The sequence below is a fragment of the Aythya fuligula genome, chromosome 15 (genome assembly GCF_009819795.1).
Source record: "Aythya fuligula isolate bAytFul2 chromosome 15, bAytFul2.pri, whole genome shotgun sequence".
Classification (NCBI taxonomy): domain Eukaryota; kingdom Metazoa; phylum Chordata; class Aves; order Anseriformes; family Anatidae; genus Aythya; species Aythya fuligula.
This window is the reverse complement of record NC_045573.1, coordinates 1,104,269-1,379,563: the sequence shown is the minus strand read 5'-3', so window position 1 is coordinate 1,379,563 and position 275,295 is coordinate 1,104,269. Positions and strand designations below refer to the sequence as shown.

At 54.1% G+C, this 275,295-nt stretch overlaps 13 protein-coding genes and 1 non-coding gene across 20 annotated transcripts; 7 read left to right on the top strand and 7 right to left on the bottom strand.

Moving 5' to 3' along the window:
- Positions 1-32,013: 32,013 nt before the first annotated feature.
- Positions 32,014-59,754, top strand: RAB26 (RAB26, member RAS oncogene family). Its single transcript, XM_032198025.1, has 9 exons — positions 32,014-32,220; positions 34,631-34,741; positions 55,722-55,763; positions 56,443-56,509; positions 56,584-56,636; positions 57,900-57,965; positions 58,735-58,791; positions 59,151-59,227; positions 59,403-59,754. Exons 1-9 carry the CDS (start codon positions 32,014-32,016, stop codon positions 59,503-59,505), a joined length of 783 nt encoding a protein of 260 aa, XP_032053916.1. The 3' UTR covers positions 59,506-59,754.
- A 3,117-nt stretch (positions 59,755-62,871) lies between these two features.
- LOC116495524 lies at positions 62,872-62,958 on the bottom strand. Its single transcript, XR_004253950.1, has one exon. It is a non-coding gene; the product is annotated as a small nucleolar RNA SNORD60 (small nucleolar RNA).
- A 483-nt stretch (positions 62,959-63,441) lies between these two features.
- TRAF7 (TNF receptor associated factor 7) lies at positions 63,442-87,856 on the top strand. Of its 3 annotated transcripts, none has more exons than XM_032197909.1 (21): positions 63,442-63,527; positions 69,059-69,176; positions 69,417-69,474; positions 70,569-70,660; positions 74,192-74,308; positions 75,292-75,384; positions 77,106-77,139; positions 78,365-78,548; positions 79,268-79,402; positions 79,755-79,972; positions 80,232-80,305; positions 81,350-81,398; positions 81,890-82,017; positions 83,107-83,189; positions 83,690-83,729; positions 84,123-84,239; positions 85,305-85,427; positions 86,066-86,185; positions 86,374-86,505; positions 86,756-86,875; positions 87,111-87,856. In XM_032197909.1, the coding sequence occupies exons 2-21, from the start codon at positions 69,096-69,098 to the stop codon at positions 87,123-87,125; spliced, it is 2,013 nt and encodes a 670-aa protein (XP_032053800.1). In that variant the 5' UTR covers positions 63,442-63,527; positions 69,059-69,095; the 3' UTR covers positions 87,126-87,856. The 3 variants fall into 3 exon arrangements, with proteins under 3 accessions (XP_032053800.1, XP_032053801.1, XP_032053802.1); XM_032197910.1 differs by lacking the exon at positions 63,442-63,527 and adding an exon at positions 66,184-66,280; XM_032197911.1 differs by lacking the exons at positions 63,442-63,527; positions 69,059-69,176; positions 69,417-69,474; positions 70,569-70,660 and adding an exon at positions 73,683-73,875.
- Positions 87,857-89,705: 1,849 nt separating this feature from the next.
- CASKIN1 (CASK interacting protein 1) lies at positions 89,706-120,275 on the bottom strand. 2 transcript variants are annotated; one of them, XM_032197807.1, is made up of 21 exons: positions 120,104-120,275; positions 105,477-105,528; positions 103,421-103,518; positions 103,044-103,189; positions 102,825-102,920; positions 102,439-102,569; positions 102,248-102,356; positions 101,912-102,020; positions 101,667-101,761; positions 101,467-101,584; positions 99,857-100,072; positions 97,713-97,820; positions 97,464-97,582; positions 96,267-96,354; positions 94,475-94,572; positions 94,096-94,206; positions 93,905-94,006; positions 93,516-93,654; positions 91,335-93,440; positions 90,813-91,206; positions 89,706-90,387 (listed from the first exon to the last, which is right to left on the bottom strand). In XM_032197807.1, the coding sequence occupies exons 1-21, from the start codon at positions 120,195-120,197 to the stop codon at positions 90,291-90,293; spliced, it is 4,626 nt and encodes a 1,541-aa protein (XP_032053698.1). In that variant the 5' UTR covers positions 120,198-120,275; the 3' UTR covers positions 89,706-90,290. The 2 variants fall into 2 exon arrangements, with proteins under 2 accessions (XP_032053698.1, XP_032053700.1); XM_032197809.1 differs by lacking the exon at positions 99,857-100,072.
- Positions 120,276-122,383: 2,108 nt separating this feature from the next.
- Positions 122,384-126,129, bottom strand: LOC116495286 (hexosaminidase D-like). The gene is made up of 13 exons (XM_032197684.1): positions 126,035-126,129; positions 125,636-125,873; positions 125,417-125,526; positions 125,040-125,127; positions 124,675-124,839; positions 124,407-124,590; positions 124,225-124,296; positions 123,669-123,873; positions 123,504-123,586; positions 123,292-123,370; positions 123,034-123,135; positions 122,838-122,927; positions 122,384-122,717 (listed from the first exon to the last, which is right to left on the bottom strand). The coding sequence occupies exons 1-13, from the start codon at positions 126,127-126,129 to the stop codon at positions 122,534-122,536; spliced, it is 1,695 nt and encodes a 564-aa protein (XP_032053575.1). The 3' UTR covers positions 122,384-122,533.
- Positions 126,130-127,227: 1,098 nt separating this feature from the next.
- On the top strand, positions 127,228-132,612 carry MLST8 (MTOR associated protein, LST8 homolog). Its single transcript, XM_032197959.1, has 8 exons — positions 127,228-127,372; positions 127,797-127,848; positions 127,936-128,098; positions 128,192-128,267; positions 130,407-130,559; positions 130,754-130,878; positions 131,237-131,400; positions 131,915-132,612. The coding sequence occupies exons 1-8, from the start codon at positions 127,244-127,246 to the stop codon at positions 132,031-132,033; spliced, it is 981 nt and encodes a 326-aa protein (XP_032053850.1). The 5' UTR covers positions 127,228-127,243; the 3' UTR covers positions 132,034-132,612.
- A 166-nt stretch (positions 132,613-132,778) lies between these two features.
- BRICD5 (BRICHOS domain containing 5) lies at positions 132,779-135,658 on the bottom strand. Its single transcript, XM_032197736.1, has 6 exons — positions 135,620-135,658; positions 134,929-135,060; positions 134,344-134,496; positions 133,975-134,082; positions 133,106-133,259; positions 132,779-132,873 (listed from the first exon to the last, which is right to left on the bottom strand). The coding sequence occupies exons 1-6, from the start codon at positions 135,656-135,658 to the stop codon at positions 132,779-132,781; spliced, it is 681 nt and encodes a 226-aa protein (XP_032053627.1).
- A 972-nt stretch (positions 135,659-136,630) lies between these two features.
- On the bottom strand, positions 136,631-139,915 carry PGP (phosphoglycolate phosphatase). Its single transcript, XM_032197735.1, has 2 exons — positions 139,276-139,915; positions 136,631-138,928 (listed from the first exon to the last, which is right to left on the bottom strand). Exons 1-2 carry the CDS (start codon positions 139,913-139,915, stop codon positions 138,603-138,605), a joined length of 966 nt encoding a protein of 321 aa, XP_032053626.1. The 3' UTR covers positions 136,631-138,602.
- Positions 139,916-140,377: 462 nt separating this feature from the next.
- On the top strand, positions 140,378-148,595 carry E4F1 (E4F transcription factor 1). The gene is made up of 14 exons (XM_032198016.1): positions 140,378-140,534; positions 140,769-140,911; positions 141,032-141,128; positions 141,533-141,738; positions 141,960-142,080; positions 142,353-142,505; positions 142,820-142,986; positions 143,194-143,421; positions 143,726-143,831; positions 144,685-144,902; positions 145,259-145,457; positions 146,219-146,379; positions 147,000-147,062; positions 147,724-148,595. The coding sequence occupies exons 1-14, from the start codon at positions 140,378-140,380 to the stop codon at positions 148,069-148,071; spliced, it is 2,367 nt and encodes a 788-aa protein (XP_032053907.1). The 3' UTR covers positions 148,072-148,595.
- A 262-nt stretch (positions 148,596-148,857) lies between these two features.
- Positions 148,858-156,622, bottom strand: ZDHHC4 (zinc finger DHHC-type palmitoyltransferase 4). Its single transcript, XM_032197733.1, has 6 exons — positions 156,509-156,622; positions 153,854-153,927; positions 152,048-152,226; positions 151,818-151,943; positions 150,806-151,050; positions 148,858-150,325 (listed from the first exon to the last, which is right to left on the bottom strand). Exons 1-6 carry the CDS (start codon positions 156,620-156,622, stop codon positions 150,041-150,043), a joined length of 1,023 nt encoding a protein of 340 aa, XP_032053624.1. The 3' UTR covers positions 148,858-150,040.
- Positions 156,623-160,826: 4,204 nt separating this feature from the next.
- Positions 160,827-189,638, top strand: LOC116495500 (delphilin-like). The gene is given in 22 exon segments (XM_032198010.1): positions 160,827-161,375; positions 163,596-163,750; positions 172,981-173,235; positions 173,695-173,780; positions 174,101-174,170; positions 175,065-175,159; positions 176,744-176,927; positions 179,196-179,350; positions 180,831-180,932; positions 181,608-181,705; positions 182,038-182,220; positions 182,222-182,578; positions 182,779-183,192; positions 184,050-184,137; positions 185,089-185,178; positions 185,879-186,075; positions 186,503-186,658; positions 187,391-187,477; positions 187,873-188,002; positions 188,897-189,015; positions 189,104-189,268; positions 189,567-189,638. Coding segments are annotated over 22 exon segments (3,807 nt in total).
- A 7,020-nt stretch (positions 189,639-196,658) lies between these two features.
- On the top strand, positions 196,659-207,193 carry SLC5A11 (solute carrier family 5 member 11). Its single transcript, XM_032198017.1, has 14 exons — positions 196,659-196,730; positions 197,426-197,530; positions 197,848-197,907; positions 198,192-198,296; positions 199,621-199,726; positions 200,574-200,654; positions 201,064-201,269; positions 201,732-201,867; positions 201,962-202,069; positions 202,458-202,608; positions 203,087-203,255; positions 203,973-204,188; positions 205,407-205,569; positions 206,675-207,193. Exons 1-14 carry the CDS (start codon positions 196,662-196,664, stop codon positions 206,890-206,892), a joined length of 1,893 nt encoding a protein of 630 aa, XP_032053908.1. The 5' UTR covers positions 196,659-196,661; the 3' UTR covers positions 206,893-207,193.
- Positions 207,194-211,031: 3,838 nt separating this feature from the next.
- Positions 211,032-252,663, bottom strand: ARHGAP17 (Rho GTPase activating protein 17). Of its 4 annotated transcripts, none has more exons than XM_032198012.1 (21): positions 252,562-252,663; positions 235,122-235,161; positions 230,985-231,089; positions 230,098-230,174; positions 228,903-229,014; positions 228,643-228,719; positions 228,376-228,487; positions 227,339-227,407; positions 227,093-227,174; positions 224,902-225,029; positions 224,413-224,524; positions 223,785-223,866; positions 223,237-223,317; positions 222,319-222,432; positions 221,862-221,953; positions 221,559-221,715; positions 220,057-220,299; positions 217,871-218,034; positions 216,921-217,532; positions 215,929-215,952; positions 211,896-211,956 (listed from the first exon to the last, which is right to left on the bottom strand). In XM_032198012.1, the coding sequence occupies exons 1-20, from the start codon at positions 252,612-252,614 to the stop codon at positions 215,930-215,932; spliced, it is 2,535 nt and encodes an 844-aa protein (XP_032053903.1). In that variant the 5' UTR covers positions 252,615-252,663; the 3' UTR covers positions 211,896-211,956; position 215,929. The 4 variants fall into 4 exon arrangements, with proteins under 4 accessions (XP_032053902.1, XP_032053905.1, XP_032053903.1 ...); XM_032198013.1 differs by lacking the exon at positions 215,929-215,952 and adding an exon at positions 213,976-214,020 and having other exon boundaries at positions 211,904-211,956; XM_032198011.1 differs by lacking the exon at positions 215,929-215,952 and having other exon boundaries at positions 211,032-211,956.
- A 365-nt stretch (positions 252,664-253,028) lies between these two features.
- On the top strand, positions 253,029-268,245 carry LCMT1 (leucine carboxyl methyltransferase 1). The gene is made up of 11 exons (XM_032197861.1): positions 253,029-253,176; positions 253,662-253,753; positions 254,380-254,501; positions 254,895-254,971; positions 255,628-255,689; positions 261,318-261,420; positions 262,893-263,013; positions 263,793-263,894; positions 264,305-264,396; positions 265,954-266,051; positions 267,314-268,245. Exons 1-11 carry the CDS (start codon positions 253,079-253,081, stop codon positions 267,334-267,336), a joined length of 990 nt encoding a protein of 329 aa, XP_032053752.1. The 5' UTR covers positions 253,029-253,078; the 3' UTR covers positions 267,337-268,245.
- The last annotated feature ends 7,050 nt before the right edge of the window (positions 268,246-275,295 follow it).

Genomic DNA, 275,295 nt, shown 5'->3' with positions numbered 1-275,295 from the left:
TCCTCTGACAATTCACCTCGACTACAGGCTTTTGCTGCTAACACCCACCGCCAGTGCACATCACACGCTGGTGGCTATGAGAGAGCCAGCAGGTGTTGGGCAGATGTCACTGGAGCAGAGACAGGCAACGAAAAAAAAAGGCACATCCCTTCCCCCCCCCCCCTTTTTTTTTTTATTTTATTTTTTTCTTACTGTAAACAAACTGATTTTGCTGTTGCTGTTTCATTTTTTCTTGAGTCCAACGAAACCAAAGCGACTCCCCTCTCTGGCATAGCGCTGCCCGAGGAGCCTCTGGGGAGCCTGGTGCTTCGCTTCAGGTTCAGACAACTGCCTTGGACTACATCTCAACTTACTGATTACATTAAAAATGACTCTACCCTGCTCTTATAAGCTGAGGATTAAAAAAAATAAATAAATTAAAAAAACATGAGGGTGATTGTGTAAGAGAGTGTTAGTGGTAAATACAAACTGCCAGTAAATGTGCTTTGTTTAAAATGGAGAGAAGAGCACGAATCCAAGCAATGCCAAGCCCCCGAAGTGCTAAGGACAGGGGCCCTGCACAACGGAGGTGTGAGCCCACGTTCCTGAGCTGCGTGCTGGGCAAAGAGGGTGGCAGCACGTCCTGCTAGCACCAGCGGCTGCCCCTGCCCTACGCGCTGCGGAGACTGGACGGTTACCAAGAGCAGGCTTGGCACAGCAGGACATGTAAATTCAGTCTGATCCCTTCTTAGGCTCCATACGGAGACTCCAGAGGGTTTCGGTAAACATCCTTGGTAATCTTTGGACACCGCAGCAATGTCAAGAAGTATTACATTCATAAATCAGACCTTACATCAGCCCTGCTGGCAGAAAGAACATTCGCCCAGTTCTCAAGGCGCACGGAGCCTCAGACGGCATCATCATTTCTCAGGATTTATGGTAGACACTGAGTTAAGCTGCATCTTTGGTCTTATGCTAAATCACCTCCTTGCCAAGGCTAAAAATTGCTCCATGGTGTAATCACAAACCGAGGCAGAAGAGTGAAATAACAAATTTCATTCCCATATAATAATAACAAGTTACGTTTCCATAGCACCTCTCTGCCTCTCAGATCCAAAAGGACATTACCAACTTAACTCCCTGAAACCCACTGTGTGCACAGGGATTATGTCATGCACCGCTGAAACACGGCCGCTGCTATTTCTTGCTGCACTCCAGCACCGAAGCAGAGCCTCAGACGGAAAGAAGAACCACCAGTGCCTTGGGAAAGGGATGCCACAGAGCAAGCCCTGAAACCTCTGTCGTCCTGCTGACATGCCCCTGATCCATCGCCTGCTGCCTGCACACCTGCTGGGGAGTGCTGCTTTCTGCTCCCAGGACCAAGCACAGCTCTCTGGGACCATGACAAATACCAGAGCCCCCCCTGCAGCAGCAGCCAGCATGGCAGCACCTCTGTGCCGCCCCCCGTCCAGGTTGCGTGCCCCGATGGATAGATGGACAGACAGACAGACTGCCAGGTGCCTTGTGTCTGCCCGGAGAGCAGAGCAGCTCCAGCAGAATGGGAAACCACAGCCCAGGCACCTGCAGGCAGTAAAGGTCCTGGGTCACGTACTGAAAGACAAGAACAGCCCCTTACGTGTCCAAGCCACGCTGGGATCGCTGCCCAGCCATGCCTCCTCACCGAGTGCACCCCTCTTCCCCTGCAAACAGCAGCTGAGACTTGCTGGAAGCTGCGCTTTAATCTGTGGTGGGCTCAGGAAGACAAAGACCCCGAGGGTTTTCCAGATAAATAGCCTTTCTTATCCTTTGGAAGCCTGTCAAAGAGCTACTGTTTCCCTCAAAATAAAACACAATTAGAAGCACGTAGGGACCGTGAGCATCGCAGCGGCTGAAGGGGGGGGGGTTCATGCAGGCAGAAGGACCGAGGAGCGTGTGAGGCAGCGCCTCGCAGCCCCGCACACGTCTGATCTGGAGGCAGACCGAGCTGCAGACTGCTTCGCTCCGTTTTTCCTTTCCAACATTTTCCACACCCTCCTGCCAAGAAACCTCAGCGAGCTGCCTGCCATGTCTGGCAAACGCTTCCTCCCGCACAGCCCTCCCCGTCCGCGCACACACGCACACCGCGCCGGGGGGCCGCAGGGTGCTCGCCCAGCTCCATCCTCACCCCGCACCAGGGCTGGGGCTCCTCTCACATCCCCAGTAAGGAGAGACTTGGGGAGAGCCAGAGTGACCCCGAAGCATTTTGGGTTCTCCACAGGCCGGCTCCCCAGCTCCCATGGGGTTTGGAAGCTGTGTAAGCCAGAGGGCTCGTGCCAAGGTTTACAGCAGATGAAGAGGAAGGCAGCGCGCTGGAAACGAGATAAGCGTTACTTGCACGTGCTTAGGGCTTTGTTTAAGTGCAAAAAGGGGGTTGTGTCTGTGACACTGTTCCCATGTATCACAGAGACAGAGCTCCTGGTCTCAGATGCCTGAACTCTTCCCGAGGAAAAGGGATGGGGGAACACGATTTGCTGACCTTTACTAGCGTGACCCAAACCATTCCTTATGATTAAGCCAATACACTGCTCAGCCTGACGACCAGCAGAGTGGCACGGCCATCCCTCTCCATCCCAGCCATCCTCCTGCAGTATTTTAAACTCGTTCCATTCCAGCTGACCTCAAGGGGTTCTCCAATGAACCCTCTATCAAGGGCAGGGCCAAAAACGAACAACCTTAAAATTAAAACAGGGCCAATGAAGGCACCCAAAGATGACAAATCCCACAGCAGGCAGGCTCCAGGTTTATGGGTGTTCTTCTGCCCAGCATTTAGCATTGATTTCATATATTATTATTACATTCAGAATTGTCAAATATTGTGACATTTTTGTGAAGTTACGAATTTGTATCTGAGGTGCCTTGTTTTTTTTTTTTTTTCTTTTATTTCCTGCTGTGTGAAATAGGAGGAGCAATAAAATCAAATCCTTGGAAACAAATGACAATTGTTTAACAGAGTCAAAAAAAATCCCAGCACCTCCCTAGCCTGCTTGTGCCACAGCTACTGCAGCACGGCTGCTCACACAGGTAGAACAGGCTCCAAGTCCGGACTTCCTCACTTTTATGGGTTTAAATTGGATCCCACTAGGTGTTTAAGGCCATTGTTGAACTGCTAACACATTCTGCAGCATGACTAACACCAACCGGGTTATTTTTTGTTCTTATTTGGCTTATTTTGGCTCCATCTGCCTGTCACAGCAGACAGGAGACGAGAACAGAGCAGCACAGTGCCAGGTGAGTGACAAACACTGCTCTGGATGCGGGCAGAGCACAATGAGAGTTCACCAGCTACTATTACTGAAAAGGTGTAGGGACATGTGGCTACATTCCCTGATCCGGTGAGCAAAGGGGATGAAAAGAAAAAAGAAAAAAAAGAAGAACCACAGGGCACTGCCACAGAAGTTAAAGGAGCAAGGTGGCTACCCAGAAGGCTGGCTCCATCCCTCAGCAAGCAACTGCAGTGCCTCTGCTGACTTAACTGGGCTCTTCTGCGTTTGCACCAATGGTCCTGAAAGCGATGCTTTGCTCCATGCTTCCAGGAGGTTGAGAAACCTCTTTTTTTTTTTTTTTTTTTTCCTCAGAAAAGCTACTGTCAGACTCTGGTCAATGGCACCCACTTAGCTAGCCAGAGTCTGGCAGCAGGACAGGCAAGCCCCGAAAGCAGGAGGCAGGCTGTGTATTATCAAGAACCCTGTGGAACCAATGCTTCCCCTTACCAGGAAGGATCTTTCGCAACTGGATGTCTCTGAATTATGGATTTGGGTGATTTCAGAACTCTCCCTCCGCGACCTCTTCCCTTCCTTGCCAGACTGTGTCTTCATCATAGAGGAGGCAAAGCGGGTCGGGAACATCACTAATGGCATGGAAAGAAGTGGGAGAGACTTCCCAAGAAATTCAACCACACAGCTGGTTCCAGGAGCCCCTCCCTGCACAACTGCAGCTCCCAAAGGACCCTGGAAGCAGCTGGCACGCTCATCCTACCTGGAATCTGAGCAGGACGCTCAAGCACTCCAACCTCCACGGCCAGAGAGCTGTCACCCCAGCAGCCATGGGCAAGCTTTTGGACAAACATACATCTTAGACAAATCTTCCTTAGTTCAATGTATCACCAAGCGTGCTTCAAAATGCTCCTTCTGCTCTCCCATTAACTGTCTAACAAGATTCCACATGGGGAGTCCTGGTAACTTACAGTGAGCAATTACTGCTTGCAGTTTCAAATTGGAAGCAATCAGCTACACAAGCCATCAGTCCACGTCTATTATGTGCACACACCCCAGGGGCTGGCACAAGCCACTGGACTTGGCATCCAAGGTCTCACAAGCTCTACTGGCACAGGAGAAGTCCGAATCTGTTCTCCTACCTATGTACTTGTTGGTGTGAGTTTACAGTATTCAGCTCAGCAACACCATGATTTTCTTGCTAGGAGCCAGGTCAGAATCAAGCTTGAAATATTTTTTCACAGGAGTCCTGAGAAGGCATGAAAAACTATTGATAAGATATCTCTATTTCACATGTGGACATGGTGAAGCTGGCAGAATAGGAAGAACAGCAGAGACCTCTGAAATCAGTGAGTTGGAGCAGCCTGCCCTTCCATTTAACACTTCACAGTATTTGAATTTGGTATTACAGACAAAACACAGCCTGAATCATCAGGTCCCCTGATTACAGTCACACACTGTGGGTCCACTCAGCATTCCTGAAGAAGGCAAGGGGAGGTGAATCAGGGCTGGGAAGAAGGAAGACAGACCCAGATTCCTGGATCAAAGGCTAGCTCTGTCTGGCACAGTAATCAGTTCAGCCTTGGGTTACCTACAGATTAAATATTTACTGCTAAACAGCAGAAATATCGTATAATCCGTCCGATCACAGGACTAATCCTCTAAAACTGACCCTCAAGATTTTGGCTGCCTCTTTAGCAACCTCAAAGACTGTATCAGCCTTACTTGATATCTTAACCAACTCTCATATAGGGTCCCATGATACATGGCTCTAAATGATCCTTTCCCAACCCACTTCAACACAAAAAGGGGACTTGGAAGATGCACTGAGCTTTGCCATTAGAGAAGGGATGGTTTCCTTAAACCTGCCTCCTGAAATCGTGGCATTAAATGATAATCTCTACTTTTTTTCCTTGCCTTTTATTTTGCTGATTTTTTAAATACATTTCCTTTCTAAGAGATACAGATGTCTCCGATACAGGACTTGAGGCTCAAGGCAACATTTGGCCTTTTTTGGTTTATTTTTAATCTCGAGATTTATGAGAGGTGGCTGACTCATGTTTTGGCTGGCAAAGCCAGACTCTTCTGAATAACTGCATCCTAGCTAGTTTATTAAGATCAGTTTTCCCACTTCTGTTTGAGGTGTTGGTGATGCCATTGACTGCTGCAAGAAAAATGCAGATCTTTGCCTTGGATCTCAGGTAGGTGAAAGGCCAGACGTTTCCTTCTTCAATCCCAATTTCTGGCACGTGCATCCAAAGAGAAAGGTGCAGATATATCAAGTTTCCCAGCACCGCTCAGCTCTATCAGCTCATTCAAGCATCTCCTCCCACAGGACAGCTCCACCCTCAGCAAAAAGCAAGAAACCCTACACACACCAGGGCTACTGTGACTTGTTAAGTATGGTTTTGCTTCGCATACCCCAATTTCCTTTCCAGCAACGCACCAAAAAATTACTGAGGAAAGGGTTTGTAGCTGAGGAATTCAGTGAATGATTAACTCCATCCTGCCGATTAACCATTGCTCTCCATTCCCTCATGCCTTGCAGAAACCCCGCTTCCGGGTAGCGAGGCCATGCCAAAATCTGATATCCCGTTGGTTTTGCCTGTAGAGCGGTCAGGTGATACAGATGGTGCTGGCTTTGAGCTAAAAGACATTAAGGGCAGTAATGATTAATCCAGAGCCCCGGCACAAACTCATGGTGAAATGTTGTTCCTCCCGTCTGTCACTCCAAACTTCTCCGAACGAATCCTGCTTCCTGGAGGGCAGCACAGAGGAGCAGTCCCCACACAGGCCTGGAGAGGCAGGGCCTCCATGCACACCAGGAACAGGGTCTGGAGCAAGGACAGCTCTTTGCAAGGCACCAAAAGAACACGGTAACTAGGTGTTGCCCTCCTCACTCCAAACTGAACCACATCTAAGCCATGCTGTGCTGCATTTGGGGCTAGGACAAGACTGATTACAGCTCTCCCAGTCTGAAGATGCTCCAGAGCAGCGGCACCTAGATGTAATCCTGCACTCCCACTGTGACATCTTCGTGTCAGATCGGCCCCATGTGCACTTGCAAGCCCACGTTTATTGCACTCAGCTGCACCTCAGAAGCTCAGGAAGGCTCAGGGCCTGGCTCTGACACACACTGCCAGTAGGACCGCAAGCAAGTCCCTCACTCCCTGTGTGCACGAAGCTTTTACATCCTTAACCAGCTGTAAAACAGGAAGATTTCCTTTTTATTTTGCCTCGTCTATTTCTATCACAAGATCCTGAGGATGAAGTCTGTTATTCTGCATGTCTGTGTATGGTACCCAGGACTATGAGGTCCCAGTCCTGACCAGGGCTCACAGCAGTACACACACAAATAACAATTTCCAGAGCTTTGGGTCTTTTCTGCAAGCCCACACATACCATGCAAGGTACCATGCCACGGAGATACAACTGAGTCTCTGCACTTTAAACTGAGCTTTACATACAAATAGATGCCAGCACTGTTGATATGTCAGGAACTTACTCCACCAGCTTCTTCCTCATCATCCAAAGACTGGCAGTAGGTCAGAGTCCTGAAGGCCCTGTTCTGCTGTCAGGACAGAAAGTCTTTGGGCCCAACACAAAACATCCTGAAGTTCCCACTATAAGACGGGCTGTAAAATTTTACAGGCATCTGCTGAAAGCCACTTACTTCCACAGTCTGTCATCAAAGTCCCTGGCATAAAGCGCGACATGCGAGTAAATGGCTATTGTACACCCATTGCTAGGGCTGGGTTTCATCAATTAGTGGTGCTGAGTCCCTGTGCAGCCTCAGCCCGTGCACCAGAATAGATGTCTGCTGAGGCTGCTCAACACCAGGACCTCCACGGCGCGCTCAGGTCATAGCTAAAGCTGTATATTGAGAGCTGAAATATGTGGACTCCCAGTGTCCCAAGACCCAAAAACCTGTCCTCGCGGTATGAGAGTTGGAATATTTATTTCATGGGCTGCACACACTGGCAGCCAAGCAGGGTTCAAGAGCAGCCATTGCTCAGCACAGCATGGTGCCCCTGGAAGGATGGGCAGGACTGACACATTGCTCGGCAGAAGCCAGGACCCGATGCTGCCAAGGCCAAGGCTCTCACCCATCTGTGGCCTGTGCAGAAACAGACTCACAAAGCACAAGTCACCCACGCTCTTCAGTTCTGTAGATTAATTCAGTGACATCAATCTGACGGGACTGTTCTCACAGCCACACCACACACACGGCTCTGTGCTGATGCTCTGCCACTCACGGCAAGCTCGCGTGCTCCTCAACGGGCTGTCAGCACCGCCTGCGCTGCCACCAGACTGCCCGTGAGACAGGAAGAATTAGGACCCCGAGAACTTAAAAGAAACAAGTGTAGTAGTTGAGCTGCTGCCAGAAGGAGATCTGGGACCTATCCCTGCCACAGGCCTGTGTCTCATCTGAACAGTAAGCTCAAGGCTCCTGCTGGGGGCTTTTATTCCTCTAGATTCAATGAAAAAAAAAAATGCTGCTGCTGAAATGTGTTTCACATTGTAAAAGACAACCCCCCTCCCTCTGGACGGCCACACTCCAGGCTGCAGTGGCAGCAGCGCGGCTGAAACACGGCTGTTAGTGCCCTGCAGTCAGTTTGATTAGGCAGAGGATCAAGGCGTCCTCGCACTCCCAGTAGGAATACCGAAGCGCACCCCTAAGGAGGTGGGAAGGGGCAGTCTCCTCTCCCTGTAATCAGCCATCATTAAACAAACAACCAACAGCAGGGATCCCACAGTACGCGCCACAGCCAAGAGCTACTGACTGCCGCATCCCGGACCCGCACGGTGGCGGCAGGCCCAGCTCCGCAGTCCGAGGCTGGCAGCCGACTCGGCCCCGTGAGACGCCCAGCCCCAAACACAGGGCTCACAGCACCCCTACCCTGCAGCCGAGCCTGGCCTCACGGCGAGGTGTGCACAGTCTGGGGTCCTGCGTGCCCAGCAGGTGCCAACTGCTCATGGAACAGAGACCACGGTGGTGCAAGGCAGGAAAGGAGGTGGACACCCCGCAGTGGCTGAGAGAGGCTGCTTGCCCCAGACCTGCTGCATGAAGGCACCCAGGACAGCTGTCCAGGGCCAAGGAACAGGGCTGGGCCATTAACACCAAAGAAACCTCCTCGCCACGTCCCCCAAGGGGCATGGGGGGATAGCACGACAGAGCCGGAGCTGCCTCACGGCTGCGTAAGATGGCTGCTGGCACGACAAAATGGCGCCCGGCCGACGTAAATGGTGCCCCGCTGAGGTGGGGTGCTTGGGAGCAGCACCACAGAACGCAGTGAGGATCACAAACGTGGCCAAAAGCCTGATATGTGGGCACAGATCGTCCTGTCCCAGCAGCACGGCTCTGGCCTTGTACAGCCACCTCTGCAACTTCAGCCTGGGGCTGCACTGCTCCTCTCCTCGGGCTGCTCCTGATGAGGAAATCATCCCCATCCCCACGTCCTTCCCACGAGGAGCCCACAGCCATGATCTTCTCGGGAGCTGGCACCCTAGAGCCAGCACAGACTTCGTATTTGGGGCTGGGATGTCTGTTTGGGAAACCGATGGCACTGCCTTGAAGCTAAAATAAAACTGGACGGCAAACCAGACTCTTCTCTTTGCAGATGTGTTCAAAAGGAAAATGATGGCTACAGCAGCACAGCGTGATCCAGCTGGCTCCAACACCTGCTGCACCGTACGCACCAGCGGAGCGCAGGGCTGTGTGCTTCGTTTGGGAGATGACAACAGGGTGGCACTGAGGCACGAGGGCAGGAGCAAGGTCACAAATAAACCACCAAAATGAGCAAAAGCCTGTGTTTTGCTGTTCTGCCCTGTACCTTGTTTGCATTGCAGAATCAGCATCCCGAGAGTTGGTACAGGACATTGTTTCACTGCCTTCTCACAAGGATGGCAGAGCACCAAGCAGTAGGAATTCGAAATCCAGGGCATCTATCCAGCAGCCACACATTTAAGCCTTCCACAAGCACTTAATTCCCATAAATAACCACTACAATACTCCCATGAGGCAAGGACGCATCAGCCCCATTGCTCAGACAGGGGAGACTGAGTGCAGCCGAGTCAATGACAGCCCAGCCCACGCAAGCAGGGTCAGAACTGAAAACAAAAGCAAGAAGTCCTGCTTTCCCCTGTGTTCCAGCTGTTAGACAACACTGCCCCCAGTAGCTCGGCTCTCTTCCCAAACTAAGGTATGCACTTCGATTCCCTGATTGTGGAGGGAAGAAGGACAGAAGGAGAAACAAAGCCTTAAGCGTGCTGTACACAGCCTCCAGGGCTACTGCAGAACTTTGCAATTTCAGGAATTGCCTGGCAAGCCAATGCACAAAACACTGACTCCACTTTCATTTCCCCTCTCCTTAGGAGAGGACAGGAGTCGTCAGTGGGCACAGGGACAAAAAGGCCTCCATGTTTTTGATCACACCAACCACCGGCAAGAGGGGAGGATTTGGGGTAGGGCTGCAGGCCCTCAAAAGGTCCAGTGCACTCCAATGACTTGTGAAGTGTCTTTCCTAAATAGCTAGAGAGTTTTGTGTCCTGCGGGGGTGTTGGAGATTATTTTTCAAATGTAGTTTCCTCTCCGATTCTCTCCAAAGTTATGGGATCATGCTACAGACTTGGAGTTGTCAAAGTTAATCCAAAGGAAGCCAGAATGTAGCAGCAGGCCTTGCTGGCTTGTTTTACAGATCTGATGACTAGCTGTAATTAACCTTTTAAATGCTGCAAATTCTAAATCATGCTGGAGGGCAATCCTCCAACCTGGCTGGCTGCATAATATGGGTCACAGCACTCAGCACAAAAAAAAAACAACGCAACTTAAATGGTTGGTTGTATCAGATGCAATCTGCGAGTGTGATCAGAAACTAAACTGTCCAAGGACAGTGACATTACCACCCTTACCATTTACCCTCTTGCAAGCACTGGAGAGGCAGAAAGCTTTTCAAGAAATTACTTACTGCTGGATGCAATGACTGAAAGCAGGGGCAGCTGCGAGGGCCAAGGGCCTCAGAGTTCAGGCTCTGACTGTCATGCTACTGGAGTTGTTTTGTCTTGTATGAAGTAAAAAATCAAGAACTAATGATGCTGTTGGCATTCCCTGTAAAAAATGGGGTGTGTCTTCTTTCTAAATTAAAACTTGGGAATTGTATTCTGTCGGTCTAGCAGAGCCTCAAGTACCACCCAAGCTTTGTTTCCATGGTCCTGTCCTAGTATGTTCTGTGCCCTACAACAGCTTTATTGCACAAAGTGGCAGCATTTTTTTTCTCCTTTTTCTTAAGGAAAGCCTTTTCTTATTGCTGGTGTGAACCCAATCCACCACTTATATTAGCTACCACAAGTTTTCTTAATGCAACTGAAAGACTAACAAAGTCTGTCAGCCCCTTCTAGCTTTTGTCTTACTACCTTTGTTTTGTCTTCACTCGCTTTTCTTAAAGACTTCTGATACAAATTTTGTACTGATCTATGCAATCAAGGGTTGCAAATCTAGACAAAGTTCAGGATATGAAGCCAATGACTTCATGTTTTCCCTCTGTTGGAGTAAAATAACGTTCCCACACTCTGATAGAAACCTTTGATCTGCACAGATTTAATTCATTACTTATGAATTTCTGGCCAATGTCACTGCTCATTTCAGTGGCTCTCTACTTGCAGTCACCTCCTGTGTCTAGAAGGACACAGGAACCTCCCCCTACTCCCCCATTTTTTTTATTTTTTTTTTTAATACTGTGGTGAAACAGCTGAGACGGGATCCCGACTAATGGATTCACAAACTTGTTGCTTATGTAACAGTTCTCTTCTAGAAAATCACCAAGGTAGCAATAATGAGCTGTCCTCTAAAACTGCTTCGCAGAGGGCTGGTCAGGAGCCAAGATATTTTTCCAGTGGAAGCTCTACTCCCGGGGAATCACCCTGCCTGCACAATCCACAGCCCTTGGTCAAGACCCGTCCCTTCACTCTGTCTGCACGGTGCCTGTCCTATGAGATCCCAGAAGTGGTCCAGCAATACAAAATAATAAAGGTGCCAGTTGATTGCTCTTTCCATATCCCCGTCTGAAACTCACTCTTTCCAGAAGACTTTCCAACTCTTTTCATCTGGGGTGAAATACAGCTCTGCCGAGGGCCAGCTCCATGCCGTGGGCTGCACACTACGCTCACTGCGCTGCCGCAGGCAGAGTGAGGAGCCTTTCACGATGCCTTCCCAATGCTCCTGTGCAAGGAACTGTCTGTGGATGTCAAAACATTGTCCCCAAATCCCTGTCCTTCTCTTTCCGATGAAGAAAGCCAGCTTACACAGAGGTGTCTGAGGGAGCAAAGAGCACAGCTATGTGCAGCGGATGTGGCTGCAACACTTGTCTTGGAGACTCTCTACTCTGCATCTCGTTGCGGTTTCTGACTGTTCCCATAGCTCTAAGCCCTGGGAGAGGAAATGCGGCACATATGCTCTGTGCTGGGAGCACGCATCACAGGATGGGGCCCACAATTATCTTTTTATCACCCCATGAACAACCTGGCACTGGCTAAAGAGCCCGGCTCAGATGGTTCTCCCTGCTCTCAAACAGCTCCACAGCCTCTGCACGTGAAAGCCGTGAAGCAACAGCACAGAAGCCACCCATGAGGCAAAACCCACCAACATTCATTCCCTTTCTGACAGTGCTCCAGTCCCTGCTACCAGCAGGACAGGGGGTGCTGGCACTGGGCCCCATGCACGGCACGGGGTGCTGGGCCCCCACCACACACGGTGCTGGGCCCGTGTGCCAGCACGGGGGTCCTCCCGTCGGAAACGTGGCACATGGGAGCGTCAGCAGTGGAGACGGGAATCGAAACATCTGTTTTATCCAGGCCACGCTTGGAAAGGCTAAACTGTATTCAGCCCTTAAAACGTAACCAGCCCAGCTGTGAGGCAAGCCGATGAACACATGTAGAAAAATAGCCACTTCTGGAGTACTCTTTCAAACAACGTGAGTTTGCCCTACAAAAATAAATACATTAAAAAGAACAATGTTTTTTTCGGCTCTTAGAGGGACCCGTGTGCTCACATGGCTGCGGCACGACACCGGGATCCCTCTGGCTTAGCCCTGCATTCCTCGCACGCCCCTGCTGCCTGACAGCTCCCAGCCCCAGACCTGCCTGCGGCGCAGCACGAGCACAAGGTCCTGGTGGGACCAGGCACAGAGGCTCCTACCAACCTGACCTAAACCAAAATCCGCACGCTTTGGGCCGGACTCACTCCACCCCCTTCCCGAGGCGTGGCTTTGAGAGAGAAACTAACAGCTTTGGCCAACGCAACAGCTCGGCCGGGCTCTCGGCTCTGCTTTCCCAGGCTTAGCTGTTCCCCGGGTCCCTCCCTCAGGAGGACTCAACCCACACCCTAGATCCTCTTTTTAGAGAGCCACTCCCACCTCTCCGACATGGAGCATTTGCTGCTGCAGAACCTATTTAACCCGTTCCCAGCACAACCAGTGCCCCTTGACCAGGCAGGGAAAGATGTTTACGGAATCCCATCCAAGTCCCCACACAAGGGAAAGGAAGCAGAGGCTCCACCGCCCGTCTCAAAGCTGCAGAGAAAAAATGCTCTTTTGCTTCTGGACTCTGCAGAAATCTTTCTCCCTGCTGGAGGAGCCCAGAGCAGCGTGGATGCTGCGGGAGCCAGGGCCGAGGTACTGCCAGCAGATGTTGCAATGAGCAGTGAGGAGGCGACCGCGGGGATCTGCGAGCACCATCAGCGGCTCTGCTTGGGAAGCGGGCACACGTTCCACCCGAGGCTACAAACTCCACCCTGGAAATCAGTTTCAAACCAGCGATTAGATCTCACAACTTCATCACAGGCATGCAAAGTAGTATTACACCGAGGCAAATGTGGTTTTGATACAAGTAGTTGTCTGCATAGGAGGGCAGAATGCAGGTTACCCGGCTAGCTAGAAGAAGTAAGGGCATGGGATGCTGCCCAGGCGCACTTCCAAATGAATAGGAAAGGACTGGCTGAATCCTGGCTTGAAGCCACAATTCGTGTCACTACAGATTGCCCCGTAGGCATATCAACAACCAGAGCTGCTGCGGGCCATCTGCTGTCGGTCGGGTCGGCACAACCTCCTGATCGTGCTGCAGCAAAGAGCAGAGCCAGCACCTCCAGCACCACGGCTCCAGGGCTGGAGGCAGAGCAGGACCCAGTGTTAACACTCGTGCACCCCGACTGAAAAATGCCCTGGGTGGGAGATGCCCTGCTACGAACTGAACACTGTTTCTCCTCCATCGAGCACTGCTAGCAAACCAGTCTGTCACACTATCTCACCGCAGGTTTCCAATTAAATTAAAAATGACACTGCATCAAGGACAACAACTTATACCACATCTGAAGCTTCCTCTCTGATCTCAGTTTATTAAAGTTTTTACTAGGCTTGATGCCGGGAAGCCAAAGAGATGTGCTTGTTCCTAACCTGAGCGGAACTATTTTTACTGTCAGACAGGCAGGGAACAGCTGACTCCAGAACACTGTGCTTAGCTTGTTCTGATTATATCTGTTTAAATTCAGTGGTAGCACATCATTAAATTGATGCAATCTTTTGGGAGAAGAGGAGCAGTTGGAAAAGTGAGGACAAAATCTGTTTACTGGTCACAGTTCCTATAATTTACCACAAATGCTATGGATGGTCAACTTGGATGTTGCTGAACCTCTTCCTGACCATAGTTATCCTTTAATGGGAATGGTGGCAATCGTATATTTTTACTCGCTGTGCTCTTTGCAAAGCAAAAACCCATGTTATGTTTCAATTTGACGTTTTTAGTTTTGGCAAACAGAGACGCCGACACAGATTCAACGTCTAAGCAAACAACAGCCCTTTGATGTGTGTGCGATAAGAAAAACAAGCTAATTGTTCAGTGCAAACGTGGGTTAAGGACTAAGGACCGGGGAGGTCTGATGTCTCCTGTTGGCCAGGCAGCGACACGCGGCAGGGCGTGTAGGTGGCAGAAGCTGCGAGGGGAGCGCGGCCGGCAGCTCTGCAGCTCAGATGTCGCTCGCCAGGCCTTCAGCTTGATCTCAGCAAGACCCCTGTGAGAAGGGTGGGCAAAAAAAATTTTAAAAAAACTTTTCTGAACAGCAACAGTGCCTCAGGTGCTGCCCACCAGCAGAGCTGCCAACTTCACACCGTGGAAGGGACAGGAATGTTCTTTTTGAGCCCGGCAGCGACTGCCCAAACCCTGCTGTTGGCTATAGGGGGACTATTTCACAAGTGCCGTGTCCCCCACATAAGAGTAAGAACCTCTGTACAGCTCCCAGCTGGGAGAAACATCTGGGGACATGTGGGGTGAATACATGCAAGACACGAAATCAAGCTGAACTGCAATGATCAATCAAAAGACAACAAAGCTCGAAGAAATGAGAAAAGGATGACGCAGAGACCTAGCACGGAAACCACAGCGTGGAAACTGCGGCATGACGAGAGAAAACAAGGGATTCCATTAAATGGCAAGCAGGGAGCGAAGCATCAACAAACCAGATGAGTCTGTTCCAGCCCACCTTCCGATCAAGGGATTTTCTGCTTAACCCCCCCGTACAGGACAGTGTAACGAAGCAGCTGGGTGAAACCTGAGAGAGACCTGGAGGGGACTTGCCAGCAGGAGGAGAAAGGCAGGACTGGGCCTGCACTTCCACTCCAATGGGGAAAAAGACACAGATAGATTGAGACACCACCAGTAAACTTTAATATCGCAGGAATTAGGAGAAAAATCAATGTAAAAACAGTATCAGGAAAAAAAAAATAAAATAAACCAGATGTCAAAGAAACCACGAAACACAAGGCGAGCACTGCCATGATCCTTTCTACTAATACCAGAAGTTATCACACCCCTGTAATGTCTCCGTGGTGTACAGGGGAAGGAATTACTGCTCCAAAAGCTCCCCTGCATTCTCCAGGGTAGGGCCCTCCAGCTACTGAGATCCCAGGGCAAAGAATTGAGCCACGAGCAGCATTGAGGTGTCTATTTTATTGCATTTACCAAGGAGCAGGAACACCTGCAACCACCACCCCTCCGGTGGATGCCTTTTCTTCTACTCCATTTTTAACCACCAGCAAAAAACGGCCAAGGTTTCCAGGTAAACTTCTCAGTCATGGGATCAGCACTCAAACTTCCCTGAAACTGAAAGAAGCAGCATAATAAATAACCCGAACCTCATGCTCATGCCATTGCTGTGATGGCATCACGGTGACACTTCACTAACACCAGAAACCATTAGGCTCTGATGGAATAATACAGAATTGCCTCCTTGTTTGGTGCTTTAATTGCATTTACAACTTGCTTACGTGATTGGTTCCTTCCACGGGCTGAATGAATCTTGTTTGCAAAATATTTATCTAGCACCTCATTTGGGCCTTTTTCCCCTCCAAAATTCCTTACAGAAGAGAAACACAGCCTTCTTTTCACTAGGGATACGGCTTCTTATGAGAATGACATTCCAAGTTATTTACGTTTTTTCTAGAAACAGAAGTTAATCTATTTTGCCTTTGTAGACTGGACGGCATTGTACAGACACTCTGCAGCTTGTGGTTTTACTTGAACTGGATTTTAGTTTTAATTGGATTTTTTTTTCCAATAGCTTTTGAAGACACCTTGAGCTTTGAAAAAGCTTTTACCGAGTCATATAACAATACCAGAATCTACTGACCATTGCCAACTCTTGCAATTTAAAGACTTATTACAGACTGTAGGTTCTTGAATCACAAAATCTGTTTATTTTTAGAAGGTTTGCTTAGGTGAAGTCACCAGCTGGGCAGCCTAACCCCAGGACTCCTTGCCAAATCTACAAAAACAAATAAACAAACAAAAAACCCCCCACATTGGGTTTTGGATGAAAGTTACAAGCCCCCAGCCTGCAAACCTTATGCAGGCGTGTGGCGATAGCAGAGCTGCTCTGATATTTTCACCTTCTCTTTCTTACCCATCCACAAATAGTGCTCCACAGTAATGAGGGAGGAAAAATAAGGGACTTTCAGTCTTACAAATTGAGACTCTAATCTCCACTTCAAAACTACCGTGATATTAAAGAGATGCCAGAAACAGTCAATATTTGCAGGGGAAAGTCAGAAAATCTTTGTGAGGTTTATTTCCAGCTGAGGAACGAAAGAGGCGACACCGTCTCATGAAACAGCCAGGTCTGAAAGTGAACGTGAGCAAAACCCGGTAGCCCTGAAAGCAACGCATCTCAAAAGAGATCAGAGCAGAACATTTCTCAGATGAGGAATCTCAGAAGTGCAAATGCTGCCACTTGAAGCTCAGTTGAAACTGTGCTCTTGGAGCACAGTTTTTACATTGCACACTGCAGACACTTTGGAAAAAAACAGGCTCAGCTCCTGCCTCCAGCTTGCACTTGGAAAGCCCGGCTGCAGCAGCGGGCTGGGGCCGACATCGCCGCTCGGTCTGCCTGGACACTGCTCCCATTACGGCTGCGAGCAGCAGGGCTTATTTCCCTAGTGATTCCTCCACGGGGCATTTCTTCTGTACTCATAGTAACAGCGCTGCCGAAGTTGGCATTTTGTTTTTCAGAGTTGCTAGGTCTGCGATGCCGGATACAAGAGGAATTCATTTCCTAGGCCTTACTTGCACAGTGTGGCACGCTGTCACGTTTGCTTAGTGCAACCGCTGGCACACGCCTGCTGCAGAATTAGGGAGCTTCAGTGATGGTAATTTTCTGAACTCTGCCTTCTTAAAGGCTCTTTTCATTTCAGGGTAATAAAGCAGCAATATTTTGTTGAGATATAACTTTTTTCCTCTAATGAGAGGACAGGCAGCAAATTATTAAAAGCATTATTTACCTAATTTAATGGTGTTCAATAAAAGAAATATGAAATACGTAGATAAAAGCGGTTGCATAACCTCACTCTGTCATGAGCCAGCGTCCCTCTCACCCCAACCAAAATTCATCTGCAAATCTTTCATGGCTATAACAGCACCCCAAAGGCACCTGCCTTCTTTCTCATTGCCAGGAGATCAACCAGGGAAGTAAACTGCTCCCCAGAGGACACCGGCATGCCACTGCAGACCACTTCAGCACATCTTCACCAGTCACTAGAAGATTAGCAGCACGTTTTTTCAGCTGAGCTGTGACTACACGCACCAGACGATCAGCTGGCTGACGAGGGACTTCACCGTCCGTCCACTACACTCTGATGGCCCTTCCTCAGCGGAGCAAAGCTCTTCCCGTAACCTTAACACACTGTTCTCAACAGCACTGTAAACAGTTATCTCCCCATCAAAAATGGAAGAAAACATCTGTAATGCCACCCTGCAGTTTCAGTCGATTTGCTTTAGCAGCTTCCCGCTTCCCACACTCTGGACACTTTTTGTTGACCTGCCCAAGCTTTATGTCTACCTTCAATTTGTCACTGCATGACAGGATCCAATCCTAAATGGTCTGGGAGCTTTTATAACTCAATACCTTTGAAAGACAGTAACATAAGCAGTCTCAAACACTTACTACCAAAATTAATAAGCCTAGAAACACACTGTAATAACCCCAAATCCTTAAGCAGCCAAAGGAGCGAGCTATCACAGGCAGTCTTCAGAAGGCTCCTCGACAAGTGACCAGCAAAGCCCTGGCACGTTCCACCTCTGCTGCGACGGCACGTTCACCCTCTGGAGCAGCAGATCCAGAAGTCTAACTGACAACAGATAACGCAACCTCAGAAAGCCCTAGATAAAAGTCAGCCTCTCCCAGTTAGGGACTTTCTGCACGGAACAATGGTTTTCTTTGGAAAAGTCCAAATACATCATGTAAGTAAACATTTGGAAAACACCTCATCTGCTGGACATGCAGGTTGTGTGTTTTCCTGAAGTTACTCAAGATGCATCTTGCCGATTTAATGTCTCCTGTGGTATTTATGACTTCTGCAACATTTGTCAATCTATATTGACACTACAAAGTGGAAACTTAGAAGAGAAAAGCAGACCTTAAACTTATTGAAATACCAGCAGAAATTAGTTCAAGGGAGATTCTTCTATCATGCCGGACCCTACGTCATCTTTCCTACATGAATCACTCAAAGCTTTTGCGTCCTCAAGAAGAGGAAAGTTACTCCATATATAGAGCAAATTTAGATTGAAAAAAAAAAAATAAGAAAAAGAAAAAAAGAAAAGAAACAAACCCCACAACTTTTCCCCTTGCTGTTTTTCACATCACACAGTGACTTGAAGGGACTGCGCATACGGAGTGCTCCAACACCCCTCCAAGACACACACCTTTGGGGTAGATGTTCCCAAAACTACAGTCAGTACCAGGACACAAGCACAGCGGTCACCCCATTCTCGCACTTTTATCACAGGATTTTGATTTGAACTTCTGAACCGAGTCCTTTTAACTTGCTGCGAGCAGAACAGCCTTTAAGCCACATCCAGCTGCTCATTTCATGCCACAGCTCCCCCCTTACCATTCCCTTTCACCTCGCAGCCCCCAGCACCACAAACACCCCCGGCTCCCCTGGATATCCCCACGGGCAGCTCTTGTCCCCACCACCCGGGGGGGGGTCTCCAGGAGGGTCTCACTCCCCCCAAAAGGCCACCAGCACTCGGGGGGCGGCCACATTAGGTGGGAGCAGCCCCTGCCCGCACACCCCCAGTGCGTGCGGGGGCTCCCAGCACCCGTCCCCCCCCCCGTCCCCCAGCACCGTGCCGGCCACCAAGCTCCGTCTCCCGGAGCCCAGCAGCACCGCAGCCGGGCCCAAGCTCCCCGGGTGTCCCGGTGCCGTCCCCCCGCGGTACTCACAGGGCCGTGGCGGCCGGGGGGGCTCCGGGGGGGCGCTGCAGCCCCCGTGCCGAGCAGTTGGCGATGCAGGCGGCGCCGGGCCGGCCGTCGGTGCAGGTACAGTCGGCGGCGCAGGGCTGGCAGGAGGGGGCCGGGGATGGTGGTGGTGGTGGTGGGGGGGGAGTGGGGGGGGTCCTGCCGGCCGCCAGCCCCCCGCACAGCAGGGAGCAGAGCAGGCACCAGCCCGAGAGGGGCAGCAGCGCCGCGGGGACGCCATGTTTGCGCTGTGATCCAGTGTCTCCATTTCCAAAAGGCATCTCTCCCTACGGGCATGGCATGGCCCCGCACCGCCGCTCCCCCGGCCCGGCCCGGCCCGGCCCAGCCCGGGCCCGGCCGAGCTTTTTGCTTTGCTTTGCTTTGCTTTTTTTGCTCCGCTTCTCTCCTCGCTGTCCCGCTTCGTCCCGGTCCCGGTCCCGCTCCGCCCGGCTCAGCACCCCCCGGGCATAGCGGCCTCCCCACGGGGCTGCGCTGAGCTCCCACCGCGGTGCCCGGCCCGGCCCGGCCCCGCTGGGTTCCCCTTGCTGCTGACAGCCCCGGCTCGGCTCGGCTCGGCTCGGCTCGGTTGGGCTCGGCTGTGCCGTGCGCTCCGCCCGGGCCGCGGCCCCGCCGCCTCCCGCTCCGCCTCCCGCCCGGCGGAAACCCGGCGCCGCTCCAGCCCCGGCCGCCCCCGCCCCGCCCGGCCCCGGCGCCGCCGGGAGCTCTGGGGGGGGGGGGGGGGAGCTGCGGGGTACGGGGGTGCTGCAGCCGCTGCCCCGGGGCACGGAGCCCCCGTTCCCTGCTGGGGCAGCCGGGGGTGTGCTGCTGGACGGGCCCTCCGGCACCCCTGGGTGCCCCCCCCCGGCAGCTCTGCCTCCCCCCGAGGGCAGCACGGGGGTCGCCTGCCCCCGGCTGTGCGCGGTGCTGAGGGGTCACAGCTTGGTGGGTTTGCATCCTGGCCGGGCTGCAGGGTGCGTGTTACACAGCTAGGGCACGGTGGTAAAATTGGGGGGTGGGGGGGGATTGGGGGCAGGCGCTGCTCGGTGCTGTAATGGGGACATCGGGCTTCCAGTGCTGCTTGTGTGTGTGTGTGTGTGTGTGCAAAGCGTGGCCCCAGCCATCAGCCGAGGAGGACGGACAGATGCTCGGATAATGCATGGAATGGAAGAAATGATTGCTTTTGAACTGCTCGCCGTCTTCAGTGCCGCATCGCTTTGGAAAGCAGAGCCATCAGCTCCTGCCCAGCAGGGATTGCTCGGAGCGGGGCACCAGGCTGCTGAGAAAGGCAGAGGAGCCTGGGGGGAAGCAGCGGGCAGGGGCCTGCCCCCACAGGCCAAGAGGCTGGGGAAGGGAAATTGGAGGGGCTTGGACCCAAAGGTGGTGCAAAAAGTCCTGCACATCCCCCAGAGCCAGGTGTTACTGAGCTCATGGATGAAGTGCCAGCCAAAGACACTTTCTCCTTGGAAGACTTGCAGATCTGGACAAGGCTTTCAGCAGGGGTTTTGCTAAATAAGAACAAGAGCATTTTGCCTATAAACTTTTTTTTATTTTTATTTTTTTTAATGCAACTACATTACTTCTTGCAGCCCTTTGTACCTTTTAAAATATTTATACGTAACATTTAAGTTCAGCACAGGAAATCGCAGCTCAGCCCTGCTGTCAAGCATGCGAGTGTGCCCACAGGAGCCCCTGGGACCGCCCGCGTGCACAGCTGAAGCCGCAGCTGAAGCCAAGTCTGTGCAATCACAGCTGCGGCAGCAATTGCCATCTAAGAAATCCTGCTCTCAGGGAGAGGGGCTGGCTGGATGACAGGCAGTCACTCACCTGGAGAGGTGTCGCACCCCTTCACCAGCCAGCTGCCCAGGCAAAAGGCCCTTTGTTCTTGTCCATAAGCTGCCTGCAAAGCGCAGCGAGGCTGGCCTCCTGCCCTGTGGGGGCTGCCCGCTTGCTGGGGGGCTCTGTCACCACCCTGTGCTCTCCAGCAGCCGGGCAGTGAGCGTGCTGAGGGGCTGCCATCCTGACACTACAGCAGGCGTTGTGTCGGTGGGGCTCTGAGGCTCAGGAAATCTGCCTGGCAGCTTTCTGAGGAGCAACCACAATGGAAGGGGTGGGATAAGAGGTGCTGGCTGTCCGAGCATCTGAACGGTGTGAGCAACAGGGAGCCAGGACAATTGTTCGGGGTGGTACCAGGCAGATGATGTGAGCCTGAGCCTGCTACCACTGCTGTCCTTCTCTAGGGACTGACCTGTATTAGCTGGGGTTCTGCATTTCCTCGTCCAAATGCTGTACGAGCCTTAAATAAGAAGCCTGACAGTGTCTGATTTCACTCCTTGGCATGGTGCTTAATGTATGTGAGAATTTACTTTCTGAAAACATTTTGTGCCTTTTGGACTTGAAATCTACTGTAAAGACACATCGTCTTCTGCGTGATGTATTGTGCCCAAAATAGCTCAGCGGTTACTACTTCCTCATGTGACTACCATGTATTTATTTCCGCTCCCTCAATTGTAAATTGCTTTCTGTTTTTCTTCCCTAATCTTCTGCACTGATGTCCATATTTCTTAAGATAACAGCGAGGAGAAAATGTCAGCAGATTAGATCACTAATGTAATCCAGCGGATGTAATGAGGTTAAGGGCTCTCCCCCAAACGCTGGGGCTGCCAAGCTGTAATGAGGGCAGCAAACAAGGAAATAATTGAGTGAGTGGGAAAAGAGACAGCAAATCCTGATCAAGTTGCAAGACAACAATTTGTTCACATTGAACCATAATTTTTGATCTTGGAGGAAGGTCTCGTTGCTGAGCTGGGATGGATTTTAAAACGCAGACTGCGGAAAATGATGGAAGTGGAAAATGTACTCGGGGGCCGGGAGGCTGTTGCTCACTGCGAGGCGGGGAAGGGCTTCTTGTGGGGACGGGATTCTTCTGGTCCCTCCTCCTGGCAGGAGGATGGTGAGTTTCTCAATACTGTTTACTCGAAGTAGAATTAAAACCCAACTCAGAGGGTGTTAATTCTCCCTGTCCCAGCAGCAATGCAGGCTGAACGCACCCAGCACAGCAGCAGACACGCTGTGGTCAGCAGAACGTGACAGGGCTGCGGCCAGCTGGGATTGTCCCCGCTGCCTCCAGCCAGAGCCCAAAGCTCCCCAGATGTCTGCGGTGGCACCGACGGCCCCGAGACCCCACCAGCAGCACACAAACTCAGTACCTTGGCTGTGGTTCAAAGAAAGCAGGAAAATAGCCTCCTCCTAAACTTCTGCCCCCCTTGTCACAGCCTTCGGGCCCTTTGGAGGGCAGCTGTGCTAACGTATGGCCACGTTGCTCATTTTGCCATTATTTCCCTGCTTGCCCTCAGTAGATGTCCAGGGGGTAAGAGCTTCCCACTTGCCGTTACCTGGGACACGAGTACCTCCGAGGAGATGAAGATTTCCATTTCTCCAGGTGGAGGGAGCTGCTTCCATCCCCGCAGGTTGTTGCTTTGGGGCTGTGTTCCACACACGTTTGCACAAGCGTTACAGCCAGTCCTGCGAGGGACAACCTGCAGCAACCCCCAAAAAAGTCATCTCCTGCCCCCCAGGCCTGGCTCCTGCTTTGCCTGCCAGCACAAGCTCCCCAGCTGCTATCCACAACCAGATGACTGCAGCCAACCTCCTCATGCTCCACTGCCTTTCATCCAGACACAATACTTCTGCTTGCCTAGAAGGCCCGGGGGAGAGGACAGCTGAGCTGTTATCCTCTGTTATATCACACTTGCCGCCACTGATCTACATTTGTTCTCCTTTTGCAGGGCTCTTTAGCTGACTTCATATCACGAGGCATAGCTGCTGGTCCAGTGCCTTGGTGCGGTGATGCTGAGACCTGTGACAGACATTCCCTGGCACCAGCTGCTCCTCTTGGCACCTTTCGGATAGGGCTGAAAATTAAAAGCAAGGAACTCACCACCTCCATGGTGTTGATGCAATAAATCTCAGCCTGGGTGCCTCCTGCGTGGCTCAGCCCTGCTGAGAGCTATGGGGGGCGCGAAACACCCCCTGGGCGAGCCGAGAGTGGGCGCACCCCCAAAAAAAAGAGCATCCTCCGGGCTGGAGCTCTGCGCTGCAGTTACTCCTCGGCTGGGTTTGGTTTGTGAACGCGTGGCGCCCTCTAGTACCGCCGGGCTGCCCTCCTCGCAGCCTTCATCCTCGTCTTTTTTTTTTTTTAAAAAAAAAAAAAAAGTGAAAAAAGCCTGCAAGGCCCCACGAACAGATGCGCACTACAGCCAGATGCAAAGGGAGCTCAGACAGACAGGCACCCTGTCTGTCCCTGTCCGTGACACCGCACCGCTGAAGGTCCCAGCTTCTGCCCTCAGCCTCCCCCTGCACGGCTGTGCACCCCAGGACAGCACCAGTCCCTGCTGCCTGCACCTCGCAGCCCGGGACCATGTGGGGTGGTTAGTCCTGGCTCAGCCACGGGGAGAAAGGGCATCTTAACCCCTATCCCAAACATATTTAATCCACGAGGGATGAATTCAGCCGTGATCTCCCTGTCTGAGGGCTCCCAGCTGCCAACCTGCACTTGCTGGGTATGGGATGCAGCAGATGAAGTCAGGATGTGTTGGCCTGGCCCTGCTGTACTGACAGCACGGTGCCCACAGCCGGGTGGGATCCATGGTGTCCCTCAGCTTCTCCTCGGGTGCCTGGAAAAGGGACCCCCTGTCCCGGCTGTCCTCAGGGTGATGCTCTCCAGCGAGGCACGGGGCTGTCATTTTGTGCGGGGTTTTCAGCTGCACGAGGCTGAGCTGAGTCAGCAGTGCCAGCACATGCCCCCGTTGGGCTTATTCCGGATGAGTTTTGTGGGCAGTTTCAGCTCAGGAAGTGAATTTATTCACGCTGATCATTTTCATCCATTTGACATAGCGTGAATGCAAACCAGAGCCGAGCGGTTTCAGTGACAACGCTTTCTGCTCAGTAACTTAATTGGTGGCGATTCTGGTTTTATTTACCAAACGCTCTTTCAAAGCAAACAAAATGTCATGATTCCTCTCTCAGTAGGTTTTGAAGCTCCAGGCTTTTGCAGTTCAGGGGATGCTGCTGCTGAGCACAGGCTAGCCACGGGCGCAGGGTGCAGGTGCCCTGGGCAGTGCCACCGGAGCTGACCATGGGACGTGACCTGCACCCATCCAACCTCAGCACAGCTCCCCCAAACCACTGCTGTTCCCGCTCATTGTTAGAGCAATGCTGGTGTCCACACACCATTAGGAGGCATCTCAGTGCTGGGGCTGGCGTTTGTAATTGGGGCAAATTCAGCTGGGTAAAAAGCCAGGTAGGGGCTGGAGCTGCTCGCTCCCTGCTGCAGGGGCCTTAGGAAGCAGTGTCCCCTCTTGTTCCCCACTCACACCCACTGGTCCTGGCATCGCCCTCTCTCCCTTCATGGAGTAGTTTACACACAAGGACAGAACTGAATCGGGAGGTCAGCAGTGCAGGGCACATCCCCGTGCACAGGCATCCCCCAGGACCACCTCTGCAGGTGCTCCCGCAGGCCCTCTGCCTCAGCCTCCCTTGGCAGCAGGCTTCCAGTTACACTTGTGCATTTGAAAACTTGGGAAAATGTGATTTTTTTTTAATTTTATTTTTTTTTACTTGGATGTTCCTCAAAAGCTATTGCCTTTTAATGCGATGATGCGAATAAAACGACTCTGTGCTAATTAGTGCTGATGAAGCTGAAGCCAGAGGGCAGCCAGCGGAGGCAGAAATGTGCATTCAGAGCCTTTGGACTTGCTGGATTCTGGTGAAGGCCGGGAACTGGCAGCCCGGAGGCTGTTCTCAGAAGGGCTGGCAGGGAAGGACCCGCTGCACCACGATGGGATTGCTTTTGAGAAGCCAGCTTGGAGAATTCACTTGCCAGCAGCTTTTTTTTTTGCTGTGAATTGGCTGTAGCTGGTTGCATTTGGCTGTGCCTCGCTCCATGCCTTCCCCAGGCAGGCCTGATCACTTACACATGTGCGCAGCTTTTCAGATGTGATTAGTCCCTCTGATTGCAGAAGGACAGCTAATGCAAATCAAATTGCTTGCAGACAAAATGTTTGCAGGACCAGGACAACCCTTAGCTTTGTTGGGGAAGAAGATGTTTCCAGCAATAAAGAAGAAACGCTTTTAAACAAAACAGGAAATTGTAAAATCACAGAAAATGGTAGGCAAGAAGATGCCGGCTGAGTGGCTCTATCGAAGCTGATTACATTGCAGAGCTGAGGGTGCCTTGAAACGCCTGGCTCTGGGCTGCTCATGCTGCTCGCTCATTGTCATCTTCAAGATAAAACTAATTGCCCAAACTTACTGGAGTTTTGCTGGGTGGAAGTGCTAAGCCTTCCTCAGAAAGCATTAACAAACATTATTAAAGCTCCGAGATGCATCTTCATAGCCCAGATTATTAATTAGTTGGAGCAATGCCACCTGCTGACAGCTCAGACCATGAGGACTCATTGCAGGTGCGTTGCTCCTGGGCTGATAGCTACAGCCTGGTGCTGCCTGCCTCTGGTGGGTGACCTGCCACCCCTTAGTCCTGACGGGTGGCTGAACGAGCCTCAGCACAGCCCTGCACCTCCCTGGTGCTCAGCTCTGCCCCTGCCAGCTCGCACAAAGCTCTCACAACAGCCAGGAGCAGGAGGTGAAGCTGCTTTTCCCCTGCTGGTGAGGGGACAGCGCGGACAAACCCACAGCAAGCAGCGATGCGATGGCTTGCTCCAGCAGGAGCTGCTTCCCGGGCCTGGCACTGAGCGGCCGACTTGTCCTCTGGAGCAGCAGCTTTATGAGCCTCTGCATGCTGCCGTGCTAGCTCATTAGGGCTGCTCGTTATTTTACAGGGCCCCAAAGAGCGCTGCACACATGGCTGAGCTGTGGCTGGCCCGGGGTATCTCTGGGTCTGTAACGCCTGAGCTGCAGATGGCAAAGATGAGCTTTTGGGGGTAAAATGCTCAAGCTCTGGGGGCTCTGCCTCTGAGGAAGAGAGGCTGGGTCCTGCCGGTGGAGCAGCAGAAAGCACCCCTCGGTCCCTCCTCTCCCTGACCTGCATGTAGGAGGACAAGCAGCCCCTCAGTGCTCACGGTGCTGCCTGCACCCAGAGGTGCCGAGCCTTGGCCATCCCCGCACCCTGCAGTCCTGCTGCTCCTGCACGCAGCGTGCACCCGAGCGTGCCCTGCAGCACCCCGGGGCCCTGGGAACACAGCCCCAGCTGAGACAGCTACGGGACGTGATCCAAGTGCAGGTGCCAGCCCTGTGAGGAAGGCGAGAGGCCGGGCTGCTGCTGCTGGCCCTGGCCCGACCGGCACAACCCCATCCCTGCTGGGAACGGCTGAGTGCGTGCAGATAAAGGTCACGCCGTGTGGTGTTTACACACTGGCTTTTGAAACTATAACCACATTCCAACCCTTCCCCGTTGCAGGATGTCTCTGTACAAAATATCTTGGATGGTTTTAAGATGAGATATTATAAGATATTTCTGAAATATTTGATGTCACTGAGGCATGTCAGAAAAGCATTTAAAAGATACCAAATAGCTTGAAAGTGTCTTTTATTTTGGAGGCTGAGCATTTGTTACTCAGCCCTCTCTCTCTCCGTAGGACACATTTCAAAGGCCTTTTGAATATCCGACTTCATCATATTTGAAAGCTCTCGTGGGTGACTGCTGGAGCAGAGCCGGGCCGAGGGCTCTCATGCGCTCAGTCCTCCACCGGCTGAAATCTTGGCTCATTTCTGTCTTGGCACAAGTAAAATTAATTTCCTGGCCTCGGCCCAGTCCAGGCTCATTAGGATCTGGCACGATCACCCTGTTGTGCGCAGAAGGGGCGGGTGGGGGCGCAGGGCAGCAGCGCCGTTCCCTGGGGATGCCCATGGGGAATTGCTGAGGCAGTCCCTGCACCCCGGCACCCTGCTGGCAGCGGGATGGGAGGCTCTGTGTGTCTGCTGTGGTTTGTTTTGCAGTTCATTGCAGCAGCCAGGCTGTGCCGTGCTTGCCCCAGGTACAGCTCCTGCCTTGGGTGCTGTGTATGGGTAACCCCAGGCTGCCAGTGCCCTGTCCCTAGGGGCAGTGGGGAAGCTGTGCCCCATGTGCAGGCACCAGGGCAGGCAGCTGGGAGCACTGAGGGCTTCTTGCCCTGTTGGGGAGGAGGGGAATGAGCCCCCCTTGGTGCTGCCACGGGCAGGGGCTTGCAGCTGAACGTGGAGTGCCAGGAAAGATGTTTTCTTCTCTTGCTTTGGCCTTCTGGAGAGGGAACAGGGGCTAATGGGGCATTTCTGTGGGTGAAGGAGCACCCAGGCTTTGCCTCTGGGCTGCACGTGCTGGGATAACGGCGTCTAACCAGCTCCATCATCCACTGAGCCCCTTGGGGGCTGCTGCCACTTCCACCACTTGCTCCAAAAGCAGCAATGTGTGCGTGGCATTAACTTGGCAGCCTGCAGGGGCTGCTTGCAGGGTTGGGGGGGCAGGTGGCAGCTCCAGCCCCGGCCCTTTTGGGGTCCCACCAGTGGCGGAGGCATTGAGGAGCCCTCAGGCAGTGCCAGGCAGGGGAGGCCAACGCAGTGCTGCTCGTTAAACAGGACCTGCCCCGTGAATAAATTATGGGTTTGAATGCCAGGAAACAAAGACTGGGCAACAGGCTGAGCTCCCAGGCTCCTGGTGCCCAGGGTTTGGTGTGTGTGCTCTGCGGGGAAACAGCGGTGATGAAGGGTGGGCAAAGAGCAGGTGGAAGCTGCCCTTCGGGACAGATCACAGGGAGAAGCTAAGGAGCCAAGGATGGAAACAGAGGGACTGCGCACAGAAGAGATGGAAAATGAAATAACCAGACAAAGGAAGGAGGTTTGCAATATAAGACTTGACTTGGCAATATAAGAAAGGGAAGAGACAAAAACAGTCTCCCAGCAAAACACTGGAATTTAACTTTCACAGCTGCAAAAGGAAAACAATTGCTTCCCACACAAAAATAACTGATGGGCTGCATTGATGAGAAGATGTCTGAGGAATTTCAATTAAAAGCCAGCAACACTGACAAAAGCAACAAGATTGAAGTGTTCAGAGGTAAGTGAGCAATGGGGAGGGAAGAACAATAAGTGGCGAGGAAGGGAACAATGACTGCTCAGCTCTGTGTGGGCTGGGACCCTTCCATGCAGGCAGAGGGAAAGCGCTCGACTCACCGAGCGTGGCAGGAGCCGTGGTCCCCAGCACCACGCGTGTCCTGTGCTCACTCCCAGGTCATCTCCGTGCCTCTTCTGCTCGGGCACTGCTCTGGAGGCAGAGGTGCTCCTGAAGGAGGGTGTCCCATCTGTCTGACAGCTGCTGGAGGTCTGTCTGCTCGTGCACAACATGAGGCTGAGCTCCTGGTATATTGCCCAGGCTCTGTCACGCCTGCATGGACAGCACCGTGCCTGATGTGTTGGCCCTGGCACTGCGGTGTCACCTCTGTCTGCCTGCATCTCCCGTCCAGGTGCTGTCCATGCCTTCAGGTCCTTTCTGAACAACACCTCTAAGACTTTGGAGTCAGAGCTGTTAGCCCTTGGCAAATGATCTGTAGCAGTAGAGAAAGCGAGAAGGGACACCGGGTTTACAAGGGACTGGGGGAGCAGTCCCCGTAACCTTGGCTGGAGGCACTGCAATAGGTGACAGCAGAGCAGGCTGAGCTGTGCTACGAGCAGAGCATGGAAAGAGCCTGCACCGGCTCTCCTGCAGCTGCCAGGGCACCAGGCAAAGAAGATGAATATCTTCCAAGACAGTGCAGCTGACATCGTCTCCGATGGGAATAGCTCGTCCTTGCAGCCTTCCTGCTGCAGACACAACTCCGCTCAGCCTGAGCCGGCAACAAAGTAAGAGAGAGAGAAGCAGGCTCGGGCTGTTGGGAAAGGCATTGGCAGATGCTGGTGAGGACAAGGCGGGTGTCCCTGCCTGGGGGGCAGTGCCTGGGGACGTGGGGATCCGTGCCTGGGGGCTGCTGCTGTGGCGAGGAGCAGTCGAGGCCAGGAGAGCACAGGAGCTGCTGCAGCACGAGCCAGGGATGGAGCAGCTTGGGCCGGCGGGAGGAAGGAGGGCTGGCCTCGTGCTGAAATCTCTCACTTGGCTACGAGCTTGGTGTGCAGCTTCTGGCACACAGAGAACCCTGCAAATTTCCATGTCGGAGAAAACAGCTAGATTTAAACCCCCAAAGTGCAGTGTTTGTGCAGAACAGCTGGTCAGAGCCAGTGCCCAGCCCCAGCCCCAATCTTCACGTCTCCAGCTCTGCGCAGAGCTCTGTCCCCAGGTGGGGGAGGCTGAGCAGAAAGCAGGTGCCATCCTTAATGAGCTTGTTCATAACTCCTTGTACAGGCAGGCCCTGCCATAGGGATGTGTGTGTGCATTGCCCAAGGCAGACAGAAACACCCAAAACGCAGTCCAGTCCCTAAAGCAAAAGGGAAACATTCAAGGGACCTGGCAGCTGCGGGCAGGGGGAGATGGGAGCAGCGTGACCACAGATGCTTCCTCTCATCCCACCCCCAATTTCAGAACAGCCAGGAAAGGCTTCATCCTGCACCAAGCACAGGGCCTGGGGCTGCCCCTTGGTGCTGCGTGGCTGCTGGCACAGCAGGAGGAGCAGGAGGAGCAGGAGGAGAGCTGCCTCAAAGCACTGGCATCCCTGTCCTCCATGTGTGCCACAAACAGCCTCCTCGGCTAACAGCCCTGGTGGGGATGAGCTGATTTTCTGCCTTTAAAAACAAATCTACTCAGGCATAGGTATACCAGAGTAGCAAATAGCCACCATCGCTGCTGGCCCTGTTCAGAGCCCTGCCAGATCCCGCAGTCCTGCTTCCCCAAGGCACGCCGTATCTTCAGGCGTGTGTTGTTCCATTAATCTATTTTTAGCAAATACATTCCCCTTATTTCAGCTGCAGTTATCTGATTAGTTCCTGTAACTATATGGGGAACAACATTTCCAGGCATGACTGAGATCTGTGAGCAGGCTGTGCCTCTTCACACACATTTTCTGAACTTGCTGGAGGTGCTCCTCCCGTGGCCGCGCTGCTCTGAGCTCTGGCACTGCACGAGGCTGAGCCCCGGGGCTGGGGGCAGTGGGATCAGCCCTGCTGGCAGCTCTGCAGCACGCGACCTTTGATAAGGGCAGCAGCAAGCAGCACGCTTCCCTGCTGCCGCCCTCGATAAGAGGCCATCCTCGTACAGTGTTGCTCTGATGCGGCGGTGATAAGCAGCTGGCTTTGTTTGCTCGTGAGCACGAGGCTCTTCAAGATTTCCATCACCATCAGCTGTGGCTGAGAGCGGGGGAAAAGCAAAGTCCTCGTGCGTCAGCAGCGCTGGTCTCCCGGGAGGCTGCCCCGAGGGTGCTGGGGGCTGCACGCCCCCTTTCCCAGGCAGGGAAGTGCTCCGTGCCAGCTTTGTCACTGCACAGGGACACGCTAAAAATCCGACAGACCCATAGATGGCTCCAGCATTGCACTTTGCTCCAAGGCCTCGGCCTCTATTGACTGCAGCTGTCCTGGAAAATCAGATTATAGAGCAAAACCTTGGCATCAAGTCTGCTCTGACAAGTCAGGTCTTCCATCTCCCAGATGGATCATCAGGAGGAAGAAAGCGAGATGAGGTGGATAAGCCTCTGCTGTGAAAGCTTTTTCTCTGGTCCTGTGTGTGGGAGCCCAGAGCTCCTCCAGCCGTGCAGGAGGCTCGGGGGGGAGAAGTGGGATCTTGCCCAGAACCCAGGCACAAGAGCTCCTGACCCCAGCTTGTCTCCCTCGTCCATGGGGGAAGCAGCCAGAGCTCTGCTCTCTGCTTCTCCCCCACTGGGAGATGGATTAACATCAGGTTCACATGCCCCTGACAGAGCTATTCCGGCACAGACATGGAAACGTCATCAGGGGCAGGTGTTGTGTGCCCAGGAGGGGAGGAGAGGAGCCTTGGGGGATGGGGGTACCCTCATCCATCTGTGCAGCTCTGCTCCTGTGCCCACGCCTGTGGAAGCAAAGGGAAAAGCTCATCCTGGCCACAGCACGAGCAACATCTTGGCATCACCGTGGTGGGCATCTGGACTCTGGCTTTGGTTCCAGCTTTCCCAGCCTGCCTGAGCCCCTTTGTTTTGGCCATCAGCTCCTCCTGGTCTTGTGCAAGCGCTGTTACTTATTTACATCTTCATTGTGTGCCTGCCTGGCTTCTCACCAGAGAGATTTATTTTCCACTCTTGCTTCGATATGACTGCTCAAGCCTCCTTTTCCAGGAAGGATAAGACCGCGCCACTGGAAATATGTCACATAGCTAAAGACATTTATTTCAGTTGAGAGCGTTGCAATTGCCTCAGGTGACACTTCATTTGCAGTCAGAAAGAAAGATGCAAAGTGTTGCTCGCTGAAACCAGTTGCTGAGACAGACTGGGGACAGTGCAAGTTCCCCCCCAGTAGCAGCAGCTCCCACCAGCCCGTGCCTCAGCCCCCTGCGTCCCGTGCGCCCCCCGGGCCGTGCTGTGCCAGCCCCTGCGGCCGGCTCTGCGCCTGCTGAGGGACGGGGGGGGGATGCTGGGGAGCTGCCCCCAGCCCTGCCCTGCCGGGGGGCCGCCCTCAGCCCCCGCTGTGCATCGCGGGGGGCACCGGGCACGGCTCGGGGCTCGCTGCGCTGCCCCGGCGCCGGTCCCCACGGGGGGCTGCTGCCGCCGCTCCCCGGCCCGGCACGGCTCGGCACGGCTTGGCTCGGCACAGCAGGGCTCGGCACGGCTTTGCACGGCTTTACACGGCTCTGCACAGCTTGGCACGGCTCGGCTCAGCACAGCAGGGCTCGGCACGGCTCGGCTCGGCTCTGCGCGCACCGGAGCGCGGCCGCGGGCGCCCCGCGGAGCGCGGCCGGGGCGGAGCGAGCGGGTGCGGAGCGAAGCGGGCCCGGCCCCCGCCGCCGCCCCCGCGGCGCTGCCATTGGCAGCGGGGCCGTGCCGTGCCGGGCCGTGCCGGGCCGGGGAGGCGGCTGAGCGGCGGCGGTGGCACAGCCCCGCGCCCTCAGCGCCCGGCCGCGGCATGTCGCGGAAGAAAGCGGCTCGGAGCAAGGGCGGCGGCGCCGCGCCCTCGGCCGCGCTGCCCCCCGCCGCCCAGGGGCCCGGCCGCGCCGCCGCCGCCCCCCCCCGGAGCCCCGCGCCCGCCCCCGAGCTGCCCCGCAACGGCGGCGCTGCGCCCGGGCGGCCCTCGCTGAGCAGCAGCGGGGAGTTCTACGACCTCGCCTTCAAGGTGCGGGGGAGGTCGGGGGGGGCGCAGCCGGGCGGGGACAGCCTTGGGGGGGCTCGGGGAGAGAGCGGGGGGCGCGGAGCGGAGCGGCCGGGGCAGCGCCGTGCGTGCCCGAGAAGTTCCCCGGGGATGGAGAGGGTGGGGGGCGCCCCCTCCGAGCCCCTCTCCGAGCCTCCGCTCCTCCGGGGCCGCCGTTTTCCCCTTCTCGTCCTTTTTCTCGGCCCCGCAGGGTGCCTCGGAGGCGCTCCCCCCCCCAGCCCCGGGGCGCCCGGGATTCGGCACGACGAGCTGCGAGCGCATCCCTCCGCACCGCGGCTGCTGCTGAACTTTTGCAAGTGGTGCTAAAAGGCTTTTGGCTCGGCTTAGCGACTGTACCCTTCTGCTTCCTCTCTAACAACGTTAAAAAAAAAGCAGGTTATGAGCCGGGCTGACGGTATTCCTTGAATCGCATCGAATCTGCGCTGGCTGCCGTTGAAATGTCTCCAGCTTATGCTTTCTTTTAAGGGCTCAGATGGCTTCTTCTTGCTGCTTGAGATTCTGGCAACTCGCAGATCAAATGTATCTGCACCCCCCCTCCATCACACGACCTGATGCAAGCCCATCTTGGAGCTCTCTTACCAATTTTGGCTGAGGCTGTAATTCAGTGCAACCCATCTGACTGCATTTCTAGCACAGATCTTCATAACCGAGCGTGGGGGATTAAGCTGCGAGGAAGACAGTGTTTGCTATGGCACGGTCCAAGCCTTGGCACGCTGTGCCAGAGAGCTCACTGCCTGGGGCCATCCGCATGGCCACGGCGTGTTAAGATTTGGGATGTGGAGTAGGCGGTGATGGGTGTTTGAGAAGTGGATTTGGCTGGTTTGGTAGGCAGGTGGTCTCTGGTACAGCTGCAGTAACAGTTCAACAGCGTCTCTGAAATGGAGCCCTTCTGCATCCATGCTGGCCCTGAGCTCGCCTCTCACCAGCCCTGGCTGGGGTCTCAAAGGAACCCAAAGGCACCAGTAGCAAATCCCTCTGGTATTGGTCTGGGTGCTTCTCAAACACTTGACAGACCACGTTGTGTTTGGTGAAAGCCCAATCCAATAAACTTTCCTTATCCCTCTCCTGAGCTCTGCCACAAACAACAGCCCACAGCACGGCACGGGGCCGGATCCTGATGGCCAAGCCCTTGGCAGGAGCCTGGCTGCAGGTCCCTGTGTGAGGCTCAAACGGTGCTGAGCAGGGAGCAGTGTGCTTTAGGGGTGCCTCTGCTCCAAGGCAGGTATCTGGAATGTTTAACTAAATATCAGCACCGCTATTTTGGACTAAAAAAACGACTTTTTCCCCACCATTGTTTGGACTCACGTACATACGTGTCTTGGTTTCCCTGACCTTGCACCAGGGCTCAGAGTGGGGCTGTGTGTGGGGATCCCACAGGACACCTGCTGCACTGTCCCTGCCCTTGGGGCCGTGCACTGCGGGGAGGGAGCCAAAACCGAGCCCCCAAACTGGCTACACCTGCGGAGTCCATGGCAGAGGCTGCTGCTGCTGCTGGCTGCTGCGTGGGCTTGGTTTGACCCAGGGCAGCGCCTGAGTTAAAACCATTTAAATTCATTCATGGGCTAACGACTTCTGAAAGGATAATGGCAGTCGGGCTCGGGGAGATGGAACCGTGCCACGGGCGCGCGAAGCCGTGCCGAAGGGAGCAGGTGCAGAAGCTGCGAATGCAGCTTGGTTTGTGCAGCCCCCGGGGTTTCTCTGCGGTGAGAAGCTGTCAGCCTGCCCCAAGGGATGGGGTCGGCACCCACGGGGGGCAGAGGGCTCGGGATTGGGGCTGTGTTAGGGAGCATTTTCTGTCTTGCCTTGGTTTCCCGTGGCAGGGCAGGCACTGGGGGGACAGGCGGCACCGGGAGCTGCTCCCTCGGTGTTGCTGAGGATCGGGGGTGGCCTTGGGGCTGTGCTGGTCCTGGACAAGGAGCTCACAGTGAGACACAGGTGCTCTGGGCCCCCCCACAGCCCCGTGTGGGGGAGTTCTGCAGGGCTATGGGGCAGAATGGGGCCCTGCAGCTGTGGGGCACAGCCTGGCTTTCCCACACACAGCCCCTTTGGGTTTTACAGGGTGATTCCCCGTGGGAAGTCTGCTCAATACTGGTTGGGGGAAGGTGTCCTGAGTTGTGCCAGTGCTCAGGGATGTGCACAGCGCAGGGAACACAAGTGATGCCGCTGTGCAGGGGCTTGCTGCTGGTGCACTGCACTGGCTGCAGCTCCCTGCCCTCCCCCTGGGTTCTGGGCTGTGACTTTTGGCTGGGGCTCCCCATCAGGAATGAGGATCTGCTGCTTGCCCCCGGGATGTGGCTTTTGGGATGGAGCTGGGAAATGGCTGTGGAGGGGCTGGAAATGGTGCCTAACCCGCTCCTCCCTTCCTCCCTCGCAGGTTATGCTGGTGGGCGACTCGGGGGTCGGCAAAACCTGCCTGCTGGTGCGCTTCAAAGACGGCGCCTTCCTGGCGGGCAGCTTCATTTCCACCGTTGGGATCGACTTCAGGGTAAGTCAGCAGCAGCTGGGATCTGCCAGGTTAGCGACCGTCCTTGCAGAGGGACACCGAAACCTTGCTCCAGCTGCTTAAAACTCCTGGTGCCGAGGCCCGTGTCAGCGGCAGGCAGGGCACCTCGGGCTGCATCGGGCTTGGGAGTCATCTGATGACTGCAGCAGCTCAGCGGCGTTTTAATTACGGCTCTGCACAAGGACGGGGAGCGCGTCCTCTGCTCGGCGCTGCCGTGCCCTGGGGACAATTTGTGTGAGAATAACTGTTTGGGCCTGAACATCTGCCCAGCTAAAATATTTCCCCAAATCAGTTTGATTGTTTTAAAAGCAATTATAAGCCAAAACCAAGCTGACAGAAAACGATGTCCCCAGAGCAAACCTTTGGGGTGCTGACATGGGGCGCAGTGCAGGATCTTGGTGCTCTGTGAGGGTTTTGGTGGTGGTGATGGGGGCACCTCGCTGCTGGTGCCAGGTGGCCATCAGGAGCACCGAGGGTGACACACCAGAGCCGTGTGGCACTGGCAAGACCAGCGGGAAGCTGCTGGGTGGGCAGGGAGGCAGAAGGGGAGGCAGCTCATCTCCTCTTTTCTGGTTGTATAAAAGGGGGAGTTAGGGCTCAGACCATGAAGGCAGTGCCCTTGTCTGCACAGAGCATCCTTTGCCACGTGGGAACATCCCAGAGCTGGCTGGGCTGGGGAAGATGTGCGCAGTGAGAGGGAGGGGAGATGGCTCAGAGGGAGATCTGTGCAAGGGAAAGTTTTGGAGCAGGTGTGCTGCTGGGCTGTTCCATAACAGAGGCAGTTTTTCCTAGTGCCTCCTTTGGGTGCCCTGGTTGATGCCTGGTGCCTGAAACTCCCTGTGCCTTGCTGCCGTTTCCCCAACCATTTGCTTCCCCCGAAAGCATGAGCTTGCAGCCCCCAGGCACCCAGCTGGAGCTGAAGCCTCCTCTGAGGAGGAAGCTGTGCTGAGAGTCTCTGCCGTGCCGGGACAGGCTGCGCTCTCTGCTGGGGGAGTTCTGTGTGACGAGGGACCTGGGAACAGGCACGTAAACCTGGCCAGCCCGAAGGGAGATTAATGGGCTGCGGCCACACGGAGTGGCCGGGGGCTGGGGCTGTGCCATGGCCCCGTGGGATGCTTCATGCTGCTTCCCAGCCCCTGCCCGCTCCTCTGCGGCAGTGTGGGATGGGTGGTGTTGTGTGGGAGCAGCCACGCCTGAGGACTTCTTGGTCAGTGCCACAAACGTCCCCAGGCTGCTCGCTCCTGTGGCAGCAGGGGCTGCCCGTGCCACTGTGCCGTGGCTTTGGCTCTGTTTCCACACCGTGGTGGTGCTGGGAGGTGCGGTGGGGTGCTGGTGGCGATGCTGCGTGCCGGGGTTGTGCCACGTCCTCCCGACTGCCTTTCCTCAGCAGGCAGCATTTCAGGACTTGCACAGATCTTATCCCGAGTGCAGAGCAAAGTGTGGGGCACTGCCGTGCCTGTGACCCCAGGCAGAGGTGTACCCCTGTCTGCATGGCCTCTGCACCCCGGTGTGAGTGGGGGCTTTCCAGCTCATCCCACAGGCAGTGCCCGCTGTCCTCCTCATGCCTCCAGATCTTTCCCTCCGGACTCTGCTCAGCACTGTCTCAGAGCTCCCTTCCTTGGAGGATTTCTGTGAGATTGGTGCCTCTTGTCACTCGCTATTTTGCCGGTGCGAACAATAACTTGGGAGCACGGTGACAAGGTAAAGTGATGAGGCGATGCTCGGAAAGCCTTTCAGAAATAAAATGATGCTTTCCCTGCAAACCAGTGCTGGGTGCAGGGCAGCGCTGCGGGTTACGGCTGGCTGAGCCGCGGTGGCTCAGTAGAGTTGGTGAATTGGAGTCCATAATTTTATCCAGAGGTAATTACACCGTATTTCAGGTGTTCTTAAAAGGAAAAGCATTTTATTACTGATCGCAGTGATTGATACCAAGGGCAGTCTTAAAATCTTGTGACTTATTGATTAGAGTGCTGAAATGACTGCTACTGAGAAGCAATCAAATTAGGGTTAATTTACTTCTGTAATAGAGCTGCTAGACGTACATGGGTTTGAAACGGGCAGATTATACAGCGAGGAAGATCGTGCTTATGGCCTAAAATTCATTATTACCATCTTTGTGAGATACTCACTTTTTTGGAGACATGGAAATAGTTTTTTGATTACATATCTCCGTTCCTATCAAGATAATCCTGTTTGCAAGCACTGCGTAATTGTGCCCCCCTCGCGGTTTGCATTACAATGCAGATGAAGCTCTGGGGTGATAACACCGGAGGCTTCTGCTGCAAGAGCACATTTTGTTTTTAATTTTTGTCTTTCTAATCACAAAGCTGTCACATCGCATCTCCTTTTCTCTCAAATCCTAGCATTAGGAGCTGGGTTTTCTGGTTGGAGCAATGGAGCCCACTTGTGCCAACAAGCAGTGGGGTGGTGGCTGCTGGTCCCAGCCCGTGTCGGGAGGTGCTGAGCTCCCCTGAGGGCACAGCCACGGTTCCTCAGGGCTCGTGGCAGTCACGGAGCCGTGCTGGAGGCAGTGAGAGCTCCCCAAGGCCGCAGCAGGCAGCAGCTGGGCTCCTGCTCACGTACGACCTTGCTCGGCTGGGGCAGGCAGCTCGGGGGAGCTGCCCGGGGATGTCGTGGGGATGCAGCTGCCCCGCTCCTGCCGTCGGTTCTGGGACAGTCCCTGCTCCTCTCCGAGGCTGGCTGGTCCCTGTGGGGTGCCCGGTGCCTGCTTGGTCACACCCCAATCTCCTGGGCACCCGAAGGGCTCGAGGACAGCTGCTGGCAGCCGAGGGTGTCCGGGCGTTAGGTGCGCACCGAGCTCTGGCTGATGGATGGTGTCAGCCCGAGCAAATGTGAGTGAGGAGAAATCCATTTAAAATTAATCGGGCTTTACAATTCCTAATGGCCCCCTAGGTTTTTTCCCTCCTACTGTTTTATGTTACAGAGAACCTCTCACATTTTGTGGTTTGTTTATAATTGTCTCTTAAACAAAAAAAGGATGTTGATCTAAACATTAGTGTTTCATTTTCCAAATATGCTAGGGAAACAGAGATGTTGGTATTAGGGAAAAAATGCATCAAAATGGTACCTATTAGCTTCTAGTTTTGGAGATTCCCAGTCCTCTGGCTTCCCATCCTGTTCAAATCAGTTTTATTCTGGGAGTATTTTCAGCCCGTCGGGAGCCAGCCAGCCCTCTCCTTTGGCCAGGCAGTGCCGGGTGCTGTGTGGTGCCAGGATGTGGCACAGGGTTTGGGCAGCAGTGGGAGCTGCTGGGGTCAGAGCCAGGCTGCGACCACTGCCATACGTGGTGGAGCTGGGGCAGAGCCAAGATCTCTGCCTTTTGTTGTCATTTCTTCCATCCCAGCTTCTCTGCCCCCTTCCCACCCCAAATGGAGCTTGGGGCTCCCCGGCCTCTTTGCCCTGCAGAAGGAACCCCTGCACAAGCTGGTGTTTCCTCCATGGGGTTTTGGTGTGTCTGCAGGTCCGTGCAGGGGCTCTGGCTCCCCAGGGCAGCTGTGACCCCCCCGGTGTTCCCGTCCCACCACCGCCTGCTTGCAGCTCCTCCCTTCAGCATGTGGGCTGGGAAATGCACCCGGGGTAAACAAACACCTCTGCCTCCAACAGCTTCAGCTTTGGGGTTTCCAGCCCTTGCTAGACAATGGGATGCTCAATTATTCCCTCCCGTGAGCCATGGCTGTGCTGCCAGGGCTGTGCCAAGCACTGGTCTCCCTCCTCATCCTCCTCAGGTGCCGTGGCAGCTCCCCAGGGAACCCCCCACAGCTGTCCCCAGCTGAAACCATCCAGGACTTTGCTGCACCCTGAAAACCCCCATGGGCCCCAAAGCCCCCAGGTGCCAGCTCTGTGGCTCCTCTCGCCCAGAGCCTGCCCTTTTCTCACTTTGTGTTTTAGGAATTTCAGGGAGAAAAAGGGCTCCTGGAAGTGAGCCGCTGTGTAAGTCAGAGGTGTGAATCCCAATTTTCCTGGTAGTGCTGGAAGAGCTACGTTTTGCTGTAATTTTGGGAATGCGGCAGAAACCTTGGCAGAAATTGAAGCTGCACAACAAATACTTGTGTCTGGTAGCAGCTCGCTTGGAGGGTTTTGCCAGAGAAAGCAGTGTGGGGGCAGCGCACCCTGCCCCATGCCCCCGTGCTGCGCTCTGCCCCGGCACTCACTGCCCCTGCTTGGTCCCAAGCTGTGCTGAGCCAGGTGAGTGAAGGGTTTTGCACTAATTGGGCCTGAAGGGAGAAGAATACGAAGGGAAAAATTAAAGTTGAGCCTTTTCTGTGGAAAGAGGTGCTAATGAGTTTCTCTGCGTTAGCTGGGGAGACGGTTTCTGTGCCCATCAGCCAGGCGAGGCTGTAAGGGAGAGCTTTGCTGTTCTTCCTTTCCCTGAGGTGTGTGGTGGTGTCACCCCTCCTGCTGCCCCAAGCAGAGGAGCAAACAAGCATCCTGCGGGCACACAGCACCTTTTGCTTCTGCAGGAGGAGCAGGGAGCTGACCTGGTGCCACGGCCTCGTGCTTCAGCACAACCTGGGGCTTTCCTGAGCAGGCAGCAGTGCACAGAGAGTATTCCTCTGAAGACTGGGCTCTGGCTTTCAGCAGCGGGCACCCGCTGGCACAGGAGATATTTCTGCATGTTGCTGCCCTGTGGGAGACCCACGGCATCCCCCGTACACGGGTGCACCCGCGCAGGGAGCGCTCTTTGCTCCAGCCTTGGCCGTGCCGCCGTTAATCTGCCCGCTGGAACAGTTGCTGGGCACGGTAAATAACACAAGCTGTCACCGGTGACCCTGAGCTGTAAGGACTCTTGATTATATCCAGCCCTGCGCCGCTCTGGAGGCGGAACCAGCGGTGCACAATTTGGGTTTTTGCAGAAGAGCTTCGTTGCATCTCTGGTTGTTTCTCGCGGCGTGTGTGTGCACCTGCCATCGGCAAACAGCAGACGCCAGCTGCCTGGCTGGTGGCAGGGAGCTCGGCGTGGCAGGAGAGGCAGGGAGCCTTGTTCTGGGGAGGCTGGGTGTGCAAAACAAAGCTGGCCCCAGTCTCGGAGTGGCCAGCCCGGCCCTCGGTCTCTGTGTGAATGCGGAGGGAGGGAGCAGGCAGCCAGTGAGCAGCCCGAGCTGGTCGGGACCCTGCAGAGGGGAAGGTGCCCAGGTCCTGGGGATGATGCTTGGTGGTGCTGGGAGTGGTGCTTGTCCTCGTGCCTCCTGGTGAGGGGCTGGTGTGACCCACAGATGCTTGTGAGCCGAGGGCTGGCTTCTATCTCTGTGGTTGGCACTGAGCGTAGCAGGGCTAATTTCCAGATGGATCAGTCTGGAAAAGGTGGGAGGGGATCCGCTCAGGCCAGAAGAAGGGAATGGAAATAAATTAATTCCTGCATGTCTTTCAATGCAAAACCAGTCCTGAATGTCAGAGGAGCAGGGTGCTGGGCATTTGGTCTCTTCCACATGTAAGCTTTGCCACGCGGGGTGGCCCTGTGTGGGGGATGAGGGGTGGGCTCTGTTGGTCCAAGGGGGCCATGGGCAGGAGTGCAAGGGCAGAGGGGACATCCTCAGCCCCTGGGTGTCCCTGCAGGGTGGCCTTGCCCTGGGAAGGGCACCTCGGTGTCACCCGGGCCGGACGCTTGGTGCCCTCCTGGTGGTGGTGCCGTGCTGGGGAGGGACCCCACGTCTGTGCTGGGCGCGCTTCTCCTGCAGCTCTTCATCTGAAATTGGCTGGTTCCGCATTTCTTATCACTGCATGAATTTTAATAGGAGCCAGTAGCTGATTTTCTACTTTTACATTTGTTGCTGTAAGGAAAGCCGAGCTGTGTTTGCCCAGAGCAGCTCTCCTGTGGTGCTTCCCACCCCGTCTGCTGGGTTTCGGGGGGCAGATGTGATGCTGGGGCCGTAGGGACCGGGTGCTGCCCAAATCCAGGTGAGCTGGGGCCTGCAGGGCTTGTGCCTGCAGGGCTTGGTCTGTTCATGGGAGCCCACCTTTATTTTATTGATTTACTTAGTGTCTGGTTCCTAGGACGACAGCTGCTGCTGGCTCCTGCTCCCCGCTCCCTGGACAGGCTCTCTGGGGAGCAAAAAGCCTTTTTTCCGTGCAGCCGAGCCCTGCTTTGCTTTCAGCTGCTGCTCCCTTCCCTTGCAGAGGGACACAGCCGTGCAGTCTGCTCCTGATCACATGAAGCCTGTCATTTGCATGCAGGGGCTCAGTTGCCAAGAGATGCTGAGAGCAGAGCCCGTGGCGGGCTGCACCCTCTTCTCACATCTGCTAGTATTTTATTCATGTTTCTTTGGCTCTTGCATTTGAAAAATAATAAACCTCCTCAGCGTGCTCTGATCCTGCAGCACACTGGTGAAGCGCAGATACCCGCGTGCTGTCAGTAATCCCAGTGGACACTAGACTCAATTCCTGCCTTGGGGAAGGCAAAAAAAGAAGTAAGATTAATGTCTTCAAAGCAGAAAAGTGCTCGAGTCGCTCTTTAAATGAGCATCTGGAGTGGCCTGGAGACCCAGAGCCTGTTTAAGATGACTCTGAAAGAGTTTGTGCGGTGCTGTGAGGGTGCCTGCCCCGGTCTCAGCACACGAGGGGCTCTCCTGCAGCCCAGAACAGACTGGGTGCCCGATCCAGCTGTGAAATCTTGCACCCATCTCAGCCGACAGCAGTGCTGCGGGTTTGCTTTGGAGGGGAGGGGGAATGCAGAGCAGTGCCCTGCCAGCCCGCTGCGGGGTCTGCGGCCCTCTGGGGGGCACAGTGTGAAATTGGCCCCCGTTTTTGGGGGGTGAGGGGCTCTGAGCCGGGCTGGAGCATCGATGGTGCTGGGCACGGAGCCGGGCTCTGTGCTAGGTCTGCTCGCGGGGCTGGGGCCTGTGATGGAGCGCGGCACGGCCACTAACGCGTGTCAGTGGGGCCAGAGCGAGTCTAAACGGTTTGAATATTTAATGGAATAATTTTGGCTTAAGTTCGCTTTCATCTTTCATTGGTGATAAAATATTGAGCTCAGCTGTGCAGAACTGGGTTTTTCTTTGAAAGCAGCAGGAGGGCAGCCAGGCCTGTGGGAGGCAGGGCTCGGGGTGTCCGTCCCGCAGCGCTGGTCCCATTACAGGGGCTTGGGGACATCCCTGCCCCACAGTGCTCACCTCACTCAGCCCTGCAGGTCCCCACTCAGGGCACGGTGTCCAGGCCGTGGGCACAGTGCTGAGCTGCTGGGAGCAGAAACCTGGGTGCTGGTGCTGCCCCAGGCAGTGGGGTCTGTGCTCAGCCCCTGCCCTGCACCGAGCACTGCAAGGATAACGTGGGCTGCAGCCCTGAAACCTGCACGTGTGAGCCCCCGCTGCCTCTCCCCTGAGCTGCTGACTCACTCGGTACCGCTGATTAATTATTTGCCCCCAGGAGGCTTCAGCACGTTTCTAAATAAATATGCCTCGGGGAGAGCAGGGCGCAGCGGAGCTCGCCTGGGTCCTGCCTCTCCCCTCGGGGTTGCAGCTGCCGGTGCTGGGTCTGTGCTCGGGGGGGGCAGGGGCTTTGTTTCGGCTGCAGTGGGCACCAGACAGGGTGCTGGGGCATTGCTGCCACCCCCGGGGGGCTGTGGTGGGTGCTGAGGCTGTGCCCAGAGCAGCTTGACTCCAGAACTCAGCCCCTGCCCCAAGAAGGACTGGGTTTGGAAAATGTACGTGGGTGGTCGAGCGTTGGGTCCTGCCCAGCACCAAGGCAAGGGTTCCTGATGTCCTCTCACCTGGGAGTCGGGTACGAGCCGTGAAGTTAGACATGGCCCTGCCACAGTCGGAAAGGCTCTGCTCAGCCCGTGCCTGGTGTTTGTTATCCTTTGCAGCTCGGAACAGGCTGTGCCTGCAAGCGATCGTCTCCCTTTGGCTCAAAATAAAATAAATAATAAAAATCCAAGAGCGTCGGAGCCATGTTAGTGGAGGGAAGGAGCTGGCAGCGCGTTGCGTGGCTGAGCAATTGTCCACTCGTCCTTGGCTGGCGGTGGGGGGGCCACTGGTTTCTATGGTAATGGGGAATTTAAAGATCAAGCGCTTGTTTACCTGCAGCGCCTTCGCCACGAGGAAGCTAAATATTGTGTTGGCGTCGTCCTGGGGGAGCAAGGGACGCAGGGGGCTCGGGGCGGTCGTTGGCGGAGAGCCCTGAGGAGGAAGATGGGGATGGGGACGGTGGGGTTTGCTGCCCGGGACAGCTCTGGTGACACCATGGGGATGTCCCTGCCTGCCCTGGGAGCACAGGTTTGGCACAGGGTGGGTGTTGCGGAGCCGTGGTGCTGCCCCGTGCGCTGCCGTCGGCCCCATCCAAGAGAGATGGAGCTCTGGTGCTTGCCCTGTAAGTGATCTCCAGAGCAGCAGTGTAATTCATGTGGCTTTGTTTGTCTAACAGGGGCATAAAGTATTTTTAATCCTGGCTAAGCACCAAATCATTACCTTGAAGGATTGCAGAGCCTCTCAGAAGCAACAGCAAATATTTCATATTTATGCCTGCATAGGAAAAAATGTTTTTCCCCAGTCGTAACTAATACGTGTCAGGAGCTCCTGCTCCTTCAGCTTTAGGGGGTGGTGCACATCGCCCTGGTCCTTGGTGGTCCAAAGACAAGGAGAAACACAATGGGGAGCCCCGGGGGCTTCCCCCTGGTGGGATGTCAGTGTTGGAGAGGTGGTGGGTCCGGGCAAGGGCAGAGGGAAACACTGCCCACACACGGCTCAGCAGCAGCAAAGCCCTTTTTCCCTTTTTCCAGTGGTCACAAGGCTGGCAGCGTCTGTTAGGATGCAACTGGTCCTGATGTGAACATCTGGCAGGGTTGTGTTTCATTTTGCCTTTTTTTTTTTTAATTTTTAATTTAGTCAAAGCTGTTAAATGAAAAGCTGTGAAATGGGCGGAATCCAAGCCCAGCTGCGTTTCTGCACCCGGTCCTGCACGGGTTGGATGCCGAGAAGCCGTTCACTCGCAGCGAGCCTGACCCTCGCAAGCCCCGGTTTAAGCCGGGTGCCTGAGCGCCTCTCAGGATGTTTTCCTCCTTCCTGTCAAGCCACGATGTTCCTATGCCCAAGTGACACATTTGGGAAATGGAGGCTTTTGCTTTTCCAGCTTTGCTTACGCGGGTGTCTCTATGGAAACCGCTCCGCCGCCCTCCCCTCTCGCCAGCGGGCTCTCTGATGGCTGCTCCAAGCGAGGAGCTTGTGTAACGCGCACCATTTTGTGGCACGAGCCTTGTTATTAGCGATTGCTGCTTACTTTTCAGTCCATACCTGCTGGGTGATTCTCCTCCCAGGGAACTCTGCCTGTGCTGCACCCAGTGCCACCCATCCTGCTGCTGCTCACCCCAATACTGACAGGCCATTGGGATCAGCCGAGCTTGGCTCCTGGTTCCCCTCCTGCCACGGAGAGCTGTTGGTATCCGCTGTGCTCTGAACCTTAAATCAACACCTAGTCATGCTTCTTTTACCCCTCAAACCCAGGCAGGGCAGGCTGCGAGGGGTACCCAGGCCCACGTTGGGGCATGCAGACCCTGCTGGCAAAGACCTTGCTCAGCCACGTAGATGGCAACGCTGAGCGTTGGGTCTGAGCTGCCAGGGCTTGCTTCCTTGCCATTGTGCCAGGGGCTGAGAACTGTGGCTGTGTGGTGGGAACGAGCTGCTGCTGGTACGTCAGCAGTGCTGGGGTGCTCTCCGACAGGGCACCTATCCGTCCATCCATCTGCCTGGTGCTCCTGGGTCATGGCTGTGGGAGCCCAGCATTATCCTGCCCTGCCCCGGAGTGCCAGGCGCTCACCTCCTGCCCCGAAGTTGGAGAAGCTCACACAGGCTCCCCGGTGCGCACGCAGCCCCGCTCGCTCTGCGCCACGGCGGAAGTGCTGAGGGATTGCTGCTACTCACAGCATCTCTTTTTAGAGCAGAGCGCGGGTTTTGGCAGTGGTGCTGCCCAGCCCACGCAGCCCCGAGCGGTGCCAGCCTCAGGGGAAGGCTGGCAGCTCTGCTGAGCTGGCGGGGACGCGGGTGAGTCTGCCATGCCATGCCGTGCCATGCCGTGCTGTGCTGTGCCGTGTGCCCGCGGCTGAGCCAGGCACTCACTGAAGGTCTGCAGGTGGAGAGGTGCCGGGGGAGCAGCTTTGCAGTTTTGAAGGCATCTCAAGCCTCTGGCTCTGGTGTGGGTTTGTTCGGGCTCGTGTGAGTCAATGGCTTCTGAAAGCCGATTGAAGAGAAGCGTTCCCGGGAGATCACGCATCACAAGTTCCAGATGAGTGGGCTCCTCTTTCTCCTCCAAGTGCCAAGGCACACGTGGCCTGAAGCCAACCCGGAGCAGCTCGGGTGGCTGCTCTGCTCCTGCACAGAGCTGGGACGTGGTGGGGGGCTGCTCCTTGCCCCCTGCTAACCCAGATGTGCCGGGTGCCCCAGCACTCAGCACCCAGTGCCAGGCACAATTTGCTGTGAAATGTGGCCGTGTTGTGCTGGGACCCGAGTGGGACTGGGCATTGCTGCCCTACTGCAGTGCTTGGGAGCAGGGCGGGCAGTGGCGTGTCCCCACAGGACATTTCCATGGCACATCCCCATGGGCACCCCTTGGCGTCAGGGTAGGGCCCGGGCTTCACGAGGTCTGGTCACGGCAGCAGACCTCGACTCGTTTTCTGCAGGGTGTCAGTTCAGGCAGGTCTTTCTTAAATGCATTAACTTGCTGCACGTATTAATGTGCGTGAATTAATGTGAGAAGTGCTTGACAATGCTTAAAATAACTTTGTTCCCGAGCAGGCGTCAATGCACAGCATATGTGTTTTTCCCTCCTGAATAATTACGCACGTGAGGTCAAATTGCTGCTAACAGCTCAGCTCACCCGCGGGACCTGCTGTGCTGGGAGGGCAGCGGGTGCAGGACCCCCCCCAGAGACCCCAGCTGCAGCCTGAGCCATCGGCTGTGCTCAGGCTTCCCAGGGGCTGTTCCTGGGAGGGCAAAAAAGCCACGGTGCCAACGTGTGGGTTTTGGTTCACTTCTGTGAAGGGTTTGCAGGTGCCTGTTCCCCGGAGCACAGCCCGGCTGGCTGGGTGTCCCCAGGCACTACCCTGGTGCTGGGGATGGCAGTGCAGGATTTGGGCTGTTTCAGCACCTGCTGCTTTTGAGGAAAACTGGTTCACTGACAGGGCACTGTTCTGGCAGAGCAAAAAAGGTAAATCCAGCAAAGGGGGAGCAGGAACCGAGGGAAGGATGGGACCAAACCCCGGGAGCTGCTGGCTGTGGATGTTGTGCCCGCTCCTCTCCCTGTGCAGATGCAGCAGCTCAGCTCAGCATAGCCAGGGCGGCTCCGCGTGCCCGTGCCTGGCAGACGGCATTATCGCTATTAATTGCTGCCGAGGTGTTCTGAGACGCCAAAGATAGGTCTGAGGAAGAGGCTGCGGAGAGCCTGCTGGCTCTGCACCTCGTGCCCAGGCAGGGGAAGGAGCCTGGTTTTGATCACATCGCTGTTCGGCATCGCACGGTTGTGTTTTCTGTTTCCTTCTGGCCAGAGGCTGCAGCTTGTGCTCGTTTCCCAGCCCGTGCTTGGGCAGCCGCAGTTCTGTGTCTGAAGCACGCCCGGGGTGCTCGGGGGCTGTGGCTGCACTCGCAGGGTGTGCGAGGGGCCTCGGGCTGCAGAGCTGTGAAGCGGGGGCGATGGGACAGCCGGGCAGGGACACAGCCCAGCGCCTTGGTGTGTGCTGCACCAACACCTCTGTTGGGCTGTGGTTTCTGCATGGCTGTGGGTGTGGGGCTGGGCTGTGCAGCGAGGCTCTGGCCTCCTGGAGCCTCCTGGCCCCCCTCTGTGGGATGCTCCAGGGCTCTGCTGGTCCCAGTTGGGAGCAGGTGGGAGCGAGCTGGGCAGGCACTGCTGCTCCACGGGGCTTTCTGCGATGTTGAATCCTTGCGAATTGTGGGCTCTGACAGCAAGACAAACACAAGAGCTGGAGCTATTGCTGGAGAGCAGAAACTCTTCTCAAAGATCAAAGCCAGAGCTGCCATCAGCAGTGCCTTGGCTGCGTGCTGTGCTCCGCGTTAGTGCTCACAGGGATGCATCTTTGTGACTTCTTCCCTGTGCCATCAGCGAGCAGCTTGGAGCTGCAGCCCCGGTGGTGGTGGAGGCATGCCCAGGGCAGAGGCAGCATTTATCTCGGTGTCAGTTTATCTCCCAGTCTGTGCCGGGTTGTTTTGGGCTGGTTCTGCTGGCTCTGCGGGCGGACAGCCCAGGAGCACAGCAGTGGTGCTGGTGCCCGTGGTGCAGCCAGCTGCTGAGGAGGGGTTTGCCCTGCGGGGAGGGGGCTGGTGCTCGCTGTGCTTCAGCCCCCACTGCTCCGTGCGCCCAGCTGCGGGACGCAGCAAGTGGGCTGGGGCTTTAATGAAGCACTGAGAGCTGGTACGGGCCGTTCCCAGTGTCTCAGTGGACTTGTATGAACTTCAGAGACATGGATTATATTACATTAGTTGCTTTTTTTTCCTCACTAAATCCTTCCTTCGAAGGGTTCCTGCTTAGGACAAGCTTTTGAGAGCTGCCTGGTGTTGCAGGTGCAGGATGTGTGCATTTGTGCGTGGATGCGATCAAGAGCTACAGATTGGTTTGTCAGGTCTGTTTTTTTAGGGATGAGAAGTGCTATTTAATAATGCTGTTTGCAGTGCTGTCTGCAGAAGATCTTCTGTTACTGCCAGATGCTGCTGGGATGTTTGCTGCTGGATATTCAGACCTGATTTTTTTTTTTTTTTTTTAAATTGGATTGCAAAGCGATTTCTGAAACTTCAGGCAAGTTTCCATCCATTTAGGTGCCAGCCCACCGATAGGAAGAAGCCTGGCTGCCGCCTGGCCGTGCCTCTGGCTGTAATTACAGCTACAGCTAATTGCACGCCGGGCCGCACAGGTGAGTCGTGGCGGCCACAGCCTGGGAGCCTTTCTCAGGGGCATCTTCGTTCAGCCCAAGCCAGTTCCCTGCACTGGGAAAAATCATGTCCCTGGAGCTGAGATTGCACTGGGGGCAGAGCAGGCTGGGCAAAAGGCTGGGTGTGAGATGGGTGCTGCCGTGCTGGGACTGGGATCCCAGCTGGGGCAGGATCAGGGGACGGAGATGTGCCCGTGGGAGCTGTGTGTGCTGGGGGCTCCGCCTGGGACGGCACTGGGGGGAGCAGGGAGGATGCTCTGCAGCTGCAGGTGCACGCAGGGCCTTGGCCAGCTCCCTGCTTCCCAGTTATGGTTGGAATTGGTGATGAAAGCTTCAGAGAGCCGGACACAGAGGAGCTGTGCCTTGGGGGAACGGCTCATCTGCTGCACCCGAGGCTGTCCGGGTGGCCCAGCCCCAAGGACAGGCCATGGGGGGCTCCCAGGAGGGAGCAGTGGGAGCGATGGGGCCACAGGCGGTCACAAGGCTCATCCCGGGGCTCTTGCTGCCTCCTGCTCCCCCCAGCTGGTGTAACAGAAACCCTAACGAAGCAGACTGTTTCTGACAGGGACTGGCTTCTCTGGCATAAAAACCGATGCAAGGTTTTGTTTTCCCCCAGGAGCGGAGTAAACAATTCCCTGTACAGCACTAATTGATGACCCATTTTTCATTCTTGTAGCATTGACAGGCGCTGCGTACGCTGCATGGGGGAACTGATACCACAATAAATGTGCTGTAAAGATTCCTGTTCTGCTTTGCCGCATGGTATGGCCTCGGTGGAGAAAATGAAGATAAATCTGTTTGTTGAGCACCACGTTTCTTATTCCCAGTATTGGCACGGATCTGTGTGAGCCATCTCTGCCCCCTTTGTTTCCAAGACTGCCTCGTTTAGAAGTAAGCATGGATATTTTTAAAAATCTCTCCCCTTTTATAAAGTGGAGGAGACGGAAGGGCTGAGTAATGCAGCTGGGACGGGGGAGCTGCCACGCAGTGTGCCCATGGTGGGAGGAGGATGTGCCCATGGGTTCTGCGGGCTCCCAGGACCCATCCTGCACCTTGGCACCAGCGCCGGGAGGCACTGCAGCATTCTGCAGGCTTCTGCTTCTCGGTGGTCTCTGCAGGGCTGGGCAGGGTCTGAGCAGTTCTGGGCTCTGGGACCTCTGCAGCAGATGCTCTCCTGCACATTTTTAGGGCAATAAGCGAGTCTCTTCTTTCCGTTTCTCTTTTGGCGAGCCATTCTCTCCACCATCCTATGCAACCCAGAGGCACAGAGTTTCCTGTTCAGTGGAGCAGCCCAGGCTGAGGAGGGAGAGCTTTGGGAACACGGGCACCAAACTGGGGCTGCTCCTTCCCTGGGGCCACCTCTGCCAGGCACGGCTCCCGAGGGAGATGCTGAGGAGCAGAGCAGGGCTTGCTTTTACAATACATGATCCTAAACAGATCCTCTTACCCCTAATCTGTCCCTAAGACACGGCTCTCTCCTTCTTGCCAGAAAAACCTTTTATGTGCAGACTGATGTGAATAGAAGATGATAACTCACTAATTCTTCAGTGTGTCTGCTTTAAAAAGAGGATTGACTCTTATCTCCTGCAGGGCCGGCAGCCAGGCAGATGTTAATTGGGCTTTAATGTAGCGAACGTGGCTCTCGGGAAGACGGGCAGTCGGGCTCCTGCGCCTTGGGCTGCAAACGGCACCTGGGGCAGCTTGTGGGGTGGTGCTGAGCCCTGCCCGTGGTGCGGGGCCTGGTGTGCAGAGGGGACACGGCGGGGTGACCCTCGGGGGTGGCAGGCAGCGAGGGATGGCCCCAGCAGTGTCCGTGGCGAGGTGCCGTGTTCGTGTGCTGATGGTGGGGTCTGGCCTGGTCCCATTTTGGAAAGGACCTCGGCAGCGGGGCTGGGCAGGCTGGCTCTGCTGCACACAGGGTGTGCGAGTTCTGGGGGGAAAAAAAAGGCAAAAGTTTCCAAGTTTAGCAGCAGAACGGAAGCGCACGGTGCTGCCGAGGAGACTAACGGCCTGTCCTGGCAGACAAATGGCCGGGCTTGCTCTCTGAGCAGAAGATTTATGGGACGATGCGGAGGGCACCGCTGCGGGGCCTGGTGGCTGCCCCGGTGTCCCGGCCTCCCCGGGGGACCTGCCAGGGCTGCCTGCATCCTGCCGTGCTCCCCTGCTTCCCAGCAGGTTTGTGCAGGCTCAGGTGCAGCGTGGGGCTGCTTTGCCTCCTCTGCTGCATGGCACAGGCTCCTCAAATGCTCATCCCTAAGCTGCGGGCTGCTGGGCTTGCTGTTTGCTCTCCCCATCCAGACAAAGCGTGCTGGAAGCGTTGGCTGCACGCACAGGACGAGCTCCTGCGCTCCTCTGTGACACTGGGACAGGGACAGCAGCCTGGCACCGCGTGCTCTGGAGAGCTTGTGCGAGGGGAGATAAGAGCTCAGCAGTGCTCGTGCTGCTCTGGTGTCTGTTTGCGGTTGCTGAAACTTAAATATTTGTTCCTGGTTCCAATTTATCTCTCTTAATGGATCTTGATTTCAGAAGTGCAGCTCCTTGTGCAGTATGGGCCTCGTGCTCTCTTCTTGTTTGTTACCCCATCGGACACAACAGAAGGTGTTATTTTTTTTTTTTTTAAAATCAGCTCTGTCAGAGCAGTTTCCCAAACAAGATGCCTGGGCAGCTTTTCCTGGAGGCCTGGCATGATACAGCAGCCTCGGGCATGGCCATGCTCAGGGACAGAGCCCCCATCCTGCCCACTGACACCTCCTGTTCCCGGTGCCTTCGGGAGCCCTGTGCCACGCTCCCATCTCCGTGGAGTCTCGCCGTGGCTGGAGGAGGCGCTGAGCACCCAGCACCAGCTCGCTGGCAGCGGCACGTGCGTGTTGGGGGGAAAACTCCAGGGTTTTAATGAGCAAATTGAATGCCGTGTCCTGCTGCTCTGGGCAGATTTCCACATCGATCCTTAATCCGTTTTCATAGCCGCTCTCAGGGGCGGTGTGTGTTTGTCTGTCTGCTACGGCCCCATCACAGCAGTGTCCCTGCCACACTGTGGGGTGCTTGTGCTCGCCGTGCTGTGGGGGGAGCAGCCGGGGCAGGGGCTCCTTGGGGCTCTGCAGAGCGGATTTGGGGTCTCTCCTCGGCACAAACCCGGCAGGACCCCGCACGCAGCCACGGCTGGCACACCAAAGCCCTGGCAGCGCACCCAGCCCTGGCCGTGTGGCGGCCCTGGCAGCCCTGCAGCCCGCAGCTCAGCCATTACTGCCGCTAATTAACTCGGTGAGCGCCCCGGCCGTCGCTGGTCAGGTTTGATGTATGCTCTCTAATGCAATTGTTCCCCCTTCCGCAGGAACTCGCCCTCCCGCTTATTAGTGCGGGCGCAGGCGGGTGGGATGCTGCTGCCTTCAGAGCGCACTAATGACATTCGGTGGTGGTTTTTTTTGTTTTTTTTTTCCCCTATTCTAGACGTGGAGATGGCGGTGTGGTGGGGACCTGCCCCCGTGGATGACCCCCCAGCAGCAGGGTGGGCACAGCCGCAGCCCCTGGCACTGGGAGGGGGTGTGGGGCTCCTTGGGGAGCTGCCGGGTCCCCATGCCCCGGGGTTTTCTCTTCCCAGCCCTCCACAGGTGGCCGTGCCCAGGCTGTGCCGTGCCACCCGGGTGTGCGCAGAGGGGGATGCTGTGGCGGGGCTGTCGTTCAAGGCAGCCCTCGGGGTGCCGGGGAGCCAGGGCTGGTTTCTATTCCCTGGTGTCGGAGGGTTTCAGCAAGCAGCTTGTGATTTGTCGGTTTAATTGCGAAGCGAGTTAATCCATGTATCCAATTTAATCTTTAAGGCTTTAATTAATGAGCTAATGTGTGGAAAAGCTGCAGAGGCCGAGAGCAGGACAAGCCAGGACAGGGCTGTGTGTGCGACTGCTCACCACGGGTTTGTTTCCCTGCCCCGCTGCCCTCCCATGCCGGGGATGTCCCCAAAGAGCAGCCACAAACGAAGCATCCCGAGAGCAGCAGGGCTTGGGGGAGCAGCAGGGTTTTGTTCTGCCAGTGGGCGCCTTCCTCCCCTCCTCTCTGCTTCCAAAAGGCAGAGCTTGTGCTGCGGTCACCGGGGTGGGACCGTGCTGCGGGGCTGCTGGCGCGTGGCTAACGCGGCCCCTAACTGCAGTAACCTGCGCTTGGAAATTCAATTTCCCCTGCGTCTGCAAGGTTCCAGCTTTATTTATCTGTCATCCCGAGGAGTATTTAAGCTTACAAGCAGCTTGTTTCCTCCAACAAAGGCGCTCCACGCGTTCCACCGCTACTCCCACCAGAAAACATTTCCTAACTCCGCCCAAGCCCTGTGGAAGGGACGGGTAAGCACGGCTGTCCTGAAAGCAGGGAGCGACAGCACAGCTGAGCTGCGTGGACGGCTTCCCTGCCTGCTTCTGCGTAGCGGGGGGGCCTGCTGTGAGTATTACCTCCTTTATGTTAAACTGTGCAAGATGAGGAACAAACCCGCAGCAATCCAACACGGCTCCTCCTTGCATTCAGGGCCGGCAGCGCGGTTTGTGTTTCGGTACATTGGAGCATGTTGGCTTTTGTCTTTGGCTGCTTATTGTTCGCTAAAACACCCAGCTGTGCCTTTTAAGGGCTGTGAGTATGGCACTGAAGTGTAGCTCCCTGAGCTGGGAGCTGGCAGCCCTGCTGCTGGGGTGGGCTCAGGCAGCCCCTCTGCTGGGTACCTGCTGGAGCCACCCTGCGGTGCTGGCTGCAGCCCTGCCCTGTGGTGCCGTTGCCTTTTTTCACCCAGCCTGACCTGCTTCTGCTCGGCTTTTTTTATCTTCTTTTACCTGAGTTTTGCTTCCAGCACATGCTCACTTACAGTGCTCCTTTGCTCACATCGACCCGATGGTCCTGCAGCAGATGAGCAGGAGCATCCCGAGCCACCTTTCTGCTCCAAATTCAGCTGCCCAAACTTTGCTGGTAGATAAACGCTCTACAAGTTGGAGGGGCTGAAAACAGGCACTTGGGAAAGCTTGCAAATGCACAGGAATTTGTGTCCCCTTGTTGGCACATCCCATGATCTCCAGGACCCTTCAGGCCACCTGCCTGAGCACACTGTGTAGTCCGTGCCATGGCTCCGAGCCCCCCATTGCTCCTTGCAGAGGGAGCCGGGGGGGCTGCAGCACGGTCACACTGTGCCAGCACCAGCCCCAGACCCCACTGAAACCCTGGGGACTCAAGGTTTTTCCCCAGCCTGGCCCAGCAGCACTTGGGTGCACACGCTCCTCAATGCTCTTCTAGATTGCAATTAATTTTAAGAATCCCCCCCAGCACAAAATGTAGGTCAGTCCTAATTAGTTTGAATCCTGCTGCTGCCAGCTTTGCTTTTAATTAAGCTCCTCCAGAGGGGAGGCAGCGCACGAGGTGCGGTGCTGGAGCTGCAGCCCTCGTGGCACTCGTCACACGCCTCGTGGTGCCCGCTGGCAGTGCCCGGTCACCCGGCTGCCACCGCTGCTGGCACTGCGCTCACGGCATCGCTCACCACCAGGACAGGGGCACAGAGCCCCCCTTCCCACCCGGGGGCTGCTGTGCCCTGCTTGCTCTGTGTTTGGGGTGAGCTGAGCCCTGGGCACGGCTGTCAGCTGCAAACTGGCCCCGGTTTGTGCATCAGCTTGGGGCAGGGAGCTGGCCACGAGCTCCTGTTCCCCAAGATCCTCCTGCTGCAGGCAGCTGCAAGCTGTCGCCCGCAGGAAACCAGCTCCGGCTGCCAGTAGAGGTTTGCCTTTCATCCAGCACCGAGGTTTGTGCTATGAAATATTTAGTGAGGACTGGCTGTCCCTCGCCGTTCGCTCGCGGCTGTGGCTGTTGCGGGGTGATGCCTTCCTCCCAGTCCCATCCCCTCTGCGCTGGGCAGGTGGTGGGCCAGGGGTGGGCTGGGGGCCAGACCCCGCGCCCTGAGTGCAGGGGGGCAGCTCTGGCTCAGCTATACCAGCCTGTGTGGGGACATCGGGGCTCACCAGGGATTTCTGAGGGCAAATTGGGCATGGAAATGAGATCTCTTGCAGAACAGGAAGGCTGCACCTGCAGAACATGCATGGATTGGACTGGCATGAGGCAGCAGCATGGGACCAGCGCCGTGTGCTTCACAAGGGGTCTGTCACTGCAGGGGGGGCACTGGCAGTGGTGGACTTTAGGGTCCGCACTGGGACTTCTCCCCTCTGCTCACTGTGCTCTTTTTTCCAGCAGAGGGGTCCTGTTCCCCCCGGGGTGCCGTTACACCGCGGTCTCTTGCGCTTTGTGCGTTCCCCCGAGCTGCCGTGGCTTTGCAGCTGATGGTGCTGTATTTCAGCACCAAAACGTTTTGCAAATCCCTGACACGGTGTGAGCGGTGTCTGTGGAGTGTGGCTGCTCCAGCCCCTTTACATTCACCCTCGGCTCTGCAGACAGCGCGTGGTGCTGGCACCCTCAATGGACCCACTCCGTTCCCCTGCCACAAACCATGCACCCGCAGCCCCCTGCCAAGGAGTTTTCTCAGCGCCCTGTGCAAGAGTGTTCGCCACCCACACCCCTTCCCCTCCCAGCCGTGGGCTGGCTGCCCGTTTTTACCCCTTCCAGGGCCGTGAATCACTCCGCTCCCTCATCTCGATCACTGCCTTTGAAGGTATTTATAAACTGCGACCGTCTCCCCTGCGCCTGCTTTAGCAGACGGTGTAAATTTAGCGCGCTTGTTGACTCCGCTCCTCTCTTCCTCGCCCGCATCCTCGCTGCTGGAGGAGCGTGGCTGTGCAGGAGCTGAGATCTTACCTCTGGCCTGATTAAAAACATCAAAACGCAGAGGCAGAGCCCTGCCAGCGCTGTCCTGGTGGGTGATGCCGAGCGCCAGCATCCCACAGTGTTGGGTAATTGCGGCAGGTCAGCGCGCGAGGCGCTGGGATGGCCTCTCCGTGGGGCAGAGGCACTTTGCCGAGCTCTGCCTGGTGCTTGGTGGCCATGCCTGCTGCTGAGGTCACCTCACAGGACTGCCAGAGGGGATGCATGTGGCACTGTGCACCCCGGGGAGCTCCACACGCTGGCTGCAGGCTCTGGCTCAGTCGTAAATGCAGCAGGTGCCGGTCCCCAGCACACCCAGCCCCGTCATGCACCACTGCTTGGGATTGTTTTAATCACACCCTGGTGATTACTGTGCTAATTTCTGTCGATCTAGCAAGCAAATTAATCTCCTCTCTGCTCCGTCCTCTGGGGCTGTTTGATCTTTAGGGTTGGGTTTGATGAACGTTTAGAGCTGCCTGCAGCTTGCAGGGCTGCAGTCGCTCGGTGTGCGGTCAGAGTGCGGCCCTGGCCAGGCTCTCCCCACTCACCTCATGATGCCTCCGTCCCACACCACTGCCAGCTCCGTCCCAGTGGTCGTAAAATGTTTCCTGTTGGCTCTGAAAAACAGGATCTGAGGAGCTGGCACTGCTTTGCTGGTGCCCGTGGTGCCCAGCCCCTGCCCTCGGGAACACGCAGGTCTTGCAGTGCTGTGGGATGGGTGATGTCTTCCCAACCTGGCTTTGCTCCCTCCCTGCTGCTGGATCTCGCAGGAACCTGCACCTCAGCCCCAGGCAAGCACCGGGGGGATGGCACAGAGGGGCACGGCCCCTCCTGCTCCTCCCTGCCAGCCCTGCTGCCAAACACGAGCAAAATGGGGAAAAACAAACCAAGAGGGAAAGCGGTGCTTGCTGGGAGAAAAATCAGCAAAAGTGGCAGGCAGAGGAGTTATTTTTACGTTGCTAACTGAATATGGAGTAGTTAGCTGCGCCTTTTGAAGGCCATTAGGATGGGATGCTGGCACTCATTAATTTATTGCCAGAGGTGGTCTAGCCTGAGCCGCGCAGCACACTAAATCAGCGGTGCAGACACAAAGATTTAAGTATCCAAATATATGTAACTTGCAGCAGACGCAGGAAATGATCTTCTCACTGTGCCACCAAGCAAATGACTCCAACAGGCGCTGTGACCAATTTATGCAAGTTTAAGAAAAGGGGAGAGAAAATCAGCATAAACACAGCGGTGGAGCCGGTGCAGGCGCGGGGCAGCAGCTGCCAGGCAGGCGGCCTCACCGCTGCTTCTCTTCTCTTTCAGAATAAGGTGCTGACGGTGGATGGGGTGAAGGTGAAGCTGCAGGTGCGTCCCCGTGGTCCTGGAGCAGCTCCTGCGGTGTTCGGGGCTCGGTAAAACCCTTGGGAGCCAATGGGCCAGGAGCAGCCCCAAAAGCTGGTCCCCATCTCCATCCCGTGCTTGGAAGCTGTCGTTGCGTGCATGTACACGTGTGTGCAGTGCACCCCCTCCTCTGTCCCTCCCTGCCAGCCCCTCCAAAAAGCCCCGGCAGCAGGCAGAGCCCCAGCAGCTCGCCCCGAGCCCCAGCTGCTTCCTGACCCCTGTGCCAGAAGCCGAATAACGCCATTAGCACCGATCTTCCCCCGACAGCAGCGTGGCACTCTGGAAACATATCGCGGCATTAAGAGCTGATAAATTAAAGTAACGAGTCCCCACACATCCATCTGCTGGATGGATTTTCCGATTATTAAGGACGCGTCGCGAGCCCTTTGCCGCACGCCGCCGTCCCCGCGGCCAGACGTGCTGAGGGGCAGGGAGGTGCTGCTTAAACATTCACTGCGCTTGGCACCGCTCCTCTTACCGGCCTCAGAACCCCCCTGCAGCCGCGAGGCACTCACGGTGCAGACAGAGCAGCCCCTGGGCTGCTGCTAGAAGCGAAACGCTGAGGGAACGTTGTGGGGTTGTGCTGTGTGCTCGTTCTGCCCCTCAGGATGCAGCTGACCCCTGTCTGTCCTCTGCCCTCCAGATCTGGGACACGGCGGGGCAGGAGCGATTCCGCAGCGTCACGCACGCCTACTACCGGGATGCCCACGGTGAGCACTGCGGGGGCTGGGGGCTCGGGGGGGGGCACGGTGCCAGCACTAACGAGCCCCTGCTCTCTCCGCAGCCCTGCTCCTGCTCTACGATGTCACCAACAAAGCGTCCTTCGACAACATCCAGGTACGTGCAGTGCCTCCCGGTCCTCTCCTGGCGGTTTCGGGCAGCTCCGTGGGTTTCCTGCACTGCCGGGGCACCGCAGAGGCTCTGCAGCTTCTGAAGCTCTGAAAGCACTCAGAGCAAACCCTCGGCGCGCTGGCACTGGGCACTGGGATTTACTGGTGGTGGTGGTGGTGCTCTGTGCCAGCCCTGGAGATGAGCAGGGCCTGGGGACTGGGGAAAAGCTGGGTCCCAACCGGAGGGAGCCCGGAGCAGAGCTGTGTGCCGGGGGCGCAAAGCGCGGCCGCTTCCGAGGGGCTGCGAGCTGTGCCACGCAGCCGGCTGGCAGCGAGGACGGTGCTGGGGCGTCGGAGGACGCGCGGAGAACATTTCCCTTTCCTGGCACGTGGAAGGGGCGACAGACTCACCGCACCGGCAGATTTGTGCCGCGTTAATTACAGCACCAGCTGGGGAGCTCGCTCCTGCTAAGCGAGCGCAGCCAGCCGCTAGGAACGAGGCGCTCCCTTGTTCCACAGCAGAGCGTGCTGTGTCCCTGCCCTGCAGCATCGTGCTGTGTCCCTGCCCCAGGAACATCGTGCTGTGACCCTGCCCCGCAGCATCCTCCTGCCCCCCTGCCCCAGGGCACCGGGGGTGCTCCCTGCCGGTGTGGGGAGCGGGGCACGGCCAGCGGTGGTGTTTCGTGCTGAACTTGTGACTCCTCCACGAAAATTACTCGAAGATTTTCCCCCCACGTCGTGGGGTGAGGGATTACGGGGAGTTAGGGTGGGTTTGATTCAATTAGGCTGGATTAGAGGAAGGCAGGCTCGCCACGTGCTGCCTGATCATGAAGTGAAGCAGGCAGGGGGCACGGCCCAGAGCAAACCCTTGGCTTTGTGCTTTACAAACACAAAGGGATTTTTATTTTTTTTTTCTGCTACAAGGATGGTGAATTTCCCCAATAGCAGCCTTCCAGCCAAGGAGGAAATCTGGGTCCTGTAAGTGCCTGTGGGCAGACCCCAGGGTGTGCAGGGGGTCTGTGGGACCCGGCTGCTCCCTGCCTGCGGTTCCTGCTGTGCCCAGCTGAGTTTCTGAGCTGGGCTTTTCATTTTACATCTCACCCCCAGCCATCTCCTCCCTGTGCCTGTGTAAAGCCCCCGGTGTGACGTGGTTGTGGCAGGGTCCCCACGGAGGGGCCCCAGTGCCCAGGCCCTGGGCAGCCTCCGTCCTCCTCCTCCTCCTCCTGGAGCTGTTACTCCCGGCAGCCTCTTTCTGCTTGTCTCCCCCCAGGCCTGGCTGACAGAGATTCATGAATACGCGCAGCAGGACGTGGTCCTCATGCTACTGGGAAACAAGGTGAGCCTGGCAGAGCTGGAGCTGCCTCTGCTGATGGTCCTGTGCGGGTGCTGCAGGTGCCATCAGGGCATAACACACGGGTGGTGATTCCTGGTTAGCTGCAAATCTTGGGCCAGCAGAGCCACCAAAAGTGTCTGTTTGGCCTGGGGCAGCTGCTTGCTCTCCAGTTTGGGAGCCCTGCTGCTTGCTGGAACCCAGTCTCCCTCCTGGTGCATGGGAGCTGGCTCCAGCCCCGCGTGCTGCTGTGCTGCAGAGCCCCTCCTGGGAATACGGGGTTGAGTCAAGGTGCTGGAGACAAAAGGAGCCTCTTGTGCCCATCCTGCAAATCCCTGCTGAGCCCCGGCTTCCCCTTGCTGCAGGAGCAGTGCGGCACTGCTGCTTCCCCCTGCTGCTGTGAGCAAACTGCTTTTCCTTCTGCTTCACCCGGTCTGTGTGGATGTGTGGCACAGAGCCACAAATCACCTCGGACATGCCTGGAGCGGGGATCTCCAGCATCCCTGTGAGGGGTGAGCCTGCCCGTGGGACGTGGTGCCCAAAAAAAACACGCGGGCTGTGGCAGAAAGGCAGGAACGGGGAGTCAGGGCCCTTAAAAGCGTTCAGCAGAGCCCAAAACCCTGAGCAGAGGGGAGCCAGAGGGGCTTTGCCCTGTGCCCCGGCAGCCCCGGGCTGGCCGTGTTTGGGAGCGTGGGGGCAGGAGGGTGCAGGGGGTGTGGGGGCTGCCCGATGCTGACCTCCCAAATCATCCCAGCTTACTCTTTGCTGTTGCCAGGTGGATTCAGCCCAGGACAGAGTGGTGAAAAGGGAAGATGGAGAAAAATTAGCCAAGGTAGGGGAGCTGGCTTTTTGCTGCAGCAGAGCCACTTGTTGGGTGACGGGGGGCAGCACACAGCCAGGCGGCTGCCTGGGAGCTGCCTTCAGCCCTCGTCTCTCTCCTGTCTCCTTCCACCTCTGCTCTTTCTTTAAGCTTCCACTGCCATTTCTTGCCTCTCAGTCCTATCCTGAAGCTCTGAAGAATGAGCACTCCTTTACCTGTCACCCCTTGTGCAGCTTTCCCCCCCCTGCAGTGCCGGACCCCTCTCCCCCTGAGCTGAGCCCCGCGGCAGGCGCCGTGCCCGCCGTGCCCACCGGGAGCTAACTCGTGTCCCCCGTGGGCCTCCCTCACCTCCTCCTCGTCTCGTCCTGCAGGAGTACGGCGTGCCCTTCATGGAGACCAGCGCCAAAAGCGGCCTAAACGTTGACTTGGCGTTCACAGCCATCGCCAAGTAAGTGAGCGGTCCCGGCTGTGCCACGGATGTGGCCCATCCCAAAGAGCTGCGGGATGCTTCCCCGGGGGTCTAACAAAGCTCTTAGACCAGGTTTTAGCTCAGCAGAGCTGCTCCGGGCGGCTTAGAAGTAGGTGGTGTGGGCAGAAAGGTAACGCTTGTCCCCTTCCTGCAGGGAACTGAAGCACAGGTCCATGAAGCTCCCCAACGAGCCCAAATTCAAGCTCCACGACTACGTGAAGAAGGAAGTGCGGGGCTCGGGCTGCTGCCGGTCCTAATGCGCTCGGCGCGTTTGTACAGAGACTCATGCCACGTGTTTGTGCGCCGCGCTCTCTCCTCGTGGACGGTGTGTGTGCATGTCTGTCTTGTGTCTGTGTCTGCGTAAAAGGTGAGCTGAGACGTGCGGGGCGAAGGCAGCAGCGGGAGAAGCTCTTTGGGCCGGCGCCGAGGCCGGCCGTGCTGCACCGCACACCAGGCACGCTCCCCAAACCCCACAGCACCCACCCGCACCTCGTCGCTCGGGTCCCCACAGGGAAATGCATTTTTCTGGCCAGGCTGCTCTGCTCCCACCCGGCTCGGAGCCGCTCTGCCCGCTGCAGGCAGGAGGGGACACAGGGAAGGGGCTCGGTCGGCACGGCCACGGCTCCCTCCAGGTTTCTCCACCAGCTCAGCAGCGACGGCGCTCAGCCAGGAGCACCCTGGGGTTGCTTTAATGCGAGGAGGAACGATGGGGGAAGGGGAGTGAGTGCCTGCTCCCCGCCAAAATTTGGGTAGGAAAAAATCCGGAATTCACTTTTCCCACGTACCCGGAATTCAGCTGATCCGATCCTTGGCCTGGGGCACACAGGAAAGCTTTGTTTTCAAGGCAACCGTTTTTTAGCTGCTTATTTCCGTCTGTCCGTCCTTCCCGTGTTGTAACATAGCTCCTCGATGAAGGTTTCTCCTCTTCCCCGCAGAAGACAAGAGCTTAGGTGTCCGTTTGAGTAAGCTCCCGCAAACATCTGTTGTACAGAGGTTTCCTGACTGTTTACCTGTTCGGCGAAGGCTTTGGTTCTCTCACTGCAGCCATTCCTTGTACTTTAACGAGAAGAAAGCTAACGTACTGCAGCTTATTCCTAGTCCCTTCGTGTAAGCGCGATAGCTTTTTTAGACTGCAGCAGTGCTTTGCTCCGCAGTTCTCTCGGGACAGCTCTTTCTTCTGCAGGAAGAAGGGCAAGGAGGGTGCAGGGTACAGGTCTGAGACTCCGCTGCCAGCTCTCTTCAAGGGACCCCTCAGCCCTTTTGTCTGTGCCAGGCACATGGCTTTTGCTTTTTTTTTTTTTTTTAAAGTTGCACTTCTAAGTACCAATCACAACTTTGGAGGAAGTGTTTGGCCTCTGGCAATTTTCGTATTAAAAAATTCCACCTGCACGACACCGGGTGCCCTGCTGCCCTGACCCTCCGTGCACTGCCCTGAACAGAGCACTTAAATCCACCCGTCCCTCGCTCCCAGCTGGCAGAACACCAGCTCCCAGACGTTATTTAGCTGTAGCTGCCCCTTGTCGCAGCCTGAGCTGCAGCACAGCGCTCCCCAAGGACACAAATCCCTCGGGGCAGGATTCAGGCAGGCAGTGACAGAGCAGAGCCCTCAGAGCTGCACTTGGTGAGCCACAATAAAATGCACAGCACTCAGAGCTACTGCTAGAGCAGCTCCAGCACAACGATGGCATGGAGCTGAAAATAACCTGCTGAGAACAGAGCATTTTTCCTTGCATAGCTTTTAGGGAGAGCTGTCTCAGTTACCTGACTTAAATTTTGTTAAAAAAAACTGTTCCTGGGGGAATGTTTGCAGCAACCAGCCTGGAGCAGCCCCTGCTGCTGTGCATCACCGGGCAGTGCCTGCTCCCTGCTGGCAGCAGGAGGCAGGGGCTGGGGGGAGGCAGCCAGGGCAGCCCCCGTTCCTTATCAACCCTTCCCAGCACCAGGGGCTCAGAAGAGCAGCAGGCAGCTCAGACCCAAGGCAGTCCCAAACCTGCCTCTGGTGTTTCTTCAGAATAACTCGGTGTAAGAGCAGCCCCTGCCCCAAGGCGCCAGTCACTGCACAGACACTGCCTCCTTCCCCCTCCTCACAGGCAGGACACCCCACATCTGGCCAGCCTGAAAAAGCTCACAGCTCTCTCGGTACTTTGGGGTGGGACCAAAACAATCTAAAAATAATTTAAATAGAGCAGCTGCGAATGCTACTCTTTGGGAATGTCTGTCAGAACCTAACCGGTACAGCAGAAACAAGAGCCACATTTGTGGTACCCCTTAACCCACCCAAACTTAAGGGACGCCCAACCCCTGCCTGCCCCCTCACAAGCTCCCTGCGCACCCCTCACCCCCCGCACACGACCCCCGCATCTGCAGCACCCCCTGCTCCTTTGGCATCTTTTTACACGGGCCTCTACTGCCACCACGCGCCGCAGGATGGGTCAGTGCATTCCAGCAGGCCGAGGACTTGGCATGACACGCACTGCTCATTTTCGCTGCCTCTTGTTTACAGCTTTTGTTTCATTCCTGTTAATAAATTTTTTTAATAATCCTTGTGGCTGCAGCGGTACTTTGGTTACTGTCTCTATGCCCAAACTGTTTGATCATCCCAATAGTTCAGCTCATTCTTGAACCTACTGGATCGCTGCGTTACCAGCAGGGGCTCAGGTACCCCAATGCACTCATCAGGAACTCAAGGGACCCCGACTACAGCTGAACTGCAGCACACGTTGTACAACAGCTCCTCCAAATAATAGCAGTGATTTGCAGTGTGCCCAGATGCAAAATTTACCATTAGTCTGTGGTTTTGTGTTATGCACAGGATTTGTAAAGAACAGAAACAAAAGCATAAGTCTTTTGAACGCTTTATTAAATAATCCATAAGCTGTAGAACCAGCCCAACAGAGAGACAAAGCAGAGATATAGCAGCAAGCAGTTTAAAATTTACAACATTGATTTTTATTTGAGAACAAGGGAAGAACAAAGACCTGAACAACTTGTTAAATTAAAAAAAAAAAAAAGTTAATTTTAAGATTTAAATCAGTCTCCTACACAATCACTGTGAGGACTGCTGGCTGTGAATCGTTTTGTTTACCTGTACTACTGCATCCACTGCCTGCCATTACCTTTGCTGTAGGCTACCACGTGGTAGAGGAAAAAACAATTTTGATTTTATTTCACAGAATCCTGCAGCTGATGCTGCGTTCTTTAAAAACTGCACTGACTCTTTAATTGTACAGCATGAAAAGCATCAGTTTCACTGTTTGATACAGCAACCCCAGACGAGTTTTTTAGCCGTACTCGGGTGCATCCCTTGCTGTACTCACAGCCTGATGCCTACGTTACGCCTGGGGTCACGGCTACACGCAGCCCACCAGGCCATTACCCCAGCCCCTGTTCCACTTGCCCCAAGCACCTCGTGGTCCCGCACAGCTTCCCGAGTCGTCTCAGGAGCAGCAGGCCATCACACACGTGTGCACCTCACCGCCCGGAGCTCCACGGCGCCCACCAGGCCCTCGTGCCTCCCTTCTCGGTCCGCCGTTGCGATGCGGGTCCCGCCGGCCCTGCGGAGAGAAGGCAGCGCGGTGAGAGCAGCCCGCCGCGCCCCGCATAGCCCGGCCCGCCGCTCCCTCGAGCCTCAGCCGCGATGCATCAGCAGGGGCCGCGGCCACCCGCCGCCCTCAGACGAGGTGTCAGAAAAGGTCGGATCATCCCCGGCTCGCCAGGGCCCAGCCCCAACCCCAGCCCCGTGTGGCGCTCCCGGCCCCGCCGCTCCCCTCCCCGCCCCGCCCGCCGCTCACCTACCTGCCCGCCGGAAAGGCCCAACTCCGCCCCCGCCGAGCCTTTTATAACCACCTCCCTGCCGCTATTGGCCAGGCTGCCCGTGGGTTCAGCCAATCGGCACCAGTTGGGGTGATCGCCCTCACCCATCTACCAGCGCTGATTGGCTGCCGCTCCTCCTCTCCTCAGTGGCGCGGTGCGAGCCGAGGCGCGGTTCGGCGCCGCGCGATTGGCTCCCGGCGGAGCCCGAGCGAAGCCAGTAGCAACAGCGCTTGTAACACCTCCTGAGCGCGGAAGCGCCAATCCGCTCTATGCCGCGCGGGCCGCTGGGATTTGTAGTCCGGGCGTTTGGGAGGCGCGGCGAGGAAGCGGGGCGAAGCTGGGAGCGCGGGACTACAAACCCCGAAGTGCACCGGGGGGAGCGGCGCTTCCGGCCCGGGCGGCAGCGGGGCCAGGCCCGGGGCCGCGATGTGCCGGGGCCCGGCGGGGCAGCTCCGGCCGCTGCCAGGTACGGACCGGGAGGGGGCGGGGAGGGGAGGGGGGGCAGGGCCGGGCCTGGGGGGGCAGCAGCGGGCGGTGGGGGGGCCGGGGGGGGCTCCAGGATCGGGGTCTGGGGGTTCCCGGGGGTCGCACGGGGGCTGTAGGGGCCGGGCCCTGCGCTGCTGCCCCCACGGGTGCGGGGTGGGGAGGCCCGGGGTGAGGCCAGGCACAGCACGAACCCCTCAGCTCCCGTTGTGGCTTCACGGGGCCCTTAGGGCTGGGGAGGGCCCGCGAGGTTACCCCGTGCTGCCACCCCCCCCTCCCCGCTGGGCTCTGTCCCCGGGCACCGCGTCCAAGCTGCCCCTCGGCACCCCCAGGGCCTGTGGCAGCGCCCCCCGGGCTGTGCGAGCCCCCCCGGTGCCTGGCTCAGCGCATCGGGATCGCTCCCAGCTGAAGAGGTGAAGCTGCCATCAGGAGGGGCAGCTCTGTGGGGAGTGAGGTTCGGTGTCGCCAAGCAGTGGTAAAATTTCACCAAGCCCAAGCCAAACCCGAGGCAGCAGGGTGTTCGGTCAGGGAGTGAACCTGAGCTGCGGGGAGGGGGGGCTGCGTGCCCCGGGGCGGCGCTCACGCAGTGTGACCGTGTGTGTGCCTGCTCTGCCCCACGGGGAGCTGCTGTGGGCGCTTTCCGTGGCAGCTCCGTGCTAATGGTTTTTCCCCGGGGCGCCTCCGGTGCTGCTTTGCGGGCTGCTGGATGTGCAGCATTATGAACAGCTCGGGAACTGGCTAAGGAAGGTGAGAAACTCCGATTCCCTGAGAAGTGGGAGGTGGCTGAGCCGTCCCTGCGGATTCCTCGGGTCCCGGGCACAGAGCTGTGTGCAGCAGGAGGTGCTTTGCTCCTAACGCGGCAGGGATTGGCCGTGCGGGGCTTTTCCAGCTGGCTGGCCAAGTCCCCCCTGCTCTGCGTGCCTTTCTGCTTACCTCACTGCGAGCCGCAGGCACACAGCCGAAGGGACGATTTGGCCGGGGGAAGCTGCCCGAAGCTGCGGGGCTCGCGGCCCTGCCGCCCCCTGCCCCTGCGGGCAGCCTGCGGTGAGTGCTGCGGGAGGGCAGGGCCCTGCTGGTGAGCCCGGGCTGCTTCCCTCGGGGCAGCAGTGGGGGAACCGAGCTGTTCTCACAGCCCTGCTTAGATCAGAGTGGGGGCAGCAGGTACCTGAGGTCCAGCGCGGGGTTAGAAGCGGTGCCTGCAGCTGGCTGGGGCTGCCCCGTGCTCCTGTTGTGGTCCTGAGTGTCCCGAGGCTGTGTGACAGGGACCCCAGCAAGTGCTCCCTGAGGTTGTCCCCGGTGGTGTCAGACAGGTGAAACCCTCAGGATTCACGGAGGGAGAGCTCCTGGTGTGATGGTGGGGAGCTGCGGGGCGCTGGAGGGTGCTTCTGGCTGAAACTGGGCGGTGGCTGTGCTGTGGTGGAAGGGGCAACATCCGCTGATTTCGTCAGCAATCAAGAATTCGGTGCTTATCTGTCTGGGATCTGACATCGCTAATTTAATGATACTTTGCCCGGCTCACCTGGTAGCTGTGAGGCACTGCAGTTTCTGTCCCTTACAGCAGGTGCCAGCTCTTTGGGTTGGGCTCTTCTGCTTGTTCTCAGTCAGAAACTGTACAAAAAAAAAAAAAAAAAGGCCCATGAGACTGAGATTGGATGGAATCTTTTATTTGTAAAGAAGCTGGTGAGTTTCAGATGGATCCCCGAAGTGGTCTGGTTGCACCCAGAGGGCAAACGAGAGCACGGCGTGAAGTGTCAAAGCCCTGGAAGGTGTCTGGGGAGAGCAGGGGAAGGAAATGATGCGTGTTCTTCTGCCCCGTGTCCTACCAGTCTGACTGGGTGCTCGTGTCATCGTCACGATGCTCTGTAACTGCCGGTGCTGAGCTGCACAAGCACTTGGGAAATGGATGCGATTTCCTCCAGAGGCACTGAGCAGGAGGCTGCAGGGCCTGTCCTGTAGCAGAGCTGGTGTTTGAGCTCGGGAACCCTGCCTCCTTTGTGCCTCCTGGTGCTGAACAAGGCGGAAGGAGCCTGCCCAAAGTGACCTGATGTCCCCTGCCACCTGCCCTGAGGAGCCCTGCACCTGCAGGAGCTGCTGAGGTGCCCGAGGAAGCGGGTGTAATCCCTGAGCGGGGCTGTCGGGGCAGCTCAGCTCATCTGGGGTAGGAATATTCCCCCGGTGATGTGGCAGCACTGTAGGGGACGTGTAACCCTCGTGGCTCTGCCTGCGGCGTGGTAAGAGGAACAGAAACTTGTCAGTGTCCGTCCCGTGGAGCCGGGGAGCTCAGCGCAGAGCGGGATGGCTCCGGGCCTGCCCTTACACCCAGCCAGCCCAGCGGCCCCAGAGAGCCTCGGTGACCCCAGGGAGGGAAAAAGGAGAAGGAAGGAAGCAGACGCAGGGCACGGAGCTGAGCAATGTTGCGTAAGGCCGGGCTGTTTGCAGGTTTCTCAGCAGTCGCCTTGCAGCGGGGCGTTGCGCCCGGCAGCCACTCCCCGGGGTGCTGTGTTTTCCCTGAGAGCACCCAGCGCCCTGCCACCACCTCCCCAGGGGCACGGAGCCCAGCGCTGCCGCTGTGCCCGCGACAACAAGGTTCCCCCGTCAGGAGCTGGCTCCAGAACCGGGACGAGGCAGCCGACGTGGCGTTTATGGAGGACACGAGCTCTGCCAGCCCTACGTCTCCCCGCGAAGCCGTGGCCGTGTCCCTGAGGTTGGCTGTGAGGAGCTGCTGGGAGCAGCCAGGTGAGCGGGTGCTCGGGGCGATGCCCTGCAGCCGGGGGTGCCAGCAGCAGCCCCACAGGCACCTTCCTTTATCAGGGCCCCGGGATCAGCACTGCTGCCCCCACCGTTCCCCTCCCTGCTCCGAGGGGTGCTGCTGGGCTTGGAGGCAGCCAGCAGGGAGCTGCCTCGTGCTGCCTCTCCTGGCTTCTGCAGTGGGGGAAAAAAAAAAAAGAGTGCTGCTTTCCCCAGCTGTCTGCAACCAGCGGTGGTTGGGTTTTTCCTTCCCTGCCCTAAACGAGGAGTTTCGAGGCTTTTCTCCTCGCTGAGCCTCCGAAGCCCGAGCTGGTTGCTGTGTGTGGAAACGCTGAAAGCCGGCCCGGCCCTGCCTTGCATCTGGTTACCATCAGCCGCGTGGTTGGGTGAGCAGTGGGTTCCCACAGCTTCCTTTTTCCAGGGGAGATTTTTTTTCCCCTCGCTTTTTATGGTCAAAAGCGGCGCGGTTGCGCTAAAAAAAAACAAACAAACAAGCAAACTCCAGGCGAGGAGAGCCCGGACCACAGCCTCTGCAGCCCGGATCAGTGTAAATCCAAGGGTCACCCTGTGGAGTCCCGGGCTGGAAGGTGGGAGCGCTCCCGGCACCCCTGACCTGCTGCCACCGGCTGCTCAGGGGATTCCCGGAGCCCGCTGGTGTTCGGTCATCGAGGAAAGGCTTTGCAGACCGGAGGATCCCGTGGCTTCCAGGAACTCGGTTATTCCTTCTAGGTCACAGAGCACACCCCTTCCGTAAGGAGGCAGCTGGGAACTCGCCGTGTGGTTGTTGGCATCGCCTCTGCTCCGGTCCCAGAGGGCCGGGGTGCAGGGACGCAGCAGGGATTTTTGCTAATGCTGTAGGAAGCTGGTGTTAACTGCACGACCATCTCTGCTGCCTCCTTTTAGCTTTGCTGCCAGTTGGTAAAAGCCTTTCTCAGCCCCTCGAGGTGTGAAGGCATCCTCAGGGAGGTGCCTGCTCTGCTGCGGTGGTTCCTGCCGAGATTTGGGCTGAAATCAGATATTCCTGTGGTGGCTGGGGTTCTGCAGACCGGCTGCTGTCCCGCTGGAGATTTTTCCCATTGCTCGCATTCCTCTGGTTTCTGCTCAGAGCAGACACGAGCAGCTCCCCGCTGCTGGCAGGTAGGTTGCTCTGCCACGCTGCAGGGCTCGGGACGTGATTACGAGCAAGGAGGGGGAAGTCCCCATGCCCCCTGCCTTGCTTTGGGTTTATCCAAGCTCTGTTGAGGTCGGCTCCTGCAGCCATTCCCTGGGCTTTGGGGCAGGGTGCGTGTGCAGCTACTGGGGAGGCAACTCGGGGGTAACTCTTGGGACCCCTGGGACAGCAGGGGGCTGCTGGCAAGTCCTAACCCCTGGGGATTTCGGGCTCCTCGCCCTCGGGTAGGAGAAGGCCGACAGCCCCCACAGCTTCCCGGTTGTTCTCCCACCAACTTCCCAGGCCCTTTGCTGGCAGCGGCTCCTGTCCCGCGGGGAGGGATTTGGGTTGTTTTAGTCAGCTGGTTTTGGCCAGCCTGCTCTCGCTGCAGATGTCTGTTCAGCCCTTGGACTCTGCTGCTGGCAGGAGAGCAAGGAGATTTAACCGTACCTTGGGCAGAAGGGAGCTTGTGGTCGGGATTTCTCCCTGAGCAGCTTACTCCTGGAGCGCCTGCGCAGGCTGGGACGGGCTGCAAGTGCCAGCAGTCCCTTCCTGCTGCCAGGGCGCCCGGGAGGAGAGCTCTGTGCCATGCCCAGCCTCTCTGCTGTGATGGAAACTTCTGTCCAGGCCAGAGGCATCTCCATACGACGGCAGAGAGGCTCAGCTCCTTCCTGGGGGAGCAGCCTTGGTACCCGGCTCCCGAGGAGGCTGTTTGGGAGCATCCTGTGGGACCCAGCCAGCAGCGGGGCTCTGTGCCCTCAGCCAGCAGCAGGTTCCAGCAGAGGTTAAAGAAAGCCAGTCGCAGTGTTTCCGCAGGGTATTGTGCAATACTTTGCAAATTTGAGCCCATCTGAAGCCCTGTGTAAACAACCGAGGAAGAGAAGTGAGGAGCGAGCCCCTCGGCTGGCTTCTGAGGGGAGGTTCCTGGGCTTGGCCGATGACCCAGACCTTGCTGGCTGCTTCTGGGCACAGACTGTGAGTGGGATCTGAGAACAGAAATGTGCTAATTTAGTGAGTTTTCTTCCTGAGGCAGCGGGATAAAGGTTTCACCGGGACAGCCTCGCATCCTTTCTGCCTTCCACGCGTGCACAGCTCCCTCGGCGCGCTGTGGGGTCAGGTTTGTGTCTGTGGCTTTAGCCCAAATCTGCCCGTCGTGGTGTGCTCTGCTCTGGGCCTGCTGTGTCTGGCAGAGGCAGCTCCCTGTCGGGATCCTGCTGCTGATCCCAGTGGGGTGTGGGGCAGCAGCAGAGGAGGTGCTCAGACCTACACTCAAACCAAGAGGGAGAGAGGACCAGGTATGGAGACCGTGTAGGGCTGCTCTCTGCTGGGGCTGGGATTGTGTCTGCAGTTGGAGCAGTTGTGCACTTCTAGATTACGGGTATTCCAGTGTTCAGGTGACTAAGAAATCATTTTAAAAGACACTGATTCTTTGAAAATTCCTCACAGTGCTCAGGAGTGATTTGAAAGGGGCTGACTTTGACCTTGCTGCTTGCTTCTGAAAATCCAGGGTTATGTGAATTTAGGTACATGCTTCGACTTAATGCTACCAAAGAGCGTTCTCTGAGCCCAGAGATACATGCAGGGATCCTAACTCTCCTTCTGTCTGTCTTCCACAGAGCAAACTTCCCATGACTAACACGTGCTGGTTGGATTATGAGCTCAAACAAGAACGCTCGCTACAATCGTTTCTCCAGTGGCACAACAAACATCACTACTTCTGAAAACACTAACGGGGTAAGCCTCGCTCTTAGCAGGGGCCGGGCTAGGGGCACTTCTCGTGTTTTCCTCCCTCCTTTTGAGGAAAGGAAGATGGCTGTTGAGGATTTGGTACTTTCTCCCCTTTAAAGGTATCCACAGATAAAACTTGGGAATATTTACGCTATATTTGTGTATATCCACAACTCAGGAGAGGTAGCAGGTCTTCAGGCTGTGCTGCACTGACACACACTGACCTTCCTTCTGTCCATATTTCAGACAAGAATGGAAACAACTTTTGGGCCGGCCTACTCTGCTGTGACAACCATCACAAAGGGTGAGCACGTTTCATGTGTGGAGCTTCTCCCCGGGGCAGTGCGTGTGAATCCTAGCAGACTTTTCCTGGTTGTTTCACAGATCATGAAGCTGTTGGGAGAGTCACAAAGTGTTCCTTACAGACAGGTGCCGAGGTGCTGCTTTTAGTAGTCTGCAGCCCCAGTGTTATTTAATCACGGCATCAGATCCCCAGACACGATGGAACAAGCATCCACGGGAATTTTCTCCTGTTACACAGGCTTTACAGTACCACTGGGAAGCCCTTGATGAAGTTAGGGTGGTACAACAGGGTCTGATACAGAGTTTAGTCCCAAATGTTCGCTCTCAGCCTGCCCGTGAGTCACTCTGGACACTTTGGTAAAACCCCCATGGCCGTTTTTAGCTCAGACAGGAGGGGGTGCGAGTGTACCTGCTCAATCAAATCCTTGTGCTTTGTTCTTCAAAGCCCAGCAGCTGAGGAGTCTGAGCTCTGACACATGGCGTGAATGCAGGAAGAGATCTGGTTTCACTTGGGAATAAAAATATCCGTACTTTAGTAAAGATAAGAAACTGTGGCACTTGACACTGATTCAGATAAGGAAATGAGCTATTTGCTGGGGGGAGGTGATTGGATTATGTTTGTACAGGGCTCTGGGATCTGGATGGTTTTGGACTCCTAAATATATACATTTAAAACTTGATGAACTTCCGTAATACTACCTTTCTCCAACCATCCCCAGTTTAATATAGCACGTGTCCTTTGTGCTCCGAGAAATAGCCAGAGCTCCCTTAATCTAAGCAGTTTCTGATGGGTGACTGAGATACGTGTGAGTGTAAGGTTTCCTTTTAATAGTGTTCTTAACCTCTGGACCTGGACCTGGCAGAATGTTATCTGTGCTCTTTGCTGGGCAAGCTACCTTTGAAAGATTGCATGCTTTTCAGCAAGCTATCGGAGATCAGGATTATCCTGGCTGCACTGAGGTGTCCAGGTCAGGAACTGGAGTAGGGGAATCCCTTCTCTGTGCCTTTTCCAAGGAACGCTTAGAGTTACAGATACCTGTAGCTTGGGAATGTCACCATGGAGCCTAATTGATTTTTTTTTAATTTGCATTAAAGCTGACGGGACCAATACTTTCAAGCAGCATCGTCGGACCCCATCCTCCTCCAGCACGCTCACCTACTCCCCGCGAGATGAGGACGATGGCATGGTAGGTGTTGCCAGGCCCCCCCTGGTGAATGGCTTAGCTGCTTGTATCTCACATGAGAGACATCTGGTGCTCCTCTGGGCATCTCCACCTCCCTCCTCGCTCCCATGAGCTGTGTAGTATCAGCTGCAGGTGCCTGCACTGGAGGCAGGAGCAGCCTCTGCGTTTCCTGGCTGCTCCCATGGCTGGAGCAGCGGGGATCAGAGGCTGCTTCTGGCCTGGGGCATTAGGCTGGCACTGCTTGGAAATGGTGCGTGGTTACCAGGAGCTACACAACCCCCAGACCTACCTGTGGGGATGCACCCACCTCCTGGTGTGAGCGGGGTGCTCTGACTCCCCTGGATGCAGGAGAACACAGAGCTGTTGGCAGCGAGGGCTGGGGCTGGGGCTGCTCAGCCTCCGTCAGAGCGTGCTGGACCTGCAGTTAGGACCAGAAAATATATTCCTCCTTCCACCTCCAGATGGGGCTTCTGACCAGAGGAGCAGGTTTGAAACCTGCAGAGTGGGATGCCCGGCCCTGGGGGCTGTGCCCAGCTCCTGCATTACATCAGCGGGGGCTGCTGCCACACAGCGTGCCCGTGGCTCGCAGACCCTCTGCAGAAAGGCACTGCCCAGTTTGGCCTCCAGTTTCCTCATTCACCTCACACAGTTCTCAGTAACTTCTTTTGGGGGGAATTTACTGATCCAACAGGCCTCGGGGTTAGCTGCTTAAAGAGAAATTAGATTGACAAAATCAATTAAATCAAGATCAGCAACAGCAAAGCAAACCTCAGTGGGCAGACAAATAGCACTGAGACCTGCATCTTCCCGTGCCCGCAGTGCTCCAGCCGTATCTCGTAGCCTCACGCTCCTGCTTGTGAGTTAAGCATGTGAGTAACAGACCCCTCGTGCTAGGGACTTGTAAACTTTGTCAGGTTAGGGGACCCAGCTTCAGAGCCAGGGAAAATGGATCACTGCTGCTGAATAAGTGAGGTGCTGGCAGGGACTGGGGTCGCAGCACCAGTGTGAAGCTGCAACGCTTCTCAAAATACACTGACACCAGATTGCAAAAAGGCTTCATTGTCAGCATCCTATAAAGTTCCTTCTGTTGCTCAGAGATCTTGCTGTGTTTTATGTGAGCATGTGTTTGTTTTTCAAAAAGTCCTTTGAACATTTGGCTCGTGTCCTTGGCGCACGCAGCTCTCCCTCGCATCGCTGACCCCGGGGTGCTGGACCGTGGTTCCAAGGAGCCCGTGGCTGTCAGCAGTGATCAGTGGGCTGCGTGCTGTGCTCCCTTCACCCTCTTCATGAGTTGTGCAGTTCTTAGAGTACAGATGAGGACTTGTCTGAAGGTGCAGGGGACATTAAACTCATCCATGTCTGATGGAGAAGCCCCCTGGCTCCTTTGGAAACCTGTGTTACAAACTGGGGTGCACGAAGATGAGGAGAAATTTCTCCTAGCACCTAGCCTCAGTCCTCTTGGACAGCATCAGCCCCTCTGCCCTGGAGTGCTAAAGATTGTTAGGCAAAAACAGCAAAAGGACTGACAAGAGGGTCAGGAAGCAACCTGCAGCTTGTGTTGCTAGCTGGCGATGAGCACCACAGCCCTGCTCTGCTCCAGACAAACTTTTGCTAACCCCTTCGTGAAGCTTTCTTTGCTTCATCAAGAATTAATCTGGGATTTCCCTTTCTGATCACCCAGTTTTCCCTCCTCCAGAAGCTGCCAAGGGTTTGTCAGCCATCACGGGGACAGCTGGAGAAGAGTCAGAGCCCTCCTGTGACCCCTCTCCCCACTTCTTTCTTTTTAAAGCTTCTGTTAATGAAACCAAGAGCCGAGCAGTGTTCTGCGTGCAAGGCGGAGATTATTGAGCATCTGCTGCCCCCCCTGCAAGCAGTGCCACGTGCTCCCAGCCCTGCTATGCCTGTGGGGAACAGGAACGAGGATTGTGCTACAGCCTTCACCCAGGGGCTGCTTTTGTAGCTGGTGTGATGGGAGGGGACTCGTTCAGGACTGAGTTAGCCCAGCTACAAGCCAGTCGCCTTCCATCAGATGATGTTTGAGCTCTGCGTGCCCTGTGCTGGCCTGGGGACCCCAGGGGCTGCTGCTGCCTGCAGAGCCCTCCTGTGCTGCCCTGCTCCCTGCCTCACCTCCGCACCGGGAGCTGTGCACAGTCACTCTCCTTATTTTAATAACTTCTGTTACTAGTGGAGGGAAATAATAAAATTAATGGATGCCCATAAAATTGATTTACCTCATAACTGTTCCTCCTCAAGGTTTACATATTTGACCAATAAACATGCCTTCTTTAAGAAAAAGAGCTTTATGCTTTGGCTGCTAAGCAGATGCAGCCTTTCTGAGCTCCTAGGGTCCCAGGATCATAGAAATTATGAAGCTTGGCAGTGTGGAGAGCCAGCAGGATCCTGCTCTGCTCCTCTCCTGCAGCCCAACGGGGGCTGTTCCCACCCTGCAGCATGGTCTGGCTCTGGGGAGGTGGTCTCTGAAGCTCACATCTTGTATTGCTGAGTTTCCTGCCTGCTCCGCTGGCCTCCTTCATTGTGTTTGCCTGCCCCTGGGTCTGCTGTTGCACGCTTTCTCCCCGGGTGAGCACGCAGAATGCAGCTCGGGAGGTTCAGACTGAGCAGGAGGAAATGGCTTTGTGCTCACACGGCAGCGCAGGGCAGCAGCCCGGGGTGCTGGCATCTCCTGCACGGAGCTCTCCCGGTCCCAGGTAGGCAGCGCCAGGGCTGAGGGACCCCAGGGGCAGGGAGAGCCCCTCTTGGAGCAGCAGCAGGGCCGCTGGAAGGAGCTCGGGAGGCGGCAGTGGAGTCGGAGCCACTGGGTCTCCAGTTAAGCTTTGGTGCTGGGTTGCGTCCTGGCTGGTTGATGCCGCGCCGTTTGGGGTGCGCTACCGGCCGCTATTCCACGGCAGCCTTCCCTCAAAGCCCACCCCAAGGCTGCCGTAGCTGTGGGATTTTGCTTGATTGGTGCAGGCAGCGTCCACTTAGCTCTCCCCTCCCGAGCAGGAAGCGGCGAAGCCAGCCTGTTGCTGAATTGAATAGAAGGAAGTCTCCGCACTTACGCAAAGAAATTTGGCAGAAGCTAGATAGCGAGCGAAACAACAAGTGCTGCTGCAGAGATTAGAGAAACTGCAGAAGATGGGAGCTGTCTCGGGGGGAGGTTTGCAGAGCTTTCGGTGAAGGATTAATCCTGCCAAGCCTCTGCTTCGCGGGTGGGCGCAGTAAGTAGCAAACCAATGCACCTTTGAGAAAATTCTGTGCCTGGGATGCAGATGTCGGCTCGTGTTGGCCAGTTGGAGCTGGCTGGTGCCCGTCCTGTCCCTGGGGGTGCTGTGGCATCCCCAGGGGTGGCAGGCAGCAGCCAGGCACCAGGCACGCTGCTCCCCGGGGCCCTTCCTGCAGCTCGGCAGAGGGGCTGAACAAATGGAGCAGTCGAGTGTCGTGGAGGGGGGGCTGGACCCGAAGTCTCCGTGCATGGGGTTCTGGAGCTGGGGGGGATTATCTGCAGTAACGAGGTTTGGGTTTTGTCTTTTGAAGCCTCCGATCAGCACCCCGCGGCGCTCTGACTCCGCTATCTCCGTCCGCTCGCTGCACTCCGAGTCCAACATGTCCTTGCGCTCGACGTTCTCACTCCATGAGGAAGAGGAGGAGCCAGTAGGTATTGGGGATTGTCTGGAGGAGCAGCGTGAGGAAGTTCACTGTCAAAAGAGTAGCTCAGCAGACCTGTGAGTGCATGGAGCTAGAGCAGACAGGTTTTCATGTGGACTGGGAACTAAGTCTGGCAGTCAGGACCGTTGGTTATAATTGTGCTCTCACCACTGACTTCTGCAAGTTACTTTGCTTCCTTGTGTGCCATTTCCCCATACGTAAAGAGGGGACACTGGTGGCCTCACTCTGCTTCTCAGAAAAAACTCTAAGGCTTTGCAAAGTCGTGTGTGATTCCCCAGCTCTGCTACAGAGCAGCAGGGGGCTGTAAATCTCCAGGCTGGTGGTCTGGCCCTGGGCAGCGAGGCTAACACATTCCCCACTGATTCACAGCCCCCATCCTGCATTTAGGGCAGTGTGGCACCCCACTGATTTGATTGTAAGCCCCCAGGAGGGTGCAAGGAATCATCCACAAGTGACCCTTGCAGGGGGAGGCTACCTTTAAGCCACGCTCAGCTTGTGGATGCATAAAAGGTCAGGAGGCGTTTTGCCACAGATCTAGGGTAAAAATGTGTGATTTGTGTTTGGGAAGCCAGGGGGTCGTGTTTGCAGCTCTGAGAGCAGCGCAGGCTGAAGAGGCAGACGGGACTGCAGTGGCTGGCCTGAAATGCTCTGAAACGTGAGGCTCTGCCCTGCTGTGGGGTGAGGAGCTGTGCCTCTCGGAGCTGTGCCTCTCGGAGGTGCCATGCCCAGAGCCCGCACACCAGCAGGCTTAGGGGGTAAACAAAACAAAATGAGCCCATTTTGGTACATGCAATGTTATTTCTGTATCATAAGGGAATGAAAGAGCCCTTCCGTCAGGACGTTTCAAAAATACAAAAGGACAAGATGTTTTAAAATGGATACTGAACTCCAGGCTTACTACCAGGGACACTTACACTTGCCTTTGTATTAACTCTTGTGCTCTCTGCCCCGCTCCCTCTTCTCTCCAGGAGCCACTGGTGTTTGCTGAACAGCCGTCCGTGAAGCTGTGCTGCCAGCTGTGCTGTAGTGTGTTTAAGGATCCAGTCATCACAACCTGTGGGGTAAGGCGGCTCTCCTCCAAATCACGAGCTTGGGTCCCACGGATGCCCTGTGTGACCTCCAGCCGAGCCCTGCCTGATGGTCCCCAGAGGCTGCCAGCTTGAAACAAAGAAGAGGCAGTGCCTGGCTGGGGGAAATAGTCCACGGTGGGAGCAAAGATGCTGATGGACGTGTGGCAGGCAGGTTTCCCCACAGGGTGGCTCTGAACCAGTCTGCAGCAGGGTGTGAGGGCACCACAGTTAGCCAGAGAAGCCTGAGGCTTGCTCACAACTCTGCTGCTTTTCCCAGTAGAGGAGGGCCGTTCGCCTCCCAGTCCTGGCCAAACTCAGGGTCCCTGGTGGGCTTGAGTGAGGTCAAAACTCCTTGTTCCCTGTCCCGCAGGGCTCTGCAGAGTGCTGCTGCCTTTTGGCACCCCAGAAGCTGCTGCTTTTCAGTTGTTCATATATAAGACAATGGCTTGCAGCTTCATTTAGTTAATGCTTGCAAAGGGATTTGACATCCGCTAATGAAAGGCACAGAGTATTATGAATATTCTTCTATATTCCATTTTATTGGGAATTTAATAGAAACCGTATATTATTCCTGCTTCTGTGCTACATGTGAAGAGAGATGGCTTTGTGACGAGATCACTAATGCTCCTGACATGCTTCAGAGTGCTCGGATGGAGCTCTAACAACAAGAGCAGAGGGCGGGATTGTTTATTGCAGGGGGGGTGCTATCCCCAAAGGTGCTGGAGGCTGGTGCAGTTCCCCTGCATCATTCCAGCGAGCAGCTCTTCATGGAGACACTGAGATTTACTGGTTAATATGGAAAAAAAAAAAGAGTCTCCTGCAGGAAGCAGGCTGGCTTCATTTGCAGCCCTGGTTTGGCAGCTCTGGAGAGAGCACCCTGCAGCTGTGCAGGGCAGGAAAAGGCCGCGTGAGCAGGGCTGCAGATAACAGCTCTGAAGGGCGACTTGCAGTGCTGCTGCCAGGGGAATGTGGCTGAGGAGGGCCCAGGGGACCCAAGGGTGAGCTCGGGACCAGTGAGATGCTGCAGCCTTTGTGCCTTGCTTTATATTCGTTAGCATGTCAGATTGAATTTGCCACTTTATCAGGTTAAACTGTTGCTGTACATTTCTGCTGGAAGCGCAGAGAGCTACTTCAAGTGGCAATATTTACAGTGTGTTTAATGGGTTTACAAACCAGCTGTCCCATGCACCTGGCAGCAGGACAGCTTCACCAACAGAGCTACAGAAGAGTGCATGCAGTGAACCGACTGGCCAGAACAGGGAGAGGCTGGTGTTCTTCTCCTTGGAGGCTTCTCAGGAAAATGAGAGGAGTAACACGGGCTAAAGTGGAGGGTGAAGTAGAGAAACTGTGTGTGGACTTGAAGGGTAGGAGTTGCAGCATGGCAGAACATCTCCCTGGCTTTAGCTTGCACCATGATTGTGGCCTGATCCTGAACAGGGCAGGGTCCTCAAAGCACCAAACCACGTGCTTGGTACCTCTCAGGCACAGGACCTGTGTTGGAGTCTCAGCTGCCTGCAAGCTGCCCCCTCTAGGCTGGTTTTTGCCCTCCGCTGCAGACCCAAGAGTGCCCCGAGCTATAAACCAGGCAGAACAGCTGCTGAGGCCCTTGTGCCACAGGCTGTGGTATCTCCATCCTTCCCCATCGTTAGCCACAGGGGGTAATTTATCTTCCATTGTTTACGCTGACACTGCTGTTCCCTTTGTCTCCACAGCACACGTTTTGTAGAAGATGTGCCTTAACATCTGGTGAGTACACAACTGTTCTCCTGTGATGCAGCCAAAATGCTGCCATTTTCTGGTTTGTTTGCTCTCACTTAAAAAGAAACCTGCAGAAAGAAGGGCTTAAAGCAAGCTGTCAGTCTCAGGCTACCACTGCAGCAGCGAGGCACTGGGCTGGGGGCTGTGCAGCCCTGAGCTCCCATGGTATGCGCTGCAGGATGGGCACCAGGGGGCTGGGCTGGCCCTTGGGCACAGGATGTTCTCAAATCCAGGAACAGGCCATGGATAATCCCAGGATAATGTGCATCTCGCCCAGCCTTGACCCATTGATTTCAGAGTGAAAGCTTTCTGTGGCTGCCTGTCCAGGGAACAAGGGGCTGTGTTTGGCCGAGGCCCAGCAGAGCCCTCCTCCCCCAGCCCATTAGTGGCAGCTCCCCGTCCCCACAAGCAGCGGCTCACGGGGCTTTTTGGGCTCCCCCAGCTCTTCCAGGAGCCTGGTGGAGCCCAAGTGCCTGGCTGCCAGCCTGCCCCAAGCAGCTCCCGCTTGGTTTGGGCTCTGTGCTGCGAGTACAGCGCTTGGCACAAGCCCCTGCCCCTCTTGGAAAGCCGCTCAGCACAAAGCCGGGCCGTTCACGTTGCCAGAACAACAAGCCCTGAGGAAGCTCCCCGAGGAGCCCAGCAAAACAGTAGCTCTTTCTGCCTTGAGATGTTCATCTTCCACCTGTCAGGGGTCCCTCTGCCTTGCATGCCAACTTCTCTGTCGCTGCGCTGTCCTACATCTATCCCAACCAACAGATTTGTAGCAAAAGGCTCTGCAATTGCAGTCCTGCGTTGCTCCTGCCCTCAGAGCTTGTTTTCACTGCTAGCAGTGGTGCTGAGCCCCGGGTTTGGGTGGGAGACTGGGTTATGTGTGGGCACCAGCAGCTCTGGGGACACTGTCTGTGAATAATCTCGCACTTCAGCAAGCACGAGGCAGTCTGACTCAGCATGGTGCTCCTGCACTGGCAGCTAGCTCAAGTTATCAGGGATGGACATCAACTGTAAGTGCTCACCGAGCTCCAAGGCAAAGCAGAGCCAATGGTTTGCAGATGTTCTGTGAATATTATGGCTCCATGGCTGCTGTCACCAACCTGGGAGTTGGCTGGCTTGGCCAGAGAAGGCAAAAGAATAAAATCTCCACACGGAGACTCTTCGAAACGCTCCCGCTGTGTCCCAGCCCTTGCTGACTCTCTTTTTCTTCCCCACCTTTTAGAGAAGTGCCCCGTGGACAACGCCAAACTGACTGTGGTGGTCAACAACATCGCCGTGGCTGAGCAGATCGGGGAGCTCTTCATTCACTGCAAGTATGGCTGCCGGCCCGCAGCCAGCAGCAAGCCCGCTGCCTTCGAGGTGGATCCCCGTGGGTGTCCGTTTACAATTAAGCTGAGTGCCAGGAAGTAAGTGGCTTGTCACCAGCACGCAGCCTCCCCGCGGGGAACGGGCTCTGCCCCCAGCACTTGTTGTATCCGAGCTGCCCGGCAGCTCCTAGGGACAGGGCAGCTCCCATCCCAGACCTGCTGGGGTGTGTGTGGTGTGGGACTGGGCAGGGTGACTCGAGGGGACAATTTTTTCCACTGCATCTCAGTCTTAGCGTGGGGGCAGATGGGCTGGTCTCAGGGAAAGTGACTGTTCTCTGCTCACGGCTTGCCTGATGGTCTCAGCATCAGGGCAGGGGGCACAGCGTGAAAGCAGCCACCTCACACCCTGGGGGAAACACTGGGACTGTGCTCAAGCAAGGACTTTGGGATTCGTTTTGTAAAAGGAGCTAGCATGGTTGTATCCTTGGAACGAGCCTTCTGAAATGCACTTCCCTTCCCATCCTCAGTGTATTGACTCTCTTCCCTATCACCTGGCCATTATCTGCTGCTGCTAGCTGTCGGGAGCCTCAGCCCATCGGCTGCAAGAGCAGCTGCTCCCTGCATAAAGGCGGCCTATTGCTCTCAACTTGCTAGCCAGATGAGAATTTAAGGCTGGCATCACAGCGTTAGGCCAGGAGGCTTTGATCACCTGACAGTGTCACAGGCCTGGTTAGCTCCTTTCCTGATGATCTGCGGGGTTTCCGTTCATTTTTCGCTTGTTGCTGATTTTCCTTCCTTTTGCTTTTCTCCGTGGGCAGAGACCATGAAAGCAGCTGTGATTACAGGCCCGTTCGCTGCCCCAACAACCCCAGCTGCCCGCCTCTCCTGAAAATGAACCTGGAGGCACATCTGAAAGAGTGCGAGCACATAAAGTGTCCCCACTCCAAGTACGGGTAAGGAGCTGGTGCTTTCAGTGGGAAGCAGCTGCAGTTTTTTCCACTGGTTTTGATGGCTCTAAGATGGGGCTCATGGTGACACCATCTTCTGTCTCTTGCCCAAAATCTGCTGCTCCTTGCAGCTGCCTAGACAGATAGTTTGGGGACAGAGCCCTGGCCAGAAGAATTGGAACCTCCTGGCCTCTCTGTCACCCTGCAGTCACCTGCACCCAGCAGGGTGGTGAGCCACAGTGCCACTGCTCCTGGAAGGAGGAGCAGAGCAGCTGGGGACCCACGGAGCTGGGGCCAGCTGAGCAGCTCTCTCCCACTGGGAGCACTGCTGCAGCCAGTGCCTGCCTTCCCCCTGTAGGTGCACATTCATAGGAAACCAAGACACTTACGAGACCCACTTGGAGACGTGCAAGTTTGAGGGTCTGAAGGAGTTCCTGCAGCAGACGGACGATCGCTTCCATGAGATGCAGGTGGCAATGGCCCAGAAGGACCAGGAGATTGCCTTCCTGCGCTCCATGCTGGGGAAGCTCTCGGAGAAGATTGACCAGCTGGAGAAGAACCTGGAGCTCAAGTTCGGTGAGTCTGCGAGTAGAACAGCCAGCAGTGCTGCTACGTTATACACGTTTCCTGCACGTCTTTGCCATGCCCAGCCCTGACTTGCTTCTAAAATCTGCCGGGTCTTCAGCATCTAAGCACAATTTGCATTAGAGCAGCAGACACCTGCCTGCTTTTCCCTCCTCGTTTGGAGGTTAGGCAGCCAGGGGTGTTCTCTGCCTGCTCCCCTGGATGCTGTAAGGGCCTCTGCAGTGACCGTGGGCCTCTCCATCTCTCGTAGATGTGCTGGACGAGAACCAGAGCAAGCTGAGCGAGGACCTGATGGAGTTCCGCAGGGATGCCTCCATGCTGAACGTGAGGATGGGGCTGGGCCCGGGGGTTGGCAGGGCTTGTGCTTAGTTAGCTGTGGGTTTGCTACTCGTTAAGCTTCTCCTGCAGTGGGGGAGGCTTTGGGGTTCCCTCCAGCTTGCTGGCTCTGCTCCCCCCAGGTTTGGTTTGTTTTTACTGGGGCTGGGGGTGGGTGAAGGTTTCCTCTAGGCTGAGTTAAAGGCGGCTCAGGGGGTGTGTTCTGGGTGCTGCATCGAGGCTGTTGTTTTAATTGGTTCTGCTGCCTTTTCTCAGCCTCTTGCTGCTCTTGAAATGTTTTAACAGAGGAAAGTACCCCTGCTGCAGAGAGAGCCCTCTGCTCCAAAGCCTGGGCACTCCTCTGCCTTTTACAGTAGCCAGGGACAGTACGTCCTCCTTGCCTGCAGAGAAAGCAGGCAGACAAGCAGATCCCTGCTAGCAAGCTGGGAGTGAGAGGTGTCTCATGATTTTGGACCTCATTCAAGCACTGATGTTGGTTAGACATTCTTCCCTAGCTCCAGCAGGCTGCATCCCACTGGTTGCACTGACTGGGAGGAGCTTGCCCTGGCTTACCTAAGCACACTGATGAAGTGGGTCCTCGTGGATGCAGCAGGGACTGGGCTATGAAGGAGGCTACAAAGAGACTTTGCAATTCTTCAGCAAAGTGGGCTTCAAAAGCCCAGCTGAACAAGCAGCCCTTGTAACCGATTTGATTATTTTTAGCAGTTTGGTGAATGGCAGGGGACGGACAGTATGCTCTGAGAGGTGTTTCTCTGCCCGCCTGAATACTGAAGAGTTGAGTGCAGGTCCGAGATGCTGACAGAACCCCGTGGTCTCTGGAGAGAGGTGACAGGGAGGGAGGCAGCCCTAGAGCAGGAGACCTCCACTCGGAGAATGAGTCAGCTGCTAAGGGAGGGCATGCACGGGAAGGCAAGATCTGTCCAAGGGCAGGAACAGTTTTAGCAGTGGCTGGGGACAATCTGAAAGCCATGCTCAGAGGGGCAAGCTGCTGGTGATAGCTCTGCAGCTCATGCAGCTGCTTCTGTTTTTCAGGATGAGCTCTCCCACATTAATGCTCGACTCAACATGGGCATCCTTGGATGTGAGTATGCACAGTTCTCATCCGCTCGGGCTGGTTTTGGGGTGATGGCAGCGAGCCTTTTTAGGCTAGGTCTCAGATACGAAAAGTACCATTTTATAAAAAGTACCAGATATAAAAAGTACCAGTTTTCTGCGGTGGAAGCAGTGAGTTGTTTGCAGGATCAACACCGCTGCAGGAGACTGGTGGGAGATTGTTTGCCAGAAGCACTGGCCAAGTGGGCACTAACTCAGTGCTGCGGGGTTCCTAGCTGCTGGAGATGTCCCTAGATCCAGCCTGGCAGTTACATGAGGGAGATGAGTCCTGGGGCTCAAAGCAAAGATAAATCAACGTGCTGGAAGGGTGGGACACGAGACTCTCTGGCCAGACTGCTGCAACAGCACGGGGTGCAAGGAGAGTGCCGGGCTGGTGCAGGGAGCCCTGTCCCCTCCAAACTGACCCCGACGTGGTGCAGCACCCTTCTCCCCCTCTAACCTGCCCTCTTCTTTCCCTAGCCTATGACCCTCAGCAGATCTTCAAGTGCAAGGGGACCTTCGTGGGACACCAGGGCCCTGTCTGGTGTTTGTGTGTTTACTCCATAGGAGATTTGCTCTTCAGTGGCTCTTCAGACAAAACCATTAAGGTAAGGGCCCTGCCTCCTGTTTTGTGTTCCAGGTGGGACAGAAGCTGAGTTCCAGTTCAGCCGGGAGGCTGAGAGGGGTGTTACTTCCCAAGGTTTCTCCTGAAACCTTAAATTAATCTTTGCAATTATAATTGGGCAAAATCTACTTTGGCTTTGCTGTGAGGAAATGTTACATGATAGGGAAATCGAGAGACAAATAGTGCTTTTTGTGAAACCCTGATGAGAATCTCGTTCTTGCTGCTTGTCTTTTTGCTTTATGTGGTGTCTAGTGCATCTGCACCTATTTCAGCTTCTGCTTTTATTTTCCATTGTTACAAAAAGTCATCTTAGAAAAAACGTTTTTCCCTGATAAAATGTGTCCTTTTTCCATTTTATGGCATGTTTGTTTTTCTTTGCCCTGTTTTCAGTAACTCAAACTGACAGCACTGCTCCAGTGCCACCTAAACAACAGTTCCCAGTGTCACCGCGTTGGCTGCTGGCTGAGCTGGGGAGCTGTGTCATGAGCCCTGCCAGCAGCAGGGCTGTGGTTCAGTTTTATTTTGAGGGAGAGCAAAGCCACATGGAAGAAAATGGACATTGCTGCATTTTAGTGAAAGAGAACAGCTTTCTGCCCTGTCCTGGCTGCTCTGGGCACCGCCCAGCCAAGTGAGCACCACGTTCCTGCCTTCACTCTGGAGAGGAAGCTGAACTCTGCCACCACAGGGTAGAATTACTCTGTGGTGGCAGAGCAGGCCGTGCTGTGCTGCTTGAGCCCCAGGGACAGGGTGTGAAATGCTAAAACAGGAGGCTGGGAGCTGCTGCTGTGGTTCAGTGTGGTGTTTTGGCCTGGGGCTCTGAAAGGCGGTGCTGGCGAGGGCTGGTGCGTGCTCCTCTTCAGTGCCTCTTGTTAACTTCAGCCTGACCCTTTGCAGTAAATTTCCTTTCCTAGACATGCTTATCTGTGCCTGGGAGCCAGGAACACAGGTGCCCAGATGACACCGTCTGTTTCCTCCTTTCCATGCTTTTGTGGCTTTGCTGACATCCTGCCCGGCTCCCCAGCTGCCGTGTGTGCAGGCGTGTGACCCGCTGCTGCCTTGTGTTTCCTGTTAGGTCTGGGATACCTGTACCACATACAAGTGCCAAAAGACCCTGGAGGGTCACGATGGAATTGTACTGGCTCTCTGCATCCAGGGGTGAGTGGAGAGGGACACGTGCCCTGCAGGAGAGGGTTGCGAGCACTGGGGGCTCCCGAGCATGTCCTTGCGGTTCCCACCCTAAGTCCTGCACGTGCCAGGGTTGTGCACGTGTTTCAGGGCGTGGGTGGTGGGGCGAGGAGGCCTGCAGGTTCACAAGGTCCCAGATCTCACCTTTAGGTGAACCTCTTCATAAATCTCGCATCTTGCCTCTTTGCTCTTTAAAAATTGACAAAGTGCCTATCTCCATGGCTTCCCCTGCTGTCCCGGCTTCCTTCCCTGCTCGCCCATGGGGTGCTGGGTTGCTGCTGGAAGAGAAAAACCAGCCTGGCCCCCCCACAAGCCCAGGCTCTGCTCCTGGGGCTGCTGCCTTGGGTCTTGGCCCAGTGAGGCTGTTGGACTGCAGCTCCTCGCCCAGCACGGTGCCTGGGAGCGAGCTGGGGCCCTGCACTGGCTCCTCTCCGTCACTGACCTCCTTTTGTTTTGTGGTGACATTTCAGGAACAAGCTGTACAGCGGCTCTGCTGACTGCACCATTATCGTGAGTATACCCAGGACCCCTGCCCTGCTGGGGGGTGGAGATGTGAGATTTACAGGCAGCCCCGGGCTCTTGTACAGCAGGAGCTTGCAGCCTTTTTCCTACGGAGCTCTTCGGCTGCCAGTGGTGTAGGATTGATGTCCCGTGTGTGCTTTATCTAGGGCCTTTAGCCAAGTTCCTTGTGGGTTGGGTTTAGGTGTTCCTGCTGCCTGGATGTCCTGCTCCCCTCCTGCCTGGGGAGCTCGGGGGGCTCTGGGCTGGGGCAGGGTGAGGCCAGTGGCTCCCCCAGGTGCCCTCTCCTGCCTGTTTTTTCCCAGCTCTGGAGGCAAAGAGGAAGGGCTGCAGCACAAGGGGCCTGCCCCTGCCCCTCACGGGCACTCTTCTTCTCCTTTGCAGGTCTGGGATATTCAGAACCTGCAGAAAGTGAACACGATCCGAGCACACGACAATCCTGTTTGCACTTTGGTCTCCTCGCACAACATGCTGTTCAGCGGCTCCCTCAAAGCCATCAAGGTAGAGCTCGGGGGTGGCTCCTCTTGATCCAGTTGGGGGCTGATGCTCCAAGCTGTCAGGTAGCAGTTTCCAAGCAGGAATAAGGTGGCATTTTGGTCTTTAAGCTGGTTGCTCCATTCTCCAGAGCAGCACAGGAAAGCCCAGCTACACGGAGCAGCCAGCACTGCAGAGGTTTAGCCTGTGCTTGGTGCTGGCCAGAGATGCTGGCTGAGAAAATGTTTGTTTTTTCCAACCCTGTCAACCTGAGGCTGCAGGTGGAGTTCCTTGGCAGTTCCTGAGTGTGTGCATCCTCGGGCCCCCAACAAACCAGCTCAGAGCATTGCAAATCGTGAGCTGGCTGCTGCTTCAGGCTGCCTGTTTTGAACCCCCCCCCCCTCCGAAGGATCTTGAATCTGCATTCTTTTCCTAAAACATGCAGAAATAAGGGAACAGCTTTGCAAGCTGCCCTTTAAAGCCTTGGCTAGATTCCCGTGGTTCTGCTTCCAGCTCCTGGTGAGACAGCTTCTGGGAGCGTCCATCTGTAGGAGAGCGCATGCTCTTTTCTTCAGCTGGGGCCCGGGGTGCTTCAGCTGTCTGCAGAGTGCGTGGGGCTGCGGTGACAGCACCGAGCAGCAGGAGAACGTGGGGCCTTTCCTTGTGGTCATCCTCAGCCACTTGCTGCCCGGTGAGCCGAGAGGTCAGCAGCACTGCTGGGAGCAGCAGCGTGAGCTCCGTCAGCCTCTGCGTGCTGAGGGCTTCAGCAGGAGCTGTGGGAATGGAGCCCTGCGTCCTGGGGACAGGCTGCGAGGGGAAGTCCAGAGCAGGTTTTTACTCTGGTTTTGGTTTAGGTTTTCCAAGCCCAAGGCTCTGTTAAGGAAAGGTCTCTGCCTGTGGTAACACAGGCTCCAAGCTAGTTCTCCCAGACCCTCGGGGAAGAGGCTTATTCTGCCTCATTACTGTGGGTTTTATCTGCCAGGCTGCGGGCGCAACTGATTCCCACGAGGCAGGAGAATCAGCACAGGGCTCCACTTGGTGAGCTCTCAGGGCCCTGTGCTGACTGACTGAGTGTGTTTGTGCTCTCCACAGGTCTGGGATATTGTGGGAACCGAGCTCAAGCTGAAGAAGGAACTGACAGGTCTCAATCACTGGGTGCGCGCGCTGGTGGCTTCTCAAAACTATCTCTACAGTGGATCGTACCAAACAATCAAGGTGAGCCTGGTGGCAGTCCTGAGCCGTCGGCTGTCCCTGATACACATCTGTGCTCTGCAGCCTGGGCTGCTTGGGCAGGACAACAGGCTCAGATGAGAGGGCACTGCTGCGGCATTGCTGGCACGTGGGGTTTTACTGTGCTGATCCCATCAGTGCAGGCACAAACGCGGGGCTCTGGCTGGTCCCCGTGTGTGCAGCTGCTCGGGGATGCTCGCGGAGATGAAACACGGCCTCGCAGCCACGGCGCCTCACGCTGCCCCTGCAGCTCCTGCAGTGCTATCTGTGCTGCCAGTCCTGCTGATAAGAGAAGGTCATTGCCTGGGTGCAGAGTTACCATCAATCTGCGTGTGGTTTCCGAAATGCTCTCGTCTGTCTTGGCTCAGGCTTTGATGAGTAGCTCACCTCTCAGCATCTGGGTGACACGAGAGAATCTGAAGGTTCCCTCCTCAGTTAATAAATCCCTATTAATTTGCCTGCATCAGTTTCTAGTGCTATCAGGGACTGGGTTGCGTGTGCACGTGTGTGCATAGTCACACACACAAGGCATGCGATCTCTGCAAGTTTTTCAGTCTTGATGTCCAAAGTTGGGCAGCTAAATAAGGCAGCAGGACTTTGCTCATCAGTGCTGGCTCTTTCAGATCTGGGACATCCGGAACTTGGAGTGCGTGCACGTGCTGCAGACGTCAGGAGGCAGCGTGTACTCCATCGCTGTGACAAACCACCACATTGTGTGTGGCACCTACGAGAACCTCATCCACGTAAGGGCTGCGGGGGTTTGATGCCTGTGGTGGCCTGGGGCTGGGGGAGATGGGCGAGGAGATGGGAGGCTGGTCAGACACAGCACATCCAGAGCATGGGTGCGCAGTACCTGTCCTGGAGGTGAGCACCACCAGAAGGTGGTGGCTGCAGCCCAGTGTGATCTGTGAGCCCTGCTCCCCTCCTGCAGGTCTGGGACATAGAGACAAAGGAACAAGTCCGCACGCTGACCGGCCACGTGGGCACGGTTTACGCCCTCGCTGTCATCTCTACGCCGGATCAAACCAAAGTCTTCAGTGCGTCGTATGACCGGTCCCTCAGGGTACGTGTCCGGGGCCGTGCAGCTGGGGCCGTGTGCTTGGCACTGCTGTTGGAGCACGGGCAGCACTGTGGGCGTGAGGGAGGGAGAGGGAGGACGGGGAATCCTCTTCCCTTCCCACCACATGGCCCCGCTTTTAATTTGCCATCTGGCCCAAACCCTGCGGCACTCGGCGTGCTCTTCCCTCCCGCTGCGAGGGTTGGGCCAGAGCCCTGTGCCCCGCGCTCGGCTCACGCCTCCTGTGTGCCCACAGGTGTGGAGCATGGACAACATGATCTGCACTCAGACACTGCTGCGGCACCAGGGCAGTGTCACTGCCCTCGCCGTCTCCAGGGGCCGCCTGTTCTCCGGCGCTGTGGACAGCACTGTAAAGGTTGGTTTCCTCCGGCTTCTGGGCTCTGCCAGTGCTAGAAGTAGGGTGTAAATTGAGGTAGGAGCTGGCTTCAGACAAACAAGGGGATGGTTCTCAGAGGGTGGGAGGTTTAACTCCTAGCAGAGGGTGTTACCGAGTCTCTCTTTGGGCTTTCAGCATCCACAAGATGATGAAGAGCAGCCCACAGAGCTGCTCAGAACGGTCACTGCCATGGGTTCCTCTTGTCTCTCCGCAGGTCTGGACGTGCTAGGAGAGCGCCGCACTAGTCCTGCACACTGAAAGACCAAAAACTCCCCTCCGTCGGCCTGCTGGGTGACTAACACCACTACGAACGACTGCTGCAGCTCCTCCCCGCACCGACCACTGCCTGCCGCTGCCCAGCAGCGCTCAGGACCTGCCCGTGGATGCTCCAGGTGTTCCCTCAGGTCTGCCGGGCACAGCTGGAAACGCCGAGGAACCCACTGGGGTGCTGGGGCCTCCCTCAGGGCAGCGTGCTCTCCTCCACCTGCCTCCCAGAGCTGGGGGGCAGCCTCTGGAGTGTGGGGCTGGCTGCTGGACCTCCCCAGCCTGCACCCCCCCAGGGGACGCAGCAGGGCCCTGGGCAGCGATGGCACCGAGCGGTGCGGGTGGTCACCGGCGGGGGCCACCGGTCCCTTTGTAAATGTAGGACTGAGCGTTAGGCCTCGCCCTGGGGTGGGTCCCCGACCCTTTTCTGTTTCTAGTATTTAATTTTACTGCCAAGATGTCAGGCTGATCCATCTGGAAAGAGGTGTTTCCTTGAGTAGCCAGGTACGATTTTTACGCCACAGCTAGTTCTCAAATCAAGTAACACAAGCCCATGGTTTCACCACCCTGTAATAATGGTCTCCACATTAAAGAGAAAAAAGCCTCCGTTGCATTTTTACTCACATTTTCTACTGTTTTTAAGATTGTAATATAGATTTGATTATTTCTTCATTGACAATAAAAGTGGAAAGAGTTCTTCCTGGCCAGCGTGAGTTATTGCAGGCGGGAGCACCCGTCCTGTCGCCACCCACCCCCATCCACCCAGGACCTGGCCCCCCACGGGTGGGCACCAAGGCTGGGAGACTTCCAGCCACAGCACACCCAGCTCCCCTCCCAGGCTGGCACCCAGCCCTGCCAGGGCAGGGGCACCCCAGGGTGGCCCAGGACCATGCAGCACACGCACCCAGCACACCAAGACCGTGCCATGAGGACCTGCGAGCTCCCAGCCCCCCCGGGTGTTCATCAGGAGCCCTTACACCCCGTGCCTGGAGGGGCACCTTTTGGTCACAAACTGGTGGCAGCCCGGCAGGGTTTTATCTTTTTTATTATTTTTCTTTAAATATTTGTTGCCAGACTTCGTATAGGAGCAAACTTCTTCACAGCACCACGAGCCATCTACTATTCAGAATAGGAAGAATAAGACGAGTAGAGGTGAAATCTAAGCACAGAAGAGCAGGGAAAGCACCAAGATGCATAGCTTGACAGATGGGATACGATACAGTCCATAACTTAATCATAAAAAATATATATATGTATATATCCATCATGTAGAACTTTATGGATTTTTTTTTTTTTAGATACATATTTTTTTTTCTTTTCAACAGATATTTTCAGGCGGGTGATTTTTTTTTGTTATTTTTAAAGTCTTTTTTTGTGTTTTTTTAAAAGAAATTTCAAAGTTGTGCCAAACACATCTGGATCAGCGAACACAACAGGAGAGAGGGGAGACAGAGAGGGGGGAGAGGGAAGAGAAGAGGGGAGAGGGCGAGACCAGTCTGTAGGTCTCAGGAAAAGAAAGGTACATCAACACTTTTTGAAACCACGAGCAAAAAATGCATTCATCAGAACTCAAGCGACTGAACCAGACTCCAGCTCCTGTTTGTACACGGATATACAGCCGTGCGGCCCGCAACGCACACGAGCACACGCACACACCCGCGAACGCACGCACACGCACACGCGCACAGGAAACGAATGCCGAAAAAAAAAAGAAAATCAAAACCTGAAGACACCCCAAAATAAATGAAACACCTTCAGTATAAGAATTAACAAAAACCTCCATAAAACAAGGCACATCCTTTGAGTTCTTAACTGTGTAAAAATAAAGACGTTACACCGACTTCGAACAGAAAAACCCGAACAGAACTGCTTGCACGTACCTTCCACCCAGATAAAAGGTAAATATTGTGCTACTCGTAGAATGAGTTTGCCACAAGACACACAGCTTAGTATAATCTAATAGTTTTTCTCAAGCTAAAATCCAGTTTTCTCTTGATTTTTTTTTTAAACTGCTTTATATATAATTGCTAATATTTTTAAATCTTTTAAATATATATTTGTTAAAGTTTATTCTTTTTTATTATTTTGGGGGCGGGGGAAATCCATTTTATACCTCTCGTTTGTTTTCCCCTCCAATAAATTAATACTTCTGTATAGCTTATTACGTCCTCTCCCCTGGCGGCGAGGGGGCCGGGCAGGGGCACGGCCCGCTGCCCCCCGCCCGCCCCGACGCAGGGTGCTCGCTCACCAGTTTGCAACTGGTGCCAACAGAAATCCCCTCCCCACGCCCGAAAGGGAAGACCCCAGGCGAGGAAGCACGGCAGCGCCTGCAGCACCCCTCTGCGGAGCTCGGGGCCCTGGCGCGGGGGTCCCGGTGCTGCGGGGGGCACGGGGAGCGGGGCAGCCCCGCAGCCTGGTCCGGCACCATGGCCCCACGCCCTGCCCGCCCCGCCACTCGCAAACGACGACGGAAAAACAGGAAATTAAAAAAGAAAAGTTAAAAAAAAAGAGAGAGAAAGAGGAAAAAAAAAAAAAAGAGAGAGAGAGAAAAGAAACCCAAGTTGCCCATCCGGACTCCCCACCAGAACAAATCGGCACGGCCACCGCGCCAGCCCCCCGGCACGGACGGACAGACGGACGGACGGACAAAGGCCGTCTGCTGAAGGGAGCGGAGGAAGCAGCGTGGCCAACGCGTCGGGGTTGTGCTACATTCGGGGCCGGGGCCGGCAGGGCACGGGCACAAAGGCAGCGGCCGCGGGGCCGGGGGGCTGTGGCCACCGGACAGGTAGGTAGAGGAGAACCCCCGGTGCCCCCACAGCCGGCGAGAAGGGGGCGTTTGGGGCTGGGTCGTGTTGCTTTGTTTCTTCTGTTGTGGTTTGTTGGTTGTTTTTTTTTTTGCTTCTGCAAAAGGGAGTCCTGCCAGAGCCGTCGCGGGGCGGCGAGCGGGCGCCGAGTCCGTGAGCACAATCCTGAGGTATCTTCTTCTTTGTGCAAACCCCGAGGGATGGGATGTCCGGGAGGGGACGGCTGTACAAAGGGGACGGGGAGGGGGCGGCGGGGCCGGGAGGTCGTGGATCGTTGTGCCCTTGTGCCCACGTAAGCCCTGAGGTTCGCGGGGCCGTCGCGCCCCTCACTCCAGCATGGCATCCAGCTGGTCCGCCAGGTCGTCGAACATGCTGCCGATGTCGTCCAGGATGCTCCCGGTGCTCTTCGACTCCACAGCAGAGCTGAAGACGGGTGGAGATGGGTCAGCGCCATGCACAGGGACAGCAGCACTCACCCTGCCCCGTGCCATGGCCCTGCTGTCCCTGGAACACCCCCACACGCTGCCTCTGCCCCACGGTGCTCAGCAGTGTCCCCAGTGCCACCTCTCCAACACAGACCCAGCTGTCACCGCATGCTGGGGCCCCCCCAGCCCATGGTGCTCCCCTCCAGGAGCACGGTGGCACCTCTCCGGTGCCATGCCCACATCCCCTGCCCATGCCACACCAGCATGCTGTCCCCAGTGTCACCTCTCCAGCACCCCGTGCTCCTGCACAGCCAGTGCCCCGAGGTGCTCTGGCACGGTGTCTCCCTCGCTTTGCGCTCTGGCACAGCCCTGCTCCTGCCGTGCTTGCTCAGAACACTCCCCGTCCCCATGCAGCCCCCTTACTCTGCCGCCTGGCTGTCCTCCTGCTTGATCTTCTCCTCCACGGCCTGCAGCGCGGCAGCCAGGGACGCGCTGGTCTCCTCCAGCTTCTGCTGCACCAGCTCGGGGCTGGCGCTGTCGACGGAGGGGCCGGCGATGGCAGAGCGCGGCGGCTTCACCGGCACCTGCTGGGGCTGCGCGCCGGGCGAGAGGGGCTTGGCGGGGCTGGAGCAGAGTGAGGGCGGCGTGCTCGAGGGCTTGGCGGTGGCGCCCAGCTGCCTGGCGGGGGACGGCGCCGGCGTGGAGCCCGCGCTCACCGACTGGATGGTGGCGTGGGGCTTGGGGGGCTTGGGTGCCGTGGGGGGCGGCGTGGGCTTGGGGGACACCAGGGGCGGCGTGCCGTGGACGCGCTTCACCTCTGCGGAGAGAAGGGAGAGGGAGTGGGCAGGATGGTTGTGGTGCTGGCACAGCACCCTGCAGGGCACCAAGGTGCTGCACCCAGGGGCACCCTGCACCCTCCCTTGCCGCGGATCTGCGGGCACCTACCTGGGCTGCCGGGGCTCGGGATGGGCACCTTTTTGGGGATGGGCACCGGTGGCCCGGGGACCTTCTGCGCTGGCTGCGTTAGCACGGGTTTGGGGGACACCGGCGGCTTGAAGGGCTTCTTGGGCTCAGCAGGCGGCGGGGGGTAGTCGGGGCCGTCGGGGCGGGCGGCGGGCGGCGGGGTTGGGGGCGGCTCGGCCCCGCTCAGCTCGGAGGCTGGGCGCCGCTTGACGGTGCCGGTGCCGTTCTGGTAGACGGCGAGCGGGGCCGGCTCCAGCGCCGGCTCCTTGTCCTTGGCCTTGGGCCGGCGCTTGACGGTGTCGGACTCGGTGAGGATGAAGCGGACGCTGTCCTGCTGGCTCTGCCGGGCCCGGATCCGCCGCTTCAGCGTGGCGCTGGCCTCCACCTTGGCCAGGTCCCCATGGCGGTGGGCCGGGGACAGCCCCTCACCCGCCTCCACGCGGGCCGGCCCCAGGGGTCGCGGCCGCTGCTTGATGGTGAGGTTGCCGTCCTCGGCGAAGGGGATGGTGTCCGGGGAGCCGCCGCGCTCGGCCCGCAGCCGCTCGCCGGGGCTCTCAGCGCCCGTCTCTGACCGCACGCTGTCGGCACGCTCACGCCGGGCGGCTGCCACCAGCCCGGTGACGGGGCCGCTGATGGTCCGGCGCCGGTTCACCACCTCCCCGTCCAGCCCGATGGCCTCCTTGTGCTTGACAGTGGCCAGGACAGTGGCCACGCGGGCGCGCTCGGGGCTGCCCGGGGGGGCTCCCGGCTGCAGGTAGTAGCCCTCGGGTGCCTTGGCCGGCCCTGGCACGCCGGCTCCAGGCGGCTTCTGCAGGGCCAGCGCCCGGGCCCCGCCGCCGATGGAGGACATCTCCAGCATGGCCGCGATGCTCCGCACGCTGCCGGCGCTGCCCGTGTCCACGCTGCCGCCCAGGTCACTGGCTCGCCGCTGCTCCCGGTGGCTCTCCCCCTCGGCAGCAGGGGGGCCAGCGGCCGCCTCACCCTCACCCTCCTTGGGGAAGTCCTCGGCCATGCCGGCGCTGGAGATGGCGGAGCTGGAGCGCTTGGGCGGGGGCGGCGGGGGCCCCTTCTTCTTGGGGCGGACGGCGAAGGACTGGCTGCGGTTGACGTTCTTGTCGCCGCCGGCGGGGGCCCGCACCGAGTGGCTGCGCCCCACGCGCCGCTGGACGGTGGCGTAGGGCCCCGCGTCGGGCACCAGCAGCTCGTCCCGCTCCTGCTCGCTGTCGGAGGCGGCGTAGCGGTTCAGGCTGTGCGCTCGCTTTTTCGGCCGCCCCGGCTCCTCCTCGCCCTCGCCCGCCGGCGGCAGGCACAGCACCGGCACCGAGACGGGCAGGACGGGCACCCCCGGGGGGGCCCCCTCGCCCTCGGCGGGCTGCGGCAGGACGTAGGCGAAACCGCGGTGCGTGGGCGACTGGGGCAGGGAGCGGGGCGACGCGGGGCGCTCGCCCGGCGGCAGCAGCTGTGGGGTGGGCTTCACCTTGGCGGTGGCATGGGGCACCGCTGGGCCCTGCGGGGAGGGGGGCCGTGGCTTGCCGGGGGTCTGCGGTGGCGTCAGGTGCCCAGCAGCGGGTGGGAAGGGCTGCCGGGGCTTGCCGGGCACTGGTGGCACGCTGGCACGCTTGACGGAGTGGCCGTGCCGTTGCGGTCGTGCCTCTTTGGGCGGCGCAGGGGGGCCCTCGGCAGCCCCCTCTGCCAGGTACTCCTGGCTCTTGGAGATGGCGGCAGCAGCGGGGGCCCGGGGGCCGTCCCCCAGCAGCTCCTGCGAGCTGCTCATCACCCTGGTGCGGCCGCCCAGCGCCGGGGGCGAGCGGTAGCCGGGGGCCGAGGGGTTCGCGGGCTTCTCGGGGGGTTCCTCGGGGCCCTCGCCCGTTATGGCCACCTGCAACTCGCTGCTGAGCTCGCTGTCCTGGAAGGTGGTCATCTTGGGCGACTGGCACTCGGGCGGCTCAGGTGGGGGGGACTCGATGGCCAGCACCTCCGGGCACGCTGCTGCCTTCCTCTTCAGCGTGCCTGGCTCGTACTTGCCCAGCTCGGCCCGCTGCAGCTCCGCCAGCTTCTTTACCGCCAGCATCAGCTTCTTCTGGTGGCCTGGGGGCGGCACACGGCGTCAGTGCCGCGGCGAGGGGGCCGGGGCTGCCGCGGTGCCGTGGCACAGGACCTTACCCAGCTTGGTGATGCCGATCTCCTGCAGGTCCTCCCAGGTGATGTCGGTGATGAAGTCGATGTTCTCATAGCCGTTCTCCACCAGCAGCTTGTAGTACTGGGACAGGCCGATCATGGAGAGCCACAGGGCCAGGTTGGCCTAGGGGGTGCGGGACACGGCTCAGCGCCAGCTTGCACCGAGGTCCGGCCCCCGGCACGCACGGTGCCCCTGCCACATGAGTGTCCCCAAGCCTTTGGGGGACATCTCTGTGCTCTGCAAGCCCCCCAGCTGGTGGGGCAGTGTCAGGGCACGTGTGGTGTCACACCCAGCGGGACGGGGCAGAGGGGCCGTGCCGCAGGGGTCCCAGCACCGCTCTGGATCAGCGCGCCCGGCCCCGCGCCGCCCTTACCGGCTTGTACTCCGGCAGCCACTCGGGGATGTTGAGGTTGTTGATCTCGGAGGCGATTTTCTTCCTGTGTCCCGGCTTGGTGACACCGATGGCCGTGAGGTCCTGAGGTAGAAAGGGGTCAGCATCGCCCCGCATTGGCCACGTCCCCCTCCCAGTGCCGGTGGCCAGTCCCGGTGCCCCCACGGCCTCACCTCCGGTGTCATCCGGCTGATGGTGGTGATGTCGTAGCCGGCGTTGATGAAGTTGGGTGCGTAGAGCTGCAGCTGGAACTTGCACAACCACTGGTACACGGCCTCTGAGCTCTGGAGCGAGAGGGGCAGCACGGCTCGGGGCTGCCCTAGGGACACGGACCCACCGCCCCTGTCCTTGGCACGGCCCCTGTGCGCCCCGTGAGCTGTGCCCACATCCAGCTGCGGGCTGGTGGAGGCTCAGATCTGGCACTGCAGAGGGGCCCCAGGCTGTGCCAGCCTCAGTGGCTGTGGCACGGCTCTGCCAAGGTGCCCACAGCCGCGGGTGCAGGGGTGGCCCTGCTGGTGTCCCTTGTCACCACCCCCAGCGCTCCCTGCTCACCTTCCCCTCCGAAGGTGGCTCCATCTTCTTCAGCTGCTGCTCGGCGGCTGGCTGGGGGGCATAGGGGGAGCTGGCCACGCTCTGCGACCGTGAGGAGCCTGCCGGGGAGGCGGCGGTCAGAGGGGACCAGGGCCTTGCAGCCTCGTGGGGCTGGGGTCCCGGCCAGGCCCTCCCCACCACTGCCCTGCGCTGCAGCCCCCGGGTGCTGGCTGGGCAGGATGGGGAGCAAAGCCCCTGCCAGGAGCAGGGTGGCACAGCCACGTCCCTGGGGCAATGGGGCCGGGGCAGAGGAGAGCCATTTCCGAGCCCACAGAGCCCTGAGCCTGGCAGCACACCCCGGGGTGCCCTTACCCAGGCTCCGCTCCCCAGGATGGTCACAACCCCGCAGTGCTGATGCCCAGCAGGGCTGGCAGCCGGGCTGTCCCCAGCCTTACAGCTGTGGCTGCATTGGCATGGGGTCCTCCTGGACCCTCCCTGGCCCCGTGCAGCTCCTGGTGCCAGGGCAAAGCTGGGGCATCGAGGGGATGGTGCTCACCTGCGTGGCCCAGAGCCAGAAGAGCCCCTGCCCAGCCCGGACTGGGGAGCTGCAATGCCCTCTGAGCACAGCCAGGAGCGGAGGGACCCAGCAGGGGCTGGATCCCCCTCTAGAGCTGGTCTTGGCTGCCCACATCCCCCAGGGGCAGCCTGAGGGGTCCTGCTGCCCAAAGCCATCCGTGCCTGCTCCTCTGGCCCTGCCACCAGCCCAGGACTGGGCTCAGCCTCACTGCAGCGAGGAGCCCCCGCCGGGGACAGCAGGCTGCCACGGGCTGCCTTGCCCCCAGCGCCCCAGCAGAGACCCCCAGGCATCCCCACTGCTCCCATCCCATGGACGGCGGCCGTCACCAGCCCTGCGGGTGGCAAGGGCTGCCCAGAAATCTCCGCCTCATCTCTCGAATCTGGATCAACAACAGCCTCCCCTTCCCCCTGCTGGCAAGCGCGTCCTCCTCGCCTGCGTCCCCGCACTGTGTGTGAGCAGCCTCCTTGCTTGTGGCTCTGTGTGTGTGTGTGTGTGCGTGCGCAGCCCTCTGGCACCTGCATCCCAGCTGCGTGTGCATCCTCCTTGCGTGTTCCTGTGTGTGTGTGTGTGTGTGTGTGTGTGTGTCTGTGCCCCCCCCCAATGTGTGCGCATCCCCCTTGTGCGCGCATCCCCTGGTGGCGCCCGCACCTCCCGTGCGTGGGCAGCCGCCTCCCACGTGCCTCCCCCTGCCATGTGCCTCCCCCTCGCGTCTGCGCCCCCCTTGCGTGGGCACCTTCCCCATGTGCGCATCCCCTTGGCATCTGCACCCCCCCTGCTGCGCGCAGCCCCCCGCGATGCCGGCACCCCCTCCCCGGCGATGCGCGTCCCACCTGCGCGCATCTCCGCAGCCCGGGCACCCCCTGCCCGTCGGCCCCCGCCTGCACGGCTCCCACCTTTGCCCCCCACGTGCCTCCCCCGCGGCGTGGGCAGCCCCCGGCCGAGCCCCCCGGGTGGCGAGGAGGCGGCGGGGGGGCCCGGTGTTGGAAGGGGCCGGGGAGCTCTCTCGCCCCCGCTGCCCGCCCGCGCCGCCCCCCCCCCGGTGCCCCCACTAACCGAGGCAGGAGAAGGCCTGGCAGCAGCCGAAAGGCGAGAGAGTCATTTTTTACCCACACGTTTTCTTCTTGCGCCGGGCGCCGTGGCAATAAAAAAAAAGACAAATCACTCAATCCACGGCAAGCCCGCGGTGGGGCCAGGGCTCCTCCTGCTCCCAGCAGCCGGGCGGCCGGCGGCACGCACCTGCAGGGATGTCCTGCGCCTTGGCCGGCCCATCGCCCACGGCAGCATCTTGCGCAGAAGCCTTCTGGGAAAGGACCGTTGCCAGCAGCTGAAAAACACCCCGGGAAGGGGGGGAGAGCAGGCAGGAGTGAGGCGAGCGGGTGCCCGGGGTGGGGAGGGGGGGGCGGCGGGCTCGGGGGGTGCGCGCGGCGGGCGCTGCGGGTGCTGCAGGGAGGGGCGCAGCGGGTTTGGGCTGCGGCGGGGAGAGCGGGAGCAGCGCTCGCAGCACAGATGGTACCTCGCGGGCGGCGGGAGCCTGCAGCACCGCGGCACCCCGAATCCAGCCTGACGCACGCCCGGAGCAGGCTGCCAGCGTGGCCCCCCCCCCCCATCTGCACGGCGGTGCCGCGGTGGCCGTCGGCACAGGGCCTGGCGTGGGGGCATGGGGACACGCAGAGCTCAACGCACGGCTGGGTCTGGCATCATGCGGGCAGTGCTGTGGGGAGGTGGGCTTGTGGGGCTCCTCGGGATGGGACATCGTGGGCAGGGGCTGCGGTGGGCAGTGCACAGGGGGCAGGGAGCTATGGCACAGCATGCAGTGCGTAGTGAGCAGGGTGTGATGTGCAGTGTGTAACGCAGTGTGCAGTGTGTAATATGCACTGTGCAGTGTGCACTGTGCAGTGTGCAATGTGCAATGTGCACTGTGCAGTGTGCAATGTGCAATGTGCAGTGTGCAATGTGCAGTGTGCAATGTGCAGCGTGTGCCATGCAAAGTGCAGTGTGTGCCGTGCAGTGGGCAGCAGTGCCCGGCGCAGGAGTGTGCAGCAGGCAGATGGCAGCGCGCAGCGCGTGGCTGCAGCGGGCGGGCGGCAGTGCGCAGCGAGCAGTGCAGTGCGCAGCGCAGACGCAGCCTCGGAGAGGCAGCAGAGACGCACGCCTCCAGCCTGGGCCACACGCTGCTCAGGTGCCGGGGGCTGAGCTCAGCCAGCAGCCGGGGCCGGCAGGGAGGGGACACGCCGCTGACCGCCGGCAGTGGCAGCCACGCTGGGTGCCAGCAGCACCTTGCAGCACCGGGCTGAGCATTGATCTGAGCAGGGACCCGGGGGCACTGCTCAGGATGGGGTCACGGCTGCCCAAGGAGCCAAGTCCTGCCCCCGAGCAGGTGCCGATGCCGGAGCCGGGTGCCACCTGGAGCCCCCACCCCGCGCCCAGCCTTACCTTGACGCCCTCGGAGCCAGCGTGCAGGGCGTGCGCCCCGCTGCCCGCGCTCTGCCCGCTCCCCGAGCTGCGAGCCGAGGCCACACTGCCCGTGCTGCCCAGGCTGCTGCGGTCGCCACCTGCACACGGAGAGGAGAAAGCATCAGGGCCCCGAGCCCACAGCCGGGCAGGGGGACACCGCGGTGTCACGCTGCGTCCTGGCGCGGGCTGCCCTGGGGACAGGGAGCTGGCAGCACGTGCCCACCGTACCTGCGAAGGGTTTCCGCAGCACCCAGATCTCCTCGGTGGGAGCCGGCGCGGCCGATCCGCCCTGCGACGGGGAGAGGTGGGACGGGCTCATGTCGGCCCCCCGGGACCCTTGGTGGCAGAGCAGAGAGAGCGGCCGTCAGGCGTGCGTGGCCCCGGCGCGCTGGGGCTCGCATCAGGGTGGCATGGGGAGAGGCGAGCCCCGGCCCCAGGTCCGTCAGCACCAAATGCAGGGAAAAAAAGAACAGTCAAAGGTTTCCAGGAGATGCCTGGGGGGGAGGGACAGCGCTGTCCTTGGTTCCCAACCTCCCCGAGCAGCCAGCACAGGGTGACAGGGAGGACAAGTGGCTGTCTCCAGGACCCTGTCCTGCAGGGCACCCCATCCCTGCCACCAAGCAGGGACAGAGCCCTGCAGGGTGTCCCAGTGGTCCAGCTCAGCCTGGGCAGGGGACAGAGCCGTGCTGTCCCCATGCAGAGCAAGATGGGGACATGAACCATTGAGGGGGACAGGACTGGGCACCCCGCTGTCCCCCGCCGAGGTGGCTCTGTTGCTATCCTAGTGTGGCCACCTGCACCCATCGGGTGGAGGACGCTGCGTGGAGCCAGGCACCAGGGTGCTGTGCACCCCAAGCTCCCCAGGGTGCCCCAGGGCAGCCAGTGACAAAGGTGACACAGCTGTGGGCGAGGGGACCCGGCCCCCACGCAGGTGCAGCTTCAGGACCACCCCAGAAGTGCCCCTCCACCAGCACTGCGCTCCTCCATGCTGCCCCAGCCCCGCCAGGCCCCGCTCACACCGGGGACAGCCGGGGGGTCCCAGTGCTGGATGGGCCCCGGGTTGACCCCCCTGGGGTGACACCGGGGTGCAGAACAGCATCAGATGGTGGTGGAGAACGGCCCCACGCTGCCCGAGGGCCCTGCCAAAGCCCCCGGTGCCGGGCGCTGCGCCACGCTCAGCCATTAAACCTCTGGCCCAGCGCACGGCCGGGCTGGAGCGCAGGGCAGATGGTGCAAGGTGATAAATTCCCTGCAGGAGCGTGAGCAGGAAGCCAACAGGCACGCTGCTGTCAGGCTGGGATGTGCCCACGCTGCGTGCTGCAGCCAGCGAGGAGCCCGCTGTGCCGGGGGGCGCGGGGCTCAGCACCACCCGACCCAGAGAGAAAACCTCGGGAGGGAGCAGCGCTGCGCCCTTGTCCCCATCTCTCCGGGAAGCCACGAGCGTGGCCAGCCCAGTGTTCCCCCAACACAACGCGCGCTGCCACGGCTCGTGTGAGCACCCCAACCCCAAAGAGCCAACCCCAAACTGCCGAGGCAGCACACCCAGGCTGCACCCACCCCAGGGAGCCCTGGGCACGTATCCGCCCTCCTGGCTGTCCCAGCGTGGGCACCTCCAGTGCCATCACCCGACCAACAGCGCCTGTCACCTGCCTGTGCCACGGGGACAGCGCCCAGGCTGCAGCCGGGCACTGCCTGCACGGAGCCCGTCCCGAGAGCATCCCCTGGGAAATGCTCCTGCTGCTGAGCCCTTCCCCGCTCCGAGCGCACAGCCCCGGCCCCGTGAGCTCAGACACCCGCCAGGAGCTGGGCTGCCCAGGGCAGGGGTTCACCTCCCAGCCAGCCCCATGAGCACGGCCCCGCACCCCCGGCACCCCCTGGCAGGACGTTTTGGGGCTCCCTACGGATGCTGCAGGCTGTGGGCACAGCGCACGCGGCCGGGGGGCTCAGCACTGCCCCCAGAGCTGCCTGTGCAGCCAGGGGATGCCCGGGGGGAGCAGGATGTGCCCGCGGAGGGGCTTGGGCACAGCGGGGGCCACGGCTGCACCAAGAGGGGAGGGCGGCGGAGGGGCTGGGTCTGCATGCACGCGGGCACACACCCGCACACACCCGCACACACACGTCCGCCCGCATGCACACGCACACACGCATGCACACGCCTGCATGCACACGCACGTGCACACGCACTGGCACACGGGCTGCATGCACGCGCACGCACGTGCACGCGCCCGCAGACACGCCCGCAGCCGCGCGCAAGCACACGGCAGGCAGCGAGGCACGGGGGGAGAGGAGCCGAGCGGAGAGAAAAGAACAGAAAACACACTTCAAAAGGAAAAGAACGAAATCCATCGAGAATGAAGCGAGCGGTGAACTACCTGGTCCGTAACGCGGCTCGTCGGCACTGCTAGGGGAGAGCCTGTGATAGCCAAAGGAACTGAAAAGAGTCTGATGGGAATGTGGTGGTGGAGGTGGAGGTGGAGGCAGGGAATGGAACGGATGGGACGAGGCGTCACCGTTTAGCACAGCAGCCCCGTAAGCCGGGAGCGGGATCTTTTGGTACTGTTGGGGGATTGTTACAGTCTCCCATGAACCTGATAATAAAACATAACAAGAGACAAAATGAAAAGAATAAAAATAACAGAGACACGTTCGGCGCCACCAAAAAAAAAAAAAAGGAAAAGAAAAAAAAATAAAAATAAAGAAAAAAAATAAAGAAAATGAAAACAAAAAAGCAGCAAACCAAAGAAGCAACCAAAGAGACGTGGAGAAGCCAGAACCGAGACCCAACCAAGGAGGAGCTGAGCCAAGGAGCAGCAGCGGGAGCTCAGTGCGTGGCACAGCGCAGCGGCAGGTACGGCCTGGGGGCACATCCCACGGACCCACTGCTGTCCCGTGGCCGGGGACAGGCACGGGGCAGCCCTGCGCTCGAGGCAGCGGCATCACCGGGTGCTCCTGGAGCCGGGGGGCTCCGGGTCCCGCTGCCTGCGGGGCCATCTCGGGAGGAGCAGGGCTGTGGGCACAGCTGGGCCTGGCTGGCCGAGCCCTGGAGCAGCCCGTGCCCGAGCCCCTGAGCTGCGTGGGGCTGCGCTCGGCTGCTGGGATTGCTACAAGATCCAGGACCCTGGAAACACCACCGCGACAGAGCTGGCACAGGAGACACGGACCTCAGCCCCGCAGCACCGGCACGCAACCTGCTCCTGGGCAGGGGGCAGCTCTGCAGCCCCACAGCCCCACAGCCCCACAGCCCCTGCAGGTTCTCACGGCTCCACTCCCCACAGACCCCACCGAAATGCCGCCGCCTCCTGCCTGCGCCCCACGGCACACCGGGGGCACACAGGGCTGGGAGCCACTCGATGTGGTGCCTTTGAACACATCAGGGCTGTGCCAGCCCCGCTGCAGTGCTCCCAGCAGCAGGCACCACCATGGGTCAGCCCGGGGAACACGCGTCCTGCGGGAATGGGGACAGGGACAGGGATGGGGACAGGGCAGGGGAGCAGGGTCCTCTCCCTGGGATGGTCCCTGGCTACGGAGAGGTCCCCACGGGGCAGCACCAGGTCCCTGGCACTGGTGCCCAGCCCCACGTGAGGCTGCTGGCACTGTCCCTGCTTGGACACCGAGCACCAGCTCCTCCCAACAGCCGTGACCCCCCGGCGATCCGCATGCACCAACGCTGCCCACCTGGCACCGACCCCCAGGCACTGACCCCACACACGACAGGGGCACCGAACCCACACGGCACCATCCCCGCTCGATGGGGATGCACAAGAGGGGCACCGACCCGGCGCTCAACGTCCCTGCACGACGGGGACACCGACCTCACATGCACCACGGGGGCATCGCCCCAAACGGGCCACACCGGCTGCACCTCGCCCCCCTGAGACCCCAGGCAATGCCAGACCGAAAGGGGGGTCCCCAGGGCTGGGCTGCGCCTGGGGACACGAGTTTGGGAGCAGCCCGGGGAAGGCAGAGGTGGGGGGATATTTGCCTGTTCGCTTGCTTATGGCCTCGACGAGGCTGGAGGGGAAGTAGCCCACGCGGTCGTTGCCGGTCCGGTTGTCGTGGATGCAGCCCTTCCAGCGCCCGTCCGCGTGCTGCTCCAGCACCTGCGGGTAGCTCAGGGTCAGGGCAGGGGCTGGGGACCCCCGGGTACAGCCCCCCCCCCCCGGGTCCCACAGCCGCACTCACGGTGATGACGTCTCCGGCTTTCACGTTGAGGCTGGTCAGGTCGTAGTTGTTGCAGTAGTCCTTGACGGCGCGCACCTGCAGAGCGGCCGAGGCGTCTGCGGGGACAGAGGGCGGCGTCACCGGGTGCCCAGCCCCAGGGTGGGGGTCACACAGTGCCCGCCCGAGGTCCCAGCCCCAGCGGCTGGGGGCTCTCTGCTGGGTGACGTCCCGAGCCCAGGTGCCTGCCCGGCAGCCCCTGCCCCTACCCCGCAGCATCTGCTTGATCTCCTTGCTGGCCTGGCTGGTGGTGAACTGGTTGACGATGTCCAGAGCCGTCTGGTTGTACGTGTTCCTGACGTGGGCGTTGATCCCGCTCTGCAACGGCACCGAGAGGGCTCGGGATGAGGCTGCGCCCCCGGCTCTGTGCCATCAGACGGGGGGGGCCGTGCCGCCCAGCCCCACGGGCACAGCTCGCTGCCTGCCCCCCAGGACCCTTTCCCCGCTCCCCAGGAGGTGCACACGCTGCTCGGCACCCCCCATCTGCAGGGCTGCTCCCCCCCTGTGTCCCCTCCCTGTGCTGGGGGTGCCGGGGGGGCCCTTACATCCAGCAGGAGCCGCACCACATCGGTCTTGCCGCACAGCGCCGCCTCGTGCAGGGCCGTGCCCGCCTTGGTTTGCCGGTTGATGTCGATGCCAGCTTGCAGCAGGAGCCTGCGGGCGCACGGAGGGGTCAGCGGGGTGGGGGGGCACGGGGCCGGCACTGTCCCCCCTCCCCATGTACCCAGGCACCCACCGGATGATGTCAATGTGGCCGTTCTTGGCCGCGAGGTGCAAGGGGCTGGTGCCGTTGGGGTCGGTGGTGTCCCCCGGCTTGGGCTCCAGCAGCGCCGCGCACATGTTGCTGTTCAGGAGCAGTTGGACCACCTGGATCAGCAAACACAGACGGAGCAGGGCTGCAAAGACGGCTCAGCCGCCTGCCGGGGCTGCAGGGCCCCACGCACAGACGCCCTCCCTGTGCCCGGCCACCCCATGGCACGTGGGAGCAGGAGGTGTCCCCCTGCTGTCCCCCCTGCGGCCGCCCTGCGCCCACCCCTGGGTGCCCCCTTACCCCAAGGGCCTCGCCGAGGCCCCCCCCACTCCCCGAGCTGCCTTTAGGGGACCAGCACTGCGGGGACTTACCCCGACCCGGCCAAACTCGCACGCCAAGTCCAGCGGCGTCTTCCCCGAGTTGTCCATGATGCAGGGGTTGGACTGGTGCTGCAGCAGCATCTCGGACTGCAGGGGAGGGACCCGAGCACGGTGAGGGGCACGAGCAGGGGCAGGGGGGGGGCGGCACGGCCCCACCGCCCCCCCCCTGCGCCCCAGTGCCACCCCTGCCCCACCGCGGCCCCGCTGTACCACGTCGTAGTGCCCGTGCTGTGCCGCCAGGTGCAGGGGGATCTGTCCCTCGTCTGACGGGATGTTCACGGAGGACCCTGCCTTCAGCACCATCTTCATGGGCTCCTTCTTGCCTTGCCAAGCCGCGTAGTGCAGGGGCCGCATGCCTGCGGGCGGGACATAACCCACTTGAGCACATAACCCACCTGGACACGGCCTGCCAAGGGGCGCAGGGCCGGGGGCACCGGGCAGGACCCCGCAAGGGGATGCAGCCCCCACGTCCCAAAAGGGGCCCCCCTCACCTCCCACCCCGGTGTGCCGGCAGCCAGGCACAGGGCACCCGGCGCTGGCTCTGCCCTGCGCACCAGCCTGGGGGTGACGTGGCCCCGGGCACTCGCCTTTGTTGTCCTTGATGTCCACCGCAGCCTGCGCCTCCAGCAGCAGCGAGATGAGCTCGGTGTTCCCGTTGAGCGCCGCATGGTGCAGGGCAGAGAATCTGGGGGCAGATTCTGGCATCAGGGGGCTGCGGCCACTGCTCCAGCAGGGCTGCCCCCTCCAGCCTGCACCCCCTGCGGCACCCCAGGGTGCCCACGCTGTCCCCAGCCATGCATGCATGACATGGTGCTGTGCTGTCTGCGCTCAAAGAGCCTCAGCTGAGCCACTTCATTTAGCTTTGTTCAGCATTATTTAGCTTTATTTAGCTTCTCCTGGGGTGCTGCAGCCCCAGGACAGCCTCGTGGCCTGGTGTGGTGGGACACGGCTGTGGATGTTGGGTGAAAACACGGAAATCTGCACCGCAGGAGCAGGGGCTGGTGGGGCTGGTTTGCAGGGTGCTGGAGCGAGACCCAAGCACCCGAGGCACTTCCCTGCAGCTACTGCAAGCCCAAGGGGCTGCAGGCAAAGGGCCAGGCACCGGGGGGGCTGGCGCCAGGGAGGTGCCCCCCCGCTGACCCACTTCCCCCAGCCTGGCCCAGGCGATGCGGCTGTGGGCACCGGTGCAGGGGGGGGCAGGCTGCCAGATGGCCGCGGTGCCCCTACCCCATACCAACCCCCCCGGGGGGCTGGGAAAGCCCCTCGCCCTGCTGCGCTGCACCCTGCTCTGCTTCCACATGGCACCGCCGAGCCGGGAGGCTCCCGGCAGGAGCTGACCTACTTGCTTCTCGCGGCAGCGGCATCCTCCGCACGGCTGCGCTCGCGCCCACCGCCCTGCTGCTCCGGGCCCTGGTTGTGCACGGCACCCCCGGACCCTCCCCGGGGCTCCCCGGTGCCACCAGAGCACGGGAAGGGGCTGCGGGCCCCAGCAGGACCTCCTGGCCCCCAGGGAGCCCATACCCAAAGGTGGGCGGTGGGACTGGGATCCCGTCACACCCCCATCACCGGGACCCCATTGGAATGGGGACATGTCCCCACCCCGCAGCGTGCTCTGGGCACCGTGGCCCCGCTGCCCGCGGTTCCCCACTCGCTCCCGCACCGGAGTGGCGATGAGAGCAGACAGCTCGCTCAGGAGGCCGATCCCCAGCGTCTGCCTGGAAATGTCAGCATTTTCCGCTCCAGCGCCCCGTTCAAATCGGCTCAAGATGGTGCAAATCACAGCACACACCCCCCCCTCCGCCCCCGGGCTGCCTCGGGGGCTTCTCCCGTGCATGGCCCCGCGCTGTGCAGGGCACCGCGTCCCCTGCAAGCGTGGGACACCCGCACACCGCTCACCACTGTGGAGCAGCAAATGAAGGAGAGATGGGGAAACTGAGACAGCACCAGGGAGGAGGACACTGCCCACTGCAAGGCTGCTCCTGACCCCCCGAGCCGGCTGGGAGCTGCAGGCAGGGTGCAGGCAGGGTGCAGGCAGCTCCCCGCCGCTGCCCCAGCCCTGCCGTGATGCTCAGCCCCTGTGCAAGCGTGCGAGGGGGGACACCAGGGGACAGCCCCTGTGCTGCCCACACAGCCAGCACCATGCACCCTCCCCGGTGCTGGCCGGAGTGCCCCCGCGCTGCCACGGCCCCGCACGCACGCTCGCCCACGCCGGCACGCCTGCATGCACACGCACGCTCAGCTGCGCATCCGCACGCTTGCCTGCACCCACCCGTGCACGCACACACGCACACGTGCGGGCTGGGGGGTGCAGGGTGGGCAGCAGGGGATGGCTGCTCCCACGTGCACCGCCTGGGGCGAGGGGCAGGAGCACCGGCTGCCCATCAGCCCTCGCCTCCCCCGGTGCCCACGGTGGCTCCGTGCAAGCACACGTGGAGGGCACAGGCAGCGGCACCTCCACTGCATCGCACCGGGGAGCCCGGCACACCCCTGGGGATGCTCCCTGCAGCTGCGCCCTGCAGTGCACGGCCCTGGGGCACCCACACCCTGCTCGCTGCACCCCAGGGTGCGCACACCCCGTGGCACGCACACCCCAGGGCGCACACACCTCATTGCACGCTCCCCAGGAGCAGGGCTCCCACTCACCCGTCAGTGTCCTGGAAGTTGACGTTGACTCTCTTCGCCGATCCGAGGAGCTCTGGGAGAGGGAGAGGGGAAAAGCTGTTAGAGAGGGGGCGGAGGGGCATGGGCTGGGCGCTGGGGAGCTGGCACAGCCGCAGGAGGGCTTTACCCCCTGCCCCATGGGTTGGATGCCCATAGCCCCAGGCTTAGGGGTGAAGGGGACTGATGCTGGCAGCCCTCGGGCTGGTGTGGGGTTCTCCTGGGTGTCCTTTCCCTGCTCCTTCACCCTGCAGGACCCCTGTGATGCCCCCAGCCCCACACTGCCTGCGTCCCTGCTGCCCTGCCCCGTGCGGCCCCACTGCCCCAAGTCTGACTCCTGGTGAAGGCGTGAGGAAATTAAGCCCCTCGGAGCAATCCAATTAGCACAGCGAAGATGGATGGAGCCAGATTTACATAAGATTTACCCACAAACGCCACTCAGGCTTTTCAGTGAAAGTGCTTTTCCTTGCATCCCCGGTGCAGAGTCACGGGCTGGGGACCCACGCAGTGCCTGGGAGCAGGGGATGTGGGCACTGTCCGTGGGACATCCTGCACCCTCAGCAGGCAGCCTGGCAGGAAGAGGAGCGAGGCCGAAGGCCAGGCAGAGCCGCAGCCCTTGCAACACCCCCGGGGGGACGTGCAGCCCTGGGAGGAGCGGGGACCCCAGGCCCTGTGGTGTCCCCACGTCACCTGGCTGCATCCTGCCTCGGAGACCATCCCCAGCCTGGCTACAGGCAGCAGGCAGCAGCAGCACGTCCCTGTCCCCATCCCCGTCCCCCTGCCCACGGGATGTGGCTGCTGAAGGGCTGGCAGAGAGGAGGGGCAGGCCTGGAGGCATGCAGGGGGACAGGCACTCGATGGCAGGCAGGGCCCTGGAAGGGGCCGTTTCAGCTGGGGAAGGGGAGAGCAGAGCAGAGGAGCCGCTCCTTGCGCCCTGGGGCTGCCAGGACCTCGCTCCTGCTGCGAGCTCCACTTCTCCTTATCAGCATCTGAGCGCGATATTCAATTACACGGCACAAAATGCTGCGTCAGCAAACCGGGGCGCAGCGGGACGCCCGCCAGGTGCAGGCAGCGAGCAGCTCCTGCTGTCCCACCGCGGGCATCTGCACGTGCCAGCGGCCTGGAGTGGGGTCCCCAGCCATGCCAGGGCTCCCTGCTCCAAGCACCAGGGGCTCTCGGCACCCCCCTGCCTGCTTCCAGGGCTGGGGAGCAGGAGCAGGGCTGGGGGTGGCTGCACCCGGGGCAGCGCGGTGCCCCCAGACCCTGCCCTGTGCCCTCACTGCAGCACAGGGCAGGTCTCACTGCAGCAGCAGGGACCGTGAGCGAGTAAAGTCGGTGCCTGAGCAGTCACAGCTCCTCCGAGCACGTAAAGCCCTGATTGAATTTTAAATCCCCGTCCATGCGGCACAGACGGGGCCAGGTGCATGCAGATGAGGTGCCTGGAGCTGGGGACCAGGCTCTGCAACCCCTGCTGACGTCCAGCGCTGTGCCTGGTGCTGACCCGTGAGGGCTCCAGGGCTCCATCCCAGCCTCCTGCCCCTCTGGGCTCCCCGGGGCAGGCAGGAGCCGGCCCTGCAAAGAGACACGTGCTGCGGGTGGTGCTGGGCTGTGGCAGAAGTTTCTCCCAGCCCACGCGGAGGCAGCGGGCTCGGCGTGCCCCGGAGGCAGCTCCCTGGTGCGCTCCATCAGCGGGCAGACAGCCCGACCAGCGGGACACGTGTTAGCGGCGCAGCCCGGCGCCGATGGGTGACAGATAAGGAGGACGGCTTTGGAATAGCAACAGATATCAGCGCCCATCCGTCAGGTTCCCAGCCTCTCCTCCCGGCACGCAGGGAAATGGGGCGGCTGTGGGATGGGCAGGGGCACCGCGGGGTCCCCATGGCGTGGGGAGGGATGGGACAGCACTGAGTGAACCCCACACAGCCCCCGTGACAGGGAGACCCCTCGCCCTGGCAGCACACACCAGTTTAACACATTAATGAAGGCTTCCAGCAAAACCCCCACGTCAGTGCAGCCGGACCCCGGGGTGTTACAGCCCCCGTGCCCCATCCCCGCTGCAGCACCCCGGGAAGGGCCGGGCGCTGCTGGCACCACAGCCCCGGCACCGGGGCCGAGCGGGTGCCCGGCAGCCCAGGGCTGCCGCCAGGCTCCCCAACAAAGGTGCCATTCAGGGCCGGTGGAGAGGTGCCCAGGGCCGCTTCCGCTGCCCGCTGCCGCCCCAATGAGCTGCTCCTGGGAGAGGGGCCGAGCCGCCCTCCGCCATGCAAATCGCCGGCGGACAAAGGCAGCGCGCTGGCGCGGGTGCAGGAGCGGCCCCGCGCCCAACACTGGCTCCAGTCTTCAGCCCTGGCCCTGAGACGGGCCCCACTCGCTGCCCCTGCAGGACGGACGGACGGACGGACGGACAGGCGGCAGCAGGGCCGCGGTGCCTGCCCTCTCCCACGGGCTGCTCCCGGCGAGGGGCTTCCCCTGGGGATCGGCAGCACGGGCTGCTGCGCCCTGCTACGCTGATCCCCGCGCGCCCACCCTGCGATCCCAGCTGGGCTAATTTCCCAGGCAGCAGTTCCTAATTATCTGCTATTAAGGCCCAAAGTGCCTTCTTTAAACCCAAATCAGGGACACAGCTCCCCGAGGATGCAGCAGCTCATTCCTCCAGCAGCAGGCAGGGAGCAGCAGCGCGGGGGGGCCAGCTGCCGTGTCACCTCTGTCCCCACCTCGCCGGGGGCTGCTGGGCAGTGTGGGGGGACACTCGGAGCAGCAGCCCTGTCCCCAGGCTGGGTGGTGTCACGCAGAGCCCGGGCTGCACCCACGGCAGCCCCCAGCTCCGGCCAAAAAGGCATCGGCCGAGCGAGCTGAATAAACCATAGCGGAGGAACTCTTCTCCCTGCACCTGCAGAAGAGGCTGCCGCTGCCAAAATCTGTTTAGCACTTCAATAAATGCTCGTGCCAAGTGCTTAGTCAGTGACTTCCAGCCGCGCAGCGGTTTGACTTTCCTTAAAACCCTGGCAGCGGCCGTGCGCACCGCGAGCCCCGCTGCACCCCCCTCGCCTCGGCAACGCTGCGGAGAGCTCGGGGCCCAGCGCGGCTTCTCGGCTTCACACACGGCCGAGGTGCGGCTCACGCTGATGGGGAGAGGTCCTTAGGTGGGTGCCAGTTGTTTGGGTGGCCGCCAGTGTCCCCGGAGGGAGCAGCCCGTGGTCCCGTGCCTCCAGGGTGCAGCACCCCGGGGTGCGCCCCGTGGCACGGTGAGGTGCAGATGACAGCACGGAGAGCTCACACGGACGGCTCACACGGATGGATCACACACGGACAGCTCACACGGACAGCTCACACCAACATCTCACATGGACGTCTCGCACGGACAGCTCACACGGACAGTGGCTGGCACCCCCACCGCCCCCGCCACGGCCCCAGATGGCAAGAGCCGGCGCGGCTCCATCTCCTGCGGAGCACCAGCCCCGTGTCTGTGCCAGCACCAGGGCCCCTGATGGATGAGGGCTTTGCACCGGCAGCTCCCCGGGCAGGGCAGGACAGGACAGGCAGCAGCAATGTGCAGGCCACACCACCAAGGCTCCCCAGGGGCCTCAAGCAAAGCCCTCGTGGCCATGTGGCCCCGCAGACCTGCAGTTAACCCCTCCTGTAACAAAGCAGCATGCCTGCCTGGTGCCGAGGCTGCCCCGCTCCTGGTCAGGGGTCCAGCTGATGGCACACCTTGGCACAGGGCATGGCACAGCACAACCAGGTGCTCACAGCTCCCAGGAGCCCAGGGAGCAGGATGGGTGCCCTGGGGAGCAGGGTGGGCATCCTGGGGAGCGCCCCAAGCACACTCCTGGGTTTGCAGCCCGGGGCAGTCTCAGGCACGGCGCGGGATGCGCGGCCTGCTTGGAGGGGGCGAGGCACGAGAGAGCTCGTTAACGGCATGGAAGAACCAGGAAAATTCCATCTAACGAGGGAGAGGAGAGGAAGCTGAGAACACTGCCAATTAAAAATACTGGACACAAAAGGCGATGGGCAGACGGGGAGGAGAGCACAGCTCCTGCACGGCCGCTGAGCCTGCTGCTGCATCTCACCCGCACGGCACAGCCCCGGCTCTCCTCCCTGCCAGGGCCACCAGAGCAGTGACAGAGAGCACCGGGCACCCGTGGGCACCAAGCACTGTCCTGTCCTGCTCGCATGGTGCAGAAGCCAGGGCCATGGGCACATGTTGCAGCACAGAGGGACGGTGGCACCCCCAAAGCTGGGGCCTTGCTCGGAACAAGTGAGCCCAGCCCTGTCCTTGGGGCACCCCAACGTCCCCTCTTTGCTCCTGGGGGCTGCTCGGGTGGTGGTTGTGCCATCACGAGCAGTGTGCACCCCACAGCATCCCGAGGGGCCTGGCAGTGCCCAGCAGGATGGGATCAGCTGCTCCAGGGGAGGGAACTGAGCTGCTCCGGGATCCGAGCCCCAGCACTGCCGGTCCATCCTCAGCCAGAGATTGCTGTGCACACAGAGAGACGCAGACATCTGCCATAGACACCGACTATAAACAGAGTCTGCTGCGTGTAAACACCGCCTCGGGGAGCTAATCCCAGCTACTACTCCCATAAATGCCTTTACTTAAGCGACGGGATCGCAGCAGCTCAGTGCACGCCTGAATTCAGAGCCCGGCGTGTGGCGGCGGAGGCGCGCTGCCCTCCCCGGCCCCGTTCTCGCAGCCCCGCACGCTCCCACAGGGCAGGATGCCCGTGATGGGGACGATGCACGGGCCGAGCTGGATGTGCTGGGGGGAGCCACGCTGCTGGGCCCCAGCACCCAGCCACGCATCGCCTGGACCCCCCCAGTGCTGTGCCTGGCTGCTGGCACCCCGGTGCGTGCCACGGGGAGCTCCCTGCCTGCCTGTTCCAGCCCTGCTGCGCACAGGACCAGGCACCACAGGGCCTCAGCGCACAGCCCTACCCGGGGGCTCCTCTCCCTTCCCGTCAGCGTGCCATCCTGCCAACCCCCTGCGCTCACAGCCAGCACAGCGCCAGCAGCGATCGATCCCAGCCGGGGTCCCGGGGGGCTCCCGGCCATGCCCCCGTTGCCGAAGCGCAGGGAGCAGAGCGGCCCCGCGGCACGCAGGCGTCCCGGCCCGCTCCCCCCGGCAGGGCTGGGTGGCCGCGGCGTGCCAGGAGCAGGGAGAGGGAGGCTGCACCGAGCAGATGGCTCCAACCTCCGCGAAATCAACAGCCGCTTAATGAGGGGAAAGCTGCGGCTGCCCACCCCCTGCCTCCCCGGCTCGGCGGCCGCTAATGAGCCAGGGGGGCGACGGGGTGACCCCGCAGGGTGCCCACAGCTCCGTGTGCCCGAGCCCAGCCTGGCCACGGCCCCCAGGCACCGAAGATCGCGGCACCAACTTCAGAGGGTGCGGGGGGGGATCCTGCAGTGACATCGCTGTGAGCTGCCAGATAAAGGAAGCATCCAAAATAGCTGCTCTTAATTATATCCCTGCTGACGAGTGCCACGCCAACAACGGGCGCTGGAAGCTCGCGTTGCATGAGGAGCCCTGGCAAGAGCAGTCTGACTTGCTCTGTGTCACCGGGTCCCCACGGGCACGCGCATGGGCAGAACGTGTGGCCACGTGCTCTGCTCACGCGTGTGCCCCCGGGGAACGTGTGGAGGTGATGGGGGGGACGTGCCCGGCGAGGACCGGGACACCGCAGGCTGTGCCGGGGGGGGGCTGCTCCTCGCTGCTGTCCGACAGCAACGTGCCTGTGCTCCTGCAGCCAAGGTCGTGCCAAGCACCGAGCCCCGCGCTATGCTGAGATGCTAATGAAGCCATTATCATCTTCTGATCAATGTTGACTGTATAAATAATGCACCGGGAAGCTCGCGGGCTGCTGGCGAGATGCGATTGAAGCAGGGCTGTGTGCTGCCTGCACTGGAAGGGGTTGGCTGGGGCAAAGAGGAGCAGGGCTGGGACGGACACACTGCAGCTGGATGCTCGGAGCCCACCTCAGCTGGGTGGCAGCCGCCCGGCACAGCGGCACAGCCTCTGCTCACCACAGCTGGACAACAACTGCCCGGCACAGCTGGACAGTGCTCAGCACAGCTGGATCCCACTGCCCGTCACAAGCTGTTCTCCAAATCCCCGCGTGCTTTGGGGGCTGCTGGCCCCGTGCTCAGCATGTGAGGGACCCACAGCTCTCACGGGGAGTCCCTCCGTCCCTCCTTCCCCTTACCAGGGTGCTGCGGGTCCCAGCCTCAACCCGCTGCCGTGGCAGGGCAGGGACACCGGGTGCAGGAGGGCTGCGGAGGCTGCCGAGCGGCTGGGTGCAGCAGGGCTGTCCCCAGGGAAAAACAGCTCCGGGGGGAGGCCGAGGGGCAGCGTGGGGCCGCCCTGGCCATGGGCACGGATTGCTCCGGATGCCCCGGCCGTCGCGCGGAGCCTTCCCTGGGGAGCTGAGAAATCTGCACTTCAAAATCAATAGGCCGTGGCAGCCTGAGTCACGGTGCTGCAGCAGCGCAGGGCTGTCCCCTGGGGCCAGAATGAAGCAACTTAAATGCAGCTTTCAAGAGGCAGCGGGGACTCCTTTGTATTTTTTATAAAAAGGAAACTTTCAGAACCAAAGGGAGGAAGGACGGGCTGTCCCTCCAGGCCGCCAGGGCAGGCAGGGATGGCACGGATGGGGGAGGACGGAGCGCAGAGAGACAGGCGGAGGGGACCGGGGGACACCCAGAGCAGAGCCAAGCTGCTGAGCAGCTGGGGCCAGACCCAGCCACCTTGACCGTGGCCGTGCCAAACCTCAGATCCTCCCGTCAGGAGACCCTGTGGTGCCCACCAGAGCCGTGCCGGGGCAGCGGCGCTCAGCAGCAGCTCCGTGAGCATCCCCGCTCCCTCGCGCCACCAGGACGTATCCTCACCTGACCCCTGCCGCGTGGTGCCGTGTGTCACCGGCACTGCAGCCACCCTGCTGTCACCCTGCTGTCACCCTGCTGTCCCCCCTGTGTGGCTGGGGCCATGGGGAGGGCAGCAGCAGCACGGGCAGGGTGGCGAGGTGGCGGTCCCGGCACCGCGTGCCGCAGGGGGGCACGAGGCTCCGCAGCGCCCCGCCGGCCCCACGCCAGCCGCACGCCCACCCCCGGCTCCGCTGAAATCCGTGCTGGTGCTGTTTTCACGGAGCCTTAATTGAAAGTCTATTCTCCCAGCTCCAGGGCGATGTTAAACAGGTAATTTTCAGTAATCGCACCGGCTGCAAGGAGGCACCGCCAACACGGCGAGGCTGCCGTGCGCTGGGGGTGGGGGGCAGACGAACACGCCTGGGTCGGGGCTGGGGGAGCGGAGAAGGGAAGGTGCTGGCACTGCCTGCCTGCACCCCGGGGCAGACACAGCCCTGCCTGTCCCTGTGCCTGTCCCCCTCACCTTGTCCCTGTCCCTCGCCTCCTGCCCAGGGCCAGGGAGGGTCAGGAGGTCCAGCCCCAGCCCCGCTGGGCAGCAGAGAGGGACCGGGATCCTTGAGTATCTTGGAGCATCATTAACTAATGACCCTTGCTGTCATCTGGCCTCCCACGAATCCAGCTGCAGCCCAGGCATTGCTGGAAAGCGCTGGGGAGCTCCCTGGCAGACACAGAGCCTGTGCCTCTGGGTGCGTGCAGAGAGCCCAGACAAGCACCAGGGAACTCCGCACCGCTGCGGGGCTGGGACCTGGGCTCCCAGACCTTGCCCTGCCAAAGGAGGCCCTGGGGGCTGCTTTAAACACAGCGCCTGGAGTGCAGTCATCTGTCCTCAACCATGTGGAAACCTGCTCCACCTCCCCCAGCACTGCCAAGCTCTCCATGCCCACCACGCGCCCTCAGCACCGTGGCCAGGCGGGCGCAGCGTGGGGACGTGCAGCAGGGTGGTGCTGTGCAGCCAGGGGATGCTGTGTGGCCAGGGGATGCTGTGCGGCCACCCAGAGCAGCCAGCTGCAGGGGCACGCTGCTCCTCATGGCCTCACAGCGCTGCGGGGCAAGGACAGGGCTCGCGGGTCTGCTCCCAGTGTGCCCAGTGTCCCCAGCACCGCACACGCTGGGAGGGAGCTGGCTGGGGAGCCAGGTGGGGAGGGCTCACTGAGAGAAAACCTCAGGGTCTGCGAACGCCGGAGCAGAGACAGCCGGAAGAAGAGATGCTGACGAGCAGCACAGAGCCGCGAGGAGCACGCCGTAAACAGCCCAGCTGCAATGCAGGAGCCGGGCAGGCGCTGCTTTGTGCGCTCCAGCTGCTCCGCCAGGAACGGGCCCAAACCTACGTGGGCCTCGGTGAGGAGGCGGCGCGGAGCCGGGCTCCCGACAGCCACATCTGGAAGGGATCAGCCGGCGGCTGCCGCCGAGAGCCGTCCCCAGCGCCGAGCCCCACGCCAGGCCAAGGAGGAGGCGCTGCCGATGCGGCCGGCGGAGACGGCCACAGGCATGTGGTGCACATGGATGCACGGGGGCAGAGCACGCACACAGGGCACAGGGATGCACATGGATGCACAGGGATGCACAGGGGCAGAGCATGCACACAATGCACACAATGCACACGGTGCACAGGGATGCGCAGGGGTGCATGATGCACGTGGGAGCTGATGGACACGCATGCACTCAGGGCACACGTGCACATGGCTGCACACCGGCACATACATGCACACGCTTGCACAGGGGCACACAGGCAGGCTGGCAGAGCAAAACCAGAGCAGAGCAGCCAGCTGGGGGCACAGGAGGCAGCAGAGAGAGGGGCAGCACCCACAGTGGCTGCACGCTGACCCCAACCTGCTCTGTCTCGGGCTGATTCGGGCCAACGCAGGGCACAGAGCCGGGGTCCCGGCAGCACCCAGGGTCCCAGCAGCACACAGGGCGCAGCAGCCCCCCCACCACCTCCATCCCCACTGCGAGGGCCCTGCTCTCACCCTGCAGCCACAGCGACCTTGCTGGCAGGGCCCAAGGAGACGTGGGCAGAGGGGGCACCCCCCCGCCAGCCGCTCACCCCCAGCGTGCCGGCACCGTGCTCCCCCGGCCGTGCGGCTCGCCCCGGGCCCGGCATCCATCCGTCATGGTGCTGGAGCAGCAGGCCGTGCCGAGGCCGGCACTGCGTCCCTGACTTCCCATTTTTCAGGCTGATTGCTCCTGTCGCTGCAGAGCCTGGTGTTAAACACCTCATTTTCTACTCCCGTATTGAGTTGGAAAATACTATTAACATTTCATTACAGCTTAAAGATCCCTCTCAGCCTGGCACGAGGAGCTGACCTGCCGGTGGCACCGGCCCCTTGCCGGGCAGGCTGTGCCGCCTGCAGCCCTCAGGGCGAGGAGGGCCGGGAAAGCAAGTCCTGCTCCTGTCCCCACTGTGTGCAGGACGGTGACCGGGGCAGAGCTGGGTGCTGGTGCTGCTCACCAGCTCGGTGACCGGCCTGGCACAGCACAGCCTCCTGGCACACTCGTCTGGAGCAGCGGAACAAAGCAGGGATGGAGGCACGGGGCAGCAGTGTCCGAGCAGAGCACAAGCGGTTTTTGAGTCCCAGCCCCTTTTCCTCACCTGCAGGAGCCTGGCCCAGCAGTAGCACAGACCAGCCATTAAATATCTGCAAATTCACTCTTTAGTGCTCTCCCGATGGTGCTTTGAACACTTGTGAAAGGCACCTTTAGCTGCCCAGCGTGGCAAAGCCAGTGCGGAGTGGGTTTGTGGTGAGCGCGCAGCAAGAGGGGCAGCAGCCCCAGACCTCGGGCACACCCCACTCCCAAAACCCACACCAGCAGGAAGAGCACAGCAGCAAACTGTGGGCACGGCCCTACAGCCACGCTGCCCCCAGCCCCACGCTGCCCCCAGCCCCACACCACCAGTGGGACCGCAGCCCCTGCCTGCCGTGTGTCCGACACCGAGGACCCCACAGACACGGCTCTGGGGTGGGCTCCCGCTGCACCCACTGCCCCACGGGCACCCACGGGGCCCTGGCACGGCCACGCAGCCACATCCACGGGCATCACCACCGGGGCTGCCTCGCGGCCTCATCACGCACATGCAGCCACCCGCAGGGCCCCGTGGGCACAGGGGAGCGCAGAGGGCTGGGGGCACCCGGGGGCACCGAGCCACAGAGGTGCTTGCAGCCCTTCCTGGAGGCTGGGGAGGGAAGGGAAGGGTTAAAGGGAGTGCAGCCCGAGCAGCAGAAAGCCAGACGCCAGGCTGGCTACGGGAAACCGCAGGGCGGCTGTGGAGGGGGAGCTGGGGCCGCAGCACCCGGCCCTGCGGCACCGCCGGACCCCGAGCCCCCCACGGCACCACAGCCCCCTCCCGAGCAGCCCGGTCCTGGCCGTGCCCTGCGGCATCGCCCCGCCACCGAGTGCTGGCTGCTCGGGGAGCGCGGTGGCACCGGCAGCACCGGGAGCACAGCGCGGCCGCCAGCAAGGTCCCCGGGCGGGAAGCACTGCGAGAGCCCCAGCACAAGGGGCCACGGCGCAGACACAGGGCTAATTGGTGTCAAACCAGGTGAATTCGGGACTGCCGTGAGGAAATCCAGGCCAGTGAGGGAGCCTGGGGCTGGGCGCCGAGCCGCTGGCCCACATTCCCTGCTGCCCAGGCCCCGCAGCCGGCCCCAAAACGGGAGCAGGAGGGAAGGGGAGGGCTCGTGCCGGCAGCCTCAGCCCAGCCAGAGAGATGCAAGAAAATGTAAAATAAATACATGTCACCCCGGGCTGAGTAATAATCCCCCTCTGGAAGGAAACTTGGCGCATGTCGGCGTGCTCCCAGCTGCCAAGTCCCTGCTCGGTGCGAGGTTTCACACGCAGGTTATAAACCCTGAAGAGAAGTTTATTGGGGAAGCACTGACACGTCGTTACGCACGGCAGCCACCCAGCCCCTCGGGCCCCACGCTGGGGATGCGCTGCCCTCTCCCCGCAGTGCTTCACTCCTCAATCTGTGCTGAGGGGGCCGGGGGGGCTGGGAGAGCAGTGTCCAGCCGAGCGATGGAGGCTCCCAGCACCATCACCAGGGGCACTTGGCCGAGCTGCCGCAGGATCTGGCCCCACAGCCCTTTCCAGCCTGGCCCTGCTGGAGGCTGGTGGCACTTGTAGGGTCCCTCCCGCTGCCCAGGGCGGCTGGATGGTGCCCGGGCTCTCCCTGCAGCACGCAGGGGCTGCCTCGTGCAGCATTGGGAGCCATTAGCAGCGGCTGCCGGCCAGGGAAGTTTCCTGTGTTGCTGGAGGGCTGAGGGGAATCGGGCAGCTCCGGCGGCTGCCGGCCACACGCGCCCTGTGCACTGCACCACAATTGGATTTGCAGCTGCCCTGCCTTTTACTGCATGGAAATTGAATTGTAAAATGTCAAAGACATTTCCTAACTGCGCCATATTAGCCCGGTTTTATTAAATACTGTTATCAGAGGAGATTATTAATGCAATCAAATGCAGGCAAAAAAAAAACTGGAATTAACTGGCCGCCGCGCAGGAGGACACGCCGGAGGGCAGGAGGCCTCCCCCGAGGGCTGCATCCCGGGGTCCCGCTCACACCCAGCCCCTCGGCACGGCAGGGCCCTGCCCGGAACCCCAGAGGGGTCTGGCTCCTGGCTTCTGCCTCCTGGCCCCGGGTTGCCTCTGCTGGCCCCCTTTGTGCTGGGACGGCGGCTGGAGCAGTGTTCCTGCCTGGAGCTGTGCCCCAGCTCGTGGCCCAGGAGCAGTCCCCATGGGATGGCAGCGTCCCGAAGGGTGGTGAGCCCCGTGCCCAGCTGTGAGCCCGGCCAGGCAGTGCAGCTCACCCGGCCCCGGGAGCCCCACAGAGGGACCCAGAGCTCCTGCAGCACACGAGGACACGGGACGGGATGTCTGTGCTGCACAAACCTGCCACACGTGGAAGTGATTTGCAAAGTGCCCAGCACGGTGGGTGGGCGAAACTCAGCAGCGGGACCCGTCCCTCAGCTCCAGGTCCCTCCCGCAGCACAGGGGGGCCATGCAGAAGCGATTTCCAAGTGGATAAGATGAGCGCAGCGGCAAGCTCGCAGAGAAGGAGCCTGCCTGCTCCAAAATGCCACCACCGAGGGACCTCCCTGCCAGCACAGCGCAGCCCCATCTGCTGCTGCCCAAAGGCCTGGGACGGGGACGCAGCAGCACAGCCCCTGCTGGGGACGCCCCAGGTCCCCGTCCTGCCCCGCAGCGCCCAGGCTGGGGAGGCGAGGTGAAAACGCCAAGTCACTACAATTCTTCGAGGTAGCACCAGGGAGGAGGGGACAGGGAGGGAAACAGTTTGCTGCCAAATCCCTGCATCTGATTTGCGTAACTTTCAGACAACCTCATCAATTATGGATGCCCGGGAAGCGAACGCGGTGCGCGCTGCGGCCGGCCCGGGCCCCACAAACTCTTACTCCACTCTGCTAAATCGGGCCCCACGTCGCCATAGCAACCCGTGTTAATTCACGCAGGGATTTTTAAAATCTCATTTATTAAACCCCACATGAATAGGATATTATCCAGATAACAGAGCTAGAGTTACAAATCTTCCCGGTGCCGAAGAGCGCGGGGAGCACCGGAGGCACGCGTGGGAACGGCACATGGAGAGGGGGCACGGGGACACCCGGCATCGGGACAGCCACTGCTCAGCGCTCCCCCAGCCCCGCTGCTGCTGCCAGGAGCATGGCACCCGCTGCCACACACACAGCCCTGGGTCAGGTCCCCGGGGAGCAGGAGCAGCCCAGTCTCAGCACAGCCCCGGGGGCTCCAGCAGAGCTGGAGAGGTGCAGCCCGGCCAGGGCATGGGGCAAGCAGCCGGGCCTGCAGCGGGCATCCCCCCGGTGCCAGGCTCAGTATCACGGGGGTCCCTTGTCCCTTTTCCAGGAGCCCGGCACTGGGAGCACTGCTGGGTCCCACGGGCATCCTGCTGCACAGCACCCGGGGGGGCTCCGCAGTGGGACATGGGATGGAGCGGGGCTGGGAAGAGATGGGTGCAGGAGGAGGTGGTGGCACTCGGCACGGCACCGCTGGCTCTTGTCACAGCCATGCCAGCTGTGTGCCCAGGCCAGTGGGGGCTTGGGAGGGGTGCGTGGGGACAGTGTGTGGGCCACACATGGTTCCTGTCCCCGTGTGCTGCTCTGGGAGGCTGTGAAGTGGCAGCACCTGAAATGGGTTGGGAAGAAGGAGGTTTGGTGCTGGAGCCTGTTCCCTCCCTGCACAGACCCTCAGCAGGGACACTGGAGGCACAGGGGACACCGTGCTGGTCCTACATGGCAGCTAGACACAGGGACACCGTGCTGGCCCTGCACAGCTGTGGGCACAGGGGATGCAACAACGGCCCTGCATGGCACCAGGACATGGGGGATGCCACGCTGGCCCTGCACAGGAGTGGGGACATGGGGGAGGCTGTGCCAGCCCTGCTCAGCACCAGGACACAGGGGACACCCACACTAGGCCAGCTCAGAAAGAAGCCAGGCAGAAACACCCCTGTGCGGCCAGGATCAGGGGACACTGTGCCAGTCCCGCACAGCTCCGGGGCCACGGGGGTGCCCACATTTGGGGGGCACCGAGGGAAGGACTGTGGGCACGGTGGTGGCGGGGCTGTGCGCAGCGTTCCTGCGACTCGGTGCCGCGCGGGTGCTCCCTGGGGGCCGCGCCTGAGCCCAGGGACAGCCCCCGGCCCCGCCAGCCCTGCACGCCAAGGCCTGAAACCTGCGGCTGCATCAGCACCATGAATAATTCAGTCCCGGGTAAAACGCCTCAGCAGAGCAGTTGGAACGCACGGAGAGCAGACACTCCCGGAGCCACACACATGTACACACACGGAGACGCACAGCTACACCCCCGCAGCCTCGCGCACGGCCGTCCACGGCGGTGTGCACGCCTGGAGAGGGCTGTGCACAGCCCGGCGCAGAGATGCTCGCGGGGAGACACCCGTGGAGATGCATCCAAACACCCCCACACGGAGAAACACCAACACAGACACATCCAAACACACATATGCCAGGGTACACACCGGCACACAAACACAGTCCCGCACCCAAACACAGGCACACACGCACACCCGGGCACGCACGCAGACGAGCACGGGCACAGCTGCACCCAGGCACACGCACATATGTGTGCAGGCGGCGGCAGCCCTGGTGCACGCACACACACACACACACACACACACACGGGCCGTGCACACAGACGCGCACGGATGCCCCCCCCCCTGCCCTTCCCGACCCCCCCCCAGTGCTGCAGCGGCCCGGCCCGGCTCCCCGGGGGGCTCGGAGCCTCTCCGGGGCGCGGGCAGTGCGGGAGGCGCTGCGGGGCTGCACCGGGACCGCCGAGCCCCTGCAGCTCCGAGCACCCGCGCGGCTCCCGGGGTCGCTCCGCCGTCGCCTCCCGCCCCCCCCCCCCCCGCGGCCCCGCCGGACCCCCCCCGCCCCCAGCCGGGCCGAGCCCCGGGGCGCCGCCGGGGATGCCCGGGGGCCCCCGCCCGCCCCGCATCGCACCGCACCGCGCCGCACCGGGGATGCTCGGAGCCGGGGAGGGGCAGGGCGGCCGGGCTGCGGGTACCGGCGCCCCCCCCCCGCCGCCCTGCCCGGGGCCGCTGCCGGTCGCTGCCCGCTGCTCCGCCGCCCCCCCGCCCGGCCCGGCCCGGCCCGGCCCGGCTCGGCTCGGCTCGGCCCGGTCCCCGCGGCGCGGCGCGGCACTCACTGGCTTTGCCGGGTTTGGGCCTCTGCAGCAGCTTCTGCACGGCCGCGATGTCCTCCGCCTTCACCGCCTGCACCAGCTCCTGGTCCTTGCCCATGGCTCCGCGGCGCCGGGGCTGCCGGCTGCGGGCTCACGGCCCGAGCATCCTCCGCGGCGAGGGGCGGGCGGGCGGCTGGCGCGGCTCGGCTCGGCTCGGCTCGGCTCGGGGCCCCCCCCCCCCCAGTCCCCAGCCCGCTCCGGAGGCGGGGGCGGCGGCGGCGGCGGGCGCCCGGGGCGGGGCGGGGCGCGGCGGGGCGGGGGGGGCCCCACCGGGAACGTGGGGGGGGCACCGCGGCCGCTCGGGAGCCGCACCGGGGCGCACGGCAGGAGCGGAGAGGGGGAGGAAATACGGGGGAGAGGGGGGGGGCACGGAGGGGCGGGAGCCCCGGCGGGAGAGGGGGGGGGGGCGCCGGGAGCGCGGGGAGGGGGCTGGGGGGGTCCGGGGGGAGGAAGAGGAGGGGGCGCGGGGGGGTGCCCGGGGCTGGGGGCTCCCGGAGAGGGGCTCCCGGGGGGGGGCGCGGTGCGGCCGGAGCGGGGTAAGGATGGCGGGGGGGGGGGCTCGGTGCGGCTGCGGCACCCGGGGGAGGGCCGGGGGGGCCGTGCCCGCCGGGAGGCCCCGTCCCAGGGCCCCGTCCCGCGGCTCTGCCCGGCCCCTGCAGTCCCCCCCTCGGCGGCTGGTGGAGGGAAGCGGGCCGGGGGAGCTGCTGGGTTCCCGCAAATAAAGCCCTGATTGCTGCCTAATTTTCCGCCTGTGCAGACACAATGGCCGGTGACATTTCGTCCCCGGGCGTTTTTTTTGCGGCTTGAAGGACCCGAAGGCACTGAAGGTGCTGGGGGCTGCCCGGCTGGGCCGGGGCCGGGAGGGTGCTGGGGAGCCCCTGGGCAATGGGGCAGCGATGGACAAGGCTCTGCCAGCACCTGCACAAAGTCGGGGACAAATTTCTGCTCTGCCAGGCGAATTAAAGCCTAAAAGGCTTGCTGAGGTCCCAGCTCTGGAGAATCAACCTTGGGGTGTGCGTGCCCAGAAGCTGGCACCCAGCTGGGGCGCAGCGGGGCAGCGAGCAGGCGGCTGCATAGGGCAGGCAGCTGCAGAGCCCCACGGGGTGCAGGGCACGGGGACAGGCAGCCACAGACCCATGTGGCAGGGGGAAGGATGGGGGGCACAAGGCAACACCCAGACCAACAGCCAACTGCCCCGCAGTGCCCCTGGCCCACCCCAGTGGCCAGTGGGCCAGTGCCCAGCTGGAGCCACAGGCACCTTCCTCAGCCCCCACCTCTCCCTGCAGCCCCCGGCTCTGGCTGACTCGGGGGCAGCGGGGTCCTTCTCCTCTCCCTGCCCCCATTTTCCAATCCAGGACATTTGGGTTTCCAGCACGAGACGCCGCCTAATCTGCCCTCTAATCCCGCAGGCTGGTGGTGCGCGGCCGCACGGGGACCTGAGCTGCTGCGGGGGTCCACGGGGCTGGGGGCTGGGGCTCTGCACGTGCCCGGGCTGCCCCGGCAGGTCAGGGCTTCCCTGGGGTCTGCCACCCCTCGAGGACATCAACACAGCTCCTCAGCAAAGGGCCCTTTGTACCCCCAGCCCTCTGCCTCAAGGCTTTCCCACCCAGCACCCGGGGATGGGGCAGCCCCCAGGACACCAGACCGCACTGGGACACGGGTGGCAGAGCTGTGTGCCCCCCCCCCCCCGTGAGCCACGCTGTGGCAGCAGGAGCCCCAGAGTGCCCCGTGCTTCTGCAGCTCCCTCCAGGCTCTTGCCAAGCCTCGTTGGTCCTCACGGAGCAGCACAATGTGCAGTGAAGCATCCACATCACCGCCCTGTGCACGCGGAGCCCAAACCGGCGTTAGGACAGGGAGAGCTGTGGGCACGGGGGGGGCTTCCCTTCGCCTCCCCCTGCAGCAGGGCCGGGCACGTGGGGGCACCGCCGCACGGGACCCCTCGCTGGGACCCCTGCTGCAGGACGCCCACCCCGTGCAGACTCCCCCCGTGCAGGATCGAGGGCTGCCCCCACAAGAGGCACGGCCACCTTGGCTGGGGCAGGACCTGCGGTGCCTGAAAATGAAAAAGGGGCCCCAGCCCCGAGCAGCTGAAGCCCCCCCCCGGACAGAGAAGCAGGGTCCCCCCCCCACCCAGCCGGGCTGATCCCTGCCCCTGCTTCCCCTCCCTCTCCCCCGGGGAGGGGGCAGAGCCGTGCCCCCCTCCATCACCCAGCAGCATCTACAAAAATACTTTATTGTGGGAGGGGGGCGCGCAGGAGCTCTCTGTGCAGTAGGAAACAACCAGCAGCCATGCCTCGAGCAGGAGGGGGGTGCAGCCAGCAAACCAAACCCTGACCGGGGCTCCTGCAGCCCAGTCCCGGGGGGCAGCTGGAGCCAGGGGGGGGGGCACAGCCCCTAGGACGCCTTGGGGCGGGCGTTGAGGCGGATGATGGCCCGGTAATCCCGGACCAGGTCCCGCAGCTGGTCCAGGTAGGGGTTGACGTTCTCCTCCATCCACTCCTCCACCGTGTCGGGGAAGTAGATGCTCTCCAGCTGGGCACGCAGCTCACGGACCAGGCTCTCCCAGTCCTCGTGGAGCCTGGGGTAGGGAGAAGGGAGTGAGAGCTGGCTCCGGCTTCCCCAGGGCGAGACTGGGACCTCCTCAAAGTGGGGGGGGGGGGGACCCGGGGCTGCTCCTGCCCCCCGGCACCCCACGTACTTGAGCAGCTTGCTGCCGAAGCTCTCCATGTTGCGGGGGTTCCCAAACTGGTGCTTCCGATGGTAGGGGCTGAACCAGCCCTTGATGCCGCTGGGGAGGCACAAGGGAAGGGGGGGTGCAGGGGGCAGGGGGCCACCCAGACCCTGCAGGGCCCCGCCGCTCCGGCCCCACGGCCAGACCCTCCCACCGCCCTTACCTCTCTTCCTCCAGGGCTTTCTGGACGCTCTCCTTCAGGTGGCCGTTTACCTGCTCCACCATGTGATAGATTTCCACGCCGGGGAAAGCTCCCCTTCCCTCACTGCGGGGAAAGCGTGGAGGAGAGGTGAGAGCCCAGCACGTGGCACGGCACCAGCCACGGCTCCAGGCTGGGTGGTGAGCCCCCAAACCCTGCAGGGCTGGGGGCAGCACTCCCTGCTCCCCCCAGGGCACCCCACTCCGTGCCGCAGCCACACACCACGTGCCCTGCTCCAGCTGCAGGCTCTGGAAGCCCAGCACATCCAGGACCTTCCTCCGCGTCTCTTCCATGAAGCCCCCTGGGGAGGACGAGGAGAGGGGACCCAGGTGACCCCACACCACACCAGGGGAGCCCTGCTGCCCCCTCCCCGGCAGCCAAAGGGGCTCCAACGATGCTGGAAGGGTGTGGACGAGGGGCACGGCCCCGCTCACCGTGCACCAGGGTCTGCAGGCACGCAGCCAGGGAGGGGATGCCGACGGGCAGCAGCTCGCAGAGCACCGAGTAGTGGTCGTACCTGCGGGGCAGGGACAGCCGTGTTGTCACCTCGTGCGTGGCTCCCTGGGCGGTGGGGCTGGGACGCGTGGCACGGCGCCCACCTCTGCCAGCCGGTGAGGACGATGCCCTGGAAGCGCAGCGGGGCGAAGCGCGGCACGGCCTGCATCACCCGCAGCCAGCTGAGCTGGTTCCTCACGTGGTGGTTCAGCGGGGGCCAGGCTTGCGCCGGGCCCGTGGTGCCCTTGAAGGCGCTGGCGAACCACACGGCCTCGAAGCCGCTCTCCGCGTATTTGGCCAGGAACTGCCCTGCGGCACCGGGGAGCGGGGTCACGCTCGCGGCTCAGCGGTGTGGGGTTGGCACGGGGTGGGCAGGGACCCCCAGCTGCCAGGGGCTGCGCTGCCCAAAGCAGGAGCCTGTGCACAGGGGGGCTTCTCGGGGCTGGAAGGAAAGCGGGAGCCAGCGTGGCCGAGGTGAGCAGGAAGCATCACCCCTGAGACAGCGGGATGGCAGGGACAGGCACCAGACCCTGTGCCACCCCATGCCACCATCCTGGGGGCCAGCTGGGCTCAGTGTGGTGGCTACAGCAGCAGTGCCACCAGCCACGGGGTCGTGTCCCCCCCCTCTCCCCACCCCAGGGTCCTGGCACGGCACCTTACCAATCTGCTCGACCTCGAAGTCGGGCGCGTAGAACCACACCACAGGCGAGACCTGCTTTGCTATCCCAGACTCTGCAAGGCAGGGACAGGGCCATCAGCATCAGGACCAGCAGCAGGAGGGTGCCTGGGGGTCCTCACACCCCCACCAAGATGCCCAAGTGCTGCTGTCCCCATCCTCTCACCCCGCAGGGCTCCCGTGCTGATCTTCCTCAGCATGTCGTCCCACATGAGCGCCCGCAGCCCCCGGTACCGCGCGGCGAGGAAGCCCAGCACCTGCTTGATGTGCTTCAGGTACATGGTGCCCACGTCCCCCCTGTTGTGGCTCATCCAGCTCTTGGAGTCCATCCCCTCCCCGAGGTGGAAGACCTGGATTTGGGGTTTCAGGGGGTGCTCAGCACGCCTCGGGGCAGGCCTGGCAGCCGGCGGTGCCCGGGGTCCCGCAGAGCCCACCTCGTCCGCCCCGATGTGGATCCAGGAGGAGCGCCTGTGCTTCTCCATCACCTGCGACAGGAGGCTCTTGAGCAGCGCCAGCGTGTCCGGGACGTGGGGGTTGAAGCTGTTGGGGAAGCGCTCGACCTCCCGCAGGTGCTGGTACTTCTCGTGCTTGAGGATGAACTGCGCGGGGAGGAAACCCCCCGTGGGGGCCAGACGTGGGCCAAAAAGGAGGGATAAAGGAACAGGGCTGGGGACACGGACCCAGTGACGCGGACCCAGTGACGCATCCATCTCCAAGCCAGGTGCTGGGGACACAGCCCCCCTCCACCTCTCGGTGTCCCCGTCCTGTCCCCCCCCCAGTAAATGCTCCCGGCCCCTACCTCCACGTGCCCAAAGGTCTGCACCAGGGGCACCACCTCCAGCTTGTGGAGCTCCGCCAGCTGCTGGATCCAGTCGATGTCCTCCTCGCTGGGGAGGGCAGGGACAGCCTCAGTGCGGGCCACATGGGCACAAGGACATTCCCTCCTCCTCCTCCTCCTCCTCCTCCTCCAGCATCCTGCCCTGCCCCAGGTCTCCCTGCTGCCCCATACCTATGAGGACTTGGCTTTGGGGCCACAAATATTGACCCAGCAGAGCAGGGAGCAGGTCTGCCTGCAGCACCGTGCACAGCTCGGGCACAGCCCAGGCAGGGCACATCCAGACTGGTGCTGGTGGTGCCAGCATCCCCTCGGCCAGCTCAGCACCATCCCCAGCTCACCTGTAAGCATACGGAGACCTGAGGACTTCTAGCTCGCCCTTGAAGGGGAACATGTCCTCGTACTCGATCAGGACCCCGTTGGCACCCAGCCGGGACAGGAGTGGGAAGAGCTGCGGGACAGCAGGGCGGGCTCAGCCTGCTGGCACCCCTGGGTGCGGGTGTCAGCGGGGACAGCCAGGCCCAGCCTTGCCCCACTTGGCTGGTCCCCAGCGCCTTCACCTGCTCCAGGTAGGAGACCTTGGGCGCAGCTCCCTTGAGGTCGAGGTGCACGAGCCTCATCTCGGTGGCACTGCTGTCCTTGGGGCCCTGCTGCCCGGGGCCCTGCCTCGGGGCCGTTATCTTTGCCACGGGGAGCTCCAGAGCCTGGCTCCGGGGGCCGGCGCCCTGGCCGGTGTCACCCGTGTCCCCCCAGAAGCCGCTGTCCTTGGGGATGTGCCTGTGCAGCTCCAGGGTCAAGCTGCAGGGAGCAGAGCAGGGCTGATGGGCACGGATGCACCACCTGCCCCTGGCACCCAGCCCCTGCGTGGGCACGGCCCAGGAGCTCCCCGCAGACCCCCGCCGGTTCCCTGACCCCACAGGGCTCCCCCAGCTTGTGTCCCGGTCCCGCTCCCACCTCACCTGTCGCGGAGGAGGAACTTGATGCCGGCCAAGGCCACGACGAGCAGCACGGCGAGGCGCAGCAGGTTCAGCTTGGTGCTCCGCTGGCAGGCCATGGCCGCAGGGCAGCGAGCGAGACCCCGAGAGGCAGGGCACCCCACAGACCCGCGTGAGGCCCAGAGGAAGGGGACACGGCGAGACCCCTCCTGCCACCCTGCTCCCCCGCAGGGACGGGCACTGAGACCTCCGGTGCCCCCCCTACCTCACGTGCCCCGGGGGCTGGTGCTGGGACCTGCCTCTGCCCCCACGTGCACCCTCCTCGGGTGCTCCGGTGTCACCTCCGAGGGCGGCGGGATGGGGGCTGCTCACGGGACAGCCCTGCCAGGTGGCATCACGGGGTGGCCATGGCACCTGCGGGGGGAGAAGCGATGGGCAGCGGGTGGTGGGCACCGGGCACGGCCACGGGGGCCCCCCCCCAGCACCAGGTGCCCCCGGGGAGCGGGCAGTGGCGCTCACCGCACGTTATTCCAGCTCCCGGGGGTGCTGCGGTGCCATCCCCGGCACCGTCACCTCCCCTTGGGCTGGGGGGCAGCCCGGAGACCCTCGCCCTGCCCCGCTGCCGGCTCCTCCCGTTATTTAACGGGGAGGCGGCGTCCCGGGGCTCACCCCCCCCCCCGCGCCCAGGCCCGGTGCCGGTCGCTCCCCGGTGGCGGTGGCAGCCGCAGCGCCGTGCCCGCAGCCCCCCGGGAGCGCGCCCCGCTCACCTGACACAGCCGGGACCCGCGGGCACGGCGCGGCGGGGGCGGCCCGGTCCCGGTGCCGGTGCCGGTGCCGCTCCGCTGAAGCCCCCGTTCCCTCCGCCCACCCTCACCGGCACCGGGCGCGGGCACGAGCCCGCCCCAACGCCGCTCTTAAAGGGCCCGCCCGCACCGAGCGCTGTCGCCCACCGGGAGCTGCCCGGTGCCCGCTGCCCCCCGCCCGGCCCCCCCCCGGTGCCCCCCCGGTGCCCCCCCGGTGCCACCGCCTCCCCAGCCCCGCCCCCTCCGCGCAGACCACGCCCCTCCCATTCTAGCCACGCCCCTCCATGCGCACGGCCACGCCCCTCGCGTGACGACAGCGGGGCGGGAGAGGCGCGGGGTGCGTGCGCGGGGGGCGCGCGGCGCATGCGCAGAGCGGGGCGCGGCGGGGCGGGCAGCGTGCCGGTGACCGGGGGGAGGCGGCGGCGGGGCCATGAACGCGGCGCAGGGCACGGTGGGCAGCGACCCGGTCATCCTGGCCACCGCCGGGTACGACCACACCGTGCGCTTCTGGCAGGCGCACAGCGGCATCTGCACGCGCACCGTGCAGCACCAGGACTCCGTATCCTGCACCGGGAGGGGGGGGGGGACCGGGGGTGGCACCGGGGGGAGCCGGTGGGTGGGTGGGTGGGGGGGGTGAGGGGGGTCCCGGTGCTGGGAACGGGGCAGAGATGGGGTGTGTGGGGGGGTCCTGGTGCCGTTAATCGGGGGTCGTGGTGTGTGGGGGGGTCTCGGTGTTGTTACCGGGGGGTCCCGGTGCATGGGGGGGGTCCCGGTGGCGTTACCGGGTGGGCCGGTATGGGGGGGGCTCGGTGCTGTTACCGGGGGGAGCCGGTGGGTCTGGGGGAAAGCTCGGTGCTGGTAACGGAGGGGGTACGTGGTGGGGGTCCCGGTGCCGTTACCGGAGGGTCCCAGTGCATGGGGGGGGGTCCCGGTGCCGTTACCGGGGTGTCCCGGTGCCGTTCCCGTCCTTACCGGCACCGCAGCAGGTGAACGCGCTGGAGATCACTCCTGACCGCAGCATGATCGCGGCCGCAGGTGAGCCCAGGGGTTTGGGTGGCGGTGGCGGGGCCCCGTCCCTGTCCCCCCCCCTCCAGCCCCGCTGAGCGCCGCCCGGTGCCGCAGGCTACCAGCACATCCGCATGTACGACCTCAACTCCAACAACCCCAACCCCGTCATCAACTACGACGGCGTGAGCAAGAACATCACCTCGGTGGGCTTCCACGAGGACGGCCGCTGGATGTACACGGGCGGGGAGGACTGCATGGCGCGCATCTGGGACCTCAGGTGGGGCTGGGGAGGCCGCGCTCCCCCCCCCCCGGTATGGGGCCACGCGGGTGCCCCGGGGAGCTCCGGCACATCCAGGTCGTTCCCTTGCAGGTCCCGCAACCTCCAGTGCCAGCGGATCTTCCAGGTGAACGCCCCCATTAACTGTGTCTGCCTGCACCCCAACCAGGTGAGTGTCATCTCCTCTGCGATTTCCCAGCTCGTGCTGCCAGCATCACTCCTGGGGAAGCCGGGGGGCTGCAGTTTTGTGCTGGCAGCTGCAGCAAGGCGTGTTCTCGGGGTGAAAACACGCGTGACACTGGCTGCGTGGGGCAGGTCGGTGGGAGCAGGCTCTCAGCAAGGTGATGCAGAGATGGTCGCTAGCTCACAGCCACACGCAGACAGGTTTGGAGCCGTACAGCTCTGTCCCTGCTAGCCCCTCACCGCCGTTGTGCCTGGAGGAGGTGGTGGGCACCCCAATGCTCGGCCCCCGGGGGCTGGGGGGTGCTGGTGGCACTGCGGGACCAGCAGTGACAGCTTCGTGCCCCAAGGGCTGGGGTTGGTGTGGGGACAGCCTCGTGGTGCAGGCAGAGCACATCCCTGCTGCTGCCTTGCGCAGGGAAGCAAACGCCCCCCAAGAGGGGCTGTGGGTGAGTGGACATCCTGGGCTCGCACCCCTTTTGTTTGGCACCTGCTGCAGGCTGAGTGGTGTGTGGGTGCCTCTGCTGAGCTCTTTGTGCTAATTGCTGGCTGTTGAGGCAGCGCAGTGGCTGTCAGCCTCTCGTCCCACCCCTTGGGGACCACCCCATGAGTCAAACCAAGGGTGTTAGCACTGCCAGCAAGAAAAAGCAGAGAGGCTCACAGCCCCAGTTCCCTGTGTGACTCCTGTTGGATTTGCTGGGGAGCCACCGGTTGGTTCAAAAGCTGCCACGGGGATTGCTTGGGCTGAGGAAACACAGCTAACAAGGAGTGTGATGTGTTAGAGGAGATGGCAGTGAGAATTGGTGCCTCTCAGTGCAGTGTTAGCAGCACATCCAGTCCGTTCTGCATGCACAGGGCTGCAGGGTTGGAGTTGCAGACGTGGCAGTGCAAGGTTTATGTGTCTTGAGAGCAGATCTTTTTAAAAAGACCAGTAACAGAAATGTTTCTTTGCTTTTGATTTTGCAAGGGTTCAGTTTTGCAAATCCTGAGTTTGATGCTGGTTATTTGGACCAGACTTCACCCAAATGCTGCAGATGCTCCCATAGTGCTGTGAGAACATATTGCAGCGAAACAAATGCTGTACGGAGATGATAAACGTGAACTAATCCCTGACCATGATGCTGCTGAGTTGCAGGAGAAGCGTTGGTTTGCGAGCAGGCCAGAGTTAATTAGCCCAGAGGTGGCGGTGTTTATTCAGGCAGCTTCACCACTCTGTGCCATTCCTCGCTGCAGCGCTGCTGGCTCAGTTCTCAGAGGGATTTCTCGCAGCCTGGGTAAAGCCGTGATGGCTTCAGCATAGCAGTTGTACTCGCACCTGCTAAGGGTGGGCTGAGGACTGCGGCGTCCAGAAGACGCCTCTGCACTGCACAGTCAGCTAAATATATCGAGGGAGGATTGTCTTCACCAGAAACAGGCCGTTGCTCATGGGTACAGGATCATCTGTGCCTGATGACCCGATCTCCTCTAGGGATTCTGCTAAAATCATGGGCAGTGCGAGTCTGTCGATAAAAGCCCCGGTTTGAATGGAGAGCTGCCAGCATTGTCTGCTGGGCTGAGCGGGGATCGGAGCCAGAACTCCTGCCCTTCGGCTGGCTCCTGTCCTTACCCTCTCGGAGAAGGGGAGAGAGAGAAAAACCTATTTAGGCTCATGTTTTTCAGGTGTCTGCACGCTCTTGAGCGCTCCAGTTGTTCTCTGGCCAACCTGCATCCTCATGCCTGCTTCTCAGACGTGCTGAAAGTCATTTGGCCTCTGTGGATGTTGTTTGGAGCAGCGGCTGAACAACAGCGCTGCAAATTAGGCACCTGCTGCCTGTTCTGGGGTTTATAAGATTAGCAAACACTTCTGCAAAGGTAAACAGCCTTTTTGCAGAGCGTGACGCGAGATTGATGCCTGGCCTGTTCTCGGTGCTCAGGGCGATCAGCAGGCTGCTGGCTGCCTGGGAGCTGGGGCTCCGAAACCATTCCCAGTGGTGAGCAGAGGCCCAGCTCTGTGCTGGGAATGGTCAGGCAGAGGAGGACCCTGGTGCTTAAAACCAGAGCAAGGCTCCAGCTGGTGCTGCAGGGACATGCTCTGGGGCTGCTCTTTTGGGGGGATTTCCCAGAAGTTGCTGGGTTTTTTTTTTTGCAGGCTGAGCTGATTGTGGGCGATCAGAGCGGTGCCATTCACATCTGGGACCTGAAAACCGACCACAACGAGCAGCTGATTCCAGAGCCCGAAGTTTCGGTGAACTCGGTGCACATCGACCCCGACGCCAGCTACATGGCAGCCGTCAACAGCTCGGTGAGCTCCGACAGCCTCGGCCGTGGGGTGCGATGTACGGGTGGGCTGCTCCGCCTGGGACATCCTCACGTGGGCAGAGCTCCCCGTTCCCACATCCCGTGGAGTTTTCCTGCGCTGTGGTGGGGCGCAGGGAGCCCAGGATGCTTTCGGGTGGGGGCCACCAGCCCGGCCACAGACCCCCCCTCTCCCCGCAGGGAAACTGCTACGTGTGGAACCTGACAGGTGGCATCGGGGAGGAGGTGACCCAGCTGATCCCCAAGACCAAGATCCCGGCGCACAACCGCTACGCCCTGCAGTGCAAGTTCAGCCCCGACTCCACGTGAGTGGCTGCTGGCCCCGACGGGAGCAGCCGTGCCCCTGGCTCTGGGCTCCGTGCTGCAGGGCCCCGGGAGGAATGGGGTGGTGGTCCGGGTGTCCCAGGGGTGTCCCTGTGGTCCCACAGTGTTCTGTGGGTTCCCAGCCAGGCGCTGGGCTCCACTTGCTGATCTCCAGGAGCAAGCGGGGAACTTGGTGTGCTCCTTCACCAGTTTGAACTCATAAGGCAGAAAATACAAGGCCAAAAAAATCTGATTACAAAGAGCACGGCTCTCTGCTTTATTACTGTTCCAGACCCGTACTAATGAGAGGCTTTAGGCACACGGTGACTAACTGGGTTACCCGTGCGTGTCTCGTTGCAGGCTCTTGGCTACGTGTTCTGCAGACCAGACGTGTAAGATCTGGAGGACTTCAAACTTCTCTCTGATGACAGAGCTGAGCATTAAGAGCAATAACCCAGGGGAAACCTCTCGTGGCTGGATGTGGGACTGTGCCTTCTCCGGGGACTCCCAGTACATTGTCACAGGTGGGACACCGACAGCTCGCTGCCCATGGGGCCAGGCACTGACACAGGACTGAGGTTCTCTAGGGGAGACACTGCCAAACCCCGATGTGTGTGTGAGGACAGAAAACTGTTCTGCTAGAGTCCTCAGCCTCCTGCCCACCGCACAGTGCACAAAATCCCTCCAGCTTTCAGCCTGTGCTGTACTAGGGCAGCTGTTGCCTCCTGTTTAAAATGGACAGGTGATCCTCACGCGTGCAGTTTATTTTGCCTGCTAGCAATGCTGCCTGCAGTACTTGCAGCATGATAGCCCATTCAAAACCTGTGTAATTTGCACAGTAACTTCTCTGTGATGAGCTGAATATCCCAACTAATACCAAAATGCCCTGAGTGTCTTGTTCTGCACAGCTCCCTTGCCTATCATCAACAGCACTCAGAACTGTTGAATGAAGCAAGAGGACAACCTTTCTTCTAATTAAAAAAAAAGTTTGAAGGGCAACACCATATCTCCTCCTTCTCTTTTTCCCTTCTGTTGCAGCCTCCTCTGATAACTTGGCCAGACTGTGGTGCGTGGAGACAGGAGAGATCAAGAGGGAATACAGCGGCCACCAGAAAGCAGTCGTCTGCCTCGCCTTCAACGACAGCGTGTTGGGATAACGGTGACGTGGGGGAAAGGAAGGACCTCTGCTTGTTTTCCCTTGTCTAAAAACAGCCAGCACCCTCCCTGGAGCATGAGACAGGCACTCAGTGCTGTCCCCTTGGAGGGAGAGGGCTTGCTGCAGGGGCAGCATCTGCCTGGAGCGAGACCAGGCTTCAGCTTCGGCCTCGCAGAGAGGCCACTTGGACAAAAGGGAAGGGGAGGCACGGGGCCACAGAGGGCAGCTGGGCGCAGAGCAGCTGGAGGCATCCCTGCGGAGGCTGCTGCCAACAGCCCCGTGATGGTTTTGTACCCCAAAGTGGAAAAAAAATCAGCCTAACGGGAGTCGGCTGCACAGAGGAAAAGTCGCCGTTTTCTTGTTTTGCAACCCCTTTATTCCAAGTGTATTTCACAGCCTGACTTGGAGCGCTGTGCTGTTATGAAACCAGCCACCCCTGACAAGTTTAATAACCTCGTGTCGAGCAGGGTGCGTGGCCAGCAAACACGAGCTACTCCCCGCGGTTCCTGTCTAGGTCTCCTAGTAGCTACGTACTCGATGCAGCCCTGAAGCAGAGCTGCAATAAAGCGTCTGTACCGCCGGTGCTGAGCAGAGTCCTGTTATTTTCCTAAACTCTCCTGAACTGCAGCGTGAGAGCAGCAGGCAGCCCTCGGGCGATGTGGATGTTACCTTGTTGAAAGCAGAGGCTTTTCAGGAATCCAGTTCAAGTATGTAGAGCAGCGAGAGGGCAGCTGCGGCTGCGGGACTTACTCGGGGAGGTAATAGAAGCAGATAGACACGCAGATGTTGCTCGGGAAACAGATGTCAATGCACAGGTAGATCAGCCGCTGCTTCCCCGGACCTGCCAAATGAGCGAGGGCAGAAAGGAGGTGAGGGATGCCTGCAGACCTGCAGCTAAGTCCCCAGGGAGCCGGAGAAAGAGAACGCCTGAGGGAATGACCACTCATTAAAGCTGGGGTATGACCAGAAGGAGAGCTCCGCAGGTGCCAGCAGCACGGCTCGCTGCAGGCTGTGGGTGAGAGCCGGCAGGGCAGCGATCCCTGAACAAGGGCCTGATTCTGAATGCAACTTACCCCCTGCTCTCCTCACCCAGAAGATGGGTGTCTGCTCGCACAGGGCTTGGACGGCCTCCCCCAGGCCGCTGGGGTCCACTTGTTGCCCCGCCAGGATGCCCAGGAACTCGCGGTAGTACTTGGTCTGGTTATTCTGCTGCAGCAGCAGCTCGTCCTGGAGGAAAGAGTCCCGTTAATTCCCCTGGGGCACCTTGTGCCTCCCTCCCTGCCTTCAGCTCCAGCCCTGCTCGCACATCCAAGACACCCAGAAGAGCCCCCCTGGAGATGCTTTTGTTCAGTGGAAGCTGGGGAGCTTTCTTGAAGGAGCCCCAGAACCTGGCAGGAGCTTGCATCTCCTGGGGAGCCAGGGCTCCTCGCACCCCTGCTGGGTGGCATCCAGCAGGGACCAGGGGGACCCCGGCAGCCCCTAGGAAGGGGGGAGCAGCCGGCAGGGCACAACCAAAGCAGGCAGCTGGCTGCTGAAACAGAGCACCCCCTGTGCATCCGTTACTATTTTGTTCAGAGGGGCTGGGTACGTGACTCACCTCCTGTGAGCTGCTCACAGACCCCTCTTTGTTCTCTGTTCCCCAGAATTTTGAGCAGGTAACAGAATACAGCGGGACTGGGCTCTCTGAAAGCCCTGCTGTTCACCTCTGTGGGACGGAGCCCCTTCCCGACCTGCAGCTCTGCTCTTTCTCACAGCAGGCAGGCTCTCAACAAAACCAGGAGCTGTCTGCGTGCTCCCAGAGTCGCTCAGAGCCCGGCACCGAGCAGGAACCGAAGCAGCACTGCCTGGAGCAGCATTGCCCAGAAGGCAGCCCCTCTGCAGAGGGCGGTCAGCGCAGCCCCCCCTTCCCTCCAGGCACCCCCCGGCCGTGCCCATCGCTCACTCTCAGCTCAGCCGTGCTCAGAGTCCCCCTCGTGCTCTCACGGTCCCCGGGCTCCATCCTGCGCAGGTAGCAGGCGTGCTGCTCCGCGGGCCGGTAGCAGACGTAGCCCTGGGAGATAAAACGTGCCCTGTTAGAGCAGGCAGCACGCTCCCTCGAGAGCCCAGCCGTGGGCATCCCTCCCTGGCCCTGCCTCGTGCCTCCTCTGTGCAGCAACCACCGCGGCTGCGCCTCGCTTAGCACGGGGAGCATCCCGGGCAGGCTGTGGCTGCTGGTCCCCAGGGTGCCCCCCGGGGCTGTGTGGTACTGGGGGCACAGGGGGACGGGGAGCAGGGGCAGGTTGCTTTTTTTTCCCTGCTCAGGCACACTCACGTTCTGGCTGTCGTACAGCACGACGGCGCTGCGGTTGCTGCGCGAGGTGATGTAGTAAGTCACGGTGCTCCTGGACGCGTCCACCAGGGCCGTCTGGTTCCTCGGCGGGTCCTGCTCCCCCTGCAGCATCACCCGCACCGCCTGCGAGCCGGCCTGGGCACACAGCGAGGGCAGCCCCGGCCAGCAACCACCCACAGCACCTCCGTGTCCCCACCCGGACCCTGCTGACCCCGGGGGGGGGACAGGACGTCCTGCACCGTGGTGTCCCCGAGCCCCCCTGCCCGGTGCCGCACCAGGGAAGCTCTGCTGGGTCCCCCCGGCCACCACGGCCTCGCAGCCCGGGCTCGATGCCTGCCCAGCTGGCGCAGCGTGCTGTGAGAGCGTGGGGGCTCGCAGGGACGTGCCCGCGCAGCAAAATGCCAGCCTGGGTCTATATTTACAAACGATGCTCTCCAGCTCCTCTAATTTCAGGCAGGGCTGAGCGAGGCAGCAGCTGCTCAGCTCGGTGCCTGCAGCACAGCCTGGGCTGAACCCAGCCCCGCGCCCCAAGGCAGGACCCCTCCTGCACCAACCTGCACCCCTCACCTGGGCAGAGCTGGGGCCGAAGCCGAGGATCCCCCCAGTGCTGATGCCAACGACTGCAAGGAGCAAGGCAACGGCCAGGATGATCCAGAACGTCCTGGATGGACCCGGGAATGGTGCTGCCAGCCTCCTGTCCTGGGGGCCAAGGCAAAACGAGGGAAGAACGGGAGTTAAAATGAACACTTCTCTGCCATAAAAAAATAATGTTTCAGTTCTCCGAGGCACGAAGAAACTCAATAAATTCCTGCGGTTCGGCTCGCTGCAGGCAGACAGCGAGCAGGCTCCTCGAGCCCCCATCAGCCATCGACCTCAGTGCTCTGCAGCCTCCCCCTGATGCTGCGGGAATGATTCCATCAGTCCCGGTCAGATGTGACAGCCCCGACTGTGCTGGGAAGATCCCCAATAGCAAACAAAATCCCCCCCAGTGGGAAAGGAGCGCACAGACACAGAAACACCGACTCGTGGGGCAGCTCTGCTCCCCCGTTACCCCAGCATCCGACACCGTGTGAGCACAGCACCTGCAGGGAAACCCTGCTGGCAGACCCAGCTGCCTCACAGGGGGCTGAAGTCGGTGTTAGGCCCCAGAGAGGTGAGGAACCAACCTCACCCGCACCACGGGAGCTGCAGGAGCTCAGCCCCAGGCAGGCACCGCGGGAGGGCTCTGCTGTGATCCCTGGGGCGCAGGGGAACTCACCGCAGGGCCCGCGCTGCTGGTGCTGCTCTCGCCCTCCATCCTCGCTTCAGATGAGGCCCTCGCTCCTGCAACTCTGCCTCCGGAGCACACGCAGGCTGTGCATGGTCCTGGGCTCTGAACGTGCCCGAGAAGTTTGGGCACGCAGCTGCAAAACGTGAACGTGGTCCCTGCGGCCAAAGCAGCGCCCAGCCAGGTGCTCCTGCCTCAGACCCGCGAGGAGGGCGAAACCTGAGAGCTGCAGGGGCAGGGGGAAGGAGGGGGGGACCCGAGGCTGCAGAGGGATCCTGTCAGTGGTACAAAAAACGCTCTTCCTGCTTACCTGGCAAGCCACACGGAGGCATGCAGGTGGAGCATAATTGAGGGCTTTGTGCGGGGCCTCCCTGCTGGCAGTCCCCAGTAGCAGGACCGAGTAAGTCTCATTACGAGACGAAATGAATAGGGAACAGTGGCAGGCTGCCCTTGTCATCGGTTATTTCTACGTTTCAGCACGAACTTTGTGCTGCCCGAGCTCCGTGGGCCGAAGCCAGCTGTTTATCCTGCGGGCTGGCGCACCGCAAGCCTTGGCTGCGGAGGTGCCCGTGTCCCACCTCCAGACCCTGCCTCATCCAGACCCAGGGGAAAGATCTGAGCTGCAAAGTCCCATCCCAGCACCAGCTGCCCTCATGCTAACACCCATTTCCTGCAAGGAGAAATACCCCACGGGGAACAGAGCTGGCCAGACTTACTTCTCCTGCCAGCCCAGGAGCCCCTGACACAACTTTTTATTTTTGAGACCTGCCAGCCAAACATAACCAACCCCACGGAGGCAAGGAAAACCCCAACAGAGTGCCTCCACGTGGCATCTATTAAGGGAAGATCTGACAAACGTAGCCCAGGGTTGGCTTTGTTTCTTTTGCTAATACTCTACAGAAGGAGTACAGATGGCACGCACAAATGTGTCCTTAGCTCCCGGAATTTCCACAAAGCACAGCAGCACCAAAGCACGCACAGAGACCACAAAATGAGACAATGCAAGGGAAAAGCAGGTTTGCAAGTTTAATGTGAATTCAAGTAGTGGGTTCAGAACCGTTGGGAAGTTGACACGGTTGTGCAGCACGAGTGACACTCTCACCAACACATTTCAGCACACGGGAATCGAGGTAACGGTTGCCTTGAACAGTGCACAGTCCTCAGCAGGGACAGCGTGCTGCTGCAGGAGGCTGAACGCCCCACCTGGCATGGACTGGTGTACCTGACAAATTGTGAAATCAAAAGCACCAGAGGCAGGAAGTGGATTAAAGAACACACCGTTGAGTCAGACCCTACCTGCAGTAAACCCTTAACGTCCATTTCCGTGTTACCCAGCTAAAGGGAGAGGTCTTTTGTGACTTCTGTAAGCCTTCTAGCTGGAGACAAGAACAGGGAAGAGATTATTCTTGCTTCCTTACACAACCCCGAGTTACGAAAGATCCAGCTAACACTGTGGTAACAGAGACAACGAGCTGTGGCTATCGCTCTACAAACACAGTGCTAAGTCCACGCGTCTCTGGTGTCCGAGGGGAAGGAAACGGCATCGCTAGGGCTAGAGCTACTCAACTGAACTTTGGCAGATGAGGGAAGGGCAGCACTTAAATGTAACTACCAATAGTTGAATCTATAGAAAAAAAGTGTTATTTGCATATATAATTTTCTTAATTCTGTAATACAAAAGCTTTGAGCTGTGGCCTTTGATTCAGCCCGCATAAAAATCTATCCCATAGCCTGAGCTGCGCATCACCTAAAACGTACCTAGAGATCTAGCTAAAATCATCACCTGAGCAAGCAAGCACTCTTCTTCAGGCAAGCAACTGGTGCCCGGCCAGACACACAAGGAAGATCTTGAGATGAGATGTTTAAAGGAAGCCCGTGCTATTGTTGCACACAGCCAGCACTCCTTCAGGTTTATTTTGGTAGAGAGTTGTAACGCGGGTACCACATCCATCCTCTACAGACTGAGTCTGGACTCACACCCGACAGCTAAAGCCAAGGCAGGTGCTATTTTGATGCTGAGGCAGCAGGGAAATACAGGAACCAAGGTGGTGTCTAACCCATCCGGATACTTCTGGGGAGCAGCAGTAGTGAGGGACAGTCCTATGTGGTAAAAGCTTTCTGCGTCACCGCACGCAAAAGCTCATGAGAATTCAAACTACCGGGATCGGTGACGTACATTCCTCTTACCTTCCCCTTCTGGGGAAGGAGATATATTACCATATACTATACTTAGATTTATACCTTAAATATATTCTGATCTATAGTTAGGATCGGGGGAGCTCTTGTACGTACACGTACCTTACACACACACCCAACACTGGGACGAACACAGGATACAGAAGACATTTTTGTGTTTTGTGAGCCAATCGCCCCAACCTGCATCACAAGTGCAATTCGTAGCGGTCACACGAGGAGACTGCTTACAGCTCCTCCGACCCGGCGTCACGCTTACAGTGGGCTGTGCTGCTGAACATGACCCCATCCCAAAAAGTCAATCAAAGGCCAAAGACTAATTCCGTCAGCCCCTGCAATCGCTTCCAAACACAGCTGCTAAGTTACTACACACTCCAAAAGTCATTTCCCTGAATAAACCAGACTGAGCCGCAGCCTGCCCAGGAGAGGACACACTGCAAATTGCCGGGTTCTCTTCCTCACATCAGTTGGCTCTACTTCCCTCAACTCAGCCTAGAGGACAACACGACATGGAGCATCACTAACGTCTGGATGCACGTGATACTTATCATTAAAAAAGCCCCAAACCCGCAAGACTCGTGTGACGCCATAATGCCCTCCTTGTTTCAAAGTGCATTTTAAAAGACCGAGATGTAAACAAAATCATATCGAGAGGACAGAAAGGTTAAAAGGCTAAGGATCGCTAGCTTCAGGTGGTATCAGAGTGAGTACATTACTGCCACAAGGTGACTGACTGGGGCCCCCCTCGGGGAGCCCGCTGCCAAAGCGGCGTTCTGCTCTATTAATCCTCCAGAGCGGGGAGAAGGTCGGCTATGCTATCGACATAGTAATCGGGGACCAGGCTCTGCCTGGCGGGGCAGTCGCTCTCCTCGTGGCCCTTCACCTCCTCCAGCGTGGTGACCCCGGTGAGGGTGAGCAGGGTGGTGAGGCCGCAGGTGTTGCCCATCAGGATGTCCGTGTCCAGCCGGTCTCCCACCATGATGGTGCGCGCGGGGTCGATGTCGAACTCGCTGGCCACGCAGTCGAACATGTAGCGGTTGGGCTTCCCCACGATGAACGCCTCGCGCTCCGCCGCCGTCTCCACCGCCTTCACCAGGCAGCCGGTCCCTGCGGGGAGAAGCCACAGCGCCCGTTAGAAGCTGCAGGGGAGCGGCGGCACCCAGACAAAACCCCGCAGTGCTTTGGGGACGGGACACCCCGAATAACCCGAGAGCCTCCTGCAGGAATGCAGTTTGACGTGAGATTAGAGGGGAGCAAAGTACAGCAAAGGGCGGTGAGGCAGGGGACAAGGGGCGGCTCTGCTGCCCCAGGGAGGGCTGCGGGGGGGGGTCGGGAAACCAGAAACGGGACCACCGGGTGCTGGAGGGGCTGGGGCCACCCTAAACACCCCTCCCCCGGCCCGGACACCCCCCGTACACCCGGTTACCCCCCACCCCCTGGCACCCATCTCGCACCGGGGATGGCGGCGCCGCCCTCGAGCGGCAGGCGGTGGTCGCGGTTGGTGGCGACGAGCAGGCAGTCGGGGCCGCGCAGCAGGTAGCGCAGCGCCTGGCACAGCTTGGCGTAGCTGAAGTGCTCGTCGAAGCCCACCAGCACGGCGCCCACCGCCGGCTCCAGCGGCGCCCGGGCCCAGTCGGCGGGCGCGGGGCCGGGCAGGGCGGCGGGGCCGGGCGGCAGGTGGGGCACCCCGGCCTCCCGCAGCTCGGCGGCCAGCGCGGGGCCCCCCAGCACGTAGGCGGCGGCGCCGGGCGGCAGCGCCTGGCGGAGGAAGCGGGCGGCGCAGTGGGCCGAGCCGAAGACGTGCCGGGGCTCGGCGGGGGGGAAGCCGAGGCGCCGCAGCTTGTCGCAGTAGGCCTGCCGCGTGCGGCTGCTGTTGTTGGTCACGTAGCACAGCCGCTTGCCCGCCGCCGACAGCCGGCACAGCGCCGCCGCCGCGCCGCCCAGCGCCGCCTCGCCCCGCCACAGCACGCCGTCGCAGTCGAACAGCAGCGTGTCCGCCGCCCCCAGCACGGAGCGCGCCGCCTCGCCCTCCAGCCGCCGGCACCGCCGCCGCCGCCCGCCCGGCTCCTGCCCTTGCTCCCGGTGCTCCGCCATGGCTTCACGGCTCGCAGCCGCCCGCCCCCATTGGGCCACGCCGCCGCCCCCGCGCGCTCATTGGCCCGCGCCGCCCCGCGCTCGGCTCCCCGTTGGGCGCCGCGCGATCCGCCGACGGATGGCGCTCGTGGGGGTCGCGCTGCTATTGGTCGCTCAGCCGAGCAGGGCGCGCTGCTATTGGCTGGGAGGCAGAGGGCTCCGCCGGCCATTGGGCGGCTCGCGCGCCGCATCCGGAGCCCGCTCGGGAGGGGGGAGCGGCGCTGAAACACGGGGGGGGGGGCGCGCAGCCCTCAGCCGCCAGCACCCCCCTGCCCCCCCCCTCCCCACCGGAACCTCCTCAGCGCGGAACCCCCGCGCCGGGCGCCGTTCCCCGCCGAGCCCCTGCGGGCGGCCGGCCCGCGGCCCGTTGTTATGACGACACGGCCGTAAAGCCGCCATCTTGGCCGTGCGGCGCGTTGCGACATGGAGGCCGCGACGGCGGCGGGCGCGGGGCCGGCGGCGCTTACGGCAGCCGCGGGCGGGGAGCGGCGGGGGGCGGCGGCGGCGGCACCGGCACCGGGCTCCTGCCCCGCCGGGCCCGCCGCCTTCCTCGGCCTCCCCGCGCCCTTCGCCGAGGAAGGTACCGGAGCCGCGCCGGGGCCGGGGGGCGCCGGGAGGGCCCGGGGGGGGGGCGGAGGGGGGCGGCGGTGGGGCCGGTAGCGGGCAGCGGGAGGGGGCTGAGGGCTGGAGGCTTGGGGTGCTGGGGTCCCCTGGGCTTGTGCCAGCGCCCCGGTGCCGTGCTGGGTACCGGCCGTGCCCCCCGGGCAGCCCCCGGAACCCCCCCGCCCGGTGCCGGGCCCGTTTCCCCTTGCAGATGAGGCCGACGTGCACCGTTGCGGCCGCTGCCAGGCGGAGTTCACGTCCCTGGAGGAGTTCGTCCAGCACAAGCTGCAGAAGGGCTGCCAGAGAGCCCCCGAGCCCCCCGCGCCGCCGCTCCTCCCGCAGGAGGCACAGAAGGTGATGGGGGGGGGGGGTGAAGGGTCTGAGGGGCTGGGGGGGGGTAGAACGCAGTGCTACGTCTTCAAAAGCAATAAAACTAATAAAAGTTTCCTGCTACAATGTTTTCTGTCACGGCAGGTTGTGCCCTCGGTCGAGGAGTCCATAACGGTTGCCCACATTGTTGTTGAGGCATCTTCTATAGCAGATGAGATCGGGAATGCGTCAGCGATAGTAGGTGAGCTCCAGATAGGAGGTGAGCTTCACGGAGTGCTTGCCTTTGCATCCCTGCTGTCAGGAACCTGGTCACTTGTCCTGCATCCTCTGCTGTCTGATCTGTGTTGTGGCTGGGTGAATGATGTTTCTGTGCTGCATGCTTGGGACTGAGCATTATCGTAACGAGGCAAGAGGCATCCCTAGGCCAGCTTTGTGGGGATACAAACTAGATTTAAACCTTCATTGCAGAAATACCCATTGTATCATTAATGCTATAACAACAAGAGCTTTATAAGGATCAGCATTCCAGGGTTTCTCCTTCCATTTCTCCTTCCTACCACTTGAAATGCTGAAGGAGTAAGTTGATCTAGTCACATAAAGCCGTCTTTTGTAAAGAGCATAGCTGTCTTTGTGTCCTTTTCCCAGGTAGTGGGCACATAAAAGAAGTCATCGTTGCAGGAGACCACGTTTTTGAAAACCCAAATGGTGATGTTGATGGGGAAGTCGCTGAAGAGCAAAGCAACCCTGATGATCAGGAGCAGGATATTTCCACAGAACTGATAAAGGTTAAGCTTCTGGTTAACAAGGAAGGGCGATATGTGTGTGAAATGTGCCAGAAGACGTTTAAAACAGTAAGTATGACTTCCACTCTGTTAGATTAGAGCGATATTTAGGCTGGCTGTTGCACTAAGATGTCTCAAGATAACAATGCGCTTTTCTCCTGCACGCTATACTTTAAAATTAGAACTTTACTTTTGTAAAGGAACTTTTTTTCCTTGATAAAAAGCGCATAGTTGAAATGTAACGTCCTTTATCATTTGAAACGTCTTTTAAAACACATTTCTTACCCTAGGCAAGCATCCTCAAAGCTCACATGATCACTCACAGCAGCAGGAAGGACTATGAATGTAAACTCTGTGGAACTTCCTTTAGGACAAAGGGGTCTCTGATTCGACACCATCGGCGCCACACTGGTAAGAGTATCCAAATTGTTCCTTACTGCTCCAGCTCGCTGTGTGTCATTATCCAGCATACTTTAGAGCAGAATTTTTTGCTGCTTTCCATCATCTGCTGAGCTCTTGAGCTCCCTGATGTCTGTGGTGCTGCAAGGTGGTGCGGGGTTGTGGGATAAGCATAATTTCCCTGCTGTAAGGAGCTGAACGCATTCTTCTCTAAGGCTATTGCACAGAACTTTAATAACAGGCAGTGGATAGTTTAACACAGGTATTTTGATTCTTATTCCCAGATGAAAGACCTTACAAATGCAAGAAATGTGGAAAAAGCTTCCGGGAATCGGGAGCTTTGACTCGGCACCTGAAATCTCTGACGCCTTGCACGGAAAAAATTCGCTTCAACATGAACAAAGAAATAGTCGTCAATAAAGATGACTTGCCCGCAGGTCAGTGATGCTGTAAATGCCTGCCTTGTGTCTGATCAAACCGAGCATGTTCTTGGTACTCAAACTATAAATTCTTTTTCATTTGAGGAAAAACATACTGCTGTGGCATTCAATTCATACATTTTGCATGGGGAAAAAGAAATTTTATATCGATCTAAACAATTAACCCAAAGTGCACATAGTCAGGCACCAACTGTAAGAACGCTTCAGGATCTGGTACAAAGGTGGTTTTAACAGGCACCTCGTGTTCTAAGACACGTGTTTAGAGGGATTGGCAGTGTACCAGGTGATTAATTCTGCTGCTGTTCTTGAAGGTTCCTGCAGTTCAAACGCAGACACCGTTTCATCAATGGCGAGTGAATCCATTGAGACCTCGCCTGTGATTCATCTAGTGACAGATGCAAAAGGCAACGTGCTTCATGAAGTCCACGTCCAAATGCAGGAGCTTCCTGTCGTAGATGAAAAATCTCTGGACCAAGATGTGAGTGTTGCTTCTCTTGAAAACCCACCATGTATTTTATGCAAAGAAGTATTTTGGAGTATTTTACTTTGTGAAAATTTCTTAGGTGCCTGATACCATGGCATTAGTCACCTTGGTAATAGTTACTGTTCTACCAATATTGCTGTGGAAAAAAAAAAAAAGCCTGTGTATTTGCTGTAGCAATTGTTGGGCTCTTTATTCCTTCAGCAGCCACATCCCGAGGAGCTGCCGTGTGAGGGGGAACCAAACAGCGAGAATCTGCTGAGGCAGGCCATGAGGAATTCTGGCATTGTGATAGAGAGAGTTGCTGTGGAAGAAGTGCAGAAGCCAGATGAGCCTGCTGTACCGGCTGCAGAAGAACTAGAAAACGAAGTGGTGGAAGCAGAAGAGGAGCCCTGTGCGGAACAGTGTGTTGAAATAGAACAAGCAGAGTCTGTACGTTTGTACTTCCGAAATAGATTCTTAATCTGTGCCTACGCTTGGTTGTTTACGGTGGTGTTAGCCTGATCACCCTGCACATTGTGCTCCGTGCAGGTCTCCCTGTCCCTGTGTCTTTGTGCCAATTTTTATAGCGTGTCTTTGTGCTCGTTGCGAGGGTGTATGTTAGCGCACGCTCTTCTGTTAACATGTAAATCTTCCTTGTCAAAGCTGGGGTATTTAATTGGGAATGTAGGTAGTAATACTTACTGTGTGTACCAGTACAAAAACCACATATGCTGTACTCTTTTCTTTTCAATAGACAGATGCAGAAAGAACAAATGGGTACAAGAATTACGTTTGCCCTCACTGTAATGAAGCCTTCAGTGAAGCTACTTCCCTCGAAACACACATCAAAGGCCATTTAGGTAAGGCTCTGCTGCATATGCCGTTGTCTAAATGCACCGTGTCTTACCATGATCTTGAACGTGGTGTACTTTTTGTTGTCTCACGTTCCTTGTCTTTATGTGGCCTTCAGCCATGCAAATCCAGTCGATGCTTTTCACATTTGCATGCTAAGGTTGGAGCAGTTGAAGTTCCAGAATAGAGCGTAAAAGAAGTGCAAAACAGGTTCCATGTTTCAGGACCTGCATTGCATCCTCAGAAGTAGAGTTTTGTGCAGGGGCCGATTTAAAAGAGCAGTGAGGTGATATGTGTTGAAAGGCTTCCTTGAAAGACACCAAAGGCCCCAGGATCAACATCTGGGTGGAATTCACTTATGAATGAGACAAAGCCCATGCTCTGCGTTGAAAATATCACTTTTGCTTCTTTTCTGGACTAAAATTTCTGAAAGAATTTTGTTATGGCAGTACTAGATACTTTTCTGGAAAGGGCTGAAGTGCAGAAGAGGGCAGTGCAGTCAGCAGCATGTTGTCTTTTTTTTCCTGCCTTTGGCTTGTGTTCAGAGAAGGGCCTCTGATCTGTTTTAGCCATCAGTTAGCCATGATCTGTACGCTACAAACTGTCCCAAGACAAGCCTTGCTTCCTGTAAGACACAAGCGAGTAACTGCACCATTTTCATTAGCCAGATAAGGATAACCTGAGCTACTGCTGGTGGGTAAAATTGCCAGGTTTTCTTACTGTGCGGTGGCAGGGAATGCCAGTTCACAGCAATACATAATACATAATGCAGTAATACCCTTTGGGTTCGGTAATGACTGCAGGATTTTCCTGCTTTGCTGCTCCTGGTTGTCCTGTATCCACCATGTGTTCTCTCTCTAGATTACAAGCCTTTTAAGTGTGAGGAGTGTGGCAAAGAGTTCACAAAGGGTTATCTGCTAAAAAAGCACCAAGAAGTGCACGTGAACGAACGGCGGTTCCGCTGTGGCGAGTGTGGCAAGCTCTACAAGACCATCGCACATGTGAAGGGGCATCGCAGGGTGCACTCTGACGAGAGGCCGTATTCCTGTCCAAAGTGTGGCAAGCGGTACAAGACAAAGGTGTGTCTCCCTTGCACAACAGGGTTGCCTTCAAAGTTCCCCTTCCAGAGCTAGGGTTTGGGAGAAGCTAGGAGGCTTCACTACTAAATGAACAAATGCCTGCTCACCTGCCTTTTATGAGAGCAGAAAATGCTTTTTTTATTAATGGGGAAAGGCGGACAGTCTTAATAAAACCCTCACGTTTATGAGGAAACTGTTCCTTTGTGTATGGAAACTTTATGTAATAGGAATGCAAACGTCTTTGACGCATCTTTGATAAGAACAAGTCCTCAAAGATGCTGACTCTTACATTGGAAGCTAATGTACTGCTTGCTTGAGTTTGTCACTGAGCTTCTGTTACTTCTCTCTCTGCACAGAACGCCCAGCAAGTCCACTTCCGTACGCATTTGGAGGATAAGCCTTACGTGTGTCAGTACTGCAGTCGGGGTTTTCGGGAAAAGGGCTCGCTGGTCCGCCACATCCGCCACCACACAGGGGAGAAGCCTTTCAAGTGCTACAAGTGCGGGCGAGGGTTTGCAGAGCACGGTACTCTCAACAGGCACTTAAAGACCAAAGGTGAGATGGCAAAGCTGCTCTGTGCTGCGGTGGGGGTGGATGTCTGTGTTCTGGGATCTGTTTTGGACAGGCTGCATTTTGGCTGAATGATGGTGAGTTTTCAGGGCGGCGTGAAACGTTTAGGATGGTTCTGATGACCTTCATCCAAGGCCATTTGTTTATCTGCATCTCTGTCGCATCAAAAGAGGGGATGCGGGGATTTATTTATTTATATATTTCAATCTGTGTTGATCAGTACTTTGTTTAGGCCAAAAAATGACCACTGTTGCTCCTTTGCTTCTTAAATGTGGATTCTCAAACTTCTGTGGGTAGTGATGATGATACATTGAGATTGTCCCGTGAACCTGTGTTATCCTTACAATAAAGCTTCCCGGATAGATCCTGAAAGGCAGTGCACCAGCAGAAAAGATACACGGCTTAAACCATGCCAAAAGTTTTACATCTGTTGTATATTCTTCACATATGGCTTTTGAAATCCTGTATGATTTTACACATCTGAATTTAGTTGTGTATTTCTTCAGATTGCACTGGGCAGCTGCTCTGCTGAAGGCTCAGGTCTGTCTGATGTAGCAGAGGCCTCTTCTAGGTCCGTATCTGGCTTGGTAGGATTAGAGCATGCTGACTGCTGGCTGTTTGTCAGCCGTATCCTGTTAAAGGGGTCTCATTAGCGCTGCAGAGTACTTGTCAGGTACTCCAATATTTGAGTTGGTTCTGGAAAATAATGTGTGTTTTTTTTCCTTCACTTTTGGAATACCAATCAGGTGGCTGCCTCCTGGCTTTGAAAGAGGTGGAGGAAGTGATGGTGTCTGAGGAAAGTCAGTCGGCTGATAATTTAGCTGCAACAGTCATCTCTGAAGATCCTCATACTGTTTTGGTAGAGTTTTCTTCAGTGGTGGCAGACACTCAGGAATACATTATTGAGGTAAGAAATGGGGCAAAAACCTTGTTGTCCTGCATGTAACAAAGGCACAAAAGTGAGCACGTGGGTAAGACTGTCCATAGTTAATCAGACGGCTGAGACAGAGAACTTCTGACTGTTCAGGATTGTCCTTGCTTCAGCTTACTTTCAACATTTAATTATTCTTTTCTCCCATTTTTAGATTTTTTTTTTTTTCTTGTCTGAAATAAACATTTTTTAACCGTCTCTGGCTGCCAAAAGCAATGAATGATGCATTTCATTTTCTTCCTCTTTGTGACAAGGAGCTAGCCCTCATCTGTGCTGAATAACAGCCCATTATTGAGTGCCTGTAGTGCTGCCATAGTAAACATTGCGGCTGCTACTAACAGGAGAAAAAATCTGCCCGTTGGCAGAGTCCTGCTGAGAGAGGATGTTCTCTTTTGGTTGTTTGTGAGCACTTTGCATTACTCTGAAGTAGCTCTTCATAGTGGGGTTTAGAGGAAACTTTAAGTTTTTGTCTTTAGAGTAGTTACTGCATCATGGAGGAGAAACAGGAAGACTTCTATAAAAGATCTTAGTGTCTCGGAAATAAAAGATTTTTCATAATAATCTAAAAAGGGAATCATTGTATTTTGTCTTTCAAGACTGCTACTGAAGACATGGAGACCAGTGAAGCTACTGAAATAATAGAGGGAACAAGACATGAGGTAAAGCAGCCATTGAAACTGTTCTTTCTGGGTCCTTTCTGTAGGTGAAATGAATTACTTTTAGAGTCTGAAAGCCATGCTAAATAAACCCAACTTCAAGTAATTTATTTACCGGCCGGTGCAGTTTTGCAGAGCTGTCTGTATAAAACGCAACAGTGGTCGTACTGGGTTTGACCAAAGCTCTGTCTAACTCTATGTCCTGTGAGTGATGGTGGCTAGGAACTTGGAGGGCTTAATACGTGAGAATGGAGCTGCTGGCTACATAGAATTGTACAACGCTTTGGCTTTTGGAAAGTCATCCTCCTAAGGAATTTGTGAATGCTGGAAACAACGGTGGTTGCAGTCAGAGGCTCTTAGGTTGTAGTCAGCCAGTCTGAAAGACCGGGCATGCGTTGTTATGGTTTTGCTGTGATCTGACTTGCTGTAGAAAGTACCCTGCTGGAGAAATGTCTTCAGTGACATGAGATGCAACTTGTTCTAAGAGTCTGCTCTTCTTGGGTTGATAAGAACTTCAGTGAACAGCTGGAGGAAACTGGAATTAAATGCTGCTTGTAGTACTGCGCTGCTAGTCATCACGCAGTGATTAGGGTTATAATTTTATGTACTTCTAACAGAGTGCAACACATCGAGAAATAACTTGGCCTCTTTTCTCATCATGTAGGTCGACAGCCACATTATGAAAGTTGTACAACAAATAGTAAACCAAGCAAACTCTGGTCACCAGATCATTGTGCAGAACGTCACCGTGGCAGAGAACTCCGAAGTAACCACGGATGCTGCAGACACCATCACCATTGCGACCCCTGAAAGCCTGACGGAGCAGGTGGCCATGACGCTGGCTTCTGCCATCGGAGAAGGAGCAGTGCTGACTACAGAGGGTAGCATCGAGACAGAAGAAGCGACAGTGACCATGGTGGCATCAGAGGACATTGAAATAATGGAACACGCGGGAGAGTTTGTGATTGCCTCCCAGGAGGGGGAGGTGGAAGTCCAGACTGTGATTGTGTAACCATCAACATGCAGCTACTGACAGATGTTAATGTAAAACTAATTATTTTTCTCCAGGTTGGGGAATTTGATCAATTCTAAGTTTGCCATTACAGTTGTTCAGAGAGCAAGGGAGGGAAGGCCTCTATAGGTAAGTGTCTTAACAGGATGATACAGGCCTGAGCTATTTTCTGTTTAAAACGGCAATTAGTAGTTAAAAACCTCTGCGTGGGTATACTGTGGAGGCGACCAATATGCCACGTTTGACGGTCTCAGTGTTTTGTACAGCTGCCTCAAATAAAGGAAGAGCCTTTGCGAAGCATTTACCTCTGACCACAGGACAGTAGCGTTCTGGTGTTTAAATTTAAAAAGATTCAGAAAGTGAAACAAGTAAATAGGGTCTCGTAAGAGACTACTTAAATTAATCATATGCATTTAAAACAAAATAAGAATACCAAACCTAAGGCATTCTGGCGTGCATTTACTACCAGTCAAACACTTTCATGCCTTTAACCTCACTACTTTACTTCTCCTAAGGCATGGTACTGCAGTATTTTCTTTTTTTTTTTTTTTTATATTATTATTTTGTATTCTGGACGAGTAGCCTTATGTACTGGTCTATGAAAGAATGCATCATTGTACCCTTGCAAAGCCAGACAGGCTACTCTGAGAGCTAGTCTGTTGGTGTGTAAAGCCATAGTGTACATGATTTTTTTAAAATCGTATATGGATTTTTAATTGCATATTGTACAGATTTGGCATGTAAATACATTTTTAAAAATAAAATTATTTAAAGTTCTTACTCTATTTTTCCAATTTCTGCTATATTGTCACTCAAACAGAAGAATTTCTGGAAGGAGAAAAGAAGGGGCTACTTACTATTGCGAGTAAGAAACCCTCATCATTGGGGGAGTCAAAAACGGTCTTCCCCTGAGAGAAACGCAGATCTCTTAAAGCAGCCAGTACATCCCTGCTGGTGGAGGTCTTTCAAGTGATCTATAGTTAACCTTCCAGTTAGAGGGACTTCAGAAGGTCACTCGCATAGCCATAAATATACTTCTCTCTGGAAGGACACTGCCCAAGTGCCTTTAAGAGCTCACCTAAAACATCCCTGTGCGGAAGTGGAAGGCCATGTTACCACTCTGCTTTTAGAGGTGCCTGTTCTGTGAATGCAGGTGAGCAGCCTTAGAAACAGCTTTGACAGCTTTTTACTTTCCCTGCAGCAAAATGCCTAAACCACAAAGAAATACCGATGGCAGGGTCAGGTCTCTCCCTCATCCTACATGTTGTTAATAGTAACGGGTTAAACATAAGCCAAGTAAAGGCATTCACTGCAGTCTGTTGGACTGAGCTTGCTTCATGCCAGCAAGTTCATTACTGGTCCCTCTAATAACATCGCACTAAGTCAAGTATCTTAAGTAGTGCTCTGCAGAGGCACTGTTAAGCAGCATCTCACAGCCGACTGCACCATTCTGCCTTCCTACAGGAATAATCAACAACTGATGTGTCTTTATGAGATGTTCCGCATGTACGTCCTCACTCCATTGCTGTAAAGTCTCCTGCAGGAAGACATAATTGAGATGTACCAAAGTAATTTAGGAACTCAGTTTGCCTGTTGTGCAGTGGCATATGTTATGCAGCACACAACCAGTAACTAACTTTTTTTTTTAAGACCCTTGCATGTGTGTGTGCACAACCCAGCTGAACCTACCTCTAGTACAGCTGCTTCTGGGCTGTGCTTTTGTCTGAAAAGACTTAACACGTCGCTTTAACAGCTGGTATGAGCAGTGTTACAGACAAACTTGCAAACACTATTTTCTGAAGATTCATCACCTTTATGAAAATAAAGTTTCTAATTAACTGAAATACAGTAACCTTTTTTTTTTTTTTTTAACAGAAGTTGCTCGTGGTATCAAAACACGCTGCTGAATCAACGTCTTAGAAAAAGTAAAAAAATAAAAAAGAAAATCCTAATCAAAGGGGTAGTAGTTTCATGTTTTCTTCTCCTTTTCCAGCACTGTGGGAGGCTTAAAGATTTCCTTTAAATTCATCCAGACTCCTTTAGAATAAATATTTTTGTAAACAACTTGTCTGTCACAAGGTTGCAGTGTTGGATGGCGGGAACACCCAGATCTTCTGGATTTATGCCACTCATTGGAAGTTTGGTTGGTTAAGGCCAAATAGAGATTGAAACAGCAGTACGCACCCAGCAGAAGCGTGAGAAGAATAACAAACCCAAGCATGAGGACAATCCTAGGAAAAGTCAGGAAAAGGTGCTGCAAGGAAATAAAATAATAACTTGGTTACAAAGTTGGAGTCACGGCATTAGGGACAGTGCAACATCCCACCTGAAATGCTTGTCTATACACGTAACCTCAGCCCCAGAAACAAGGTCATAGCCCCATCCTCCCTCCAGCTCAGCAATGCTCCATTCCAAATTGAATCTTTGAGTAAAAGCATGCGGATTTCCAGAAATTTATTTCCTTTCAAAGCTTGCTAATAAGCGGGGGTATTTTCTAAATCCATTTATTTCTGAATGTTTATATTTTTGTACTAGAGAGTTTTTTTTATTATTTTATTAAAAAAATCATCAACGCAGAAGCACTGCAAAACTGCCAGACACAGAGGTCACAATCTGGTACAACTTCAGGTTTTGGTGACACAATACAGTTTAAGCAGCTCTTTGGTGAGTTAAATTCCAGCACTGGGGAATCTAAACTCCAGGTAGGTTAACGGCCCAGTGAGCATAAGCTTACCTGAATGAGAAAGCGAATCTCAACAGCCTGCTCTTGGCCTTGGTCATCAATGTAACTCCCGTGCATCATATTTGTCAGCAGCACCACTTGGATGAGAAACGCCGCTGTGATGATCGCAATGGTTGCGGCCGTAACTGTCAGCGTGAAGAGGTAGAGGAAGAAATACCTTGCGTTGAAGGCACCAATGCAGTTGTTGACCCACACACAGTGGTGATCGAAACGGTGTACACAGACATTGCAAAAACCTGATCAAAAGTGAGTGACAACACAGCTTGGTTAGTTGGCTTTTAAGTAATCAATTTGATTTTTACACAGTTTCAAATAGCTATTCATCAAGAAAAAACAATGGCCGTGATTTAGGTGATAATATTTTAAACAAATCAATGAATTTCAACCACTTACCCCGAAATAAACATTAAAAACTAACACGTGTACCTCATTTCTTCTTTTGTTCACCAACCAAGACTAGATCCAGGTTGGATGGGGCTTTGAGCAACCTGCTCTAGTGGAAGGTATCCCTGGCCACGGCAGGGGGTTGGAATTAGATGATCTTTAGGGTCCCTTCCAACCCAAACCATTCTGTGATTCTGTGACTTTGGCTTCTCTGACAATACTGCCTATTGTGGCATGTGAAAGTTAGAGATTGTATCTCCCTGCTTTATTTTAAGTGATGATGGTAACAGCAAATTCTGCAAGAGAAACACAAAATCCTGAGCTCAGCTCTTGGCAGGCAATGACTTTTATTTCACCTCTAAATACTCAAATGCTTGCCTATCCCTGACCCAAAAGCATACCCTCAGAACTGGTCATTTCTGTGAGAATAATGAACTGCAAAATAGTTCAGTGAATGGGCAAAGGGCAGCTGTGATCTGGGACCCTGCTAAAAATGAACAAAATCCTATGTGTACTGAGTGGGGTAACAAAACAAAAATAGTGTGAACTGCAGTTACTGATAACGAACTAATCTGGGAGTATATTACTGTTGTGCTTGCCAAGCAAGTTAAATTCTTACGGCAGTGTTTGGATCTGGCTGGCTTCTCCACGTTGCACGTAGGGCACCGGATGCCTTTCTGAAATAACGCACCATCATACGCATAAATCTTCATCAGTGATGCATGATTTGATTTTGTTATTGTACCTGTGAAAAACAAAAACAAGAGTAAATAGTAAAAGCATTGGTGCTGGCAACATTTTTTGGTTCCATTTTCCAACAGCCGCAGCCCGCAATTGGCATGAGCTTACCGGGATCGGCACGGGAGCAGAGAACGAAGCAGCCGATGTTCCCAGCCAGCAGCAGGTAGGGCAGGAGCAGGAGGAGGAGGTGGAACTCCAGCTCCCAGCAGTAAGGAAACACTTCCCACGTGTATTCAGCATAGACTGCCACCTCCAAGGCTACGTGCAGGACAGTGAACAAATGGCTTCTGCAACAGAAAGGGGACCGTCTGTTTATGCTCAGCATCCCAATTAATGGATCAAGTACGCTCAGGTGATCAGCACAGGCTTTCCAAATGCAATGGGACATCTCTTCTAGGTTTTTAGGCCAACATGGACTGCACATTGAGAGTGTTCTCTCATCCAATGACTCCTCTTCTTTGCACATGAACTCCTTAAAAAACGCCAGCTAAATTTACTTCCATTATTAGCATGTCCTCTGGATTTTTTTCTCTCAGTCAAGTACAGTCTCATAGTCCTCGTGTGCTGCCAAAATACGTCACAGCAATAAGCTACAAAATATTCTGCCAAAAGACATTTGCTACACGCTGCTCTGAAAGCAAAGAAAACCCCCCAATAAAAGGTAAATTTAAAAACCTGTAATATAGAGGAGCTGCAAGCAGCTGTTCTAAAAGAAAGCGTGGCAGGAGGTTACCAATGGCGAGCGCTGGTTCCAGCCTGCCAGCAGGCTACAGCTTCTGCAAGGCAAGCTGCACAGTGCCTGGCATGCAGGCTGCTTTGGGGTGCATCAGCTGCGCCGCAGCTTCCAGCAGCCTGGCAAACCAACACCAGATAAGCCGTGTGTTAGGAGAGTGACTTCCATTACAGCTCCTTGCATGGTACACCAGCTGGCTGGACTTTCACCACCAGTTTGAAATAACTCATAAGAGGTATGTTCCTACAGCGTGTCAAGATCTCCTCTCCTGCTCTCTCCTACACCATTTCTGTGTGCAATCCAGTGAGATCCTGGTGATCTCTCAGCTGCAGGGCTGCAAGAAGGCTCCCTCAAGTGCTGCACCTCTGCGTGAGATGAAAAGTCTCTTGGTGAATGAGGTGACACAGCAGGAGGGTGTGCCTGAAGGATCCAAGTGCCTCCAGCACCCCGCGTAAACTAGCGGTGACAACTACACCAGGCTCATCAGATAATTGCTCTGTTGCTGACTGCACATTTGACAGTGAAACCACTCTCCTGGGCTGTGTTAACTAACACCAGAAAATCTGCACAGCAGGCGTCGGAACAGCAGCAGTGTGCAATCGACAGCTGTAGACACCCCTCGAGTGCCTGGCAAACTGGAGCTGCCACCCCCAGGGGAAGGGCATTTAAGTAGTTCCCGAAGCAGATCTTAAAGCACCCGATTTTACAGGACACTACAAAATTCACCTTCATACAGCAGGTTGAATGCTGGCAGCTGTGCAGCTTCCCCTTGAGCCACCTGCATGTCCAGGCTGCTGGACTAAGACTAATGGGATCTGAGGGGGAGCAGGGATCACTGGCTCTGTCTACGCTCATTCCACAGCTGCCAGGGTGTTTGTTTTGTAATTCTGTGGATGCAGCTTCCCACCAGTGTGACCAGCATCTGTTGTAGTGGGAACTCCTGAGCCACATTTTTTGTCAAATATGTTCACATATTTCAGAGTCCCATCTTCTCAACAGAAGGAACAGAAAGACAACAGTATGGCAAACCTTAAGGGAAATCTGTAATCCTCACCAAACATCCCTAATGAAGATGGAATATCTGAGGGTAACACCGAAAGCTCCGGTGGCAGCAGATCATCAATAATAATCAGAAACATTAGCAAAAATAATGTCAAAAGCATATAATAAACGTGCATTACCGTGTGTGGAAGAGCCTGTGAAGCACCTTCTGTGTCGCTCTCTGGAGCCGTGTGGGGATTACCAATGACAATACCTGAGGCAAATGAAAACACTGTTACTGGTACTGCACATCACTTCTGCCACAGGCACAGTTCAAACAAAAATGTAAGTCACCTCACCCCCCACTTATATATCCCTGTACCCGTATCACCAGGGAGGAAGCCCGTCATTAGGGGATTTTGAGCTCCTAGGCAAGCAGTTGTTGGGGTTTCCAAAAGGGGAGCAAGGTTCTCTATTCCTGAAGCCCAGCAGGCACAAACAAATTTATCTGGGTTAATGTGTGAAAGTTATAAGGAGCTTTTAGCAGGTTAGAGACTGGGTCAGTGGCTGAGCAGGGGATAGAACTGAGCCATTTCTCAACTACAATATGCTCCATCAGGCCATCGGACAGATGTAAGCAGAGATCAGCAAAGAGATAAAGCCTGCTATCCTCCAGAAAAACAAACAAACAAACAAATACACAAAACCACAAAGCAAAACCCCAGCTTCTTCAGCTACAGCCACGATTCAGCCTGATAGCTCCACGTCTGTCTGAGTGCCGTTTCAAAACCAGGCAGACACAATGCAGAATAAAGCTGCCTGTCTTCATTCAGGGACATCCTCCGCAATAGGCTGTGACTCTGGGGTTGTTTGGCTCTGCTGTTCAGAAGATGACAGATCTCTATAGCAACACGCTGCTCCATCAGCGGTGGAAGAAATAGAGCAGCTGAGCCTATTTCTAGCAGACATGAAGAGAAAATATGCAGCCAGAGCTTTTTATCTTAGATGTGAAAGACCAGAAGGCAAAAAACATATGTAGGGTTGAGAAGATGTCAAATATTTCTCTTTTAACTGGTATGCCTCTTATCAGCAGCTCAAGTTACAAGCCTTTTTAAAAAGAGATTGAATAGTGCAACAGGAGACGCATTAGGCAACTAGACAGAAAAGCAACCTATCACACAATTGCGAAATCCAAATTTAAATGAACTGTGTGTTAATTACAGCCCTACATTGCACTGATAGCCTGAAACACCCATCATTCGCCCACTTACAGAACACCCATCCCTTGTGCTTCAGCCAGTTCTTACATCAAAGAAAAAGCTCCTAGAATACGATTTGTGCTTGCGGTGATAACAGAGGTGCGAGGGAACGAGACCTGTGTCATGAATAAAAGCAGCCTGCGCAGCTGAGCCGCTGGTGGGTTGGAAAAGACTCAGGGGTGGAAGATGACTTGCTACAGAGCTAAAAACAGCTGTGCTGTGTGCAAGGGGTTATTTCTATTGCTCACAATGAATACTTTAAAGGGTGTTCAAGGAGTGCAGTCAAACAATTTCAATCCACTCCCAGGTTTATACACTTTAATTAATTACAGTCAGAAATTAATTTAAAATACAGTGTCTACAGAAACAAATTAGGACTACCTATGTTTATTTCATGCCTACAAGTATCAGTTTCATTTCTCCAAAAAGGGATGTTATAACACAGCAGCATTTTAGTTGCTGATTGCTACATGTTTCTTAAAAGTACCTATTAAGGAATGTGGCAAAATAATAAATTTCTCTGCACGGTGATCTGAGTGTCTATGAAACAAAATGGTAACACTAGGAACAAAAATCAATGTCTGTTTAGACTCTCATAAGCAGCACTAAATATTATTTACAACTTACGTAATTGCCTTATCCTTTCCCTAGCAAGATTGCTATGCCTTTTTTCCCCATTCAGACACAGCCCAATAGGCAGAGAAATAAGCTAATGCCTTGTCAGTTCATTCCCTGCTTTTACAACAAAGCACCAACTCTTAATCCTCTCCTAAAGCTCCTAATTCCTTCACTTTCCTAGGAAACAACAGCCTGCAACATTATCACAGACTCACCTTAAAAGCCTCCCCTAAACCATTTATTACCAACTATAACTCTCTCTCTATTTTCATTCTCAGCACCTCCCCAGAACTTGCTCCCCTTAAGGGGAGCAGCGAGCACCACCAGCTGCACATCCTTGGGGCTCGTTACTGAGGAGCATCTCCCAGGTGAGGTGCGAGGCTGTCACTGAACAAGGGGATTTCAGCAGGGCAGGAAAATGTGATTTTGGCACGGCGAGATGTGCCACCCTGCCACCACCCCGGTGACCTAGGGCAGCCAGCCTGGCGCAGCAGCAGCAGCAGAGGCCACCCCTGGGTGCAGGCAGGCCGTGAGCAGGCACCTGGGCAGGGTTTTAGCAGCCTGAAGGACGCGGGGTGCTGCTGGCAGTGCCGGTGGGCATCCCCCTGGGAGCTGGGCACCCACCTGAGAGCTGCCAGCACAGGCCGGCCTGCACATGGCCACCAAACCCACATTTTTATGGAGTAGACACATACCCTCGGACATACACTACTGATGGAGGAGGCCGAGAATCCAGGGAGGGACCAGGGAACGAGAACCAGCCCCAGGGGCACGACCCAGCCCCATCCCCAGCCCCATCCCACCGGGCCCGGGGCAGCCCTACCAGGGCCCCACCGCCCTCGGAGGCCCTTGTATCCTGCTCACACCTGCCCCAAACCCTCCCTCTTCGTTCAAAGCCGCCCCCTCTGTCCCCTCAGAGTCCCCCCTGTCCTCTCAGAGCCCCCCCCCCAAGCCCCGTGGCCGCCCCCCGGGCCCTACCCGCGCCGCGCCGCCCAAGGCCCCGGCCGCGCTCCGCGGGCAGCCGCCGAGCAGGGCCGCGGCTGCCAGCAGCAGCAGGCCCAGGTACAGCGCCAGCAGCGCCGCCAGCTCCATCTCGGCCCCGGCCGGCCTCGGGGCGGCTCCCCCGGCACCGGGAGGCGGCCCCCGGACGGGACTCGGCCGGGCCCCGGAGGGCGCTGCGGGGCCGGGGCCGCCGCTCGGAGCGCCCCCTCCCGGGCCCGTGCTGCGGAGGGGCCGGGGGCGGCCTGCAGGGGGTGCGGGGAGGCCCCGGGGCTGCTCGCTAAGGGGGGGAGGATTTGAAGCGATGCCCGCCCGGAGCCTGAGGGAGCCCCGAGTGCTGCGGCCCGAGGGGCACCGCCTGGAAGCGGGGTGCTGAAAGGGAAAGGAGGGGGGGTTGGGGTAGTATGTGGGGACATGGGGTGACACGGTGACATGGGGTGACACTGAGTAACATGGGGTGACACAGAGCAGCACGGAGTGACACAGAGCAGCACAGGGTGACATGGGGTGACACCCAGTGACATGGGGTGACATAGAACAACACAGAGTGACACAGAGTGACACAGAGTGACATGGGGTGACACCGAGCAGCACAGAGTGACACGGAGCAACATGGGGTGACACAGAGCAACACAGAGTGTCGCAGAGTCACAGGCCCTTAGGGGCTGGAAGGCACCTTGGAAGATCCCCCCCGTCCAACCCCCAGCACCCAGAGCTGTGCCCGCTGTGCCCCGGGGTCGGGAGGTGCCAGCAGTCCCCGGCCGGTCCCTGCCCGCTGCCCGTGAGCTGGCTCCGTCCCCTGGCCCCGCTCGGGCTGCGTGGTGATGCTCACGAGTGGCCTATTGGGTTACTGTGCCGGGGCAGTTTGCCATAGAAACTCGGGCGGCTGCTGCCGTAGGTAACTGATCCAGAAGCTGCCTTGTGGCTGGGATGACTCTGGCAGCCCGTCCTCTGCGTCCCGGGCAGCCGCACCACGGGCACCACAGGTAAGCCCTGCAGGGCGCTGGGGATGTGAAAATAACTCGCTGGGGCAGGAGAGGCTGCAGATGAGGTGGCGTTTCAGGAGGGGATCTTATTTTCCCTGCTAAGTTCTCAGCCAACAACACATCAAGCTTGAGACTGAGAGGACATTCAGCCTCCATTTGCACAGGGGCACAGCTGCCCCAGAGCACAGCGCAAGGATCACCAGTGCTGGTGTGCAGCCTGGGGCACTGTGCTCCTACAGGAGGGCACAGTGGAAAACCTTTTTTTTTTTTTTCCTTCTACTGTTTACAGCAAAATTTCTGCTCTGGGCACAGCCACAGACTGGGGACATTCGCTGCAACACTGCAAGTTTTGGTGTGAGGCTGTGTTTGTGTGGGCAACACACGGGGTCTGTGCCACGTCTGTGCACAGCCGGGGCTGGCCGTGCTCGGGGCTGGTGCTGTGTGTGGCTCCGTGGCCACCCGAGCTGTGCCCCAGGACAAAACAGCAGCAAAGGCTCTAGCTGCAGGCTGAGTCTGAAAGAGGTGAGGGTCATTCAGTCAAAGCGCTGTGAAAATCAGCCAAAAGCCTCATATGATCAAAGTCTGGTCTTCAAGAAAACCATCTTCTTGTTACCCACAGATTTAGCTTGGAGTCCCAGAACTAATTTCTTGCAAGGAGCAACACTTAGTCATTGTTTAAAGAACTCAAGTCACTTAGAAGTGGTGGGAAAGGAAGCAATGACTTCACTTGCTGAAAAAAAAAAAAAATCTTTGATCATAGCTGTGTCTGCAGTTTTGTCTGTTGGGGCAGTTAGCAGCAAAGATCCCTGGTGTTTTGTAGCACCCACTGGGGCAGGCAGCACCCCCCAGCACCCGCACAGCTCCATGGCCGGGGGCAGTGCAGAGCACAGCATGCTGGCGAGGCTGAGATCCTCCACCACAGAGAACGTCCTTGCAGCTCCCTTTGTTAAGGTTTTGCCCATCCTGTGCCCTACAGCCCAGGTTTCTGGGAGGCTGCTCCCCTTGGCCCGGTGCCACTCACCGAGGGGAAGGCAGGGTTGTTGTGTGGTCAGTAATGGGATGTGCCGTCCCTCTGCAGATCCCCAGCCCTGCTGGTGCCACAGCAGGACGTGTAATACCCTAAAACCTCTTAGTGTGCTAAGCCCCGGGATCCCTAAGTGCTGAGGAAGCAAAAGAGAAAATCAGAAATAGCAGCTTAATGGGGGAGCTGGTGGGAGCGTGGGGCTGGGCTGCAAAATGCTCCCTGCTGCGAGGAGCTGGTGGCCCTGCTGCAGAGGGAACTGTCCCGAGCAGTCACCCTGACATTAGCCTAGACCCCAAATCCTTGCAGCATGTTGTGTACTGCTGGGCAGACGTGCACCACCAAAGGTTCTGGTTTTCCACCCAAATCTGTGGTGGTGGGGTCTGCCGGGTCTCAGGGCGCTGCGTCCCTGCTGCTTTGCAGAGCCCGTCTTGGGATTTGCCCCTGTGGGTAATGGATTTCCCTCCGTGTAATCTGTTTTACCTCCCTTCAGGCCCTAATCCCCCCTCAATCTGCAGGCTCAGGTCAGCACTGGGCACACCCAGGGCCAGCACGGCAAGAAGTCTGTCCGCGGGTCTGCAATGGGAATAAAGTCAGCAAGGACCGGGGGAACCAGAGGCAAGGCAGCCCTCTCTGCGTGCCTGGCCTCAACCCTGAGCACCTGGCAGGGCTCAGGGCTGGAGTGAGCAGCTGGGGATGTGGCTTTGGCCGCCTGGTGCAGCAGCCCTGCCTGGGGGCTCCCCGGCCGTCCCCCCCGTGCTGGCAGCCCGCGGGCTGTCCCCTGGGGTGGCAGCGAGGAGGCAGGAGCTGCGGGAAGGCAGGACGCGCTGCTGCGGGCCATGGAGGAGACCCCAGAACGCCCAGACCCCTTAGTGGGACAGAGCTGCACCCCACAAGCACCCACCGGGCTCGCTGCTGTGGATTTCTGTGAGTGCCGTGGCAGTGGGACGCCGAGGTGGGAGGGTGGTGATGGTTGTTGGCTGGAACCTGGTGTTGCTGTCAGCATCCTGACAGGGCAGGGACAGCGGTAGCTGCAGCATAGTGCTCGGTCCTTTTCCATACTCCCTGGTGAGGTCAGTACTTCTACTGCCCTTCGTAACGCAGTCTCGAGCAGCTGGTGGTGACCACGGGGCAGGCTGGGGTTGTTGACACAGATTTCCGAGGTCGTGCCGTGTTCCCAGCCCATCCCCATCCTGCTCTCCAGCTGTCCCTGTGGCCTCTGCTGAAACAGGACACGAGAAGCATTTCATTCATCTCTCTGGCCTCCAGTAGGGTATAGGGCCGCATTTTCAGCACCACTGAATTTTGGTCAGTGGGGAGGAGATTTCCCAGGTCTCAGAGGAGTGGATCAATGGCTTTCGGTCACTCCAAACGGAGCCCTGCAGTGACACGGCAGCGGAGATGCCTTCGCTGTGCTGGCCTGAGCAGGGACCCTGGGCTGGGTGGGCAGGGAGCAGCAGCACTGGGTGAGGACTGGGACTGGCACTGGGGGCTGGCACCGGGGGCTGGCTTCGTGCCGTGCCATGGGGCTGGTCTGTGGCAGGGGCTGCTGCCTGTCGGGAGCAGCTGGGCTGCGTTGCTTTGAATCCTGATCTGAAGAGTGCGAAACTAAGGATGCATTGCTGAGGAATGTTTCTGAGTGATTATGAGCCTTCATAGTCCCCCTAAGATAACTTGCCCCGATAAAACAGTCTGGGTTTCATTTCTGTAAATGCTTAATGCGTGCTAAGTAACACAGGTGGAATAAAGGTGGGAATATAAAGCATCTTCAGGCAGCTAAGATGAAATGAAGTGAAACTCTGCATGCAAATTAATTTAGCAACTGTCAGCAGACAACGAATGCCCTCACACTCCAGCAGCATCAAAGGGCACCCAGGAGCGCTGCTTTCCTCTGCTGCAAGTGCTCCACGGCCATCAGCTGGGCTGGTCCTGCCCTGGCAGAGACTGCAGGAGTTTGGGACATTTAGCTGTGCCACTGTCCCTTTGAGCACGCTTCTCCCACTGCACCCAGAGCAGGTCCTAACCCACGAATTAACAACAAAGTGCTTTTGAAAATCCTCATCTTTGTATTTCAGGGTGCTGTTGTCAGGTTAATGCTATACATGGGATGTTTTGGCCTTGGAAGGATGAAAGCTGTTTTGGGGGAAATATAATGAGAAGCATCCCTCTGGGGGCATTTCCTCCCCCGAGGAGGCATGGAGGAACAGCCCAATACAGCATCTACAGGAGCAGGCACTGGGAGCAGAGACTCCCCACAGCCCCATCTCCCCTTTCTCTTACAGTTGCAGCCATGCCGGCGACCAACGAGGGCTGGCCGGAGGCGTTCGGGTTCTCCATCGGCGGCCGTGGGCCCTGCTACGTCCTTTGGGTGGAGGAAGGCAGCAGCGCGGCGGCGGCGGGCCTGCGACCAGGGGACGAGGTGCTGGAGCTGGAGGGGCAGCCCGTCGCCTCGCTGGGCCGCCCGGCGCTGCTGGCACTGGCCCGGCGCTGCACGGCCGTGCCCCCCAGCATCGGGGTGCTGTCCCGGCTGCAGCGCGCCGACCTCCCCCCGGGACCCCGTGGCCGCTTCGGCTTCCAGCTGGCGGGCGGCAGCCCCCCGCGGGTGGCCAGCGTGGCCCCCGGCTCGCCCGCTGCCTCCTGTGGCATCGCGCCCGGGGACGTGGTGCTGGAGGTGGACGGCGTGCCCGTGAGGTGCCCCGCGGCCGCCGCTGCTTTGGTGGCCTCCTGCGGTGGGCGCGCGCTGCGCCTGGGGCTGCTGCGGCCCCAGCGGGACCTAGGGCACAGCGCCGATGCCGTGCGCCAGGAGAGGAAGCAGAAAGCACGGGAGTTCAGCAAAAAGGTAAGGCTGGGGATGTGGGGGCACCGGGCACCCCGCCGTGCCGTGGCCATGGGGGCTTGGGGCTGGATGAGTCTGGGCGCTGGGGGGTTGTGCTCTGGGGTTTGTGTTGCCGCTGTGCCGTTGAAGCTCTTGGGGCTTCGGTGCGAAGAGAAGGGGCCAAATTCCCCGTGTGGCAGTGATTGCTGGGAGGATAAAGGGTGCTGCACAGAGCTTTGAGATCTTCCACGTGCTCACTCCCTGGGCGCTGTGGGAGTCGAGTGGGAACCCAGAGGCAGGGCCCTTCCTGCTGCCCGCCTGTCCTGCAGCTCTCCAGCTGTCCTGCAGACTCGCTAGTTCTCATTTCCTTGCAAAGGGAAAACTGTCATCAGGATTACATCCTCATCGTGCTCCTGAAGGCTGCCTGGAGGGCAGTTTACCAAACATATCGCCTCTTGCTAATTATTAATTTGATCGTGGTTGTCTTTTAGTCTTTCTAATTTCCATTTCAAAGTAGCCTTTTAAAATACTGTTATGAAAATAACCAAGCTTGTATTTTTTGATCCCGAGCTAATAGAGGAACAAGGCATTCATAAAGAGATTCGTGGGGATCAGCCGAATCCCCTCTGCCAGCTTTTAAATTAAAGATTCACAAACAGGCGTTGAGGTTTGGATCCTAAGGTAGAGCACCGCGTGTGAAACAGATACCCGCTGATTACAGGAGATTAATGAGTGGGGGAGAGGCTGTTCCACGCTGCCTCCCTCTAGCGAGGCCACATTAATCCACGTAAACGTTTCTTGGCTGATCACAGGGGAGCACTTTTGAAGCCAGCGAACCGGTGGTGCTGCAGGCACCTTTTCCCTGCCAGCTGCAGCAGCCCCCAGTGGCGTGGTGGGGACCAGGCCGGCCGTGCTGCGCACACCCCTCAGCAGTGCCCTGCCGCCCAGTCCTGCCGGGCACGGCCACCGCAGGGCCACGGTGTCCCCACAGGCAGGGCAGAAGCAGGCGCGGAGCCACGCGTGCTGCTGGAGCACAGCAGGGATGGCAGGCAGCGTTCCGGAGGGACTCGGTGGCTCAGATGTTTCAAGCAGCTTCATTTTTATGTGCTGCAGAAAATAATAGAATTTGGGGGGGGGGGCCTCCCCCTCATTGCCCTGCAGGCTCTGCTCTGGTAGGTGCCTCTGGTGCTGGCACTGGAGGCAGCACAGGGCAGTACCCAAGTGACACCATCCTCCTGGCATGGACGGGGGTCAGAGGGTGCCAGGGCTCACATTTCATGCATGCACTGCTTGCAGGTCGCTCACAAGCCTGGGGAATGGAGGTTTTCATCACCCTCCTACATCCAGCAGGGCTCCTGTTCTGTTAGTGCCCGGGGCAGGACGGGTGGTGCTCATAAAAGGGCCGGAGTTGGGCTGCCCACGCCAAGCATTGCTTGGGGCCATCACCAGAGGTGATAAAGGTGCTCGTGGTCTCGGTTTGGGTCGTTTCCCTTTGTTTCCTGCACGCTCAGGGACCAGCTGAGTGTGGTGCTGACACGAGCTGGGGCAGCGCTGCCCCGGTTCCTGCCGCAGCGAGCCCCTCAGCCCCAGCCCAGGGGGAGCTCAGTGGAGGTGGCCTGGGACCGAGCTCTCCAAAACACCACGTTCTTTGTCATCTCTGTGCTGGATCCAAAGAGAAAAGCGTGCAAAGCCATCCGTGGGGAGGCAGCTGCCGCTACCGCCCCAGATTCGGTAACCTTGAAATGCTGGCTGCTCCGCGGCGGCTGTCACACAGCCAGCGGCACCCGGTGCCTGGGGGGGTGTCAGGGCCCCCGGGGAGCTCCCAAATGGAGTAAGTGTCTGGAATAAGTGACCCTTCCCACGGGAGTGCTGGGCTCACAAGGCATCACCCCTTGGCTCGCTCTGCAGCGGGACACAACCAGCGGGGGGGACTGCAATGAGCTCCTCTCCTCCCGCTGCTCCTCCCCACCTGGGAGCTGCCGAGGCCCTTTCCATGGCCGATGCTCACACCTGAGTCCTCTCTGCCCACATCCCCACAGCCTCCAAGAGTTATGGGCAACACCACGGTGGGACCAGAGGCATGGGCACCTCTCCAGGCACACTGTGGGTGCCCCAGGCTGATCCACCTGGCCAGCAGGGTGCTGCCCCTAGACAGACCCATTTCTGTGCTGTGTGTGCCTCTGTACCACACTTAACGTTGCTGCTCAGTGCCCCTTCCCCTTTGCTCCTGCTCCTGTGCTGCAGGTGGACGACATCCTGGGCGACCAGCCGGAGCTCAAGGAGAAGGTGTTCACCGTGCTGAAGCAGTACGCAGCAGAGCGCAAGGTGGAGTGCCTGGCCTCTGCCCTCTGCATGGTCCTCACGCAGGAGTCCCACCAGCAGCTCATCGACAGCATCAGGTACAGGCTGCCCAGAGCCCCCGTCCTGCTACACTGGTGGTTAACCCCTGGGGTCTGCCTGTTGGTGACAAGCAGCACGGCGCAGCAGCACTCACTGCCCGCGGGATGGGGGCACCCCCGGCTGCCCGGCCATCCCCATCCCTGCAGGGAGCAGTGCCCACCGAGTCACCAGCTGCCCCCACCACGCGGGACGTGGCTCATTTTTCTCGATGTCATTTCAAATTAGGTGCAGAATGGCTGGTGATTATCCAGGAGCCGGGCCAGAAAATAAACCAGGCTCTGCAATTAGAGAGCTGCCGGTGGCTGAGGCTCCGCGTGGGGCCGGGGCTGCCTCGGGGCGAGCGTTGCCTGCAGGGTCTCAGGCTGTGCGTGCTGGCAGAGCTCAGCTCGGGGTCCCCAGCACCCTTTTTTTCCCTGCAGAACAGCCGTGGGTGGGTGTGCAGCCACTGCAGCTGTTGTGCTGCTCTTGTTGTGGCCAAGTGGCGCGGGATGGGGACAGGGCTGGTGCCGGTGCGCGGGCACGTGGTGGGGATTACGGCCAGGCTGAGACGATGGCCATTAGGGAATCAGGTCTCCATCTGGCCCCGCTCCGGGTCTGGCTTTCCAATTCCTGCTTTAATCAGTGGAATTGCAAGATATTACAGTTACCATAACAACGGCCCCGTGCTGGGGTCTCACTGCGCTTGCCGAGGTCCCGTGGAGGGGAGGGTGGGGGGAGCAGGCGGGTGCCATGGCCCACAGTGCTCCCAGCTCCCCAGGGCTCTGCCATGGGCTCCCCCCAGCCCCCAGCACCAGGAGCCCCTCGGCACCCCCTGGTCAGACCCCAGCCAAGGTAGCCTGGCTGTGGAGAGCCCGGCAGAGCTGGAGGCGCTGGGCACTGTCAGCTGGGCGGTTATATGGCTTATTTGTTCCCCACAGAAGGTGTTTGAATAAGTGTCTAAATTTCCCTGCAGACCCGAGCCCCTCTGCGGGGGGCACAGCCGGTTTCCTCCTGGGGTGTCCCTGACCCAGTGCTCCCAGATGAGAGGCTGAGGGCACGGCCAGACCCGGTGCTGCCGTCCCTGTCCCTGCCATGCACAGCCTGCCCTGCACCCTCTGCAAGAGGTTAGCGCCAGGGCTGGGGCAGCGCGCTCAGGAAATCAGGCAGCTAATCTCAGTTTAATGGAAATGAAATACTTAGCTTACGGAAAAGATTTACCCTCTAATCTTAATGAAATGAATTCAAGGGAAAAAATAATAATAAAAAAAAAAAGTTGCTTTGGAAACCAGGTTTCCCAGCTGAGGATGTGCTGGTGGGAGGCACACACAGCTGTGTGTTTGCTGCTTGGGCATAACATGAGCTGCTTAACCCGCAGTCTGTCACCGAACAGGTTTGCTGCTGAGCAAGAGCTTTTAATGCTTTTAATAACTCACCAAAAGGTGGTGAGAGACTCCCACAGGCGCCGGGTGTGTAGGGCTGTGATTTCATTTGGGTTATTTCCCAACTGGGAAAGGGGCTGGGTTGTGGGGCTCAGGCTCAGCCCCCCCGGCAGAGCAGCCCCAGGCCCCTGTGGCTGTGCAAAGCCCAATCCTGCCCACGGCTACACCCACCAGCAGGGCAGGCAGCGCTGTGCACCCATGCACCAGGACGAGCCCTTCTCACGAGTGTGGGGCAGGCGAGGGCAGTGCCAGTGGCAGGGGCTGGGGAGGGTGCTGGGGGAGATGCCGGGGTCCCCAGCGCTCTGTGCTGGCAGCCCCGGGCTCTGGTGTGTGGTGGTGGCAGTGGCAGTGTCCGTGTCCCACTGTGGGTGACTGTGTGGCATGCAGAGCCAGGCAGATGGCACATCCCCATCCACCGCTGTCCTGGTGCTGGCCTGGCTGGATCTTCCCCCTGCACCAGCTGTGTTTAGTTCTGGGCTGCTGCCACTCTCCTCCTTCTCGTGCCCCTGCCCAGGCTCCCCCAGTGCTCCCCGCGCGGTGCTGCTGTGCAGCGTAACCCAAGACCCCAGGACTCAGCACAAAGCTCAGAGCTCGCCCTCGCAGGGACCGGGGCTGCAGACAGCGCTCCTCCTCCGGCTGTCCTCAGGCTGGGCTTTTTCGAGTTTTTTTTTTTTTATTTTTATTTTTTTTTCTTTCCGTTTAGCTCAAATGGATTCCATCCTATTTGCCCAGAATTAAGCTCCTGCAGATTTTAATTTGCTGACATTTTCTTCATCCGTTGGGTTGTGGATAGCAGGGATAATGCACGTGCTGCGCCAGTTCCTCCCTGCGCTCAGATCCCCTGCCCATATGGTTGGTCCGTGTAGTAAAAGTGCACAGTTGTAGTTCTGCTCAGGAATGATGAAAAGCAGCAGCGAGGGGGAAAGATGAGCTGTCTCGGGTAAGTAACCAACAGACCTTCCCCGGGACCCGAGGGGGCTGGGAGGGGAATGCTTTTAAAGCAGCTTAATTCTCAGACCTAGCAACCCCTGGCTCCGCAAAAATGAGATGTGTGAAAAGTTAATTAACTCTTTGCGTCCAGATTGCATCCGAGCTGCTGCCGCCAGAGGCTCTGTGGGCATCACAACTCTGCTGGCTGGGGGAGAGGGAAATCTCTTGTTCTGTGTGCCTCCATCACCTGCGAGCGCCAGAACCGGGGTTGTGTCCCGTGTCCTGGTTTGGTGGCTCCGCTCCCCGCGTGTGCAGGGCTGCAGCGTGCCGGGAGGGGAAGGGGCCGGTGGGTGGCGTGGGGCAGGGGGATCCCGGGGGTGTGCGCCTCGCGGCACTGCTCACCTTTGGAGATGTCTCAGCCAGGGCAGAGCTGTGGCTCCGGCAGAGGGATCGCATCAGCTCTGCACTGAGCAGTGCCCAGGGCTTGTCCCGGGGCTCGGGGGACAAAGTGGCCCGGGGCCACTTGGAGGCAAGTGGTGCAGACAGAGCCTTGCCTGCATTTCAGTGAGGCTTAAAGCTCGTGACACACCGCATACCAGTCGCTGTCTCCCTTTGTGCTGCCCCCCAGCAGCATCCGTCCCCATGCCGGTGTTGTTTCGGTTCCTGGCAGCGATGTCTGAAACATCAGATCTGTGGGGTGATGGAAATCACACAGATCTCCTCTCTCCCCGTTGACCTTTACTGTTACAAAAGCTTGTGCACTGACCACCAGCGCAGATGCCCCGTGTGCAGGCACCATCCCGTTAACCTGGATGTGATCAGTGGGGTGCGTTAAGGTCCAGGGTGTGTTAACTCGTCGGGAGGCAGCTCTGTTTGTTTGGGCTGTTAGGGGTTGTCGTGGGTCTCCTTTGGGTCATTTGTTGTGCTTCACTCTGCTGCAAGGAGAACACGGTCAGCTGTAGTTTGTCCCTTCACTTCTTCGGCTGCAGCATGCTGCCTTTGCAACTGCCCCTGCTCGATTTGGGAGCCAAGGCAGGGACCAGAGGTGGCCCCGCTGCTGCAGGGGCCGCACGGGGGCTGAGCTGCAGCGAGCTCACTTGTGATTGCAGCCGCTTCTGATCCCTGACAAAGATAAAATCGCTGCCCAACGGGGGTTCCCTTATCACGGGAGAAATCCCACCGCCTTCATTTTAATAATGCTCCAAACAATCTATTTGTCTCGGCTTGTTTTTCACGGCAATAAAATCACTTGGCATGTCCCCGCATTAAAATGCACCAGCCATCTGTGACTTTCTCTGGATAAGAAATTTCATTTCATCAGGATTTATATAGGATAGATCGCGCTGCTCCCCTGCCTGCCCCCCTCCCCACGTCTCCCTGCCTGCAGGCTTTGGGGAAAGCTTTCCTCCTCGCTGGGGCTGGAAGTGCAGCTCGGGTGAGGCACGGGTGATGCCGAGCCCGCTGCGTCGAGCTGCTGCCCCGGGCTCTGGGCAGGGCCACTGCATGGCTGTGTGGGCAGCAGGATGATAACGGAGGAAAAGCAGCTCTGGTTTGCTTCCGTTATAAAAAATCACTAATCTTACAGCCAGACGTATGTTAAATGGCCCAAAAAAGGAATTAGGGCAGCAGGAAAAAAAAAAAAAACGTGCCAGCAGTGAAAGCAGTTGGGAGCGAAGTCCCTTTTATTGCAGCTGAGTTCAAATAGGTCATGACCAAAATGCCTCGGTGCAAAATCTGTTATGGGATTAATTTGGTTTGACAAATCAAGCCACTGCTGTAATGCAGATTTTATCAGCGGAGCCCGCTTTCACACCAACACTGATTTCCAACTTTGATTTTGGAACGCAGTTGCCTGGGCTGAGGGGTTTCTCGTGTCTTAAACATGAGAAACTGCATTTGTCCTGGTGTCCCCACGCTGAACAGCTTACAAAAACAAACAAACAAAAAAAAAACCTGCATGGTGCAGGCACGAGGCTGACATGGGAAGGTGACCGGGGGGTTCTCAGCAGCATTTTGCTCAGGGCATGTAGGGGGGTCCCCGGCCAGGGGCTGGGAAGGGCCGCGGTGGGCTCTGCGTCTGCGCTGCCGGGTGGAGGAGCGCCGTCAGTCCTGTTCCGTGAGAGCAGCAGCGGGCACCTCTGCAAAACAGCTGCGGCCAGATGAAGGATTACTGAGCCTTCCGTTCCGGGGGGTGGGATGGGAGCCCTGCCTGCATGGAGAACCTGCTGTGAAAACCAGAGGTCTGCGCCCTCCACCTGTGAGTGCTGCTGGTGCTGTGGCTGCGTCCCCACGGGGCTGGAGGGCAGCACGGCCCTGCCCGTCCCCACTGTCACACCATGGGACGAGTGCCCAGAGCCCGGCTACACTCCGCAGAGGTGTCAGTAGGGGAATCCAGGCAGGGAAAAGCAGATCAGATTTGAGATCTGTGCAGTTCCTTACTGTATGGGTGAAGAATTTTCTATCACAGAAGCATGTGAAATTTAGCATTGCAGCTTATTATCGGGGCAGAAGTGTTTTTCCAACTTGGCAGCTGTTTATACGGCATAATTTAGACATAATCCAAATGTAGCTCAGTGTTTTAATCCACCCTGGGATGTGTTTTCTGCACAAGCGACAGACTCAAGGTCAGGCCTTTGATGGCTGTTTTGGGGCTAAACCATACATTTTTCATTTTTCTTTGCTTTGCTGCCTGGAGATCGTGTCTTATTTCTGCAGCTCTGGGAAGCTTCACATCCTCGTTATCAAAGGGCAGTGCTGTGTTTAAAGACGGCATTATATATAAAAAAAAAAGTTGTTTTTTTTTATCTTCTATCCCTAATGCAATGCGCGGCTGCGTCACCCTGGGGGTGAATGATGGGGGTGAATGATGCCCCGCAGCACAGCTTTGGGCCCATGAAGGCAGAAAGCTGAGGTCGGGTCCTGGCCCTGCTGTCGGTGACCCCACGAGCCAGGGCTGGAGCCGGTGGCCGTGGTGGCCGCGGTGGCTCCGCCGTGCGCGAGCAGTGCCGCACCCGTGCCGTTGCTGTTTTCCTTTAAGGTTTCTCACCCATTACAGCGGCATGTAATTTAAACAGAAGCACTTTAGAAGTCAACTAATTAGCACCAGCGAGGCATCCCCCTGGAGTTCGGCGTGGAGCCGTGCCCTCCTTTCTGTGCAGCATCCTTCCCAGAGAGTTCCAGCTGGAAATTACAGAGGCTGCAGTTTTAGGGAAAGCAAAAGGCTTCGCAGCCGAATTTCGGGGCAGAGCTGGTGCTGGGGAGAAGGGAAGGCAAAACAGACGCTAAAGCAGAACTGATAAAACAGGAGGAGGACGCAGCGCGTGGCAACCCCGGCGCTGGGAGGCGAGGTGAGGGCAGGCAGCCCAGGCGCTGCTGGCCGCCCATCTGGCCGCGCTCCCCGCACCGCGGGGTGCCAGGGCAGGGCCCCGCTGGCACCGCTCGGCTGCTGGATCCGCGTCGTGGGCGTGAGCGGAGGCTGAATCTCAGCTGCATGAGGAGCTGAAGCGTCTCCCTTTTGTTCCCGCCGCACCTGGACAAATGGGAAAGGACCGGAGTTTCTCTCGGCATTTTCGGTAGGTCTCTGCTCTGCCGCTCCGCGTGCGGTGCCCGGGGTTAGATTTACCGGGCAGGGCTGGTGCTCCCGTGGGCATCCCCGCGATGTCTCTGCTGCCGTTCCCTCACGCGTGGCGGGGCACGGCCAGCGAGGGGACCACGGCTGCCAGCATTGCCTTGGCCTGGCCAGATCCTGCGCCCCCACAGCTGTGGTGCGGGGAGCTGGGGGAGTCGGGCAATGCTCAAGCGAAAATTGGGGCTGGGGGCTGGGGAGGTGGGAAGAGCTCTTCTGGGTCTGCTGTGGCTCCGTGCCCGTAGCCCACCAGCAGGCTGGTTTGGGGTGCTGCCTGGTGCCGGGGTGGGAAGGGGCACGGAGCGGGAAGACCTCGTGGCTGGGCACCACGGCCAGTCCCCGGGGAGGTGGTGGAAGCTGTGGGTGCTGCAGAGTGTGGCACAGCACCAGCACTGGGCAGGGGGAGGCCCCTGGGCTGGCGGGGGCAAGAGAAAACCTTTAGCAAGTGCCAGCTGAGGAAAGAGGAATATCCGCGAGGAGATGAGCTGCAAATGACCTGTCTGTGAGTTTTAAAGGGAGTGGACAAAGACTGAGACGTGCTGACCACCCTCTGCTGAAGTGAGCCTCAGGGCGGAGAGCTGTGACGGGGCAGGGCAGGCGGGCTTCTGCCGGCCGCATTTCCCAGCCCCGTGGGAGCATGCAGCAACTCGCAGCGCTCGGGGACCTCTCCTGGCCTGGAAAATGCCCTGGATTCATATTGGTGCTGGTGCAGACTGAGTGCTGTTGAAGAACGTGTCCTGGTACTCCACAGAGGAGGGTTGTCAGTGCGCTGGGGCTCTGCAGGGCCGGGCAGTGGGTGCAGGGCCACTGAGGCCAGGGCTGGGAACACCTTTCCCATTCCCAATCTGACAGGGAATGCAGCCGACATGGAGCACACGAGGAAGAGGAGAGGGAGGAAGATGAAGGTGTGAGGCCAGCGTTGCCTGGCTCCCCAGCACTGTGGGGCTGCTGGGCTGCCAAGTCCCCAGCTGCTTGCAGGGAGAGCCCTGCCACAGCATCCCTTCTGGAGAGAGGGAACCCAGCCGGGTGCTGGGCAGGGCTGATCCCAGGAATGGCCGGGCATCACGGGGCAGCTGTGGTTTCCCATGAAGTGCTGGGAACCATCCGCCCTGGTGCTGGTGTCGGTGCTGGTTTTGGTGCTGGTTTTGGTGCTGGTGCTGGTGTTGGTGTGTGCTGCGTGGATGCATTGCGCTGGAGCTGCAGCATCAGGCCAGCGCCATGCCCTGCGCTGCCTTGTTGGTGTGCTGCTCGTTAAGGAGCAGATCTGAGCACACGCAATTTCTCAGGCCAGCCAAAACACGAAAGCACTGCCCTGCAGGTCCCCCAGCAGTGCCGTGGCTGTTCTGCACTCCCTGAAGCCGCTCTGGAAATTCTCTGCAAAAGGTTTCGCAGGAGGAAAATCATTTGCGTGCTCTAATAGGATTATTTTTACCAGTCATTTTGCTCCTCTCCATTCTAACACGCAGTTTTACTTTGAACACTGAGCCAATCCATAGAGAAATGTCTTTGTGCCTGCGACGAGCCAGCTGTACCTTGCTCCTCAGCTCCTTTTGTGAGGTAGCCGTCAGCGCAAAGTGGGACGGTCCTGCTGACAGCAGTGGGACCGAGCTAATTTGGCCAGCTGAAACGAGACCGTGCTCGTTTTGCCTGCGAGGGGCTCAAAACCTTTCCCCACGGGAGGGGAGCGCAGCCCGGCCCCGCTGCTGCCCGGTGCTCGCCTCCTCCCTGCCACGGGGCCGCAGACGCCTGCGTGCAGCTGGGGGAACGGTTCATTAGCACGGCTTCGCTCTTTTCTAGTTGCTGCTTCATCACAAATTGACTGTGAGTTGTACCAACGTGTTACTTATTTTAAATTATCACCAAATGCTTCGTGCGAGCATGTGTCAGCATCGGGCCCAGCTGCAATCTGCCTGCTCTGGCTCAGCGGGAGGGCACGAGCTGCTCTGAGCTCTGCCTGTCCTCAGGAGGCAAATGGAGACATCCTGGTCCGAAGGTTGGGCTCGGAGGTCTCCTCTCCTCCAGCTTCATCCAGGCTTTCAGGTTCCTTTGGAGGCGGTGCCCAGGAGCCCCTCTGGAGCCCCCCAGTACCACTCAGCCGGCCGTGGTGCTCAGCAGCATCCTGCCCCGCGTCCTGCTGTGATCCTGCCTGCACCCCTGCCACCCCGTGTGAAATGTGCCCCCGGCGCCTGGCAGCAACACCCACCACGGGTGCCAGGACTGCTGCTAGCGCAGGGAGCGTGGCTGTGTGTGGAGGTGAGGAGCAGTAACGAGGGGCACGAGGCGGCGTCTGGCAAGTGAGTGCAGCTGCAGCAGCCAGCCACAGCCTGGGCACAGCGCACGGAGTTGCTATAGAAACACCAGGAGATAACGATAACACCTCCTCAAGGAGCCCCCAAATGTGCAAACGGAAAGGGTGGGAGGAGGTGAACGAGGTGTTGGTGTTTGGCGGCTGTGATGGCAAGAGGGAAAAAAAGAGAAAGGAAAAGGAAAGCGTCTCCCCCGTTGCAACAAGCATGGGAGGAGTGCCACAGCTTGGAGCAAAAGCTGCAGGGCTCCCAGCAGAGGGCCTGGGCAGGAGATGGGCAGCGGCACCGTGTGGGTCCTGGCGAAGAGGCTGGGTCTGGAGGTGTTCTGGGGGCTCTTGTGCAGGGCTTGTCCGCCTGGACAGCAGGGACAGGAAAAGGACCCAGAGGAGGGCAGAGAGTCTTGTCCTGCTTTTGCTAACACCACCCATCCCATCCCCTCCAAACACTGCTCTGAGCCACCTTGGGAGCCACAGCCCTCAGCAGCAGTGAGGTTTGCTGCAGGACACGCTCCACAGAGCGAGATTTTCCCCCATAGGGCTGGCTCCTGAGCTGCTGTTGGGGGAAAAAGAGTTCATTTAAGTCTTGAGCTGAACCCTGTCATTGGCATGCCAGGGCCAGTGGCTGAAGAGGTCTGGGATGGGACACAAGGAGGAAAGGAGCTGTTTGAGGTGGTCTCTGCAAGCAGAGGGCTCTGACTTCCTCACCTTGATGGAGCTGTGCATGGGACAGAGCAGGAGATGGTGTCCCCAGGGTTCCCTCTGTTCCTGACATCCCTGGTGTCCCCAGCCCTGCGCCCTGGTGCTCACAGCTCTGGGGAGGGCTGAGGCTGACAGCACACAGGGGCTGGTGCTGCTCTGGCCTCTCCTTTCCCTGATACAGCAGGATCCGGAGCTCTGTGCCACGGCCACCTCGACCCCAATCCTCACCCCCTCCCTTGTCCTGTCTGCCAGGATTTTCATCCCCAAGAAGCACCGGCAGCGCTTCGACGAGGTGGTGTCGCAGAGCCTGATCAGCAAGCTGTGCCGCTCCAAGAGCCAGCAGCACAGCAACCGGCTGCGGCGCAGCCGGAGCGAGGACCACCAGGAGCGGCTCCTCGTGTCCACCCGCGCCAGCTCCGTGCCCCGCAGCCACGAGGAAGCCAGCAGGAGCCTGCGGAAAAGCACCTCGCTCATCACCAGCAACGTGCCCTCGGGGGCTGCCCGCAGGTAATGCCTCCCCCGGGTGCCCTCGAGCTCACGGCGCTCGGGAGGGGATGGTGGTGTGCTGGGTGGGTGCTGGGAGGGATGCAGGATGCTCAGCCCTGCTGATGGGCCACGATGCCCAGGCACACAGCAGGCTGCATCACCCTGCCCTGCCCCGGCGGTGTCTGGGTGCCATAGCAGCAGGAGGAGAGGAGGACAGTGGTGCACAAGGGATTAACCCACTTCCCGCTGCCCATATGGCCAGAGCTCGGCAGCCCTGGAGCACCGAGCTGCCCTGGTGCTGCCCTGCTCTGCTCCCAGCCCCAGCTCCCAGGCAGACAGAGCGGGACTGGGTCTGCCAGCAGAGCTGGGGAATCCTCCCAGGGAGGATCCAGGAAAAGGGGGCTCTGGTAGGGCTGGGGAAGGAAACAAGAACCAAACACTTGTCAGGCTCTGATGTCTCATTTGCTTTTTCACCCGCAGAACCGTGCGGGTTTATAAAGGCAACAAAAGCTTTGGCTTCACGTTACGTGGACATGCACCAGTGTGGATCGAGTCTGTCCTGCCAGGTAAGAAAAGCTGCCGGCCTCAGGAGTCAGAGACCTAGCCCTGGGCTGAGCATGAAATTTTAAGTGTTTGTTGTTTGCTAGAAAATAGCAGAAGGGACTTTGTCAAGGCTTAGTGGTGGAGCCTCCCAAGTTGAATAATTAATAACTTTGGTAGGATTTATCTTGGTTTTACGCACTCCCTGTTTTGAGAAGTAGAAGGCGTATTTAGTGAGTAGTCTGAAACCACACCTGCTTTTGAGTGCAAGCTGGGTGCTGGCATCAGTGAGCCCAGTGGGCAGGGGCCCATCAGCTGAAGCCCCTCTCCTTCCCTTGACATGCAGGGAGCCCGGCTGAGAAGGCTGCGCTCAAAGCTGGAGACCGAATCCTATTTCTCAACGGCCTGGACATGAGGTAAGAGGCTCCTTAAAGCCCCTGGGATCGGGGGGACTCTGGGCAGTGACAGAGGGGCAGCACGGTTGTGTTCCTTGTTCACCTTTGTGTGACAAAGACCAGATTTGGGTGTCTGTGAGAGTTGGCTGCTGGGGTATGAGGGTTTTTGTCCCGTAAGGACATCTCCTGTAATATTCATTTATACAACTGGCTCTAGGAGGAGCATTTCAGCTCCAGCCCTGCTCTTCCTTTTACCTCACCAGTGCAGTGGCAGCAGCCCGTATTTCACCAGCTTGGACTTTCTGCACAAAAAAGCAAGAGCAAAGGGTTAGAGCAGGCTACGTGATAAGAGAGAGCGATGAATATTTAAAGGTTAAACATCTGATGCTTCTGTCAGTGCTTCAGTTCTCACATTTCGGCTGATCCAGCAAACTGCTGGCTGATGCAGCACTGCCAGAACACAGAGGAGACCCAGCTGAAGATTGTCCTCTGAGCCCACATTTCGGCAGGCACCATCCTGGGTACCATCCTTCCCACGCAGACCGGCCTGCCTACAGATGTGCCCTTCACACCCAGCTCGCATTTTCTTTCCATGCAGAACAGGGACAAGCAGAGACCACAGCAGTACCATTTAAATGAAGAGTTATCTGCTGGGTCTGAGCGTAGCTTGAAGTCACACTGGCTTCATGTAGCACAACAGCTCTCGGAGGTGCTCGCACGCGCTGACTCCTTGCTGCGGGTACACCCGGAGCATCACAGCGTGATTCATGCTGCCGGTCTGATCAGCACAGCTGGACCCAGACAAGGATGGAGAGCCCAGGGAGACTGCAGCCAGGGCAGCAGGGGCTGCCAGCAGCCAGCCGGGGCTGTTTGGCAGAGGAGGGCAGCTCTGACCGGCTCTCCTGTGCCCCGCAGGAACTGCTCCCACGACAAGGTGGTGTCGATGCTGCAGGGCAGCGGGGCGATGCCCACCTTGGTGGTGGAGGAGGGGATCGTCAACTTCTCCAACGGTAAGCGTGCCGGCCAGGAGGGGCCCAGAGCTAACAGGAATCCCAAATCTGAGGGCTCCCAAACTTGCCATGTCAGCAGGGAAGCACCACACACCCTCATGGGCTCAGCACGCTGCAGGCACTGCCTCCAGCTGGGGCAGGCGGCTGCTGGCTTTCTGGGGTCAGGCTTAATCCCCAGCCTGGCTGCTGTCCAGAAGGCTCAGTGTACTGTGTGATTGTCCTTGACAGCCCTGTCCAGCGTCCTCCACATGCAGTCTGTGCCGTGTACTTGGCTGAAGTAACCCAACCCCGTGCATCCATGGTCGCTGTGCAAATACCGCGGTTGTGCACGGACTGTGCTGTTCAGAAGAACTGCTGCTGCTATGAATAATTTAGCTCACTGCTGGCGAGCGTGTCAGCAGGAGGAGGGTGTCTGGGGGTGATGCGGGTATTTGTCAGTGATTTCAGCACCACAGCTCAGCGCGGGGCTTGCTGTGGTGTTCCCAAAGCAGGGTGAAGGCAGCAGGGTCAGTGCGTTATTGGGGTGCTGCTCTGCAGTGCAGGAGTTAGCGAGTGGCTTGTCCAGCCAGAGCAGTGTCAGACTCCCCCGAGCTCCACATTGGCAGCCCGGTGCTACCAACCTGATTGCACGTGCCCTAGAAACAAAAGCAAGACCTTCACTGCTCATCAGTAGGGTCAGTGGCACTCAAAGCCCCTTGAAAGAAGCTGAGACAGGATGGGATTTCTGCCCCCAGAGCCCTGGCCACATTCCCACATTCAAGCACACCCCAGAGCTTGGCCAGGTCCCTCTCCCAGCTGGGGACATCACCCCACACTGCTCCAGGCTCCGCATGTGAAATGCACACCAAAGCATCCCCTGCCTCAGCTTGCTTGCAGGTAGCACTTGACTGGTGCTGCCCCTGAAGTCAGTGATTATTGTGACGTGCCTTGAAGTTTGAGCACAGGCTTTGGAGAGCAAGAGAAAGAATGCCACCCATGTGTTCCCAGACAAATGCAGAAGCAGCCTGACCAAATTGCTCCCAAGGAGCAGCCCAGGCAGAACATCCCTGCCCATTCAGGGCAGGTTGCTGGGCCTGCTGGCACAGCTGGGAGCTCAGGAGCAGCCAGCCCAGCTCCCCGTGGCTCAGGACAAAGGCAAGGGCAGCCCCTGCTCCAGGCTGGCCAGAAAGCAGCCTTATATCAGCCGTCCAGAGACCAAAACCTGTTTGATTCCCCCCTGGTGCAGCAATGTGTGCATCAGGCTGTGTATTTCCATGGAGCGAGGTGCTCATGCTCTGGGAAAACCAGGAGGTGGAGCAGGGTGTGAGTGGTCTGGGGACACAGGCATCAGCCTGAAAGACCCCAGCAAGACCAAAGGGACCCTGCGGGGCCCAGATGCTGCATTCAGGAGGGAGCCCAGAGGCAGGTTACAGCACTGTGGCTCCACAACCTGTGTGGTTTTCCAGCCGGGAGGCACAGACCAGCCCCAGCTGCACCATTCTCACTCCTGCCCAGCAGTCGGGGCTGCTGCAGGGCACGTCCTGTGGCCCCAGTGCAGCCCCTTGCTCTGTTGAACTTTCTTTTCTCTCTACCTGCGCCTTGCAGACTCTGACTCTGCTGACTCCCCGACCGCCTCCTCCGCGCTCACCTCCCTGCAGTGGGTTGCAGAGATACTCCCCTCTAGCATCAAGATTCAAGGGAGGACCTTCCACCAGCAGCTGGAGCACCTGCTCACCCCACCTGAGCGCTATACCATCTGCAAAGCCCTGGAAAGCTTCTTCCAACATCGGTAACTCGGCAGCAGCCCCATTCCTCTGACACTGCCAACAGGACAGGTAGCGATGCCCACGTCAGGGTCAGTCCTGCAGCAGGAGCAGACCTCAGCCTCGCAGGCTGTCAGCAGCAAGCTCTGATCCCTCTCTCCAGCTGTGCATTTCCCTCAGGGAAGGAGCTGAGGCTGAGCCCATCTCTTGCCAGGTGTCCTGGCAGTCAGATGCATTAGCTTTGGAGGTCAGTTCCATCTCCCTTTCCCCCCCCCACTGTAAGGTGACCTTGTCTCCCACAGCGCAGGCTCTCCTGCTGCCTCTGGCAGTAATCTCACCACGCTCCATTCCCAGCTCCGTGCTCTTCCCAGCATTTTGGCTGCAGCAGGACAGCTGCACAGCCCTCACCCTGTAGCTGCACACGTCCTCCTTGCCCTGCTGCGGGGCTGAAACCCATCCCTGGGCAGCATCCAGACTTGCTGTAGTGGCCTTTTTTTCTGCCCTTGGTCTTTAACCTTCCCGCACAGCAGTGCGGAAGCCACTGCTCAGGGTGCTGCGAGGTGCTCGCTGCCCCCCAAAGCCCAGCTCCCACCACAGGCTGGGGATGCACCAGGCAGAGCCAGGCAGGCTCCTGCTGCCTTCATGCAGCATTCTGCTTTATAAAAAGTCAGATAAGGATCTGAGTCCTCAGTTTTACAAGGAAATGCAACAAACCCCTCTGTATTTAGGTCACTGACAGCAGTAGACAAACTCCCAGCAGCGTCACTAGGGCTGCACCACCACGATGCAACCAGAGCCCTGTGCTGCCCACGAGCCTGCAGGTGCTGAGGGAGGCACAGCTGCTGGAATCCCCCCCAGCAGCTGAGCAAACCCTCCTGGGGCCCTGCAGTCACTACCTCCACCACAATAAAGCAGAAGTCATTGCTGTGAGCTCTCCCAAGACCACTCTGCTTCTGCGGGATTCCCCCAGTGGGCATTTGTGTGAGAACAGCTGCAGGGCACCAGGGTCTGCAGCTGGGAGAAGCAGACCTGAGCAGGGCTCTGCAGCACCAGGGTGAGAACTTGAGTCCTGTGAACAGAGCCAGGCAGCTCCCTCTCAGCAGGGCTGTTCCCAGGGCTATCACCTTCATCTGCCCCAGGGCTGCATGGGCTCCTTCTCCTGAGGAGTTTGTCTCACCTGTAGCTGCCCCATTTCACAATAATTCATCATAAGCTAATTGTGTGCCCCAGGTGAGCTAGCTGTGACCTGTAATTGCCCTGAGAAGGGCAGAAATCCCCAAATAATAAGTTTATGTTGTCTGCAGGCTCAGCAAGCAGCAGCATTTCCCAGCTGTGAGCACAGGAGGGAGCAGGACACCCACAGCTGGGCTTGGGCCAGCTCAGCCTGCCCACAAACCAGGAGAACAGCGAGCCCAGAGGGCACAGCAGCACCTGCCCCTGCAGCACCTCCAAAATACCAACCTCCCAGTGGGGAACAGGCTGCTGGCAGCCAGGAGCTGAGCCAGCTCCACAGAAAAAGCAAATTAGCTCAGAGCTAGAGAGCAGCAAAATAATCCCTTTCCCCCCCTCAGCTCTTCCTCGTGGATCTGGTCCCTGCTCTTTAGAGGACAGGGACGCTCCATGGGGTTAATATCAAGACAACAGATCTGTTATAAACACACTCTCCTTCCAGTTCTTTATAAGAAATTCTTGCTGTTGCTTTTACAAGCAGGATGCAGTAGTTGCAGGAAGCTTTGGCCTCAGATCACCACCTCAGCTTCTCAGCAGAGGAGCAGCCTGACCTCAGCTCTCAGAAGGCAGCTCTTCCTGAGGCATCCCTCCTTCCCTGGGCTGCCTCATCCTCCTCCCTGAATCTGGTGCTCAGCCCTGGTGTTCTCAACAGCCCTTCCACCACCTCCACCCACCACAGAGCCAACACAAAGCAGAGCCTTCAGCCCAGCCCTCCTCTCCAGCATGCTCCTACCTGAGCCTGCTGCCATCAGCACCTCTCTGCCTTCTGGGGCTCCTCCAGGCAGCTCCCCCAGAGCCCAGCCTGCCTCATGAACCAGGTTTTATAGCCCGGCTGCCAGGTGCTGCTGGGCCCAGGAGATCTCTGTGCATTATTAGCACCACCTGCACAGCTCCACGTCCCTGACATCTCGCCCTGAAGGGCTCGGTCCCTCGCTGGCAGCTCTGCGTGTATCTGACCCGGTGTGCTCGCACCGAGAGGCAGGCCGGGAAGCACAAAGCTGTGTGCTGGGGCTGTGCAGCTCAGGACGTGCTCACTGCCTAGCCCTCTCTTTCCAATCTTGCAGGAATATTGACACTCTTATTGTGGATGTGTACCCGGTGCTAGACACACCAGCCAAGCAAGTCATTTGGCAGTTTATCTACCAGCTGCTGACGTACGAAGAGCAGGAGCACTGCCAGCAAAAGATTGCCAGGTTTCTTGGTTACAAGTCCTTGGCAGGTGAGAGGAAAGCCCCCGCCGTGTCTCTCAGGCCCCCAGGGAGCTTGGTGCTGCCCCTTGCAGCCCCGTGCAGAGCGCGGCTCCGGCTCCTGGCACCGATGAGGGTTTGATTTGTGACCGTCAGGCTGAGGTTGAGAGGAGAGGTGGTGCTGGTGCAGTGGCAGAGGTTGTCTGCGACAACATAGGGCTTCAGAGGCTGCTCAGGAGGTTGGAGGTTAGGAAGGGAATGGGTGGCCGAGGGGCAGCGCTTGGCTAAGAGAGGCAGGTGATGGATGGCAGCGGTGTCTCGGGAGGTCTGCAGCAGTCAGCTGTGCACGGGCACCTGCTGTTAACGCTGGGGTAGGAGGGGGTATCTCGACCTGATGATGCCAGAGGGGTGGCAGGCGCGCAGCTCGCCCAGAGACATCACTTGTCCCTGTCCCCTGAGGGATGCCTGCGGTCTGCCTCTGCTGCCAGCATCGCTCGTTGCTGTGGCAACACAAAACCAGCTGTAGCTCGGTGAGGATTACGGGCTCTGCACTCAGACAGCGGAAAGTGGAGGGCAAATTGGGACTGAAATGCTTTAATCTTTGGATTTGGGTTTCTTAGTTGCTTTCAGATTCTTCTATTCTAGGCCATTTGCATTTTGTTGTTATGTTTATTTTAGACTCTGTGTAGGTAAAACTGTATGAAGAAGGTGTTTGAATTCAGAGAGGCTTTTGGAAGAGCACAGTTCTTTTGGCACAGCTTTTCCCCTCACAGGGAGAAACAGCTGAGCAGTCCTGGTACAAATACCCCATGGAAAACTGAGGGGTATTTGCTCACCAAATCTGCACAATTTCCACTGCTGTTGTGTGTGTGAAATCATGGCTCGATATACCTAAATTGTTGAATATTCCTAGGAGCTGAGACCCTAAAAATGGAGTTTATAAACTTCAGATCTCGGGGGGAAGTCTGTATGTTTGCAGTCAGCAGCCCATGTCAGGGATGCCAAGCAAGTGTCCCCAGCCATGGACAGAGGAGGACGGTGCTGAGCCTCCCAGGACCACGCTGTGCATGGGCTGCTCCCTCACTCCTTTCGGCCTCTCAGCAGCGAGGGGCAGTCTGTGAGCACCCCAGGTTCTTGTCTTTGCATGATGTGTCCACGTATGGGAGTGGGATGGCCGGAGATCCACGAATTTTGGATGGCTCTTCACCTGGGCTTCTTCCAGACCCGGTGGCTATCTCTGACCTTGGTGTGTTTCGGGCTGTGTGACCGTCAGTCTGTTGGATACCAGGGAGCCCGGTGCTCCGGTATCCTCGTCCTGCTGCGTCTGAGCCTCTGAGCCATCGCACTGACCTGCACACAAATTAACTCATTAGCTCTGCAGGCAGTGCTCTGGTGCTGTCCCACCCCTGGGCTGGGGGGCAGAGCGGCTGCGTGCCCCAAGGGCTGGGGGCAGCCCCATGGGGGGGGTCCTACACAGCTCTCCATGTCTCACCGGGCATCTCTCTGCTGCAGCCGAGCCGGAGGCCGAGGAGCGCTACCGCAGCTCCGTGCGAGGGGCCTCCCTGTGCCGGGGCAGCCTTCGGACCCCCCTCCCCGAGGAAGGGGGGGCTGCAGGTGGGTGGCACGGGGCCGCGCGGGGCTCCCGGTGTGGGGAGGAGGGGGCTGGGGTCCCAAGGGCTGCGCCCGAGTGTTCTGCCCCAGGTCGATGTCCTGGCCTGTCCCTGAGCACCAACGGTGGGAAAAGGTGGAGGTTGGGATGGGGTGAGCCCAAAGTCTTTGTCTGGAAATCCCTGCTTTTTGGAACAGCTGCAACAAGCAGTTCCAATACGAAGCCACTTGAGCTGAGCCTGAACGTTGTTTCCAGCCCTTTCCATTGCTCAGAAGTGAATTGCGAGGGTCAGCAGCCCACGGGGTTTTCAGTAACCAAAAAAATATATTTTATTTATTCCCATTTAGACAAACTGAGTACAGAGAGGTAAGGGGCAAGGCACAGGAGGATTGTCTCTCAGCTGTGCTTGTTTTCTGGTACACGCCACCTTTCACTGCTGGGTGGCTGCTGCTGCTGCCACATTAAACCACCCCCTGCCCCTTTCACTTGCACCCGGGGCTGCCTGCACCCATCCCTGGGGGCCTCGGCCCCGGGAGCTCGCGGGGCTTTGCTGCATGCCTGATCGGGGTGAGGGGTGGGCAGAGGATGGGAGAGACCTTCACGGGTCAGGACTGTCGGGGGCTGTTGGGGGCATGCACAGCATGGGATGCTCCTGACGGGTTTGTGTCTTCCTTCGGCAGGTCAGAGTGACACCGTGGAGGTCCCGGTTCGCCTGATCCCTGGAGAGAGGCAGGCTGGGGACGGCACGTCCCTGCCAGAGACCCCCAACCCCAAAATGGTGCGGCTGTCGCCCGTGGGTGGGAGGCGGGGAGGGCTCCTGGCAGCGATTTGCCCCAGGAACGTGGGACCTTTGCCTTCATGGCGTTAGTACCAGTACAGCGTTAGGACCAGTGGGGTCTGTCCTTGTCTTGCAGCCTTGTGGGAGGCTCCTGGGGAGCTTCAGAAAGTCAGGGTAGCCTAGGTTTGGGGTGCAGCAGTCCTTTAAAGAATAAAGGACATCTGTGCTGGATGTTGTGCCCTGGGACATCGCGGGTCCCTGGGGAGGGGTCACAACCCAGGTCTCAGTTCGGGCACTGCCAGCAGCTCCTTGCTCCTTGCTCCTTTCCCCAGATGTCGGCTGTGTACGCAGAGCTGGAAAACCGCCTGCTGGGCAGCTTCGCCAGCAAGATGGGCACTGCTGCCCTGCACAGGGCATCGCCTCCAGCCCCGGAGCCAGTGCGCACTGCAGGTACCGTCTGCCTTCCCGAGGCAGAGCTGGGGAGCTCAGGGGGGCTCACCCAGTGATCATCGTGGTGCAGGACCCCCGGCAGCGCCCTGTCCCGCAGGTTCCCGCAAGTCGGGGGTGCCGGTCTCGTGGCCGAGCGACCCGCTGGCCTCCCAGCAGTGCTACTACCGCCTGCACAGCAGCATGCCGTCCCCGAGCAGCACCGAGTCCAACCCCTATGTCAGCCTGGACAGCAGCCCGGCCCCGTCCCCCCGGCACCGGCAGTACCCGCTCAGCCCGCTGTCGCGGCGGAAGAAGCTCTTCACCTTCTCCAGGCCCCCGCGCAGCCGCGACACCGACCGGTTCCTGGACGCCCTCAGCGAGCAGCTGGGACACCGGGTCACCATCGTGGATGATTTCCTCACCCCCGAGAATGACTACGAGGAGGTGAGCGTGGTGCTGGGCTCGGCGCATCATCTCTCCTTTCTCCACCAGCCTGCACGTGGCAGCCTGGAGCATCTCGTGCCAGGCTGGGGACACATCCCAGGGCCGGGTGGGGGACAGAGGGGGGCAGGACCCTGCTGAGGCTGGTGTCCAGGGATGGAGGACGAGGAGCCTCCTTCATCCTCTCCCTCTTTCCCCCCCAGATGAGCTTCCACGATGACCAGGGCAGCTACGTCACCAACGACGTCAGCAGCAGCGAGTACATCAGCAGCAGTGACGAGGGCAGCTCCCTGACCTACTCCACGCTCTCGGACCACATCCCCCCCCCTCCGCTCAGCCCCCCTCCGCCGCCGCCCCCCCTGCAGTTCCACGACCCCCAGGCCGTCCCTGCGAAGGCGGAGGCCGCCAAGGCGAGCGCGTCGCCTGCCCCCAAATCCCTCATCAGCCACCTGCACCCCATCCCACCCCCTCCACCCCCGCCGCCGCCCCCCCCGGTGCCCTGCGCGCCCCCCCTGCACCGGGGGCTGCTGCACCGCAGGAGCGAGACCAACCACATGAGTGTCAAGAGGCTGCGCTGGGAGCAGGTGGAGAACTCAGAAGGGACAATCTGGGGGCAGGTATGGCCCGGGTGGGGGCACGGGGGCTGCAGGAGGTTTTATCAATGGGAAACCACGAGTATGGGTGGCAGTGGAGTGGGGGGGAGAGTGCTGAGAGCACTGGGGGGCAAAGCAGAGGCAAGGAGTGAGGCGTGATGAGCCTTTGGCCTCATGGACTTCAGGTGATGGAGGGGATTCAGGTCCCTGTAGGGAGGAGCCGGCCTTGGTGGAGTTCAGCTTCCAGCCCCTGTGTTTCTCCTCCTGCCCTGAGCAGCTGGCTGGAGCTGTGGGATCACCGTCCAGCCCCACAGGCACTGCCCTGCAGCAGGCACCTGCAGCCCCGCATCCCTGTGGGCAGCTCCCTCTGCTCAGGCACTCTGGGGAACGAGATGTTTTTTCCTGGTGATTTTTTTGGATGCAAAGAATTCCGGAAACCTCCGGATTTCTTACTTGATCCTTTAGTACAGCAAGTGTGCCCCAGCAGTAGGGGAGCAGCACTATTGCTCTGTAGGGCTTCAGCTGTAGGACAGCAGCAAAATGAGCCTGTGGGGCAGCAGGGCCAGCTGCAGGGCCAGCTGGAAACGCTGACAGGAGTCATCTCAGGGCTTCCTCCTCTCTTATCAAAAGAGAGTGGGTCCCACGAGGTGAGCTCAGCACCTTGTGTAGAAGCCACCTCCGCAAGCAGTGAGCGATTCACGGGTTTTCAGCAGGGGATTCACAATGGCTGACCCTCCTCTTATAAGGACGGTGCCATCAATGTGTCCTGGGCTTTTCAGAGCCCGGGGTGACGTTGGAGGGAAGGGGCACGGTGCAGGTGGCAGTGCCCGCCGGTCCCGGGGGGCAGCGCAGCCACCCACCCGCTCTTTCTCCTCCTGCAGCTCGGGGAAGACTCGGACTACGACAAGCTGAGTGACATGGTCAAATACCTGGACCTGGAGCTGCACTTTGGGACGCAGAAACCAACCAGTAAGTACCGGAGCTCTGGGGCGGGTGCTGGTGGCAGCTGGAGGGCCGGGGGTGTGTGCGGCTGTGGGTTTGGGGCTGAGCGGCCCCCAGGCAGCGGGGTGCTGGCTCGGGGCAGTGCAGCAGCATTCACACATGGGGTGCTGAGACCAGCAGTTAAGGTGGAGGTGGTGTAACTCCCTCAGTCTTCCTCGCTGTCGCTGTCTGTGCTTGTTGTCTGTTGTGGCTCTGCGTTTCAGTCAGGCTGGGCGGTGGGACTCAGCCATCTGGTTTTGCTCCCGTTCTGCTTCCCACTCATGCTCAGTCGGCTCTGCCCGGCTGCCCTCAGGCTGTCGTGTCCCAAAATGCTCCTCATTGCCATGACAGGCTTGGCTTCTGACCGAGCAGAGCCCTAAACCTGCAGCACCTTTGTGCACAGGCTGTGCTCCCCGTGCGCCGGGCAGGCAGTGCCCGCAGCGACAGCCGGCGGTGCTGTGCTGCAGGCTGGGAGCAAACTGCAGCTCTGCTGCTTGGGAACTCAGCCCTGAAAAAGCTGTGAAAACATTTCTCTGCCCGTAGAGGGCATTACGAGTAATGTTTTTTTGTTCTACCTCTGTAAGGTGTAGCAGTGACAGCAGATGTGGGATGGGCCCAGCTGGGGGAGGGCAAATTCAGAGGGGTTTGGTGGTGGATGTGGGACGAAACGGGACCCTTCTCAGGGGCTGTTGTTTCGGGGATGTTTCTGGGCAGTCTGGGATTTTCTGTGTATTTCACCTCTTGTTTTACCTTTTTCAGCTCCTACTGAGTCCTCCATTCAGGAGATCTTTGAATCGCAGAATTCAAGGATTCCCGGAGCCATTGCTGTGTGCAAAGCATCAGCTCTCCTCACTTTCATTCATGGTTTCACTGTTTTCAGCAGTTTTCTTCCCACTGGAGCCGGCAGAGCCTGTCCTTACCCATGATTAAATCTCTCAGTTTCTCTTCCAGAGCCAACTCTCTTGCCTGAAACCTTTAAAAAGAAAGACGTGGTTGAAATTTTGTCCCACAAAAAGGCCTACAACACATGTAAGTAAACATCGTGGTGATGTACCCCCAAAACGGGCCCCGAGATGGGACCAGGGATGTAGAGAACTGGCAAGGTAACAGGAAGGAGGCTACATGAGCACAGTCCCAGGAGCACAGTCCCAGCACGGCTCCTCTGGCCGGGGCTGTTCTTGCAGCCCAGCAGCAGCCGCTGCGAGTGCCCCCAGGCTGGGCATTGGGACGAGGGAGCGGGATGGGATGTGGCTCATTGGCCTCCAAGGGACAGGGGAAGAGCAGTGTGTGGGGCTGCCCCGTGCACCAAGGGGGGGCAGTGCCACATCTCCAGTGCTTGTGGTGGGCAGGAGCACTGGGAGGGCTTGGTGGGACCTGTGAGCTCCTGGCTCCCCGGGCTGCAGCGATGTGGCAGTGGGGGAGGCTCTGGGCTCGGTTTCCAGTTCCCACAGTTTTCCAAATGGACCTGCTGGGGATGTGCTTGAAATATGTTGCAATAACCTGGCTGGGGTCAGTGCAGGGAAGAGTGACTCCTGAGCCACCCCTGCAGCCTCTGCAGGGCCTTGGGGGGCAGAAAGCCCTTCCTCCTCCCACAGCTGCCCTTGTCAGTGTGGGCACACGAAGCCCAGGCTGCTCTCGCACCACAGAGAGGTTGTGCTTCCCCTCCTGGCCCCGTCCTGCCAGGCAGCCCGGCCCCTGGCTCCCTGCTGATGTCCATCCCTCCCCGCAGCCATCCTGATCGCCCACCTCAAGCTCTCGCACATGGAGCTGCGCCAGATCCTCATGACGATGGAGACGGACCGCCTGGAGCCCTCTCACATCAAGCAGCTCCTGCTCTACGCCCCGGATGGGGAGGAGGTGCAGCGCTTCCAGAGCTACAAGGAGAACCCCGGCAAGCTGAGTGAGCCCGACCAGTTTGTGCTGCAGGTACCTGCTGGATGCAGGTGCTCCGGGTGCGGGGCCCTGCCCGAGGGATGTGCTGCAGAGGGACAGGGGAGGAGGGCACATCAGGCAGCACGCAGCCAGCGGGGCTCTGGTGTGCTCCGAGTGCTGCTGTGGGTGGGAAGAGCTGGGGGCACCCATCACCGAGACCTCCTGTGCCAATGCCCGAGGTGTCCAGGAGCTCCCAGCAGTGGCAGTTTCACAGCTGAAGCATACCACAAAATTTACTGCATGCTGAGAGTGACGTTGCCCGCCTCTGACTTACTTTCTGTTGACACTTGTGGGTATGGGCACCAAACCTTCTCCTGCAGCACCATACCATTTTCAAGCACAGGGAAATACGCCAGGGAGCATCATCTAGGAAGGATTTGGTTAAAGGTGACAGCAGTAATTCTCCTCCTTTTGCTCTCAGATGTTGTCAGTACCAGAGTACAAGATCCGTCTGCGCAGCCTACATTTTAAGACCACCCTGCAGGAGAAGACAGAGGAGATCAAAGCAAGCTACGAGTGCATCTGCAAGGCCTCTCTGGAGCTGAAAAGCAGCAAGAAGCTGGCTAAAATCCTGGAGGTCAGAACTGTCCCCGTGGGCAGCAGCTGCTGGGGTCCCTGGCATACCTCCGGGGCCCTCAGAGGTGGGGTGGGTGGCACAGCCCCGTGTGGCCCAGGCCCCTGGCCTGCAGGGTCCCACCACTGGGTGCTGGCCTGACTCAGATGAGCTGCCTCAAATTAATGCTAATTCATCCAGCTTTGGCTTTAAAAAAAAGCAGGTGGGATGAATGGGAACACGGTGTGACTGAAGGCGTTTCCAGATGAGAGATGAACCGCGTTGGTGGCTCCTGGCCAGTGACCCCAACACCTCGTTAAGTGCTGGGGAGGCAGTGGCTGGCTGCACATTAACGAGCAGAGAGCAGGAATCCCGAGAGCCCCAGGCTGACTTCCAGGTGGTCCTGAGGGCCCTGCTGTGCCCCTGGTGCCACAGCATAAGGGGTCAGCCTTCTGGAGGGGAAACAGCCCTGCTGGAACGCTGCTTTTTCTTTAAAAGATCCCCTTAAAGATCTGCAAAATCACAGTGTGCTGAAAGTGGCAAAGGAGCTGATCCAGCCAGCCCCTGGCCGCAGGAGAGTCCTGCCTGACTGCTGCAGGGGAGGGAAGGGACTCGTGGGCAGCACTAACGTAAGCTGCACTCGTGGTGCGGCTCTGACCCTACAGCAGGTGCCAAAGGTACCGAAGGAGACGGGGATGGGGCAGTGCAAGTGCTGGAGGAGGCTGGCCAGTCATTCACCACCGTTTGTGTTTGCAGTTTGTGCTGGCAATGGGAAACTACCTGAACAACGGGCAGCCCAAGACCGGCAAAACAACAGGCTTTAAAATCAACTTCCTCACCGAGGTAAGGAGAGCGAGCACGCTCCTCCTCGTGCTGGAGGCAGCAGTGCCGGGAGCTGCAGTGACCTGTGATCACACCTGTGCTCCTACAGCACCCCTGGGTGCTTCAGCTCCCAGTGAGGGCCCAGTGGCAGGGCAGGGGCCTCTCACAGCACCGGCCCCAGAGGCCTTGGCCCCGAGAGCCCCATGTGGGCTCCGTCCCAGCAGGGATACAGCCCACCACAGGGTGGGGGCACTGCTTAGCATCTCAGTGCCTCCTGTCTGGGTGTAATGTGCTGTGTAAACACTGAACGTTGGAACGGGAATGGACGCAGGCTGAGCCCCCGTGCCACCAGCCCCACTGGGTGCTTCCAGCCCTGCTCTGCATAGGGTCTGCTAACTTGTTTTGCTTTGCTGTAGCTGAACACGACCAAGACTGTTGATGGGAAATCCACCTTCCTGCACATCCTTGCCAAATCACTTAGCCAACACTTCCCAGAGCTCCTGGGCTTTGCCAAGGATCTTCCTACAGTGCCGCTCGCTGCCAAAGGTAATCGAACAAGAGCATCTGCAAGAGCATCCGCACTGCCTCCTGGTTTGGTACGGGTACAGGACTGGCCATGAGCATTGGTACAAGCAGGATGGTGACCCGAGCCAGGGGGAATGGTCTTGAGCGACAGGAGGGGGCAGGAAAGGCATGAGCTTAGTGGCAGGGGTGCTCCTGGCTGTGACACGCTGCTGCACCCAGCAGTGCCCAGACACGGCTGTCTCTGTGCTGAGCCTTCCTTCTGACACGAGAAGGTTTGGTGGCGAGTTCAGGTGTACCCTGTAAGTGCCTATGAGTAGCAGAAGCAGGAAGTGCCAGAAGCCATCCTGCTGCACCCAGCCCCTGTCTCTGTCCATCCCCGCTGCACAGCACCCCAGGGCTGGTGCCAGCGTTGTTCCTGCCTGCAGCGTGCACCACCTCGCAGTTAGGGGTTCACAGTCCAGTCGCAGGTTTTGCACGGACTGAGGATCACACAGCTTGGCTAGCTGCCTTTAAAATAGTCACCGAGATCTCAGGGTTACCATCTGTGTGCAGTGGTGGGGTCCCAGCAGGCTGGCTGCAGGCAAGCCGTGGGGCTGCCTTCCCCTTGCACGTCATCGCCTCCTGGTTGCGAGCAATTCCCCTGGGAATTGGTGCTACGGGGGGTAAAGAAAGAAGAAAACTCAGGCCCAGAGATGTAAATCTTCCCCTGATGAAGGTCACTTTCCTAGCTGGATTTTACACTTGGCCCGGCTGCTCTTTGCACCCCATGGGCAGGCAGCACACAGAGCAGGGTGCATGGAGCTGCGTGTCCCCGGGCAGCCCTGACCCCTGCCACAGCCCCTGCTCGCTGCCCGTGTTAGGGGCAGGAGGGCAGCCAGACCCAGGTAACGCTGCTGGCTCCTCTCTGCTCTGCAGTGAACCAGAGAACGCTGACGGCCGACCTCAAAGACCTCCACACCACCGTCAGCGACATACAGGTGGCCTGCCACAACATGCCCGCTACCGCAGAGGACAGATTTGCAATCGTGATGACTGTATCCTTTGGGAAAAGGGCCAAATCCCCAACACGACTTAAAAAAAAAACCATTTAGTTGTCATTGTCCCTTAAGCCATCTCTCCCAGTCCTTTCTGGAGAGTGCCCAGCCCGCCATGCGCTCGCTGGATGACCTGCAGCACAAGGCCATGGAAGAATTCGGCAAGGTGCTGTCCTTCTTCGGGGAAGACTCTAAAATGACAACTTCAGAATCTTTCTTTGGCATTTTTGCAGAATTCATGAGCAAGTTTGAGGTGAGTTGTATTTCTCAAAGCCAGCCAGCGGGGGGTTTGCCTGCTAAATGGGAGCGAAGCACCAGCCGTGGGGAGGGTGAAGCCGGAGCTGTGGCCCCCAGTTAACAAAGGCTGGCTGGCAGCACCCCAGGGCGGGTGGCACCGAGTGGGTAATGCTACCTGGGTGGGTGGTGCCATGGGGCAGTTTGGGGGGGCAGTGAAGGGTGCAGAGGCCGGTGCTGGTGCCATGTTCTCCCTGACCACAGCAGCTGCCTTTGCCTGATGCTCGTCTCCTGCTCTTTGCTTTCTCTCCCCGCAGCGGGCACTCACTGACGTGCAGGTTGGTGAGAGCCAGCGCAGCCCCAGGATGACGTCCCCCCTTGCCTGGTGACAGGCTGTGGCAACACAAGGTGCAACCATTTATTGCCAACAAAGTGCAATTTGCTCCCGTTGAGTTTGGTTGTAAATACACTGCTGCTGCCTGCTACCACCGAGCAGAACCGTGGGCCGAGGGGCTGGGGCAGCTCGGACACTGAACGGGCACCACAGACTGTCACAGATGGAAGCGAGGGTGAGGCACGGGCACAGGAAGGCAAACACCGCCTTGGTTTGACAGCGTCCTTCTTAGCATCCTCCATTTCAAGTGTATTGCAGAATCAAGGGCTTCAGACACACCCAGGTAGAACCCCGCTGCCCTGCGTCCTGGCACCAGCAGTCGCGGGAGCCCTGCCCCTGTCGCCTGTCCCCCGTCCCTGTGGCCAGTGGTGCATGCGCAGGGCCCCTGCCCCTCGTGCAGGATGTCCCCTTGTGCCCAAGCAGAGGAAGAGACAGCACTTTGCAGAACCCCACGGCACACCCGTGTGATGCCAACCTCGGGTCCAGGCTGGATGTCCCCAGCTGCTCAGGAGAGCAGGGAAAGCCCCAGAGCCCTTCTGGCCATCAGCTTTGCTTAAAGCTGCGGCAATGACTGATAAAAAATCTTGTTGATAATTTGATGTCATCAGCCCAAGACTTACCTGAGCTCGCCAGGAGACACAAAGCCCTGAGCATTTTGGTGCCTCCTTGAAAAGCACAAAATCCTTAGTAGCTTAAAAATGAGAGGGAGCCCTCTGAAGCCTCGAGTACTGCCCTGAGGGACAGCAGAGCACAGCCAGAAACATCTCCTGTGCCCTCTGGTATCCGCTGCCAGGGGCTGGGGTCCTTGCAGTCCCTTCAGCGCACTGTATGATGTGACCAGTTTGTGCTGGATATGCCCAGGGAACTCTAGAAGCATTCATGCCCATCTTCCAACAACAGCTGATTGTTATATACATTAATTAAATTCCCTGCGAGCTGTCGCCAGGACAAAAGGGCTAACAGCACCCTGCGGGCAGTGCATGCGCCTCCAGGCAACGCAGCACCCCAAGAGCTTTGCGGCAGCAGAACTACCGTGCGTTAATATTGTGAGGCATTGCTCCGTGCAAAATGCATCCATTGCCTTTCCAACCCGACACGCTCAAACCTCCCGGCCCGCCGCAGCCTCGGTGAGCCTCTGCACGTCGATGCCAGAGCAAGAGCTCTTCCTGCAGCCTGTGCTGAAGCGCAGAACCACCAACCGGTGCATTATTTATGGGAGACCTTACGACCATCACACTTTCCGTTTTCATTATTTTTTAAACCCTGCCGTAGAAAGTGAAGTGTTTTCACAGCGTTTTCAGCCCATACAGTTGCAAGTGCCAGGTAGTTTCCAGCCTTGTGCCAGCGGAGCCCAGCCCTGCCCGTCTCGGTCTCTCCTCTCCACTGATGGTGGTGACAGGGCAACGCGCACTCAGCTCCACTCCCCAGTTTGGGCGTTGCACACTGCTTTCATTTTTTTTTTTTTTTTAATAATTATGTTAAACATTTAAATTTCTGGAGTTTATTTTGAAACTGTCATTAAAAATATGAAAGTGCTGTACATAGATTTTGCTACATGTTGTAACTTTCCAGAATAGTTAGAACTCCGATCCCTTTGGTATTTTTATGTGAATATTTTCAAAGAACCAGAACTTCTGAGATACAGCTATATTATTTGATAATGGGACTATGTATATTCACAATTCAGTCTCTACCCAATGCCTATGTGCTATTCCCAAAATAAAGCTACTGCCTTCTGCCTCCTGACTGCACGTGCCTCTACAGTCTGTTAAAAATCGCTTGGTACCACAGGTGCAGATGGAGGTGTGAGGAATTCTGCATTTGGCTCTCCTGTGACTGCTCACCACAGTGTCGGGCCCTGTACCTCCAAGAGAAGGGCTGCTGCATCTGACCTTGCTGGCCTGAGGAAAACAACTCCACACTTCAGAAGAGAGCAGTTTGCGAGCCACATTCAATCTAGCACGATGAATATGAGCAGCAAATTCTTAAAATAGTATGGATTTTTTCTGCAGCCTTCAGAAGAAAGTAGTTAGTGTGCCTATGAGCCAGTGAATTGTTTTCCTCTGTAAAGGAATTCTTGGCTGAGGACAAGTTTATGTCCCTGCAGCAATTTATCTCCCTTTACCCTACCCGCAGATAGATAGCTGGTCTCCTATCAGATTTCCTGGTTGTAGTTTAGCTTGTTTACAGCAGCCTGCTCCAGCAGCAGCTCCTCCCTGGAGGCCATGGCACAAGCAACTGTAAAACGGCTCTGAGCAGAGCTAGGGGATGTGCACACCAGGTGCCCACAGCCTCCTGGTGTTCCTTTGTCTCTCCTGGCTGCCCACACAGGGCTGCAAACTGCCAGAGACGGTGCCCTGCAGCCTCCACACTGCGCCTGGTCCTTGGCTGCATCCAGCCACGCACTTGTTGTCTTGTTTCTTCTTGATAACATCAAACACTTGGTCCATTTTTCCCCAGAATGAACGCAGTGGCTGGAAGCTCTCCTCTTAGCTTTGTCTAGCTCATCCTTAGCAGAACTGAAGTCAGCCTTGACCGTGGCACTGTCCTCACGGGAGAGCGTGGCCTTGGGAAGGGAGCAGTAACTCCTGGAGCTGCCCTGCTCCGGGACCCGGCTCCTCTGTGGGGCTGGCTCCATCCACAGGCAGTAAAACAGCCAGCACGGAAATCCCAGGTTGCATTTCATGCTTGGGAATATTTAAGGGTTTTCACCCTTTCCTGCAAGAAATGGAAAAAAAATAAATAAATCAAAAAGAGAACGAGCAGCTTAGGAAAGTCGTGGTGAGGATGTGCTCACAGCTCCTGTTGGTGGACTGGCTGGGATAAAATAATTCCAGGCTGACGTCTCCAAGCCACGCTGGAACATGGCTGAACACTTCCTCTAAGCATCCAGCCTGAAGTGCTGGGAGTCGTGATTTTTTTTTTTTGCTGTGAGTTGTGATTTTTTTTCCAGGGGCAGTGAGAGCTGCCATAAAGACAAACAGAAGTCTCAGCTTCAGAGTGGAAGAGCTGGAAGTCATAAAAAAGTTGCATGGGCTGGAGGTAGCGCAAGGCACCTGGATGCTCAGGTTGAAGCCTCTGAGGATCTGCGTTGTTGTAGCACAATTCAGGAAAATCTGGAGTTTCCACATTCTAGCAGACCAAATTCAAGCATCTCCAGTCACAGGTTTCAAAGCCCTTTAGTTATTATGTCCATCAGCGTGTGAGCTGAGAGGGAAACAATGAGCTAAAATATAGACACTCTTACAGACACGTTTTCCCTACTTTGCTTCTGGTTCCCCCAGCTTTGGGGTGCTCGAGTTTATTATTGTTTAACTTAGACCCAGGACTAGCTGCGGGCTCCCTCCTGTGTCTTGGGATGTCAGCCTGCGAGGACACCAGCACTGACTTTCTTATTGTTACGTGTCCCTTCCTTAGCCGCAGATTGCTTCAGGGGATGGCACTCTGGAATTTGAACTGTGAGCCCTGATAGTGGAAATAAGGCACTTCTTGCCAGAGCCGCGAGAGACCGAAAGAGTAACTTCGGGCAATTAGTTTAACTTTGACTATAAATATTCCTCCTCATTCCTTGTGACACTGCTAACAGCTCTGCTGGCAAATCCCGATTCTCTGGCAATATTTAAGCTGCCTGTCAGTTGGCAGAGGCTTGGTGGTGCCTAGCGCGAGGGAACAGAATGAGACCCAGCTGAGCGCAGTAAGTTCCCGTTCGGCTTCTGCCTCGTGCCGGGGAGCTCTGGGTGCTGGGCGGCTTTGGGGCGGCTTCGGGGCTGACTCTCTTCCCGACGAGCGGTGGTGTCTTTAGAAGGTGGATAGAGCTTGGAAAAGGTTTAAAAAATCCTGTTACAGCGGCATTTAGAGTGATAGAGTCCAGACGGTGCCTCGACACCCACGTGGGCTGCGTCTCCCTGGGACCATTGATAAAGGCTGGCTTCAGCGGCTGCATTTCTATGCCACGGATGTTCCTTCCTCACAATCTCTGGCGGGGAAAGCGCTGCCGCTTGTGCCAGGAACCGAGGGAGACCGAGCTGTGACCTGAATGCACAAAACAGGCAAAATTTCCACTGGGCCTGGGCAGGGTTAGAATGAGAAATCAGAGCAGCTGAGCTCACTGCATTCGCCCTGCAGCTCACCGCCGGGTCAGGGACCCTGCATGGCTTTAAACAGGACCTACAGACACACCTTGGTGCCGGGAATTCACCCGAGCATGTCCTGCATGTCCCTTCCTCATTGACAGGCATGACAAATGCCTGCAGGGCTCTGCCCCAGCGCTGCACACCTTGCAGAGGAAAAGGCTCAGAGGTGTCCGTGCGCCCTGTCCCGTGCCAGACTGAGCGCAGGTAGCTCGTGGTGCTGGCTGCACTACAGCACCTGGCCCTGCTACGGGAAGTGAAAAGAAATGGCAATATCAGAGCTGCAAAAGAGAAAGTGGGAGGTGTTAGGGGGGTTAGCAGCTTCCTGAGGCTGGCGCACCAAACTGTGTTTCTCTTTTCCAAGTTAGAGGTTGAGCATGCCAGTGAAAGTGCAGCAAAAGCCAAAATACCTTGCCTCTTAAAGATGTAGGGCACCACTGACCGTCTGATGGGCTGTGCTCTGCCTCCCTGCAAGGCCACTGCCCGAGGGGATTCAGTGGGACCTGGGTGCTTTTCAGGACACAGGAAGGGCTCTGCGGGGTCCTGCTCTCAGCCCAGCACTGGCACCGCTCTCAGCCGACCACAGCACGGCTCTGGACTGCCTTTGGCACGTGAGCTGTAGGATGCTGATGTCTCAGGATATAACCTGCCGGCTGTGGATGATGGGACTGCAGGGCCTCGCCTGCCATCCCAAAAATGCTTCATCCCTTACTGCCATAAATGCATGAGCCCCAAGGTCCTCATCCATACAGACTGTGCTGGGGATGAGTTTGCAGTGGCACAGGGCAGAGCCTGAGCTTTTCAGTGCTGCCCAGCTGTGAAATTACTGCAGCTCCATCACCGGTGCACTGGCAACATTGCCTCAGTGCGTAGGGACACCGGGTGAGCTTTTGTGTATCCGTTCCCTTCACACACCTGGGCAGGGAGCACACGGCAGTGCCACGATGCCAGGAGCAGCTGGCTGCATCCAGCCGGCTCTTCAGGCAATGGGTGAGTTAAGGGCAGCTCTCGGCTGCTGCTCAAAGCAGCGATTGCATGCTCACAAAGAGGTGAGGCCAGAGGAGGTTGTGAAACCCAGGACCAAGGGATGGGGCGGATGCCTCTGTCCGTGCTCACTGAGCACTGCGCTCGGGGGCAGAACTTGTCCGGCTGCCCCTCTCACCTGCCCCAGCAGCACTGCAGCACAGCACCCACACTGCTCCCTCTGCGTGGCCATCAGGGCAGGGCACACCGCCTCCCTTTGCCCCACCTTTTCCAGCTTTTTAGTGGGGGGAGCTTGGAAGTGTCACCTTACGAGTGCAAGAGTGGCCAAAGGAGCTGGGCAGCTCTGCAGGCATGGGGAGGAGGAGGACGAGCAGGCGCCCGGTGTCCTGGTGGTGACGGTGCCGCAGGGGTGCAGGGTCTGCCCTGCCCAGGGGACGTCTCCTCGTCTCAGCAGGGTAAGAGGCAGCAAATCCTGTATATCCTCAGGGGAGGGTGAGCAGGGCAGGGTGCTGGGCCACAGGGATCCTGCGTGACCACCAAAGCCAGAGGCTCACTTTCTGCGCCACTGCTGGTGCTGCCATTCGCCTCCTGTTCTGCTTTCAAAGCAAGGTAGAGGCTGGATGGGAGGAGGAGGAGGAGGAAAGGAAGAGGAACAACACTGGTTCCCAATGAGCCTCCTTGCCTGGATTTTTTCTGTTTGGCTAGTGACTTCTCTGTAATGCGCCCATTTCTCTGCTGGATAAAAACTCAGCCACGCCAAGAGCCCTGACCCTGGCAGCATCTGGCACATCACAGACCAGAGGGATCAGTGAGTGGGGACGAGCACCAGGCACAGGAGCCACCTCCACAGCTCCGGCACCAGCAGCCCCACAACCCCCACAGCCCGGCCAGCGCTGACCACCCCAGGAAGCAGCCGGCACCCCCCCGGTGCTGCCCCCACCCTGCACCTGCCCCTAACCACACGACCTTTTTTTTGACAGATATATGCATCAGGACAAAGAAGTGCCCGCCCGCACCAGAAGCCATGGAGACCACCAGCAGCACCCCAGCATCCGTGACTCCCCAGTGGGATGTGTTCCCCCAGAAGACGCTGGACTCCATAGACATCGCGGTCCTTGTGCTGTACTTTGTGTTTGTCCTGGCTGTTGGGCTCTGGGTAAGCAGACACCGTTAACAGTTTTTGTATGTGCCCTGTTATACTGAAAAATGTGGCTGTTTGGGCCTCAAATTATTCTAGTTTGGCTTGAATCAAGCCACACTTCACTGAATTCAACTGCACAAGTGGAAGGATGCAGTTTACAGGTCCTTACCCTCACTTCAGCCCGAGGAAGTGCCCTACCTGCGCTGCAGGAGAGCTCTTCAGCTCCAGTGTTTGCAAAGGTTGTGAGAACACTTGTAAGGAAGAGGTTGTGTAAGTACCAAGTATTACTACTAACAACGTTTTGTTTATCTGGGAAGGAATTGCTGTCCTATAAATCATCTGTGCTTGTCGGCAGCGAGGTTCTGACAGCAGATCCCTTAAATTAAAAATAATATTTATATTCAATTAAGGCATCCTTCTGGCATGACTTTTATAATAGCAGAAGCACAATCTGGCTGTCACAAGGCAGAGATGAATGGTTGCTGCCTTCACACGCAGTGCGTAACTCGTGATACCACATGAAAACCTCTGAAATCTCTGAAGAACAAGAGTCAGTGAGCAATGCATGCGGTGCCTCGCATTTCTCCTGGCTGAGCCTCATAACTAGGGATGTCCGCAGCTCTTGTCCAAAATTTTTGGCTTCCTTGTGGATCTGGAGTGATGACAGGACACTCTCCCACCGGGGAACCGGCCACGTGCTCGGTGCTGTTCTGAGCAGCAGTGAATGCTGAGCCTTTGTTCTGCTTTTCTGCTTTCCCAGTCCATGTGGAAGACGCAGCGCAGCACCGTGAAAGGCTACTTTCTAGCCGGGGGACAGATGGTTTGGTGGCCTGTAAGTACCTTTGTCATCATACTGCCTGCCCCTAAGTTACAGTGAGACTAAAAAGCAATTTTGTCCAAGCAGAATGTATTTCTCCACGCAGAAAGAAAAAGGTAACTCCCATGGTTTGCAAAGACCCAGTTGCAATTCTGTTGTTTTTCCATGTTCAAGGAAGAGGAGCTGCTGCAGGGCACCCGCCCCAGCCCTGGGCACCCACAGCAGCCACCCCTGGTTGGCCAAGCCCGTCTGCTTCCTCATGGCTTGTCTGGAGACCTCTGGCAGTAACGGGGTGGTCTCTGTTGTGGCTGCAGCTCCGTGTTGCTCTCTGCTAGGTGGGGAGCTTCATTTGGGCTGGGCTGCTGAGTCAGTAGGTGCTAATACAGGGACCTGGGAGCCCGACATTCCTGGTGTGCCCTCCGCCTTCTGCCCTGATCCTCCATGAGACTGGGCACCCGTTTGGAAGCAGGATGCCCCTAAATTTGCCCCCAAGTGGTGAAAGGAGCTGGAGAAAGGTGCCAGGGCCACTGAGCACGTAGGCAAACAAAGGAGGCAGAGGGTGAAAAGGATTCACGTCCCACAGCAGGGCGTGCAGGAATGGCATCACTGCCCAGCCTGTGTGCTGCGACACGGAGCTGCCCCACTCCCTCCCTGTGCACCACCAGGCCCAGCTGAGGGCACCGCGCCTGACCTCCTGCCTCTGTCCCCAGGTGGGCGCATCCCTCTTTGCTAGCAACGTTGGGAGCGGGCACTTCATCGGCCTGGCTGGGTCAGGAGCTGCCTCAGGAATTGCTGCGACAGCCTACGAGTGGAACGTGAGTGTGGCACGGCACGGTACTGCATGGCATGGCATGGCATGGCATGGCACGGCACAGCACAGCACAGCAGCCTTCCAGTTGCCTCTGTGCTATAAGGGCAGGTCCCCTGAAGGCCTGAGCCCCAGGGAACTGTCACACAAGGGCAGAGCAGCTCCCAAACCTCAGAGTCCCACTGCAGGAGCTCAGAGTCACCTCCAGCTGCTGGTGGCCTGAGGCCCGTGAGAAGGCCCCAATTCCCCTGGGTGTGCGCGCTCCCCCCACTTGATCACAGCCTTGACCAGCATCCTTGAACTTCCTTTCCATTTGTTTTGCAGGGGATGTTTTGTGTTTTGGTGCTGGCCTGGCTATTCCTTCCAATTTACATAGCGGCAGGAGTAAGTAAATGGGAAGTTGTGTCCATCAATGACTTTGGGGGATTCGCACCACCTGCTTGGCTCCTGGGCTTGGCCATTCCCTGCTGCAGCTGCGTTGCTCCTGACAGCAGCGAGGCAGCTGCAGAGCGCAAGATGACCCTGGGACCCCGTGTGTGATGGGCCAAGGGACGGGCAGGAGCTGCTGCCTGGGCACAGTGCTCGGGCTGCTGGCAGTAAGGGAGAGCTGCGACATCTCCCACGGAGCTGGGGGCTCCCGTATCTCACTCCATGTTTCTCCCGCACAGGTCACTACCATGCCAGAGTACCTGCAGAAGCGCTTTGGAGGCAAAAGAATTCAGGTGTTCCTGGCGATTCTCTACTTGTTCATCTACATCTTCACCAAAATATCAGTAAGTAGGAAAAAAATGAAAGGAGGCTGAGCTCAACTCACTTCGGAAACGTGTGCTGATCAGCAGGACCGAGAGAGGCCGTGCTGCCCCGTCCTTGTAGTATCAGAAAAGGGAGTGTTTTCAAAATACCTCAGGTAGACTGTAGTTGTTTCAAGAAGCTACACAAAAAGAATTACAATTCTTTTTTTTTTTTTCTTTTTCTTTTTTTTTCTTTTTTCTGGGAGGGATTTGAATGCTTGCTACAGTAAGGGGAAAACTACATGTCAATGTCCTGAGCAGTAATCCATTGAAAAGTTAACCTGATGGACGCACTTGTTAGATTTTGTATGTCTGGCTTGCTTGCCCAGTTTCCCTTTGCACGTTCATTTCCTGCTCAGACACCAAACACCGCTCTGTGCAGGATGAATAAGTGTAGGAGTCGGTATGCATTCAGGTGAAAAGAGTTCAGTGCCTTATTGCTCCTGTTTGATGCAGTGCCTTGAATGAATAACTGAACCAACCCTTGCGCAACACCCTGCAGGCTGTTTATTAACAGGGCAGCAGTGCGTGAACTGGTGAAAGCAGAGAAGCAGAGTCCCTCCGGGTGTTTTTCCCATGCAGGCAGGGTCTGGGGGGCCGAGCTGTCTGGCACACGCTGCCTGCAGCCCTGGGGGGCGATGCATTGCAGGGTTCCTGTGGGCGCCCAGGGGCCAGGCTCCGGTGCTCCCTTAGAAAAATCTGCCCCTTTGGCGCACCTCTGTGATGATATGATGCCTGAGAGAGAAAAGGGATAGTTCAGATCCTTTTATACATCTCTCACTCTATGGTCTGCGGTTTGCCCATCCTAAAAGGCAGCGTTTCCATGTAGCTGCTGAGCAAGGTGGCTGCTGGGCCACCGCACCCCAAGGACACTGCCCTCACCCACGGGCTGGGCCCTGCCAGCAACGAGGAAGTCACTGCACAGCCCAGGGCACTGGGACTGGCAGCAGACACCGGGGAGCACAGCACCTGGGGGTTTCGGTTCCTGCCCCCATGGCTCTCCCCAGCCCCCTCGCTGCCTCCTCCGCAGTGGGAAGGGGTCAGCTAAGCCCACCCGGGCACCTGCACGCAGGAGCTGTGCAGGCTCCTCCTGGGGTAGCTCACACTGCATCACCCCACAACAAACACTGATCCTAAACTCATCTTAACATTTGGTCCCATGCACAGGAGCTGGGGCTGCAGAGGGATGTGCAGAGAAGGGGAAAGATGCAGCTGAGCTGGCTGAGTGCTCCCACTCCCTGGCTCGGCCAGCCTAGAGGGGCTCGGTATCACCTCCATCAGCTGCACTGACCGCTTTGTTCCCTAGGTTGATATGTACGCTGGGGCCCTCTTCATTCAGCAGGCCTTGCACTGGGACCTCTACATTGCTGTTGTGGGCCTGCTGGCAATCACCGCTGTCTACACTGTTGCAGGTACGGGGCTGAGTTTCAGATCCCAATGCTGACGTTTCGCAGCACCATGGATCCTGCTTAGTGAGCTGAGTGCATTCATGCACTGCACAAAGCATCCTCATGTTTATGGTAGGAGTCCTGCACTTCCCATGCTGTCTGGTTTTGCCATGAGCATGGGGAGCTGCAAAGCTAGCAATCGGTAACTCACCTGTTAAAAGAGAATTATGAGATCAGGGTAAATGAACACCCCTTGCAAGGCCATGCCAGATAGGGATGTACATCAGGTTCTCCTTACGGGGAAGTTATGCTCATGGCATTTGCCCTGTATGGTTTTTCCTCTGGGCTTTTTGGAGGTATGAGGGCCTAACATAACAGCGAGCCGTGTAATGCGGAAAACATTGTCAGTCTCGGGTGCCCTTCTGGGGCTTAAGAGTGGCCAAATGGAACAAAGCCATGCACGAAGCAGCAAATCCCAAACAAATAAAGGTTGCTCCTTTCTCACTGCTCACCCTGTGACGTTGCTCGTAACGATCCCCCCCACGCCTGCTTTTTTCCTCCTCCTTATTCAGCTTGGGCTTTGTCTTGGAGCTTTTCCACCTATTTCCCGTAGAAGCACTTACACTGGACTTTGGCTTTTTAGTGCCAAAATGGTGATTCATCACGATTCAAAACATGAGAAGTTTCAGCCAAAGTGCCGTGCAGGGGAAAGGCTGACTTGCCTGCCTTGGGCAAAGCACCCGGCAGCTGGTGACAGCGCGCCCGGCAGGGCTCTGGGGTTGCCCTGCTCCCAAAACGCTGCCGAGCTGAGAGGGCTCCGGCCCAGAGCAGCCCCCGTTTCCCACCACTTGCTGCTCCTCTCTTCTCTCAGGTGGCCTGGCCGCGGTGATATACACAGACGCGCTGCAAACCCTCATCATGCTGATCGGCGCCGTGACTCTCATGGTCTTCAGTGAGTGTTGTCCTGGGGTCGTGTTGCTGAAACTGCAACAGAATCTTTAACGCATGGCACAGACACGCTGGGTCATTACAGCTGATTTCTTAATTGATGTTCTGAGAAGTGCTTTCTATGTATTTTCCTGCCGAAATATAAACTTAGACAAGCGATCTTACAGTAGTTCTTTATGTGGTAGAAATGCACAAGTACTCCATGAAAAATACCAAAAGAAAAATGTTCTGAGGTAGTGTAAGAGATGAGCAAGCATCTTCTCTAGCCAGGAGGTTTACAGCGTGATGCTGTCCCCAGCCCAGTGTTAAATTCAATGGCTTCTGACTTTAAAGAATACCTGTGGAGGATCACCCTCAGCAAATTGTAAAGTATGGAGCACAGAAGATGTTAACTGCTTCTTGTGACCTTTTAGGCTTTGTTGAAGTTGGCGGTCTTGGAGGCTTGCAGACAAAATACTTTGATGCCATTCCCAGCATCCGCAAGGAAAACAGCAGCTGCGGCTTGCCAAGGGAAGATGCTTTTCACATTTTCCGGGACCCTGTTAACTCCGACCTTCCCTGGCCGGGGGTTTTGGTGGGAATGACCATCCCGTCCCTCTGGTACTGGTGTACAGATCAGGTGGGTTACTGCTTATTCCTTTGGCTGGTTTCATGAACATGTTCTCAGTTGTTTAAATCTGATCACAAACCTAAGGTTTGCAGCATAGCCTGGGCTGTTTATTTCTTACGGGAATGCAGTAAAAGCTGATGCTCTCAATCCTCAATTTGCAAAACTGGACATGCACAACTAAGCTTTGTGAATAACTTTAATGTAAAAAGGAGGGACATGTGTGTGTGGAGGGTGTTAATCTCAGTCTGTAAAGGTTTTTTTGAACTTCAGCCTTTTACTTCGCTCAGCCTTGCAGGGCTCTGACCACAGTCACCCCGAGTGACAACATCAGGGCCAGCAGGAGTGAAGCCCTGGGCAACCTTCTGATGTTTCTGCAGCATTCTTCTAACTCGTTTTGCTCATTTCTGGCTCTGTCCTACCCTGAGAGGAGTGCTGCTGAGCAGCAGACCAAACGCATTTCTTAATTTTTAGGTCATCGTTCAGAGGTCCCTTGCTGCTAAAAACCTCTCTCACGCCAAGGGAGGCTCCCTGATGACCTCCTACTTGAAAATTTTGCCCCTCTTTATGATGGTAATGCCGGGCATGATCAGCCGGGTTCTCTTCCCAGGTAAGTGCTGCAGGAGAGATCTGCTCCCTCTGCCATCACTGATGACGGTGACTGCTCTGTGGAGCTCCTTCTCACTCCCCTTTGCTTATTTCAGATCTGGTGGCTTGTGCAGACCCGGAAATTTGTCGAAAAATCTGTGGCAACCCATCTGGCTGTTCTGATATCGCTTACCCTAAGCTGGTCATAGAACTTCTGCCTGTAGGTGAGGAACCCGGCAGCTGTGCTGGCACCAGCGGGCTGGGCACCAGCCGAAAGGCGTCTGTGAGAAAAGTGCAGAGAGGAAAATGCCCTGCGACTGTAATTTCAGTGGGGGTTACATTGGGCTTGACGAAACAATAGCAAGGGACAGCGTGCAACAAGAGAGATGGGTGATAGTCCAGTGTGTAAAGGTCTAATTCTTACAAATTCAGGTAAAAGATAAATAGATGTTTAACAATGAGAATCAACTGCTAAACCCTCCCTGCCACCAGCCATTTTAAAATTGGGGCTAAAAATACTTTTAAAAGTCTGTTGTAGTTCAAAGAATTCAAGGTCATCCTGCAGCTGAGGTTATTTGGGGGTCCTCACGGAGGCCACGCTTCTGTTTCCAGGACTCCGGGGCCTGATGATGTCAGTGATGATAGCAGCACTTATGTCCTCCTTGACTTCCATCTTCAATAGCGCCAGCACCATTTTCACCATGGACCTCTGGAAACAATTCCGGCCTCGTTGTTCTGAGTGGGAACTCATGATTGTTGGCAGGTACGGGGCATGAATGTTCTGAGCCTTCGAGAGACCTTTTGACACAACCCTGCTGCCCCTCTGGAGATTTAGTATCTATCAATTTCTCCACTTCAAACTGGGGAAAAAAAAAAAACAACAAAACAAAGAATACGACCCATGTATTTCAGACCACTTTTCATTACAGCTACTCTGCATTGTTAGATGTCTGGGGGGAAGGAGCTTGCTTAGGTCAAACCAAACTACAGGAGCAAACCCAAGATGCCATAGCACAAAGACATGCAGAGACATAGATGAAGCAGCTGGAGAGGGTGTCTGGGGAAGCCTGGGCAGGGCGGGTGCAAGGGATCCACTACAGGTGAGGATGGGCTGAGAGCCCCGCTCTGCACAGGGGGCTACAGCACAGGCCTGGTGGTTGCAGATCTCAGCAGGAGCCCAGCAAGCTGAGCAAATGGAAAAGAACAGTCTGAGCTACCAGTAATGACATCTTCTCGCACAGGGTCTTTGTGCTGCTGCTCATTGTGATCTCCATCCTGTGGATCCCACTGGTGCAGGCTGGCCAGGGCGGGCAGCTCTTCATTTACATCCAGTCCATCAGCTCCTACCTGCAGCCCCCTGTGGCAATGGTGTTCATACTGGGTTGCTTCTGGAAAAGAGCGAATGAAAAGGTAACAACTCCCCTGTGCTCAGTGCAGTCGCCTCTGTGGCCAGACAGAGGCTCAGAGCACAGCCCCAGGCTGCAGTCCGGCCTCCTCCTCTAGTGCTTAGCAGAAGGAAGGCACCCAGACCTCTGCAGAGCCATCAGCCTGGGGCAGTAATTCCTGCTGGTTTTCAAAGGCTCCACTGGCATTTCAGAAGTAGTGAGATGACTGTGGCACTTGGTTGCAGGGTGTTAGGGCCTCACTAGCCATTTACTAGATGCTCTCCTATAATCTGCATCAGGGGCCCGGGAACTTAAGGAGCCAAATGGCAGCGGGAATCCAAAGCCTCCAGCTCCTCTGCAAAGACTGGTGCTGGGTACAGGGCAAAGCCTTCCCAAACTGGCTTTTGCTTAGGTGGAGACCAGTTGTAAGCACCCACAGTTAAGGCAACCATTAGGATGTTTGGATGATGAATATTTCCCTTCAGAGTATTTCGGCATAAGACATTACACCTCTCCTCCATACCAAAATGCACGACCCACTCGGGGGCTCCAGGCTACTGTACCAGCACCGGCACACCTAGATGAACAGCAGGAGCAGAAAAGGGAGGCAAGGGAAGCCTGCCAAAAAACCTGCAAGGAGAAAGCTTATGGCCAGCTTATAGCCTGCAAACACGGGTATAGCCTTGGGTCCTGGGTGGATTCATGCTTCCTGCTCCAGTAAAGGATATCCCTAATTTCCTAGGGCGCGTTCTGGGGCCTGGTGATCGGGTTGCTGCTGGGCGTCATCCGACTGGTGCTGGACTTCGTCTACCCGGAGCCCCAGTGCGGGGAGCAGGACCTCAGGCCGGGCGTGGTGAGGTACATGCACTACCTCTACTTCTCCATGGTCCTGGCTGCCATCTCCACGCTCACCGTGCTGGTCGTGAGCATGCTCACAGAACCCCCCTCGGAAGAAATGGTGCGTCAACCCCTCAGATTTCTTTCATTATTCTTAAACGGTTTCCAGGATGCCCCAAGTTACTTCCATGGGAATAAGATGGAGATAAATTACATGGAAATGGAAGTTTCCATTCATTCTGTGTCTGTGAAAACACTCGCAATAACTTGTAACAGCAATCCCTCCTTTGCTCCAGCACTCTGCTGCCTTGCCATTTAAGGTTTTGGTCCCGTAAATCCAGAGTCCCATCCTGGAAACTGGTCAACAGTAGGTGTTAAAGAGCTGTTCTTAAATTCAAACGTGTGTTTAATCCATGACAAATTAGCTTTTTCCCTCTATTTTCGAAGAAATTCCAGCTTCTGGGTCATCTTTATCAACTCTCTTACTAATTTAGTGAGGAACCATTTTTACTCGCAGAAAAGAAAAATCAAGGGCAGAGAGCACACTTCCTCTGGAACAGGTTTGTGCCAGTTTGACTATTTTTAATAGATAAACTGAGGCTACAGAAAAACGTAAATAGCAGAAAGGAGGACTAGAAGGGACCTTCAGAAATCATACAGCCAATACATCCTCTTGCTTCAAGACAGAACTAACCCGCTACATTTCTGAAAAACCCCTGGCAAACTTACTCTCAAAGTCCCCAGAGAGGGAAAATGCCCAAGGAGGTGCCTGATCAGTTCCGAGAGCTTACCTGCCTTTCTCAGTAGAAGTTTTTCCTCATCTCCAACCTGAATCTTTCTAGCTTCACGTTGTGCTCATCCTTTCCTGTCTGCCCTGTCATTGATACTGAGAAAATTCCTCTTTAATGAATCTTTTACATATTTGAAGAAAATTATCGTGTCTCCCACCTGTCTTGGCTTCTCTAAACAACCCCAGTTCTTTGAATCGTTTCTCACTGGCTGCAGTTTCCATTCTTTTGCTCCCTTCGCTGGCCTGCTCTCAGTCTGCATCCAGTGACAGTCCCATGCAGAAATGTCTCCTGTTCAGTAACAGAAAGTGAAGAATGTGATCCGTCAGAGAGCTATCACGTTCCAGAAAAAACTAAAACCAGCATGCCAATGGTAGCCATCGCTTCTGTCGTTAGCAGCTGAGCGCTTAGATGTTCACCTGCTCCAGCAGAGCAGGAGAACAGATTTTGACCCCTTAAAGTATTCTCTCTCCAGGCTGCTGTACTGCTAAGGTAGTCCTTTAAACAACCATGAAAGCAGTTTTCTTTAACACCACTCTTCATGCCATCAGATAAGTCGGCTTACCTGGTTCACACGCGGGGATCTACCAGTCAAGAAAGACCTAGCAGTCAGCACTTCTCCTGATGCTGCAAAAGGAGTGTGTGAAGCTGAGCGTCCCACTCTCCAGATTGATATAAGCATTGCCTCTGAAAATAGTTCAAATGATAATAAATGTAAGTGCTCCAACACCATATTCAGTAATATCCACAATTAACAACCCTACGCGTTATGTAAAGGCTCTGAAGACAAGAAAAGTTAAAACTACTTCCTTTGGATTTTTGTATCTTCAGGGTATGCTAAAAGGTTTTTACCTGACAGTTTTACCTGAGCAAATGTTTAGTTTTAGTTTCTTTTCCATCTCTTGATGGCATTACATATGCTTGAAATCAAGAAGGAGCTGGATGGGATACAGGAAGCCCTGCCCACTGTCCTGCACTAAGGATTAGCGCTATTTGCACCTGCTGCAAGGAGAACTGATTGAAAAAGGGGAGGGTGGAGGAAAACCACAATTATTTTCATGAAATTCCATTTCTGTTTTTCAGTGATGTTTTCTGATCGACTCTAGCAGCAGGGAGAACCCAGAGCCCTGGGCGGAGTTCTTGACAGATCAGTGAAGGAGGATTTACATTTTTTAAAACTTGTACTTGTCGGTATTAGGTATAAACATGCATAGCAACTCATTCTGCACTTTCCAGCAATGATTATCATCACTTGTTATTGCCAGGCTTGGGACACTGTTTGTGCAGCTCTGCAGCTTTTGCTGAGTATTCCTCTGATCTATAAAAAGCTATTGAAAAGATCAATTAGTTAATGAGTAAGTTAAATGCTGGGAAATCTCACTTTTGTTGTGTATGAGCACAGTCTTCCTGGCATTTTGTCACGTATGTCCTAATCGACAACAAAGCTGGGAGAAATCATTTTGCACACGTGTAATGTGGCGTAACCCTAAACGGACTAGAGCATGCACGTGCAGGAGGAAGCTGATGGGCACCAAGCAGTTACAGCCGAGCTTTCAGGTGTGCTCTCCTGTTACGGTTTCCTAGAATGCTGGGAGCAGCAGAACTTGAGCTCAGACCTCCAGGGAAGAATGAAATTGATCCTGCAGCCCCAAACAGATGTTCCTTGAAGGGTTTCCCACACTTCAGTGTAGCCAGTGTACTCAGTTAAAGAGCGAGGATGCATTTTTGCATCACACCCTTTGTACAGCACCATACTGATACATCCCTGGGATTTGGTTTGTAAGTGAGATTTATACCTCGCTATTTACTGGCTTTGTAGGCACGACTGACACCAAAAGGAACTCGAAGCTGATGAAGACCTTTCTGTGGCTCTGCGGGATGGAGCGCAGACCGGAAAACTCTGAGAACGCGGCGCCGACTAAACCCGAGCTTCCCATGGCTTCCTTGGAGGAGAAACCGCTGGTGAAACATGTCCTGAACGTCAACTTGCTAATAACTGTGTGTGCTGGGATCTTCCTCTGGGCCTACTTCGCATAGCAGTCAGCCATTTGATTCCAGATGAGATCAACTAATTTTAACTGGTGTAAATAATGATAATAATTAGCAGAGGGTTAATGTAATTCATAACGCTTTCTAAATCTTATTTAAGAAGACAGACCCTCCTCCCTAACAGCTTATTTCTCGCAAGGAGCTGGAAGGTGCTGAGCACTCGGCACCATCCCAGCCAGACCCGAACTGGACCCCTGATGAGCCCGAAGAGCTCCGGCAGGCAGCTGGGCGGGAGCTTTGGTTCTTTCAAGTATTTAATGACGCTCTGTGTGGTAAAGCACTACCTAGAATTCGGGAAATCTGGATTCTGCTCCTCTTTACGCATCCGCGACCGCCTTCGCCGCACGCGCTTTGCCCTCGGCGCCCTCTGCCCGCAGCTCGGGGGGGGTCGCATCGTCCGCAACCCCCCCCCCCCACCCCCGGGCCTCGCTCCCGGCCCCGAGGGGGCGCCCACGGGGGGGCACGGACACGGCCGGGCGCTGAGCGGCGGCTGCCGGGAGGGGCTGGGCGCGAGCGGGCGGCGTTCAACCGCGGGGCCGGGAGAACGAACGCGCCCCCGGGAGCGGCCTCAACCCGGAGGGGGAAACGCGGCCGGGCGGTGCCGTGCCTCGGCCTCGGCCTCGGCCTCCACCTGCTGCTCGTGAGCTGCGCCGGCCGGGCCTCCGGCTGCTGAGACCGGCGTTATGGAGAGCGAGCTGCTCCCGGCCGGGACCGGCCCCAGCACGGGTCCAGAACCGGCCCCGCCGGCCGCTGAGGGGCCCCGGCCCTTGCCCCGCGGCGCGGCCCTGGGGGCGGCCCAGTGGGACGCGGCGGAGCCCCCGGCCCCGGAGCGCCAGAACCTCCTGGGGCTGCGGCAGCTGCAGCGGCACGGCCAGCAGCAGGTGGGGGCGGGGCCGGGGGCGGGGCGAGAGGGACCACACCCTGCTATGACCACGCCCCATCCCGCCACGCCCAGCCCCCCGCGCCCATCCCGCCCCACCCCGGGCACGCCCTGACCCCTCCCTGCCCTGCCCCTGCCCTGCTCAGCCCCAGCCACGCCCTGACCACGCCCCCTCCTGCCCCACCCTGGCCCCGCCCTGACCACGCCCTGACCACGCCCGTCTCGGCGCAGGCCCGGGTCCCCCTGCACCGGCTGCTGGTGACGGCCCGGCTGGGCGAGGCGGCGGCGGAGCAGGAGGTGGCAGGTGCGTGATGGGGGCCTGGGCATGCAGCGAGTGCCCCTTCCCCACTCTCGTTTATTTCTCATCGCTCGGGACGTGCCCCAGGGCACGGCGCCGCCGTACGGTGCAGCAGAACTGCTGCCGAGTTGGAGCAAATACCGTGTCCACAGAGTGACACAGTGGGCAGCACGGAGCAGGGATGTGGACAGGCCTTGTCATAGCGCATGAAATGAGAAAACACCATTTTTGTTAGAGCATATAAAGAGAATTACCGCTTAGGAATCCTTCCTCAGGAAATAAGACAGGACTATTAGAAACCCCGAGGGAGAGTGAGACTTTATTTTTACAGTATGATACATTTTTTACAAACAACTTTTACGCATGACTTTCTCAGCCATCTTAAAGTAGATTATTTTTTTTCTGGTGAGTGAGATACATTAAGACAGGTACTTAAAATTGTATGAGTCTGTGCCAATGCCAAACACAGGCAAGAATCCGATCCAACTCTGCCTACAAAACTACTGAAGTGCTCCACATTTGAGGCCTTCACGTGGTGCACTTACAGCAGCCAAGATGTAACTTCATCTGTCGAGTAAACAAATGCTGATGGAAATTGTAGGCTTCAGCTGCACTAAGCGGTGCAGGATCTGGGATGGTTTTAGGAGTTAACACGGATTGTGTCACTGCATACGTGAAGAAGGGAATCCCATGTTAATGATACTTTAACATTTCTTCTGAATACTAAAAACGTAACTTGTAAATCTGCTGTCTGTGGCAGCAGAGAGTGCACAGAATGGAACAAATAGCACATGCTGCTGGAACTATCACTGTAAGCAGTTTGACAAACTGCCAGTTTTTCTTTTGAAACAAGGTTATTACAGAGGATTGTTTGAATACGCCTCACAATACAACTCAAGAGAACCAGTCTCAGGTCTGCTGCTTGTCTGTTCAAGCTATGTTCTTCATGTAGTGGAGGTAAGTTAAAGAAATTCCTGGTGGGATCCAACAACCTCAGTTCATCTTTGTACAAATGTGGCTTCCAAAATCCAGCAACTACAGATGCATAACCACCTCTTCCTCCATACACTGGCCTAAAGAACTAAGACCTGAATAATGGTGTGGTGGTTTCCAAAGCTTACCTCTGGAACTTGCTCCAGCTCATGCTTCTGATAACTGCCCCAGAACGGTAATTTGACAGAAAGGATGACATGTTCCATCAAATGTAATAAGAATGTGCATTGTTTTCAATGCCTGGGACTAAAAGAGAAAGCTCATTTACAGGAGGGGAAGCTGACAAGTTATTTTTGTATTCACAAATTATTTTGTAATATGCAATTCCATAAAAACTCTACCCATTCCTCTGCAGTCTTGCAGCAGCACAATACATCTCCTCATCCGAGATCTAGCTTCTCTCCAAGATCAAGGTCCCAGGTAAGTGGTTTCCATCAGCTTCTCCAAAAGAAAATTGTAACAGAAATGGTAGAATGCTCCCTTTAAGGTAAAACTGAACATTAGCTCAGGTTACATCCCCTTTGTAGTAACCATTTGTGTCCCTGTGGAGTACAGTACCACCATCCCACTCCTGCATTTGTTTACTAAATCCCTACTGCTCTTCTGCTCATTTTTTACCCTCCCATCCAACCAGTCTGCTTGAGACCCTTGCCCAGTTGTTAGGGTGCAACTGGAAACAGCTTCTGCTGGAGGATCTGCAAGGTGGACGGCCTGGGGTGGGAGGGGTGCTGCACGCCCCAGGTGTGCAGTGCTCTAGGGTAGCATTAGGCCTGCAGATGCCATGTTGTCATGTGGCTTATGAAGCTTCAATATGTTCTGATAAAAAATCCTCACTGCTCTAAGGATGGATTTCACTCTTTCCACTCAGTGCTTTACTTCAGGACATTAAAGTTGCAGTGGTAGCACATAACATCCCCACCAGACAGTTCCCAGACTGGTATGTGACAGTGGTGACATCGCCTGTGACACATCTAGAAGACACAACAGAGTCACAGCCTGCAGAAGGGACAGTCACAGAGTGTCTTAATCTCCTGTTCCGAGTGGCAGCCTGCACACCAAAGCCTGCTGAGGTAAGCTCAAGATACTCAAGCTGTAAGAAACATCCCTGGTTGCCCCCCCACAGCAATGGCAGCAACCTGCCATCCCCTGTGCCACTGGCCCTGACACACGATGCTTCTTCCCAAGGACGACAGTGAGGACGAGACCGACAGTCCGTACACTCTTGTACCCAACCTGCAGATCCCAGCAGAGACAATTAGCCGTTTGTGCAGAGCCAAAGAATGTACAAGCCCAGGGGACTTCCTGAGAATGTATTTAAATCCGTTACAACTTGCCCTGGATTCAGGTACACTGCACACGGTTTTAGGGATGAGCATCCCATTTAGTCACATGGCTACAGTTCTGGCTCATGACACTGAACTTAGAGATAGAAGAGCTCATTGCAGGGCCGGAGCCGTGACCCGCTCCCAGCAGACACCTTCCCTCCCAAGGTGCTCCTGAGCAGAGGGTGGGGGCAGCCGGGCTTTCTGGTGTGGTGTCAAGGAGAGCACAGCCAAAACGCGTGGGGCTTGTCAGCAAGGGCCGTGCATCCCCTGGGGAGCGCAGTTACCTTCATTAGTGACGGGAGCGTTACCCTCAGGGACTGATTTCCTTCTCCGCCCCACCTCCCCTCCCCAGAAGCCGTTTGGCCCATTCCCTCCCACTTCTCTGCATGATCCGGGCTGTGCCCAGCACTTCTCCCGGCGGTTCCGAGGGATCCAGGTGTTAAGGAAGAGGCACGTTCAGTCCCAGGCTGTGTCTTCTGCAGCCCGTGAATGAGGAGCACGCGGAGCAGGCAGCGCCCCGCTAGCTGCGGAGCCCTGAGGAGGAGCACACGGCCTCCAGGGCAGAACTTTGCTTCCGAGGGAGCGCGAACCACGGGCGCTCCATGTGCACGCTAATAAACAGGCCTCAGGCTGACAAAAGAGGGTCTTTAATTTTTATAAATGTTCACCAACCGATGCATCAAACCCGATGTTCAAAGTTCTTTCAGAATTCAACCGTTTTCAATGAAAGCAAAAAAAAAAAAAACACTTCCACAGTTTTACCTCAAAACTCTTGCAAGTTTCACATAAACAAAAGCAGGCTTGGTTAATACAAATAACTATGAAATAAGTATTAGGTATTGATCTTGGAGTAGCAATGAAATGATTAAAGATACAGTAAGTTTCCTTCTACAGTATGACAGTCCTTCAAGGCACTAGAATACATCCACAGTTTTGATGAGGCAACTGATAACCAGCAGTCACCACCAGCACTCCGGCATTTTTTGGTTCATGTTTTTAAAAAGAATCTGCAGCAAATCAGTGAGGGAATGTCTCTTGCAAGGCATCTCCTTGTAATGTCTTAAGAACTAGAAGTAAAAGTCTAACCATGACATTAAAAAGATTATTTCCATAATACATGCGCTTTAAATAACTACTGTTTTGCTTCTTAATCGTTCGGAATATTTGCTAATACCAGCTGTATTAGCAGCAATTATGCTTCCTATGCAAGTTTCTGCATTAATTAATTTCTTCTATCCACGATTCTGAAAACCATTGTTGAGACACAGATCATTCAACTTCCTCTGAATGGCTCAATCACTTTTGCAGTGACTCACAAGCCAGAACTCTACACAGGTTTGCCGTTTTGTCAGAAGAAGCTTTTTCACTGTTAAAGTCTGTTAGTTTTCCCACCAGGACAGGAAAGTACAAAAAGTTTAAGAGTTTCCTCTATAGAGCAGTGCTTTCCGTATCGTCAACATCTAGCACGAGATGGTTGTGCAGTTCTTTGCTCGCTGTCTCTGTAAGAAGCTCTGAAGAAGCGTTTTGAAGTGGTTCTTGAATACTGGAATTAGAGTCTGCACAAAAAATGAAACAGCAAATTTAGCAGTCTGGACAGTGACATCGCATTCAACAGTGTATTTCTGGTGCATTTCCTTAGAAAGAAAAGGGAAAGGAAAGATCAACAGAGGCTCTGCTAACAGAGGGCTGGAACATGTGTGCATGTGCACACAACAACAGAAAAAGGCTAAGCCAAACTAAAAATGTTATCTTTGGGTTGCTTCTCCTGCATGCCTTCATTTTAGGTACATTAAGAAAAGCACTTATTTCTGAAGAATGGAAGGAATCGAGTATGATTTAACATCACATTCCTCAAATCCCCACAGCAGTTATATTATACTACAGACAGTAATATCAAAACAGGATTGCCACTTAACATAAAATTTGGCACCCAGGCCATCATCCAAGTAAACAGCTTCTAAGACTTGTAGAAGTGGTGAGTACATGTACAGTGCCAAAAGGAGGCCAAAAATTTTGATTTAAACAGTTCAAGTTGTTTAGATCAATAAATCCAAATAAACATCTTGCTTTTAAACTAAGGTGACATCACCAGGAATCTTGTAAAGACTGGAATTGTATCTTAAGCATTGGAGTCTTAACTTTAACACAGAAGTTACGTTGTAAATGTTCAAGTTGAAAACTTTTGAGCTAAGTGACACGGAAGAGGCCAAAGCGTATCGAGAACTGAAGTCTTGAGTGCAGCCTCCCCTACTTCTTTCTCAGGCCCACTGCATAAGGCTGGCTGGCACTCCTGTAATTTGCAGTACTTCTGTAGTGGCACAGCTAATATAATAGCTGGAACTGTATCAGATTGTTTCCTGACCAACTGACTTGACTTGCACAGGACAGTCAAATGTGCACTGCTAGAACATTCACAAAAACATTATTCTAGGATTAATGCTTTCTGTGAGGTGTGAGCCATACATTTTCTCCCAAGTCCTGTATTAAAATTTAAGTGGTAAATAAAATAATCCAGAAGGCACAGAACAAAGCACCGGTACTGTCATGAATTGTGAAATGCCATCCACTAGGGTGACCCTTTAAAAAAGGCTCCTCTCGCTCCCCAGCCCCATTCTCATTCTGAAGACCAGTGCCCTGCTTGCAGGACTGTGAACGAGGCTGTGTTGCACCTACAGGAAGACACATCTTCAGTAGACCTTTGATAGCAGTGAAGAAAATAATTACTGTGACTACTTTAAAACCAAACCTTTTCACTTAGCCTCACATTTACAATATTTAAACTAAGACCCTGATCCATGAAACCAAACTTCCTAACATCAGCAGCTCCCCTTTATCCCAACCATGATGCTTGTTTCTACAGCAGATAAAAAGGTTAAGTACTTTCAAAGCCAGTTGATTTGTTTTTAATTTTAGATTTTTTTAGGCACTTATACTATTGTTATTAGAAGCACCATTAAATAGAAGAATAAAGTGCTGTTATGCAATTTCCCAAATTCTTACGGTCTCTTACTCAAAATGTTCCACAACGAGCTGGGCCATAGAAGAGGTGCACAGAGAACCCGAAGAGCAGAGATCCTGCACCCTAATCTCTATCATTACCTACAGTACTGCTGCATTTTCATTTAAAATACGGTTCAAAAGATGTACTTCAACTTTGGAAGCAGACACAGAAGTTCTCCCTGCCACTACTGCATACTCAAGGATGAATCAGAAGAGGAGGTATCTGAAAGTGTGACATGACACAGGAAAGGGATATGTGATAAACACAGCACAGCTAACACTGAATATAAAATGAACCGCTGTACAAAAAACACGGATTTCTAGGTGATTTTCTGTAAGTGGAAGAAGTACAACGTGAAACTGCCCAGTCAAAACATGAATTTTACACATTCTTCTCTCCAGTACTTTTAGTACGTTAATGTAAAAGCAAGCATAAAACAGCCATGCTTTTTGCATGCCATGCTAATGATAATACAAGCAAGCAGTGTTATTTGTGACGGGTTAGTAGTGGGCATTAGCACACGCATGATTATGAATCAGCAACATTTTTGGCCAATCATATGCCTTTTCCTTACCATTGAACTTTCCAATACAGTTCATACTGAATGCAGGTCAAACATCTAGATTATTTAATAAAATTTTTGATTAGAATATTCTTTCCAAGGGCTCATAACTTCAATACCATAAATAGAATCTGAGACATTACTGTCCAGGATATGGACAAAGGAATTCATTACCCTGAAAATGGTTCAGAATTCCAGTTCTGATATTAGGAAGTTTGCTTACAACTTATTTTTGGCTTCTGTCATTCCTGTTTTCCCTTGCTTCACCGTTTAAGGTTAAAATTAGAAATAGCTATTTCACACTGTGAATTAGATAAGACAGTTTATGGTATCAGACTGTTTAAAAATAAACGCTTACGTGTGTAAATGTTAGAGCAGATACTCTTATATAATATGCAGTGATGTTAATTCATAGCAACTATTAATTCTTTTTTAAAAACAGATTGATCTGGAAAAGTTGGATGACCCTGCACTGAGTGTACTGCTGTAGGTAAACTTGGCTATTGCTCCTTTTTTTTTTTTTTTTTTTTTTTTTTTGGTAGGTTTTCATTTGTTTTCCAAGACACACTAAATTTTTAAAGTTCTTTTACCAGCTTTGCTAAAGAATTACTCTTCATCAGCTTTCCTTCACTAACTCTCCTGCATGGTAGGTTTCATACTATTGTTTACCATATACAACTTACATGGCCAATTTGCTAAGGTTTGTGCTAGGGAGGAATGATATTAAGTCTTTTCAATTTCAACATTTTCAGGTTAACAATCAGTTCTTAATTTCAGTATTATTTTTTAATTTATTCAAAGTACAAGACAGCTGTGTATCTCATGCCTGTAATGACTGAAAATGGGCTGTCCCTGAAATTCAGCATCAAAACTTGTAATTTACAAGTTTTTACAACAATTTACAATCCTCTTCTCAATTCACAATTGCTCTCATGTGGCAGATGCTTTGTTTGTGTAACTTAAACTCCTCCACTAATTAAGCAGCCTCCTGCAGACCAGCTGTATATCGTTTAGAATGTAAGTATTTCTCCAGTTACATTAGGGTAAAACAAATCTTGTTTGTCTGCTATCATTAGAACAGTTTCCCTCAGAACCAGAAAAACTCCAAAATGAAAATAAGCATAGTCAACGTATGAAATGTGACTTTGAAATTAAGTCTTTGCTTGAAGTTTGACTCATCAGCACAGTTCCCATTCTCAACTTATTTGCAAGCACTGTAAAGATCCCAAACTTAGTCTTATTTCTGAATTCTAATATTAATAGAATGCTAATTTAAGTATCTTTCTTGTAAGCAGTCAAAACCTTCAGATTATTTAGGGATGTAGCTTTAACTTTTCCAGCCTGCCATGCAGTTGATATCTTAAAAAGGTAGCATTTCCAAACCGTTATCCATGAACAATAAGATTATTAACGTGCTGTTTGGCAGCTGCGATTGAACAGACTAGTACTATTAGTGAGACTGGAGCTGACAGAATGCAAATGCAAACATGCCAGAGTGCAGATGCTGCTGCATCTGCAAAGGGGTTTAGTCACAGGAATGTGTATTTTGCCAAATAAATTCCAAGTGGTTAAAAATAACTGAAAACCTAAAGTGAAAGCTACATTAAAATGCAACCACAAAATACCGAAGGAAAAAACATGAGCTGCAATATTTGCCTGCACTGATGAGAAGAAACCTCAATTTAAATGGGTCACTGCTTCACACCTGGTAACTGTGTGAAGTGTTATTCAAAATAGTTACTTTTATGATTTGTTCTGAAGTATAAATTAATGTTCACGGGACTATTAAAATTAAGCATAGGGCCTATTATCTCTTACAACCAGAATGATATGTAGTAATGAAATAACATACAGAGTTGACAGAGAGCACATATTCCAAAGCGCATATACAAAATAAAGCTACAAAAAAACATTGCTGTGCAGGAGCATTTTAGCTTATATTGCATGTTTCTAGTAAGTACAAACCTTATTCGCAGTAACCATCCCCACCTGTGAAGGCATCATGGGGTAAAGCTATTAGGCAACAGAATTTATACTTTGCATTCCAAAACATTAGTCTTACTGTACAGAAGCTGCAGTGTCATTAGAAAATTTTAACCATTATTGAATATAAGTAGAATTAAAAGCGTTAGTATTTTACATTATCTTTTCCTTCAGAACTTCCTAAAATAAACATTACAGGAGAACATTTCAAGATTTGCTAGCTTTTACTGTCTCTAGCAGGTTTGTTTTTTTTTTCCCAAGACTCAAATTAACATTACCCCTATCAAGGTAATAATCACAACCTTCAAGAAGTTTCTGTGAGAAGACAGAAAATCGGTCTCTAATTCATGAATGTCTCAAACCAGAAAAGTCTGCATTTAAACCAAGAAGATCTATCTAGAAATTGGCCTAAGACACACAGTTAAATGCACTTGATTCTTCAGCTTCTGGATGTCTGACTTAAAAGGACATCAGAAGGCTTCATTCTCGCAGGGTAGAAAATTCTCTGGGTTAGTGCCTTTCCTATTAGGACATGTATCAGTGACTACATTGCTAATTTATTATCTCCCATGTATCCTGAAAAATACTATCCTTGGCTGCATCTTGTCTCTCCTCCAAGCATTTGTCTTTTCAACAACAAATGCACAAACCTGAGACTGACACAGTGCCAAGGCCAGAGAAAGCCCTGCAGAGCTGGTTGCTATAGTATTGTCTAGCTTCCCAAGCAGGAAGAAAAAAAGCAAGCTACTGCACACTTCCTCCCAAGCCCTTCTACCTCAAGATTCGCTACTTGGGGAAGATATCCCCAAACCTGTTTTGTGCATGCAGAATGTGAGCATTTTAACTGAAAATTAGCAATTTTGTATTCTAACTGGTACTTGTCCTTTCAACTTTTCAGAAAAAAATTACAGCTACAGACATTTTCTTCATTCCTGGTCCCTGAGGGGACACCGAATATAAAGGAATCCACTCACCTGTCACTATTTTGGAAGCTGTTTGGGTGGGATTTGCAATAATACCATCTCCAGCCAGCTGAGAAGGAGGATGAGGCGGAGGGGGAACACTAGGTCTGTTTCTGGGTTTAGGCACTGGCCGCGGCCTTGGCAGTGTGCCGCTGTGAGGTGGAGAGTGAGACTGAGAGGTTTCTTGAGTAGATGACTGTGACGATGGGGAACTAGTGCTATGTTTTCCTAGAGGGGGTGTATCGGGTGGTGTTGGAGTCTGCGGAGGAGTGTAACAGGGCTGCTCTGGTCCGTGCTCACTGCTGGCAGCAGCAGGAGGAGATGCTTGACTGTTAGATTTGGGCTGCAGTGGAGGAGTAGCCTGTGTTGGGGGTTGTGGTGGTGGATGGCTGGGAGCTTGTATTGGGGAAAGGCTGCTGGAGTATCGCCGAGGTGCAGAAACCTGGGAGCTGGAGGCCTGGGCTGCTCCTTGGTTTGCATGCTGGGCAGGAGGAGAAGAACTTCTGGCAGGTGGTTTTGGTGAGATAGAAGGTGGCTGAGCAGCTGAGGCAGAGCTCTGGCTTGCTGGCTGCCCTGGTGGTGGGTTGGCTGGCTTGGGAGGTGCTGGTGCAGGCTTTTTAACAGCTGTGAAGATAAAAGGTGAGATTTCATGGTTGAATGTTGTAAAACCAAACTCCTGAAAAAAAAAAAGTTAGTAGCTCTAAACAACCCTTAAATACTTTATCAAAATCGAGTACTGTATTACCAAATAAAAGTGGTTATCGATAGGAAGCTACAGAAACACATACACTGGTTTAAAACAACAGCCTTTGAGTGACTTCATTAAACAGCAATGGTAGCATTACTACCAGCATTCCAAAGATTCATTTAGCTAGGCCTTAGGCTTTCTACTTCAGAAAGCATTTTTGCAGTATGTAAACAATTGGAACTCAGTGCTTTGAAAAACAAATGAAAAAACACACCTCTCCTCATTGAATGGGGACTGGGACCTGCTGCATTCTGTGGCTGATTAACAGAAAGCTGATTAGTGCTACTTGCTGACTGGTTTTGGGCAATGTTCGCATGCCCACCATTTCTCACAGGTGGAGGAGTAGCTGAAGACGCGTTGTCCTTAGATTTTGAGGTACTGAAAATTAAAAATCCTAAATTAGAAGATGATTGCAAAATGCCTTGCTCAGATCAACCACACAAATTACAGTTTACATTATCAACTGTGCTCCAGTTGTGACCCTCAAACACCTCAGAAAAGTTTCTGCACTGGCTGGTATTGACTGACAAACTAAACACTGCTAGAACTCTTCAAACAAGTCATGAGTAAGCTTCACGCAAACCTGTACAAAAGATCCATTACCAAACTCAGTCAGGAATCCAAGTAGCTCTACAGTGCTGCAATACCTGTTTGAATTACAATACTAGGATTTAGAGTGCAGTCTCCATGCTAGAGCACCCTCAGTGCATTTTGTAGGTCTTTTAATAGGAGTCCCAACAAACAAGTTCATACAAAATTACTTCTCCCATTTCCTCAACCAAATACAACCATCATCCCTGCAACTGTTGCCCTTCTCAGAATATTGCCACATCCAATTCACTGGCAGTTATCTGGTAGATGTAGTTACCAAGGACTAGGCACTCTGTGAAGCTCTCCCAGAAAAACAAAAGACCCGCCAACCTGCTACATACAGCACACAGATGAAGCAGATGTGGTCCTCACTGAAGTCTGTGGGGCCTTCAAAAGCCCTCAGGAGGCCTCAGGGGCTGAAAAAGCTGGGGGTGTGGAGGGAGCCGTGCTTCCTTGCTCACTGGCTGCACTTCTCTCCACCCTATCTGGAATTAAGCTTTTACCTCACTGCCCCTGGTCAAGGGAGACCAGAACTCATCTGAGGGAACAATCCCAGTAAAAACTTGAGATTCATACAAGGACAATTCAGTTTTTTCTTCCTGACTTCTGGTTATGAAGACAATAGAACTGGGGGGAAATGAAACACCTGGGTATGAACCAGACAAGGTGATGCTTGGCAGCACCTCCTCCTCTTCCTACGCACTTTGTCTTTACTTATTTCTGCTTTTAGCATCTCTTGCAGCATCTCATTCATCTCAAAAGGTCAAACCCTTTTCAATCACTTTTATTGACACATTACAACCCTGACTTCTCCAGATTCTGTTATTAAATTGCAAGTATTTGCAAGCAGACTTTATGCAGATTTAAAATGTAGCTTTTAGACACTATGCTCAAGGTTTCGTTTTAGCTGCCTCAACCACAAGCTGCATCTGTGGAGGAAATATTAGTCTACAGGGGATATCTGAATGAGATGTTTTCATAAAAGTGTCACCTGGAACCAAAAGCTATATGCAAAAGAATCAGTGCTGCATAAAACTCGACAGTGGTGGCTTAATGTAAGATGCTGTGCAAGAGATTGACATTTGGAGAGCATTACAGGCATTTTTACGTGGTTTGCTACATCTCTCAGACCTCACGCATATTGAAAGCAAAATGCTGCTTTCACCATACATGAAAATAAGAGTCAAGGCTACTGCAATTTGTCTCAGAGTCCGTGTATCCTAATACTGACAACATGACTGCACAGAGTTTCAATAGTAAATAAATAGCAAAACTCTTATACATGCTTTTCCTGAAGAAACCAGTAGAGAAATATGATAAACTGACTTTCAGTTTTCTAGCAAGCAAGTCTGGTCACCACTAAGACTTGCTACAGACAAAAAAGACAAATCCAGGTAACATGTACAAGAAGCAACAAACAAGACCACCTGGTTTCTAGTATTGCCACTGGCAGGTTTTGTTCTTTCAGCAGCAAACTGACAGTCATACTATATGAATACTTCTAGAGTACAACTTGGAAAGGCCAATGTGGGCAGAAAAAGTACAGTCTATGCTATTTTAGCATTTTTCAAGATCTTTTCCCCCAGGAATTTTTTTGTAAGATCGATTCTAGAACAGACATTCAAATTAAGGTCATAAATATAGATAGCAAGAGAGCTCTTTTGTAGCACTTCTGCCCACATCTGAGAAGGCTTTGCACATGACCACATGCCTTCTAATTAGAAGAGGTGCCTGGTGAAGCAGATACAGCTGACGTACTCAGTTTGCTGCTGAAGCAGCCTGCCAAGCCGCTGAAGCAATACTTCTTACCTGACATCCTCATTTCCTTGACTTTGTAACTGTTCTGCTGTGCCAGCAGAGAGAGCAAAACCAGCACCTACTGGGCTTGTTTCAGCCACAGCAGCTTGTGGGTGCTGCTCCGCTCCAGACTGAGCCAGCACGCCAGCCTCTGTGGGTGGAAGTGGTGGCTGGAAAGCTGGGGATGTGTGCTTTCTATTTATAGTGCCACATCTCCGAGGATTTGCTTGGAAGTCCATAACCTTGACACCAAAGCTACAGAAAGAAGAGAGAGTAAACACACCACACCAGCCAACACCAGGTAACTAAAGCAGCAGGACAACTGGATGTTACAACCCACAAAGACAAGTGCCACCCCTGCTGCTTAGCATGCAAAGCAGCAACAAGGAAAGCTTCAGTTTTCTGCATATAACACCATTAATGTTAAGACATGCAACACTACTTGGCTCATCTGCACAGAGGGGTAAACTAAACAAAAGTGGAACAAGCTATTCAATTACATTTGAAGACAGACATTGACGACAATGAGGTCAAAACACTTGGTAATTTTACATGTAAATACATACATTTCCTTTCACACCAGAGTATTTCCTCTCAATATAGTGCATAATAGAAACAAAATTGATGTGTTGAAACCTCTAAGCTGCAGTATAGATTTCAAGATAGATAAAAAAAAAAAAAACAAACCCTAGGATATATGCTTCCATGATTTGCATCGTTCAAAGAGAAAAAAGAACCCCCTAATTAACTATAGATAAACAGACTAAAATTCTAATGGATTTTAGAACGTGTATAGTATATTAATTCTAGAACCAAATTTTATTCCAGTTGCATTCAAGACTGAATCCTGACTTGACTTTCTTCTGCTCCTTCTGTCAGTGCTGATAAATTCACATGTGGCTAGCCACAAACATTTCGGTAACAATTCAACATTTGCATAAACAGCTAAAAACGAAACAGCACATCACTTTCATATTCATGGTATGAGTAATAATAAATGAGTGTTATACTACATGTTATATGAGAAAAAAGCATGTTTTATTTTTATTTTTTAGCATTCTACTATTTGCTGTGGCATACTGTACCATCTTCAAATCAGAAGTCTTATCATGAAGGCACCAGGTAACACCACCTCAGCTTATGGGCTTTGAAAAGAAGCCATGGAATATCAGAAGTTAGATACTGATAGATGTTACCGTATACAGTGTTTCACTGGATTTTAGACCCCCCAATTCTGTAACAGGAAGTTGTTAATTTGAAGCAGTAAATATCTTCCTTTTTTCTTTTTTTTTTAAATGAAGTCATGCACATAGTATAACTGGAAGGAAATACCAGTACATTACCTTTGAACCTTCCTCAGGCTGCAACAACATGGGGGGAAATAAATCGCTATTGTTACCTATAGTATTTCTATTAAATTCTCCTCCTGAGACCACTAAAAGCACATCTAACTACAGCCTCCTAAGTAGTCCAGTTCGCAGGACTTTGAAACCTAACCTGAGAATGAAACATACCTTTCCTTCTTCAATAAATCCCCTTCCATTACAGCCATACTAACAGGCCTCTTCCGTTCCAGTGTCCCAGAATCATATTCATTCCCAGTGTGCGACAAGTGATTTGAATTAACAGGAGGAACTGCAACAAATGCCCCAGACACATTGAAATCTTGATCTGGTAAAAAGAAACAAAATGCATTGTATGACATACATATACAAAATGGTGTCTCACTGGAGAAAAAAAATAAAAAAGCTGTTGGAGGTTCACCTGCACAGGGATATCACAAATACAGAATTCCTTTGACTAGAGCAAGAATTTACCTCCAGGGAAGAACCAGTCTGCATGCTGAATAATTGGCTCAATAATTGCTACCACATGGACTGAAGTTGCTGCTGCCATTTCAGCAAGGGATCTGTGGAAGAAATTTGTAGAACACTAAATACAGAGTTCTATCGAAGTCAGAAAACACAAGAAATCTTGCCTAAATGGCATGTTATGCTAAGCATGATGAATCAAGAATCTTAAGTACCTACCACTTCACACTTTAGTAAAACCTAGCCTATTCAATAACATTTATAGTGTTTAAAACATTCCTAAAAAGATACAAAAAATACAAATTCCTGAAAAGATCTGGAAGCACAGGTCAAGAAAACATCTAAAGTATTTTTTAGGCAAATACTCTGTTGCTGTGCATTATCTATTTGATTTAAAACAATCTGTTGAAAAAATCTGTATCTTCATGGAAGCTCTGTTTTGTAGCTTTCCTAAACAACTTACCCTTCATTCTTTGCCCATAACAAGTTGGGGCCCAAAACTATTGCGACATTACTGGGTGTCATTTTGTTAACATCACTGTTCTGTGCAAGCTTTGCCAAAAATTTGATTAAATACCTACAAAAAGAAAAGAAACAACAAAGTTTTTCCATACAGCACAGTATAAGCTAGTACATCACTGACATTTTGACATAACTAGCTTTTATGGCAAATAATAGTTCTGAAAGGATGTTTCAAGCTAAGAGTGTTCCTTGCTGAAAGCAACTAAGTCAAAATTCAATTAACTCCTAAAGACAACTCCCCACAATACAGACAACAAAACTAACAACCTCCTTAGGTAATGACTAGCTACTACTTTTCTGCCCATTCGTCACAGATGTTGAATGGGTTGAAAAGAAAGCAACTCCCACCTTAATAAAACAGCACTATTAGACATCCAGAAAAAAAAATAGAGAACACCTACTCAGCAGCTATTTTCACATTACGTAGTGTGGAAATTGCACTTTTAGGAATCACAAGAGTTGGTTTTGCTCCAATTCATTCCCAAAAGGCAAAACCAAAAAGTAAAATACTACCAAATAACAGATGTAAAATACATCCAGGCGATATTTCTAAGACTGGAAAATACAACAAAGAGCACAACTGTTGAAAAGTCGGGTATTATTACCAACAGCATGACCCTTTAAATGGCAGAGCTCTGTGCATCTTTGTTTTGCTGCAGCCAATAGTGAACTACCTTGACTGAAAGTCTATCACTGCCAACGTACACCAACTACTTGATAAAATAGGATGTCCTTTTACAAACTGAATAGGATTTGGCCAAGAAGATAATAAAAGGATTAGAGTTTCAGCTAATCAACTTTGAAACATACTCTACCATCAAAGCTGCTGTGCAGCAAGTCAACAGATGTGTATATGTACCTGAAATTAGCATGATAATGCTTGGGTAATCTGTTACAAATTTTCCATAATTCTTGTAGCTTTTTATCCTGGTCCTGAATACTGGAAGGAAAAAAAAAAATCCATTACATCTTAATTCCAGATCAGAAAATTGTTATTTCTGCAGAGAATAAGAAAAGATGATTGGGTAACTTTCCACATATGCTGAATAAATGCACTGTTTTGTATTCAGTAATTCAATAACCTCCTTTTCAAATCTGTGAATTACCTCTACCTGCAACAAAACCAAACCTGCTTAAGCATCAACACTGTGCAGCTAATATTCTGGAGTAGCCCTTATGTTTAATTATAAAATACCTACCTTCACCACATTTTTGTACAATATTAAGCTACAACACAAAATTTAAAACAATTTGTTAGACAAAATATTTACCTGTTAAAAAAGAAATTGGAAAGAAAGTAGTGCGAGCTTAGACTTTTCTTTTGAAGTTGTACGAAGCATCAAATTTGATAGAATTTTCAGAGAAGTGTGAAATATTTTTCTATATAACTATTTTTAGTATACGTACTTTGCAGCTTGTGTCCATTCTTCATAAAGACTGTAGGTCATTAAAGGTTCTGGCAACTCTCGTAAATAGGATTTCAAGGCACCTGCAATGCGGATCAGGAACAGGCAAGTGTCTTAGCCAACGTTCTCAGCCTTTATTTAAAATACTATTCTTAGATCTGTGATTTTACCCATGCAACAGGATGTAAGTCCTAATGAAACATCAGGACAACCTAGCACTTCCACAGTATCTGCTCAACACTTAACACAAGAGGCCTTTGTCTTAATTTGACAGAAACACATGCTATGAAACAATTCTTTGGAACAACACCCTTATTAAAGCTACACATGGCTCTAATCTCCCTTGATCATGCTAATACTCTTCTCATTAGAAATATGATAATGGAATTACTGTGACCACCTGAATTTTAAACACCACTCTGGCATGCAAATACATCAAGTGTCTTCAGCATGCATGCCCTATACTTATCCAAGTTAAATTATGCAATTAATTGGACTTTCAATGTACTTCCATTCATAGTTTATTCTGCACAGAGAGCAACACTGTAGCAAGCCAACAGTTAAAAGAATGGAATAAACTTGCGTTGTATCAATTTATACCTGGTTTTGATTCAGTACATTCACAGTACCTGCAACAGCATGGGGATCCGAGTAAAATTCATCAAGCTGTGAAGTTGAACAGTCTAAGGCAGCTTTCAGCTTTTTTAACTTGGAGGCTCCAGCAGCAATTCTGAATAAGCCCTGCATAATAAAAATCAAACTGTAATTGACTGGTAAAAACATGTTATAACAAGTGTGAAGTTTTATGAGAGTCTCATTCAGAGCAGTTTAAAGTTCAGCATCTTCACCTGAAACTGATACGACTGAGCTCTCTCTCAATGTGTCACTGCCATCTGATAATGTTTTGGTCTCGTCCCTCTTGGCCTATTAGTAATTTTTCAATCTACTCACACTCATTTCAAATACATTCCAAATAGCGCTGAAGGCTTTTCTGTTGTAAAAGGTTTATCATCTACACTAGTGAGTGAAATTATTTAAGCAACCTGTTAAAAAGTACAGACAGCAGCCCATGAGTTTGACTCGCTTTCTTTCATTGAGCATCATAGGGTATTACCTACCTCTTCTCTCATCCCAGTCTCCAAAAGCATCATTACACAGGCTTCAATAGGGACTGCAATTTCACGACCACTGCGCTTGAGATGCTCTTCTAATGGAGTTCCAAAAGCTGGTTTTTCAGTCCATTTGTCTAATTGAAGAGTATCAAAACATTAAGCAAAATATCTAACAATCACATTATGTCTCAGACATGAAAAGAAGAAAGCCTCTAGTACAGGTAAGAAATTTTCAGAACACAGTAGTAATTTTACAGCCTTTGATTGGCGAAGTTCTTTGTATCATGAGTAAAGAAAAAATAAGCCTGCTGGTATTCCCAATAATATTCCACATCTTTGTGGATAGCACACCACATACATATCCTTTGTATAACTGTAAGTTCATGTCCCAACACAGGTGCTGTGACATGGCTGACAATTACACCAATTCTGACTTGTCAGGACTCCAGAAGACTTAGATTTACAAGAATCTTTGAGAAAATTTTTGCCCAGATTGCTTGACCTGGGTTGATTTTAATTTTAGCTGTATTTAAGGTGGATATAAACTGAGCTCTTAACATGAAGTTTATTGCTGATTTAAAAATCAACAACTTAAAATGGGTGTTGATAATCCCAATGTCATGATTAGAAAACCACACTAGCAGCACATCACACTAACGCCTGCACTGATTTTCAACTCAATTTCTCTTGATTGTTCCTTAGCTTTGAAAGCGAAAACTGCTACAAGTTTCTACAAACTGAATGTGAATTTGTTTTCTACACATTATTTTTCACCCATTATTTCTGCTGTTTTAATTGAAAAAAGTAGCAAAAGACTATTAACTGTTAGTGAAGACGCATTCTTTCTTTTGGGGGGGGAAAAAGGTTAAGAAAGATTTTGAAAGAGTAAAGACAATTTCTGCAAAGGATTTGAATTACCTTTTTCTTTAAAAAAAAATAAAAAACCCAACACATCAACTATATCCCTTTCACATGGCTTTAATTCCTCTCGTTCATACCATGAGATGCCCACATAATTTTCACCAGTTTTTCAAGTTAAAGTTTAGTAACTGTTCAAAGTCAAAGTAATTTACACTACAGCTAGAAACAATTGAATTCATGTCCTATATTTGTATCTTAGACACCAGGCCTCCTAGCATATCTTCTAAGGAAGGCCAATCTGTTCTGAAATACTCACCATATGAAAAACTGTACAAAGCAGCTAAGCAACACAGGAAAATTAAACCAGTTGGATCTGTAGCTTGTACACACAACCTTCCATACAGCCATAAGGCAGCCATAACACTGTGCAAGCATAATTCATTTGCATTACTTTGCCTTTCACCACATCTACAGAGAACATATATTCTCTGTCATCTTTCAGCACGATACTCATATTGGTATCTTTAGTTTACTGGTTCATCTTTTTTACAATTTGCATGCATTCTACAACTGAAGATACCTGAGTTTTGTTTGGCTCAGAATATTTTTCCCCCTCACACTTTGTTCAGCCTACTTCGTGTTCAAATCAATTAGCAGATTGGCAGACAATACAGCCAAAATTTAGGATAGCAATTTCAACAGTATACAGTGCATCTTCATACAAAACTATTACTGATACTCCTTAACTTCTGTTGACAATGAAAAGCTTGGTAGCATGGGGCAGAGATAAAGCTGCCTTAATAGCTTCTTAATTGTGGATATTCAACACAACAAAATGAAAGTCAATTAGCCAGCTGTAGTGCAGTATGCACATTGGGAAAAAAGATTACAAGAGGAGGAAAAAAAGAGAAAGCAGTCCCACTCCTTAGAATCTGGGGATTTTTTTCTGATAATTGCCTGATAACTATTCAAGAAACAAGGACCCTAAAGTTCCTAAATCTTAATAAAATTTTCATTGTCTGGAAGAGCCAGGTATGAATTAGCAAAAGGTCACATGATATCAAGGAAAAAGTGCAAACAAATAGAAAAATCCTTCCTTTACCCGCTTGGGTATCAGACAGATCGACAGTATTTTATTAGTGTGTTAAAATATGGCTGGAGAACTCCAGAAAACACAGTAAAGATGGAATTATGCTTGGGAATGTAAAATTGTTAAGTAGATCAAAATGACCTATTAAGGAAGTCTGCATGCAAAAGAATCAGATAAAGGAGGAGAATATTGTGCAGAGGTGGCACAGGCAAGGAGAAGCATCAGCCAGAGCACAGGTTACTTTACCTTGATGGGCTTGAATTTCAGGTAGGACTTTTTCTATGACTGTTAATGCTTTTCTATGGTAATCTGCTTGTGCTTCTAATAACTGAGAACAGAAGCCACATTTTAAAAAAAAACAAAAAGAGCATTAGCTTCTGATGAGCACATAATACAAGACTAGAAGGTTTAGCACAAGAAATGTTATATTTGAGAACTGAGTGTCTATGCACATTAGTGCTGCAATCAAAGTCATACTGAAAAAATACTCACCATAACAAAGAATCTAGCATATTCCCCTTCTTTGGACACAAAGCTGTACATATCTGCTGCAAGTTGATCCTTTGAAAAAGAAAAGAATGAAAAATAGGAAATGAAATTTACAAACACATTTCAACTCATACACAAAGACAGTATGTACATTTATTTTGCCTGCACTAAGCTTGAACTATTGATTCAGGCAGCACAGAAAACCAGTAAGCCACCCACCATGCTACACGCTAACTGGTAAGCTCCAAATGAATTTACAAGATGAACAAGTGGCAACTGCAACCTTTTCCATGGGGTTAAAATCAGAAAATGCTGTTTAAAAATACCTAATTGGGTGCATGTGTGAATACTATATAGAATCTATATTGTACTACTTGTGAGGAAAGTATGTGCAAGAGTGCAGTTCATTTTTGTATAGCTGGCCAAATGCTTTTAGGCCACCCAGTTGATTTTCTTTCAAGCAAAACTCATTCAAAATGCCTTCTTTACATAGCAAAGAAATTGGCCCCTGCAGTCAGCAATTGAATTTATGCCAATATGTTATTTACAACCAACTCTCGAATGCAAAGACAAGCACTACTACATGGTTTTAGAGGCTCAGATCAGCTGCCTCATAACGCAGTATCCAACAACTGAGAAGTGAAAGCAAACGTGAACTGCCAAGAGCAGTCCATCAATATTCCTTTTATGTCAGCAACCACAGCTTCATCTAGGTAGCTCACACTTCCTGGCTACTCAGTGGCCTGAAGCACATGGACACCCTGGACACAGTTCCTTCTTATAAATGTCTCAGACTAAACCAGCAAGTAATGTAAGATATACATCTTCAAAAATAAAGTTCCTTTTAAATTAATGCAATTTAACGCTCACTGAGCACTAACTATACCTTTAGGACAAACTATTTATTAACAGCCATATAACTTGTGACTACTGTAAAGCAGACAGCTAGTTCCACAAACAAGGTTTACAGAAGCGGCCATACCCTGATCACTATTGTTACTGATCAGTTATGCACAGAATAGAGACTCATCTTGTCCTACCTTGCATTGTTCTACTTTATTTCCAGCTTCATCCATCTCTTCTTTAAGAGAATCTATTTTCGAAGGATGCATTTGAAAATTTGTTCCTGAAGTCTTGTGGGCTTGGTTGTATCTGTGGAAGAAAGGCTTCAGTCATTTGATGAAACCTAGTATTAAAACAGAATCTGCATTCATAGGTCCTTTCTAAAATTGTTTTCTTTTGACAGGAAAAAAAAATCATTTCAAAGGTTTTCCAACTGAATTAAGAAAGGTGTTCAAACTTCTTACCTTCCTCTTGCAGAATCCCAATCCAACACCAACTTTGCAAGCTGTTTCCTCTGTTTTTGAATGTTAGGGATCTCCATCTAAAAACAGAATTCAAAGTACATTTACTTTTAAATTGTGTAATAGACTAAACTTTGTAGGTTTCATGTCCACTTTCCACTGTTAACAAATGACTACTTAAAACAGTTTTATTATTAGCAGCAAGATAAACTATTTTTGCTCAGTTTATACACAAGTGTCCAGACTTGGATGGAGTGACTTACCTCTGTTAGCACACTCAGTGGTTCTAAAATTTCTCTTTCAATCTGAACTTCATGTTGAGACAGCTCCATTGCCAGTTTATTCTCTGCATCTCCACATGTATCTAGCATTTTCCTTTAAGAATTGTAAAAAATTGTTGCAATATGAGTTACAATTGACTAATCAAGAAAGATTCAAAACAAAACAACTGTGGGTCTTTGTCTTCTGCTACCTGTTTGGAAACATTTGCATTGAACAAAGCAAGGCATTACTTAAAAGCGTAAAACCAAGCTGCTCTTTGGTGTCATTGGCAAATTCAGTATAGACAAGAAGTGTTATTAAACCTCTGCTGTCTATAATTCCTTAGCCATTATAATAACTTTGGGGGCTTTAAGTCGCATAGATGATTATACTGGCCCCAAATACAGCGAAGTTAATATTTATTTCGTAGCCCAACCTTCCATCTTACCAGATGCAGAAAAATTGCTCAGTGCAGTAATTAATTTTCCCCTAAGCCACTTTGATATAAAAAGTCTTAACACACCATAACATTACGTAATCAACAGGAAGCAATTACAGGTCCCAAGATCATGGATTTGACCTTTATTTCAAGCTTGTTCCAAGGAAAAAATCCCATTCTCTTTAAAGGCTTTACCTGCTTTCTTTAAAATGTTTAAATTTTGCAGCAGTTCAAAAAAAATGCACACATTTTTGGGTAATTCTATACAGTTTCTATTGGAATCCCCATCAACTGCAAGGAAACAGAGCTGCTTTGGCAATTCATTGTATTGACGTTCTTTTGTTTCAGCCACTTTCCCGTAAATAGCAAATCTGTACCTTGCCAGGATAAGGAAACTGGCATTATCTGAAGTAGAAGCTATTAACACAAACCTGCAGAACACAGTATTAGATTTTAAACTCTAAACAGAGGTGATAGTTTTATCAGTCCATATGGAGAAAGGAAATTTTCAAAAGCTTTTACAATAGAAAAGAATCAGAATCCTTTGGAATGTAATTCAGAGCAAGCCCAACACTTGCCTCCATAAACACTCAAGAAGAAATACTTGTTCACTTTTTCTCCCCATGGATTAGAGAAGGAATCTAGAAGTATTAGTCTTATTAGGTTGAAAACAGCCTTTGTGTACGTAAAGTCTCTAATTAGAGCTCTACAAGCAATAAATAACAGACTACATCTTATAAAGCAAGTCAGATACTTACCCCAGAAGAGTTTCATCACTTAGCTGGACAGATCCTTCTTGCATATTTTGAGCAAGAGCTGTTAGAGGAAGCTTTTTCTACAGAACAGAAGGAACAGTGATTCGTTTACTTTATGCTAATCACCTTTTCCAGCTTTCCCAGTACATTCCCACTAAGTTTTTCTCTTATTCCATATGGTCTCTATTATACACATATGTACCTCATTCTTTGACCTTAACAAAATGCCAAGTCACAAAAACTTGCAACCCACAATACTCATGTTTCTCAGATACTTTGAAAAGCAGTGTTTTCTCTTAGTTGGAATGACTGGCCCAAAATTTACATCAACTACTGTAAGACCAGTAAAAAGCTTTGAGATTCAAGCAACTAGCTCGTTCATCTCTTTGCAGAGGTTCCTTCTCTGTGCTCCTGTTTTCAGAAGGACTGTTTTTCAATGAAAGGAGTAAAGCTGAATATTAGTAATTCCTGGTTTTAATGCACCAAGAAAACCTTCCTATAACTTTCTTTAGTAAAGCCAAGGAGTACACAGAAGAAAGTTTACAGTTAATTTGAGACACCAGTGCACAAAGGTAATTCTAAACAAAAGGAGCAGATCAGAACAGAGCATCATCTTTTCTTAGCTCTTATGAAAGCTGTAAGTACTCAGCACACTGCAGAAGCCAATGTCCTGACATTACTAAGATACTTATCATGTATCTTAGGTCATGTTTGTATATCTGGATGGTGAACTGCAGCTAGTGCTTTAACAAATAATGTCAACATGGGAGATGACTTCACAGTTTTTCTTCTCTTGGATAATTTAAGGTATAGTGACTGATCAGCATGGTCTGAATATGGTCTGGCCTTCTCCAAACGCAGAAGACAAACTAAAGAGCAGTTGTACTTACGTGTCGCTTATCAGAATCTGTACCATGCTGGCCCTGAAAACACGCAATTAATCGCTTCTGTGCGATATGGCAAACAGATCTCACAGTGTCAAGACGTCTCTCAATCTAGTAGGCGGAAGCGGGAGAGAGGAGGAAAACAAAAAACAGAAGTTATTTTCTTGGCCTCAGCAGAAAATCTTCCTCCTATATGACATTCAGTTTTGGTGTGCTTATTTCTCAGGGTCTACAGATTAAAAAGAAGTTCAGATGCTTAGCAGCATACTGACAGCAAAAATATGTGGAAGAGACTTAAATTGCTTTTGTTCTCAGTGGAGATTCAGCTGGAACTTGTAACACCCAAGATACTACGAAGCAGAAGAGAGAAAAAATTTCTCCCTGCTTTTTGTCTCAGCAAGAGAGAATCAGGTTGGAGCAGACTGCACATGCAGATATCCAAGAAAATAATTTAGGAAGAAAACTGGAAAAACTCTCAGTCTTTCATTGTGAGTTTGTAAATTAGAATTGCAGAGCATCTGACCATTTCTTTACATTGGACCAAACCTGTGGCATTTCAACCTTGCTAAAAGGTAACCTTCTCTGGCTTTTAAATGCTAGGGCAACGTTCCTAAATGCTAAGTAAAATAGTATCTTTGGGCACAGATTAATGGATTCAAAAAAAGTATGTGGAAGGGAAGAAAATAGCATCAATGCACAGACAAGAATATACCATGGCATATCAGAAACATGACTTAATACATGGAATGTGAATATGACAAAGATATACAATGAAATAAAACCCCTTGAAAGAACAATGTATGAAAGAACACTACAGAGCTAACAACAGCAAGCGATGAGCACTGGGACAGAACTGTTCACGGCACTGAGCTCTCGACGCACAGCACCAAAAGAATGTGGTTTATCAACATTTCGATGACTCCCCAGGATTAGGAGGAGGAATGGTTATTTAAAAAGTAAATTTCTGCAGAAAAAAATCTAAACAGACTCAAGCTTTTGGTAACAGCTCTAAAAACACAGGTTACATTTTCAGGAGGGCAATAATTCTCCCCAGCTGTCCTATCAGTGCATAAATACAGATTACTGCTGACAAGAGCATTAATTTTAGTGCTAAGTTATTATACTTCGTTAAGTATGTTTAAGGTCACAGTACTTAGATTTTAAACAAGAAATATTCACTCTTCCAGAAGAAGCAAACTGCTACATTCTAATGAACATGGAATTCTGTAAGTTGTCATTTAGAACAATATACATCCAGGTAAGAATGACATTTTCACCTCACAACACATTTATTTCACACTTATGGACAATAACCACAGTATAGCCCTAAAGTGACTGCAGTCCACAATTAGGTCCCAGCAAAAGCAAGTAGTGAAAACTGCAGATACTAAAGAGACGGCAGCTCTGGCTGAAAACAAGCCTCAGTGGCTGTGTTTTGAGAGAAACTGTGAGGGAGAAGATGCTGATGGGAAGAGGCACAGGCAGATGAGACCGACTGGGTGAGGATCAGCACAGGATCACTGCTGCTGACATGGGAGCCCTGTCCTGGACGCACGAGCACGCACAGGACTGGGCCCCCCAGAAGAGGGGAGCAGCAGCTGTGTGAAGCTCTGGCCTGCAGGAGCACCCAAAGCTGGGCCTTGGGGCTGCCACGCTGCCCAGCAGAAGCTTCTGCAAGTCCAAGGGGAAGGTGGAAAAGACCCAGTGTAGGAGGGCTGGTGAGTTGGAGGACCAGAGCAGGAAGACTGAAGTCTCACTGGCTACACAAGGTGGTAATGGGACTAACAGCTCGACAGCCACAAGATGAATCCAAGCTGGGCTGCTCCAAAAGCTTAGTAAAATCTATTTTGGTAGAGTAAGGTGCAGACAAATTGCACCTGAAGGGCTGCTCTGAAAGCACAAGGCACCACCTTGAATTGAGCTTGTGCTCTACAAATAAAGCCCACTCTGAAGTCCATATGAAGCTGCATGAAGGTGGCTGTACTGTTTACAGCCTGCTGTTGCAACTAAAAAGTTTAATTTCTACTGCCTTATCATCGAGATTAAATACTACTGAGAAATTCCAAACCAGCCTCTAATTGTGAAGAACTTTTTTGTAACACAGTTTATCAAGCATGATTTTGGCAGACCCAATGATCTCTCGAGGTCCATTCCAACCCCTACAATTCCGTGATTCTGTGATTATCCACACCTGAAACACAGTAACAGCAACTGAACCATCCTACAGATCCCAGCACGCTAACAGCCTCTGTTAGCCACGTGTGATGCCTTACGCCCCCTTCAAAAGGCATGCATATTCCTGACAGCCTCTTTCCAGGCAGTCTGAATGCCAAATTCAAAGGGCAGATGATTGATAGGAGGAACATGACCCCAGAACTTCATGAGTCTCCCCTCTGATCTGCTTTTTAGTTCAAAGTGTCAGGAAAACCACGAAGGACATTAATCTCCATTAAACTACATTTGAACTGAAAAATGTGACCTACAGGCTTTACTGTCTGCACCCACGGGGCATCTTCAGTGAACAAAGACATCAAACAATTGCTCCACTATATGCTACAAGGGCATTCCAGAAAGTGGGCCTATTGTAGAAGCCCTTCCAGTACTGAGCTGCATTGCTTCTCTTCAGGCAGGAACACATTTAACAGAGATACTTGAAATGGAGCATTACACTTCAGAAAACAGAAAGCAAGCCATGGCAATCCTATGTCAAAGTCTGAGACAAATATAAAAAGAAACACTGTGAAACATGTTTGGAAAACAAACAGCCCCGTGCTTTTAAGCTCTTTAGTTAGATAAGAGCCTCCCTCCCCTCCGCAAGCCCCCAAGAGCAAACAAACAAGTGAGTAAATTCTTCCACTTGGGTGTAGCCAGTCTGCTCTGTGCCTGGGAAAGCCTTGCTTGCAAAATTTTTTTGGCAACAAGCAGCAGTACTTCTGGCTTTCACTTCTTGTTACTACTCTGCCGTTAACCAAGAAAACAGATGGGCCCTTGAAGGCTATCAAGGTGTTTTAACAGCCTTTTTGCCATTTAATTGCACACATCCCTTTAGAAATTAAAAATGATACTGTCAAACTGTTAAGATATTTACATGTCAACCAAAGCAGTTCCCTGGAAAGCAGGGCAAAGTGTTTCAGGTCAGCTCATTTCACCCTTACTCAAGATGATTTCACTTGTTCTTGCTGAATTCAGGTTTAAAGCCATTACATTCTCTCACCTTCTACTTTAACCCAAACAGCTGGAGAGATTTGAAACAAAAGTAACACCTCATTTGTTTGGCCCATGTGTTTTCTGCAGAGGTCTTGACCTTAAAACATATTAACATGCTTTGTAATTGACTTGAAACAACCATTACAGTCCAAGTCCAAAAGGAGAAGCTAGCACATCTAACTTCCCCAGCCAATTCACCTTCTGTCCTTTTTTTCTGTAAGAACCTTTCACGAAATAACCAAAGGAAGAAAAATATGTAGAAGAACAAGTCTGTAGTCAAATTTGTTTCACGTGATTAGTCAACCTTGTTAATCTAACAATTGCAGCTAAAATTCCACCATGAAACTACTGTTTGATTAGATGGCATACTTTTAGAAAGATGACAAGTCTGCAAACAGAACAAATGTCAGGGTGACAGATTTGAGAATATTTCATGCTAAGTATGAAGCATTTGTACGTTTATTAAGAACAATTCCAGACTTCTAGAAAAAAGTCATTATCAGTTAGCAAGCAGCTGGTATGCTTTTTGCCACTTCTTTTAAAGCCCAAGATGACCTCTTCAAGAGAAGCACAAATGAAGACAGAAACCAGCTGTGCCTAATCATAGCTTCTTCCCAGCTCATCATACTCCACCAGACAGCCTGGCAAGTCATTAGCACTAATGGTTCGTAAGCTTAACAAGCTAGTTCATCTAATCAAAAGAAAAAAGATAAAGTTTCTTCTTTCGCTTTACCAAGCTATATGATAGGACTAAGAAAGAGAAGTAACAGTTTTTCCTTGCAAATTTTAACAGTTTTTTCATGTGCTAAGAAGTCAGCCAAGGACATGCTTGTTTTCATCCACGTCATTTGCGTTTTTCCCCCCACATTGGGTACTCAGATGGCTCAAACTTTAGAGACAGAATTTTAAGAATGCATATTAACTGTGTTACGATACCTGCAACAGGTCTTCACTAAGTACCTCCGTTTTCTCAGCCCTAAGTGAGGAAAAAAAGAACACAAATTAGCATGGTCAGGGTCAAAGACTGCTTTTAATAACTGCTTAGTTGCAAATGTAACTCATTATAACCTCTGCTGCCAACACCACCACCTTCACCATGCCGTAGGTAGCACTGGCTCTTGGCCACTGCCAAGGAAGAAACATTGATGGCTTGCCCAGCACAGAGTGCTCGGGAAAGCCTGACATTCCCGAAATTCTCAGCCCACAGCACTAATCCACTGCATCGAGTACAGAGATGTTTCAAACTGCACACGACTTAACACAAACTGGAATCCTGAAAAACTTCTCTTAAATGCAAATGTTTCCTTTTTCCTAGAAATCTGCTTAAGAAAAAATGCAACTGGTTTCTACATCTATGTTACATAATCAAAGTTTACATTATCCCCCCTTTAAACAACTCTAGCCCTTAATTTGGCTTAGTGCATGAGAAACAAATTAGAGGCAGGTATTTCAGCAGTTCATTCACCCTCTGTGCTGACCCACTTTTACATATTTACGTGATATGAAACAGACACCACAGAAGAGGAATTCCAGCATACCAGAGGAGAACACACATTAACCTAACAGGCAGTTTTATGAAATGAAACAGCCACCTCAAATGGCATAATTCAAAACAATTTCTAAAAACATTTAGGATACCTACAACTAGATATGTATGTATCATTAAAGCACTGAACTGCTGCAAATCCCATGAACTAGCAGGGAGTACCATGCAGGTTTATGTGAAAAAGCTTTCAGTTTGACTGAGAGTTCAGTTTTTCCCACCCATGCTGCAATAACCAAATTACAGTTACTATAAAATTTTACAAATTCACTTTTAACTATTGGGAATTACAAAATTAATTTTACTTTTGGAATAAAAAAGGCTTGTTCTGATATTATCCCATGATCACGATCCTCCCATTATACTACTTCAAAGCTACCGGATGCTTTTGAACAGCTCTAGGCACAATATTAATTTAAACCCACCAAGTACTTGCCTAGAACTTGCACACCACCTCACACTCATAAAAAGTGAATTCTCTGCTTTTCCCTATATAGTAATACCATTTGAGTGAAAAAGTAAAGAAATTTACACGAAGTGCTGGCAGAAGTTCGTTTTCATTTTAAATATTGTTACCTGCAGACTATGCAACATTGTACAAAACAATTCTTGTGTATACAGCAAGTCCCCTTTGCACATGTGATTGGTTTATCAAGTATTTAGGGTCACAACCAGAAAATCCAGATCTCCTTTGAAGTCAGGGACTGTTTTTACCAGTCATCGGCTGTGGCAGCACAGCGTCCCCAGGCCAGAGCTGATTTAGAAAAGCCACTTATGATGATGTCAGGTTTGGAAACGCAGAGGGAAGACCTCACCCTTCCTGCAGGCCCACATTCCACCTTTAATAACGAAGCCAAGAAAGAGCCACTAAATAATATTGTTTTTCAGTGACCACTGCCATGAAACAGAAAACTTAACCTTGTGACAGCAGCACGGCCTTTATCTCCTTGCTGAGCTGTCAACAGGGAAAAAGCAACAAAGCACCAAAGGTACCTGCCTACCTCGGCACAGCAGGAGCTACTGCTTTTAGTTCTAAGTTTATGCCTACCTGCAGCTCCACGGGACGCTAATTTATTCTGCCAACTAATTAAAGAATTCATAAATCTATGCTAAATATTTTTTCCCACTGCTACTTACCCCTTACTAGGTCTTGTTTGTGCCTTTCCTACTAGGTAGCATGAAGCAACAGAGGAACAGTGCAGTGCCTCCTGGAATCACGAGCTGGTTAGCAAGGGGAAGATGCAGCTGCAGAGAAGTTCCCCAGCCGTGACGGGCTCTGGGACCCCATCAGAGCAGGTCCCTGGCCCTTGGCTGGGAGCCCACCGCCCTAACCTCTCCCCGAGAATGCCACAAACACAGCTGGCCTCTCACTAAGGTTACACGGCTGTTGGCATTCCCAGCAGCTGGACTCCGTGCCATCAAAACAGTTAACTCACCATCGCAGCGGGATGCCCCTGCAAGCCATTACTAACAGGAAAAGCACGGCGGAGCTCCTGCTGTGCCAGGAGGCCCCAAACATGCTGCTCGTGCAGGATCCACGGGCACTTCTGCATGGTGGGATGCCCACAGCTGGGAGCAGGAGCTGAGCACAGGACCCAGTGGCACAGCAGGTACACAGCAGCTGCTCAGCTCCTTGCATGGCCTGAATACAAAGCAGCCGCTGGGCTGGCAGCTGAGCACCACGAGCAGGGCTGAGCCGGTCCCCTGGGAAAGGCAGGGTTCTGAGGACAGGAGGTGAAGCTTCCTGCTACACCTCGAGGCAGGACACTGTTATGGCAAAAACTTCTGTATGAGATGGCTGGTACAAAGTTCTTCACGTAACATTCAGCAGCGCATTGTTAAAAGGCTGATTCTAAAAACAAAATGGTGAACGTGCAATGGCATACTGCAGCTAGAATCATCCCCACAACCCATACAGAGGATAAATACCGAGTTCCTTTGAAACATCACTTCCAAACTGTTTTCTGCAAGGAATGAGCACAACATTAACCCACTGCACGCAAACCAAGCGCACGGCTCCTGGTACCTCTGGAAACAGCAGATGAGAATTCCTGAGATAAAAATGTTTACCTTTATTGGGGCAAGAATTTACATATGCATGGATGAAATAAATGAGATCTATTAAACCAGAGCTGGAAAGTTTAAAAAAAAATAAAGCTTCATCTAAACAATGTTTGAGATCTCCCTGGCTTCACAGCAGAGTCCTGTCCACCATCAAGGCGTCAGTACTCACCAGGGAAGATCTCCGGAGCAGGTCAAAGCTACAAAACCAGTGGAAATTTACACCCCCGAAAGGCTAACAAGGAAGGAACAAGAGCAATCCTGACATGCAGAGCCATAAAAACTTGGGCATTCACAACAGAACAAGTGACTCAGTTCAAGTATCAAAGTGGAAACAGAAACCTTGACTCACGCCCCGAGGCCGGGATGCGGAGCTGGCAGCAGGTGATGCACCAGGAGGGCAGCTCGTTTAGTGACGAAAGGACGAGTCTGCGCTCCCAAACCCTGGAAAGCCTTCAGTGGAAATGAGGAGATACCCACCGAAACATGAGACTGAATTAAAGTTAGCCTTCTGGCTGTTTGATTTTCCTTCAAGTATTTGTTTGTTACCCTGAGTAACCAGATTAGCGCTTGCTGGCACGTTAACGCTTTGCAGCACCTTTGCGGGGCGCCGTGCTAGCAGCACATCCTGCCGGCTTCCACAGCACAATAGGCAGGACTTGGTGCCAGGAAAAATGGAAGAATCAGCAGCTCTGTTCCAAAACAAGGCATCCAGAATTAGGTGACAACTTCCCTTCTAAAAGGTTTGCTTTTTTAATCCTAGACCAGACTTCGTAGCAAATATAACTTAAAGATGTTTCGGGACTAGCAGCTTAGTTCAGCACTGTACTAAATTGCAGGGACAGCCTGCCTTTTTAAGCAGTATGAACTACACATAACCCAACTTTATGGGGCCTAATGATTAAATATGTCAAATCACTTTAAAATCAAAAGAAAGCTGCCCTCGGGGAAAGACCTGAACAAGACGAACTCAACGACCCCTTTCCAACAAAGGCACAGGAGAACATCACCAATGCTCAGGAGAACCTGAGTGCCATTTACTCTACATCTAAAGTGACTGCTACAATCAGTATCCAAACATGAAACAGATCGTCGCTTATGGCAGCATCTTTCTTAAGTTCTACTTGTTCTGGACTTTCCTTGAAATCCAGGTGATGCAGGGAACCCCTCGTCTTCCTGCTCAGCAGACGCGAGGTACGCTCCAGCCCTTCCTCCTCCCTGGCAGCCAAGCTCACATAAGGCTCATTACCTAAACTAGATTTTAAAACAATACAGGCTGTAACACACAGATTTCCTGTTCCCCATATCCTACCCGTGTTCTGTATTTCTGTATGCTTTTCAGAAGCTGAGATCTTTAACATCGGTATGTTAAATGAAACGTGTGTAACTAGAAAGCAAAAAGTTCTACGACTGTGGCCTTTGTAAGTGTGTACATTAAAGGGCACTTTTCAAAAAGCACTTCATTACTGAGGAAGTATTTTGTTTCCTTTGGCAATCAGTGGGAATACTCAGCTTTCTGGATATACTACAGGAGTTTGGTTTAACCTGCGCAGCATCGTGAGGACAAGCCAGAGCAAAAACGTTTGGCCAAGTGCGCTCCTCACACCACAGAAACCAAGTTTATTGCCCTACACAAGCCTCTAATTAATCCCCTTTGACTTGCATCCATGACAAAACTAGCACTCAAACTGGAGGTAAAGATACAAATACCAACCTTCACTGCAGGTGATTTTTTTTTCAAAACCAATATTCTGTAAGTTATTTTTAAACAAGCTTTAACATCACTTCACAACAACCGCCAGATGAGAATCACCTTTCAATATTTACTTAGTGTTTAGTGACCATCACCAGCAACCAGCCACCAGTTAGACTTCAAGCCTGCCCATTATCCCTGTTTTTCACTCAAATTAACAATATAAATTTCTGCACAAGTATTAAAAATGTGTTCATTGTAAATCTGATGACTGTGGAGACTTCAGTGGCAGTAGCAGAAATCAAAACCAAAGGTTCCTGTTTTGGAGGAGATAACCCTCAAACTGACTTCCTATGGGAAGTCCGTGATGGAGAACTGTTTTTCATGCTTAAATGATGCTCAAGTCACCAATTTTAACTCATGTGGTTACAGCAGTTTTTGTGCTTCCTTTAGAAATTCTCTAAAAAATGGTGCGTCACCTCCGAAGCACCAAAATGCTTCATTAAGATCTGCATCTTCAGAACCCCAGTAGGTGCAAAACTACAGCTTGGGACTCAATAAAGAGACAGACAACTATTTCTACTCTTTTGCCTTCCTTCATCTTCTCCACTGAGTTTCTCCATCGAACTGCCCGACCGCTCTATCTAGAAGCTACAACATTGACCTCTCTGTAATCTCAGCCACCCGGTTCTGAAGAATGAAGCCTGTCTGCTCAAATTAAAGGCAGAGCAGGCTTTAGAAAGATAATCTTGGAAATAAAGCAGACCATGCCTTCAGTCGCAGGGAAGCCCATGACAGCCTGTTCGCATTAATAGATCTGAAATTCCTTACTAAGTGAAATGGATCCAAGGCCTCCTCTCCCAGGCGAAGCAGTAAATTTAGCTATTAAGGACAACCGCAGCCCAAGCCAAATCCTATTTTAGGGCTGTTCTAGGAGGCACAGCCACAGCAGCAAGGCCCACACCACACTGCAGAACTGCAAACCCCTCCCTGTGAAACAAACAGATTTTAGTATTTGATATTGAGAATTAAACCACATATACTACAGTTTGAGGGAAAAAAATACTGCTTAAACAGTTAAGTTTATCTAACAAATCAAGGTGATTGCGAGCAACACACACTACAAATCAGAGACAAATTTAAGTTGAACTTTCTAGATGACAAAACTACAATTGTGGCATAAATGCAAAACCAGACTTAAAGCAATTTTGTCCTAATAGAGGAAGTCACGTATCAGTGAGCAGTCTTTCAGTCCGATAGTTTTTAAACTTCTGGTTACAAATAAAAATGTACTGCTGAGTGCTTTCAGTCAACTGTTGTCCCAGCAAACTGAATACTTACTGCTATTCTATTTCATACCATTACAAAGCTTTAGCTGGTGAAGCTCTCCCTGTATTCCTTTTCACTTTCAAAAAAAAAAAAAAACAGAAAACAGAAAACCACCACCGAGAATGTACATCAGGACATAACGACAAAATGTGATTTCTCTTTAAGGTACATTTGGTTTGCGTTTTCTTCAGAAGCTATTAGTACTTCTGCAAAATGCTGTGGTGAGGGATTAAAACTCTAGATGCTTAAATCCAGTCAGGATGAAATCTAGCAGTGGTCGTATGTTTCTACCAAAGTAAAAGCTCCTACTTTAAGCAGTGAAAAAAAAAACAGTGGGGAAAAAGAAACAAAGAATTTGAGACCAACACAAAGTAAAGATACAGAAGAATAATCTCCTGAGCTGATCAAATCACGGCGTATTTTCAACGCCTCGCCTTTTTTCCCCTTAGGTATTAGCATATAAATTTCTCATGCTAAGTGAGCTCAAATATTTAACACTACTACGAATTTGACCTTTCCAAACATGTCAGTTTATTAATTTATAAACGATGTATGCAAACATCCTTACACAATATCTTGGTAAAGAGTTATTTTTAACATTTAGCTGCCCAATGTTTATTTACATTTAAAACTTTATTTTCATGTAAGACCAAGCAACCTTTGCTTCCCCAGAGTAATTTGATCTAAAACCAGGTTTACAATTTTGATATAAAAAAGCAGCAGGGCAGAAAAACTGCAGAACAGGAGGCTGGAACCACGGCTGTGGGGACGGGCACTCCCACTGCCTGCCTGGGCCGCAGCAGCCGCTCAGCACCACCAGGGCGCTCGGTCTCACCCCAAGGGCAGCCAGGCTCTGGGTGTGCCGGGGTCACAGAGCTATTGCCCCACGGTGAGGGATTGCTCCAGCTCCTCTCCCTCCTGAGCACTGGGATGAGATCCATCCCCTGCAGCAAGGCGCCAGGAGCTGAGCCGCTGGGGGACCCGCTCGTCCCGCTGCTGCACCGCAGCCAGCCCAGAGGGATGAAAAATAACTGGGCTGGAAGAAAACCCATTTTTCGGTCAGATCAACTTCACCACCAGGTGAAGCATACCAACATGGGGTAGGGATAAATGGAAGGGGAGCTTGGGAAACACCGCCTCGGCAGAGAGAGAGGGCACTGCTGCGGGGCCGAAGTCAGCCGTACCTCTGCAAGCACGGAGTTAAGCCGGCGAGTGACATTTCTGGATAAAAGACTGGCTCAGTTATTTCCTACCTGTGGGTTTGGCAGCTTTTAATTTTAGACAAGGATTAGTTCCCCTGCCAGATTACCTGCTGACACAAGAACTCCCTTATGATTAAAGAAAAACACAGCTCAAACATAGCCCGAACTTTCACACGAGATGTTACTTTCTGTTCCAGCTACTACAAAAGTGGATTGCCCACTAAGTAAAAATACTCGAGTTTTCTGACTTCTTTAAAACCAGAAATCCTTCATTGCCAATCATTACAAAAGACCAGAAGAAGCAGTACTATCTTTTGCAAATAGAAAACTTTTTCAGTGTAGACATGCTTGAATAGGATAAATATGCAATACGAGAATGAGCAAACTACAACAAACTGCTACAAAATCGTAACTTTTTGGGGCACATTTGTATGGTTTTGGACTTCAGCAGGACATTTCAAGCTACATACTACATTGCGTAAGTGTAAAAAAAAAAAAACCTAGAATTCCAAATGAACATTTCAAAGTTAACACTGTTGTTAATTTAATACACTGTCCAGACAGGTCTATTTTAAGTCTGGGGATTCATAAAACTGGCAAGTGAAAGCCTCTGAAAAGGAACCAAACTGAACTCAACACAAAAAGCAAAACAAGGAAATACAGAAGAGGCAGAACAATGAAGTAGGAATAGAAAGTAAAAATGCAAAGAGGAGCTGGAAGCATTGAAATAACAGTTAAAAAAAAAAAGTCTAAGGTCGACCTGCAACTTTATACGACTGACTAGCAGGACAGTCACAAAGCAGGGATTGCTCTACGTCCACCATTTCGCAGTGAAGCCTTTGCACTGATTTTCTGATTAACAATTAACAGCCAAACCCTTTATTATGTTTCACCAACAGGAAAACCAGCTTCTAACTGAGCTGAGTCTCCGCTGGTTAGCCTGCAATTGAGACTACTCATCCAATTACTGGGTTTTACAACGCTGGATACACAAGTCTGTTTTTCTGTTGCTTGGATACGGGATACACAAGGCCAGATTAATGTGTGTAACATGGAGAACTGTGCCATTACCACTCCGCCACGTGTTGCACACCATGTTTTTGGTGTTCTATCATGAAACTGAAAGTTAACTCTATCACCAGATTTCTGACTGAAATATGAGCCTCTAATAGCCCAGTAAAGGTTTATTAACACTTCAGCGCACACTTGGACTTCCTGTTGCAAAACCAGGATTACTTTACCCTTGTGTTCCATTCCCACAGAAACCAGGGACAGATCAGAACACTTAATCTGCAGGGGAAATCGGCTTACGGCAGGACAAACCAGCTAAATGCTCAACTGAAAGAGACGCTGCAACAGCTTAGCTCACACGTTTCTATTTTCTGTAGAAAATGAAGGTAGGATCAAAAGCTAGTATTTTCATACAGAAAAGTAGTTTTTAATCAGTTGGATTAGTATTTCTTGTGTACGGCTTGGTAACTGGTTCATTTATGTCAAAAAAAGTTGGCATCGAATTGTTGTTCCTTTCAAATCCCTGTAACAGCCATAACTCTCAGATCTGCACGCACAGCAACTTATCTTCTAAATAACAGGTCAACCTCAACTCATTTACAGTTTTCTCCTCATCTTCTCTGTGCAACTGTCAGATGTAGAAGTTATCAGCTTTTCTTGTATTAATTTTCACTCTGGAAGTGTTGTTAGGATCTTGAGAAACTTGCAATATGGACAAAGAGCATATTTATACAAAACTCTCTGTCAAGTGATTGCTGGTGCAGGACAACTTGCAAGACAGATGAAAGAACTCCTTTATAGACCCTTGCTATTTAAAATTGATTCAGGTATTTTGCACAGTCAGTTCTGCAGATTCCTCAGCTCCTTGAGTCACTCTGCTGCAGTCACTCCAGGATGTTCCTGTCATTTTGCAATGCAATTAACTGCACCAGAAAACAATCCGTGTCAAGGAAAAAAAGGCTCCTCCTCACTCGAGAGAAGAACTTGTGACCTCACCCAGCTGGCTCGTATTTATGAAAGCTAGCTTCCTGTTGAGACAGCAGGACTGTCCAAGCATAAGATGCACCATGATTCTAACATGCTTTTATCAGCAATGGCATAACGACTATAAACTCAAACATTTGGTTCCTAAGGAACACATTTCAGTCAAAATATTTTAATTCAGCCAAGGAAGCAATGTTGCAGATAAAAAAGATACTTGTACGTTCCCTCTCTGTCTCTTGTCTGGACATCCAGCGCTGCTTTCAGCACAGCACCGCGCTGAGGATCAGGTTCAGCCGTGCTTGCAAGACGGGAGGGCGAGCAGGCAAGCAGCCTGAACAAGGAGGTGATCACACACACACGGCTCTGGTAAAACCACTCGCTACGTCATCACCGACTGCTGCGAAGCTCTTCGGTTCTGACTTAGGGGAGGTCAGCCACAACCTCCCCAATTTGGCTCGCGCTGTTAAACTCCCACGGGTTTCAGACCGGAGCTCTCCATGGCACACGGGGCACAGCTGAGGGACGCGCTACGTAAGGCCCAACGCGAAGGGCTGGAGGTTCTCCCAACGCACTAAGATGTGGAGCTGCTAACTCCAACAAGCTACAAAACGCGTTGGTTTTTTTTGGTCAACACTGTGCAGGATATTAGAGAACATCTAACTCACTGACATGTTTTTATTTAACTATACCCTAAAAAGACCATACATATTTGGCTTTTCATTATGTGCTAATAGTGTCCTCCAGTCTAAAGAACAGTTCTGCTTACAGATCTGTTATCACTAGTGAACCTAAAAATACTATATAAGTATCGAGAAATACATTTGCTTTCCTAAATCCCAAGCATATCGCATTACAGCATCACGTGGAAGCAGCTCATTAGATCACTTCTAGCTATTTTAGCAGCTTAAATCAGTACTATTTTAGGATGTCTCAGACACACCTGCCACCCCTGCACAACCCATCCTCTCCTCTGGTTCCCTACAGCACCTCGCCCAGGTGGCTGCACGGGCACAGGACGATGCCGCAGGCTCCACATAACATACTGTGACACAAGCACAGCGTGACAGGCTTGGCAAAATCATTTTCACTCTCCTAGATCCTCCAAAGCCTGGTGAAACAACCAGAAAAACAGACACACCGAAAGAACTAGATTTTATTCATCATTTTAAGGCAGCGTAAGACTGTGCTTTCCTTGGGTGTGTGCTCTGCTCTCCCTCGCTGTGCATCCCTGACCCGACGGGCACTCACGTGGCAGAACAGAAAAGCCTGAGGTAATCCAGCTAGAACAGATCCCGTGGCATGTGTGTGTCTGCCTTTTATTGTTAATATTTTATCAGTCTTCTCATCTGTTTCAGCAAGCAGCAGTACAACAGCCAGAGCCAAAGGAGATGAGAGCATGCAGCTAGAGGCACGCAAGAGGACAACTAATATTTTTCAAATCCCTCAGCTTGGAGTCCTTTAATTTCTTTCTCTGCAGCAAAAATCTGAAGAATTTTACACATTGCCCACTCAGCAGTCATCAGGCAAGCCTGCCAGTTATGTAATACTTTCTTTCTTCTAGCCAGCAGGCTTTAGCTCGTTCTCTGCTAGAAGGGACAAAACCTTATTCAGATATCTTCAAGTCAACAAAACTGAACAGGTCTAATACAAAGCAGACTTTATCAAAAAGTTTATATAAAGGTTTGAAAGGCCTTTTCTGCCTCTACTAGGGGAAAACAAAATAACCGAAGCTGTACCTGCACTGGAAACACCCGCTGTTCTGAAAAATAGATAACTCGTCCAGAAGTTCATTCTTATGGATCGCAGGCATGGAGAAATGCTTTTCCCTCCCACGTGAAAAGCTTAAAGTGAAATTGAATAGCTGAAATTTAGAAATGTGGCCTTTCAGAGAAGCAAGGAAGCTGGAGCCCTACAATAGCAAGGATGGCACAGCCAACGCACGGAACAAAGCCAGCCCAGCACTGCCAGACCCTACCTGAGCTACACGTGAGCAGCCAGCAGCAGGCTGAGGGGACAGGTGGGACATCTGCCCGAGCCCTGCCTTCCTCCCTGCTCCTCTGCTCCCGGCCGCTGGGGAAGCCAGGCATAGCCCAGCCGTGTCATTCCCGAGCTTTCGTGTAGTCTGGAATCTGATCACAAGTGACGACGCTTTTTTAGCTGAGAGTGAGCGAGTGCTCATTGAGTGGAAACCTGCTGCTGCCCTTAGGGAGCACGGCAGGCACAGCAGGAAGTATCTGGGCAGCCAAACGCACCGGCCTGCTGGAAAGCACCACACCGCAACGCCTAGGAGTAAGGCTTCAGACACTGGACAACTGCTGCTGAGTGGCAAGGTGCATTCTTAACAGTTTCTAATCGCAGTGATTTTTAACTAATTCTTCAGACCAACACGGGATCTTCTCAGTCCCCGAGGAATTGAGATAGAGGTGAAAATACACACAGACTTTTGTCTTCTGACTGTGAGATGCAACCCCTGCTCTTACCCGGGGTCCCAGGAGCAGGTGTTCAGCCTTTGAGAACTCACCAGCAGTCCGCTGGGACACAACTGCACTGAAGGAAGCCACTACCGAGTCCTCAATGCAGGCAAATTCAGGCCATTTTTCCTTTGGCTTTAGCAACTCTGCTTTGAAGGGTATGGGGATTAATGAGATTAACAGATGGACAAACAAAACTGACAGCTTGAACACAGTTTATGTCCATAAGCTATTCCACTTGTTGCTGCATTAATGGCAGTTGCAAATACACTGCTAAGCACAACAGTGAGCAGACCCACGCTGAAAACATACTAGCTGCACATTTTTCTGTAATTGGAAGTTTGCACTATTAAAAAAGATTTATGAGCTGCACAGCGCATAGATTGCGTAAGCTTTACCTTAGGGGTGCAGGAAATAGATAAATATGTAGATACCACGCAACTTTTGTTGATATAGCTTAGGCTGAGAAGCAGTGCTGAGGGGGCCGTTAGCTGTTTGTTTGTGGACATCTCAGATTGAGAAATTCTACCTGAAGTGGTGCTTCCCAGTGCTGCACGTACGAAGCGGTGAAGAGGCAGCACAAAGCTGCAGCAGCTGTGCTCCCGACTGCACTGCTCACTGCCTCCTCGCTCTGCCTATTCCACAGCCAGACTCCACCAACACACAGGTTTTTAGATAACGCACTCCTTCTGCTATTAGTAGACAAGTGCTTTAGCATTTGCATGCAGTTCATTTCAATCAGCCCTTGACAATTAGCTACACGAGCTCTGAAAGCCTGCACATGTTCAGGAAAACAGACATTCCCTAATCCAATCTCCTCAGACTCTTTAAACCTGTCATTGAATTAATCTTCCTTCTAGAAGAATCTTAAGTGAATTTTCTAATTACAGAGACCTCAAACTTCATTTGGAGATAAACAGGAAATGTTTACGATGACTGTTGTAAACACTGAAACGAGGATTTTCTTTTTCTTTTCATGAGTACTCCGACGTAGACAAAGGCTAACCTACAAGACCAAGCACAAAGCAAAATTTTCCCCTTGCACACAGGCATATTTTAAGGTTGTTTACCATTTTTTCAAATATGTTTACCAATGACAAGCACTTCAGTAAATGAAGTTTATCATACTAAATTTTTTTTAAAGGATGCTTGGGTGGGCCAGAATAGGGGTTTAGATTCATATTTATTTTTTTTTTTTAACACATCTGTAAAACAATTTGATTTTATTTTAAATAGCTTTGTAAGGTTCATGTTATATTGAAGTGCTTTAGATTCAGAGATGAGCAAACTCATTTTACCACAGTTTTAAAAAAATTAGTTTGCAAAGTGCTCTCAGTAGAAGACCAAGATGTAAAAAATGCCCTAAGTAATAATTCATAGAATTCTGAAAAAAATAAGACCAGAAATGATAGACAATAATAATATGGGGGAAAAATAACTCAGACCACCCAGTTTTTCCATGATGAATGACTATAAATTATCAGTTTCCAGATCTCCCCCTATACATATCAAAAGCAAGCTGCTCCGTGCTACACACAATCACTGAAGTTATTTTAACTTAACTTGCTTTAGTGTTGTGCCACACTAATGCCAATTCCAACATACAGATTGCCAAGGGGTTTGAAGAGCTGCTAAATATAGTTTACTATGGTACCTTTCATGCACAGCACGAGCTATTAAAAGATACGTGCAAATACTGCTGCTGAGTCGCAGCAATGTCATGTGTACAAGGCATGGAAAAAACTCTGCACGCAAGACGTACTCAAACAGTAAAACTTGTTAAGAAGCTACAGTAAGCTGACTTTTTGACTAAAAAAAGATCTAAGGCTGTTTGTGGCCTCTTTTAGACTTTAATTAGTCCGAACTGCTGCTCCCTGGTTTAAATTAGCCTAACAGCCTGCGAGGCAGATAAAGGATCCCTCCTGGTAAAGACAAGTGTGACCACCTAGCAGTCCTGATCCTACCTGACTTCACAGATCTAAGCTTTGCAAACCAGTTGGCTGGAATAATTTTTAATCTGTACGGTACACTAAAAGATGAAAAAAGAAATCAATGGGAACATTAATAGTTAGGTCCCCAGAGGCACAAAAGCCTAACTTGCGTAGAATTATTAGACAGTCTAACAAGTGTCATTAATTACCAACCTTTTTTTCTGTAACTAAACAGCATGACACAAACTCCTCCATGGACTCATTTCTCATAAAAATTACTTGCCTACGTAGCTCCAATGCTTATTAGTGTATCATTTGAAAGCCTTTAATGACAATACTTCTGAGCATTTATTTTTGTTAGAGAACTAGAATACTTCCCGAGCTTCTAATCAAAATCTGTCTCCGTTCAGAATTTATTAGAGTACAAAAACTGCAAGACTTGGATAGATGAATTCCCTCAGTGACACCACACTCAATATAATCCGTTGTTATATCTGAACCCGATACACAGCTGACCTGCTACAATGCCTACCTGCTTCCAAGGCACCCAAAGGAAAGGTGCGAGCGGGCCAGGCAGGGCACCTCACCTCTGCAAAGCTGCGAGGCAGCAAGCAGAACGCATCCCATGATGTGCCCCTCACAAAGTGCTCAGCCCAGGCAAAGCACGCCTGAAACACGTGTGGACAGAACTGTTCTTGGTCAGCATGGGCTTGGACTTCAACGCAGATAAAGTTTTGGAGGACTTAATACCTACATTCCATTAAAAGCTATCTCAGCACATAGCCTCTAAGGAATCACTGGCCACCTGAAATTCAGAATGAAGGTTGTTATTCTTTTTTTTTTTTTTTCCCCCATCCCTCTTATCCTTGAAGCCTCACTAAGGGCTTTGAATGTCTCTTTATTCTGATACATTAACTCAGCTCCTCTGGAACTAATGATTGCCAGGTGAGCTATGCCTCCGCTCCCCTGCTCTGCGCCTGGCCCCACTTCTTTTGAATTCTCTCTCATCAGACATGAGATGCTTCGTGATGACATGCGAAGTGCCACACTCCCACCGAGATTAACCATTTATGAAAGGGGTCACTCGCCTGCTCCAGGTCAGAATACCTCACAAAGGTTCGGGTACCACATCCCGACAGAGGCAGTGGGGCAGCTGCCTGGTCCCGCCTCGGGCACTGTCTCCAGCACAACTGACAGCGGCTGACCCCAGCCGACAGCACCAGAGGGACCAGCACTTGAACTGCCAGTTTTCAAGGGAAGGCAAAACATCCTGTTCGATCTTCCCCTTTCCTCCATGTTTATTTGTATGGACAAGTAATTGATATTTCACTTCAGGGGTTAACCAGACCTTGCTTCTACAGCAGCATCATTTACAGAGGAACTGTCAAAAAAAAAATAAAGTACTCAGTGGCAGATTGAATACTGCTCTTGTTGAAGGCATCCAGCAACGTCCACAAGATAATTGCTGCAGAGTATTTAACACCACATCTACTAATTATTGGGGAATCCTGCTCCACTTAACTAATCCCCTCTTTAGTTTCTTACATGTATTTCATAATGCCATATAATTCTGACCATGCCAACTCACAGGCTCTCAGAAATGCCATTCCTCTGCTTTAGCAAAGCTCCTGACCACCTTTTCTTATTCCTTCTTCAGCTAAGGAGTTACTTTCCACTGATCCCAAGTCACATACACGTGGTACAGCTGTAGGCAAAGCACGCCAGCCTTCAGAAGCTGACCATAAGGAAGGTTGTATCACTCATACACATGGCCAGCTCAACAGAATAGGCCCTTAACTACTCTAGATTTAAACATTGCTTCATTAAAAAGAAAACAGCTATGGGTGTGCTGACCTCACCGTCACACGCCTGTCCCCAGTTTTGGGGAAAAAAGTTCAGAACGAGTGAGGAAAAGAGCAGAACACACCCCTGTCTGATACACCACCACAAAAAACAAGAGCCAAAGGTCACCCAAGGAGGCAGCAGATGACACAGATGGGTGGATGTGACACACACGGTAAATGGCAGGGAGCTCTCTGCACCACAGCCTCGAGTGCCACAGGTGAGCCAGCAGAGGTGAAGGGATGGGACCCTCAGCACAGCTGCCAGACCCGCTGCTGCAAGCGCTGCTTGTCCGGTGGGGCAGCCTACTTGCCAGCTGGGCCTCCCACGGGTGAACAAGGTCCTAAAAAGCTGACCACATCTCTTCAAGAGATTTACCTGACCAGTGTAACGCTTCTGACAGAGCATTTGTCTCATGGTGTTCAGCATATGGCTAACCCGCAAGTTACAGCAACGCGATACGTATCAGCCTCAAGAAACAGCCAGCTGCGACCGTCCCAACACCTCTCATAAAGACACCGCGCACCTGAAGGCAGTTCGCTTTCATTCAACTACACCTAGGCATAAAAAAACAGATAAAAAGCACACTGCAATTTTTTTTTCAATGCTACAGAATTTACAGATTTATGGAAGTCAAACTCATTTCAATTACATAAGCGTTTAACTTGGAAAGACACAAATATTCAGGTCAGCAACAAGAGTAAGAAGTACATCAATAAGACTACAGCAGGCAAACCCCTACAAAGGGCAATCGGGTCGATTCAAACCACTTACAGACTTTTGCATGCAATCTATATGCAAAAGAGGCAACAAGTACTGGTCAAAACTTTAAGATACTCCTCATTCTTTACAGCCTCACTTCTCACTTCTGTTTAATTCAAAGAAAAGCTTGTATGTTCTTGGGTAAAGAATCTATACTGCTAAATGAACACTCTTAAGACAGTTTATTAAAAAACACTTTGTAATTAGACAGAGACCTGATAAGGATGTGCCAGCATTTAATGCCAACAGGAAAAAGGAGAAACATGGTTTAAATTGAATTTCAACTATTAACGTTAACTGTATGAAAACAAACGAGTTGATATCATTAGGGATAACTTTTAATGAAAAACTATTTCAGGTAGTTGTTTGTATTTTAACGAAACCAGAGAACTTTGCCGTTCCAGGCACAGGCTGCTAACACCCCAGCAGCCTGCCTGGCACAGAGCAGTCCCCACGCACGCAGACGGCCACACCCCGGGAATCTCAGCTGGGAAACGAGCGACGGCCGCGTCTTGCGGGGATCCTCGCAGCAGACACTGCTCAACCACGGCAGCCAAAGGTCGTAACGAAGGTTGGAGCTTCTGCTCCCAACGCAAACACGACTATAAACACTGCTCCAGATTTAATTCTTCTTTTCCCCCTGAGGTAAGAAGTAGCCCGAGATGTTTATCCGACTCGGTACAACACAGATTACCAGAAATTCCACTTGGGATTTGGAGCTATGGCCCAACACGCACAAGCAGGAACTCCAGTAATCACTCCAATGATTTTAAAGTGTACTAATTTACAAAGAAAACTCTACGTGAAATGGGAATGAAAGAACACAGGATTGATTTGGAAGTTATACCCTACCTTATAGCAAAACAAATGCCCTACTAAAACCTGCTACTTTGCCATTATTAGCTGACACCCCTGTCTTTTACATCCAAATAGGCTCCAAAGAAGATAAGCATTGTATTAAATGGATTACTGGAGGAAAGATGTGAAAGCGTGAACTCGAATACCCTGAAAGCACACGCTTTGGGATTAAGTTTTCCTTACAATCTGAGAAGTTTCTGGAGGCCTGAAGAATAACTCCAGAGCCCTGCTCTACCAGGGGGAAAGCCCGGCTCTGCTCCCGAAGGCTTCCCGGGGCCCCTCCGTCCCGAGGCTGGCGGCAGCCGCTCTGACGGGACCTCGGGTATTTTCGTCCCCCCCCGCGGCCCCCTCGGCGCGGATCGAAACAGCCCCGTGAGCAGCGGGAACAAAGGAAGCGAAAGTCACGAAGGGCAGGGAGGAAGCGCACGGCGCGGGCGGCCGGCAGCGAGCCCAGCCGAGAGGCAGCCCCGGGCCCGCTCCTGATCCCGGTCCCCCCCCCGGCCCTCCCCTCCCCGCCAGGCCCCTCCGCAGCCCGCCCGGTGCCCGCTGCCCCTCGGCGAGGCCCAGCCGCGGCCGGGACCCGGCGCTGCCCTCAGCGGGGCGGCCCCGCGCGGCCCGGCCCGGCCGATCCGAGCCCCCCGGCGCGCCCCCCACCGCCCGGTAGCCCCCCGGTGCCCCCCGGTGCCCACCTGCCGACGGTCTGGTTGGCCAGCTGCTTCATGCGGTTGAATTGCTTCTTCATGGCGGCGGCCGCCCCGGGCCCCCCGGGCCCCTCACCGCGCTCCGCCGCCGCCGCCCGGCCCCGGCCCCGGCCTCCTCCGCCCTGCTCGCGGCGCCGCCCGCCCCGCCCCGCCCCGCCCACACCGGAACCCGCCGCCGCTTCCGGTCCCGCCCCCCCGCCCCGGCACCGGGACAGCCCCGGATCCCGGATGGCCGCCACGCCCCCACCTCCACGCTCGCAAAGACTACAACTCCCGGCTTCCCTTGAGGCAAGCAGCCATTTCCTGGGCGGGGCTGAGCAGCCCGCGCTCGCCCATTGGGTGCGCTGGAGATGGGCGCGGCCGTGGGCCAATCGCGACGGGGCTCCCCGAGCTCGGGCGCGCCGCTCTGCGGAGCCGACCAATGAGAGGCGGCGGGGGGCGGGCCGCACCGGGCGGCGGCGGCGGCAGGGGCCGGCAGGGGGGCCCGCCTCGCCTCGAGCCCTCCATGGCGGCCGCTGCCCGCGGCCCCCTCCCCGCCGCCGGCCCCGACGAGGCGGACGAGGCCGTCCGGGGAACGTGCGAGGACGCGTCCGTCTGCAAGAGGTACGGGGCGGGCCGGGACGGGGGGTGCGGGGCCTGAGGGGGGGGGAACGGAGCCGCTCGGAGCCCCCCGGGGCCGTCCCGGGGGTGAGGCAGGGCCTGGTCCCCGCCCTACGGGGTCTCGGAGCTGGGCCTGCGGGCCCGGCCGTGCCCCGCTGCTGCTGGGGGAGCCCCCCGGGGTGCTGAGCTCGGCTGAGGGCGGCCCCCGGTGTCACGGTGGTGACGCCCCCGGGTGAACGGCAACGGGGGCGGCAGCACAGCGGGGGGACCTGAGGGCTGGGAGACCCCAGCCAGGCGGGGCCCGGTTGTTGGGGGGGAACCGCTCGAGGTTTGGGGGTCGCCCGTGGGAGTCCATCAGGGTAAAGGCCCTTGGAAAGCGGCTTGTTTAATGTGGCAGCAGCCAGAATGTTTTAGCTTGGCGTCCTGTAACTTCTTAATGGAAATGTTTTCTTTTCTGTGTTTTTTTGTTTTTTTTCTTTATCGGACAGGTTTGCTGTAAGTGTTGGCTACTGGGAGGACCCCTACATCCAGTGTTTTGTGAGACAAGCCAAAGAAAGAAAAGCACCTGAAATCAATAGAGGCAAGTGGGCATATAAACACAGAGATGATACAAATTTATTTTTATCTGGCCTTGAAGAGCATCAAACTAAATTTCCATATATTGCATGTATGGAGCGCACGATATACATAAAAAAATGAGACAAGTACCCTGCACAGTAAAATTGCATACAGTGCCTGACCTTACAGTCATTTTTCTTTTAATCAAACTTGTTATCTTTTGCTTTCCCTATTCTGAATGGAGTGTCTCTTAATTAATGTGCAACAGGCTGTACAAAGCAATCAAAAATATTGACTTGACCCAGGACAGCAGCGTGTGTCAGCTCTGGCCTCTGCAAAAGTTAAGTGTACACAACAGCTTGAATTCATCTGGTCTGTTATTCCTTTACCCAAGGAATTACATTTTTTCTATGCATCTGATTTAGTTAGTAGGGGGAAAAAAACGAACCCCTTAGGTATTCTAAAGAGTGTATTATTCTTCATAAGAAACACCTTTTTTGGAGGAAAAAGAAAAAAAAAAAAAGGAGTTAACAGTTTCTAAAGTTACCTAAAAATCTCAGTGTTAAGCATCCAGTATTATATTAAAATAGTAGTTAAAATATATGTTTATTTTGTAAAATATATATATAAATATATATTTTTTAACAGGTTATTATGCTCGTGTTCATGGGGTCAGTTATCTGCTTAAGGCCTTTCTAAAGAAAACAGAATGCAACTGTCAAATTGTGAATCTTGGTGCTGGCATGGATACCCTCTTCTGGAGATTAAAGGTAAGCGATAGCTGAGAGTAATGAACTCAGCTGAAGACAAAGATTTGCGTGGATATTTGAAGCACTTCTCTGAGGGCTTATCAGTGCTGCATTCTGCAGCACAATGTGGAGGTGTGTGTGTCTGCAGACTGCCCTGGCTAGTTTGCCTCAGTTTTCAGCTTAGAATTAGTTTAGGTATCTTTAAACTGCAGCTGGTGAGGAGATGCCGTTTTCACCCAAAAGCATGTGACATGAAGCTGACCTCTAGAGGACTTCCAGGGAACAGAGCATGAACTTAAATGCTTTGCTGTCCTCTTTAAGGCTAGGATTTCGCTTTCCTTGTCCTGTAACCTTTTATCGTGTGCATGTGAAATGTGAATGGCCCTAATTCTATGGTATTACTCCAATTCTCAGGATGAAAATCTTCTCCCTAGAAAATATTTTGAAGTGGATTTCCCAATGATAGTTGCAAGAAAAATACATAATATCAAGTAAGTATAATTCTCACATTTACCAATGTGAAACTGGTTATAATTTAGCCAAATTTCATGAATTGAAAGCTATACATTTTAATTATTTCACCTCTCTTCCGAGGAACTCTTCACACTCCGGGGTTCATAACAAAGGTTTGATTGTGCAGGCAAGTCATACGTGAGACTGCTCTACTACCGTTTCAATTTGGAGAAGTTGCTCAGTGGAAACTTTAGGAAGGCAAACAGACTTCATTCTTAATTGTGTAAAATGTAGTGGGGCAGGGCAAACCTCAGGATGATTACAGGCTATTAATTACAGGTCTCTCCTATTAATACTGAATACATAGTAAATTTTCAGGATTGCATATTCAGTTAGATAGGATAGCTGGTATTGTGCCTGAATATTCTGTTTGAATGAATAAATTAGAGCTTGTGGAGATACTTTGAGTGTCTGGATTTCTCTTGAAAGAGTACCTCAGAACTGTAAGAATTGTTGGTTATAAAACTCAACTGCAAGTCCAACCTGCAGGCATTTTTATTTCCAGTAGAGGGCAGAGGTATTCTCTTGTCTGTTTTTTTTTAACACGTGTTTAAAAAAATATATATAAAAAAAAAATGGAAGCAGAGTTAAACAAGCCTAACTGCTCAGAGATGCTTCTTCCTTCTTCCCACAGATCAAAACCTCCCCTGTCAAAACCAATTATAGAATCCCATTCAGGGGACTCTCTTCTAATAGGTGAGTCATCTTTAAAATAAGTCAGCAATGTACTGCAGCACTTTAAAAACTTTTCTGATCACTTTGTTCTGATATGTGGGCAGGCTTTTAATGCTTGAAATGCTGTTTGGACAGAGAATTGGGAGGGAAAAGAGGCTTTTTTCTTTTCTTATAGAATCCTGCCCATTTGCTCTGTGTCATGTTAGAAATGTCTTCTCTTGAAAAGGTTTTATTCTGCCGGAAAGTTTTGCTTTTTGTTTTTTTTTCTCTTTTATATGTCGCTTAAGTTACATTTTCTTCTCTGTCCTGGAAAAGGAAGAATGCTACTGATGGTCAGATATACTTGATTAAAATATCTCAGTGCTTTCCTTGTGTTTTCCATCTTGTTAAGAGCACAAGTCTTTACATTTAGCAGTCTTCACAGAAGTAATACAGCCTACAAAGTCAATTTGCAGGAGCCAGTACCACTTGTTATACTTCGGTATTTAAATAAGAGGATATTACACTCAGTTGGTGTTATATCCTTCTACTGTCTTGGCTTACAGCCACATTAGGTTTGTGTCAAGATTATAATTTAAATTTGCGGGAAAAAAAATGGATTCTGTTGAGTTGTGTTTTCAGTGCCCAAATTGCAGATACTGCACTGTAGCTTCTTTTGGACCACTTAGGAGGAGCAGTAATTAGCTGCATCTATAGTGCCAGCTAGTTTACATTAGCAGGTGTCACTCTAAAACAGAGCTAGCAGTCTCGTGTTTCCTGTTATGGTGAAATCTACAAGTGCTTTTAATAGGCACAGCCCTAGCTGAGAGGCTGGAGCGCTTGAAGGAGCCCTCTAAAGAGAGAGAGTGAGAAGTTGTGCTCATGCTGCCAGTGGCACGCTGTAGGTGCTCACCCCAAGGCTTGTTTAGTGCTTGAACTTTGATCAAGAGCACTGCCACATGCTGACTAAACTGCATATTTATGCATACCATGAACATTTTATTGCTGCATATTAGAGAGCTGTAACTTAACAAAACTTCAGATGTCATTTAAATATTAGGATTCGCTGCTGTTCATTCAGGTTTCAAAAGATGAAAGCCCAATGCACCATCTCAGAAAAAGGGCTTCTAAGTACCATTGTATTTCGGTGGGAGACCTTTTAAGTGTGTGATACAATGAGATATGCTGCATAAGTACTCTTAAAAAGGCGTTAATACAAAGCTAATCAGAAAGGTTTGATAGCGTTTGTGTTACTGAATAGCTCTGTAGATGCCTCTCATACAGCAAAACTACTGCTAAGTTACCAAGTTGCAGCAGGGTATTGCAATCAGAAGCTTCTAATTAACAGGTCACTGCGGTTGTGAACCTACTGGAGTGGCTTATTTCTCTAAAGTTGTCCTTGTTCTTTCGCAGTGCTGGGCATTAAATGCTTTAGAGTAGGAATTTTGGTGTAACCAGGTTGGTGGAGGTGCTACCATGGTGTGACCTTTGGGTTGTAGCACAGCATCTGCGTATATTTGGAGATGGTGAAAGTCTTCTGTGGAATGCCAGCTTGGTCTGGCACTCAGGAACCACAGATGAGATTAAGAGTTCCCACAGGGGTTTCACTCAAGGAGGCATTAATTGAACTGCTTCACATGGAACTAACACCAGAAGAGGGTGTAGAATGAGCAGACAAATCAGTCAGATGAATCTTGACTGGTCCTAAAGCTTTTTTTACAGCTCTAAAGGAACTTGACAAAGTGTGACCTTATGCGGTTGTTAGAATAACTCTGTGTTCTGGGAGTTGTAACTGTCAGGATGGTTGTGATGGGCAAACAGGGCTTAATGAAGCAGCACTTCAGCTGGTGAAATTGCTCAGGAGTTTGGAAACTTGGGTTTGGTGATTGGTTCTTTTTTTCTTTTTTTTTTTTTTCCCCTTTTCCCTTGTAAATCAGATCCACACCACTGTCTCTTGTGCACAAGGAATAATTTCAGAAGCTTTGGAATTCATTTCTTGAGTTGCTGTAATATCCACTGACATGACTCTTGTTCTTACTGCTTTTCCCCTCGCACTAAACGTTTTCATTTCATGGAGCCTAGTGCTTTTTTGGCTTCAGGGCAACATTTGTTCTCTCCTTGATGTTTTTACAAAGAAGTGGCAGCAAGGTTGCAATTCGGGGATAGATACTTGTTGCCTCTGCCCTTGAATGCAACAAGATGACACTTGTCATTGAACAGCTTTGCCGTTTCTGAGGGAATGTCAGATCTCCGGGCGAAAGCAGTGAATTTGTGCAGTAATTTGACATTGCTGTGGCAGTATCAGGTTAAATTGTTTTCAAAGTTCAGTGATTCTATCTCGTTTATGATGCTGTTGTGAGTGTCAGGAAGTTAGTACTCCACATTTTGCTGCCTTGCAGGTGCCAATTATGTTTCAGTGAACTATCACCTTTGTGTCGCTCAAACTCTTTCTGACCCTGTCTTGTCCAGCTTGGGAGTTGATTGTTTTAACTTGCTTTTTCCTACATGTCCAGCTTCACTTGTGACCCAACGCAAACATCAGGGGTGTTGCTGTCTTGGTGATTCGCATGCCTTGTGTTGAGGATGATCCTGCTCTTGCAGGACAGGCTACATTTCTTTGTGTTTTGATACATACCCTCTTTTGACATTGTAGTTACAAACAACCGAAGTGAAACAAACAGTGTGTCATTCGTGCTTGTGATCCCACAGAACGGTTTGTTGTAAAGCTGCAGAGATACCTTAGCATCAAAATGAACGTGAAGAAAGCTGTTTGATTGAATGGTATCCTGCATGCTGTCTCTTAGAAAATTCTTCAGGAAAAGTTATTTGAGAGCAATCTGAGAAAAGATTAAGAAAAGAAAAATGAATTCTTGCATCGTAAGTGCTGTGCTTTGTGCTCCTGTGATTCTATAATGCTGCTTCAGTAGGCAAATAAAGATAGGGAGTGAGTGTCTGAGGAACACCATAAAACAGGACATTTATTTGCTGGTAGCATGTTTCTGTAAAGGGCAACTTTATTGTAGTGAGGTCAAAAGGTAAATATAAGCAAATCGTGCTACTGTTCAATAGCTGTAGTGACATCTAATTCAAACCACTTGTTTTGTTACTTTCATCGCAAAAATCACAGAAAATAGACATGCAATTGGTATGGTCAGAGCCAAATGTGTTGTGCGTGAGGCACAGATGATAGGAGTATGCCCAGAGGCTGAGAGGAGCCCGTGTTGGACTGATGGGCTGGGTTCCAGTGCTGGGGGGAGTTTTATCTCCCTCATCTGCAGGGAGCTCGCTGTGGGAGGCGCCTTCAGAGGCGTGAGGTTACCGTAAGAAAAATGTCTTTCTTTTAAACACCAAAAGTTTGATTCACTTAAAAAGAAACTTGCTCATAAGAAAAAAATCAGTGACGACCACATGACTGTACTACTGAAGTGATTTTTTTCCTCTTTCAGCTGCTCTGTAGGTAGGCAGCTATTGTAACATACATTTGCACCAATGCTACTTGTTCAGGGTAGCAGCATATCTGCAAATGTTCATATTTAGAGCATCAAGCCATATGCTGAAGTAGAAATTGATGCCAATGACCGTGAAGTAGGATCGCGTTATTTTCTGGGGCATTTATGACCATGCTCTGACTTTTGGCCTCCAGGCTGGGAACAACAGCAATTCCAGCTATCATCAGCTTTCATTGCCTCGCAATAAGCGAGTGTCTGCTATCTGGGTGTGAAATGCTGCAGCAGTTCTCAGTTCGATTTTAAAATGTTGAAGGATTTTGCCTACTTAAATTTGATCTCTTCATCTCTGGCTTTATATATAAAGGGATATTTGTTGTGCCATTTATAGGCCAAAGGTAGAAGCTGGTAGAAAAATCTTACATGGAATTTTAGAAAAGGCTTGACTGAAACTTTTTCCTCAAATGTTTTTTTTTTCCACCTCTCTTTTTGCATTTTGAAATAGACTTGTGCAAATTTCTTATCCTTCCTCCAAAAAGATTTCCTCCAAAAGTATTGATCATAAATGTTGACATACATGAATTATGGAGATATTTAATGAGGTGCTGTCAGATGTGTTTCAAATGAACAATTTTTAGCAATTGTATCAACTTTTGTATGATGTGTGTGCAGCTCTGCCTCGGTTTTCATCTGTGGTTGTGTTTGCCAACAGCCATCAATGGAGAGTTGAGGGAAGTTGGCAGGGAAATGTGTGGAGAAACAAGTATGTTCTGTTTGAATGGACCAGAGAAGAACTAGGCAGCCCAGATACTGGAAACAGAAGAAAAGTGATTGCATTTGGAGTAAAACACTTTTGAAGAGAAGAAGAGAATCCGTTCCTCATCAGCTTTCTTCACTTTTTATAAATTTCTGCTGCTGAGAGTCCTGTGCATTCTTAAAGACATAGCCAAGCATGAAGTATACTCTGATTTAAGGTTTAAAGAATATGTCCACTGAGCCAAATAACCCTTGAGGAAAGCTTTTGTGTGCTGTTTTTTTTTTGTTTTTTTTTTTTTTTTAGCTTTCACCCAGCTCTTGACATCTGTTCCTGTACTGCCATTCGAGAGCTGTGTCTCTGCCACAGGTTCCCAGGCAGAGCTGTGCCAGAGCAAGTGACAGCTTCTGCAGATGGATATTGGCTGTCCGTTACAAGACCGCTTCAAACTCTGTTCTTGTTGTTTTTTTGGTGGTGTTTCTCTCCCTACTGTTTAGCTTTCTTATTTTACTGTTTGCTTGGACATCCGAACAGCAGGAAGGGAAAGTGGCTTGCTATTCTGTCCTCACATCTTCGCTCCGGTAGTACAGCTCTTGAGTTAAAGCTAAAACACGAAAGAGCAATCTATCACATTCCAACAGAACCTTGCTTCGTTAGGAGTGGGTTAGATATTGGACTTGTGAAGTGCTTTCTCTGCGGGTTGGGTTTATATAGTTGGGTTGATTGCAACTGGTTGTCACAATAACCGATAGCAAGATACTCATGTTGCCGCTGGCTTCCTTACAGCTTTGCTAGCATAGCAAGCGTCTTCTGGCTTTACTATTATTTCCCCCTTTGTGTTGGGAAACCTTTATCGAAGCTTGCTCACTGCTGTATCCTGGGCTGAACATTTACATCTCAGAATATCTTTTCTAATTTGACTCCTCGCATGTAATACCATTGCTAGACCATACGAGAAGTCTGAACTAACTTTTTTGGCCCCCAAACATGTCTGATACCCATAGATGTTATATAACATATGTATTGCTAGTTTATATATCTCTTGTTAATTTTTGAAACATTATTAGTCTAGTTTTTCAGAAATTAGTGAAGGAAGTAAAAAGTCTATTGGGTCATTTAAAAAGACTCTAAAAAGAAAGCAAAAACCCCTGTATTTAATCTTCACTCTTTTTTCCTCTCTGCATTCCTTGAAACCATGGTAACGGATAGGTTATCCTATCTGCATTGTAGTGGCTGCAGAGTAGAAGATTAGGTGTTTGGCAGAGTCTGATGCTCATATAACACAAGCTGAAAACCACAATAATCTGGTATGAGGGAAATTAATGTTTTTAAAAGAAGAGTTTTCAGTTAATTATTAGGTATAACAGATCAAACTTTCACTTCGTATTCATATGTTGATGAATATTTTAATTTATAATTTCAGCATACCTCTTATTTGTAACTGTTGGTTTCCAAATTTTGAACTTGCAGATTCTCACAGCCTAGACTCCAGTCGTTATTCCATAGTAGGAGCAGATCTTCGTTTCTCATCAGATCTGGAGGAAAAGCTAAAGAAACATAACCTGGACGTACAGTAAGGTTTCTTTATTGTTACTGTTTTTTTGATGAGAGCTTATGGAAGCAAACTGGTGAGAGTAAAGTCAGGCTTGGGCATACGGTATCTGCATCCAGTTCTCATTATGCTATTTCCATGGTTACCTTTTCCTGAGCCCTTTGAGCAGAAGGAATTGTGCAGACACCTCATGCAGCCTAACTGAACTACTGCAGAGTTGTTCCTTCTGTAGTCCCTCCTGCAAACAGTGTTTTCATCACCTGTGTATCAAAATATCATGAATTGTTTTTTTAAGGGTGGAGTTTTTATTGATTCAGTGGTATTTTTTTTTTAAAGATGACTTATGGGAGTACCTAGATCAGTACCTAGGTCTTCCAGCCCTATTGTTACAGGCATGAGTCAAGATTTCTAGGAGCTTAGCTGGAAAAACGAAGAATTATTTTTTAGAGTTTTATCTTTGTAATTATTTTCTATTGCCTCCACTTAAAACATATATTGTTCCCTAGACCTTTTGGTAAAGGGATTGCTATGGAGTATTTTGAGAACTTAACTCTGGAAACTAATGTCTAGCATTTTATTGTTCAAGCATTAGGCTTCTGAAACGGCCAGGATTTAAGTTTTTAAAGCAGATGATGGACATACCTTTCAAATATAAGATATATATAAATAGCGGCTATCTGGATGGGTGGGAGAGAGCATATGGGAAAGCAGAATGCATCAAACTGCCATTTAAATCTTTACATTTTCATCTTCTGAAATCTTATCTTGCTTGTCTGTATTGCTGCTCCTTGTGGAATTTCTCCTGCTTCTAGTGACTTTTCTTCTTCCTGTTCATTTTAACAAATAAAAGAAAATACTAATTCCAAGAGAAATTACTCCCGTAGATGTCTATTTTGGTGGTGTGGATTTTATTTTATTTTGTTGTTTGTTTGTTTCTGGTGGATGGAAAAAAAGAGACAAAGTGCAAACTACAGATTGCATTTTGATTGGTGTTAGCACATGAAGCTTTTTTTTTTTTTTTACTTATATCAAACAAATTTGTCTAATTATAGCTCTTAAAACTTTTTTGAAGAGAGAAACTCTTTTTTTCTATTTGTACTTTAATCCTAATTTTGCTGATCTGTTAAAATTGCATGGATTGTGTCTATAGGGTATGGTTCTTCTTCAAAATGATTTTTAATATGCACTTCATTTCCTGCTATCACTGTTCAGAGATCGATTACAGGATACACATTCTTCTGTGTTCATTGCATGGCTCACTTAAAAGAGATGTTTCTTAATATCTCTGTTCTGGAATCAGGGGAGTCCCCTGTGATTAATTCGTTGGCTGCTGGAAAATCCAGTTCTAGTCAAACTGATGAAGTGATTTCATCCAGTCTTAAATGTCTAGTTCATAATAGTGGAACTCTTTTAAGAATGTGGGGGGCATGAAATTACTTGCCAATAATTCTTGTTCTTTTGCTAGGAATGATTTGTTTTTTTTTGTTTTAAAGTTTGCCGACGCTTCTGATAGCAGAGTGTGTGCTGGTTTACATGACACCTCAACAATCTGCAAATCTCTTAAAATGGGCAGCAAGCACTTTTCCAGTGGCGATGTTTATAAATTATGAGCAGGTAAAACAAAAATGGCATTTTTTGAACAGCATTATTGACATAAAAATTGTTCTCAGGAGTGGGAGTTCTGCTTGTGAAATGAGATGTCCATATCCTTTTCTATAGACAACAGGTTCTGCTGAAGTTCTGTGTTAATGTGTGGTATCTTGCCAACCTGTTATCTCATTGTAATGAATACACAACTATTCTGAAAGGTGATTTGCTGGACTGTATTGAACCAAAAGAGCTAGGCTCGATCTGTATGTGGGTGAAACCATAGAATATTAGTTTAGATAAGTCAGAGCTAAATGAAATGATGCTGAATATTGGCAATGAGTTCATAGCATTAGATAATCACCTCTCGTGTGTTTGCCAAAGGGGAGCAAAAATCATATCAGCATGAACTTAACTTTTCTTTGTGCAAGTAAGATGCTGCCTGGAGGGAACTAGGTAGCTGTAGGAGTTAAGTAACAGGATCTTCCATATTGCAAGTTACTGCTAGGGAGTTAAACCAGGTTGTGAACAACTTAAAGCAGAGTTAGTGTTCAGTGCGTGGTCCCTGTACCCACAGGGGAAGTAGTATTGTTATCATTAAACCAGCACTCAGTGGTAAACCTGACATAGCTGAGGAGGTTGTGGCTGGGGGAAATGAGACCTAGTGTAAGAATGTGAAATCTACTTTTAAGTTATCCTGTGCATTTTATGACAGACAATTAGAGAGTTTAACCAAGTTATTGCTTTTCATTGCGATTACGTTCTTTTCGGAAGGGGGAACACTTTTGTCTCATTCTCTACCTGAGGTGAATATGACGGATCGGTTTGGACAGATCATGATTGAGAACTTGCAGAGACGACAGTGTAACCTGGCTGGAGTGGAAGTCTGCAGATCCTTAGAAGCTCAGGTAATAGAGCACAAAGCTCTGGGTGTATTTGATAACAAATTTACTTTGCAAGTTCTGTGTACGCTATAAGGGTCAGAGCAGTGACTGGAGCAGGTTTGGGGTGGGGCAACTGCTACCTGCAGGAAACCCTTTTCCATCTGCTTTACAGTGATTCTCTGCTATTAACGTTATGGTTGCTAGATAACCACTTAGCTTCTGCAATCGTACAAAAACTGCAGTAGATCAGAGCACAGCTCTATCTAGCCCACTGCCCTCTCAGTAGAGGTTAGCAGCAGATGCTTAGAAAAGGCTGTAACAGCTCTTCAAAGAACAGGTCAAGTAGCTGCCCTACAAAATCCTTAAGGGGAAAAACTTTTCTGGAATCATGTCCTCAAATCTTCTAAAAACTGTCCTCCTTGTTTATTTTACAGAGGGAACGATTGCTGTTAAATGGCTGGGAAAATGCACATGCCATTGATATGATGAAAGTGTACAGCTCGTTGCCACAGGCTGACGTCAAAAGGTATTGCTGATAGCTCGCTTGCAGCCAAAAGTCATCTTCACATGCCATTTCCAAAATACTTTATGTCAATATGTAGTGTGGGATCCCCTCATATATCAGAGGGTAGCTGTGTGCAGATGCTAGCTAGCTAGGCAGAACATGTCCGAGTCTGAGGTTTCTGCAGAGTCTTAAGGATAACGCCTAGAGCAACACAAGTAATCCAGAGGGTTATCTCTGTAAGGAGTAGACTGCCAGTGGTAATGATTTATTTCGGTGAGGTATAAAGCATCTCATGACAGAAATTTGCAGATAAAAGATGCTACAGAAGTGCTGTGTTTTTACAGTACCCAGGATGTTTCTTGTGAACATCCAGCCTCCACAACACCAGATGGGTGAGGCGGAGTCCTAGGATACATTCGGAACAGGCATCCACTTTTCATGTCCCCAAGGCGGAGATGACATCCATGTGTTTGCTCCAGTCTTGTAGGCCTACGTAAGATTACTTACCATTTATTTTTTTTTTCTGCTACAAGTGGGTGGAAAATGGCCAGTTTTGTTCTTCCTTCCTTTTCATATCATGTTCATGAGCTAGATTGCTGGGTCTGTACACGGCTGAGTACAGAGTGGGTATACGTAAAGGCTGCTTGCACTGGTCAGTAGTCTGCATTGATTTTGTTATTTTCTTGCATTAAATAAATGCTAAAAAGGGGGATTTTTTTTTAGTGAGTAACATTTTAGGTATGTAATGTGAAATGTGAATTGCTATGAGCAGTTCATTACCTGTCGTTTGAATTAGCTAAGCAACTCCCCTTGGTCAAAATAAATATTTACATAAAAGGATTTCTCAAATTATGGAACTGAACAGGTAAAACTGAAAATCATAGCTTGTTTAAATAGGAATTATGATGCTAGGCTAATCTACAGTGACACAGAGAGGAGCACGCCATGTTAAACTCTTGAAAGCAAGGACAGCTTGGGAGAGGTTTTCTCGCTTTGGTGAAGTGGAAAACATTAAAAGATGAAGAATCCTTGGTAGGGACCATTTTAGGGAGAAAAAATCCTCACATCTTATATGTACCATTTGGTTTGTGTTTTGTCATGAGCTCATGTGGGAGAGTTGTTAGGAACTGCATTGGTGTACCCATCACTCACCAAGACATAATATGGGCTTGTTGTGATTGCGTGGAGAAAATACTATCTTCAACTGTTAGCTGTTATCCTTTGCTAAAGATGCATCTCATTCCATTAATCTGTAAATACCATCTAAATAAATCCAGCAAGACCAGATACATGTAGTAAAAGGGGTTAGAAGAGAAATGCTAGTATTCCAGAGAAATCACACAGATTAATCCTGGAACATTAAATTCCTGGGATTAGAAGTTAAAAACGTCTTATTGTTTCATACATTGACAACAAAGCCCAGCAGTGGTGGTATCTTCATTATGAACAAATATGTTTATTTTACCGTAAAGATAACTGCTGTATTGGCTATGCCTTTCAATTCTCTGGGGTGAAGAAGTGTACATTAAAAACTGCCCTGAGACTCCAGTTTAAATCAGAGGTTTTTTGTTCCCACAGAATAGAAGAACTTGAATTCCTAGATGAAAAGGAACTGTTTGAACAACTAATGCAGCACTACTGCATCTGCTGGGCCTCAAAAGACAGCAGTAACCTGGGTAATGCTCTCCAAGATCTAGAAGTTGACCCTTCACAATGAAATCTTACATGGAAAGACGGGGACTATATCCATCAGATGTATCATACAAGTATCCTGTAGCTGGAATGGGTTCTGCTTCTCTGGGGCTGTGAACACCTCCTAGGTGGTGACAAAGGACTGTTTCTCCACTGTCTTCTGAGGGTTTGTATAGGCATCTAAATTGCCTAACTCAAGCCTGTTCAGTACAGGGGAGTTTGAATTTTTATACTGAAAGATGCCGTATGGGTTACTTTAAATAACTGCCTGCTTTATACTATCAGTGCTAATTGAAAGGATTACAAATCCTATGAACGTAAAGTACCATATGGGCACACAGTATATAAAATCACGGTGTCCTGACAACATAAAAATAATTTTCTGCTACTTAGTCCAGTCTTCTGCACTGTCCCCATTACATCCATCTAAGGCTTAAGTGTTCCACCCTGGGAGAAGAAATTCCCCCTGAAGTTATTAACTCTTTTAGATGTTCCTTTGGTTTTTAAAGCTGGTAAAGCAAGATCTGCAATATCCCATTGCTGTTGCTGTAACAGAGATGCTAGCTTGTGGTCAGCTTCAGCTGACCTGAATCCTACAACTTTGTCAGTATTGCGTTACAGAAATGCACAATTTTCCTTTGTTTTCTGATTGCTATGAAGGGACTTATTTCTAGAGGAGCTAAGCATGACAAATTCACCCACTCATAGTAGCCAGCATCCCTGGGACCTGCAGCATTATTCTTTGCTGTGATTAAAGAAGTATTTAGGGCAATATTGTGAACTGAGCTTAAATGGCGCAGCGTATCTTAGAAGTCAGAAAAAGCAAATCTCAATCAAATATGTAATGCCTGGGCATGCCTCAGTCTAAAGCACTTTTTCTTTATCCAGTGTGAACTCATTGCCCTCATTAATGGTACTTGTCCCAGCTTTCTCTTCTTAATTCCATGAGCAGACTCTTACTTCTGTCAACAGTCTGTGTTGCTCTTTCTGCCACAGATAACCTCAGTGCTCCTTCAGACTGGCTTATTCAAATCAACTGCTGAATTGCTATGAAAAAAAGTTAAAAATTGCAGATCAACTTGATTGCTAATTTATTTTCCTGACACCAAATCTTTAGTATTTGTTTTAAAACCAAAACAAACCTCAAAGCATCCTTTCTGCATTTATCTTAATAGTGAAATATGGGTGATATAGGTATAAACAGTTGTTTCTCCTCCTACGTCCCCACCCTTTCTTTTTCTTTTAGGTCTTGCAGATATCACCTTCTAATGTACTTGCTCGAAGGAAGCCGTGGGCCCAGAAGCCGCAGCTACTGCCTTCTGCTTGAGACAAGATCACAGAAATGATGGGACTCTGCATGTGCCAAGTCCAGTCTGCTCATCTGTGTAAGCAGTGCCAGTAAAGAAAATGACTGGTGCTGCTCATGTTGACTCTCCTGTTGGCTTTTGGTAGTTTTAACAATTTTTTTTTGGCCCATTGTGAGCAATTGTTATGAGGCAAGACTCACTTCCCATTCCTGGATATCTCTTAATGACAGACTTTTCTACGTCAGTAATTCCTGTTAAAAAGCTCACCTTCCTTAGTTTAAAACTGAAAGTAAAGTGTTCTTGGATTACATTATTCCCCTCTTTCACCTTTTTGTGGATGTGTAAATTGTATTTGTGACAGGAAGCTGAAAAAAATAAAGTTGGTGAGCTGCATTACTGGATACCTCTTTGCACTGTGCACGGCTGATAATGAAAGTTAATTTTTGTTCATTTTCGTTCTGTTCAGGTTTAACTTTTATGAAGTGTTACCGTATTAGCTTTCTCCAGGCTTTTATTGTTGCTACGAGGCTGTCATTATATTTGGTCCCTTTTTGTAGGGGAAAGGAGAAAAAAGAAGAAAAGGGACCATGCTTCTTGTTCAGTGATGTACAAGAAACTGGTAAAGCAGACTTTATTTAACTGGGTTAAGACTTAGCTTGGCAGGTCAGCATGGGAATTGTAATGGTAAGAAAGAAATTAATCTACATTTGAACTGCTTCTGGCAGTATCTTTACACCAGTGTCTCATTCTTCTTTCTTTCCCTTTAAAAGAAAATGCCAGCAGCAACAGAACAAACAAACCTGCCCTATTGTTTGGAATTGAATCTTGCAACCTTCTGATGAGAAAAATAATAAATGTTTAATATTTATAATTTGTCTACTGTCTTACTCAAAAATTACCTATTCATTTCTATTTTGGTGATTGTTTTTCCTTTGCCAAATGCCTCAACAAGGGTATTTTATTTTAAAAAGTAGCTGCAAGCATAAGCAGCCATTTCAGTATGCTGTATGCTGTGTGAATTCCTGTAGTATACAAGTGTCTGGCTTTGGAAATAGTTGATACGGGTTTGGACTAGGGAACGAGGTTACTGAGATTCCAGAAAAACTAAACACTTCTTAGAAGTGACAGTCAATTTCGGAGAAACAGAAGTAGGAAAAGAAATGGCCTTTACTTTGCTGCCCTCCTCTCACAGTCAAGTACCAATTTTAGTCACTAGTAGCTACAGGCTGCCTGCTGTAATGTTGGTATCAAGCTGATTTCGTAAATGACAAGGCACAGAAATACAGTATTTGCTCTGCTTGGTCTTTGCTAAGTGTTCCCCAAAGGGAAGAGATGGATCCTCTGTGCAGCAATGAAAGGAACTTAAAAACTTTTGCTTTCAAGATAACAATCGTAATAGTATGCTTACGTCTGCACTTTCTACATTTGGGCTTAGCTGTGCCCTTCTGCTGAGAGGCGTGTGCAGGCTGTCTTGCTCTGTGTTAGTGTTGACCCTTTCTCTTTGCAGATGCAGGAGACCAGAAAGGTGTGACTCATTTTTGCACCTTGCCATCAAAGTTCCTTCTTTTACACAGAAGCTACAGCCAGAGACTAAAATTTGCCATTGATGGTTTTCCATTGCAGTTGCCTGCTGTCTAGATTGGAACAGCAGACTTGCTGAGCCTGTTCATTGTGAAGCAGGGGGCAGTTAGCCTGCTGCATTTAATGGCCTGCAGCTTCTGTTTTTTTTGTTTTGGTTTGGTTTGGTTTGGTTTGGTTTTTTTTTTGTTTGTTTGTTTTTGTTTTGCATTCTGGTTTTACACTCTTGTTACTTAGAGATTTTTAATCTTTCTCTGTGTGTGTCCATGTGCTCTGTCATACCAACACGAATCCAAGGAACTAAATTTGACGAGCATCTATGAATCTGTCTCAATTCCATCTGAGTCCTTCAAACTTACTGCCTAGCTAAATGTAGCATTTTTGCCAGAGACCTGGGAAATGATAAAAGCGCTGTGGCTCCATGCCCATTTTCAGTATACAGTTTCTCCTGACTGTGTGGCTGTGCAAAGGGTAGATATTCATCTGGCATGGGGAAGAATACCAGCATGCAACTGCTTTCTTGCTGCTTGCCCCTTCAGAAGGTTGGTGACAGAAACTGGCCTCTAAAGATCCACGAGTGAGTACTGAAACCTTAATTTGGGTACAGTTCACTGATACTACCAAAAGACAGGAGTATCAGAGTCACAAGGGCAAAATTGTATGAATAAAATGTCATTTGAAACACTGCCAGTGCAAAATTATATCTGCAGTTACTACTCAGCATAAAAATTGAAAACGTTCCCTACGGAAAAACCTTTGTCCTCCCTCTGTGGTGTTCTGGTTTTGTTTCAGAGAATGACAACTGAAAGGGCTTGAAAACTAATGGGACAATGACAAAAAGGCAATGGCATGCTTCTAGGCTGAGATACAGGCTTTAGAAAAGGTAAAAAAAAAAAAAAAAAAAAAAAAAAAAAAAACCCTCAATCTCAGTCAGTTCTGCTGTATTTCCAGAAATTGTTTCTCCTCTTCTGCTGTTCGTCACAGCTGGATCAGCAGTTTGTCTTTTGCTATGGATGTGCTGTCCATGAGGCCAAGCTAAATTTTCACAGAAAGATGGCTCTGATTCTACCAAGGGTAATGGCAGTCTGGGAAAGGTTCCGTTGTCGGTTCTGCTCAGGTGGTTTCACGCTGCCCAGAAGCTTGCTTTATTGCCACCTAAAGCACGGTTACTCTGCAAATGTGCTCAGCCCTGATCTTTCTAACTTTGCTAGTCAGGCCTTGGGCTGTCTAAAATTGTGATGGCTTTTTAACACACGGTCTCTTCACTGGCAGTTGTTTTGATCTGGGTTTTTGTTGGATTTGTTGCTTTTTTGGTCATTTTCCTACATCTGAGGAGATTCTAAAACTTTCTAAAAGAACTCTTATATAACATCTTTATTTAGGCTGGGATTCTGAGGTGTCACCTCTGTGCCCCTTCACCCCCAGCCCTTTTCCTTTACCCAACAGCTATTTTCCCAAGTCTGAAAATCCTGTCAGTCTTTCCTATGGATGCTGCCCCCTTCTGACTTTTTTGGAATTCATCAGTACCGCATCTTGGATCGTGCTGCAGACCATTAAGCTGCTTTTCTTGCTTTTAATGAGCTTATGGCATACGGGGCCCTTCCACCTACAGATACTGACTCACGGGAGTTTTGCTGCTGTGCGGTGTGTGTGCCGATTGGGAAGTCGCTTGCTAGATCTAAGACATAACGTTATGAAAGCATGAGTAGAGGTTGGGCACTTTATTGGTCGTTTCAACTTCTAAGAAACAGTAAAGTGCTCCTGAAAGAGAAAGCAGTAAATGTTTTACCTCTTCCCCATTCAGAGTGGACTGTGGCACTGGGGGGGTTGTGGTTGAACTGGGATCTGTTGTTCGACCAGCTGGTTTTCTCTACTTGTAATTCCTTTTGCTTCAAGTGAGCTGAGATAATGGAATTTCGTGCCTTTTTTTCTTAAATCAGGAGAATTGCTGTCATTTGGGAGCAGGCTCATATCTTCTTTGTCCTCATAGTGTGCATTAGCCGTGTCGCAGGTGCCTTTCCATCATCTGGAAATGAGCCATGCAAAATCTGTAGCCCTGCTGATGGCTGACAGGTGAGCCTGCTGGAACGGAGCACGGTGGTGGCTCTGCTGTGCCATTGCTTTTCAGCCATCAGGAATCAGAATTCATCTCCTTTCCAGCCTCATCACATACCTAACTGTCCTTGAACATATCTGATGTTCTCTCAAAATTCCCCTTCTAATGTATTTAAAAGCTAGTTCCTACTTTCTTCTGTATTCACATAGATGCAATTTTCTTCCTTGTGGTTTAGGGAATAAGAATTTATTAATGGATGACTAACCTCAGTGTTTGAGACTCCTCTGTACAGCCTTGACAAGATACCTGATTCTGCCTGCAGTATTTTTTGATGTTCTTCTCCTTGATCTCCGTCCCCAGACAGCTCCAATCTGGCTTGCTGGCACTGGCATTACCTGGACTGAGTGCCATACAAGCACCCAGTGAAAGATGGTGTCCATCCTGAAAAACACCTTGACTTGAACCAATGTGCAAAAAGCATCGGAAATAACTGAGCCAAAGGCATTTAAACATGAATATGGGGGAAACGAGATTGTGCAGTGCCACAGCTCATAGCTAAGTCTGACAGGTTATGTGACGGTTAATATCTCATTTAGTAAGAGCCATGGTTCAAAAAAAAAGACAAAAGCTCTAAACACCCTTTGCACTGCAGGAGTGTAACACATCTTTAACCCAGTTTTATGAATGGGAGCCAAAGCAAAGTCTCACCTGCTCTGGAACAAACCAATGTGTTTGAACCGGTCACCATCTGAGGTGCAGACACTGAGTTGTTGCCTTTTGCATGTAAAAATGCTTTGAATGTAGCTCACTGCAGGAGAAGGCGTTTGCTCTGTCAGTTTTTTTGTCCCCTTGTTTGCCATGGCTTAATCCTCTCTGTGTGAGGAGATGTCTCTGCTGGCATGAGGCAGATACTGGCGGGATTTCTGCTCACCCACTTCATTTTTAGGTCGTCACACAATCCATTCATCTGAGGGAAGCACGGCAGACTGCAGCAGAGGTGTGATAGGTGAGGTGGGATGAAAGGCGCGGTAGGTGCCCTGGCTGATCTTTGTCTCGCCGAATCTGACTTTCCATCTTGCAGCTGTCAGCTGAAAGGTTCCGCATCCAGCCCGGAGATGGGAAATCAGTCCTGTAAGAACTCTCCAAGAGTCTCCTCTGGCTCGGCTGCCAACTGTGGTAGAGAAAGTAGGTCATGTTGTGCTGCAGGGTTACAGCAGGATCAAAAGAATTTGTGATACTCGGGAGCTTGTGTGGGGAAGACGGGTGTGGGAAGTCTAGCTCTCATGGTTACGCTAAGATAAATAAATCTTTCACCTCTCTTCAGGGAATATTTGGTTTTGGAGAGTGCCTGGTGGGGCTGAGATGATGCTACTTTGCTGGAAACTTACTAGCAGAAAAAGACAGAAGGGTTTTCTAGCCAAGAGATGTGGAGATGGTCTTTGCCTTTGGCTGCTTCTCGCCGTGGTCTGGGTGATCCCTCTTCTCGGCAGAGGCTCCCCAGAGCCCCACGGTGCGCTTCTGCCTCTGTTTTCTGCATGCACCCCAGCCTTTTGGTACCGACAGAACAGTTCAATTCACCCCTGCAAAAGGTTTGTTGAGAGAAGAAGAAAAAAAACTACGCTTGGGTAAGCTGCAAGGGGAGGGTCACCTGCGCTTCCCCCAGCAGCCCCCTCCAGCGCAGCAGCTCGGTCTGCTCCTCTCGCCTGCTCACAGCTTCCCAAAGGACTTCTGTCAGGTGCTGCCTGTGTGAGCTCCGGTTGTCTTCAGTGGGGTGAACGCAGTGGAGCCAGAGCAACTTTGTGCTGACTGGAGAGGCCGCGAGCCAAACCTGGATGGCAGCCCCACCCCTAGATAAGGGCACTGCGCTCTCATTTTTGCTGCTAGGATACCTCCTGTCAGCCCTAAATTTAGCTCTGGTCTTCACGCTATGGCCACACCTGTGTCATTTTGTGAAAGGTCATTTAAAAGTACTTCAGATACTTTCTTCTGTCTTATTGAATGTGGTTTGTGTGCCTGTGCATGTAGTGCCAGCAGGAGGTTGGATGTGGGCAGGAAAAGTCCTGCAATCCTGTAACGCTGCTCCTTGCTCTGTCGCTAACCGGTTGTGGAGCACCTGAGAAGTTGCATCTCCCACCCGTCCTGCATCACACATCCCCCTGCGGGGACACATCCTGCTGGCCACAGAGCTGGGTCTGGGCAGGGGGTGCTCCAGGGGGGTTGCAGAGAGCGGGGGCTATGGCAGTTGCCTGCCCGTGCTCACCGCTTTCAGGCAGGACGCGCTTGCTGCTCCCTGCTTGCTGCGGGTCTGAGGCTGAGGAGCGTTACACAGCCAGGGGTCGGAGCCCAGTTGCTGTGGCAAACCAAAGGGGCTGGAGCATGCATCCTCCACCTGCCTTTACTGTGCCTGCCACAAGCTGTTCCCAGCAGTTAGAAGAAAATCCTCGTGCTGGGTCCTGATCTGCACCCTGTCCAGGCTTCACCCAGCATTTAGGTGACAGAGCTCTGCTGTGCCTGTCTTCCCTTCGAGTGACCTGGGCCTGAGCATTGCCTACCCACTTGTGAAAGACCAATTAGTCTCCTTCTAAAGAATTATATTAACTAATTCTTCACAGGAATTACCCAGCTCTTCATACCTAGGAACTGAACGTGAAGCAGTCGCTAGCTTAGCACACAGCGTTTCAAGCTTCTCTGAAAAGTTACCAGTTCTTAATTTCATGCTTACGAGGCTTCTCACCTCTGCTGCTGTGGTGCGGGGAAATGGGGTCCCTGAGAACTGAAAGGCCCTGTTACAGCCAGCCCCACGGGATGCCTGTGGGAGCCCGGCATTACCCGTTGTGGGGATGATGCGTGCACTGCACAGGGCTAGGAGCATCCTTCCCTTCGTTGAGAGCTTGGTGGATTTTAATTTTAAATGTCAGGATTAAGGTCTAAGTATGGCTTCATCCTACTGGTTATTTTCCATTCTTTCAACCCAGTCTGACCCAAATCTGTCCCTGTTTTCTAACAGAAAAGGGTAAGTCTGTCTTAGGAACCCTTGGAAATTTCCATCAAGCATTACTGTAGCAATCTGAAGTAAAGCTATTAGGCAACAGGACCTATAAATGAGCAGAGGTCAGCTAACCTGTGTTACTGCTACGAGATGCAAATAATTCTGCAAGTTCTCATTCAGTAACAGTTGTGTAATCATTAGATTATCGGTCTCCAAGATAAATACTGTAAAGATAAGGCAGTGACAAGTGGCTTGCCTTTGCCTTCTTTATTGCTTTTCAAAAGCTGAACGTGGATGCCGGCTATGCTGGGGTCTTTCATTGCAGCAATGCCATTGTGCAGCCCCTAAATATTTTGTTGACAATTTTTATAGACATCCTGTCAGAATTCTGTCCCATCAAACGTACCTGTGCTGATTCAGCAGACTCGAGGTATGCTCAGGTCCTGCAGCTGGGCACTGTTGAATGATAATGGTGCTTGAGGGTGTTCTGAGTCAAGTGTCTGCTTAAGTACTTCGAATTTAGAGTCTGTGAGTGGGGATACTCTTGTTCATATTAAAAAGCATGCAAAAGGAAGGCTGTGGATCTCCATAATTAAGCAGGAAGAAAGAGAATGAAACATTTTTGGGGGCGCTGGACTTAATAAAGGTATTCAGACTTCTTTGTACAGATAGACGGACGTGAGAAATGTCTTCTATGGTTCCTAAAAAGTATTTTTCAAAGCTGTTGCTTGTTTTGTATTGCCATTTCCTGTACTAATTGACACAGTTGCTGTTGTCACTTATTTAACAAATCCACATTATCAGTGCAAGCACAAACAAGGACAAAAATAAATGTCTGATAATATGAACAGATTTATCTGTTCTTATCCCCACGCCTTTTTCCATGAGTGCAGATTGTATTAAGCTTGCTGAACAAACCTTATTTCCAAGTATTTAATCTTATCCATGAGGGGCAAAGGGTGCTACGAGCAGGGCTGTTTTCTTCATGTGTTTTTAGTATCTCTGAGCAAAAGACAGGTGTAGGAGCACCCTCGTCTGAGGATTGGCATTGGGTAGTGTTGTGTTAAGACTGAGCTTAAATTGGGTCTGTGGTAATCTTGCTGCCTGTTACCTAAATTGTATTATGCTGGAGAGTTGCAAGTCAGGGGAAATCACGGTGCAGAGTAAACATAAAGGAAATCCAACGCCACCTCTGCCAACTCCTGATGATAAATATAGATCATTTATGTGGCTGCTGTAAACTGCTGATTGCATGGGAGTGCCCAGAGAGCCAGGAACGTGCTGGGTGCCATTCCTCT

What these genes read in the sequence shown, in the direction of transcription:
- RAB26 (XM_032198025.1), top strand. Translation starts at nt 32,014, where the DNA reads ATGTCGCGGAAGAAAGCGGCTCGGAGCAAGGGCGGCGGCGCCGCGCCC. An exon ending in CTACTACCGGGATGCCCACG is followed by an intron (nt 56,510 to 56,583) that starts GTGAGCACTGCG and finishes CTCTCTCCGCAG; the next exon opens with CCCTGCTCCTGCTCTACGAT. An exon ending in CGTCCTTCGACAACATCCAG is followed by an intron (nt 56,637 to 57,899) that starts GTACGTGCAGTG and finishes GTCTCCCCCCAG; the next exon opens with GCCTGGCTGACAGAGATTCA.
- TRAF7 (XM_032197909.1), top strand. Translation starts at nt 69,096, where the DNA reads ATGAGCTCAAACAAGAACGCTCGCTACAATCGTTTCTCCAGTGGCACA. An exon ending in AAGATGTGCCTTAACATCTG is followed by an intron (nt 77,140 to 78,364) that starts GTGAGTACACAA and finishes CCCACCTTTTAG; the next exon opens with AGAAGTGCCCCGTGGACAAC. An exon ending in GAACCTGGAGCTCAAGTTCG is followed by an intron (nt 79,973 to 80,231) that starts GTGAGTCTGCGA and finishes CATCTCTCGTAG; the next exon opens with ATGTGCTGGACGAGAACCAG.
- CASKIN1 (XM_032197807.1), bottom strand. Translation starts at nt 120,197, where the DNA reads ATGGGCAAGGACCAGGAGCTGGTGCAGGCGGTGAAGGCGGAGGACATC. An exon ending in GGCCATAAGCAAGCGAACAG is followed by an intron (nt 100,073 to 101,466) that starts GCAAATATCCCC and finishes TTTTATTATCAG; the next exon opens with GTTCATGGGAGACTGTAACA. An exon ending in GGCGCAGGACATCCCTGCAG is followed by an intron (nt 94,573 to 96,266) that starts GTGCGTGCCGCC and finishes CCTCCCCGGCAG; the next exon opens with GCTCCTCACGGTCGCAGAGC.
- LOC116495286 (XM_032197684.1), bottom strand. Translation starts at nt 126,129, where the DNA reads ATGGCCTGCCAGCGGAGCACCAAGCTGAACCTGCTGCGCCTCGCCGTG. An exon ending in AGGTCTCCGTATGCTTACAG is followed by an intron (nt 125,128 to 125,416) that starts GTGAGCTGGGGA and finishes TGCCCTCCCCAG; the next exon opens with CGAGGAGGACATCGACTGGA. An exon ending in GTCCTCACCGGCTGGCAGAG is followed by an intron (nt 123,587 to 123,668) that starts GTGGGCGCCGTG and finishes CCTGCCCCGCAG; the next exon opens with GTACGACCACTACTCGGTGC.
- MLST8 (XM_032197959.1), top strand. Translation starts at nt 127,244, where the DNA reads ATGAACGCGGCGCAGGGCACGGTGGGCAGCGACCCGGTCATCCTGGCC. An exon ending in GCGCGCATCTGGGACCTCAG is followed by an intron (nt 128,099 to 128,191) that starts GTGGGGCTGGGG and finishes GTTCCCTTGCAG; the next exon opens with GTCCCGCAACCTCCAGTGCC. An exon ending in TGGCAGCCGTCAACAGCTCG is followed by an intron (nt 130,560 to 130,753) that starts GTGAGCTCCGAC and finishes CTCTCCCCGCAG; the next exon opens with GGAAACTGCTACGTGTGGAA.
- BRICD5 (XM_032197736.1), bottom strand. Translation starts at nt 135,658, where the DNA reads ATGGAGGGCGAGAGCAGCACCAGCAGCGCGGGCCCTGCG. An exon ending in TGCTGTACGACAGCCAGAAC is followed by an intron (nt 134,083 to 134,343) that starts GTGAGTGTGCCT and finishes TTTATCTCCCAG; the next exon opens with GGCTACGTCTGCTACCGGCC. An exon ending in TGAGCACGGCTGAGCTGAGA is followed by an intron (nt 133,260 to 133,974) that starts GTGAGCGATGGG and finishes TCTTTCCTCCAG; the next exon opens with GACGAGCTGCTGCTGCAGCA.
- PGP (XM_032197735.1), bottom strand. Translation starts at nt 139,915, where the DNA reads ATGGCGGAGCACCGGGAGCAAGGGCAGGAGCCGGGCGGGCGGCGGCGG. An exon ending in GGGCGGCGCCGCCATCCCCG is followed by an intron (nt 138,929 to 139,275) that starts GTGCGAGATGGG and finishes TTCTCCCCGCAG; the next exon opens with GGACCGGCTGCCTGGTGAAG.
- E4F1 (XM_032198016.1), top strand. Translation starts at nt 140,378, where the DNA reads ATGGAGGCCGCGACGGCGGCGGGCGCGGGGCCGGCGGCGCTTACGGCA. An exon ending in ACACCATCGGCGCCACACTG is followed by an intron (nt 142,081 to 142,352) that starts GTAAGAGTATCC and finishes TCTTATTCCCAG; the next exon opens with ATGAAAGACCTTACAAATGC. An exon ending in AAATAGAACAAGCAGAGTCT is followed by an intron (nt 143,422 to 143,725) that starts GTACGTTTGTAC and finishes TCTTTTCAATAG; the next exon opens with ACAGATGCAGAAAGAACAAA.
- ZDHHC4 (XM_032197733.1), bottom strand. Translation starts at nt 156,622, where the DNA reads ATGGAGCTGGCGGCGCTGCTGGCGCTGTACCTGGGCCTGCTGCTGCTG. An exon ending in CACAGGCTCTTCCACACACG is followed by an intron (nt 152,227 to 153,853) that starts GTAATGCACGTT and finishes TTTCTGTTGCAG; the next exon opens with AAGCCATTTGTTCACTGTCC. An exon ending in CTGCTCCCGTGCCGATCCCG is followed by an intron (nt 151,944 to 152,047) that starts GTAAGCTCATGC and finishes TGTTTTTCACAG; the next exon opens with GTACAATAACAAAATCAAAT.
- SLC5A11 (XM_032198017.1), top strand. Translation starts at nt 196,662, where the DNA reads ATGTGGAAGACGCAGCGCAGCACCGTGAAAGGCTACTTTCTAGCCGGG. An exon ending in ACATCTTCACCAAAATATCA is followed by an intron (nt 198,297 to 199,620) that starts GTAAGTAGGAAA and finishes TTTGTTCCCTAG; the next exon opens with GTTGATATGTACGCTGGGGC. An exon ending in CGTGACTCTCATGGTCTTCA is followed by an intron (nt 200,655 to 201,063) that starts GTGAGTGTTGTC and finishes GTGACCTTTTAG; the next exon opens with GCTTTGTTGAAGTTGGCGGT.
- ARHGAP17 (XM_032198011.1), bottom strand. Translation starts at nt 252,614, where the DNA reads ATGAAGAAGCAATTCAACCGCATGAAGCAGCTGGCCAACCAGACCGTC. An exon ending in ATGCTAGATTCTTTGTTATG is followed by an intron (nt 227,175 to 227,338) that starts GTGAGTATTTTT and finishes TTCTGTTCTCAG; the next exon opens with TTATTAGAAGCACAAGCAGA. An exon ending in TGAAATTCAAGCCCATCAAG is followed by an intron (nt 225,030 to 227,092) that starts GTAAAGTAACCT and finishes CTCTTCAATTAG; the next exon opens with ACAAATGGACTGAAAAACCA.
- LCMT1 (XM_032197861.1), top strand. Translation starts at nt 253,079, where the DNA reads ATGGCGGCCGCTGCCCGCGGCCCCCTCCCCGCCGCCGGCCCCGACGAG. An exon ending in CCCTCTTCTGGAGATTAAAG is followed by an intron (nt 254,502 to 254,894) that starts GTAAGCGATAGC and finishes TCCAATTCTCAG; the next exon opens with GATGAAAATCTTCTCCCTAG. An exon ending in CCACAGGCTGACGTCAAAAG is followed by an intron (nt 264,397 to 265,953) that starts GTATTGCTGATA and finishes TTGTTCCCACAG; the next exon opens with AATAGAAGAACTTGAATTCC.